Source organism: Pithys albifrons, chromosome 1 (genome assembly GCF_047495875.1).
Source record: "Pithys albifrons albifrons isolate INPA30051 chromosome 1, PitAlb_v1, whole genome shotgun sequence".
NCBI classification, from domain to species: Eukaryota; Metazoa; Chordata; class Aves; order Passeriformes; family Thamnophilidae; genus Pithys; species Pithys albifrons.
Window position 1 is genome coordinate 18,588,331 of NC_092458.1, and position 218,183 is coordinate 18,806,513.

Genomic DNA, 218,183 nt, shown 5'->3' on the forward strand with positions numbered 1-218,183 from the left:
GATCTGTATTATCTTAACAGTTCTTCTGTACAAGGTACCCAGAACAATTTCTCTTTGTTTTTGCAATGTTTTCAATTTAAAGAAACGGAATTAAATTAAAAACCAATGTGCTTTGCCATCTGAGTTGGTAGCAACGTTCACAGATTGTTACAGAAGAGGCTGAGTGCATGAAAAGACCAGCACTTTCTTTTGTTTGGTGATACAATATTATGGGACTTGCTGTAGTTTCAAAACCATTAGAGACATTTTGTTTCTACTGAATAAGCTTCTGGAGAAGGTAGGAGGAGGAGATGGAAATATGGAAGATGTTTTTTCCTTTATTCATGCAAAGAAGAAAACAGCATATATTCAATTAGAAATACTACACTGAAAATGCTTTTGAGAAAAATTGTGATCGTGTATCGATTCCAAGAGGAATGCAGTAGCAAGATGGACAACTTACCTCATAAGTACATTACTTATAAAAATACATTTATTTATTTAAAGGAAAAAAGGATAGAAAGTAATTTGTGTTCTGAACAGTACTCTAAATTCAATAGCTTGCGTTTTCCATTACCACTTAAGTTATGCTCTTTTTAGTAAGTTACAATATAGAATTAATTGAAAACTGCTTCTTATACAATTCTTTCTGCTATACATGCAACACTGCTATATAAAATCTTTCCTGAAGGTTATCTTGATATGAAATGAGATAGGTTGGAGACAGACTGAAGTTCCTTGGTTTTGCTTTCTGAATATTACAATTTCCTCAGGTGATACTCTACAAGAGTTTAAAAACACCACTCGATCATTCTATTAAAGCTTTGCTGTTGTGTGTTTCCATTGCAAACACTCACAGGTCTATTAATTTTAATTTCATTCAAATGCTAAAGCAAAAGCCATATCCATTCAAAAAGCTTTATTTACACTGTGATGTGATAAAAGAGAGATAAAACCAAATATAGCCATTAACTCATTTAATTATACAGATCAGTTTATCAGATGCCTAAATGTCCCCATATAGTTTTAGATGTGTTTTAACAGAAAATTACACTATGTGATCTGTTCCTTTTTAGCTGGCGAGTCTGTGGCAAATTAACAACAGTGGCTCCTAATCATTTAATTGTTTATTTTCTATTTAAAGAAGACAAATAGGAGTGGTATTCAATTTTAAACCACTAAAAGGCTTGCTGGTGTTTTCCATTATTCATTTTGGTTAAGAATTCTCATGGTGCATTACACTTTTAAAAATGCAATGCAGTGTCCTGCTAGGTTCAGAGGCTGTTTGCATTGCATCAGGGAGATCTGTTAACATCCAGTCTCCTTATTTAATTTGGGAAAAACTGGTCTGCTGCTTCTTCAGTGTTAATATTTTTTCAGAAAGCATGCCAACTTACCTTGAGATTTCAAGCATCTTTTGTAAAGATACCTCACTCTGAAATGTTAACCAGATTTGAATGCTGGATCTTGCAATCTAAAAACCACTGAGTGTTAGAAAAGAAGGAAGACAAATCCTCGGCTGAGGATCAAGACCATCAAGTGGTACCCTGACTTTAATTTCAGAAAATATTTGCAACCAAGTAACCAGCCTAGAAAATCATTCTTCTAGGAAGTACTGAACAGTTTGCTTCTAGGATGATTATAACTGCATAGCTAGAGAAAGTTGTCAGTATTAATTAGGTTGAAATTTAATTGCTTTTTCCCAGCTACAAAGAGGTAGTGTGTATAATTTTATTCTGATAAGGTTACAGGCCAGAAAGAAGTATCTCTCCTCCTCAGGGGTTTCAGGCACAAGACCACAAAGCTTAACATTGATGCAGTGATAGAGCTCAGTAACCTGTGAGATTCACTTGGCTTTTAAGTGACTCTTGTTAGAGAGTCCAAATTATGTACTAGTTTAGCACAAAAGCCATGTTTGTGCATCATTGTGCTGAAAGGAACTGGTCCAGATGGAAAGAAGCTGTAGATTGTACTGGAACATAAATCAGACTTCTCTCTGTCCTCCTGGACATGCCTACAGCAGATGATTCAGAAACCAACTTTCTTGAATTGTTCATCTAGAGTTTGACCAGAGCTTCAGCCTTTAATGTCCACTGAACTCCTGTTCCCCCAATAGGTAGGAAATGGGATACATATGTTTACATTTCCCCTTTCTTGCTTCTTACATTGTACCTGACATGCTGTATTACCTCCCTTTCCCCCAGAAGTCTATTTTAGCACACCAGGCTTAATTCTGAAAGGAAAAAAGCCATTCCTTTTACTTTTGAGCCAACATGGTCCCATACATGTTAACAAGAGCAATCTCCCTTTTTCACACTCTCAGAGGAGCATTCAGCAGACAAACAGCGGATCGGAGGCAACATGGTCCTCACCACAATAGTTACTGCCTTGGTTGCTTCTATACAAAAAATACATGAATACATGCACATAAACATCCCAAACCATGCCCTCCACCCCATCTCACACGAGAGATAACCTTTCCCTTTGCCTTCCTGTACACAGCTCTGTTGCTTCTCCCAGGCCTCTTTATAAGCAAATTAACACTTAAAGTAAGCTCATCTATCCTTTACTAAAATTGTTCACGTTTTGGGAATTAACCCTCTCCTTAGTGAGTCCATTTGTGCTAGTGTTCTAAAAGGATACATGATCTCAGGGGACTTTTGATTATTTTTTTCATACAAAAACTTGTGATTTGAAGGTATTAAAGAAAAAAAGGCATTTTTAAGTCACTTAATTTATTGCAAACTACCTGTATCCTACAATTCTGTCTTGAGTGACACTGACATGACCACTTGTGTTTGAGGGTTTCCAGGGAGAATTTTTGAGTGATAGTATTTGTAAGACAAGAGAAAAGGTCCATTTTCTCATATAACCAAAGATTTGAAGCTAACCTAGAAAAGGAATGGCTAATTAAATTCTAACATCACTGCCATCAGGGAAATTCTTACCCATATCTGAAAGATACATTTCCTTCATACCAATCTGGTTCTGCATCAATCATAATTATAGTCTTCAATTAACTTTGGGAAATATGATATTATCCTGAGCCCATGAATCTTTCCATCATATCCTCTCTGAATAATATGCATGCACTCAACTTTGGCATCTTATATTTCCAGATGTAGTTCATGAGAACCATCTGTCAACACTATTTCCAAATGTGTATGAACACTGAAATACAGAAAATTGAGATACTATCTTAATTTCACTGGCAACTAATCTTATTTGAGAAGTCTCCACCCTTACTCATTGTTTAAGAGCTGTTGCTATTTTAGAACAGCAAATAATTGGTTTCTAGAAGATGCTTGGGTTTTCCAAAAGGTTAATATCTAACCACGCTACTAACTTTTTAACTGTTTCAGTCTATGAAGATTTACATTCCCCTTAACAGATTTCACAGATATGCACACTTACCAATCCTGATATAATTAATTTTATATCCAGATATTGAGCCAAGACTTTATGTTTGGAACTCCACTGATTTAGGGAAGAAAGTGGATCTTGTGCAAAAAACCCAGACTACTGCTGCCAGGCACACAGATCCCATGATACTCTTGTCACTGATCTGTGTTCTAATCTATGTGGACACTATAGATGCTCTATTACAGTATGTCAGCTTGGGAGTTAGGAAAGTTAATTACTGTGGCATCAAAACAAGTTTCACTGACCCACAGCAGAGTTCAGGCACCTTTCACATGGATTGACCTGTCAGACTGATGAATGTCCATTCTGGACATTTGTCTGCACCTCACTTTTTACATTACTGTTCACAGACGTTTCATCTTATTGCCACATTACACCATTCTTCTAATAGTTGCAAATTAATTTATTCTCTACCCTCTCACCTGATTTACTCAAAACTAGCATGCTTTACTAATATTTTTAAAGAAAGTCCATGGGTTTTGTTCAGTCCCAAACAATTTCTTTTTGTACCATGAATTTTCATTATTATGTTTCAGCTGTTTCATTGTGCACAGCCCAAAACTCTGACCTGGTTTGTGCTTCCCACAGAAGACAGCAGCACCTACAGCTTTGAAATCCCCTCCTCAAATACTGCAGATCACAGCACACCATGTTTCTAGTCCCACAAACTTTTCCACTCTCCTCGCCCTCTCTGCCTCTTCTCTGCATAAGCAGAATTAAGTGAGAACTGTGTATTGGAACAACTCAATGTCACAATATGATCTAAGAAGCCAAGTGTGAGGTTCAGGTTCAGGCACTTAGAGCTGTTTGTGTTCAATGCAGGTGTTTAAGCTCCCATTACAGCCAGCAGGAAATTCCCTCTCGGGTGGTCATTGAGAATAAAAACAAATAATACTTAAACATATTTAATCATTACATTTAGCCCAAGTCCTTTAGTATGCATTGTATTTGTATATGTTTGTATTTATTGCCTAATGGTACCGAACACAAGCACAGTGTACATTAATGAATTCCTTTAAAAAAAACCCTCATGGGGAAGCTAAGAAAAAAAGCAACTAGAAGGGACAGAAAACACACATGTAAAAGGACGGTTTGCATCCATGACAAAGAAAAACCCCACAAAATATTCTCAGTGCCTTCTGTCACTATGACAACAAAGACATAGAGACACAAAAAATTTGAAATGTGAATAGTGAAGGTAGAATTTGGGACTCTTGTACAAGCTGTTAGTAGGATGGACTTAGAGCTTCTTCCTCCCACATGATTTTTACTGCTTGTGGCCATGTCCCAAATACACAGATTAGGACTAATCTTATTTAGCTGTCAAGGTCTGGACCTTGCAGCCTGAAGCTGTGGAGTTTTGTAGGACCTAAGCATCTTCAGAATCCCAGGTCTCTAGCCAGGGGATCTTCTTCCTTCCATTTAGTTGTATTCCACAGGGGGTACAGGAAGACCCACGCCAGTCCTGCCAACATTTTTAACAGACTGCTAATGAGAGGCCTGGCCTGACTCCTGTTACCCTGAAAGGAAGGAAGGGAGGAGAGGAAAGAGGATCAGATGCTCCACATGTCAGATATGCTTTACAGGCACTAGAAGCAGTGGAAGAGTCTGATTCTGTGCCAAGCATGCCAGTAAACAACAGGACAGATTTTCCATGGCTACTTCGAGCATGAATTTGCTGGAAATCTCACATATTTGCTATATCAAAAAATGGGGAGGTGCTTGCCCTGTGGATTTCCCCATACCTGCAAGAAACCACTTTCTGTCTTGTGACTGGCATTTGAGATTGTGTTCTTGTTCGAGACCCTTTCTGGAAGTTCTGCCACACAGGATAGCTGGGTCACACATCAGCTGATGAACTCTGCCTTGCTTTGTGCTGCTGGTGCTTTCTTCAGTGTTGGTTGGATTAGAAAAGCAGGGATTTTGCATGAGTTTTCCACATTAGCTACAGTTTCTCTTAGTCCCTGCTCCTGTTGCTACATTTCCCAGTACCTTCCAAAAGGAAGGTCCCAGCAAAGGATTCCCCTTTATCAGCTGATTCCCTGGAGATAACCTTCATCCTGGTTTATTCATTCCTCTTACAAGACAAGTGTATCTTCCCTTGTGTCCCAGTGACTGGTTCAGGGAATCAAGGCAATAAATGGTAGAAGGTTTATGATGAATGACTTTCAGCATCCTGTGTGTCCTCACACAAGTGGTGACAATGCATAAAGGAGTCTCCCATTCAACCATCTGTTTTTCAAATCCCAAGCCTGTACACTGTTTTTTGATCAAAACGAGTTTGGGAAGGGCATCAAAGAGCAGTTGGTGTTCACATCTTTTTTCTTGTAGCTAATTAGCTTTCTTCTTACTCACTGACATATTTGAGTGTCTCATCCATTTGATTCCTGCCCAGGGCAGTTCCTTTCCCACTTGTTATGGCAACTGCCCTGTGTTTTATCAAGAACCCTGGTGGACACAAAAGGATCATCCAGCCCTAACAAGCTGAATCTTCTGCAGCACCCTTTCAATAAATACAACTAAACAGGCTACAAGGACTGCTATGGCCTCTGCTGGTATTTCTAGCACATTCAGCTTGATTTTTCAGCCTGAGAATAACTCTGAAATCAAGAGTCTATTATTTATGGAGTGTCTGATGTTATTTTTAGTGAGTTCTTAGGATTGGTATTAAGGTAAATATTTCATACTAGAGGAAGATAAATTCTGGAGGTACTTTACACCATCAGAAAGCAGAGTATGATTGCATAGTGTCCCCTGAGTCTGTGAGTCATGTTTGTTAATGTTCACATGGTAATAAGAATACAGGGTAGATTTTATGGTAACATATTTTGCTCACTTCTTGTAAAAACATGGAATTGTGCAGCCTACCAGTGGGATTCTTGAAAGTTTGGGCTCTTTCTTTTCCTAATTTGTCGCATTTCCATTGTATTTGCCACTAATAAATCTTTCAGCCCAGTGCTTTATTACACAAATGCCTATTGCTCTGGGGGGGTTGTTTTTTTTAGACTGTCTTCATTTAATCATAATTGTTTTACATAATTCAATTATTATTGCTATAACTATAAAAAAGAGACAAGTCAGTCTATGTAAAAAAGAAAACAAAATTGAATTTCCTCTTTCCTGCGGACAGTCATTACTATTTTTCGTCATGTTTCAAAAATCTCCCTGGAGAACTTCTGCTAATAACATCTTTGAGTCTTATTTTTTGTTGTGTTTTTTCTGAGTGCTTTACTATGATTTTACAGACAGTTTCTGATTCTGTACAAGATGTAGTTCAGTGACCGGTTGCTCAATAAAAAAGGTCTCAGATATTTGATAGACACAATTCATGTAATTTCTTCCTGGAAGCCAACCTGTTGTTATTTTGTCGCCCTCCAGACTTCATACCTGGCAGAAACAGGTACAGCTCATACTAAGATACCTTCTTCCTGTAGTGCCACAGGTAGTTCTGCTCTTGCCTGAAGGACATGCACACAGAACCACACCAGAGCACGCAGGGCACACAATAATGGTTCCCTGCTTACACACCTTTGTACACCTCTTCCTGAAATTTAACATCAACATTCATTCCACAGTGCCTTTCTGGACAAATTTTGCCAAGGACACAGGGCACAGGATCAGAAGAAGTTAACTCCGGAACTAGAGGCCCTTACTTCACTGAAAATACTGTTGTCTGCCTTCCCAACCTGAATCCCAAAACACTGCTGTGCCAGTGAGTCTCAAACACCTTGCAGAGTTTATCCCTTCATAATCTTCAACATTTGTCCAATAATTAACCATGTCCAGTATCTCAACATTTGTTAGAGTCATCTGAGCTTTCTCATTCCAGCTTTTGTTCGAGCTGAAAATTAAAAAAAAAAAAAAGAAAGAAAAGAAAAAAAATTTCATCAAAACTGCCTCCACATTTATTTATAGCACTTTCACACTGATAGGGCACCAAAGACACTACGTCCACGTGTGTGAAGGAGGTGCTTTGTGGTACAATTTTTGCCAGAGCCATAGCACCTTCATCGGTTCACAATTCCTAGGAATCCCACCCTACTACTCCTATTTAGAACAGATATCTTAAGATAATTCCATCTCATTCCAATTCACTTTTACCTTCAGCTGCTGCAATGGGAAAGCACATACTTGCTCTAGTGACTTACTTACTTTATTAATTTCTTTAGAACTCCTAAGTCACATCTGTTCTTGACTTTTGCTTGAAACATAACTGCTTCCCTGCTGAAATTCACTCCAGCTGCTTGGCATTAGTCAGAAAAAAAAGTATTTTCCACGGAATATAGAATTCTTTCAAAAGCCAATGTTGTATTAATGAATATATTTTACTTAATGTAGAAGAAATAACATTTCTGAGGAAACAAAGCCTATCCATATTATATTTCTTCCGTAAATGTTGATGCTACTAGCCAATGCAACTGTATCTTATGAGCAAAGATTTCTGCAGAAATCCTGACTAATCAATAAAACACTCAGATCTTTGGTCTGACTTCTCACTGCATAACTCAAGGCAGTGCCGAGGTTCTGGTTTGACACAGAACACAGCAGGGATCACAGAAGTCAAAAGCCTCATGTTTCTACTAGCCAATAAAGCAGGTCAGGAACTGTCCTTTGGCTTGGGAACCAGCTGGCACAACACGGCCTTGCATCTGCACAGCTAAACTGTCTTATCTCCTGAAATAGGTCAGCTGCAGACAGTCTGCTGGGAATGGCCCCTGGCCCACACCAACCCAGGAGCTGTGCTGGGAGCTGCCTCAGGGACTGCTGGTTTGCTAGACAGAACCATGCTGGGGACACCACTGCCCCAGGGACAGTACAAAAGATGACCAGTGCTGTGGTTTAATCCTGAACCATAGCCCCATTTGGTGTACTGCCATAGGTGTAGCTGTAGGGATAGAAATCAAAGAATTGGTTGCAACATAAAAAAAGAACTGAAATCTAAATTGTACATTTGCTTACTGCCTCCCCTGTGCTTCAGAGACTTTTTTCAAAGTTATTTTTGACAGTATCTCCAAATTAAGGTATCCTCTCTGCTCCTTCATGTTGTCTTTAATTGGCCCTTTTCCCTGGACAACCAACCAGATCTTTTCAACCAACACTGAAATGTTCTTGTGAGGTACTGAAAAAAAAAAAAGAAATGAAAAAACAGTGATCTATCGGAATCTGTATTGCAGTGAAGTGTTGCAGTCTCACTCTTTCCCATGACATACTGGAGCACACATCTCATGGAGAACAGAGCATGGCTGCTGCTAAGGTGACATGATTACTTACCCACCTCAGGTTCAGTTTGACCCACATCTTAGGTTAAGCTGCCCTAAGAAGACGCTAGATACAACTTGTTCCTGTAAACCATTTCCTGACACTACCCTGGGTCACTGGGCTTTAAGATAGAGCATTTCAGGTTATTAAGAAGACAAGTGTACACAGCATATCTCTATCACCTGATGTATTTCCAAAATTCAGAAGCCTCTCACTCAAGAAAGACAAAGTGCAAGAAACATGTGGTAAAACCTCTTTGTCCTCAGTTCTGGAATACTCTTCCTAAAAAATTTTGTTTCTAGAAAGAACCTGCAGTTCAGTTACCATAAATGTAAACCACCACTGTTGTAAGCAGGGGTGTAGAGAGTAGTGTGAAACATGCTGTCCACCTGAAAGGAGAAGGAATTGGGAAGGCCTGTGTGGTCAGTTGGGCACACACCTCGGATGCTTCCCGGGAAGTACACGTCTCCTTCACAGCACCTGTTTTCCACGTGTTTATACATGCAGCACACAAAAGCACACGCTGTGCACTGTTTTGCTTACAGGCAAAGATTTTACTGTTTGGGGATACCAGAATAAGAAAGCAAACACCTGTTCTTGGTTGGTTTGCTGCCTCTCTTTTTTTTATAATGGGAAAACTAATCCACTTCCAGTTGTGCAACTGTCTGATCAAGATGTAAACACAAAAACCGCTGTTACCTTCATATACACGTTTCAATAAAAGCAAACCAAAACGCTGGGAGCCAATCACAGAAACACCAAGAAATGTCATAATTGAGGCTGCGAAACTTCGTGTGGCACATTACAGAATCATGGAATTGCTTAGGGTGGAAAAGACCTCCAAGATCACCGAGTCCAACCATTAACACAGCACTTCCACTAAACCCTGTCCCGAATTGCCACAGTGCCCCAAAAGATGATGCGATACTCCTACAAGTAACAACTGCTTTCATGGAAATAACCACTTTTCCCTGAAAAGGGCACGCGGAGACCATAACTCCAGCAATCCCTACCTGCTGAGCACCTGTCCTTTTGAGCCGCTGCGAGGAGGCGGCGGTGCCTCCCCGGCTGCTCCAGGTGCTCCAGGGAAGCGCGCCCGGCGCTCCTGGGGCGGGGACCAGCGCTCTGCTCCCTCGCCCCGCCACACAAAGGGCCTCGGGCCGCGTCTCCCGGGAGCGCACACGGGGCGGGGGATGCCGGTGCTGAGCAGAGGATCGGAGCTCTGACAAAAGGCAGCCACTCTCCACCACCCCCTCGCCCGCGGGCGGGGCCGCGACACACCTCCCGCGCGCTGCATCCCATCCCGCTCCTTCCCACCCCGCCGGGCCCGCGGGGAGGCGCTGCCCCACTCGCCCGATCGCTGCTGAGCGCTGGCGGCAGCGGCCACCTGGTCCTCCGGGCAGGGCGCCGAGGTGAGTGGAGGTGGGCGCCTCGTGGCCCGCGGGCAGCCCCGCACCGCCCCGGCCCCGGGAGCGCCCCGCTCTCCGCCGCTCGGCCCCGGGGCAGACGGCGCGGCAGCCGCGGGCGGAACGGGATGGGACGCGCCGCCGGGTCACGGGCGCCGTGTCGGGGCGGCTGCACCGCCGCTCACCGGCACTCCTCGGCGGGGGCTCGGCGGGCGCTGTTTCTCTTCCCTCCTCTCTGTTTTGCCCCGCTCAGTTTCGGCGGCGGTAGATCCGGGCTGGGGGAGGAAGCCAAACAAAGGCGAGCGCGATAACCTGCCTGAGAACGAAAGAATAAGCGCCAAACGGGGCGGTCGCTGCGGGGTGCCCTCTGCTCCCGGCGTTGTGTGGGTGGCCGGGGCTGCCCCGCCGAGCCTGCCCTGCGCTTGGGGCTGCGGGAGCAACTCCCTCAGCATCACCGAATAAGCGAAACAAAGCGGTCCCCTGGTTTGAAGATGTTTCATGTGCGGGATGTTGGTGGCGGGTGTTACCTGCAGTGGTTAATCACATGGACTGTAAAATAGAATGTTTCTGCCGCTTGTAGTGTTTATTTACCTTTTGCATTTCACTGGGGCTGCTGGAACTGGACCATTAAAATAAATTTGCCAGCTCTGTTGTCTGTAGATTTGTTGATGGTTTAGGGTTCTGGGGTGGGGGGCTTGGGTTTGTGTTTTGATTTTTGTATTATTTTTTTTAACTTCTGTTTCTTTTTGTATCTACAAAAGAAAAGATACGTAAGTGTTTGTAATGTAAAAACCAGAAAGAACTGTTTGTTCAAAGATATTTTTATCTGAAAACCTTGAAAAGGAATTTAAAACTTCAATAGGCTTGGCAATGCCTACTGTAAACCCTTCATTTCATTTTTAAAGCCGGTTTGATTTAGTGATTTCAGAATGATTGGGAATGTGAATAGTAAAAGCTCAAAAAGCAAATAAAAAAAGCCAGATTTATTTTCTAAAAGATCTCCTGTAGGTTGGCTTTTTATGACAGTCCTCAAGTGCTTTTGGAGTTTATTATTAAACATACAGCTTTTCTGGCTTGGGGAGTGGAACAGTCAAACTAATGTTCAGTAGCAGGGTTTGTGTTTATTAAATGTACTTACCCTGTGCAAGTTGGGTTAGTGTGTTGAAAAATTAAGAATACTTGTCATTTTAGTAGGAGAGGGGAGGAAAAAATTGATGTGGACCCTAATTCAAGAAGGTGCTAAAGCACTTGGCTAATAAAGGCACAGTGGTAGGTAGAGAATCAAGCATTGTTTTTGTACTTGATGTTTCATGTCATTTCTTCAGTTTTGGCCTGGCTGCTGCTACACAACCCTCTTACCCATTCTTATCCCTTTTGTAGGGATGCCTGGGTTGCATCCACATGATTTTTTTTGTTGAACTCTGTAATTTTTGTGTTTCAGATGGCTTCCAGAAGTGATATGCTTCACTGATTTTGGGCCGAACTATACAAAAGTAATTACAGAAGTTACATGGAAAGGCCTTTTTTGAATGACAAATAGGTCTGCAAAATCAGTCTTGAAAGCAGCCATCTGTGTGCACTGTTGAGACTTTGGTGGAGCTTCAAAATAGCTACCAGGTGTAATTGTCTTAAAACTTGAAATTTTGAATGCAGCGCTCCTTTCAAGATAAAAGTTGTCAGTTGCTGTTCCTAACAAAATTACTCTTTTGGGTAAATCTATAACAACTTCATTAGGAAGTATTCATTATGGTTGCTTAACAGGAAATTAAATCCCAGATAGATGGGAAGAGAACTTGTCTCTTCTTTCCAGAAGCATTTCCTTTACCTTGCACTTCTGTTCAACAAATTCTGCAGGCATAGAACATTGGCAGTGCTCTCCATCTCTGTAGACAGGCTGTTAGGGAAGGTTTCCTGAACCTTAGGAAACCTCAGCTGCACCTTTTTTCCCCACATGTGTAAAAGGCTGAATGCTGAAGCTACTGGTTTTGAGGTTTTTTTATGGGTTATTGCAAAATGCTTTTGATCTGCCACAGGCTGGGGTTTGGAGGGGGGAGGAAGAGAAGGGACATGTGGAGTAGATGTTCGGTGAGCCCTTTGAAACTGGACACCTATTATATGTTTGTCAGCAAGTTGGTGGGATGAAGTGACCCAAGTGATCTCTCAGAGACCTGTGTCCTCTAAGCTGAGCAAAGCACATACTCCTGTTTTCCGGTCACTGAACAAAGGCACTGTCCTTGGAGCTTTCGGCAGAGAAGGGTCTTAGACTTTTCAAGTTCTGATTTCAAGAGGCACTGGTAATATTATCATGCTTGTTCCCATGATAAATAAATTAAAATAAACAGAATATGCCATGTACTCACTGACCTTTAGAAAGTAGAATGCATTTTTCTTCTTTCAGCTGAATTAGTCTAGGAGTTGGGATTTGCATGCTTGGCCAGGGGCACCTCTGAGTTAAACAAATGGTATTTGTGTAGTGTCTTCACACTGATGGGCAGCGTCTTGTGTTTGTCACGGCTTTGTGCATGCAATAATAACGCATTGGTGAGCTGGGAGTTTGGGTTATCGTGAGAACAACTTGAACAAGGGGAGATTTATCAGCCCCTTGAAATAAGGGGTCAAGTACAAACCCATCTCATTCTCCACAGAGTGCTGTGTAGCATTATCACCTTTTATTGTGTTTCAGGCTTAATCTAAAAATGAAACCTAGTTTGCCATTCTCTGGGGTTTTGAGAAAAATCCTTGAAATATGTGAAATTTGAGTGGAAGCAGATACAGACTGTGAACAGTTCTAGAGAGATGTAAGCTGCTCTCCGTGCTGCTTTAGAGGACACCATATTCAGGCCAGTACCATTATTTGATTTCTCATGGATGGATGGAGAAATGAGTGGGAATGAAAACTTTGGTGTGTGTGGGCAGTATGAGGGGGCAGGAGGAGAAGTTTAGATATCTAATTCCAAAAGCTCAGTTTTTAGGTATGTAGGTGGTTTGGTGGGAGTTCTACAGACTAAGAAAATTATGCTTTTGTTAATAATGATCTCTAGGCAACTAGAAGTCTATATAATATGGTGCTTTTTCTCACATCATTGCTCTTCAGACTGCCTTTCTTTGGTTATATTCACTGACATATGGAAGATCTTGCACTTAGCATTAGACAGATTTGTACACAATGGACAGCAAGCCACTATTCAAATCCAATGCCATATTGAAGTTGAAGGCCTCTTTTTTTTCTGTGGTGGATCCAAAGAGGAAACTGCATCCATAAGGAACAGGTTTCTGAAGGACTTGAGATGCAGCTCAGGTGAAGATGCTTACAGCTGATGAGGGACGAAGTCTAACTTCTGACTTTGTCCATAACTCATGTCATTACTGCAAGAAGCTGATCCCTTACCCTCTGCTCCAACAGTCTGTGGGCAGCTTGGTGAGCACTGGGCCTGTAGCTCTGAAAAGGGAGGGAGAATTTGGCTGAGGACTTTGCAGTTATTCCTGTACTATATGCAGGGTGGTTGTAAGGGAGGCAGTTGGGAAGATTGTTAAAGTCTTAGGAACTCAGCTACCCTCTGAGTTTGATGTATGTTTACCTTTTCATTCCTTTTGTTAGATGACGTAAAATATAAGTTCCAGTCCTGAGTTAAGTAACAAAAGATAAACTTTTCCTGTCTTCCTGCCCCAAAAAAAGGAGGAAGGAAGACAGCTGAGGGTCTTCACTTAAACTTGTAAATGTTCCTCAAAATAGAAGTAGCTACCTCTAAAACAAAATGTTGAATAAATAAGAAAGCAATTATCTTACAAAACATATTTGATTTTTTTTTACTTTGAAGAGGCCTCAGTTTAGCTTTAGCTAAATAGTCAAGCAATTTCTTTGAATTTAGTATTTTCTGCATAAGTCAGTTGATGATATCTAATGCTCTGTGAAAGGCTTTTAAGATGAGATGGTTTATCTTGAAGGATTACTTAGTACTCAAGTTTAAATGTTGATCACAGTAAAGCTCAAAATGAGAAAATATTTAGTCTTTAAATTGATTTTGGTTTAAAGCATGTAAGGGTATTCTACATGCCCTAGAGAGAGAGGAGAATGGGGTTTTGTTGCTGATGATTTTTCCTCTTCATCTTTCTGAACAAAATGTGAAAGGAGTGGGGGAGGGACAAGAGTAGAAATAAAATATCTCCATAGGCAGAACTTGAGCAGTTTAATGGGCTCTCCTAAAATCCTAAAATGCTTTATTATTATTATTATTATGTGACTCATGTTTTGTGGCACTCTGTCAGTAATGTATACAAAAGTGGGACTTCCCATGATGCAAACTGAGGTTCATCCTCTATTGCCTTGGACACTCTGGAGTCAATGTGAGGGGCTGATGAGCCCCAGAGGAGGCACATCTCCTGTACACCAGTGAATGCTTTAGTCACATGGATCAAGTAGGTTCTTAACTTAGATCTCCTCAGTTTCATGTCTGATTTTGGATGGGAGGAACGTAGGCTATAATGTGTGTCTTATGTATTTTGTACTTTCCCCTTGTATGAATGACTGGCCAGTATTGGAGAGCATAAAAATTGGAAAGAATGCTGCAGAGCAGACACATGCACTTAAAGTAAGACTCTCAACAGAGCAGTATTGACAGGATTAAATACCATTCAGGGTATTTTAATACATTCTAAAAAAAGAAACGTTAATTAGTACTGTAAAGTCCAATTCTCAGATGTTCAGTCCAATTCTCCTGCAGAGACCTGCAGGATACATGGATGAGTTCTTACATCAGCAGCTGAACTCCACTATCTCTATAGATGTGGGTGTACTGAGCTTGATGAATTACTAAATTGAAGCTTTCCTGTTCAGGCCGGATATTAAGCCATTTAAGAGCACTGGAATAAAGTGTCATCGTGTAAATGGAAAATAAGGGCATGAAATCTTATTAGGTGCTAAATGAGGACCAGTTTTCCCCACACAAATACGTTTTATTTCCCAGTGACTTAAATGGAGCCATGATGAAATCATGGTAAAACACTGCCGCAATTAAATGCTAAGTGAAGTAAATCTGAAAATATCGGACAAATGTTCTTAGAAGTGAGATATATTTAAATGTTTGTGTTATACCTGGCTAGAAACAATGCCCTGCCTAAAGAACCAGGGAAATGGCTGAAGAAATTGCATCATGTGGCAGCAACAGAGATCCAGTAATAGCAAGTGGGTTCAGGGTGATGGGGACCCTGGAATTTGGGTTTAACGGCTATGGTGAAGTGGCTGCAGAATATGGATTTAAGTGTCTGAGATAATTGTGTGCTTTACGTAATCTGGTTATATTTGAAGGTAATTATTAACTACGACCTTTGCAATGTTATTCTTGATTTATAGGGGGATTTTGGATGTGAAACTGAAGTAAATTCAGTGAAGTGTGTGTGCAAAGTGATTGAAATAGAAGGACTCTTGCTTTCAAAAACTGCTCTTTCATCTGAATTTCATAAGCAATGGTTCAGAAAGCATTTGTACCTTAATTGAAGAGTAAAGTGGAGTTAAGAATTAAGGATATTAAGAATATTATTATATATTTTTTATATTGCCTATGAATGCCTTATTGGTCCCATATGTAATTGCACTTTCAAAGATAAGGTGTCATCCACTTAACATGCTGCCAGACCTTGCAAAGCACACAGTGTACCTAATTGATATCAGAATAGCCAGCAACTATTTGTAGTAAATGGAAGGATGGTGACCCCTACCCAGAGTACCCTCTGGAAATGACAGGCACCACAAGAGGACAATAGACCTTTTATATGAGCACTTGAATTCACAGTGACCTGTTGTACCTGCTGTGTTCTTGGAAACTTTCCCTCCTTCCTAACCTAAAGCACAGCCAAAGCTGTAATGTGTCTGTGCCTGGTTTTGTGCAGTGGTTCCTGCCAAGTCCCACATGTTCCTGTGTGCTTTGCACCACAACTGGGTACTGGGAACAGACTCTGCCATCTGACGAGCAATGAACCTTGCTTTTCCTTGGGTATTTCAGCAACTTTCATGTCTGCAATCTGGTTTAAAACAAACAGAAAACCCCAAATTACCAAGCAGTATTTGGTTTAGCATGCAAAACTGAGGTTTGTGAGCAGTTGTTTAGACCTGTAAGTTTCAAAGGGAGATTTCATTCTTGAGCTTTTTTCTTGGCACATCAGCCTAGTTTTTATACTGGTTAAGGGCACTAGTTTATCTTTAGATGTTTTGGAATAATAAGGAAAGCTACTTGTGTCTGCAGTATCCTTGCAGTGATCCAGATTTACCCATAAGGGATGCTTTGATTATTTGGAACTTTTTACATTAGCTCTTAAAAGAGTAAGTTGGGGTTGTTTGGGGTTTCCTCCTCCCCACCCCTACCCCTCCTTTTTTATGTTTTCTTTCCAATAGGCAATCTTGGTCAAGTCATTTTGTGAATGTCTGTGCAAGCTACCTGTCTTCATTAAAGTATGAAAAACATATATAGGGATTATGTCTCAGCCCCCTCATACTTTTTCTCCAATTTGTTTGCCCTCCAAGTCTCTACTATGTTGGCTTAAAAATTAAGTTCACATTACTGCTCTTAAAATCAAGATGATGATCAGAAAACTAGTTAAGGATTAAGGCCATAAATTAAATGTGTGTCTTTAACTGCATGTTTGGATATAATTATTTCTGCTAATCTTCAGGAATTTCCATTCCTTAAGGAAAGGCAATAAATTAAAAATTGATTCCTAGAGTAATTTGCTGACTCCTGCTTTTCACTTCCACCTTACACAGGAGCAAGGGGGGCAACTGCTGGAGGTTTCTGGGATTCTTGTGTCTTTCAGAGTAGACTTGCCCATCTCTGCTCCAATTTTTGGGGTAAAAAGTTCTGCGATGGAGAACTTTAAGGTTTTTTAAGAAGTAAAATGTATTTAATGTCTCAGGTGTTAGGGCAATCAAAGGAATTCCCCCTGCTCCCACAACTAAAAAAAAATAAAGTGCTGTGAAATGCTTTGTTCTGTGGAGCCCCAGTGCTGCTTAGGTACCTGCATGTGCCCATCGTTGCACATTGGCATGCCAGACAGTTCCAGAGGCAGATGCATTTCAAAAACTATGAACTAATTGCTACATACATTATTTACAAGGATTATGTGCATTAGTACAGCTCTAAGTGTTTGTTACTGTCTGTGTGCCAAGGAGGGTGTGTGCACTGAACCCGTTGGGTCCAGCAGCTGTAGAAGGAGGTGAGAGATTTGCTTTTGACTGCATTACTACATCCTCTGACAAATGCTGCAAAACCTACAAGTGTGGAAATAGGTAAAGGGAGAACTGAGGAAACTGGCACTATGTCAGCTAAAGAAGATGCACCTTGCTGGGATACTGGAAGAGTGTTTAATCTGGAAATCTTCCCTTCTGTTGAAGCAGTATAGTAAGTGTCAGAGAGAGTACTTCACTCTTCGTGGAGGATTTCTGGAGATGTGGGACTAGATAATGTGGGTGTCTTTTTTTGCCCATCTCTTTTGAAGCAGGTAACCCTTTTATGTTATGAAGGCTTTTTAAATTGACTTTACTTTGTTCAAATCTATAAAACTGACATCTTTAAACGTAGTATAGAGAATCACAACTTGTATCATTGTTAATAGCCACGCTCTGGAGTGATGCTTTTACTCAAGTTAATCAGCAGCTAGAAACAGAGATACTCTAGAAACACATGGATTTAGATGTTTTCAGGAAAACAGAGATTGTGCATCTCTTTCTTATCCAAAACCAATGAAATTTGCCCAGGGAGATGCACATCTCCCCTGCCTGGGCCTGGTGTTTTCCAGATAGACTTGGAAAAGCATGTCAGGTCCCTTGTGCTTGGAGGTTTGGGCCATTATTTTTATTGCCCACATGGCTTCTGTAGGAGAGCGGGAACCAACTCAGCTCTAGATGTGGTGTGATTTCCTAAAGAAATATCACTTTGCTAGTACAGTGGAAGCAAGGATAGGTGTCTTGGGAACAGTAAAGGGATGCAATCTTGGTTATGTAGGGATGGGCTGAGGAAGACCAGGGTAACACTTGTGCTGAACTTACAAGGAATGCAAAAAATAACAAGAAGGGTTTCTACAGGTAGGCCAGCCAGAAGAGGAAAGTCCGAAAGAGTGTAGCCCCACTGAAAAGCAAGGCTGGCAAACATAACAATCGATAAGGGGAGGGCTGAGGTACTCAGTCCTTCCTGGCAACCTCTCTTCTCACACATCTCGAGTAGATGGACTGCAAGATGGGGACCGGGGAAGCCAAGTCCCTCCCACAGTAGGAAAAGATCAGGCTTGTAACCAACTGAGGAACCTGAATGTATGGGACCTGAGGAGATGCATCCCAGAGTCCTTAGGGAATCGGCTGATGTTGTTCCCAAGCCACTTTCCCTGATACTTGAAGTCATGGCAATAAGTCCCAAGTGACAGGGAAAAAAGGAAACATTTTTTCTATTGTGGAAAAAAGTAGGAGGACCCTGGGAACTATCAACCCGTCAGCCTCACCTGTGCCTGGAAACACAATGGAACAGATTCTCCCAGAGACTATGCTAAGGCACATGAAAGATGGGGAGGTGATTTGGGACAGCCAGCACGACTTCACCAAGGGCAAGTCCAGCCTGACCAACACCAACCTAATGACATTCTATTATGGACTGAATACATCAGTGGACAAGGGAAGGGCTACTGATGTAATTTATCTGGACTTCTCTAAAACTTTTGATGTGGTACCCCACAACATCCTTTTCTCCAGGTTGGAGTGAGATGGATTTGGTGGATGAGGAATTGGGAGAGTAGTGGACAATGGCTCAGAGTCCTGAGTGTGGTCTGTATTGACCAGTGTTATATAATACCTTCATTAATGACACCAAGCTGAGTGGTGCAGTTGACACACCTGAAGGATGCGATGCCACCCAGAGGGACCTAGACAAGCTCAAGTAATGGGACTATCATGCAGTTTAACAAGACCAAGTGCAAGATACTACACCTGAGTCAGGGCAACTCCCAGTACTAATACATGAGCAGCCTGGCTGAGAAGGACTTGGGGGTGTTGGTGGATGAAAAGCTGGACATGAGCCAGCAATGTGGACTTGCAGTCCAGAAAGCCAGTTGTGTCCTGGGCTGCATGAAAAACAAGTGGCCAGCAGGTGGAGGGAGGTGGTTCTGCCCCTCTACTCCACTCTGCTGAGACTCCACCTGTAGTGCTGCATCCAGCTCTGCCACCCCCAACATGAGGAGGATATAAACATGTTGGAGTGAGTCCATAGGAGAGCCATGAAGATGACGAGAGGGCTGGAGCACTTTTGCTGTGAAGACAGGCTGAGACAGTTGGGGTTTGTCCAACCTGGAGAAGAGAAGGCTCCAGGGAGACCTTACAACACCTTCCAGTACCTGAAGAGAGCCTACAGGAAATCTGGAGAGGGACTCTCTACAAGGGCATGGATTGTAAGGAAGAAATAATATTTTTAAACTGAAGGAGGGTTGATTTTTAGATTAGATATAACAAAGTTTTTTTTACAATGGGGTGGTGAGACACAAGCAGGTTGCCTAGAGAGGTGGTGGATGCCCCATCCCTGGAAACAGTCACAGACAGGTTGGACAGGGCTCTGAGAAACCTGAGTTGAAGGTGTCCCTACTCATGGCAGGAGCATTGGACTAGGTGACTTGTAAAAGGTCCCTTCCAGCCCAAAGTATTTAATGATTCTACTTTGCAAAGTTCCCAAATACCCTTTATCAGCTTCTAAGTATTTGGAAAGATCAAGCTATTTCCTCACACAGAAGAAATCTTTTACCATTAATGATGATTTTAGTTGCAATTTCAAGAAGGTGATTTTGGTTTATGTTAAAAAACACCAAACAAAACCCCCCATAGTGCTGTCACATAACCTGAGAGGCCTGCAGGTGTTTAAGAACATGCTCACTCTCTTACTTATAAGCACATATAATCATCCTGCTTATTAACTCTTTCTAGGCAAAGGAAATTGTTGCCCCTGCCTTCTGCTCAGGAAGAGGGCAGTCCCAAAGGACTTGGTTGCTGTGTCAGAAACCAAATCTTCTGTTTCTCCCATGTTTCAGGTGTCAAGGTTTCCTTCAATTGATCTGTTCATGAAAATTTTGAACTGGAATTTCAGCTCCCCATATAATGGCACTCATATTATCATGTTCTTTTTTAAATTATTATTACTTTATTCTCTTACTATTTCACTTTTTGACAGTCAGTGTTCTGGAGTGTTCTTTCACCTAGCTAAAACTGAATTTTGGAAGGTGCTTTTAAGATAAATATAGACTTGTTCTGCTGAAAATACAGAGTGATAATGATAGTTTTTGCCCTTATGCAGTTGCTATTAAGATCATATGTAATTTGATACTTGTATATAGGTTTGTTTGGTTGTTTGTTTTGGGGGTTTTTTGGGGGATGTGTTAGTTTTTTGTTGTTGTTGTTTTGCTTTGGTTTTAATTAGCTGCCTAACCTGTGATATAAGCATTTTTAGAACCTACAGGAAACTTGCAATTTTTACTGTGAGTACTATACCATGGATGGCTATTGTGTAAAATGCATATTTTTCTCCAAATAAAACCAAAGATGTGATAATCTGTATGTAACTGTCAGTCTTAACATTATTTGAGCTTTTTCTTTCATGTGGCTAGTTCTTTTACCTTATATTTTGCAGAAAATTATTTTTTCTCTGTTTTTAAATTCCAGAAATCAGCTTACAGAATTTTCATGTCTGACTACTGGTATCGAACCCTGATCCTGTGCAAAGAAACTGGAAGCTGCAATTGTTTTGCAACAGCCAGCCAGACTAATGAAGAGAAGGAAGAAGATACAGACCATCAGGTTGTGGTGTCAGACACCATACAACTTGTGCAAGATAAGAAGGAGGGTCCAGAAAGCACAGCAGGTGAGAAAAATATAGTATATTTTGAAATTGTTCATCTGGCTAGAAAATTGTATTTAGAAGAGGACTGATGACTTCAAGAATTTAGCAATAGCGTCACTGGCAATCAGAGTAGGGCAGTGAGCCCTAGTAAAGGAATAGCTGAGTATTATTCACTTGGAGGAGGCTGATGTCACCACAAAAAACCCCTTTAGTAGCAGCCAGTGAAGAGTGAAGAACTGTACTCAGGAGGACTGATGTTTCTTACAAGAAATTAAAATAATTCCATAAATTAATTGTTTAGCAAAAAATAGATATCCCAGAGAAACCTGACCTATCTTCCTACAGTTTTAAAATCATTGTTTTGAGAAAACACTGAGAAAGTACAAAATACCTCTGTACCACATCATATTGCTATTGTTGCTGTGGTCCATAAGGAGAAAACTGTAGTGACTGCTAGTTTATAGTTACTGGGATTAAGAATAAATTTGTTTTACTGTATCATCTGATCTTATACTTACCCATGCACGAGGCCATTGCATTCATATAGAACTATGTAACCTTTGCCTCAGTACTAGTGCAGATGGGCATTAATTTCATAATTTGATTAGCAGTGGCATCTAATGGCATTTGGTATTTATTAACACATCTTCATTTCATTTTGTAAATTTGTTTTTATAAAGCCTCATAAGTCATTACAAAATACCTACACATATTAATGCAAACCTGGCTAAGCTGGAAAGATGATCCAAAACCGGAAAGCTGAAATTCAATAAAATGCAGTTTTGCATTTAATATACAATTAGAAGGCAGGATATGCCTCCTTTCTCTTAAGAGAAAAAAGGCTTGACTGCTGAATTGCAAGTCATTAATTGAAACTAAAAAGCACCTGATGATAGGCATTATCCCTGGAAACATTGGGATGTAGTTTAAAAAAAAAAGTGTGTTTGTTTTCTTTTGACTTGAAAAAGACAACAGTGCGTGGACTGGGAAAGGAGCTTTTGGAGTACTAGGCAGAGAGTACATGAGACTCTTAGTTAGGGATAATTTTCTGCTAGAGTTAAAAAACTTCAAATGAAGTATGAAAGCTCTTCCTGTGCCATAATTAATACCAGTTTTGCTAGTATTGAGGATTGAATGAATCCTTGTGGCCATTTTACTGGGTTTTGATTTTTAGCAAATTACTGCTCTTAATTGATGCGATCTGCTTGTTAATATTTTCTGACTTTATCAAGGGACTTCTAAAATGAATCTGCTCTGACAAGAACTACAGTGGCATAACATAGTGAACATTTAAAATGGGTCATTTGTTTGTTGGGTATATGGTGCAATGAGCAGTTGTTGTCCTCTAGGTTTAATGCTTACTGAAATATTCCTTTCAGGAAAAAAAGCAAATATTTCTTGTGGTTGGTAGAGAGAACCATAGTCCCTTGTTCTGTGAAGCTAAGCCTTATAGTCTTCTGGTGGGAAAAGGCAGAAAGAGAAATGCTGCTGTGGAAGATAAACTCCGACAATGTTGGAGTCTTTTCCCTTCTCTGTTTTTCACTTCTGAAAGCAAATTTGGGAGTTCTTAGTTTCTCATGAAGACTGATAATACTGTATGATGGAGAGCATCTTGCTGCTCTTCATTAAACCATATGTTGCTGTTGCTGAAGTTTTAATTCTCTCCTCCTCTCCAGGAACTCATTTGCTGTGCTATTGATACTATATTAACAGCAATAGTTTTACTGCAGTGTCTTTCTAGAAGTTATAATTAAGATCAGGTCTTTATTGTGTCTGTAAGTTTGCACACAGAGAGAACATATTGCATCTTGAAAGCTTTAAAAGTCTAGCTTGAAACCTAGAGATGAAGCAGCATGCAAAATTTGGCTTGAGGCAGAGCACAACTGAGATGGAAGCATGATAATGTAAGATCAACTTGTGTGTTCTTTTGCCTCCTTTCAAATTGTGTGATACATTCTTCCCCCTCATCTTCAGCAGAGGCTGAAAAATGGAAAGATCCTAGGGAAAGGATGGAGGCATGAAAGTCACAAGTATTTAAAAATAATTAAAAAGAAATAAAAATCCAGTATCACTATAATTTCTTAGTACTAGCTAAAATCTACCTGTCTGGCATTGGATTTCAGGAGTGCCACGCTTGGAGGCCTATTTACCTAACAACAATTTTTGTTGTTTTTAAATGGAGCTTTTCCACTCTAGAGATCTCCCTTTCAACTGGTTGCCCTTTTTTCTTTGTTTGTTTATTTTCCCTGTTCAGGTCTGCTTGGAATATAATCTGTTCATACAGAGTTTCTTAGCCTTCTGTCAGGATGCAGTGGGGAACCAGAGGAAACCTTTTGTGGCATCAAGATTTAGTAGTGTTGTCTTGGAAACTGTGATTGCTCAAGTAGGAGCCATGAGGGTGCTATAGTCAAAGTGTTTACAAAAGTAAGGACTATCATGACTCTGTCCAGGTTTTGAGGAATCCAAGAATACAGGGTAAAACTGATTGAAGTCTCCTTGGTCCAAACTTAACATAACTTACTTCATGAGTAGGAAAACAGTTTTTCAAACAATTTAAAATTATATAATATGTGTCTTTTTACCATTTTACCTGATTTTTAGCTTTTTTGGAGAAGAAATTACAAGGTAACTGAGAACACAGCTAAGTGACTGTGATGTGCCAATTCTAACAGTTGCAACAGTGCTGCAAAACACACTATTAGCTCTTGTAGTCACAAGCACTTGAGATGCTCATCTGTTACATTCACGTGCTCTTGGAGAGAAATATGCATGGTATCATCTCCAAATGTTAAATTGCATTGTTTTCCATACATGAATACATTTTTAGATACTGCTCAGTGGCTTTACTCTGACAGGTTTGACTGAATTCTGTATGTGCTCTAACATCACTAGAACAGTATGGTAAAGTTACATTATCAAGACCACTGATGACTCATCACCTGCATCAGGGGAAAAAAACAACATGTCAGTTAAACACCTGTATATCCTGGTAACTCCAGTTATGCTCTGAACCCATAGTATAACTTCAATTATAATTATTAGCCTCTTGCTTCCACTAGTCACAACTGCATAAATATCAGTAGTAATGTACAATAGAAACATTGTAGATATTCATTTTTATAACAATTATACTAGGGACGGTCCCATGGTGTAAAGGAGAGCACTCCGGAATCCGAATCCCAAGGACCTGAGTTCTAGTCTCAGTGGGGACCGTCCCCTGGCAGTTCAATGCCTCCCTGCCATCCCATCCCGTCACATCTCGGATGCTCAGCAGGGTCAGTCCTGGTTAGTACCGGGTGCTGTGACAGTCCCGAGGACTTCACTGTCACTGTCCAAGCTCGTTCGGCCGTGGCAAATGGACCTCAGGATTTAAACAGCGGGGCCAGTTCTGCGCACGCTGTGCCTCACCTAAAAAATCCACTGTGCAGGCTGGAAGTGCACACCCACGTGGGGAGAGCCCTTCCCAAATCTTCACTTGTGAAGTTTGGCCATACATACATATATAATTATACTGTTTCAAATTAAGTGACTTTTCAGAAGAACAGCATGCTGTTTGAATAGATGCTGTTTGGATCCAGTGCTTTCTATTAATCAAGTTCTACAAAGACAACCTTTTAAAAATCTTAATTAAAAAATAAAAACCCTAAAATTAGTCTGATTTTATTGGTAGCTAAAAGAGTGCCATTGCATAAATGAAGGATTTCTCCCCCAAAATGCAATACATTTGAAAAGTTCCTTGATTTTTGGAGCTGTTTCATATTCTCCAAGAAGATGTATCATATTCAATATCTCACTACAATTTCAATTTTAATTGGCAAAGCTGTGTATATTATGGCATACTTCAAGTAATAACCTTGATGAAAAGCTTTTATTCAAGGGATAAATTTTAAACTAGATATAGACAACTTATATACTAGATCTACAAGTATATACCAGATAAAGATATACTAGATATGTAGATAACTTATATACTAGATATCAAAATGAGCTATGGAGAGGTATTTTGGTAAGGTCAGCAGTAAAATTCACAGTGTGTGTGTGTATATATATGTATGTGTGTGTGTGTGTGTGTGTGTAATTTGGTACCACACTTGATGCATTTTCAGTTCAGCTAGCAGGTATATGTGAAAAATGAGGCTATGAATATCACCCCAAGTCTTTTGGGTGAGGTTGTTGGCATACTCAAACCCACTCAATTAAAATGTCAAGTTAGAACCAAAATTTGTGAGGCAGTTGGGGACTTCTTCATTAGAATATCCATATGCCACTACGACATGGCTGCTTCTTTCATGGGAGTGACTGATTAACAGAGGTACATCTTCTGTGGAATGAATATGGCATTATGTACTTCTCAGCCTGTCCGTGCAGGTACTAAATAGCCCATGACCTTTCTTACCTTTAAATACAATCCAACTAGGGCAGGAGTCCCTAAGCTATAATGCACAAGCCACTTAGTGATGCACAGTCCAGCACGTAGCTGGGAACTATTGTTGTCCCAGGTGGCATCTGTCACAATGCTCAAGGGGGGGTGAACTCAGGATTTATCTTTTGTTTTATGAGCATAGTTCTGGGATCACCATAACTGTTGGCAGAGAAAAGTACTTGTTTTGCTGTATGCTTCTCTTTGTCCGCTTGGTGACAGTGGGTTGTCCCTAAAAGACTAGATGTGTTTTACTGTGAAGCTTTTAAGTATATTTCTGTGGAGCTTCTGTTTGGTGCTGGTAGTTTGATTGATGTGAGTGCATGTCCAAGTAAGATACAGCAGATATGTGTGCACAGTTAGCATTTCCCAATGTTCAAGGCTATTTGCTTACAATGGAACTCAATTTTACTAATAAAATGTCTTTACAAGCATGGCTTTTTACTGGCTGCTGTAGGACTGGTACCAGTCCCAGCACGTGTTTGCAATCCAGTGTTTTTATGTGTTAGTTAAAGGATCTGCTTTTTATTAAAACTGAGTTTCTACTGAAGGAATTTGGCAAATTCTTATGAGCTTAACTCCTTGAAATGAGATAGGTTTAAAGCTAATTGGAATAATCTATCTAACAACATGGAAAAGAGAACCTTTGCATGGTAAACCTCCTGTATTGTGTTGCTGCTTTGAGTAACAGAGCAGTGAAATCTAGTCTGATTAAAATCAGTAGGAGCCTTGTCAGGATTTTCGTCTTAAGACTTCTAAGCTGTACAGGTTAACCAGCTGCTTCAATGAAATTAATATTAGACATCTTACTCTAATTCCTTATTTCCTGGGAATTACAGCAAATATGGAATATATAAAAATAACTTCTTTTTCAGGTAGTAACATTCAGCTAAAGAAGTTAGAGCAGAAAAGCTCTGTTAGCGTAAAAAGGCATTGCCAGCTTAAAATGACCAATGGAGAGGTATTTGGATAATGTCAGCAGTAAAATTCAGAGTGTGTGTGTGTATGGGTCTGTAATTTGGTGCCACACTTGAATTTTCAGTTCAGTTGCTGCTTGCTGAAAAGAGTATTTCCAGGAAACCCTCCTGCCTGAAATTGCTCTTAGCCTTTATTACAGGCATGAAAGCACTTTTAATTTTTTCTTTGAAGTTCAAAAGATTTTAGAGAGATGTTCCAAGTAACATGTGCTACAATGCCTTAACATCACAACTTTTAATGGGTATTGGAAATACCTTTGCTGCATTGTTACACTTCCTTCTACCTTTTCCCTGTTTTCTGTTATAATGAGCAGCCCAGCCACAGCATTTGTTATTTTTCCCTTTCTATTTTCCCATTTCCAAGAGTGCTTTGCTTTTCAGAAGGATTTTGACTGGGATTCCTTGTTGGCTGGAGATCGCATGAATGTAAGAGGTATAGCTGGAGCTCTGCCTTCATTTTGCTGCCTGTTCTGTGCTGGGAGAGCTCCTTGCCAAGGGAGAGGCAAACAGCAACAACCTGTACAAAGAAGCAAGGACTTTTTAAGATTAAGTTACAGGGACACTTTACCTGCTTTGTTCTGCATGGTGTGTAGAACACTTTCATGGTAAGATGTGATGAATCTAAACTGAAATTTGGAGTTTCCTCAAATAGTGGCATTTTTATGCGACAAAGGGAGATATGAAATTATTCTCTAGGAAAATACAGCAAGTGAAGTAAACACAACTTCCTTGGATTTATATATTTTAATATTATGTAGTTATATATGCAGTTTGATTATAATCTAGGGGTGGTCCCATGGTGTAAAGGAGAGCACTCCAGACTGAATCCCAAGGACCTGAGTTCAAGTCTCAGTGGGGACCATCCCCTGGCAGTTCAATGCCTCCCTGCCATCCCATCCCATCACATCTCAGATGCCAAACAGGGTCAGTCCTGGTTAGTACCGGGTGCTGTGACAGTCCCGAGGACTTCACTGTCACTCTCCAAGCTCTCTTGGCTGTGGCAGATGGACTTAGGACTTAAACGGTGGGGCCAGTTCTGCACACCCTGTGCCTCACCTAAAGAATCCACTGTGCAGCCTGGAAGGGCACACCCACATGGAGAGAGCCCTTCCCAAATCTTCATTCACGAAGTCTGGCCATATATGTATATGTTTATAATCTATTTGAAATACATAGCCATTTAACCAGAAGAGAAAGCAATAACAATTTATTGTGAAAATTCATAGCTTTTCTGATGCATCTGAATGTAACAAATCTGTCTCTTTTGATGTAAATCACACATTGTTTTTTGGAATTCTCAGTGCAGGATGAAACATTAGATAGTTGCAGAAACTAAAACAGGAAAGCTTTGTCAATTCTGTTTAGTCTCTGACATGAGTGCCTTTGTGCTTTTGGTGCCTCAGGTGGCTCCAAAGAAATTGGAAAAGTGCCTAAGCAGCAGTGTAATTAAAATTCAGGAGAGGTTACATGTCTAACCTGTTTGGGCATTCTGTAAATCCCATTTTCCTGCATCTGTAGGCAGAGGATGTCTTTGTAAATCTGCCTGATTATAATACCTAAACAGGGGAAAAATAAACTCTTTATTAGAAATTGGCTTATTCTTCTGTAAGGGCAGGGTGCTTGCTGGATTTGGCATGTGCTCCTTAGACCACAAAGAGGAGAAGTTGCCAATGTAAATGTTAGGTCTTGCATAGGTGCAGTAGAAACCATCAGAGTGACAGGGTTTCTCATGCTGCCTTAACGTCATTTCGGCATCATCTACATATCTGTAGGGTAAAACTCGGTAGGGTTAGGCAGACTCACTGGCTTCCTACCGGACCGTTTGTGCTGGACTGTTTGTCATGGTAATGAATTGCTTTGCCTCAGTTCCAGCCAATACCAGATTCGGTGTTGGGTTCAGTGATTGCCTCTGGCACTGAGGAATTACTCAGGCCTGTTTCATGCAAATGTACAGATTTGCTGGGTTTAATTAAATGCACTCTCAGTGTTTAGAAAGTCAGTCACTGCACAGGAGGAGGGTATTTTGGTAACATAAATAATGGAAAATAATGAAATAAAATATTAAGGGTTTTTTTTCAACTCTAGTTTTGCTTTTTACTATGGTTGCAAGTATTTATTTCCACAAGGAAGGTGCTTAGGAATCTTTCCACCCCTGAAAACACAGCTATCTGGCAATTCCTTTGTTATTTTCAGGTACAAGCTGAAGACTGGACACACAGATACAGCTGGGTTTCTTGTATGTTGAAAATACTGCTAGTTTAGAGTTGACTAGAATTGGTTAAATGGCCAGCTGTCAAAGGAAGAATCTCTTCCTTCAGCTATAAATATTGTATTTGTTTTAATTCCTAGAGGCTGAAGAGAGTTAATTTAATTTGTACATGCAATTTAAGTTGCTTAGTGATAAGTTTTATTTTCTCAGCTCAGCTTATCAGATCTGCTTAAGCCTATTTGTTGATCACAGAATACATAAGAAAAATTGTGGTTCTTTAAAATTATTTATTGCACATAATTAGATTATTGCTTATAGTCTTAAAATGTCATCTAAACTAATTATTGAACAGACTAATATGTTTTCCATTGACCATTCCTGGACAAGTCTTTATACAGAGAAGAGGGAAGTAAATTTGTTATTGCATATGGAGTCTGCCAGTTAAAACTTTCCACTGTCAGATTTGTGAGACCTGGTTTACCAACACCTAAGGAAAGGTGCTTTTGCTGATGACTAAGTGTGTGGAGAAAGGAGGGAAAGGCTGTGAGGTATTCCTGTCACACCTGTCATTTCCATCCAAGAATCATCTTGGGGAAAAACAGCTACACTGAAAATGATGGATTTAATGGAAAATAAGCCACCTGGGATTAACTGCTGCCAAGGAAACACGCCCAAAAGGTGAGGATTTTACAGAAACCACATCAGTGTTGCTTCTGCCAAGGTTGCTTAGAGCTACAGAGCAGGTCCTTGAAAACCAGGCAGTCTTGCATGCTACTATGCCTGGCCCTTTAAACTCTTCTAAGAAATTGAATCTTGCCCTTCCATGCCCAGTAGATGTTGCTGTTGAATCAATAACACTCAAAGAGGACAAGTGGAAAAAAGCTTTCAGAGCTCAGAAAATATGGTAAATATTCTGGTATGTTATGAGAAAAGGGGCTAATTTAAAAAAAATGCAGTGTCCATATTTTAATTTATACATATCGCCTTGATAACCTGTTGCATAAATGAGAAGTAAACATTGTAGGCATAACTGAGTTACAGGTTTAATGTCGTCTGGAAGAACTGCACTGAAAGTGAATTTTCTACCTTACATCTCCATTATGGTTTTTATTAAATATTTGTATTTTATACTCTCATTCTGAGAAGCATGAATCATATCAGTCATGGTACAATTTTGTAAAGCTATGCCATATGTTCAGAATAGGCATTCCTGCCCCTTCAAGTCTTTGTTGTTTCTTTGAAGCTGGGGCCTTGCCAAGCTGTTGGAGCACTATTTAGGATGAAAACTCACGATGTGAGATGGATTTTGCACACTTATTGAAGGAGACAAAGCAGGCGGGGAGGTCACTTTTGAAGGGTAAAGAGGAAAACATTTAATGATACTGTTAACTGCTTGGTAAGGTCGTGTAGAGCAAGCTTGTGTAGAGCAAGCTTTTTAAAATTATTTTTAATGCAGTCTGGTCTTCTAACAGAGTTTGGGAAATAGTTTGTTACTGATACAAAAACCCCCCTGTGAATAAAATACTGACTAGACAAGTAATCTCACTGCTGAATTTGCATTCCCTGGTATATGGGAAAACACCTGCAGCTGCTGGTTTCCTTGGTAACAAGTTCACTGCAAAAGCCAAATGCACTGCTCTGAGCCTCTCAATTTTACTGTGTTTGAGAAGAGTTTAACATGCACGCTTGGACTTTTTGACTACGTTTGTTTCTCAAATGCTGTGTCATTTATGCTGTTCTCACATAAAATGCCTGATTGAAGGAGATGTGCAACATGCTACGGATTTTGGACAGAACAACAAAAAAGGTTGGTATTTACAAGCCTAAACATGGACTCTCCATGTGTGTGTAAATATTTGCTTACAGCATCTAGTTTTCTGAACACTTACTTTTAATGTTGTGCCTGTTAAAGCTCAATGCTGGTGTTTGTACATTATTGCACTCTTAGCTGGTTTTTGGAGCTGCTAAAAGGAATTGTTGGTACATTTGCTCTATAATAGAATTTTGGCAGGACATTGTTTTATTTGTATTTTGTGTAAGTAATTCAATATGGGATACATGTATCTGTTCTCATAGATGAGTATTTTTGCTCTGAGCGTGAGAGGACTGTGATTTCATATATAATGTTAGAAGATTTTAGTGATGCTTATGAGTAGCTTCAACTGTTCCAGCCAAAAATAAATCTATGCAACAGCGTGGTTGTGTAATTATATCAGAAAGAATTAATTTAAAACTTACTTGTGTTATTGAACTTAAGAAAGAGGAACTCTGTAAAGCAAGTATTGGTTTGCAGCAGGTACATTTAGCACAGCTTCATGCATGTATGTTGGTCACAAAGTACACGAGGTAGAAGTCACATTTGTGACTGTCTTTCTGTTCATAAAAGGGTTTCTCATATATATTGGAAAAATACAGTACTGAGAAGACTAGGCTGTATGGAAAAACACAATGCATGTTGACAAAACATTGTCTGTAGCTTGTGAAATATTATAGACATCTGGCAGTGATTCTATATGAGGATTTCTTCCTAAAATAGGTTTTAAGATGTTTCATAAACTCCTTTGCCTTTCTAAAAGGAGACAGCTGTTCACATGAAATTATATCAGTTTACTCACTACGCCTTTGTATTTGTTTTTTTAAACCACCTTTGAACCTGAGACCTTGCTGTGTTCCCCCTACAGATAATGTTGTCGGTCTTTGCTGAGGTACCTCTTTTTGAAGAGTTCTTTCTCTAGAAAAGAGCTGAAGGGAAGTTTTCATGGACTTTCTTTTATTACTGTTTGCTTTGGGTACTCTAAGTTAGTAATTTTGCATTAGAATGGTCTATGTGCTCTGTGTACAAACTGAGCCTATTTGGAGATTGAGGAGGTGGGCTGAGCAGGCAGATACTGTCTTTTCCATAAGAGACTACTCTTTACTTTTAAATACTTTCCTGCAAATATCAGAAGGAAAGGGAGAGAATTAGAATGAAAGAACATGAATAACTGCAACCTGTTTTTATCTTCCAAACCCTATCCTACCTGTCCTTGTTGCTTTATGCTTTTAAAAACCTAGACAACATCAACATTTTTTCTATTGTAAAGCAAATAATTCAGTTTCTTGAACACCATGCTGCCTCATTCCATGAAAGCAATTAAATTGTAGTTAAACAATTTAATAACTACTTCTGGTTTTTGAAAACTCTTTGCTTGCAGCCCACTGCACCACTGCTAATTACTTACAAGACATCCCATTTGCACATACATGTGACAGTGAAGAGATATGTGATATTTAGAAAGAAGAAGTAGGATAACAGTTTTCACATGTAACTTTGTTTTACAGAAAGGTTTTGTATACTTGAAGAATCTCTTGCTTCTGTTTTTGATAACATTATTTCAAACATTTCCTAGGTTGTTTACTGTTTGCTTTTCTTTGACTTTACTCCATAGCGTCTTCCAGCCCAAGTTACTTAATGATTTTGCTTTGTAGCAGGGGATCTAAGCAACGGTGGATTCAACCATACTAATAACCACAGATGCAAAAGTGACTCTTTCCTTATTGCCTGTCTTGTTTTGCTCTAAAGGGTTGTTTGAGATCTTGAAGGAAGCAAAGGGCTCTTGGGGGAGTGCTAACACAGATCAGTCTGCAGGGGTCAAAGAGACTTCCATTCATGTATGTTAGTGGGCTATAGCTAAAGCTTCAAGTGAGGCCTTCCAGTGTATCCTCAAGACTCCTCTATATGCTGCCCTTTGGAATTGTGCTTTTAAATTAGATTTCATAACACTAATCTCTCCATTTTCCCTATTGCTTGTCTGTGCTCTGCTGATGCAGTGACAGTGTTCAACCCTGAACATGTTTTTCCTCTTGGGTACACGAGTGGGGATGGAGAAGAGGATCAAAGCATTCTTCTTTGGAGATCCAGACATTGCCATGAAGTATTCAGGAACATGATTGGAGACTGGTCCATTATTCATCTGCTCCCATGTGATACCATAATTCCTTCTTTCCTTGGAGTTCTTTCCAGGCATCTATATCCTGACAATAATCATGCCAGAAGCATTATATGCAATGGCAAGTATATGAGCAGGTACAATGAAATACTGTGAGATGATGTAGGTTTTGTCTGAACATTAATGTATTTTTCCTTTACTGGCTTGGAAATTTTTGTGTATTTCTGAATTTTTTATCAAGGTATAATTTTTTTCAGTGTTATCTGATGAACTGAACCAAAACTGGCCTTTAGATGTGCCTTTCAATCAGCACATCCAGGTTGTACCAAGTTGTGTTTCAGCAGGCATTCAGACACTGAGCTTTTGACAGAGCTCTGTGCTGCAGTTCAATCTTGATGTCGTAGTTGCATCTGATGAGTAAACACAGAGGGGTAAGTGGCAGAAGTGCAGGACAGGACAGCACTGATGTTTTAAGACTCTGGGAAGGAGCTGGCAGCAGAAGGAGTGAGTAGTTGTCAGCCTATTGAAACTGGTCTTGTAAAGAGAAGAACTCTGAGAGCAAAACTTTGCAGAAACCAACTTGAAGCAGCTCAGAAACAACAAGAGTATAAACCTGAAATTTTGCGGAAATATCACTTCTACTTTGATTAGATCTTATAAAACAGAACATGACTCATTGGACAACAGATACAGTGCAAGAACAGCATGATTAAAAAGCAGGTGTTGAAAATACCAATGTCAGAGATATTTTGATGCAGCACTTAGTGTATCTTGGAGATTAGTTACCAATAACTGTGCAGCTCAGCTGACAGCACTGGACAGAGTTAGAAACAAACATGTCTCATGAATTGGAGCAGGAAATGGTGTACTGCACTCTGAGGATGAGTCTCTCTGTGAGCCTGTCCCTCTGTGTTAATCCTTGTGGATTTATGGAGCCAATTCTTGATCATGGTCTTGATGGGGTTTTTTGAAGTATCTAGACATTAAGTTTGTCACTGGCAAGAGAATCCTTGTTATGGATTGGAAATAACTGTAAGAATGAAAGTGGGGAAAATAAGAGAAAGTAACAGCAGTTTTAATCAGAAGAACAAGGAGCTGTACACGTTGGCTTACATTTTTCTTTCCAAAGAAGTCAGGTCTGTCGTCCTTCAAGAAAGGTTACAGCATTACTTCCATAAACCTATTACAGCAAAAATACAATCTTTCTGTTTCAAGAAAGCATGAAATGATGTTTTGGATGTGGCGTACAAGGTAAAGAAATCTAGGTGATGTTTTCCTTTCTGACAACTTTACCATTATGAAGCAGAGAACTATAAACTGAACGTCATTTTCCCTCATCTACTGAGGTATTGTGCAGGCGATCTCCCAGGAAAGATCCATTTAATTTGGCTAGTTTAAGAAGTACCGTATTCTGTGAAGAATATTAAATGGGGGGAGGGGGAAAAGGGATCTGAAAATGTTCACTATTTCATTTTCTAATTAAAAAGAAAAACAAATTGTGAATTAGACATAGTGATTTTTGCTTGTAAAGAAATGAAAAAGTTGTAATTGTCTGCAAAACCTTTTTTTCAGGGGGATTTTTTTCTCCCTACCTGCATTCTCCTGCCACTTTTGATGATATCTGCTGTATTAAGCATCCATCAATACAAATAAGAAAATAATGCTACTTTACTAACTGAGGATAGTTTGCAGTAAAATAGATGGGGCAGTAGGCCTGGTAAGAAAACATATAGAGATGTTTTCGAGCTCTGTTGTGAAAGATGCAAAGGTGTGATTGAAGGACTAGTGATGAGTGTGAGTGTTCTGCAGCAAGGCTGAGATCTTGTTTGGGGTTTGGCCTCTTCAGCTGCGGGAGAAATACCCTTGTGGTTGTTGGAAATTATTTTCCTATTTCTAGATGGTTTTTGAGACCTAAGTTTTCCTGTTTGGCATCAAAAGAAAGCCAAGTCCTTCAGTGGTGCTTGAGGTGCAGTCTGGGCAGGAGGCCAGCACCCGGGGCAGAACAGCAGAGAGTCTTGGGGCAGCACATCTGCCAGCAGTGGACAGACAGCTCAGCCAGACCCGTCACAAACTGAACCTTCCCACGTCCTCAGTGCATTCCCTGTGTATTGAATGACTTCCTTTTCTGAAAAGGGAGAAGCTTCCTGTCACCCTAAAGCTCCACTGAGTGCTACTTTTAAAAAGATGTACAAGTGGAAAAGGGCAGTCAAATTTTAAGATACATTCTGTTCCATCCCTGGAGGCATTTCAAAGCTATGTAGATGTGGCACTTAGGGACACGGTTTAGTGTGGGCTTGGCAGTGCTGGGTTAATGGTTGGACTCAATGATCTAAAAGATCTTTTCCAGCCTAAATGGTTCTGTGATTTAAAAAAGCTTGAATTAAAGTTGACATCCTTCTACTGTGTCCTTTATCTGTGATAAAACTTGTCAGCCTGTTCCTCAGGGGTAAGTGCTTCAGTTTTATTCTGTGTAATCAAATTGAATGGTCCTGGAAATACCCTACTTTTTTATTCTGAATACTTTTTATATTGCTGATTGTATGTAAAATTAACATTACAAGTGGCTGTTAAATATCACTTTTTTTTTTACAGAGAAATTTTTGTTTCAGTGTTTTAAATCAGTCCTAACTCTTGAATTGTAGACCTGCTGAACTTTGCATGTACAGCTTTTGAAATAAGGTTTTTTGCAAAGTAGGGCATATAATAAAATTTAGACTTGTAACACTCCAAATCTGAACACACACAGAGGATTTGATTTAAAGTCTGATACTTTATAGGAGACCTCAAAGGTTTGAGCTTTAAAAAACATGTGGACAGACTTTTGGAGGGAAGAAATTAATTTTATCATCTTTCATCCTGCATTTTGTTTGCAAAGAAAGTCATCCTGACAACAGAAGACAAAAGATGTGTGTTTTCTGGATTCCTTTAACTTCTGCATTTACATGCATAATACTAAGCCTGTGGAAGAATATGACTCTGACATCTCTGCATCCATACTCTGCCATCTATTTAATTATCGTAGTACCTTTCAATATCTGATCTTCTAAAACCAGAGGTATTCATGATACTCACTTTAAAAAAAAATATTAAAAGTACTGTGGTTCCATTTCTTTAGGGATTGCAGTAGTTTCCCTTGTATAGCCTTTCCTTTAACTATACGTACATGTGGCAGTTAAATGCCACCCTGATGGCTGATCTGTCAGATCTCGGAAGCCAAGCAGGGTCAGCCCCGGTTAGTACTTGGATAGGAGACCTCCTGGCAATACTGGGGGGCTGTAGGTTCTAGTCCTGAGGATTTCACTGTCACTGTCCAAGCTCACTCGACCGTGGCAAATGGACCTTAGGACTTAAACAGTGGGACCAGTTCTGCACACGCTGTGCCTCACCTAAAAAATCCACTGTGCAGGCTGGAAGGGCACACCCACGTGGGGAGAGCCCTTCTCAAATCTTTGTTCGCGAAGCCCAGCCATGATAATGACATACATGTGGAAGTGCCCCAGTGAAGCGATGCTTCATTTCTTTCCATATTACTTCTGTTTGCAGCAACTTCATTCCCTGCTCACCTTTATGCTTCTGGCCCTCAGTCTTCCTGACTTCCTACTGGAAGTACTTCCTTCATCTGTAAAGATCTTTTAGTAAACTTAGAAAGGTAGAGGCTTACTTGGCACTGCGCTGGCAAAAGGCAACACTCATTCATTTATTGCCACGCCTGCTTTTAGAGGAGTGCAGCTGTAGGTACATCTGGATAGTTATCTCCTCAGACTGGAGCAGCCTCAGCTGAGCGGGGGCAGTTGGAGGTGTTAAACTAAATAAACTCTTTCAAGCCTGTTGGCTCTGCAATCATTACTTACTCACACATTGCCAAAAAAGGGCAATGAAGAAGAAAACTGAATGAAGCAGTTACTAAGAAACTTGGTGCTCTTTAGAAACACAGAAAACCCATAGAAGAGATTTAAATGACATTTCATTAAAGCAAGAGAATCTGGGGGAAAAAAACCCTGCCTGTTATGCTAGAAAGTATTGAAACCTGTCATCTGGTCAATCATTTAAAGTAAATTTAGGCTAAAGAGCCTAAAGACAAAACTTCACAGAAGTATGAGGAATGCTGCTCTAGGGTGAAACAGAGATACAGAATATGAAAGAGTTAGTGGCTACACTAAGTTTTAAGAACTAATCTTGATGGTTGTTTTGGTTTCGGGTTTTATGTTTGTTTGTTGGGTGGGGTTTTTTTAAGGCGAGGATAGATTGCAAGTAAGAGGGGAGAGAGCAAGCTATTTAGGGAAGCCTGAAAGTACTGCGAGCTGGACTGTAGTAAGACTGGGCTACATTGGAAAGAGGCCATCAAGTAGAGATGAGTATGTTGCATTTCATCCACCTTCCACTACTTCTCAGCCATGGACCTGAGCAATAATGGAAAGGAGGGGGAGGGTGAAGCTTTTCCCATACTTCTGAGTACTTGGTCTGGCTACCACCTTGGTCTGGTCCCTAGGTGGAACTAAGACACATCCCAGATGAGGGAGCATGAAGAGCAGGTGCTTGACTTTTTTTTCCCCCTGTACAGCACTTACTTTCTCAAATGAAAGTTTTATTGAGATTGAGGAGAATCTGAGGACTTGATGGAGATTTGGTATATTTATATATTAATATGGCATTATATTGATGGGATTCCTCTGTTAAATGCTCCTGCACATCTGAAAGCATCTTTAGTCTGTGTCCCAATGTGAACAAACCTTGCCTGTACTCTGCCTTTTTATAAGTATTTGAGTATCAAGTTTTTAAGAAGAAAAGACTATGATTCCCTCTGTCCCCTTCCTCCATGGATTTGCTAGGTTCTCTGTATTCCTTGAGATTGTGAATCTAGGAACAATTTTCTCCTTGTGAAAGAGTGAGGTGTTGCCAAACCCAGAATACTGCCATCTCTGCTTATGAATCCCAGTTTCAAATCCCAGATGCTTTACATAATAAAGCCTAACTGGGCTGATTACCAAGAGAACTCAGCCATTCAGAGAAATAAAAGGGAAAAATCCCTTTGCTTCATGAAGAAAGAACTGGTGCCAAGAGGAGGCTGAAATGTTAAAAATGCATTTTCTGTTTGGATCTTTCGTATCAACTGTCCTGTTTTCTTTCCCCTTTTCTTTAAGGCTGTGGATCAGTATTGCTCTTGTGCAGTGGGTGTATGTGGAAGTTTTTTGTAGGACCTGTGAGGACCTAGATTTATGAAAACCACATTCAATGGGTCTCTTCCCTCTCTGCAGGAGCCCAGCGTAGGTAAGTCTTTCTGTCTGTGTTTGCAGGGTCCTTAGAGAGCAGTGGTGATGTGGATGCCTGTAGCTTCACTGCTTACACAGTTTACAGAGTGGCACGTGATGTTGGGGCCATCCAGAAAAGAGCGTGCTGACTTGGCTGCCTGATGTTGGCCATGTGGTATCACTAGAAAGCAGTATGGGATGTTTGGCAGAGGATTCAGCTGCACAGTCATAAACATCCATATGCTCTGCCTGTTCCCTTTGCCACAAGCGATGTGGTAGGGCCCACGCAAAACAGCAGGGAAACCTGTATGTGTTTTCATTTCTTGTGTCCTACTTTGTATTCTGTAGCTTTTCTTCTACTGCAGATGCTCTTAGGGTCTTAGAGAAACTAAGTTCCTATGGGTTAAACTGGAAGCTCTCTTGTGGATTAATAATAGATTAAAAAACAAGAAGTGGGGAGTGGCTTTAGGTGGTCAGTTTTCTGTGGGTGGAGGGGGTGAAGCAAAGCAGGGATTTCTGCAGGGGTTCCAGCTATTCAACATAATCCAAAATGAGTTGGAAATGGACAGAAAGCTTGTAAAGATAAAATTTGCAAATATGTGAAAATATCTATTTAAAATAGTAAAATTCAATGCTGAATGCAAACAGTTGGAGGGTAAATTGGTGATGCTAAGTAACTGATCAGTAGAGAAGGTGAAATTAATTGTTTGAAGAGAGTGATACATATGAGAAAAGACAAGGCTATTCCATAAGCTGGGTGTTCCCCTCACTGAGAGACCTTGACTAACTGTTGGTAGTTCCCTGAAAACAGCAGCAGCTCTGTCGGCACTCAGTGTTGGTCCGAAAGGCAAACAGAGCACTACAAACTGCTGAGAGGGAAACTAAGAACAACAAAATCCTCCTGTCATTTTGTAATCTCTGCTGTGCTTACTTCTCGAGTACCATGTCCAGTTTTCTTGTCTCTGTTAGAGTAGGATTAGGGTACGTGGAGGAACGGTGAAGGCAATCAGAGGTACGGGATTGCTTTTGTACAAATAGCAACTAATTACTGTAGGAAGTTTTCTGTCTGGAAAACAGGCATTTGGAGGAGACATAATATCACCTACAGTGAAGGTCTGTATAGTCATGAATGGCCTGGGGAAGTGAATAGAGAGTGTTTATTTCCTGGGGTTTTTTTTCCACTCTACTTCACAAAAGGCAAACTGGGGCACACAGAAAACTTTCAGGAAGGTAGTTTAAACAAAAACAGTTTTTCACACAGTGCATAATTAGATTTTGGAACTCACTGATGACTGATGTAAGATCAAAGTAAAGGTAGCAGAGAAATCCTTAGGTATATTGTAGAAAGTGTCTTTTATTGAAGCAAAACTCACTTCGTGATTACTTGTTAATAATTTGGGGTTACTAGCTTGGCACCCTACATGAGTGGATAGTTGTGTGCTACTTCTGCAATATTTTCAAAATAGCTACTATTTCTTTAAAAATTAGTTAAAGCTATTTGGGTGAAGCTGTTTGAAAATTAGAGCTGTGTGATGTTGCTGTGCTTGAACAGGGTTTGCTGAAGACCACAGCCAAAACCAGAGCAAAGTAGAGTACTGAAGGATAAAAACAATGTTGTTGTGGCTTTCAGATCCAATAGAAGTTTAGAAAAAAGTCAATACAAATCAGGTCATATATTACATTCATGTAGCTGTGGAAGTTGATTGATTAAATTCTGCAATGCATTTGCTCCTTGCTTATCTTCGCAGTTTCACTGAAAGAAATGGGAGTACAGACCATTTGATAAAAATGTTTCTACTGCATTTTAAACATGTAAGGCTGAGCTGATGAAAGGCTGTGTGTTGAATTTTGTTATGAATTCCTCTGTTGCAGAAGGAGCTTGCCTGGGACTGGTGAAGATATTTTGCTAAAGGTGATCCACCAGCAAAAGTTAAAATTCAGAATTCCAAAAGCAGCCTGAATTTTTCATTAAAAAAATCATATTGTGTCTGAAAAATGACAACATCTCTTATTGTATTTGCCGGCTCTCAGTGCTAGAATTGGACAACCATCCTTTTACTATCAGATTTTAATTTGGCATGGGATCTGTGGGACTGAAATGGCATGTTTAACTCCTTATTATGATTGTCATGATTCCCTACAGGAGTGTGGGGGATCAAGTACAAACTTGAAGAAAGTGAAAATTGCAGTAGCCTGTCCCTGAGATATACTGATGTTGTGTTTTCAGGACTGTTTTGATTCCTTAGGTAGCTCATGGTTAGATACTAGTTTGATTTGTGTTGCTAGAGCTCAGTTGTTTCTTCTTGTTAAGACTTGATTTTAATTAGTGTAAGGTCTGTTTCTTTACTCTGACACAAGGTTGTTCATGAAAACATGGGTGATCCTATTTCAAATGAGCAGAGGTCATAATCCCACATTTGGTTAAGTATCTTGAAAATACTCTAGCTCTGTCTCATTCAGTACAGAAGCTATGGCAAAATTTCTTAGGAAGACAAGGGTGCCTGATTTTCATGAATGAACATGACTAAACAAGTACATGATTACAAATAACCCACTTTTAAGTAAACTAACTTTAAGTCCAGCTAACTAAGCCTTTTACTTTGATGCTTTGCTCATGCCTTGCATGTTTTGAATTCATTTGAAGGTGTAGAAAGTATATATAAAGTGGCAGTGTTGGTGTAACTTAGGTTTAACTAGCACTCATTTTGTACAAGTCTAAATTATTACGTGCATGTGATCCTGAAATTTGACTGGCTGATGTGATAAAATTCATCACTACATTTATGTCTTGCTTTTCAATTGTTACTTCACTGAGCAACTCCATGGAAAGATGGGCCTTATGATATATGGCCCAGCATATCTGGGCTGATATATGTATCTATCTATATCTCTATATTTCTCTATATATGACTGATCTGGCTTAGATGTGTGTGTGTATATAGATACACACACACACACACACACACACACACACACACATAGTTGGTTAAAACTTGGTTGTAATAATGCCAGGGTCTTGGGATCAATCCCCTATGTGGGCCATTGACTTCAGAGTTGAACTTGATGATCCTTATGGGTCCCTTCCAACTCAGAATAGTCTGTGATTCTGTGATACATACACACACACACACACATATGACTGATTAAGTCTGCTGATTCTCCAAGGAAAATGTGAAATTACTGTTGAATTGAGGCAGGACACACAAGGAAAGCTGGGACTGAACAGGCATCTTCTCTTGCAGTAGGTGCTTATGAATAAGTCTCCTGCACTTCTTCCTGCACCAGGAAATAGTGTAATCCTACAAGTGAACTGTGCTGTTCTGCATATGCTAAAACATCTTAGGCCTTTAACTTACTGCAGTCAGCAAATCCTATTGACTGTCTGACATCTGGAGTTCTTCCTGGGCTGTCTCTGGATGCGATGCTCTGTTGCACAGCCTTTGTTTCAAAACAAGCCTCAGCTATCCATATGCACCTGCAGACTCGCACACCTTTTCTTGTTCCTTTGCTCCTCCAGTTCCCCACTTGAGTGAAGAGAGCTTGGCCTGGTAGTTGTGGTCTTGCTGTACATCACTTGTTCCTATTTAAAAATGCAGGCTTAAATGGCAGCCAGATAAACAAAATACTTTTTGCATATGTTCCTGCAGATCCTGTTTTTCACCTGTAATACTTTACTATGGAAAAGCTTGACTGAAGACTTCATTTTGTCATTCCTACTAATATAGAACTGGAAACATACATGATACATGTAGACATGACATGTAGACCTGTCATACTCTGAGTAAAAATAATATAAAGGAATGTAGTAAATTCATTACCCCATTTAATTTTATTGGGAGAAGATTGATGGGTCCTTCTACAAACTTTATTTTTAGTTCATGCCCTCTCTAATACTGTTGTTGAGAGTTATTAACATGTCATCATAGTTTTCCATTTATTTTCCTGAGAAAAAGGCTGGTTTTTCCCTGCTGTATGTAATCTGTAGAAAAGAATGTTTAATAACACAGCAGTATTTTTAAGCATACAGAAAAAAAATCCCGTTTTCTTTTAGCCATGGATAACTCTTTGTTTATTTTAATAGCTAAAATATAAGAGGACGGAGGTAAAACCAATAGATTAGAATGGTGATTAGATGAGGGGGATGATTAGAAAAGTGGGAGAATTCAGCTGACCATTGCAAAAACATGCTAATAAGGAGATTTAGTAGGCATCAAGATAACCTTTGAAAAGTGCTAAAAGCCTCATAGTTTGAAACTTTTTAAAACAGTCTGTGTAGAGCAGTCAAATAGAGAAGCATTGTACTGCTTTCAGTCTCGTAGGATTTTTGTATCCCTAGAAGTTTTCCAGTGCTACTGTACCCTCTATAGCAAGTGGAAGTTTACTGGTTATGAGCCTTGCTTTTCGTGGCTGCCTTCTGCAGCAGTTCTGTTGTGTATACTCCATACACCTTGAAGGATCCATAGATCCTGATCCTTGAGTCTAAAACTTCTAAGGTGGTAGTACAGTTTCTGCGGAAATACGGGTTTCACAGAATTATAAGACTGCTGTGGCACATTTAAGCAGTCCAACTCCTCCAAATAGTCCAGAAGACAGCTGTGTTTAAAGCAAATTTGACAGTGTTTAAAGGAAATTTGAAGTCGTCAGCCTTCGAAAACGATCATTTCAAACCAGACGTGGAGGCATCATGCGGGCTGGTGAGAGTAGAATCGCGTTGGCATTTTCTTTTCAAGCTACACACCCTGGCAGCAAACACTAGCGAGAAGGTAGAGAGGAGCCTTAGCGTTCACGTAAGCGTGAGTGAGGATGGGGCTTTTTGCGAGCTCCGGCTGTTCCCCGTTCGATGCAGCGCAGCCCATCCCAGCGCTCGCCGCAGCCTGGGAGAGGCTGGGGATACGTCGTCGGCTCATCAACGCTTTGCATTAATTTCGGCGTTTGAGGACTCCACTGCGGGCAAACCCTCACGCAGCGCAGGGGAGAGAAGTTTTAAGCCGTCCTGCTGTCATTTACATTCACGTCTCTGGCTTCAAGCAGCGCCTGCCCCAGCCCGGCGCTGCCAGCAGGGAACGTGGGCTCTGCCGCCCTTTGTGCCGCCGGAATCCGTGCGGAGCAATTGAAATAAATGCACGGCCAAGAAGCACTGCTGTAGTGGTCGAGTTTGGGGCTTTTTTTCCCCCTGCCTCCCTTTATCCTTGGAGCAGGGGGGCATGTTTGCTGTGGATTCTTTTTGTTTTATCTGAGAATGAGATGCTGGCTGAAAATTGAAGAAATGGCCCTAGAAGAATTGATGCAAAGACTAAATGCGGTTTCCCAATGCGCTGGTAGGAGGAGCTGCTGGTCTTAACTAATATGTTGTGTGGATGCTGTTAGTGATTTTGTAGGATTTACAGAAAATCCCGGTTATCTGACTAGCATTCTTTATGCATGTTCGCAATTAATAGGAAAGAAAACGTTAAGAGCTTTTGTCACCAGGTTAAACTTTTATTGATATTAACACTAATTGAAATTTTTAGTGCTTGAATGTTCCTGAGACATGTTTTAGAAGACTGTCCTGAGTAGTTTTGGGTAGCTGTTAGCCCAGTCAAATACTCCAAATGGGTCTTGATTTCTTTTTTATCTGACTTGACTGTACCTGATTTGGGGAAATTACAGCTTTCTCTAGCAGAATGGATCTAACATGAAGCAGCGAAAAGGTCAGCTTACTGTAAGGCATTGCAAGCCAGTATTTTGGGTGGATCTGAACTGCACTTTCATGAGAATGGAGAGTTGCATTGATTAATCATGGTAAATGTTGTTTTACATCTGTATGGATTAAATATTGCAACAGATCTCCTAAAATGATTTTAGTACTGTAGAAACATTATTACAATTCCTGAGACATTTTCTTAATTTATTGAAAATATAAATGCTTGTGTGTTCAAAACTGGAACTAAGAAGCAGTGTACAATAAGGTGATCTGTAATTAGACCTGGGAGTGTTTTCCTGGTTATTGCTCATGCAGAGATGTAAATGTATTTCAGAATAAAAAGTTACCTGGAAAGACAAGAGATGTGGTTTTTGCATCCTTTGAAACTGTTTGGTTTGCCTTTTATTCTTAGTTGGTTGACAGATTATAGAAGTCTTGCATCTTTTTGTCATCTGAGGCAAAACAGTGATTTGAAAATACAGAATATTTAAAGTATTATTCATTGCAGTGTCAAAATTTGGAATTCATCTTCCCATTTTCCTTGTCCTCTTTCCTCAGGGTGACTTTTTAATCTTTTTCAATTTCTGTGTGTTGAAAGGAGTTAATTAGCAAGATGGCTGATGCTGTAGTCTGATGAACAGATAGATTAAATGACAAATATGGAATGAACAGATCAGCTGCATCTGTTTTCCTGGACAGGGAAAGTAGGTATTTTACCTTCTTAGTAGCATTTTGGTGGGGGGGAGGGAAGAGAAGCAAGATTTAATCTGACAAGAACAAGCATTAAATTACAAGTAAAGGTCATCATACATACTATTTTCTTCTTCCTTGTTTTTCCTACTGATTATCTCTCAATTTTTGAAACATGTCTGTATGAAATATCTGGCTATTTGTTTCATTGCCTGTTTTGATTTTCTGAATATTTAAGAAGAAAGCCAGTCTGATGTTTGCTAGGGCATACTGTCTTTTCCCATTTATTTTAATAATTTGTACATTACTTTTTCCACTCCCTTAAAATTGTTGCTCCAGTTTTCTGAGGCAACATATATTTTAAGAATGTATGGCAGACTTAGTTGGGAGTGCATGAGCCTTTTCATCCTGAATTGAAGCAGGAGCCTCCAGAATGGGAGCAGGCTGGCTGGTTTGCCTGTGATGTTGCCTGTCTCTCAGCTGTGCAGCTGCAGGTACACTGTGACCTTCATGTAAGCCAGCAGCTGCTCCAAATGCTGTTTTCACACTTGCCAGCAGGCTCTGGCCATGTACTGGTATTTATCTTGTTAAACTTGCGTATTTTTCCAAAGAAAAGCGTCTGTTACTTTACAACCAAGTTCATGTTCATGTGGTCTAGCTGGTCTCTCTCCTCCCCCTTCTCCCTCTTCCTCTCTGTAATCCCTGTGCAGGTATTCCCAGGCCAAAGGCAATGCTTTCCTACAGCTAATGATTGTATTTATAGGTCACTGTTTCAGGTTTCCTTCTCCCTTTTTTCCACCCCCCTTGTTGCTTTTGGGTTGCTTAGACTGTTTCTCTGTTGCAGTCTCGCCTTCTTGGGCTGTATGCTGTCCTTGGGTCAAATTATCTGCTGTCTGGCTTCACAGCTGTCTTTCTGTTGACTCAGAAACCTTTTGTAAGCAGAGATTTCCTTTACAGCCCAAGATCATGTGCAGACTTTTTCCAAGCCCATTTTTCATTACCTCCCTGCTGAAGAGTGATTGAAATGCAAAAAAAGTTCCCCTGGCTGCCCCATGGTGCACCGTGTCAGGCATCGAGGGATTTTCTCCTTTATAGGATTCTAGGTAAAAAAAAGAAAAGACAATTCCTCTTCCTTAGCTTGTGGGTGTTTTGGTTTGTTGGAGGTTTTTTGCTGAATGATACCACAGGCACACTGAGATTCATCCAAGGTAGTTTTAAGCTTCTAAGTCAGGAGAGTAATTCTCCTAAAATCCATGTGTGCTGAACAGAGAGAAGGGGGCACTTTGAGGAGGGAGGTCCTTCCACCTTCTGAGGCACAGTGGTTGTTCCCTTGACCGGGGCAGGGGGCCAGGAAGCCCAAAGTAGCTGAGCTCCTAAGCTGGCAATGCCTGATATTAGGTATAGTAAGTCTGGGTGTGTCTGTAATCTTCTGCTGTTCTACCATAACAGCCTTTCTGCTTCTGGCTGCTCTCCCACTAGCAACTCCCCTGTGTTGGTCTGGCACTCACACAGCCTTTCTGGGCTACTCATCCCTCACTGCCACACCAGCACTTCCCTTAGCAGTCCTGCTCCCTCTGCTCTGACTGAATTCTCATGTACTCACACTCTCAGCCCCTATGGTAGGTTACTGATCTCTCACTCCTTACTCTCTCATGAATGTGTGATCCCCTCACAATATCCTTTGAGTGCCTTCCTCTGCCACATTTCACAAATTGGACAGCTGTCTCTGGCGAAGCTTTGATTGATTATTTCTGGTCTTTCTCACCTTCACCTTACCCTCCAATGCGAGTTACATTATTTTTTGCTTCTGGACATATTTATCTATCAAGATCATAAAGATGCTCTCTAGTTTGACATTATCATCATCTTCATATTCATGCCTCCACTTCTGCTCCACAGTTTAAAATAACCTGGTACTCTGTCTGTTTCCAACAACTATAAATGGTGTTCCTATGGCATCTTCTTTTATTTTTTCCCAGATATGCTTCTCAGTTCTCACAGTCACATCCCTTCTACCAAATGGCCTCCTGGACTTGAATGACCAGATTAATTGCTTTTGCTGTTTTTATATAAATCCATAAAACAAGGAAGAAGTGATTTAGAGAAATTCTCTAAGTTTTGTGCCTTTTTTTTTATTTTCTGTTAGAATTGTGGTTTTATTTCAGAAAATCTGTGAAATTATTATTGATACTTAAAATTGATCCTGTTTTGTCCATGTTTTATTGTTTTGATAGATAATGGCATCATTTTCTATTCATTTGGCCATAGTTTTTACGTTTCTTCTTTTTCAGTTCTGTTGCTGTGTCATATTCAACCCTCTTCAACAAATTTGTGTTTATGGGCAGAACTTCCCCTCCCATGGAACAGTAGCTCAGAGGTTGAAGCACAAGAATATAAATAAGTCTGACCTGGGACCTCATGCATTGTCCATATTGCTGTTTGCTGTGGGATTTCTGCTTAGGACTCCATTTGCTCTGACTGAGACAAAAATAATGTTAAGGCACCAGCTCTTAATGTCAGTCACTAGTCTACATTTGCATCAGCACTTGGAAACCTTGCAGTGATGGTGTTGTCTAATCCATGCACACAGACAATACAGATCTGACATACTCAGCTTTAAGCCTGTGGAAGCCTCACTAATGGTTTCTTTCCACCTTGGAAAGGTGCCACAGTTACAGCTAGCATCTGTTTCCTCTCCTCAAACAAAATTTTAACACTCTGGAAAAAGAAGAAACATCTGCAAATCAAAGAAGGAAACCATGTATGTAGTTCCTCAGTAAATATGTGTGCAGTTGTTAGTATTTTAACTACAGGTAACATCCTGTAGCCATTTCAGCTTCAGTCAGTTTTCAGTAACTCCAGATTTTCTGTCTTACTCACAATTTGGGCCAAAACTTTACACATTTCATTTCCCTGGCTTTGTGTTCTTGACAGACAGGCTTTTGAAGTTTTGAAGGCTGGCTCACCAATCTTGACAAATCAGGCACAGATGTAGGAGGAATGAACTCACATACCCATCTCCAAGTACCCAGCATCACTGGGATGAGTGGGCTTACTGCAAGTAGAAATGGGAATACCCTCAGGGACAGTGAAGGGACATTATAAAGTTGTGTGCAGCTGGAAGGACTTGTTCTGTGTGTCCTGCCCATTCCTACACTCTTGTGAGCTTGCTTGCTCTGTTACCCTTGTAGCATCTGTCCCTGGTTCACATGATTTTCCAGTTTGGGCACCCAAAAAAGTTTTTTCTGCACATGGCAGGGAACTCTGTGTGTTCATGTTAATTTGGCAGGCAGGCCTGAGCTGAACAGCATGAATTTACTACTTGGCAACTTTCTGCATAGCTGGTAGAGTTGAGGAGATCCATGTGAGAGCTCTGAAATCTGCAGGTTGTTAGCACATCCACTACACCCAGATGGCATTTAATGGTAGTGGAGGATGCCTCTGCTTGATATTAACTTGCTGTCCCTTCTTTCCTGCATCCATGTTGAGCTTAACCATGAAAGATGCTTCTGAATTCCCAGCCCAGAGAGTATAAAGCAGATATGCTCTTCCTGACATGAGGTTTAAAACTTGAAAAATAAGAGTGGGAGCTGCTGTTGAGCAGACACAGTTAAGCAGTTAGGAGTGGATTGCTCATGTTTTCTTTGGGCATGCACTGGAAGGGCTTCTGCAAACACCTGCACGGCATCCATTTCTTAGTATATTCTGGCCTAAATAAAAATCTTTGTTTTACTACGGAAACAGCAGAATCTAGTGAAATTGGTGGTAGTAAGTTTCAGAGTTGGCAACAGTCTCATCCATATTAAAGGGAGCTAGTTGCCTTTTTGGGAATCTGAGAAAAGATATTTTGGTCAACATTAAGGCTGATTAAATTTTATTTTTAACTAAGCCATTGTCACTTAAAGATGGCATCCTAAACCATTTTATTTCAGTAGGGTTTTTTTACATACATACATTAAAAAAATATATATATTCATGTGCAGTTCTTTTGGGGACTATTAGTGACCTCTCTTACATCATCTACTCCAGAACTAGAGCAGGAAAATTGCAATCTGTGTGGATATCTTTCAACAGACTGGGGGCAAAATAGGCATTAAACAGTAAATGATGGCAGATTTACAGTGGCTTTTCAGAGGACCGCAGGGTGCATGTTTGGCAGTCTCCTGTTCAGTTTAGGGACTTTGGGTATATATCCTTTAAGCTTGCAGAACCCAAAAAGCCCTGCCTGGACTTATGTACTTAGTGATATAAAAGAAGAAAAAAGCCTGTTACTTTGATGCATTTTTATTATCATGGTGTCTCAGAATACTTTCTTGGCAAGAGTGCCTGGCACAGCTGCCTGCCACACTTCCAACTGCAGAGAGCCAAACTGTGAGATTACCTTGTGCATATCAAATAACAGGGAACTTCTGCAGAAAAGGAACAGCACAATGCAGGGACAGAGGTGTCTGTATGCAACACAGGCCACGTTGTCTTCAAGGTGTTTGCTCTAAGCTGACATGTCGAGCAAAGCCAGGAACTAGGAGGCATTTAGGATACTCATTTTTTCATTTAATGAAGGACATCAAATTAGGTACTTTAGATTTTGTTGTTTCTGTGTCAGCCCAACGACTTCTTACAGTTTTCAGTATCTGAAACAGTGCATTTCAGCTGGAAGTTTGAACCTTCTGTTTTACATTATCTGGCAAAGCCACTTTCATTTAGTTCCATTGTTTCTTTTGTCTTGGCCTAGTAAATAACAGCTTTTATTTCAGACAGAGAGCATGATCTTAGTTGCTTTTGTATGGATTAATCACTTGTAGGTCTTTTGAGTTAAGCCTGCAATACTGTGTTAGCTATTCTGACCTCTCCTGAGTTATCCCCATAGCTGCATAGCTCAAGCATGAGCCAGTTGGCTCACCACACAGAGGAATGCAGCTTTGTGGCTGAGGCAAATTGTCTGGTAGTCCAGCCTTTAACATTGCCTTTAACAGCACTGTGGGTGCAGCCACCTCAATCCTTGTGGAAGAGTCAGGCTAAGCACACAGTCCAGGGTGCATTAGAGACAGGATCATTGTCTTGGAGGTTGACTTCCTGCACAGTCTGGGCAGTTTCAGACAATAGATCCCCTCACTTACAGCAATCTTGAATATTAGTTACATCCTTGATCTGTCTCTGCCAGTCATTTTGTGGCTTTTGAGTTTTTGTACTAATGCTTTAAATGCCTTGATGACTGACAGAAGTGCTATTTGAGTTGTGGTTTACCAGAGGCATGGAGCTGGCTCTTGGGCTTCCCACATGGTTCCCTGAAGCAGCAGCAAGTTGTGCATAACGAAACCTGTGCTGCAGTGAAGATATGTTAAAGTTGGTCACATAAAAGGTGTAACTGGCTGTGAATTCCATCATGAGAGTAAGTTGAAATGGAAAAGCCTTGTGATGATAGCTGTCTCCAAATGTTTCTATCTTCATGTGAAGGCTGATGGTGTTTGAGCTTAGTAAGAGCAGGTGTGATGGTGCATTAGGCAGTTAAATCCCTTTGAGGATACAGGGGAATGCAGCTTTCAGGTAGGATGTGGTGCTCAAATTGTGGCAAGCTGATAAAGCACAGTGCAGTGGCACTACCAGGTTTTGAAGACTTAAGTGTGTAATGCTGCTTGGCAGCAGTCTGCCTTCTTAAAAGTGATAATCTGGGAAAACAGGTATTTGGCAATTTGAGAACTGCACTGCTGTGTGTTAGGTAAGCTCTTCTTTTTCACCTGCCTTATTACTTCAAGGGTGTAAGTGCTGTCCCCCTTCATGTTCTTGAGGCATTTGCTAAGTGACAGTTTTACCAAAAGTCTTTCTGTCTTCAGCATTTTATGTGACAGGCAGAAAATTTGCACTGAGAAGTGGCTGTCCTAGTTCTTTTATAGTCTCAATTCTTGTTGAGCCAGGAATGCCTCTTCCTTTAATTTCAATTCCTGCCTATTGCCTGATGAATTTAAAGGGAAGGTGGCTTTGCATATGAAACACCAAGATAATCGATATAAATAGAAAATAATGAGAATACACATATTTGATTTTAAAAATGACTCTTCAGGCTGCAACCTTTGTTGTTAAAAATTTAAAATGATAAATTGCAGCCTTTCTTTAAACAGTCCTCTGTCTGGCTTCTGGGCTGGTCAAAGTGCTTTCCTTTGGTCAATATTTTGTCCTGGGCTGCTGGTTGTCTCTCGAAGTTACCCTATGTTACTTAGCTGGTCAGTTTATGTTATATCATGTTACCTGCCTGTGTTTGTGTTTGAAGGGCAAATTTTTCGAGCTTACTTTGAGGACTGTTGACAATGGAAGAAAAGAAGGACAAAATGGGGTATGGAAGCAAAACAGCTGTGTTTGGTTATGCAGCTTGGATGAGAATAGAAACCTGGCAAAAATGAGGTGGTATAAAAAGATTCTCTGGATGTTTTGCTCATAGATTGTCATTTAGTAGGACATGAAGCTGGGCCCCCCATAATACAGTGTCTGAAACACCATAGCTTTATGTGGAGTAGTTATGATGAAATATGACATACACAAGAATGATGAAAATTCATCGCGAGTACTTAATTGATGCCTGAGTAGATGCAAGGCTCTAATTATGAGATAGCTTCTGTCTGCTCAGGATTTTTTTGTTTTTGTTTTTGTTTACTGTTATCTTGGCACAGTTGGTTTTGTCAAGAACAGCCACAATCAAAAATTCCATTTTTGCGTTCTGTGAAAAGGCTGCTGAGCCTGCAAGTGACCTGTGGAATGTACGCTGGAGTTGCGTTACTACAGATTTGAAGGTCAAGAGAGGAAAAGAGCATCTGAGTGTATTGGAGAGAGCAAGAGGAAGCCACTGAAGTTGTTGATGGTTTTCAAAATGCTGCCAACAGCTGACAGAAAGAAAATGGGCATTTTCATATCAGACAAATCACTTGTGAAGTAATTTATGAAGTAAGGGTAAGAAAAATATATAAATCAACACATAGAATTTTTAGCTTTCTGATTCTATACTTTCTTAATTTCCTTCTGCTGAATCTCTTTGTTGTTTCTTACTCCCAGCTCATGCTTTACTTGTCTTTCAAGGACATTGCAATTTGCTTCTGACTTCAATGTCACCATTGTTTCACAGTCAATTCCTTTGAAAATGGTATACCTGAATTGCTTTGAGAGCACACAGCCTGGAGCAGGAGAGGGATATTAATAGAACAGCTTCTCTGTGTTGTTGTATGAAGACAGAAGATGAATTATTTTAGTGTGGCAGGTGGAGGTGGTTTTCAAAGTAATTGTTTATATTTTTGAAGAAATGACAGGGAATTAATAAGGTTTAGGTGGCCCAGAGGGCTGCCATAATTTTGTATGAGGAGAGTAAAAATATGCATTAAATACTCCATTGTTAATTTTACACCATGTGCTTAGCAATGATCCAAGTTAAAGTAGTACTAACAGTTTCCATCCAACATTCAGAAAATCAGGAACAAACTTTCTGCATCCTATCACCTGCCTTTTAAAACATGGAAACAGCAGAATTACTCTGGACTTTATCTGACATTCTTTTTAAACACCTCTAAGCCCCACAATGGTCTAGGGCTGAATTCAGTAGACTCTGCCTAACATTTGTGTGATGCTGCAGGGAACCCTTATTGGAGCTGGTGAGAACAGGCAGGATTTAAATTTTATCCCCAAAGGACTGTGAGAAATTAGAGAGATCCAAGAGTAGTTTGAAAGGAAGTACAGGTATTTTAGACCATCCCAATGTGTGACTGCCAAGGCAGGAAGGGATATGGGTGTTACCGTTTGGCACTTGGATTGCAGAGAAGCCCCTCCTGTTTCCCCACATTCCCTCAGGAGTTCCTCTCCCATCCTTTCTCATCAAGTAGCTCCTGACTTTTAGCACGTGGACAGTGCCTGAGCTGCAGCATGGCTGATGGCTCTTTGGTGTGCATCCTGCCTGAGAAGGAAAGCAGAGAAGGCAGTGCTGTGAGACAGAGGAGCCTTCCCACTCACTCAGTATCACCACCACCCTGGACCAGCAGTCTTGCTGGTTTGACAAGCAGTCTGCAAGTGTCCATGACATGTGAGATGTGCGAATGCCTATGTAGTGAGGAAGTCCTATGACATTAAATAAGAGCAAATGCAGTATATAGTATATAGTTTTAAAGATATGCATGGAAGAAAAGGAAGCAAGGCCACTCTCCACTCTTTCCTAACCCTTCTATCTGCTTCCTACTCGTGGCAGCAGATCAGCTGTGGGTTAGTCATACAGAGGCTATTTTTGTTCATTAGGCTCTGTGGGGCCTCACAAGCCTCACCGTGTGTGCTGCTGTCCTGTGCAGGGAGCAGGGTACAGTGTTGGGGCTTTGCAGATCCTGTCTCTCCACAGATCCTGCCTCTCCACAGATCCTGCCTCTCCACAGATCCTGCCTATCCACAGAGCCTGCTCTGCAGCCTATCTGGGACCGCATGCGTTGTCATGGCCATCACGGACCTTCATCCCACTGAACTCAGAGCAATTTACTGGACTAGGCAAGTACTCAGGAAGGAATTATTAAAAGTATCAGGTTTAATTATATAGCATCATTAGTACTGGAGATCTTAGACTTTGAAAATTACCAGTGCATTCACAAAATATTTAAGGGGAGAAAAACTTAAGTTTGAACTCTTTATGCCTTTAGAAAGGAATTTTTTGAGGGTCAAAGCTGATTTTTAAAGTGCATTGCTAGTGACACACTAGAAAATGAATTAGTAAGTTATTAAGCTATGAACAAATTAACCTGTTTTTAAGGCTGGTCATCTGCTCTGCTCCATTTTTTGCACAGGCTGCCAAACCCTTTCCAGATGAGCTATACTGCTCTCGACAGCTCCCTGCCTCAAGTAACTTGTTATCTCTATTTGACACAGCAAAAAAAGGAAACATTAGACAAGTGTGGTGGAATTGATGAGGAAGGGAGGAACGTTCCTAGCAGAAATAAGGTCAGGCGCATCACTGCACAGTACTGTCAGTGGGCTTCAAGCAGTTTTTCTAACTGTATTTGCTCTTGTTTGGGAGAATAATGGGGCTGTGCCCCACAGTATGTCTTGGCAGATCTGGTCCTCTGCTTACAGAGATGAGAGTCCTGTTGTGGCTCCTGCCCAGCTGAGTCACCTGGGTTTCCTCTCCTAGAGATGAGGTGGGATGGGCAGGAGCAGAGCGAGGGAGAGTCTGGCCCCTGTGGGTCTCCTCCCCTGATAAAGTCAGGGTATGGCTAGGGTGTGAGGCTGGGGAAACAGCAATCACCCTGTCTCATCTGGAGGTGGCCTGTGCGGCATCTGTTCAGTGATGACTTTGTAAACCTGGATATCTGGGACTGTTACCTGGTGGTGTTCTTCACCTCAGTTGCTTCTATCAACAAGCAACTAAAGTTATGTTACAAACAGTAAGATATGAAATAACATTTTTGGGGTTTGGTCCTATGTTTTAATTTCCATCTTTGTAACTGTTAGATGGTCAGTCAACAAAACTGCAGTTTCCTCAAACAAAAGCTTCTAATGCCAGGCAGCAGTTTGACTGCTAGTAATAAACCCTTTTATTACTACCTAATAAATGAGGCCAGTTAAAACAAACAAAACCAACCCAACTGCAACCGTTTTTAATAAAGTTTTAAATTTTTAAAGCTTCTTGAAAACAGTTGGTTGCAAACCATTGTGCAAGCATGTCTACTTTTTTTCTCTTCCTTGCCTTTGGCTTCCCATGGTTTCTCTTGCATTAGGTGAGAGAGGGGTACCTTGCAAGTATTTGAAACTTTCGCAAAAATTTTCATGCCTCTTAAACAAATACATGATGTCTTAAGCAATGTGTTTCAGTAGACTTCAAAGATGAAAACTGTATAGTTATAAATTCAGGTTCTGGTATGTATAAAGCAATATTGGAATTTCTTCAGATACCACATTTTTAACTCAGAAGGTGAGTAAACAGGATGCAGGTGCAATGAGGGAGTGACTTAGAACCTCTGTTTCCCTTTGCATCTTGACCTTGCACTAGGTCTAAAAAAACAAACCTGTGATGGGATGGTGATTGGGAAGATACAAGGCTGAAAGCTGAATGTACAGGTTGAGTCTAGAAAGAGTTACTTTCAGTTTGATTTTTTTTGTGACTTTAGTGGGTTGGTTTATCATCTTTTTGGTTCAGTGAATATTATCAATTACAGTTTTACCTTGGTTGATGAGATACCTTTTTGATTTTTCTCCAAGCCTATCTGTTGAGTGCTACAAATATTTTTGCCATTTATCCAGTTCTGTCTAAAAAACCCCCAGCTTTGTGGCAGCTATGTGCTATTTTGCTTGGCTTGATATCTTGATATGAAACAGGCTTATTGGATGTTTCTTTTTTCCATTTAGAAGTCCATGCTCATAATAAACTTATCATTCAGTGCTCAGTTATTTATCTTAAATAATATTTGAGAACATTTTGTAATTTCCTGGATATTTACTTTTATTATTTATTTATAATACTTGCAAAGTTAATGTGAGATATATATATTTATACTTTGTGAATGCTGTCAATTCTTGTTGCAGTTTGATGAGAATATACTGAAGCTCTCAAATTTCTGCTTTCAGTTGGAAGAGTGCCTTAAATCATGCAATTGAGGCATGAGATTTACTTTGAAAAGGAAATACAATGCATCTAGGTTTGTATGACTGCCGATGTTCGCTCCTTCAAGACCTTTGTTTTTTGTTCTGTCTGCTCATCATCGATAAGATCATGAAAGCGTAGGTGTCTCACCAAGGTCTTGTGTTTTACCACACCATTAAAATTTGTGCCCCTAAACCATTAATACTTGTCAAAACAAACTGTAATTATGTTATTTACTATCATGATGTCTTGTTAGCACATGTGCACTGCTCTCTCTCCCTCTCTATCCCTGCCTGTATTGTAGGGAGCATATCTGTATTGGTACAATATGAATGGAATGATCCCAAGTCTTGCTTGTTTTCTTTAAGACACTAGAGAAAAACAGCTACTCCAAGTGAAGGATTAATCCAACCAGTGCTGAACAGGAAGCACATGGGCACTTGGGCAAAGCCAGAAGCGGTTTCCCGTTCATGGTAGAGCTGCTCTCTTCCTCTCCTCATATGGGTCCTGAGAGGTTGACTCTCATCTTGGCCTTCCTCCGAGTGCCTGTATCTCCTCTGCTCTCAGTCTTTTTCAGCTCCTGTTACCCATCTCCAGTCTTGCGTGTACCAAGTCCCTTTCCTTCCACAGCTCTTCTCATAGTATCTCCTTTCACTAAAAGATTACTCCCTTTTCCCAGCATCTTCTGTCACCCAGGTCCAGCCTCCTTTCCCTTTTTGCTGAAGAGTCACCAACCAGCCTTTCCCAAGCTATGGGCTTGGGTCCACCTTGTGCCAGAAGCACATTTTCCCTGCTGGGGATCCTTCTGCCCCTCACACCCACTAGTCTTTCTCTCAGTGAGAGGAGGGAGGGGCATGCATCAAGGAAAGGAGTGAGCTCCAGGCCAGACCGAGTGTATGGGGAACCAAGGCTGGAGGTGCTTTAACCTCTTCCATTTGTTGTCATTACACCAGAGCTTAATGTGCTGAGCACATTATGGATAGAAAACTACCTTCTGGGTATGGTGGAGCTTGTTTTAGGTGCTCAAAGGGGTTCCTACGGAACTTAATGACAAGCCATAAGAGTTTGTCAAAACCAGAGGGTAGAAGGATGCTAATACAGTGTGGATATTTGACAGGACATCGAGGAAATGACTCTTAAATCTTCACTGCTGTAGAAGATTGCATCACCCAGCACCTAACAATAAAGACTGCTTTTGGAGGTCCTTTTTAGTAGGGCCCCCTTCAGAAAAGAAAGGAGATCTTGTTCTGCCAATCCTTTAATGACTGTGTTTCCCTCTGTGCATTTGGGGGAAGGGGGGCCAGAGAGCCTGATGAATTTTAACAGAAAGTCTTTGTCTAAAGTATGTGCACATTAAGAAAGAAATATATTTTAAAACAGCTTTTGAGAAAAATGTGAAGTTACTGGAAAAGTGTAGTGGTATTTTGATCTGATTCACGGTTCCTTTATAGTAAATATTCAGAGGATGGTGCTTCAAACCTATTTCCGTTTTTTCAAACCTATTCCTGGTTAAATTTTATTTGGAAGAAGTTCTTCAGCTGCATGTATAAGGCAATAAATACATTTAGAATGGCTGAATTATGAGGAATTCTGTTTGCTGTCCTTGTCTTCATCATGTGTAGAGGTTATTTGGAGTTGTATAAAAATTCAGCCACTAATACTATTTCTTAGGTCTTTATTTTTCAAACACCAAAATAAGAAGATGTAATCCTTCATTCAAGCAAACTGAACAGAGCTGGTAATTGAAGACTTGAAGGTTTAAGAACTGTTAATTGCTTTATAATGCTGTCCATCCATTAAAAATGAATTTATAATTTATTCTCCTAGTCTTTGATAACCTAATCACCTGCCAGCACTTGAAAGGTCTGCACTCTTGAGGTTTATTCAGTTCCATCCTCCTAAGACATGGAGCAGGGCTCTAATTGCCTTTTGGGAAGAATTTTGCCAATAGGAAAATGGACTCTGGTTTCTTCATTTGCCAACAGAAACTGCTTACTCTGGTAACTCTGAAGTTTGTACAGACTTCAGATCTACCTTAAATACATTTGGTTTAGCTCTTTTTAATGTCTAAAAAAATTACCACAGACTTTAAGACTACTTTTGTCTCCTTTGACAAAGGACTTTGGCTGTCATGCTTATAGTTTCTGTACTTTCTAACAACTGTTAAATATATAATGCTACACCATTTGTCTGTCTGCACGTGTGTACAACTTGTAAATAATTTAATGTTTTATTTTACCACTTGGCCTCTTCACATAACTCTAAAATGAGGAAGATAAAATTCTTCTAAATTATTAATTCACTGGGAAATTGAAACAACTGACATAAATTAAGCACTGAAAATGGTTCCCTTTTTCTCTGTGGGAATCAAAGCAGTGAACACAACTGGATAACTGCAAGGGAGCTAAATGGACAAGATGATCATAGAATAATTTAGATTGGAAAGGGCTTCTGTGAGTGTCATCTAGTTAAACCACCTGCTCAAAGCCAATCTACTTATTATAGATATGCTCAGTTGAGACTTGAATGCCTCCAAGGGTGGAGATATTGCAGTGCAGAGATGTTTCAGGAGTCTCTTGTGTCCTTGGGTACATAGACAGGGCACATCAGACCTGTTGCCCAGCTGTTTGATGGGATTTCATGATAGTCTGCAATGTTAAAAGTTTTCCTACTGCAGTAAAGTCTACAGGTGCTTCAGTACCATTGTGGCAGAGCAAAACATTTTGCAGCTTACTCTAAAGGGATCTTTAATTGATAAAAACACAGTGACTTTAGGAGGGTTTCTTGGTCTTGCTACTGAAAATAATTTGGTTTTGTCAGTTTTCATAGTAGCCAGTTGTTTTTTTTAGTTACGTACCACATCTTATTTCATTTTGGCATTTTCATATACTATACATTGTAGTAGTTGTCACAAATTGTTTTAACTGTTTGAAGATAATTAAATGTTTGTACATAAGGAAGTGTGATAAGGCATTTTAGCATCCAGAACAGCAGCAAAGTCCATGCTTGGCATGTAGCTGCAAAGCAGAGCATAGTATTATTTGTGGTCTAATGTTCTGCAAGGTTTCTGTAGTCAGTAACAGCCTTTTCCCTGATATAACTTTGGTTTGTTCTGGATTTCTTTGGATTTGAGAGCAGCTGGGAAGTTCCAAAATATTTGAGTATTGTATACCTTTAACAGGAACTGCAGCATCTGTGCCTTTGCTGTTTTGTTTTCTTACCTGCTTCTTGGTCCAGGGGTATATCTGGCAATCTCATATGTTCTTCTGATGGGGAATGTCAGTGTACACGATGCTTTCCAGATACACTGTCTGTATTTGAGGCTACAAAGTGAAAAATATCCCTTGCAGACCTGCATATAACTAATAGAGGTGCCTGGTGCTGGTGGCCTACATATCACAAATCTGAGCAAAGATTGCTCCTGTGACCAAGTCTCTGATTTGTGTTTGATTGCACAATGAGAGGACCAGTTTCCAAGATGATCCTGTTCTTGGGTTTGGTGTTCCATCTCTGGTTGTTGATCATCCTCCTCTGCTAACTGTTGTCACTCTTCCAGGTGAAACACTGGAGGTTGTTTGAAGAGCAAATCACTTTTTCTGTAGAGAGGAGGGGATGCGTACAGAGCCAAAAATACAAACAGTTTAAATGCACAAGGTCAGTTTATATATGGCATGGGGGATGGAGTGATTGCCACTTTGAAGAGATGCCAACTTTCTGGAGCAGATTACCCTCCTCAGAGATCCCAACTTCTTCATCCCTCAGACCAAGTACCCAGTATCAGTCTTTTCAGTGTGAGCACTTGTTCTCCTCTTCCTGAAAACCTGTATTTTCAATGTCATCATCATCTTCCTCAAACAAACTGGGATTTATCAAGTTGGTTTCAGGATGAAGAGTGAAGCAATAGGGTAATGTTTTTAATGTTCAGATTTTTCAGAAACACATCCTTAATGGACAGCAGAGCATGTCTCAGTAATATTTCTTCTGTCTAAGGAAGGAACAAATCAAAACTGATGTCACAGTGCTAACTTTAACTGACAAGTGAGAAGCCTCACATAGATTGTCTGGAAAAAAAATAATCTGTGAATCCAAATGTAACAAATGAGACCAACATTAGGGAGGGATGAAGGGGCTGTTTGCTGGAACTGACCTTTGATTGTATGGCTCTACAACTACGGGAACCCACATTTTGTGCCCTTTGCAAAAAAGTGCAGGAAAATATTTTTGTTTAGGTAGAACCTATGATTTTTTGGTAATGTCTTGACTGTTTCTTGGCAACTCCCATACTAACAATGTTATTTCTCCCTGTGTTTTCATTTTCATGCAGTATGACTGTGCTAAGAGAAGCCATGATTTCATCATTGCCTATTTTTACTTCATATATTTAATTCACCAAATTTTCAGTGTCTTCCAACATATTTTGATGTAATAATTTATTTGGAGACTGTAACTGCAGTGATACATTTACCATCGTGCCTTTATTGGGGTTCTAAGTCTATAGCCATAAATAGTTGTGACTAGTGCTATTTTATTAAATCATGTGAAGATCTCAGCTGAAGAATCCAAAAGAGACAAGCACAGCTTGCAGTACAATTTTAGGAAATAACTGTTGAGCAGTATATTCAACCTGTAAATCAAGAAGTACTTACAATTTCATCAGTTTTCCACATGCCCCTTTGCATGCCATCCTTATTGACTTTGTCAACCAGGAGTCATGTCATGTGTCCTTGTCCTGCTTGTCCTACCTGGAACATATCCATGTATAATTCAGTGTTTGGCCACACAAATGCCCGCACAAATGAAGCAAGAAAAAGTCACTGGGAGCAGGAATCCTCCCTTTGACAGGAGTATGGGATCAGGTCAGACGAAGTGTGTGTGATTGTGGCTGTATTCATTACTGGTGCTTGCTGATAAGATGGCATGGATGAAATGAGTTTCTTAGTCCTTTTAAGGATTACGATGATAGTAACTGCATATCATACAGCATTCGTTTTAAGTTTTTTGAAGGAAATTGTTGATTTTTAGTTCTTAAAGGATTTTTCATTAATCAGCTGGAACATGGACTTGTCCTAGTCTTTTGCAGTTCCGGATGGCATAAAGACCCTTGATCTCTCTCTCACTGGATGTTTAGATATGCTTGCTTGCATGTCCTAAATTATGACTGTGTAATTAAAATATGTCTATTAGAACTGACCATCTGATAAGCAGAATGAGGCAAACTAATTCTGAGCAAACTAAAACTTTGACCGTCTAGGAGACTGGTGAACATTCCACCAGTAAATCCCTTCATCCCAGTTCAATTAAGTGTTCTTATCTGTACACAGGGAAAATCCCATTTTGCTGGAGGCCCACGTGAGCATTGTCAAAATCAGTAGTTCATGAATGTTCATTAATACTATGAAAATCTCATTCCTTCTCCAAACACTTATGTGATTTATCACTCTATAACCATTTCAGAAGGGTGCTGTACAAAACCTGCTGTGCTGTATCCTAACAGCAGCCTGAGAAAAATTGCGTGAGCCTAGGGATTTTTGCAGCATTTTTGAAAGGTATTACTTATAGCTACATACAAGCTTTGTGAAGTATTAACAGCACTACTTTTGTGCTGAGTGGATTACTGCCATATAAATTTGTAATTGGTGTAACAGTGCATGCAGAAGAATTTCAAAGCAGCTACTCAACTGAAAACTCTCTCGTTTTATTAATAGCCCATTCATGAAGAGACTAAAGAGGGAGGATGGTGAAATGTGGAAAAGAATTGAAGTCTGATAGGGAAGACGTGAGAGCTGAGCACTGGATCCCTTGGCTCCAAAGCACATGACAAGAGAGAACGTTTTTTGGAGGAAGGAAGTTAAGGTGGCAGAGACTGAAGGCTCAAAGGGTGCTCCTGGCCTGTAGCAGCACAGCAGGACAGTGTCCTCTGTTCATGTAGGTGTGCAGCAGTCATTTCTCACTGTACACATTAGATTACTGAGAACACCAGAAGCTGTGGCCAGGGCTCACCCCTGCTTGGGAGCTGTCTAGATGCATAGATCCAGCAGCAATCTGTACCATATTTTGCATTTCATAATTGTCAGAGGTGCAATCTTCAGAACAAGACCTTCAGAAAATCACTCAGCTAATCAGGGGGTTGCCAGTGTCCTGGACCTCAGCAAAATCAGCCTCCCTGAGCCATTGAGAAATGTGTTCCTAAGCGCTGCAGCAGGTTGCTGTGTCTCCTGTAGAGAAACTGAGGAAGTGAAAGTTTCATTAGTGAGCTGTTCATTAATCACAAATGTGGCAGACCCAGCTGGGGAGAGCAGCAGTATCTGGCCAGAGTGGAAATGCATGTAACCCCCTTTTCCTTCTCTGTCTGCTACTACCAGAAATCAACCTGAGGAGGAAGTACATGCTATAGTTGTTAAGAGATACAGCTTTTGAATTAGAACTATCTTTTGAGCATAATCAAAGTATTCCTAAATGCCATCAAAAGTTCTTCCAACATCACATTTTGTCTTTTTCTTCCCCAGCTGATCGTGCACAGAGCTGTTTGCTGGAAGGTCAGTCAATATTGTTGACTGGGTGTATTATTCATTTCTATACATTCACATGTGTTTATATAGATACATATATATACACATATATATCACATACAGGTGATTTTTGAACAGAGCTTTCATTGGCATAACTTAATTTATAAAGGGAACTACTTATGCTGAGTCCCTTGGTTTGATTATTATCTGGTACATGATGGGAAGGACTGCTGTGCCCCAGGGTGTATGTGCAGGAAATGACCAATATGCCTGAAACTTTAGTAATCTTTATAGGACATTGCCAGTAAAACTGTATTTGATAAGCCATTTTAAGCCATTTATGTTGCTTAATTAGCTCCAATATAACCATGGCCTTTACCTGCTGCTTTGGATTGGCATCAGATACTAGTTAGGCTGTCCCGGTGGTCTGACCTCCTGGCCTTCTCCAGGATCCATGCAGTTTCCTTATACTTTCCTAGAACATCTCTGAAGTTTTGAAATCGATTGCTAGTTGCCTTCAGAAGTGAAAGGATTTATGTTAGAGGACAAAGTGGAAGTGCTGTCTTGTTAGGAGTTAAACCTCACTTTGTTCGGCTGGTCATTAAGAGACATTCTCCTCTAGATTTCTCTGATCCACTGTGATTTTCTGAGTATTTTCTGTTCCTATTGGTGGAGGAACTTGTTCTTTTGGAGATGGGTCACATTTATTGCTAGCGCTCAGGAAATTCAGACATGCAATATAAGATTACTTATATTAGAGGGACAGATGTTAGGCTTTAAAAACTTGTTCTTATCTTGACGATTAAATGCTATCACTTCCAGAATACTGAAACCCTAATTTCATATATTTCAATTTTTTTGTTTGTTACTATACATGTAAATTATGAAATACACTGTATTGATTTTAGGATTTATTTTAGTTTAAATTTTTTTTGAGAGGTTGCTTTAAAGAAAGACTTGCAGCAGTGGTTTAGCAGCATAATGTGGAAGTATAAATAGAACGCAAGCTGTCCATTTATCTCAGTACTGATCTACTTATATTCATCTGATGCTTATTACAATCGTGGTTTGCCTCTAAGCAGATACATCCAGTTAGGATTAAGCATGGGCAACTAACCTAATTCACTCTTGTAACTCACCCTTGTGACTTAATTCAGGGTTTCTCTGTAGATTTCTTGTGAAACCAAATAATTCTCTTAACTCCTAGCCTTCAATAAATCAGTATCAATATATTAGGATATTTGTCATTGTCTTTGTTTTTATGAGATACTGAGTTTCATTTGTAATTACTTTTAGGCTTGCCAAGATATATTCTCCATTCATATCTGTTTCTCAGATTTCTTCCCGCTCCAGTTTCTCATTATATATCATACAATTCCAGGTCACAGATTCTCTAGATTACACTATGGAACCCCTTTTAAAACCCTTTGCTAGAGAGAATGTTCTGCTAGAGTAGTCTGAAAGTGAAATATAAACACACCAATCCAATTCTTACAAGCATAAAAATAATAAAGGGAAAAGATGGTACCTAAACTTTATATAAACCTCATCCACATTGGAAAAGGGAAGATTCAATCCTTTCTTGCATTTGAAGAATACTAGAATATGCATGTAATAATGATTTATTTCTTCAATTTTCAGACAGGTTTACTCTCAACATTTTCACTCTACAAAAGCTCTCTGGGATATATGGATATAAAAATATCAAGTTATGTGTCTTTAATATCTCAGCTAAATTAAAATCAGCTCCTAGCTGATTCTTTACTGTTTTATCCCAGTGACTACCCTCTGGCATGGATTAATTTTTGACAACTTGTTTTTAATTCTAAAAATCAACACAAGCAACTTGCCATAATTAAACATTTCTTAGGTTATAAGAAAGCTCAAGACTAAGCATAGTAACAGTAAGGGCTGCCTTGTTATGGTATATGGACATTCAACTCTATAAAACAGCTTACATTTCAGATTAGAAGTAACTTGTGTGTTATATTTTAATGTGTACAAAACCATTGTTTGTTCAAAAATGTATCATGAGCCAAATTTAGCTGTTTATATCACTGTTCTCAACAAAACAAATATGTGTGCAGAGATAATTGATGAAGTATGCTTTAAAGAGAAAAATCTAAACAACATTTCGCTTTCCTTCCCCCTCATTAATCTCCACTGTTGCTGTGAGTGTGCTGATGCTGAAAGATACACATGGCAAGATTTAACTTGCATGTGCCCTTATATTTGATTTTGGAAACTGTGCCAAGAAACAGTAATTTCTGAGCTCTGCATATGTGTATGTTAGATGCAATTCCCCATATAATTTTCATAGTCTTTTATATTTTTCATGTGAGATGTCTCCTGCAGCCCTCTGGGTTTTTACTGGGGATGTGATGGCACTTCCAATACTGAAATTTCTCTTCAAAAGCGTCTTCCTGTTGGGATTGCAGGGAGAAAGAGCAGAAGATACAGATTGCACAGGTGGACTCCTGTGCCCTGTGCATGGCGAGATCTGGAAGTGCATGAGAGATGCCATATTTCCATGTCTGTGAGGTGACTCTTTTGCCTGAAAAACAAGGCCTACAATAGGAGAAATAGCAACACCAGTGGCATATCAGCAGATACCAAAAATAACTTCTCTTGAGGAATGGAATAAATACAGAAGAAACACTAGAGCAGTGATTATTCTTCTAACACAGCCTCCTGCTCTGTACAGTTAAGAGGGATGCGTGGTCCTATAATGTGAATCCTTCAGTGTCACATTGGATGAGAGGATGCAAGGAAGGACCTGTAAATAGTTGTTAGGATTTGGAAGAAAAATCATAGTAGGGTGTTGGAGATATCCCATAAAGATAAGGCCCCTGTACAAACAAAAAGATCAAAAGGAACAGTGAGAATACTCAGCGGTGAAGAAAGTGATGGCACCTTAATTTAATGATTCCCAAGAAAAGTTAAAGCTATTGTAATAAAATATTGTGAGAGCCCCTGGAATGAAAGGAAGAATCAGAGTATACAGATGTAAGTCAGTGTGGCTGCTTCCGTTGTCACTGTGAAACACTGCCTTTGGTCAGAAATAGACCTGGAAATGAAGCATGACAAAAATAAGCCCTATTTCATTGCCATGATCTTGTTGATTCCATCAGGCTGTCTGCAGTCATTTAAAGATAATTGGGGGGTTTTATCCACTGGATGTTACCATTTATGTGATACGAAGGAAGAGATAGGTGCAGTCTAGTTGGATCTGCCAACTAAAAGAATATTACTACCTTTAAACTGCGTCGTAATTTGCTGATGCTGTACAGAGCAGACAAGGTATCCTTCTAATAGGAGCTTTTGTTATAGTAATGCCAACAGCAAGGGAAAATATTCAGATTATTTTCCTGGAGATAGAAGCTGCTCCTGTTTGGAAAACAGTGCATTACACCATCTGTTTCCTTCTGATTGTGCACTACCATAGCCATTGTTGTGATTAATTTCTTTGCTTCTAGGCACAAATTTGAGTGCTTGAAAGAAGATTAAAAGCTTGTTTGTGGATAGGGATGTAGCTAATGGCTACATTTCAGTGGGATTGTGTGTACTTACCAACTTCACAGTTTGAGTCATCAATCTTCTGCATACATTTGATATGTGAAGAAAGCAAGGAGAACATCCTTTTGCTTCATTATATTAATCCTCTGCATGAATTCTTGGTGAGGTTTTCACCATGTGCCACTAGTGTCATGACATGTCTAAAACACCACAGGGACAAAGAGTCGCTTTCCATAGAATCATTGAGGTTGGAAAAGACCTTTAAGATCTTCAACTCCAACTATTAACTGAATACTGCCAGGTCCATCACTGGGCCATCTCCCTAAGTGCCACATCTATGAGTCTTTTAAATACCTCCAGGGATAGGGACTTACCACTTCTCTGGGCAGCCTGTCAACCGTTCTTGTGAAGAAATTTTTCCTAATATCCAGCCTAAACTCCTTGAGACAACTTGAAGCCATTTTCTCTCATTCTGTCTACCTCATTTTCTAGTGAGGCTTGGCTGCTGAATAAAGATGTATAGTTTCATCAGTGTCCCACTTGATTGTTAAGACATGTCCTTTGGTCATGAGGCTGGTGTGCCCCAAAAGCCCCAAACAAGCAGTTAGCCTGCCAGGTAGGAGAAAAGCCCAGATGGCTGACAAGCTGCCACATGTGTCCCTGGTCACATTTGGTGCCTCCACTGCAAAAGAGAGCAAGAAACAGGTTGTCTCTTCTGATGCTGTTGTTACCCTGTATCAGACCAGAACCACTGCTTTGTACCCCCAGTGAAAAGCATCACCAGAAAGTGTGAATTTTATCTAATATGGATGCTCTGCCTTACCTCACCTCCTCTTTTTGTTTGAACCCTGAGTATACAGTACAGTGGCAGTGTGTATCATAGTGGTTTTCCACTCCTAGGCTGTTCCCATTCTTCCTTCCTTTTAATCCTTGTGTACTTAAATAGCTTGGTAGGCCTTTGACCCAGGACAGGTAGCACAACTGCCAATATGCAGTGGTCTATTTGCTTAGTATAAGGAATTTGGAAAACAAGTGATATTTGCGTGAAACTCATCAGTTCTTAATTTTATTATCTTGATACTTTTCTTGGTTGTCACCTTTCAAGATTGTCACATTTGTCCATGATTTCTTGCTGGAAGTAGAGCATCTTCCAACTAGAACTGTAATTATTCTCCTCTGTTAACACAGTATATTTTAACACACTAGAATTTTGTAGTAAGTTATTTAATATTTACTTCAATATGACTTAATAAAAGGTTGTCTCTTTGAAATGGCTTTCAGAGTAATAGATGGTACATCATATTTTAAAACACTTCTTCAGGGCAACGTGTGTAATGGTATATATTTGGGTTGTGGCAGATCTGTGGCCACAAAGGACATAGTTAAACATAACTGAGAGGAAAATCTTGACTGCCAAGTAAAGCCGCATTATCAATTTCCTCTCTCCTGCATTGAAAGAGACAGAGAGAACAGACAGTGTAGGGTTTCCTGATGTGTTTTAAGGAAGCCTGGGATTCATTTCCCCACCCTTCCTTCCTATTAGCTGTTTGTTAACTCCCAGGAAGATTCAGGTTTTCTTGTGAAACCTCTCTTCTCACACGTTCTGGAAACAGGCTCTGCCTTTGAGGGGCTCAGTCCTCACTTTTTTGCAAATACAGCAGCAGAAGAGGAGTTGTGTAGATGATGAGAGTCTAACTTCAGGCAAGCGAACTGAAGAGGAGTTTCCAATTGACAACATTTTATTCACAAAGGTATTTTCTTTTAATTTGCTGGCATGAGCATAGCATTTGCCCCTGAAGAATATCAGGTGCTTGGGACACAGAAGTAGGAAATGCAGCAAATGTCAGTGTGAGATTTCTGCCCTCGGAGTGCCGAGTTGCCAACTTACGAGCAAGACTGTAAAGTTAAAAGACGTCCAACTTGCCCTTCTTCAGGAGGAGCCTCACATATTTCTTGGCAACATCTGAACATCCCTCACATTAAGGAGAAGGATGTGAAGACAGAAGCTATAGTACCAGCTACTTGGAGTGAGCAGAGGCATTGGATATCCATGTGCTGCTGGAGTGCACTAACAGAGTGGATGTTTTGGGGTTTTTTTTCTTCTTCTAAAACAGCACAGGGCTGTGAGTTTGACTATAGTTATTTTGGATAACACACCTTTGTGCAGAAACTATCTTATCATTTTCAGTCCATTAAGTGCAACTGATTTTTCTTTTTCCTTTCTAGTTAAATCAGGTATTGGTTCCTGAGGAAAAGCACATACAATACAAGTAATTGCACTGCACCTGTTTCCAGGTCTTTAAATCGGTGAACATTTTTTATCATTTTTCGTAGCATTTAAATTTGCCAAACAAGTTTCATGTTCCATAGACATTTAAAAACAAAGTTAAAGTATCTTCCAGTGTGTTAGAAGAGTGTCATTCCTGAAGAGCAGACTTTTTATTTCCTTTACTGAATAATTTGGTGAAGATACACCCATGTCTCAACGCCGTCTTTTGAGAGAAGGACATGAAAGTCATTTTAGGATCCTGCCAAGATTCTTCCAAATCCTCCATGGCAGACGGCACTCAAGAAATAACCCACATCAAATATGCTCTGGTGAGGTGAATGTTTAAGTGATCCCATAGTGTGATGTTTGTGTACATAGAATGTTGCACTTCAGTTTGAGCAGCACATGAGTTGAAAGGAGCAGTAAGTAGCCTCGAATATGTGTTACTGATTTTGTCAGCTGATGATGCTTGCAGGAACAAGTATTCTTTGCTGAAAGCGAACTCATGTAGGGATCCAGCAACTGTTATAGTTCAAAAATACGTATCTCTATCAATATGAGGTATTGCTCGTGATAGTGATTACTCATGATAGTGATTAATTACTCTCTGTCACCGGTACTTACTGGGGAAAAAGTTTATATCTTATTTTTCTTTGCCATTCCAGGTGTGTGAGAGCATCTAACACAGACTGTAATGCTTTATGTCAGCCCTTCTTTTATATTCCAAAAGAAAGTTGCTGAGTGTTCTTCTCCTAAAAAATATAACTAATTATGCCCCCCAAAAATATTTTTAAGTATACTCAAAAATCAAGAAGCCTCTGATCTTTGAGTGTAATGTCCTAAATTTAGGACTTGGGACCACTTACTCGATCTCAAAGTCTGTTTCATGCAGTATGTGGTGTAATAATGTGTTAGTATGACTGACAATTATATAATCCTTGTGTTTAGTAAAGCTACATTTTGCTTGGTATTTTCTCTGAAAGAAGTTAACCTTGACTGGCTAAGATAAGTTGCATTAGATTTTTCAATAATTAATTTAAACTTTCTTGGGGTTTTTATGCGTAGAGACCTATTGTGGGCTTAAAAAAACATAGAACTTTTTTGTTTCTTTTTAAATTAATTTGGAAATTGAACTCAAGATAAGGTAAGATACCTTAGTTAATTTTCAAGGTTTTTCAATATTCCCTTCTTTAATGTTGACATTTATTCTTAGGAAAAAAAAAAAGGAAGAGAAAAATGCCTCTCTGGTGATTAATTTTTCTCACACCTTCATTTGTCCTGTGCTCACTGAGTCTTTTGTCATCTGTTTGGTTTGGAATAAAAATTATAAGGAGTTTTTTATAAACTTCTTTTGTAACTTCTGAAACATAAAGATTTCACCTTTCCTGACTTCCCAGTTCTGGACATACATGAGACCAAAGTTTGGTACTTTTAGGGGTGTTAACTATTTAATATTTAATATTTAATTCTATTTATCTCTGAATAGAAAAAAGAAAAAATCCTCAAATTTGAGTCTTACTTTCATGTAGGATTCAACCACCACTTGGTAGCACTCACACTGCAGTCAAGTCCTAAGTGTAGTCATAAAAGCCATCAATTTCACCAAATATTTTATAATACTTATGTTTTTGTGAGTGTCAGGCATCTGCTGCCCATTCATTAATGGACTGGAACTAATTCCGAGTAGATGCAAAGCTTGACCACATAGGATAAAAACACAAATTTAATCTACTGAACACATTCTAACATAGTTTTCCTAATTTTTGCCTAATTTCCTTTGACTAAGCTCCTTAATATAAATCTTGTAATGCCATGCAATCATCTCTTACTTTCACTATATATAGGTGTGTGTATAGTCAGAAAACAGTATGTTTCTGTAGGAAGCTGTCTGTTCTGTCTCCCACCCATCTTTATTATTATTCCAAAACTCCTTTTGATCCTGTTGCAGCCTTCTCTGTTTGAAGTCTTCAAATATGCAAAAATTCTGTTTCCTTCCTTCCTGTTACCTATTTTATATTGACAGTAGGAAAGCAATTTTATGCTTTTGATGCTAACCTTATATATCCAGTGAAAATTATTCAGTTGTTTTGGCCAAAGCTGTTTTATGACCTTTTGGACTGAGATGAGTTATTTCACCTTTCTGGTAGCAAACCTCATCTTTCAGTGGCACTTTCAGACCAAATGTTACACAGAAGGTGGATCAAAGTTTTAGATTGTGGAAGGGAAGAGGTACTCCAGCCTGGGAACATTTCTGTCCTGTAGCTACACTGGGGGAAAATTACAATTTTGGCAAGAATGTCTTTCCCAACTAAATGTGCTTGTGGTTCTGTGAACTCCATGATGTATGTGGCTCTCCTCTCCTTGTGACAAAGTTGAGCCACTCTGTCCTGTTGTCCCAGGTCTCACAAAGCTTTGTTCTCTCTTCATTAGAATCTCTGGAAATTGCTGAGAGCATGTTTGCTTCACTGCCACTTCATCCTTTTCTCTTGTGTTAAAATCTTTACTATAGAATGTAGAAATCTTTACCTGAACCATAAATATCCTAGTTCATATATTGATTTTGTATTATCTTATTTACCTTAATAAGGGAAGCTGGGCTGGCTTCCAGAGTCATTATACTTCATCAAATCCATCTCTGTTTTATTTTTGTTTTAACAAAGCTGACTTTATTTACTTCAGCTTGTGGACAGTTGAATCTGTCCTTCTCAGCTTAGTCCTCATGGCATTGTCCTCTGCAGGTGTCTTCTACTCAGGGCAGGCTGTGTTACCTTTATCCACTCACCCCGGTTGAGCCCTGGCTCTGGTGACATTTGGTCTTTGGAATGCAGACGTCTGGGACCAGGTGCCAAGTGGCCCCTCCTGCCTGGGCAGGCAGGGCCCAGGCTGGGACAGCCAGGCTTCTGTGAGACAGCATCGTGTGTTGTGAATCTGTTGCCGAATTGTGTATCTTCTCTGTGTTTCTGCATCTCTGACTGCAAGCAGGTGGGACAGCAGTTGTTGGGTTTGTGGAGGATTTCAGCCCTGGAGAACTGTGGGTCTGCGTAGTCTTCTCTGGGAGACAAATGTCCCATCGGCAGGGGAGATTTCCCAGGGTGCTGACTTGCTATGGCCCTTTGTGATGGGCTTCCTGGCACAGTGCTCACAGACAATCCTTTGAGGTTCTCCTTCTTCTTCCTTTCTCTAAGCAAATGGGAGCAGTAGGTCAGCTTGAACTGGGAGCTGTAAAACAAGTCAGGCAAGTGGAGACGCCAGAGACATCCGTCTGCAGTCTGTGCTGCACGTAGTATGGATGGGGAGTATCTTTGGAGGCATCCTGTAGACTGCATCTTTTCACGCTGGATTCAGGTTGGTTTTCTGATGAAGATGACTGAGACTGTTTTTGTGTGTATTTCTAGGCATGTAATGAACAGATGGATGAGGAGGCTGTCTGTGTCACAGGGTCCTTCCAATCCAAAGAAGGGTACAGTGAGGCAGCGCTGTAATGCTGATGTCTATTACTAAGAGATTTTTGTAGCAAAAGAATCAGATAAAGCTTAGCTAATCCATAACCTGAATAATCCACCACAAGGAGTAAAGAAGAGTCTAGAGGAAAAGCATTTTTGCATCTTCTGTATTGCCAGGGGGATGGAGATGTGGTGCATCTTCTGCTGGAGTTGTATGAATATTTCTGTTGATGTAAGGATATTCTTGTGTGGGAGAGGGAGTTATCTTACAGGCAGGTGGGGAAAATGTGTGGATGCAGGAAATGTCAGACTGAACACACAAATATAGCAGACATATTTTAGGACCTGAAGGCTTCAGTGTACCCAAAGGCTCCGATGTAGCCAAAGCCTGGCTGGAGCCTGTGCAAACACTGACATTGCTAGTCAGTGTTAAAGTCTGCCACAACAACTTCCTTCCCCACACCAGAGAGGCCCAGGCATGTAAAGCTGTGTTTTCTGTTTGTGCATTCATATCTTTGTTTGCTGGCTGGATAAATGTGTTGAAAATGGATTAATTTGAGATTTTGGTGTTCCATGGTTGAGACTTTAATTACCTGTCCTACTTGAAATGCCCTTGCACTTTTTCCATCAGAAAGATGGAGAAGAGAGTTGGGTGTAAATCCATAGCAAAGATGATAAAACTGTATCTTTGAGTGAGCAATTCAGTACAACTAGTTCCAGGTAGTATGGTGAATATCTGCATGAAAAACAGTTTGCTTTGCCTTGTTAAAACCTAACATGAGTGAAAATATGCTTAGGGCTTAGGCTTATGCTTAGATATACTGTATGAGACACTGGGTATATCAGCAGTCTGTAAATATTCAGGGTGGAGACATAAGGGGAGAACACTGTAATTAAAGAGATAATTACAAGAACAATGGCATTAGTGGAGGAAAATATATTTGTAAAGTCATCTTGTGCCACCTGTTGCATTTATGGAACAAAGTTCAGTTAACACAAAATCTCTTACCTTCTCAGAGTAGTTTGTTCTGAGAAGGGAAAGGGAAAAGTGGACCTTTTTCTTCTTTGATGATGAATCAGAGAGGAATTTCAGTAGCAGAAATGAAGAGCTATTATTTTTTCTCAGAATGGTGCTCATGGCTGGACTTTGTAGCACAGGGTAAGTTGGCTTAATTTCATAATAGCTCCTAGATCTTGTAAATGTAAACAAACCTATGCAGTTTAAGTCAGGTGTGTGTAAGGTGTGTGGCCTGTGACTGCACTCTTGGAAACGTTTTGAACATGTTTTATAAATGCCACAAGAGCATGCATTTCAAGAGTCTTAAAATCAATGTTGCTGGCTCATTGATTCTTGAAAATACATGCTGTTCATAGAATATACATCATTGGAACAGTCTGAGGAGTGGATGGTAGTGTCTGGATTTTATTTTAAAATGCTTTAAAGGAAGTATATAATAGATACTTTAGGATCTAAATTTTCATGTGAGGTTTCTATAGACCTTTCTTGCCTCTCAGATAGCACTCCCCAAACTTGTTACCAATTAGTATCTGTGATGTAGTTAAATTAAATTTTTTATTGGGCTCAGAGAAGTTACTCAGTGAAAAGTAAGCACATCAGCACAACAGGTCAGAGCTAACATCCTTCTGAATACAGAAAAGTTCCAAAGCAGTATGTCCATCAAAAGTGAATTGTTTTTTCCCTGAAATAATTTTCAGAGCATCCTCATACAATTTAATAGGGATTTGGTTTTTGATAAAGAAGTTGCTACTATTCAGAGATACCAATTCAGTGACACTGGCAATTGTGTCTCTATTGACTTGTCCTGTAAATCTGAGGGACCTTAGCCTCCTTTTTTAACTGCATTTTTCTCCACTTTTTTAATTTTAAAAGCTTTATTCTTCATTTTAAAAAGTGAAGGAAATCCATGATTTGAGGAGTGTGTTTTACAATCACTTTAAGATGCATGGTGTGATGGAAAGCAGAAGTATGTAAAAAGGATGATATTATCAGCAGATTTATGAGAGTGGTCCCACTCAAAATTCCTGAAATGGCTTAATAGCTCCCAATTATAACATTTTAAATTACACTGTTGTAAAAGTTACTGTTTTAAAATTTTTGGTGCCTTAATCTGGAGGAAAGAATGTTACTTCTCCAGCTGTGTGTGTAATAGCTAAGGATTATGAAGGTTCTGGGGTAGTGATATACAGGCCATCACTTTTATTTTCCTAGATGATGATTCTTCCAAGAAAAGAAGGGCTTTTAAGAGTCTTTCTAATGAGTGAAAGAATTAGTGAAACATGCACAGAATTAGGGGCAGTACAAGACCTTGCCTCTAGGTTCCTTTTGCAGTAGATCAACACTGACTGAAATCTTTGAGCCTGTTCCCTTGTCTCTTGGACCTCCACAACCTCTGCCTGTGATTCTTTCTTTTTCCCTGTTTGCTAAGATTTAAGCCATCTGTGAGTTTTCTTACAGGGAAGAGACATTTTCTAAGGGTTGTGTGACATTAAGGGTTACACATGTGAATGGAGGGGAAAAATGTGAAAAATAGTTCTGTTACTTCAATACATGTACAATGAATTTGACTGTGCATGTGACTCCTGAATTAGCGAAAAAATGTCATCCTGAGCATTAGTGCTGTTTGAAAAGCCCATTTATTTAGAAACACTCCCATATAGGCAGTGAGTTAGTAGGAATTTATATTTGTTTCTGCTTTCATGGCCACTGAAGAATATATGAAAAAAATAATGCAACAGTGAAAAAAAGAACTTAGAGTTTATCTGATCAATAATCTGAGGTACTTTACTTCAATAATTTAGAGAAAATTACTGTACTTATAACATACTTTTGCTCTTCCCCATGGAGATTGTCAACAAGTAGATATTTACTCTCTGGGCAGAGCCAGTCCTGGAGCCAGGATGTAACTTTATTTACTCCCTTTATCTTCTTCATTGTTCTTTCAAGAAGTTACCATTCTGATATGCTGTTGCAATCTGTTCAGCTGTACTGAAGTCATGCTTAATAAAACAGTTTTCACTACTTCCTCTTACTGTGTATGCTCACAGTGTTCAACGAATCCCACATGATCTCCAAATTAACCTCAAAGGTTAAGCTAACCTGAGAAGGTTGAGCACACATGGCCTCGTGGTGAAGCACGCTAAGTCAAAAGGAACAAAGTTTATTGTAAGATTTCCAGCACTTCCTGATTGAAGCTAGCTCTTGTATTTACTTATTTATTTTAGCTTCTTTCAGAGCCACTACGTCGTCTTCCAAAGCAGGAAGTGAAGATCAGTTCAACTTTCATGGGTTTAATTTCTTGCTCAGTGATTGAAAAAATACTCCTAAAGAGATTCTGGTTTAGTCAGCAGTTAATCCAACCTCATATACAGTTTCTGTTTCTTGCACTTTAACTAAAGTATGGCATGAAACCTTTCTCAGTCTTGGTGGTTGGTGTTTTTTTCTGAAAATAATGGCTAAAGGCTTCTGACAGTCTTAGTTTTCACATTTACTTGCTTTCTTTTAGTAGTCTTTGGTGTCATTGACTGCGAGTTTGTCAACTTGCACACAATTCAGGGTGAGGGACCAGGCTGTTGAATAAGTTCATTCTTCCCTTTTGGAGTGAGGCCAGAGAGCTAACTGAAAGACCTGGGAATCTTCTGTAGGGGGCTGCTTCTTCTCCCTTCTTATGCCTTGGTTGAAAAAATACGAGATGTTTCCACTTGCACTCCTGTCAGCATACAGAGAGTCTCAGTCTCATTTTAGTCTGTCTTAGACACTTCCTTGTAATTTCCAAGTTTCTAGTCAGTTCCAGAACTTTTGTAAATAGAGGTCACAGAAAAAGTGAGTCCAGGGACTGAACTGGAAGAAGACCTTGAAGGGCTCAGTGGGGATGGCTTGCAGTTGTCTTTTGGTAAAGAGTTTTGTCCACTTAACAAACATGTAGCAGTTGGTGGGGCAGTTGGGAGAGAGTGATTCTGTAATTTCAGATGTGAGTGGTTAGTCAAGAGTACACTTTTAAAAATTGAGTCTAGTAAAATTCTGGTGACAATTTATGTTACTGTCCTGGATTATAATAACTCTTGTGATTTGTGAATTACCTAAAGTAATCTTAATCTTAATCACTATACTCTAAAAATCATGAGGAGTTTCAGATGGATAGTCCTAACATAGTTGCTTAGTTGTACTGGTGATGAGTAATTCTCTGACTGATTCCCATTTTTAATTTATTTATCTGAGAAATCACTTTAGAAGTCTCACCAGTGTGTGACATGGTTTATATGATTCTGTGCCAGAGAACTGGTTGAAGAACTCTTTTATCTGTGTCCTTTGGCTTTTGAGAAAGAAGCTACTTGCTTGTCAGGCTTTTATTTGGAGAAAAGATGCAATATATATTTAATTCCTTTTCTTCTTCTAGTTGAAAGATAAGCTTTCATGAAACACAAGCAATTTGTTTCATTCAGTGAGTCTGCAGAGCAGAATTCCTCTTTAATTCCTAAGCCTTCATGATTAAAAATTAAGCATTTTCTCTGTTTTAGCTAAACATTTATCTGATTCTTACCCTCTTTGGTGTGGATTCCAAAGGTGTATATGAGAAAACGGATAAGGATCAGTAAGTCAGTGAACCAAAGAATTCAAGATGCTGCCTCTATCCTCTTACATTAGAGAAACTTTTCCTTTCTATTAGTGTTTGTTATAGCTGGATTTTTGAAACAGAAACTCAAAACATGTTCTTCTAGGGAGCCTCAAGCCACAGAGCTCTCTTTCCAAACTCTCTAGCTTCTACCGTCTAAATCTCTAGGACTCCAGCAGTGTCTTAAGGCATTTTAACTTGACTGTGCATGTATGGCACAGGTAATGTTTTGCTGTGTGTCTCTGCATCATTTACTCCAATGGCTATCAAAGACTGTTTAAGGACTTCATGTGCAAGTACAGGTGATGTCTTCTATCTTCTTTAGTATAAACTTTTCCTCTTTTGGTTGATAACATTTGACCTTTGTTTCTTCTCTGATTTTTTTCTGACTTCCAGCTATTGAAAATTACGTTCTTTGTCTGCAAGATAAGTTGTAATAATAATTTTTGCAGATTTCCCTTTATTTTAGGAATCAATTCCTTGGGAAAAAAAGTCAAGATTCTGTGATTTTATGAGTATTTTCCTGTTTAATTGAAAGCTGTTTCATAGTTGAGACGCAAATTTTTTTTTACATCAGTAAAATGAAAACATTTTATGCTATGCTTTGCTTATAGAAATTTTTTACTTGAATTAGATAAGATGTGACAGCCTCCAGATGTGTGTGTTGAATAATGATAAAGAATGCTGACTTGATATTACATGAAAAGATACCCCTTTGACTGAACAAAGTATATATATGGCTTATTTATACTTTGATGAACAAAATGTCCTATGGCAGAAAAGATACCAGAGAAATAAAACAGAGATTTAGTCATCTTTTAACTCAAGCAGCAAGACAAAATGTGTATTTAAGGTAGCTTGGTTGGAGATTGCTTTTTTCCTGAGTGTGACTGGGACTTTTAAGATTTGTGTTGTCAAACAAAAAGAGTAACATTGATTGCAGTTTGAGAGAGGAGCTGCATTGGCTCAGCTGACTGGCTGTACAGTGCTACTTAAGTGTTGTATGAACCACCAAGGCTCAAAGATACAGAATTATGTAGATGCAAGTTGGGTACATCAGCCAAAAAGTGGGACCCTTGGAGTCCTGGCTTAGTTTGTTGGGTCTCTAGGTTGTCACCACTTGGTGAGTACAATTTTCAGTGCCTAAAAATATCCCTCTGGGAATGCCAGATATGCCTCCCTAAACTGCAATGGCATCCTTAGGTGAGAAGATGCTCTGCTTGAGTCCCATGAGATGTTCTAGTCTGTTTAGCATGCTCCAAACATGGGTAACGTGCTCCTGCAGTTCAGCACAAAAACAACCTCTGCTGGCATTTTCACTGAAAGCATTAGAAGAGGTTTGATGGCACCGACCTTTACTACTGAAGATTAAAAATGTAAGAGTCGTAGTGACTTCCAAGAAAGCCTATTTCTTTGCCTAAGGAAGAACTTGGTATTTTTGCCCAGCTTTTGGAAATTCTTTCTATATTCAGTCTTCTAAATACAGATCAGACTGTATGAGGAGAACTTGAGTGGTGTTGGAAAAATTTGTAATGAACCTTAAGGTTTTGAGGTGTAGGAGGTTGTTTTGAAGGTAACAGCTTTCTCCCTGGAGGTGCCAAACCCACTGTTTGGAAGCATATTCAGTTTAGTGCCTAAACAATTGGAATTCATCTGGGGGTTTGAGGTTAAAGATCTTACAGTCACAGGAGATACGGATCCTCCACCTAGTATTTTCCATTCTGGCATGTTTCCAGCATAAAAAAATGAAAAGGTATTCCCAAGCCCATCCAGATGAGGTTTTGGCCCTTTGCCCATTTCAGGTCACCTCAGTTTACCCCCTTCAGTGTTACCAAGTAACCCAGCATATTTTTTGGGAACAAGGAGTCATAAACAGAGTAATAACAACTGTTTTCCACATTAGGCTGCTTCCTTCTCTTGGTTATGAAACCCTATTATTATTATTGTTTACATTTAAACAATGAGAATGCTCTGTCCTCTCTCTCAGTCCAAGCACACACCAACCTCGAATCCTTGGGGTCCACAGGGTTTTTATGGGTGCTCTGAAGCACAGTGCTGCCCTGGAGTGTCCTCTCCAAACAATGGGCTTGTTCACTCTTGAATGGTTTAAATTTTTTAAAAACAATTTCCTCTGTGTGACCGTGTTTATTTCAGAAAGGAAAAAACAGAGGTTGCTGTTGTTACCTGCACACAGCATCAGTGCTTCACAGAGAGAAGACATGTATGTTTTAGAGCAGAATGCCAACAGTTGATAAAGTGGTAGGAGGCAATGTAGTGTGAAACAATAATATAAGAACAGAGAAAACATGGCAAAGTAGGGTTTGAGTTACAGTTTGCCCAACTGGGCAGCACACCAGAAATATACTGATTAGCTCCTAATCTTTGCTTTTTACATGGTAGGCAGTAACTTCAGTGAAATTGGTGCCACAGACAGGAACAGACTTGCATTAGGTCTGAGTCCATTTCTCAGTGTTTAAACTTCAGGAGAAATTTCAGTTACTGGTTTATAGCTCAGGATTTGATCTGAACACCTCCTTGCAAAGTACTATTTGCACAAGCTCTTTATCAGCCAACTGCTGGTGGCTGCACCTGTGAATCTTTAAATGCCTGTGAATTCACGCCAGCTGGGCTGGCTGAAGGTAAATACCGGTCAGCTTCCAGGAGGTACTGGATGAATGCATGCTGCTTTTTTGGGGTAAGCTGATGATAGAGCTGTGAGTCTTTTTTCTTCCACTCAGGTACAAATGAGAGCTTCTTCTTCTTGACTGAAAAATAAATAGCCATGAAATAAGCTCAGTGAAGTCATGGCTTTTTGTTATTGGTTTGTGGAGGCTAACATACTTACACGCTGTCACTTGTTTATAGCTGAGCTGCTTTTTACTTCACTGGTTAATAAACTAAGGTGGTTAAAAAGATGCGCATTTATTTTTTTTCTGCTCTAAGGAATTACACGCAACTAATGGTAGGGACTTGCATATGTGTTATACATGTGAGCCACATTAAATTTGTTCATAGCACAGAAAAGAAATTCTGATGAAGAAAACACCCTGAAAGCTGATGGAAAACTTTTCCAGAATCTCTGGATGGGGAAAAAATTGAATATTTAGGGATCCCTTACTTCCCCTAAGTGCTCTGAAAAAGCGTGTACAAAATGTTTCTTAAACAAAATTCCAATTTCTTGTCCTGAAATTTCTTTTCAAAGTGTAGTTCATCAAATCCTCACTGAGAGGTGATAATACTTTTAATGTTACTTTCCTGTTCTCTTCGTCTGAGGAGGATCTTGGTTGTTTGCAGATCATTTGAATGGGCTGGGTATCTGTATTTGTTATCCTTGGTATTTTGCATTTATTGTCCTGGAAGGGTGTCTGTGTGTTCAGCATTGGCTCAACTGCTGGAGTGTGGGGAACAAAACAGCAGCACTTACGGGATGTTCTGTGTTTGAGTATGTATGGGCATAAAATCTGTCCTTGGCAAAGAACATAAAATCTGTCCTATTGAAAAGACACTGTTTAAGTACTTGAAAGGTGGGCTGCAGGATGAGATCTGAACTTAAGGGGCCTTACTTGCTACCAGTGTAAGTGCAAGGAACTACAAAGAGTGCCCTCACCCGTGATCCACTTCGCTTGTACTTTTTCACTTAGTGCAAATACAAGGATAAGGAGGCTGAGTTAAAATTGTGCTGGACTAATCAGGTATGTGCTTGGTAAGGCAGAGCTGGTGAAAGCTAAATGTAATTTTTGTAGAGACAACAAGAAGAAAAGCAGAAAGGTTATCTGGGAGTTGTGTCTGCATTGCCTCTTGCTCCTGTGAGATTCACGGACATTAGTTCAGCTGCTGCTGGTGTCTGAACAGGTGGAATTTGCACTTTGGCCTTCGTTTCATCCTTCTCTACATCTTCTTTCTCCTTATGGAAAGGAGAAGAAATACAAAACTGCTTCAAAAGCTTTTGGGGGGTGAGGTGTTTTCCCAGAACTGCAAAAAGGGAGGACTCCTCAAGTGTTGCTTTCTATCAATTACAGAATTCTAATGGGGGGGGGGGGGGGGGGGGGTAAGGCCAGTGCATCTATTTTCGTTATTGCTCATCTCAAAACAGTGTGAAGGTTTTTGAGGTGTGCTGGAAAATCCAGCCTCCTGGAATTAGAGGCTAATGCTGATAAACGGCCCTTGGCAGAGGTGGATCTTTGTTGTTTCAATTCCCAACCCTGCCTGAGCTGTCACACCTAGGCCAAAAGTAAATACTGTAATAGGGCAAGTAGCAGTCTTTAATGTGGAAAATGAAGGTCATGATGCTGTTAAAAAGCTTGGTCTCCATACTACTTTCCTGAATGGGCCAGGAAGCATCCAAGAAACTGGAAAAGAAGGAAAATCTCTGTTGCTTTAGGTTTATTAAAATCTCAGGTACTGGCTGCTTTTTCAATCAGGTAAGGGTATAGGCTTCCTGTTTGCTTCCCAGAGACTGGAAACAGGATACAGTTACAGCTGCTGTGCTGCAGTTGTTTATGGATGTTACAACCACTCTGTGCAGGGTTAGATTTTCTTTTTTAATTAATTTTAAAGTGTGTTAAAGGGATTGTTGCCTTTTTAAATGATCCAACAATATTTGCTTAAAAATCCTGCATCTACAAAGTAAAAAGGTCAGGCGTGATTGTATGTCAGTATCTTTCCACAGAGAGCAGCCCATGTGAGCTTTGTCTCTTCTCCTGGCTTAATTTAATCAAGAATATCATGCTACTAAGCACAAGGGATAAGGTATTTTTTTCTTTCGTTGCAGTGAGACTTGCTGTTTACAAAGGAAGTGAATTTCTGTGGGGAACCTGAAGCAGTTCTCCTGGTTGGCTCTCCAGAATAAGCTGCTCTATTTTCTGCTCCTTCTCATTCTGATCATTGGAAATTGAGCTTTGGTTGCTCTTTGCTGGTGTTAAGTCTATTCTTTTCTTGAGGAAATTGTAGAGCATGTTGAAGCCCAGGAGGGTGAAAGAATTGGCAAACTGAGAGACTGAGATACTATTTTGGAAACTCGTAAGTGGGGGCAACGGTGACCTTTGAGGATTGCTCGGTGTGTTTGCCTGCGTTTTTCTGCACTTTTCCCCCATGTGGGGACTGGGTGGATTGCACAGCTTGCTGCAGCCTCCACATCTTGGTCATAAAAATTCCAAATCATAAGTCTAAATCAAACCCACCTTGATAAATAAGAAGACAGTGGCATTTTGATCCTATCAGCCATGTGGGTTTTACCATTTTCAAGTGTAATCTCACAATGATGTGGGCCAGATTTATGCAGTGTAAGGACTTAAAGCTGATGGGCAATTCTGAAGGGTTTTGCCTGTACTCACCAATCTAAAATGGCAGGTCACTGATATATCTCATAACCTGATCTTTTAAACTCATTTGGAGCTATGAATAATTCTCCAATACTGAAATATTTTAACTAACTTGTTCAAAATTATGTGAACTTATTTTAGAGATTTGATGGTATGAATGTTTTATATCTCTTAATTTTGTCCCAGATCAAAACCAGGTTTCTCTTCTCATCTCTCTTCTCTGTCCTGTATGCACTTTAGGGGTTTTTGGAAATTATGATTTCTGCAAATTTTACTTTCCTTTCCTTCCTTTGTAATTAGATTTTGCAGGCTTTATCTGTGTTCATCAGTGTTACAGGAACATCTGATATTTTTGTTGGAACCAGTTCTCCCACAACTTTTGACCTGAAAGTTTTTCTGCTTCCCGATTACTTTGTTCATCTGGAAAAAAATGATTCTGTGTACTTTGAGTCATAAAAAGGGTTTCCTATTGCTGACAAAGTTTTATATTTTGACTCTAAATATGGTTGTGAGTGTAGCACAACACTTAATCTGTTGTAATGGTCATTTTTGGTTTTCCTTACTTTTTGAAATAATGTTCTTTTTAATGTATATGTTTCAGAATACATAATAAACCTGTTTTTCCTTTCCAGAGTTAAATTTCTGTGCTGCTTTTATCATGTGTTTCTGTTCTTATTATGCACTGTTGGGTTCTGCTTTCTGCTGCTACTAAACTCCATGTGCTTTTTTTCCTCCTTTATTTGCTTCTTTAGTCCCACTGCTGATATAAAATTAATCTCATCCTCTTGATTTTTCTGAATTTTACTCCTACCTTCTGTCTAACTTCAGTAGTGATTTGGTTTCCATCTTTAATCACAGTTTTCCATTCTTATCAGACTGCAATCTCCCATCTCTGAATTTTGAACATCACTGCAGATACCTCCAATCCCAAGCTAGGAGTCCTCTTTTCCTCATCCTGGTGCTGCCTGAGTAGCAACATCCCTCTGCAGTCACTGCTGTACTGTGGACTGCTGTGGTTTGTGAAGTTAAAAAAGGTCATTTCCATTTCTTTGTTGGCATTCCAGCTGTAGACAGGCAGAATTGTTACCAAATACTGCAGGATAAAGGGCTTTACTACTAACTCCTCTGTGATGAAATTCAACACTAAGACAAGTCCAGTTTCTTTGTCTGTGAAACAAAAAACCTTGGAAATCCCACAGCACAGCCAGAGAGAGGCCTTTGATTAAATACTTATAGGGGAGCTTGTTTAGAAAGGACATGTAAACAAAAAAAATAGAAACTGATTAAAATTCAGTTCTCAGAACACTAGAAAGATATTATTTTTAAATTAGAAACTGAAACAGATGTGTGATAACTGCAGTCAGTGGGCAGGCTTCTGTCATGGCTTTGGGGAAAGCTCCTAGGTGTACTCATGAGGTTACAGAAGTACCATCCTTGATCGGGTGTTACACTGCCTTAAAAATTACTGATGTGTTCTTTTGCTTTTTGTTTTACTTGTTGGGTACCTGGTGTAAGGGTTGTGTAATCTTCATAACTTTGAAGTTTATTTTGTCTTACAGTGAAAAATGTACTTTCAATATGGAATTTCTAGCAGCTTTCCTTATGTTTCTTCCTGGCATTATCTTTTCAAAGATACCACAGGGTTCAGCCTTTTAATTGAACACCATCCTTGCCTTTTAAGTGCTCCAGCAAAGTTGGTATTAGCAGCATGCTTGTTTTCAGTGAAATGTGTCTTTCTTCATGGATGACAGTTTTTATTACCTTTTTTTTTGTTACCACAATTTTCGATTGCTTGTTCTTGCTTAAATTTAAGTTTGGATGTCATGCTGGAAGCTTTTTTGATGACTTAGCATTCAAGTTGGAAACTGCCAAGGAGTTTCAAAGTGGGTTAGTTTTGTTGCTGTGTGAATATTTAACAAGCTGATTAGTATAATGCATTTATACAAACACATATGCTTGTGTGTATACATATATTATGTGTATATAAACTAATTTTAATCCTTGAAATCTTTTGATGTAAACCAGTCAGAATAGGAAATTTTGAATGCTTGATGACTTCAAAAAGAAGGAAACCTTTTTTGCATTAATTCTTTGGAAAAAAAAAAAAAGAAGAAAGATTAGAAGGAGAAAATGAATAGGGTTTTAAAATAGTTTAGTATGCTAAACTAGATGCCAACAAATTATTCATCAAATTGCTCAACACCTTTGAAACTCCATGCAATTATAAATTCTGCAGTTACAGGTGTGAGTAACATATATTTTGCTAGGGTTTTTTTTGGGAGAGTATACATTTAGATTATGCTAAAGATGATACTGTAAGGATAGCTTTCGTCATGCTGAATTCCACAAAGTACCATGTCATTTTATTGGTGTATTTTTTTTTGCTAAGTACCACATCCCTGAAGGAAAAATATGTTTAATAATTATATTTTAATGTCGAACGTACCAAACTTTAATATCCGTTACCACAATTGTTGCCACCCTCATGCTGTACACTTGCACATCCTTTCTAAAGCAGGTTCAGTATCTTGTATATTTAAGCCACAGTCATAGCTTCCTTCCTTGAGTTTCATAAAACTGAGATGACACAGTCTTTTACCCTCAACTGACTTTGCATGCATCTTTTAACAGCTTCTCCCACAGTGTTTTCCTCTGCTCTGCTGGCTGGAGCCTGTCAGTCATAGCCCATGCTGAGGTGGGAGGCAGAGCTTAACCTGAGTGCAGAGCGTGAGTGGGATTGAAATTCATTTCTTTGCATTTATAAATATATACACTTGTGCCCACACACATTTTTTCAGGGGTGCTGTTGCTCCTTCATGTTTTAATGGAGCAGAAATTTGCTCCAAAGTCTTCTTGCTAACGTGTGTGCTCACATAGCACAGCTTTCCTCTCTGGTTGTATTTCAAGCTGGATCATGAAGACCAGGGAAGGGTTTTGTGCTTCAGTGCCTTTGTTCTTTCTTGCTGCTGTTCTCTGAAGTGCACAGCAAGGAAATCAGAGATTATTACCAAGAAGGAAGCGTTCCCTCATGCACATGCTCCAAAATATAGTGCAAAAATGAAAAGGCATTCAGTTCCTGGCTGGAACCCTCTTTTCCCAGGAGAGTTGTTTCACAGGAGCCCATAGCACCTCCAGTCCAGCTCTCTGTGCAGAATAGAAAAAAAATCACCTTTGCCTGAAAGACCTTTTAGCCAGATATACAAGGCCAGTTTCCACAGAGACACTTTGGTATGGGCTTCTGTCCCTCCAGCACAGTGGGAGCAGGTTGAGCCTATGGCACAGGCTGAGCTCTCTGTATGTGCCACTTCTTCACATGTGTTAAGTCTAAAGTCACTCTGGTCCCTAAAAGTGAGACATCAAGGTGTATCTAGTTGGTTAATATTAAAGGATAGCAGGGTAGAAACATAATTCCTTTATTTTGGTACTCTTAGCCACAGTCATTATTACATCTTGATTGGTCCAGGAATAAAACACATCCCTGGAAGTGTTGAGGGCCAGGTTGGATGGAGCTCTGAGCTCTGTGCCCCTGTCCACAGCAGAGGGATTTGAACTAGATGGTTTTTAAGGTCTCTTCCAACCCAGGCCATTCTACAATTCTAAAACATACATAACTGTGGACTTTTGGAGATCTGAAGGCAGGGAAGGGGGAAGCTAGTTGGAAGCCTGAAGCACAACTGTTCCATGTATCTGTTGCACTAGACCAAGAAATTAAATTATTTTTAAACTAGTACTTGATTTTCACCTGAATGACTTGTTTCACTGTTTCCTATGCTTTGAAATCTAAAGGCTGAAGCTTGTTGAAGAGTGGGTGTCTACGTTCCATACAGCATGAAGGGGCTCTGGAACAGGCAGTGTTGATTAATACAAGGGTTTATACTTCTTCTCTGCCTTGACAGTGAGGACAAGCACAGCTAACATGTTACAGGTCATTCTTTTTCCTCTTGTACATTCATGGGGGGTTTTGATTGTTTTTTGATTGTTTTTTCTCGTTTGATTTGGTTTTTTAAGGAAGTAGTTTGTCAAAATGCCAGGCTCCCGTGTCTTACTGAATGTGTTTATGTTGGGGTGATACCTATCTTGAGAAGGGTGTGGCTCCTCTTTTACTTGGTTTTAATCTTGGAAGGAAGGCTATAAAACTTCCTCTCCCTGGCTTTACATGTTTGGAAAGTGCTCCCATGCCTCTTTACCATCATTTATTGTCAATCAGATAACAAGAGTTATGTTTTCCACATGCTGTACTGCACATGACAGCAAAACCCTGGCACCACTAGCAGACATATCCAAACATATTACAGAGGGCTTGTTTGATACCAGCTTGGTGCTATTAAGAAGTTAATATCTGTGTGTATACTTGAATATGGTATATGGATTTCTAGCTGCTCTGAGACTACTCTTCCTGGAACCATGTTGTAGCACAAGAGGTAGAAATAAAATTAATTGTGATCTTTGCCTGAGGACTACAGGTCATGATACTGATCTAGGAGCCTGCACCTCCACCCAGCTGGTTAGGTGACAGTCCTGGGAAGGCAGGAGTAGGGGCTTAGAGCTGAGACGTAGATCCTGTTTCTGACATTGCAACAGATGCTGATACCTGATCTGAGAGAGGTCACTTACTCCATCTCGGCTTTCACATGTGTAAGTATTTACATGACTTGTGGGAGTGGTATGAAGACCCATTCACCAATTTTGGACTCTCTGCAGAATCCAATATGCTAATGACACGTAAAATATAGAACAGTTAAGTAAAACATTTTGAAGGAGTGTTACTTCTTTTAAATCTTTAAAAACATCTGATATAGCTTAGGAAACCCTTGTGTTTTGATACAATATAGAATGTAATGGCCCCCAAAATGAAATAGCGGAATTGAAAATAAATTACCTTGATTATATTCTTCTGGTCACATTTTAATGCCATGCACTGAATAGAGCTGCTTATGTAGATGGTAGATTTATTATAATACATCTGACTGCTGTGGGATTATTAACAGTTCCTGTCCCATGGCAGATGAGTGATAAGAACACAGATGTGGGGCATTTCAGAAAATAACCTTTGGTGTGCTCTGTGGTTGACCTGGGTTTGTTTGGGTTTGTTTTTATGGGATTGGTTGATGACTGGGAGTGCTGAAGCAGAAACAGAGCTTTTTCCCATCTGCAAATGGGATTTTGTGAACAGATGTAACCATCAATTCAAGCATTTTATCCTCGCTGTCCTCTTTCCTTGATCTCTCCTGTTGGGTAAGGGTTTCTATAACACCGTGAAGAGAAAGAATCCATTTGTTTTCATATAGTTGTTGCTATCACTCATGCTCATTGGTTCATTCCTTGTATTACTGAGTCTGGATGGCTGATAAGTGTATTAATTAACAGGTAGTCTGTCACTGAACAATTACTTTAAAGGATCAAGTAAAGCAAGACAGCCCAACATTCATGTCTGGTTTTGTAATTTGTTGCCTTATTTCCCATGTCCTTATGAATAAGATTTCAAAATATTTCAACTTGCAGAGTCCCATAAGTAGCATACATGTCTTTTTGGCAGCTCCTGCTGCTTTAGGTAGGCTTTTTTTTAGGGAACAGGTGCTTAATGGGTTTTCCACCAAGGAAAACAGCACCCTTTGGTTCCACCAAAGACATGTGGGTGAGAATTTCCTCACGAACAGGAAAAGCTGAATGTATTTCTGGAGAGCTTTCTAGTCAAAGCTTCATTGGGCATCTGCCTCTCGGACAGTTAATTTTCCTCTGTGGAGTAAGCGTGAGTGGTAAGAAAATATGATAATGATAGATTTACTGGACCATTTTTGTTAAAACCAGGGCTTTTAAATGGAGGGTTTTTGGCAAGGCGCACTTAGGATTAATTTTTTAATGCATTCTTACCCTGATAATATTTGAACAGGGCATGTGCTCATATTTAAAGCAAACAGCTTGCATCTAATGCATGCCAGCACTTTATGCAGGAAGACAAGGAGTGGTAACCAGCAGCCACAAGCCCTTCGGAGGACCTCTGAGCCTGCTGACAGGCACACTTGCTCTGCATGTAATTTGAAGAAAGGCATTGTGCCCCCGGTGGCTTGGCTTTGAGTGAAAGATGGAGTTTTGTGCTCTCATTTTGCACTGAAGACGAGCTCACAGATAAATAGGTCACTGTCCGCGGAACTGTTTTGTACTAAATCGATTAGAAGCAACATGACCTTAAGCCTGATCTCCTTGCTTTATAAAGATATCGCTGAATTGTGGCTTCTTCTGAAGAAAAGCACAGGTGTGTCTAGTATTTCAAATTTTGTTAGTTACTTGATTGCAGGTCAGGCAGGAACTTTGCCAGATAGCATTTATCCTACTGAGGAAAATGGGATACGTTTTAGTACGAAGGCAAAAGTTGTATTCTGCTTGTGTATGTTCATGTATAAATATAATTTACTGTTCCTCGTGTGTGTTTTCTCTCCTTGTGTAAATTTGCAGTGTATCCTTTTATTTGTGGATGTATTTCTCGGTACAGCAGCTGTATCCACTAAATCTATTTGTGTATTTTACACAGAAGATACTTTGTTCAGGATTCACTCACACAGTGATTATGATGATCAGAACTGCTGCTAAAGCTTATATGGAGAATTTGCTGTTACAGACAACTGTCCTGCTGTTCTGGTTTACAGCATGTTTTAATTTTCAATTCATTGCATTTTGTTTGAATATCAGATACATAATTTCTCCTGTTCCCCGTTGGAGTTAGGGGGAAAAGCATAGTTTCTTTCACAAGATATATTTGGCATCCCCTAGTTAGTATAGGAGGGTTAATCTAAAATGCATTATTTCTTGAAATCCTTCAATCAGAGCTTTCTATAGAAATGTTGTTTCTGTTAAGATGTAATGAAATAGTGGTGATATTATTTGCCATTAATAGTGCAGCTACAGTCCATTGCAAACTGAAAGCGTGTTTTGTGGAACAGGGACAAGCAAAAAGTGCTTCCTTATTCTGGTGCCTGAATCCACATTCCCAGTTCTTTTTTCTGCTTTTGGTATGCATGACTATTGCAGAGGAGGACAGAGAAAGAGCACTGAGCCCCTGGACTGGTGTCTAACCTTCCAATGTTTTTGCTTTTGAAATGTCAGATTTAAATGAAACAGGTAAGTAAAGGATGGGCCTTCTAAATGAAGGAGGGATTTTCTTACTAATCTTTAATTAGTATTGCCAGTTATCAGTGTGCGAATCTGAGTGCTCTGCTTCTCAATGCTACTCAGGGTAATACTAAAAGGGATGCTGCTTAGGAGGAATGAATGAAAGGTTGAAGAAAAGTGAGGATAACCATATGGAAAGGGTGGAGGGATTAATCAGTCTGAGTAACTTTTGCTCTTTATGTGCATCCTCATCCGTCCTGAGAGGGGAGGGGTGGATTTAGGAAACCACTGATAATTCCATGATAATTCCATGTCTGTTTTAAATGGCAGAACCAGAAAGTGTTTTGTGTCAGGTCATGGTGGTGCATATGTAACCATGCTAGGACTGCTTGTATAAATTGCATTTTTAAAATAGGGTGTTTTCATTTGTATTTGATTCCTGAGAAATTAGTGAGCAGGACTGCTTTTGTTAGCAACTGCCAAGGCTTGATTTTCATCTGTTGACTGCCACTACTTCTTGTGGGCATGTTCAGTGCGCCAGAATCATTTCTTTCTGGAGAACTGTTGAAAAGTTTTGTGCTCAAAATGGACATGAAGGGTTGTCCCTTTCCCTGGCACTGTTCTTTCCTCTTCCTCCTGAGCACTGCATGGGATATTTTTTGTGCCTACAGTCAGCAGAGGAGAGACAATGAGACTGAAGGACAGGTCTTGGATACCCATCTTTTCATTGTCAACTCTCTGAAAAATTCTAAGCGAAACAATGTCTCCTTGGAGAATTGCTTCATCAGTTTATGTCCAGGAGTGAGGATGGGGAGATGGTAAAAAGGATGTGCAAACTGAAAAGAGACAGTGGGTTTGGAATATATGCACAGGACTCAAGTCTCTGTTTTGCATAAAGACTGTGCAGGTAGCTGCGAGCAGTGTTTGTTCTGGTTTTCAGCATCTGAATGTGGTTGTAAGCACCTCCTGTCTTGTAGGTGCACTGCAAGACTGAAAAGTTTCTAACACAGTTTGGGTGTTGCAGTAATGGGGTATGGGAGCCAGCACTGCCTGTCTGTGGCCATGGATCCCCAGGAGTTAGCAGGCAGTCTCCAAGTGGCAGGATCTTAAGGAGGATCTGTCATGAAGGGTCTTGGATATTTTGGTAGTTAGGGGAAATGGGGCAAGGCGATTTGGAGTCCCAGTAGAGATCTTCTATGTGTGCTTGTAGTTGAAGGGACTGTTCTTTGAATCTGACTATCACAGCCTTATTTCCAATGAAAGTGGACTCCCTTCAGCTGCTGGAGTTGAGTGCAGCACATGGGATTTGCATTTCAGGGAAAAAAGGTTGTGGTGGATGACTCTGCCAGCATTTGCTACATCTTGGTGTTAAGAACATGCCAAAGCTTTATCTGAAAGGAGGAAAGCAAGGCAAGTCAGTACTATGCTTGTTTGGCCACGAGACAGGTATGATGTAATCTCTTCAGAGCCATAGTACTGCAGCAGGAAAGGGATCTGCTGCTAGGTGATACTTTTATGTCCTGCAAAGCTGTTAGTTGTTAACATGGGACTGTTCTGGTGGGCTGTGAAAAGTTCTTAGGAATTAAACTATTATCTGGTGTTGTTTGTAGAAAGAACTAATTCATCATGACTCCAGGATGTTTTTTCTTTAATTTTGAAGTCCTATTGCCTTAGCCATCTTTTCTTATTTGAATTTTGTTTTTCAGCAAATTGGTATACCATGTAATATATGATTGTAGATAGACTTTATTAGACTGAGATTCAGCAAATGTATCAACATAACTAAATTTTACACTATACTGTATTCATTTTTAAAGTCAACATATTGAATTATTACATAATGTATTTTGTATGTGATCATTTGTTGCAAGGCCATGATATCTATGTTGGAAATTTCTATTTTCTTTCTAGGATTGTGAGGTAGGGTTAGGGACTTCTCACCAGGGAATTCCTTCAGAATTGCAAGTAAATTTAAGTTGGAAGTGGCCTCTGGGTACCATCTAGTTCCTCTTGTTCCAAGCAAATTTAACGTTAAAGCTAAGCAGATTTCTCAGAAACTTGTTCATCTGAGTGTTTTATATCTCTAAGGATGGAGATCACTTGGCCTTACTGGGCAGCCTGATCTTGGCACTTCTCATGGTCAGCTGGAAATTCTCATGCCATGGTGTCTGGCTGTTGCCTCTCATTCCTTTGCTGTGCAGTTTCCATAAAAACATTTACTCCTTTCTAATAACTGTTAGTGTCCTTTAAAAACTAAAGTAAGCATTCCACCACTTGTGTAGAGCATGTTAGTGATGTCATTAAAACCTGGTGCTCACTGGGACCTAGGCACAGGTATTTTAAAGTAAATTCCCATCTTAAAATCTATGATGTGAATTTTTTTGTTCATTTGTTTATTTATTTAAACCTGCTTTCAGTGTCTAAGGAGCAAGCTATCCATTGAGGTCAAATGAGACTCCACATGAGAACCCACTAGATCAAGGTCAAAGTTTGCCACTTCATTGCACATGATAAATGAGAGATTTGAAATGAAGGAGCCTTATGGTTTTTTCCCTCAAATGCCTTTACAGATGCCCTTCTCTAAGCATCAAATATCCAGAACTTTTTTTCTTTACGTTGCTTTTGTCTTCAAAATGCAGCCCTACTGCATTTCTGTGTTGGGGGAGAAGACCCAAGGGCTTTAAAAAAGGAAGAGCTATCACTCATAGTGCTGTTTGAAGACCCGTCTTTTATAAAGCTTCGTTCCTCAGAGCCTGTGGAATTGTAACAAACTAAGTTCAGATTTATTGTACTTAATCTTGTTTTCTTCTTTATGCTTAGTTAGGTGAGAGAAATTATGTAAGTAATGTAATTCAGAGTTAAGTGTTGTATGTATTAACTTAGTTTGAACGTCAGGGGTTTGTTGGTTTTAAGTTCTGAATGAGGATTTTGCATTTCACTCAGGGCAATTTATGGATCGCAGTTTGTCTTAACAAAGAGCAAGTTGTTGCCTTTTTAATATGTATCTACTTTGTACTTTGCACACAAAAATTAGGGAATTTTTTGTTGTTGTTCAGGAATTTGAAGCGGTTTTCCTGTATGAGCACATTTTTAAGAGAAAAACAATCAATCTTTGGACTTCAAATTCTAGCAAAATAACATCTCAACTTAGAGGTAACATCCAGTTAGACTGTTGCACTTAGAGATGTAGAATCCAATGTGGGGTTTTTTTAAAGATGAAACGCTGAAAGAAGTCCAAGAAATTATGTATTCACTGATTTGGTTTGCACAGTTTCCATCAAAAATAGCTTCTCGCTTACAGGCCCAGAGCTTTATTTAAGTAGAACTTGATTAGTCATTACAGACATGTGTCAAATTCTTAGATTGGATAATGAATGGAGGCTTAATTTGAGACTTAAAAGAGGTGAAAATGGGAGGTCTATAAAGCAAAGGAGGGGAGGCTTCTGTCAAACCTCTTGCACACTGCCTACAAAACACTGGATGTGATCAGCAAAGCTCACTGTATTGTACTGAAGGATTCTTTAGGTGCCCTTGCACAATAGTGGACCATGCCCACGTCCTGCCTCTGTGCTGTGTGAAACAGTTAATGTTAGCAGTGCTTGCAGAGGTACAATGGGTTTCATGTTTTTAGTGACATTAGGCAGTAGGCCACAGTGCTTCAAGAGCTGCTTCGTTAACGACTCTGTCCTCTTTGTGGTGATAAGATGGGGCAGCCAGTTTGGTTATGAACTCAGCAACCTCTTCTTTCTGAGTCACATTCCCAAATACTGGAAAGTTTACTAGCAGCTGCAAGTAAATGTCTTAGCTGAAAACGTACACAGTTCGAAATAAGCCACTTAGTGAATACTTAGCCCTTCCTTCTCTCTCACACACATGAAGCGCTTTGCATCCCTATTCAAAACATTGCCTTATAGTGGATAGTTACATGAGAAACGGTGCTTGTGTCATCAGAGTACTATAAAATATAGCTGAAGTGTTTATGGCCCTCCTCTGTGTCGTTGAAATTACAAAATTCAGGAAAGACCTTTTTACAAGAGCCTGCAGCAACAGGACAAGAAGCACCAGTTCTAAACCTGAAAGAGGGCAGGTTTAGATTGGGCATAAAGAAGAAATATTCTTTTACATTGAAGATGGTGAGGCACTGGGACAAGTTGCTCGAGAAGCTGTGAATGACCTATCCCTGGAAATGTCCAAGGCCACGTTGGATAGGGCTTCAAGCAACCTGATGCAATGGAAGGTGTCCCTGCCTACTTCAGGGGGATTGGAACTAGATGATCTTTGAAGATCTCTTCCAACCCAACCCTTTCTGTGACAACCTGACAAGTGTTAGCACTCCTGTACTTTATCTCCAGAACAGATGTGTACAATAAGCAATTAGATTTTGCCACTTTGGTGTTTGTTTAAAGTGTTTGTTTTATTCAAATCAAAAGTAAAATCACTCATTGTTGAAAATCTTATCTTGCTTCCAAAACAGCACATAAAACCAGCATTCTGTTTAGTAGCATTGCCAGGTATTCATGCAACTGGTCCTGTGCATGTTGACTTTTCAGTTAAAGCTTTGGGACCTGCTTTGAGATACATTACTTTTCTGCAGAGGAAGAGCTGAAAGAAGGTAATTTAAATCTTTGGTTGGGTTGCCTGAAAATATATGTGTTTAAGCTGAGTGATTGCATTGTTAGTTTTTAAAGCTCACTGAAGATGAGTTCTTTAATTTACATGTGGCTCTTGTATTGAGTGGATCTTTCCATTTTCTCTGTAAGGCTTCCTCTTCTTTGCAAGGCTTTAATACTTAGAAACACAAATTCCCATAATAATTTTCTCAGAGCGTTAAATCTTATTAAACGCAGTTGGCAAAATCTAATGTTTTTGTTATTTCATGGAGGTTTGCTTGCCAAAGCACTAAGTGGGACACATCTGGGTCACTTGCTTTCTTCTCTCTTGAGTGCTGGCTATGGGAACATTCTCTGCTGTTCAGTCTTAATACTTCTCCATTAAAAAAAATACTTTGCTTTTTGCAAAATCTGCTGCTTGTAGGTGACTAAGTACATCTAATACTTTAGAAATATTTTTATACTGTACACTCAGCATGATTTGCAGTATGAAGGATTTAACAATGCTGCAGTTTTTGCAATATTTAAGTATGGTTCTTAGCAGTCTGGAACTGTCCTGAAATAACAGAAAAGAGTTTACCAGCAGGTCTGGCTTTCTTCAGGACACTCTGGAAAAAAGGTCAGAGCAATATTATTGTTGCACTAGGAAAAGCATGCCATGCACACCAGCTTCATTTATGTTTTGATAGTAAGTACATCTGTCAGTGCTGCTGCCATTTATCTCTGAGGTCTTTTGGTGGCTAATAAAAATTTATTATATAATAGGGCTGTGTGGCATGATTCTAAGTTGCCTTTACTTCTCAGTTTGGGAAGGAAATATTTATTATCATGTACAAAAGCACAAAGAATGTCTCTCTCACCAAAACAGCCTAGGTGCACTTAAGCACATACAGAGCAAAAGCATTGCAAAAAAAGATTATTTGCTATACCTGGTAACGCTTTCTGATATCTTGCAAGATTGCAATAGCAGCACCACTGCTTCCTTTTATCTTACTTTAAATTTTCTTCAAGAACAAAGAAATACTAGGTCTTGTTGTTGATCACTAGATTGACTTCCTAATTATTTCATCATTTTCTCCTAGTTACAGATTAGCTAGTTTTTAATCACTTTTGTAAACCATATTCAAACTTAAAGCTGATCCCTGACAAGCTGTGGGACTACAGAGTCTGTGTCAAGTAGGTGTGACTGATGAAGCAGAGGAGGAGAAAGCTGTAGTATTTAGCCCTCATGGTATCCTGTGAATAGATCAATTACACATGAAAGAGATGGGATTGTATTACCTCTGCTGTTTGTGCTTTGAGGTGCTATTATTTAGGCAAAATAAGACACAGAACTTGATTACCTTTTACAAAAGGAGAGGTGTAAGAAGAAATAGGAGAAAGAAAAACAGGTACATTGACATGCATAAGTGGCCTCAAAAAATTTTGGACAAGTGTTTGAAAGAAACCAAAGTCTTGGTTGGCTCTCAAAGTATGCTTTCAAGCAGGTATTTTATAATTTGAGTCAGGAAAATGGGAACTATTACACCTCCTGTCATCTTCTGCCAGGCCAACAACACTGCATTTGCTGTACACCGCAAAATAGGGGTTTTTTTAAAGGAAGGATAGCTGATTAATCTCCCCACCCGAAATCAAACCATCATCCTCATAGTTTTGTTGATTGTCCTGTGCCAAATCTCCAACTCTGTGGTCTCAAGGAAGAAACAAATCGATATTTTTTAATGCTATTACGGAAAGCAGAAATTACCTGAGTAAGGCAGGGGGTTTAGTAGGCATCTGTATAATACAAACATGTTGGGTTTTTGGTTTTTAATGCTCGACAAGTTCTTTTCCCTTATTACAGCCTTTAGGGACTAATTTATATGTCTTCTAAGTAGTTGTGGTGTAGGGCAGTCCCGTGGTGTAAAGGAGAGAACTCTGGACTCTTGCATCCCAAGGACCTGAGTTCGAGTCTCAGTGGGGACTGTCCCCTGGCAGTTCAATGCCTCCCTGCCATCCCATTCTGTCACATCTCGGATGCCAAGCAGGGTCAGCCCTGGTCAGTACCGGGTGCTGTGACAGTCCCGAGGACTTCACTGTCACTGTCCAAGCTCACTCGGCCGTGTCAAATGTACCTTAGGACTTAAACAGAGGAGCCAGTTCTGCGCACGCTGTGCCTCACCTAAAGAATCCACAGCGCAGGCTGGAAGGGCACACCCACGTGGGGAGAGCCCTGCCCAAATCTTCATTCGCGAAGTTTGGCCATACATACACTAGTTGTGGTGGTTAACCAAGCAGAGTTATCAAGTTTCATTTCAATGAAATAATCTAAATATACCAAAATTTAGGAATTATGAGAAGCACTGCAGAAATACCATGGACTTCTCCAAAGATCTGTCAGGGCTTCTGAGGCACAAGGCATTTAAAAGCCACCCTAACAATAGGTGCCTGTGTCCACTGTGCATGGGCTTATAATACAAGGAACATCTCTCTTAAGGTTTCTGATTTTCTTTGGCAGTACCACTTCCAAATCTTGACTCAACTAGATCCTTACCTAACATTGAAGCTGCCTGAAATTCCACCCTGGACTTTTTGGAGCACTGGGTACATGGTGGTGCTGTTCTATGCATATTGTGGCAATAGGCCATACAGTGCTAGAACATTTACGGGTGTTAGTAATGCTGCAGAAGTGGAACTTGCATAAAGCATGATTCTCTTAAAAAAACCTATCTCAACTTGAGGATCTGTTTGATGTACCAGAGCTCATGAGAGGAAATAGTCTTCTCTGACTAGGAGAGAAAATGGGAGATGTAACTTGACTGTAGGCTATAAATATTTTACAAGTAAAATTCTTACATCACTATGTAATTTAAAATGTTTATTGGACACTCAATACCATATGAAGCTGTTTAGAGTATTGTTTTATATCTATTTGTGCTAACAACTGGGATGCTTGTGGAGAAAAAGAAGTCGTATTTCCTGCTTGCTTGGGAAATTTTAGCTCACCAGAAACAACCAAGTTGCAAGAGCACTGTTTTGCCTGGGTGATAATCTCCTTCCCAACTACATGTCAGTAGAGGATTGTGTTTTGCACGAAAACTCCGGAAGTTTAATCATTCACTTTTCCTGAACGCTCATTTTGATGACAGTGTAGTCAAATGAAATCAAAATGGACTGTTCCTGAAGGTATTTTCAACTGGTGAGGTTTTAAATCTTAATTTATGAACGCTTAGATAAATTTCTGTCATCAGGCCGGTGTGGCTACAAATAGCAGAAGGACCTGAAGAGTTCGGCCTTCAGCTGTTGTGCCTGAGCACACCTAGCACAGAACTAATTGTCACTAATTGGAAACAATTTTTAAAATTCAGTTTAAAAGCTGGAAATCTCGCTTGGCATCTTGACTAGCTCATTAGTTTTACGTGGCTCAGTGCAGGAGGGGGCTATCTGCACCAGCTCTGCTGCTCTGGCCCTTCCTCATTTGGGGGCTACACAAAGGAGCTGACTGTTAGTGATGGTGGTCAGGGGGCAAAGATGAAGAGGAAAGAATGAGGAAATTAAAGGTTTGCCTTGGGGCTAAGAGAGATGAAGGGACTGCTCTGAAAGTCATTATCTTGCATTTATAATTACCAGATGGGATGGTGCTTTAATAAAGAGATTTTTCAAATTATGATCCCTGTCATAAAACTCCTTGAGTGGGTTGGCTGTTCCAGAGGAGAAGCAAAACAAAACTATTTGAGAAAAATGCCTTTCTTCAATTTAAGGCACGAATTTCATAGAGAAGCCATAGACATGTTTTCATGAAGATCTTGCAGACTCAGCAAGAAACAGGAGGAGGAAAAACGATTTGTGGTTTGCTTTCTGGTGTGCTACTGGGATCTGTGCTGAGAGGCGTAACTGCGTCCGGACGTGTACAAATAGTTTGGCTTTCAAGTTGGTGTAAAGTAATGGCCATAGAATTTCCTGCTGAACTACTTAAAGGATGGTGTAATTTCAGCTGGCTTGCTGGGAATTGGATTAAACCATTACGGGAGGTACATGAGTCATGTCTGGAGTCTTCCTTCTGTGTTAGGTAGGTATGGTCAGTTTAGACTTTCCTCCAGCATTGTTTTCTATGAAAATGGGTTTGCTTCTGCATGTCAGACAAACTGCAAATGATGATGAGTTTCAGTGTGATCTGAAAAGAAAGAGGAGCCTTTTACCAATAAGGGAAATTCTTGAGCTGAGTGGCATTGGTCATTTTCTCAGATCCAGGTTTCTTCAGGGCTTACTGGCTGGCACCAGGTAATTCAAGCACAAGTTATCTTTGTGCCCTCCTGCTCAAATCTGTCACCCTGCTTCATTGGAAATGCAGTCAGGTGCCTCTGATGGGAAGGGGTCAGGCCTCTCTAAGCCATCATCTTCCATCATTGAGACAGGACTATCAAAGCAAGATTTAAAATTGAATTAAAAGATGATGTATCTCTAAGATTGTGGTTCACATTTTTAGAAAGGCTTTTTTGTAATAAGAACCATATATTTAACTGATTCCTTTATGCTAGTAAGATGACACTTCTGTCCTCTCTTATGTTCATAATTTAGATACTAAATAATGTGGGGTTTTTTAAAAGAACCTCCACTATAAAACTATAAAACTACACTACAAAACTGAGGGGCTTTCTTTTAAGCAAGCTAGTCTGGCAAACTCTGTAAACAAGCTCCTCAAGAAAGGCTGGATATTCTAGCATGCTTTGATATAAACAACTGTTTTCAACTATGGATTTTGGATACAGTGAAACAGACTCTTAGGTCTCTGTTTTGAAAATACTATGTAAAGCAGTAAAGGTAGAACAAGGGAAATAATGGGCTATGTGAATCTTAATCCATCCAAGTGGAAGTGGAGCTTTATCCTATGAAAATTCCTTAAAAAACAATGAACAGATATTTTAGCAATTCTGTATTTTAATGTGCTCTTAATTACCTTTACAAAAATGGAAATTGTCCCTAAAGAATGTAGCAGGTGGCAAGTTCTCTATTTAAAGAATACTTCTAAGAAGTTATTTTTCCCCAAAGGCCATGAGAGTAAGGAGCCTGTGCCCTCACAGTCTGTTTAGCATGTGTGCCTTTTGTTGCCTTATCCTGTTAAAGAAATATGATGTTCAAGTAATGGTGGACAACCTCAAAGTGAAATCAGATTAAACCCCAAACATATTGCAATCGGCTCTCTTATCTAGAGGGATGCTTAATGTGAAGGAAATGATTCAGAGCAATGAGTTCTTACAATTGCATCTCCTCTGAAGGAAAACAAAGGTATTGAAGAGGAATTTTTGGCTAAATCTATGGGCAGTGGTACTGGGTTCAGGTGTGTCCAATTGAGCTGCTGGATGTGACCTGTTTGACAATTCCACAGTTGCATTTTCTTGCCTTTCCTTTTTTTTTTATGCTGCTCTTTATTTCAAATTATTGAAAATCAGCTCTGATCTTAATGCATCCTCAGCTTTTAGAAATATGTTGTGAAACTGAATCAGCAAGAGCAAGATGAGATGTCCTTTGGTGGAGGAGAGCACAGCAGGAAGGGATTCTGGAGGTTTGCTGTATGAACAGCCACGTTGTGCTGCTCCTCCAGTTGCAACAGAGAGACTCCTCAATTTGAGTCAAAACTGAGTTTAAAACCAGGGGAAGGAAAATACTGTCTTAGCAGTGAAGCAGTATTTAACCACAAGGTTATGGGGCTGACCAATGTGGGTTGTAAAAGCTGCTTCTCCTATCAGAGGGAATTCTGGGGCAATCAAATCTAGACTCCTTCTTCCACATGGCACAAGTCAGGATCACAGTGGGATTGATCACATGGGTACATGAGAAAATAATGACCATTGTCTATCCAGGAAACATGAAGAGTTTCTCTTCCTTATGAATGTTTTGCTTACTTGAATGTTATGTGCCATGTATGTACTTATGCAAAACACAACTATTTTATTACATGCTTAGGGTGCAATACTATGCAATAATAAAAATAATTTCTCCCTATGATTTTAGGCAGGATGGCCTATTGCAGTGACTACATTATTTTCTCTTTTCCCACCTCCTACCAAAATATAGGTGCTGATCCTGTTTATATTCAGGTAAACGAGTCTACCTGCAGGCATTGGTTTGCAGAATTAGTTTTTTAAACACTGCTGCAGGAGGGGTCCTTATATTATAAAGCACAAACATCAAAAATAAAATCAGAATTATTTTTTATTTTGTGGGAGTGAGGTATTCCTCTTCAGGGAATTACTTGGCCATCTGAGATTGGACTTGTGAAAGATTGGCATTCAGTGTTCTCTTGAAAATGTTAAGATGATGACATAACAAGGTCTGGGTGAAATATGACTTGACGGTTAAACATGTCTACTTAGGGATTTGACAGCATGGTATGCAGAGGTCTTCTGATCAAGCAGCAGTTCACCGGATGCAGAAAAATAGCCCTGATCAGTGTGTGACCTTGAAAGTGGTCATGGGTCTTCCTCTGCCTGACTGGACAATAGAAAACAGAGAAGTTCTGTTTCACAGTATAAGTTGCTGCTTATCTGGAAGAAGTAACTGAAAGTGGCTTTTTTGCTGTCCTCAAATAATTGCAGTTCTCAGAATTTTACATATGATAATCACTTATAGAAGCAAGTGTCTGCTCATGATCTACCCTTTGAAAGATCTCAACAATACCAAGTCCCTTCCTCAAGGGCCAGAGCTCTACTTCAGCTTGTACTTAAATGCAGATGACACTTAACCTTACATCAGTTTTATGTTTTTCTTACTTTTGCTGTACTGGTGCTGATTGGAGCCTGTCTCAATGGCATTTCAGTGTACATGAAAAACCAAAATTTCAGTGCCAATACACTGTCAGATTAAAAGGAATGTTCAAAACCAAAAAATGGAAGGGCTATGTTATCTCTTTACTACTTTTCAATGAGGCTAAAAATACAATTTTAGAAATTGCAAAAGAGTGAAACTTTTTGTTTCCTTGAAAAAAAAATAGAAAACCTGAGACTATAGTTTAATGAGTCAACTCTGTCATGCAATCTTTATCATGATCAACAAAACTCAGGTTTTGTGCCTGACCTCTGGAAATATGCTGTGGGAAATGCCTCTGCTCAAATTCTGTGGCAGAAAACAAAGGATCAGGAAAGCAGTATGGTTGCCATTAAACTGAAGTGGAAGGGCTGAGATAAAAACTTAAGCATTGCTTTTCAGTGTTTAGGTAGAAGGTGTGTGTGTTTTTCAATGTGAGGATGTACTTTCTAGCATGTTCTACCTATCTTATTTGATGCTGTTGTCTTGGGATATTTGAACACTAGACCACAGGCTAGAGGGATCATAAATTTCTTGAGTTTAGGTGATTTTATTAAAAATTGAATTTTATGTGTAAAACCCCTACTGTTTAATGTCATTCCTGAGGAATAAGAGCTCTACAGTGTTTGGTTCACCAACAGTCCCATATTGATTCCGAGTGTCAGTAAATCTACATTGCTCTTTTATCAGTATGCTGTTCAAAGAGAAGTTTTCCCATAGCAAACACTTGAAAGACTCTGAAGATTTTCACATATTTTTCAAAACTTAGATAGTTTTCTGGGGCTTTATGTTCTAGGGATGATTTTTTTTTCATGTCAGCTGTGAAATTGCAAAATTTTGCATAAAATGATTTTGCAATGCAAATCTTTTTGTCTCCACAGATGAAATCATGCATCAGGATATTATTCCCCTCTATGCTGCAGATATTCAAGACCAATTAAAGAAACAGTTTGCTTATCTGTCAGGTAAGACTACTGTGTTCCCTCCTCTAGACATTGCTTAGATGCATGGTTCAGTCTGTTGTGCTTTCACAGTCTCTGAAGTCTCTTATATGAGAAATTAATATTTAATGAGTAACTTAAAATGCAGACTAGCAAGATTTGTTATTTAAGAATTTATGAAAAGATTTTTTTTACAAGTATAATATAGATTTTAAAATTATAGTTAGTTTTCCAGTTAACTGTAGATGTCATCATGCATGTGCTGGTGGTTGCTATGTGGTCTTGCAGTCCTCATCTCACAGCCCCAGCTGCTACTGGCTCTGCTGCCATGTTTCATACTGAAGCCCAAGCTGATACCTTAGTCTTCATCAAAGTGATGGAGGGAGCACCATGGTACCGTGTTCCTCTGCAGCCTCAGTGCTGGGGTCAAAGTGCAGCATCAGAATCTGGACAAGATTTTTGGCTTCCCAACGGCCTTCTGCAAAGGAACCTGCTTTTAAGTGTAAAGCTGTATCTAAAAACAGCACAGCCATGTTCGCACAGAACAGAGTCTTTGTCCCTGGATAACCTGTGCTGGGTAGGTGATGGGGGTCTGTGTTTGTGCCATGTCTGATATGCCTCTGAGTTTGTTCTCCTGTCCTCCTGCCCATAAAGCTCTGCAGGTGTGCAGCAGCAAACTTGTAGGAGTTACAGCCCTGCTCTCCCTCCAAGACATAGAAAGAGAGGGCATCAGTGGCTTGGCAGAGCTGTCCTGTATCCTTCAACATAAAAGAGATTTACCACTCTGTGCTGAAGCTGGACACCATATCTATTCTCTCTCCCTTTGAATCTCCCTCTGTGTCAGATCAAGAGACACAGGGGTATGAAGCCATGTATTGCTTTGCTGGGCAAGACCTTGTTGAATCTTGTTGTACTCATGATTAACTATGATTTATTCCTGCCGCACAACCTAAACTAAGTATGGCTCTGTGATAGTGCCTGTTTTCTATGGGGTGAAGTTAGTACTTGGAAATAAGAATATTTTGTTTATGGAGCTGGCCTTTCATGCTCCATTTGAGATGACAGTGTTTAAGCTGCAATTCTTCTCTGGCAGTTCATCTTTTTGACTTCCAAGCTCTTCCTTCTTATCCAAGGGCAGAAAATGTCTTGTAACAGCATTATGCAAGAATCACCCTATCTAGGAAACTCTAAATAGGGTTTATATTTTGCCCCTCTGAAGTGGGAGGGGAAACTGGTGACTACAGTAGATGAGTTGTTGAGTTCACAAATCCACAAGTGTCTTCAGCACTTATTAAATCCACCATGCATTGGAGCTTAGTAAGAGCAGCTGTTCCTCATTCTATTTTCTTCCAATGAAGTCACACTCAGTCTATTAGAAGTCTATTTTGTTTGCTTGGAATAGTAAGACAGCTGCATTACTGTCACTACATTCTCTGTTGTATTTTATTATTCTTGGGCAATTTGACCGTTAGGCATTTTCATTTCACTTTGGACTTGACTTCTCTTATCCTAATATCCTCCTGTAGGACACTGATGGTTAGTTCTCTGTTCTGTACCATATAGTGGTGTTGCAGGTTCTGTGAATGAAGGAACAGAGACAATATTTTGATACTTGATTTATGTACGATTTTGTCACAGAAACTCTTACAAGTGGCTTTGCTCGAAGGCCACTTGCGACATTCACAGTGTGCATGAATGGGACATTTTTGCTTATTACTAAGCTGCCTTGGAAATAAAATCTTAGGACACGGCATAAAATTCATTAAAATGAAAATCCCTAGATTGTGAATGCCCTTGGCAGATAACATCTTTGCAGGTATTGGTGAATGTCTTGGATATATTTCTGATTTTAGTTGTTGGCTTTTTAACAGCAAGGCAACGTGTACTTGAGAATCGCTTTAATTTCTCTAACAGGATGTATCTAGGTCTCACGGGACTCTTGCTTGAATAGTGAATGAAACATAGTCTGCTTCTGTGGCTAAAGGCTGTAGCCCTTCCCAAGCTGGTTTCTGTGGTTTGGTCAAAATTGTTGTCACTTCTTACCCAGGTCCCTCATTCTGCTCGATTATAATGGAAATGCTGCAGGGACACCAAATGAGAATTGAAATGAAACAAAGGAAAAACATTAATGCTTCAGTTTGTCAGTAAATAGAGCAAAGTGCAATCAAATCAAGGTACTGGCTAACTCCTATAGACTGGCTATTGCTCAGCAGTGGGTGTGCAGTCATGTGTTCAGCTTAAATCTAATGGAGGTGCAGGCTGTGAATGAGGTTTTTAATCAGTTATTCACACAGCAAGTTTATAAACCCCAAAGTTAATATTTTACCTCAGGCACAGCTGTTTACTTTTTGCCTTGAAGTTTTTTCTGAGGTCCTTCTCTTTGCTGGAGTTGTTACTCTCCTTTGTTGTTACTAGGCTGTATTAAAGGTCCTTTCTACATGGTTCACTGTTTCACCTGTCCCATTATTTTATCCCTGTAGTTACTACCTGCGCAACCCCTTTTTCTTCTGCATTGAAAAGGGTCTTCTGTTATGTTGGTTGGTTGGTTTGGGGTTTTATTCCATGAAGGATGTTGTAAGGACCACTTAAAAATCTCTGGGAAATGTATTCCTTCTGTATTCATTACAGTCTTTCATTCATATTTTATATTTTATTTCATAAGTATCTTTTTTCCTCTTTCTATGATTGGAAGGTTGCTGTGTGACCTTCATACCCACCCAACCTTTTGTCCATCTGCCACTGCAGTGTGCAGGTGTATTAAAATAAATGTAGATGAAGAAGAGCATGCAGATAGGTGTGGATGTTGATATGCATCTCAAATCATTCAAACCATGTAAAGTGCAAATGAGAATCTTGGCCACCATTAGTGCTGAAACAGTTATTTCAACTCACTTTCCTTTGAATACCTCTTGTGCATTGAGCAACTTCAAAGTATTTCCATTAAAGGAAATACAAATATGAGCTCACGCTATATGCATTTTTTTCTATTGATTCTTAGTTGTTTTTTCTGCCTTTGGCAAAGCTAGCATTAGTACTAGCTTTCAAAATGCTCAATCTGGCTTATAAATATAAACATATATATGCTTATATCTTCATCATCCTAAACAATAAGGTTCTCATTATCTGTAACTTTATTTACTTCACTATGCTCTTGCTCTCTCCTCTGTGGAAATGATCTGACAATACCTCACTGGTCAAACTGTTTCCATTGAAGTAGTTGTGGGTGCTGAGTCTGTAAAATTGTGCCTGTGAATTTCTGAGTGAATCCTGTATTATATATGTTGCAACAGTTAGTTAAAAATATCAGCTTAATTTTTGTTGTTGGTATAATATAGAAAGTATCTGTGTTGTGTATGGACAGTGGAAGAGGTGTGGCTTAGCAGTTTTTCCCTTGGACAGGTTTAAGCTTTACCGTTATTTTATATTCACTGTGCTAAACCTATTGTAATGATTAAAAAATAATCAAACAAAACAAGTAGTACAGAAAAAGAGGAGCAGGGGAAAGTGAAACTTTGACAAAGAGATTTCCAGTTCAAATTTGTCTGGGTACAAAGTTAGTTATTGCATTCTGATTTCTAAGCCAGTATAGCTGCTGCTGATCAGCCTCGGCAAAATGCAGCTTGCAAAGTTACACAAGTAAAACTTCTCTCTCATTTGAAGAAAAGGATATTTTAATAACTTCTCCTTGCTTCTGTTTTTCTTTGCAAATGATATACTATGAAGCTTTTATCCACTGCTTCATTGAAGTCCACATGTAATTTCAAATACTCTTAGTACTCCAGTTAAGTATATTGAGTAGAAAGGAGACATTCTTTATCAGGAACACACAAGCATAACAACTGAACCACCACAACAGTAAAGAAAAAACTGAAGTAAACGTTTGTCTCATTCACATGAGGACCTCACTTTTGACATGACTGCAAAGAAAGTTACTTTTAAGCTAAGTCTTTTGGACTAAAGTTGTAGATCTGAGCCATTTAACAAGGAAATGCTCTTTAATCTTGTGTGTGCACATTGGTCAAGATAGAGATCATATTTCTTTCTTATAGTCCAAATACTACTTCGTTTGCATTTATGATTCAGGCCAGAAGACCTACCTCTTTGCTCCAACAGCTAATTATTCCAACTTCCTTATTTTCTTTTTGTGGGGTAGGTCAGAGTGCTTTTGGGAGTATTCTGGTTTTATTTGCATAGCAAAAGGTAATTAGGGAAACATTACAAAATAATCTCTTAGTCATATTTCCTGGAAGTCTGAGCAATATCTTTGCTGCTGCCAAATTTTGCTGGCCATATATGAAAACCCAAACAACTATTACATCTTTCACAGAGTTGTGGGGAACAATTCTTTTCTCCATGTGGATGTGTACATGGGTGTGAGATTTTTAGCAGCTGTACATTTCACAGGTTTTGTAACTTTCTCTGTCAATGGCATTTTAAATTGAGAAGAATGCTAATTATCTCACTTGAGATTATTTTTTAGATACCAGGTCACTAATGTGCCTCTTGATTAGAATTTCTGTAAAATATTGTTGCAATTTCCTTGGCACTTCTCTGTCATTCAACCTGCTTAATAAAAAAAGAAAACAAATGCAAAAGAGATTACAGCTGTGATGGGAAAAGGGAGATGTAGCAGAATATAAAGAATAAATGCTAAATTACCTACACTTAAGGTAAACTTTACCTGTCCCATCTCACAGTAGCACAGCTAATATTCCAAGTATAATTTTTCTACTCCTTTCATACACGAAACCACAATGCTAAGCCCACATAATCTGAGCAGTTGGTGCTATTGTTGGTGCTAATTGTATTGAAGAGTTAGGAACATGAAGTGCTATATTCTAACCACAGGTAAGTAATTTTGGTGCTTAATCTGTGGAGCTACTACAGTTCAAAATGGTTTTTAAACGTGTGTTTCTCCAAGATGCAGGACTATCTCTTTCATAAAAACTGATGTTAGACCAAGGCACAGACATCTGTTTAGAAAAGCTCCATCTAGCTAGAGGTTTACTAGAATTGTAGAGGTTTACCCACTGAAAAATTTCCATTTTAGACAGATAATTTGTGTTTTATTTGATACTGAATCTATTGAAGAAGTTTCAGTTGATCAGGATGCCAAAGTATAGGTGCTTTTATTTTATTCAATTGCAGGCATAAGGTCCAGTACTCTTTGCTTGTGATGTTTCCACTTTTAGACTGAAAAGTAATAATCCTTTCCCTTGCAGAATGTTTCTTATAGCTGCACATTATGAGACAAGTCTCAAGTAATTCTTAGGAATCTTTTCAGGTAAAATGTGTGTGGACTGATGCGTTCTCTTCTGTTCTTAGCTATAAACAAAAGCTGGCACTCAAGTGTCATTTGTTTAGATTTCATAAAGAAATAACACAGAATGTTTTTCAGCATTTTCACATCATTACAAAATGGATTGGGTTGGAAGAAACCTTTAAAGATCACCTAGTTTACCCCCCTGCCATGGATAAACATTTTCACTAGATAACACTGCTCAAAGCTTCATCCAACCTGACATTTGCATAGTCACAACAGTGTTTACAATTATTGAAACAAAAATAAGAGGGTTTTCAGAAATTTAAATGTAAAAGAAAAGGCTAAGATTAGACTAAGAAAATGCTCTCAATACTCTCAGATACTTGGTTGTCTTAATAATGTAAAACTATAAAATTATAATTGTATAGATCAGTGCATCCCTGTTTAAGCCTAGAAATGGGAGAATGGGCCAATGTGGACAGAACTTGCCCAGCAAATAAGTTAAGGCTGTTCCGCAGCTGTGGCTGGAATTTCAGAACTGTGAGCTACAGGGCAATGAGAAAGAGGTGAGTTTCCAACCATTATGAATGAGGTAATTAGACATAGTCACTCTGCCAGCTGACCTGAATTTATTAAAATATTACAGTTAATTTACTGCTTTTTTGGATAGCGATTAAAATTGCAGTCACTCATTTTAAAAATTACTCTGTACAAATTGAATTATTTTCATGAGTTTTAGGACTCAGAGTTCATCTCAGTTTATGTGTCCTTTTCTGTAACTGGGTGTGAATAATTCTGAGATGCTCAAAGGTCTTAAACCTCCATTTCAAGGATGAGAGAAGTGAAATTGTTCATTTTTGTCACTTGAATGCTTTCCCTCTCACTAACACCAAAACCAAGAGTAACAAAACCCAGCTTAGCTTCCTAAATTTTCCCTTTTATCTCCTTCCTCTAAATTATGTGGCTTGATTTACTTCTGGAGAAGGCAAGAAAAATCACATTTTGCACAGCTGATTTAGGAATAAGCTGTATAATGCTGCTTTTGCAGAGGGGTAGTAAGAAAAAGTGATAGTAAATAAAGGAAAAAATAATTCCTTGTTGCATCATATTCAATATAAAAATGAAGGACACTAAAAAGTGAACCTGACTACTGCTTTGGCCATTATTTAGTACAAATACAATTAACATGCAGGATTTTTACTTTGTTTTATTTCCCATGCCCTTTTTTTAGGTTGCTGTGAAAAAATGCTTGTTTTTAAGTGGGGACTGCTTTGCTAGAGTGACCTGCCTTCCATTGATGGCCTTGTAAAATTGTAATATAGAAAGCAATTTCTGTAGATCAGTATTGTTAAAGCTGAAATGTTACAGTATTTATTATGTGTAGCACTTCAGGTCACTCTTCCCTAACCTCTTTTGAGCAGCAAGGTTGTGGTAAGGAAAAGCAGTTGAGCAGCATTTGAAGGTATATGTGTGCTCATGTTCCAGCAGGAGAAAAAGACAACCAGTAAACAATGGTTCTCTAAGAGCACATGGCAGGACAGAATCATCTAAACCCAAGATAACCACAGATGACTGTACTAGAAACTGAAAATTAATAGGCAGTGTCAAGGCAGGATGGCTCTATTTGCTCTGGACAATCGGCGGTGGTCTGGGAACTTCCTGAAGGTCATGGTCCAGGCTTCTGCTTTTAGGACATGTCCTGCAAGTCTATTGTTCTCCTTCTTTTGTTTCATATATCCTATTTATAGAAATTAAGTAGAACAAAGCAAGTAACCAGTGGGGATACAGCAAATAATGCATAATTGTATCTAGAAATAGATAGTCTAGAGAGAGCAGAACACCTCATGAGCAACAGAAATAATCAGTATGATGCTTGAAAAATGTTTTTAATGAGAGAGGAAAATGCTTTGGTCCTGAGAGCATGAGTAGAACAAAAAATAATAGAATCGAAATTGGTGTTAACTTACATTTGTGTTGTGAATGCTTATATAGCTAAAATTAGCTTCCTTGACTTAATGATGCCATGTTTGGATATGTTGTTGTAAAGGTCATATGTGCAAATTTTTGATATTTGCATAATAGTTGCATTTTGTTGTTGTTGATTAAACACACCCAGAGCACATTATTTGCTCACATATTTTGATTTCAAGAGCTTCACAGTGGCAGCACCATATTGCCTGTAACCTGGAAGATTTAAGTCAGATTCACCACAAATTAACGTAAGGATACTATTTGAGCTCTTCTAACTATGTGTTGTTTGGAGGAAAGTTCTGGTTTCTTTTATCAAACATATCTGAGCTGAAACATTTCTCTTCCTGGTGAGGTTAGATGCAAATGCACTGGGAGTGGGTAATAGCACACTGTAATCTTCACAAATCACTGTCTCATGATTGGTGTTGCTAATGCAGTTTACAGCTGATTTCTGCACAATTATTGGATTTCAAGGCTGGAAAAAAATCCTTGTTATTTTTCAACAGTAATTTTTCATTTTTTTTCTTCTATTATTCAAGTGTGAAGCAAAGATAACTTCCCAGCAATGTGTTCTTGCCACCACCAAACTGTAGACTTCACCCTTGTTCTACCCATCTTTATGAAAATAGACTTGCTTAAGACATGAAACATTGTTATTGCTTTTAAAAAGAAATAATTACATTTTGCATATAAAAATGTGCGTGAAGCACATTAAGAAGCATTGTGTGTTTGTGAATTCTACCCAGTGGTGTAAATGCCAAAAAAGATACAGATATGTAGCAAATCAGCAGCCCTGCTGTAGTGTAGGTACAGTAAAAAAACCTCTGCTTTTGCCTTTTGTACATAATCTGAGAATGGGAAATTTCATTTGAAACACCCGCACACATTTCTTTTAATGTTCTGCTTCTTCTTGTAGGCCATCCTGAAAGCAAAGCAGCCAGTTGTGCAGAGTAAAGGGGTATTGCATGAATAAGTTCAAACTAGTAAGAAGGTTGAGATTAGTTCATGATGGAGATTCACCTACTTAATTCTGTATTAACTTTTTTTTTTCTAAATTAGTTCATTTCTTTCTCCAAGTTGGTTACATTTACATTTGGTTGACATTTATCAAAAGAAAGATGCACTGCCATCTGGTGTCAAAACTGTGTCCACAGGAGCCAAGGCATTAGTACAGAAAAAATTTAATGTGATGAATGTGGTATAACAAGTTCCTTTAAAACTTTGTAAGCTCTGAAGAATGAAATAAACACTGTCCACGCTGACGAATCCTTCACAAAGGGGGGAAAAATAAACACAGTAGTCTCTTTACTGAGAAATTGCAATCTAGGTAAGGGAATGTGCATATAAACAAGTTTGCTGCTTGTTTCTTTTATAGGTGGAAGAGGGGGAGATGGCTGCCCTGTTATCACATTTCCAGACTATCCAGCTTTCAGCGAGATCCCCGAAAAAGAGTTCCAGAATGTCCTGACCTACCTGACAAGCATCCCAAGGTGAGCACCTGTCTAGAAGAAAATAACCTTTTATCTGCTAAGTGACTTTTCGCATTCAGTCCCTTACGCAGTGGTGTAAAGGTCAGGCTTGGCATTTAATTAAAGGAAAATGCAGCATGTTGGCTTAGGGTCAGTAAATGTTGATTTTAAGAGGACTCACTCCCTAATTTTCTCACAGATCTACAGGCTACTACAACTAATGTAGTTAGATTAATTATATAGTGAGTTTTAGATTTCACCAGAAGATCACTTCCTGTGATGGATGTTGTCCTCTTGTGTCTTCACTGTATCTTAGAGTACAATGTTCAGTGTTTAAAATGAAAACATGTAATTTTGGCAGGACATGCTAATTGCTGGGTGCTATTCAAGGTATTACTCAGTGAGGGAATACTCCATAGCTACAAACAGAGCTTTGTCCTTGCCATTGGTGCAGTTACCCTGGCTCAGCTGAATGTAAGGTCTTTGTACACTTGCAAAGCTTTGCCTGAGGGTGCTAAGCAGGCCCAGTGATTAATCCTGACTTTCTTAGAGACTGTGGTAGTGTTATCAGTGGGCTGCTCAATAAATTTTGTGATTTTTGTTGGCAATCGGTTAGGGAGTGAAGTGGTGGGTTCAAAGTCCTGATGGAGGTGAGGAAGGCAAGTAAGAAAGTACAGACTGTAGACTTCAAGAGAACAGATTTTATGGTTATTCAGAGAACTGGTAGGTGGGATACAATGGAAGGCAGTTCTGAAGAGTATATGTGCAGGGAAGTCTGCCAAGTTTTGAAGGACAGCGTTCTCCAAGCACAGGAATGGTATGTCCTGGAATATGAAGAGACGTAACAGGAGACTGACCCAACGGTCTAAAAGCAAACTTGTGACTGAGCTGCAGAACAAAGGCAGCATAGAGGAGGTGAAAGCAGGGACAGGCTACAACAGAGGAATTGCCCAAAGACGTAGGGATGGTGTTGGAAAAGTCAAAGCACACCTGGAGTTGAGGAACAAGGAAAAAGGGACATGAAGAACCACCCAAAAAGAATTCTATTGCTTTAGCAGTACAGGAATAAGCAAGGAAAATGTGCACCTGTGCTGAATAGACTGGGTATATTAGTAGCAGCCAACACAGATGAGGTTGAGACACTTGAATTCTTCACTTCAGCCTTCTCTGAGAGTGCCACTCCAGCCTATATGCTCAGAGTGAGGGTTCCAGAAGGAGAATAACAAGCAATGAGTGAGGATCAAATCAAGGATGTCTTGAGAAATCTTGACCCAAATCTAGTCTTTGGGGTAAGATGACCTACACTGAGAGTGCTGAGGAGGCTGACTAGTGTCATAGTAACACTTCTCTCTATCATCTCTGAAAGGTTTTTGAGATCAGAGATGAACCACGATGACCAAAGAAAGACAAATACTGCGTTCCTGTTCAGAAACAGCAAGAATAATGATCTGGAGCACTACAGATGGGTCAACCTCAGATCTGTGAGAAAATTAGGGACCAAGTCCTCTTAAAACAGACTTTTGGGCACAGAAAAGAAGAAGGTTATGGGGACTATCAAGCATGAATTAAACAAGAGTAACTGTGCTTGACCAACCTATTTCTGTGACGAAGTTACTGGATGCATCAGTGGGGTGAAGCTGTGCATGACTTTTGCTTCTCCTTAAGCTAGACTTTCAGCTTAGGCTCCCCCAGCAGCCTTCTATCCACTTTGAGTTATGTTTTGGCAGGTGGGCTGCTGGGTGGGTAAGAAAGTGCTTGGATCATTCAGCTCAAAAAGAGGTGGTTAATGGCTCATGTTTTATCTGGAGACAGAGTTCCTCAGGGAGCCATGTATATTCTGCATATATATATATATATTTTCTGCCTGATGTTCTTGGCAAGGATCCGGAGAAGGAGTTGGAGTGCACCCTCATCAAGTGTGTATATGAGAAACTGTTGGACAAGTCAGTACACTTAAGGAAGGATTGCCATTCACAGGACCCTAGACTGGTGACAGAAACGGAATGAGAGGTGCCTCATGAAATTAGGCAACAACAAATGCAGTTTGCAGCTGCGGTGGACTGACCGCCTTCAGGAGTGCAGGCTGGGAACTAGCTGCCCATGAGGTTGCTCTTCTGAAAAGGACCTGGAGGTCCTGGTGGGCAACAGGCTAAACATGAAGCAGCAGGGTTTACTGAGCTGGGGAGAGGGAAAGCTGTCAGGGCCCAGCAGCCACCATTCCCACCAGCCAGGGGTCTGTGAGAAGGTGGCAGTGGGCTTTGCATTCTTTTCGCTGATAACATTCAGAGAAACTCAGTATGGACCATGCTGAATTACCATTTGGAACTAGTCATGGCAGATGTCCTTAAAGCACGTGTGTGCTTTTGTTTTCTGTACATGCATGAAGAGAAATAGTAGTGTTCTTGTAAAGGGCTTTCCTCTTCATTATATTTTAGGACTTGCTCGCTCTGAAGGAGTATTGGTTATACACTGCACAGCATTGTGTGGTGCCCTCCTGGTTGTATTTGTTAATCCCTAGTTTATCAGGGAATGGAGCTGTGAAGCCAACAGCCAACTTCTGCATTTTCTTTGTTTATCCTGTGTTGGTTAAACTGCATGGTGCTAAGCATCCCTTAATGGTACATTGAATACTATTACTGCAAATAATTATACACTAAATTCACCCCTGCTTCTCCTTTTGAAAGTCCTTGGTGGTGCCCTCCATGGTGGCACAGTGTAGGGTTCCTGGGAGAAATTCTGATCAGAACAAACAGCATCTGGTGCAGGGTGGGGAGCACTGAAAGCATCCCAGCACACCAGTTTGGAAGAAGCACGTTTTTACTAATTAAAAATATGGGAGTAGATTTTTCTGGAGGTTTTTCTTGTTGGTTACTCCTACCTGACAACAGTTATTCTTATGGGTATTAAGCCAGAAGAGGTAATTCTTTAAGTCTAGGTGTTCTTGAAGAATTTCCTTGTTACTGTAATTTATAATTATTTAGAAAGAGAGGACCATTCTGTGTAAACAAGGGAGATGTTAGAGTATTGACTATTGTGAATATAACAATTCTTCAGGTTTATGGTGATAACACTTCAATTTCAAACCTTGTAAAAACAATGCTGCTGTTAAAATACTAATAACCGGAGACCTTTCTGTGTCTGGGAATTTTAATCTCGGAAGGTTTATGATATTCATGATACCTTCACTAGCAGTGATGCTTGTTCCCTCTAGCAGTGTTAGAAGCTTACTTCGTAAAACTGTGTTTGCGAGCCCTTGTGCAGGCTCATAGAAATAGAAGACTACAGAAATTACACTAGCTGGATGCCAGTATACATCTCCTTACAAAGTATGTTTTGGTAAAGATAAGTTATTGGCTGCATATAACCCTAACAGGGGCATTATCGCAGTTTTTCTTGAACTATTTCTAGTGCTATTAAGGGTGTTGTAAGGTAGGATTTCTCCTGTTATCTTAGTGCTCAAATACTGTTTTGGATTATGTGGAAACTGCTTTTGAGGCAAGTGGAGGCAGTTAGTTAATAATTTTTTTAGTTTGTAAGTTGATTAAAGTGGTGTAAGTAGTATGGATTTACAGAAGGGATAGAAATGAAACCCACAGCTTTTGTGCATGAACTTCTCTCCCAGGGTATTGTCATTTAGTTTATCAGATACTGAACTCTGTCTCTTCTGGTTGACTGAGGAGAAATGGACTTTACTATGAAAAGCCCTGTAGAGCACATACATGTCTGGAGCCACAACAGTTCCTTGGAAAACTACTTGTGCTGCTTGGCCCATTGCAAGGTCACAGCAAGGGTTTGGCAGCAGTAACTCAAACCTCATTGTCTGACTGCCCACAGTTCCATGTTAAGGGAAATGATATTTCATGGGGATGACAGTGAGGTGCTACTAACAGCCTCATAAGAAAGGACCTTTCTGTGCTCTGCAGCAGAGTTCACCCAATAAAATACTTACTGGTATAATAAATCTTATCAGTGGCATTAAGTTTTCGAGATTTGTTTCCAAGTAAAAGAAGACTACCTTAGGACTTTGAAAGAGGAAAAACTAAAACCTCTTAAGCTACCTTTATTGTTCCTTCTAATTTTGTAGGCAAGCATGACCTTGTCTCCTCTTACTGCATTCGTGTTCTATATTATCTAAACACTGGGTTCCACAAGATTTTTGTGTGAACTTTCTCTTGTCTTTTTCACAGTGAAATTTAAGCATGAAGCATTACATTTCTCATAAGGCACCTTGAATTTAGGAATAGAACTATTGAAAGTTGCATGTTACCAATTTAGATGACCATGGAGTGGAATAGTGCAAAGAATAAAGCTATTAGTATGCGCTCAGGTGTGTAAATGTCTGATACACCAGGATGTTAAGAAAGGACCTGGTGGAAAGGGAATACCTCCTCTCAATTTGAAGATACTCAGTTAACCCTGGTACAACTGCATATCATTAAGGAGAGAGCTGAACCATATTCTTCAGGTGGAAGTTGTTAATGTTGCAAGGTAAGTTCCTGTTCTATAGATGGCTGGATAAAATATAATGTCTAACATACGGTTTTTAATCTCAAAATATTCAGCACCAGTTGTTGACATAATGTGTACTGAAAGATCACTGCTTTGTCAGGAAAAAATGATGGATTAAGGATAAGTACAATAGACAGTGGAAGATTACAGCTAATCCTTTTTTAACTGCTCTTTTGGTAGTGAAATATATGGTGTAAAGTTATATGTGTAAAACATCTGAAGCAGATTTTTCTTTTAGCTGATAGTATTTTTTATTATTCTTGAAGTACAAGACAAAGTTTTGTTAAAAAGTGGAGAATTCTCTCATAAAGATATATAAGCTACCCAGTACAAAAAAAAAAAGGGAGAATCTGTGGCAATATGGAAGGCAATACTTTCTAGAAAGAGTATTTTAACTAAGATGCTGAATTAGTACATATCATTTACATGTAATTTTTGATCCCTAGAAATTAATAGTTCTTATCAATGGAGTTACTGAATAAAGTAGTATGTGTCGAGAAGTGTCTATCAGGGGAGAGGTCTTTAAATTCAACTCTGTTTCAGTAGAGGACAGTGAGCCAAAGGTCTATTTCAGATGTTTTGTGGACATTTTATAATGTCCATGTAGCTGGTCTGATTCTGTTTCTGCAGAGAAGAACATCTCCTATTCACTCTGTGAACCTTTTGGGGATGACTGCTGAGCTCAGTAGAAAAAAAGAGTTCACACAGAAGAAGGTTGTCCCATCTCTCAGCTGAGTAAGAACCTGGCAACGCTCATACGTAGTGTCCATCATTACTGCGTAGTGGAATATGGAATGTACCTTCTACATCCCACATTTACCAATGCTGCAGGAAGAATATTGCATTCAGGTTTGCAAAAGGCCCTGAAATAGCTGCCAACTCTACCCTTAGGATTGCATTTCAGGGCATTTGGTGTTCTCCTCTTGGTTCCTCTGCTTTGAATATATTTTTCCTCTTTCTGTTGATGCTATTAAATAGACTTTTAAGATTTACAATGGACCCTGAAGGCAAATGTTACTCATACTTGATATGTATTGTATTAACTTAAGTGTGTACACATTGTTGGAATATGAAATTACCAAATGTGACTTGTAGCATAAGAACTTGGTCCAGAAGAAATCAATAGGTAATTACAATGGTTAAAAGAAAACCAAACCAGATGGGATTTTTCAACATATGGTTTTGCTTTTGGTTAATTAGCAGTTCCTACTGCAATCAGAAAACAATATGCTGCTTATGAGAACAAAAGAGTATAGTTTTAATGCTTTTCTTTGTTGCTTATATAGGTTCATCTTTGAACAAAGAAAGCAAGCAAAAATTCATATGGTGACAAAAGATTCAAAAGCTATTATTTTAAAAGTATAAAACTGAGTCTTAAACATGAAGTTCTTTTCAAGAGAAATAAGACATAATGTAGATTAGAAAATCAGAACAGTTTTTGGTGGCCTGTTTGAGTCCCTTACTGCTGATTAAATATAATACACTGGCCTTTTTCACTTGTATTCAGCCAGAGCCTTGTACAGCTTCTCTCTGTAATGCCCCTCTGTCCTACCCCATGCTATTGAGCATTATTCAGGTTATCTTGGTGTGTTCAGCAGTTTCCTGCCTGGGAGAGTCCCCCCTTCTTTGAGATTCCCAATGGCTTATAAATGCTTGAACAACGTGTGCTCTTCTAAGAAATCCTGTTGTTTGTGGTACTGTCTCATGCGGGGAAACTAAGGAAGCCATCATGTCCAAGTAATGGAACAGAACAAGATGATCTCTGAAAGTGTTGGTGTCCAATGGTTTGAGAACTCAATTTTTAGGGTTTGCTGAGCTTCTGGTAGATCCTTCCTTGTTTACTAGAACAGCTCCCCATTGTTTGGGATAACAGTGGAAAACTGACAGGAAAATGTCTGTGTTAAGCCTTCCAGTGGGTTCAGATGTAAGAAGACTTCACTGGTGTGGGCACAGCAAAGCATGGCAGGGTGGATTTAGGTAGGGACTAGGAGAACATGCCAGAGTATGTAATGAATGTTATTGGAGCTGACAAACCTGAGTGCAGGGGGCATTGGAGAGCACAGGGCTCACACAGTTTGGGCAGTGCCAGTCTCCTTAGCATAGATCCTCCACTGGGCTCTGGAAGCAGAGACAGCAGTGTTGGGGTAATGCTGTGTTTTGAGCTGGTTAATCTGTCAGGGTCCAGCAGACCTTATGAAGAGCCAGTGTGAGAGGGCAGCCTCCTGTGTTTCTTAATTTATATACAAACTAAACAGGCAGTCTGCCATTAGCTAAGAGTTAGCCTCTTTTGTTTTATAGAGTGCCAGGGATAAACATCACCACATAATGGGTAAGAAGTGCCAAAAAACAGACGCCCTGACAGTTCATACTGACACGCTGAGCAACAGCTTTGCAGCTTCAGTTTATTTCTGTCAGCTGTGCTTAGTTTCCATGCTCTTCTCTTTGTTAGATTATAATCCAGGCTGAAGATATGGAACCTGTACCCTGCTGTTACCTTGGCAGCCCCTCAAATTTGTCAGTGAGAACATCCCAGGACTTCGAGCAAAATCTGTCATGCTGTGTGTACCCTTCCTTTCTCAGAGCACAGCTGCCAAACAGTTGTAAATGCCATATGTTGCTGTAAGCAGACAGGAAATGTAAAGTCTTCGGTGTGAAGTAAGAGCATTGTATCTTAAATTCAAGTGGTAGTCCAAAGCTTTCGTGTCAGATACATACTTTGGCAAGATTAAGTTAAAGACTAAAATGTTATTTAGAGTCTGAATTTTTACTGGATTGGGAACAATTTACACTGGTTTTGGTGCCTTATGAATGCTTTAAATTTGTTTTAAAGCTTATCCCTGTACAGGTAAAGCCTTTATAGTCTTTAAATCCCATTTACACCTTCACGTTTTAGAGGATTTGAATAGCATGTGTGTGACACACACCATCCAGTGTTAAATTTAGTCTGTAATAAGGCAAGTAAATTAAGCACTGTAAAATTCTACAAGTTAATTACTAAAGTGTTGGGCCTTCATGCAGGAGTTTTCATTAGTCCAGAATTAAATTCAGAGAATCTAACACCCTATTTAAGTGTGAAGGCACCATTCTAAAACAAAACATGCAGCATTCCCAGTAAGGTGCAGTGGCATTAATGGTTGTTGTAGTGTCCTAGAAATAAATATATCATTCCAATATCATAGTTCTGAATAGGTGTAAAAATGCTTTTATCGAGTTGGACTTAATAGTTCTAAAATGAGGATCGCATAAGCTTTCTATTGCTCAGTTTACTTAAGCTTAAACCAACATGGAACCCTTTTGCCTTTATTGACCTATTTATCCTTAATTGTCCCTCCAGGATAACGTGACCTACTTCAGCCATCTGTAGTTAAGTCTAAATGAGTCCTCAAAGTTGTTGTCGTTCTTCAAACAGTTCTTTCAAAAGCAGCTCTGCATGACCTGAAATTACATTAGATTTTCCATTTAGAAAATTTAAAAAAAAACTTAAAATCCCTTATTTTACTTAATTTCACACACTTTTGAAATAAATATTTCTTTTACCTGCAAAAATCCCTTAAGGTCACTCTGATTTTAGTTTCTTGGTGGGATAAAGCCTGTGAAGTTTTGGGCAGTTAGAACTAGATGATCTGTAAGGTCCATTTCATCCCAAACCATTCTATGATTCTGTGAAGTTACCATAACAAAGGCTGATGGGTGCCATGGAAAGGAAGTCAGCGCACATAGTACAAGCAGATGTCCAGGCCGAGGCAGATGATGATGCTTGGACACTTTAGGTCTTTTTCTTAACACTGGCTACATTCCCTCAGCTTCTCTCCCCTGCAACAGCATAAGCTTTTTGGAGCAGAAAGGAGGTCAGCATATATGATGGAATATAGCCAGTATTGCTGTACTCCAATCAGTCATGTTTATTTTAAGGAGGAATTGGTTTGAAAGTGGAGGAGACTGATTTGAAGACCTAAACTACTGCAGAGGATAAAGAGAAGCTATAGGGACTGATAAAGGAAGTTACTGATGCCCATATCTCTGAAGATGAGTGGGGAGGGAGAAATGTGACTGTGTACACAATAAATAGGTGTAAATGCCTGTGCTGTCTATTTGGCTGAGGAACACAAGCAGTGCTTGATAGAGAAGTACCTCAAGTAAACATGTTTGGATTCATATCTTACAATTTCAGGGGACATACTGCTGTGCAGGATAAAGGCCTCTGGTTGCCTTTGGGCCAGATGCTGGAGAGCAGCTCTCCTGTTTGTCAGTGAGTTGGCCATTGCCTTGTCCACAGTACACCTCTGATAGTGGCCTATTTTCCTTGCAGGTTCTTCATAGGCAGACAGATGCTGTGAGCTGTTGTCACAATCCTTTGGTGACTGAGGAATTTTCAGATCAGGCATAGGGCTGTGCATAACCACTTGGCTTTCTGGGCTACAGTTGTGAAGTTTGGATGAAAATTCCAAAGTTTTGAATTATTCATAGCCCCTTAAACAAAGTTCTTTGAAGTCGCTTTCTCTGTATTATTTTTCTCCCCTTTCTCTGTATTATTTTTCTGCTGTTTATCTGGCTTTTAAGATCTCCTGTCACTGACATAACATCGTGTGTAATTATCTTGCCTATGCCTATAAAGATGCAAAAGGCATTTTCATGGTGTTGCTCTGCCAGGCTGTATGATTCTGCTCATCTCTTCTGCCTCATGAGCAAATTATAAACCTCTGTCTATCATGTTTTTATTTATGCCACCTCACAACCCAATATTCATCTAAATTCTTCTTTGCCTGCTTGCTGAGAGATCCTAAAATAGAATTTTAGGTATCTGATTGTTCCCCGATCCTGAGAAAATTGCAATACAGTATTGAGTATTTTCAGACATACCTGGGGCATGAACTAATAACGGCTGAGACCAAAAGTAAGCATAATAGAAAAGGAAAGAAGATTTTCATCAGAGGTACACTGGAGAAGATTTAGGGAGAGTTAACTGGAATATAGAGAAATAAGAAAAAAATGTGCATAGTGGAGGTAGGGAAATGGATGAGTTCTTATCTGAACCCTTTCTAATGATGAAACATTTACAGGTTCAGCTCCACTACAAAGGCTCAGATTTTTTATTTTCCTGTGCAGTTTCATCTGTTTCTCTGAATGGAAGGCAGTAGCTATCAAACCCAAAGTAAACAGAAGGTCTAAATGCTGAAGATATTTTGAATGTTCACTTAAAAATACATTTATTCATAGAAGTTCAGTGTAGAATTAATTAGATCGTAGAATAGTATGCATGTTGTTTTATTCACAGTGATTTAGGTTTTTTTTTGGGGGGGGAGCAGTTTTTATTTTCAAAATCAGATTTGAAGCATAAGAATCAGTGAGAAATGGTACCTCATTCCTTACAAGTTGTGCTCCTGCTCTGGAGTGTCTCAGCATCAGCTGTGTTGAGTGAAATGAAGCTGTTACTGCCAGGGGCTTGATAGGTAGATATTTTTACTTCGCATTCAGTGATTTTGAACAGACCACTAGAGGCTGCACTTGTATCACAGCACTTCTGACTGTTAGTTTAAATTGGTCTTGTTGGAATGCCTTCTCTTTCTATATTTCTTCATGAACATTGGTCAGCCTTAGTTTGTGCTGGGTAGGTTTTTCCTTCTGCAGTAAAATTCATTGAGCGGCCTGTGAGAGGGCCCAATAATCAAATATAACAAATTCTTACAAAATAACCTCCTTTCATGGCAAAGCACAGTACAGCTGCTCACTAGTGAAACACAGTAAGGAGTAGATGGCAAGTTTTGTGCCTGACTCCAGAGATTTGTATACAGATTGATAAGTGCAATGCAGTGACTTCCACACCACCAAGCACTGGCTTTAAACTCAGCACCTCAGAAACCTTCAGGTGGGCCCATTCCTTGGGTCTCCTCTGGATTCAGTGAGATCAGAAGTGATGGACGTGTCCTTTCAGCTGCACTTCCTGCACTAATTGACTTCTTCAGTGTTTTCAGCTGAAGAGATACAGGTTACAAAAACTAAAGCCAGAACTATGTAAATTCTCTCTGAAAAGATACAGAAGTTCTAAATCATTGTGTTCTTATTTTTGCCCAATATGCAGTGCCATGTGCCAGTAACAGTGCGCTCATAATTTCTGGGGTTTTTCTCATAAATTTTGCTGAAATAAGAATTGATACCTGATAGACTGGTTACACACCTCAACTGAAAGTAATTCTTGTAGAAATCTGAATTGAGATGTGTCACAAATGAATGTCACCACCAGATGTCAGACCCGCTGTTTGAGTGGGAGCCAAAATATCATGCCAGTTTGCTTTAGGGGCTCAGGAGGTCTGCTGGGTAGCCAAAGAGCTTCATCTAGGTGTTTGTAAATGCTATCCTTGTTAGGAACAATTCTGTACTCAGATTTGTTCAATATTCTTTGACATCAGTTAGTCATACATCTACATCTGTGGCAGAACTTGGCATCAAACTGCTATTTTCTGTCTAACCGATTAAATGCCATGATGGCAACGTGCAATTGTGTAACAGCCATCTTTTGTAAATATGTTTTCATTCTGTTCATTTTTTTGGCAGATGGTTTCTTTGCCACTGATCTCACAATAATAATGCAAACCTCAAATTTTCTGTCATAAAAATAGTAAATATAATGTTAAAGTTTGCTAATTTAGAGCAAGTGTAGTTAGTGGAAAGCTATAAGTTCAATGTGAGACCTCAGATGTCTGGTTTATAGTTCTTTTTCAGTCCCTGCTATCTCTAAATTGATTTAATCAGGCACCATCTACAGTAGGGCTGGCTATTATGGGCTATAAAAGCCAGCAATATCAGTGGAGTGTGATATATCATGTTATTTTGATCATTTACTCGAGAAAGCACAGGTCTACTTTCTTCTCCTTAGAAACTGTCTTAAAATGTTAACTCCTTAATTTTAGTTTGGATCATGAGAAAGAAGCTGTCATAATACCAAAATACTTAAAGAACAATTGAGTACAAAAGTGTTTTAAAATTAAGTAACATACCTTTTTAAACTAGGGGGATGTGACAGACATTTTTATTTTGTTTCTTTTTTAAAATATCCAGCTAGTGGTTTTGATTTGGAATGAAGTGGATAAAACGGCCAGTTCTGAAACAAAGTTGTTTTTATGATAACGAGCAATGAAGAATTGTAAGAAAATGAAATTGCTCTGATTACTGTTAAGTGCTTGGATATTAGATTTTGTTTAACTGTACAGTTGAATTTCACCCTTTTTTTGTTTGTTTAGTTTTGTTCTTTGTCAAGTTCATAACCCATTGATTTCTTATGCCCTAGGAAAAAACTGGTAATGAGAAATGTCACCACAGGGCTTAGCTGACTTTTTTTTTTCTTTCATAGCTGCTGTAATGGAGATTTTTGTCCTGATTTGTTAATGCCATTAATATCACATTCTTCAGCATATTATCTGATTGTCCTCTATAGCTTATAAAGGCCACTTAAGCAGGGTCAGCCCTGGTAAGTACTTGAATGGGAGACTTGCTGGCAGTACCGGGGGCTGTGGGTTCTAGTCTCGAGGACTTCACTGTCACTGTCCAAGCTCACTCGGCCATGGCAGATGAACCTCAGGAGTTAAAGGGTGAGGCCAGTTCTGCGCATGCTGTGCCTCACCTAAAAAATCCACTGCACAGGCTCAAAGGACGCACCCAAGTGGGGAGAGCCCTTCCCAAAGCTTTGTTTGTGAACCCGAGCCATTATAATGGCCCCTAAGGAGGTGGCTCTTCTCTGCTTTCATTCATTGCCAGGACATTAGTGGTTTCATTTTTTTCATGTGTGAAACACTGATGATTAAGAAAGACTTCTTATCTCCCCTTCATCCATCAAGAAATCATTCCTAGCAGCATCAGGAGAGATGGAAAAGTGGTCTTTGAGGTGCTTCAGGTTCAGTCAGTTGAAGTGTCTCTGAAAAGGTAGGATGCAAAGTTTCTGATGTCTGCTTGAAGCATTTTTGGGAATGCTTGCTGTTGAGTGTGTGTGATACCCCTGTGCTTAAAGCTACTGGACTGTCTCCTTGTTTATGCTGAACCTCTTTGAACTCCAGCTTGTCACTTTCTGCACTGCATACAACCCTGTCTTTGAGATTTAATTTTTTTAATTATTCCTTTTTAAGTGCTGGTCCACACAACAGTTGTGGCATGCCCAAGCATAAACCTAACTGCTGTGTGAACAGAGTGAATAATACCATTCTTAAGGTGATCTGTCACCATGTCACCATGTTTGCTTTTTTGTGGTGTGGTGGTTAGACAAGTGGCCAGTGGATGAGCCAATTCCAAGTCCTTCCTACATAGGCTTATGGTTGCTGTCTTGGGTCGAGCTGGCAAAACACCAACTGTCCAGGACAGAGTGAAAAGGGTTCCTCCTCCCCCCCAACCAGCTAAGGGAAAAAGGAGAGAGAAGAAAGAACTTTAAACCAGGTTTATGCTGAAACTAACTACATGTATTTATACAGAAAAGAGAAAACTAAAACTACAATATAACACACACACGTTACATATATATAACAAGAAATAACTTCCCACTCCCCAATTAATACAAAGTGTATCACTCTAAATCTGTAAGTATTCTAAAAGACACCTAGCAAGAAACAGAAAGAGTAACAATAAAAATGTTTCTACTTCCCTAAATGCAAACAAAATGCAAGCAGAGGCAGCAGGAGCAGGAGCAAGGCCCACTCCAAGACAGAAGCTGGTCATGTCCGGCTTGTACCTCGGCCATGGCAGAACTGACCAAACACCTCCCACTGCTGCACACAATCTTAAGTTTGCGTCATCTGGTATGAAATACTTCCTGGTTACCCAGTCAGGTGATAGCTGTCTCACAGTCCACATAGATCCTCTGAGCCTGCCAATTTGAGGCCTGGCTAAAACCACTACAACTTCCACCCCTTATTTCATACCAAATGACATCAAACTTATATTCTATAAGTCTATATCTATTTATTCCCACACTTAAACAGTCCTTGTTCTTTCCAGGGCTGTCTTCCACCCCTCCATATTGTAGGCAATAGTCCATTAGGATGGGGTGGGTACTTCAGGCAGGAAAAAGCAGTTCATCATTGGACACCAACACCAGTTCAGCTCAGGTTGTCTTCATCTGATGGCTCATGTCCTACAACATGGAACTCAAAATGCAAGTTACCTTTTTCCCCAAGTTTAAATGTCCTTGAGGTACATTGGGATTATCCCATCCCTTCTCAGGGGTCACTATATCCTCATTAGGGTCACCAACCCCACACTGGGGTTACTATCCCCACACTGGGTTCTCCATCCCAGTGGTGCCTCCAATTAATGTCTCAGGTTTGGCCGAGTCTTTCTACCAACCCTGGACTACCTCTCCCTCCCCCCAAAGTCTTCACAGCAAAGGGAAAAAAAAAACCTGAAAAGAGAAGAACTCAAAAGAAACTGATCTGAATTAAAAAGAAATTATATTTTTCTGACATTTGCAACCACATATGCAATGTGTACACACCACGTAAGGCCCCACCCCCAGGGGAAAGGGAAAAGGAAAAAAAACCAAAACAACTGGTTAACCAGAAAATAGGAAGAAACCAAACCAAACCAAATTAAACAGACAAATGCAATTAAAGGAGAAGAAACATAAAATGATCTTACCCATGTCCTGGGCCAGGAACACCAACAAAAACAGAACAGACTGTCCAGGCTTCTCCCTCCTCTCCCCCAGCTCCCCGGAAGAAAGAAGAAAACTAAACTCCTCCTCTGTTATGTGGAAAACATGTGTGGAATACTTGTGATGTCTACTTCCTTAGTTACACTTAGTTACTGAGGAAGCCATGGATCAAAACCATTACAGTTGCATGCCAAAAAGATCAGGATTTATGAGCCACCCATGACCCCACATCTCTTGAAACAGTGTGTGCATGGCATTGATGCACAAGGGCAGTCTGTGACAAGCTGCAGTGGGTGAGAAAGCTTTGAGAACAGGTGGTACCAGAGTTCTGCTTACAATGCAGATAGCTGCAGACATTGCCTTGGTGCTCTGCTCAATGCAGTAATTCTTTATGGAATGTTACCAAAGTCCTACTATGAAAATAGCTCTTCAGCCATTGAGAGCAAGAATTTCTGGTCCTTTTGTATATACAGGCAGGGTACTTGAGGTAGGGAACAATCCTGAGTGAATGTAAGCCAACTGTTTAGTAATAAAGATTTAAGACTGAAATTCAGTTTTAAAAAACAAGAATTATGTAGCCTAAAATGCTGTACAGAATTTCAAGTCTCTGGGATGAACCCAAAGATTTGCTTTGCTTAACTTGTAATAGAGATCAGTGTATTCAATCAGTTTTCATACAGCCATGTAGAAGCAATAGGAACTCACTTGTGTAGCAGTTGTCACCGCCCATACCTTGGAGAAATGCAAGGCTCTCTCAGATTGTATTTATGTAATTGCTTCCACATACCCCAGAGGGAAATTTCTTTCCGCAGTTCTTTCTACTATAAGCTTTCCTACCCTTTTCCCCAGGTGCTTGAGCTCATAAGTCTTGCAAACAAGACAAAGGCCAGAAGTGTCCCCATAATCTAAAGCTGAGAAGCCACTAAGTCAAAAATTCAGTTCCTGCTCTACAGTCTGCACTGAAAACTCTATGCTTGTTGGGCAGGTGCTTCAACCTCAGTCACCTCCCCCAAAATGTTTTACACTGGCTCCCCAAGAATGAGGGAGGAAACTGAGCAGAAACTCTACCCTCTGCTGCATATTCTGTCCTCAGTGGCCCTGCTCCCCCTCCCCCACTTTCTACCTTTCTGATGTGGCCTTTGAGAGTTTGCTGGACACATTTCCTGCAGAGTAAGAATGGTTCCTCTGCCTTTCTAAAAACGTTCTGTTCTTTGTTCTGCTGAATAAACAGAAGAACAGTGCTTATCCCATGATGTTTCAGGTTTGGTGTTCTTTTTTTCATGTGTTAGGAGGGAAACAAAGGAAGGAAATACCAAATTTGAATTACAAGTTTATATAAATTATGTTTCAGAAAGTACACCGGATACAAGTTAATGCATTAAAGACAACAGAGGCTGTAAGGGAAATGTTAAGAAACCTTAATAGACAGGTGCTTCTGTGAAAGTTGTGCTGATTTCCAGTCATTTACAACTCTGGCAAATTTTCTTCCCATTTGTGAGGTCCCATCTGAGATATTGGTTTAAAGTTCAGCCAGAATAGCTGTGTGGTTCCTAAGATGCTTTTCAAACACTGAAACAACTTCATGTTTGAGAACCTTGGTTGTCTACTTCCTTTGGTCAAGAACTCAGACTTGACACTTAAAAGAATGATGGCCTTTGTGTCAAAGAAGCACCTTGAGAAAAATTTGCCTAAATCCCAGGCCACAGATGCTCAGTAGCTACTCAAGCCTGTTGTCAAAAATGTCCTGCTTCATCCTGGGGCTGAGCAGAGGCTTCTGGGTGATTGCAGGGTGAGCTGCTCTAGAGTCGGGTCTGGCTACCGGGGGGAGAGCAGCGAGGCTGCTGCGTGGGATGCCAGTACAGCCTGTTGACAAGCAGGCAGTGCAGGCAAACTGGCTGACTCCACTGGCATGACCACAGCTGAGGGAAGTGTCCACCCAAGGGAAGATACTGGAAAATTGAGTGGGACATGGGGTAAGGGAGAATTGGGTTAGAGGATGAAGGGACTGCAATATTCAGAAAGGAGTGGGGTGAAAACTGATTTGGGGCATTTGTCCTGACAGTATTAAAAGAAAAAAGGATTCTTTGAACTGTTCTTGGGACAAGGCAGCAAGGAATTAGAATGGTTAAAGGGATGAATGGATGAGGCAAATGTGGGTGGTGGGGACAATTTTATTGGGGAGTGATACAGAGGTATGAGAAGATGTGGGCTAAGCTGATGAGTACAATGCAACTGGAGCAACACAGGGGAAAAAGTTTGAGCAGGACAGACTGTGCCCATCAGACCATGCTTCTGGTGAGACACAGAGCAGAAACCAGAAGGCATTCCTCTCAGGTATGTGGAGGGGAAGGGAGAAATCCACATTGGGATAAAAAGTAATAAATTTGACTTAGGGAAAGAAGGACAGCTGGCACTCACAGTTAAATCAGGAGCCAAAGGAAAATTGAATATGTGTTTACCAAAGCACCATTCATCCTATGCCCTGATAGACAGGATGGTCTTGCCAACTGTCTTGTAACTCCATAGGTAGGTGTGGGGGTGTGTGTGTGGCAGCAAAGAGAGGTCAGTAGAGCAAGGGTGCATTGGCAAACAGACTTGTTTTCAGCATTTACTTTTCTCAAATACGTGACTTTGTTGTCTTTGTAATGTTCTCAACTTTGTCGTACACAATGTCTTAGTTTGGTTTGTTGCTTCCTGCCTACGACCTGCTGGAGCTGGATCGCAGACTCCATAGCCAGGCCTTTGCAACAGGACACTGTTGTCAAGATAACAAATATTTTTCCCACCCTGATCGGTTTGGAACAGAGCATATAATTTTTTTCCAGCAGTCTATATTAACGGAGTGTTAATGGTTTGAAGTCAGGTGCTCAAGATTTTGCCACTGGGTCTCTTCTAGGCAGCAGTGGGGAGTCCTCTTTTATGTCTGAGCCTGGAAAGGAGCCCCATTCTGATTCATGCAGCCACACAACATATTTGATCCTGTGGAAAAAGAAGGTTTGCTAAAAGACCTCTTTTGAGCTATCTTAGAGATGTGCTTTCCTTTGTCAATTCTTCCACTTAGTAAGTCTTGTCTTTTCATTTTTCTAGGATAATGATATTAAACTCTGCTTACCAACAGGTGTGGGGGCAGGTGATGAACTGTGTGTAGCTTCCATCTAGATCTTTCCTGGGATCCCTCAGCTGAGCCTATATTTTCCTGTGCTCCTGGAGAGAAATCTGATTGATGCTCTGTCAGATGCTTTAATTTTATTTGTGTGACACAGAAATGTCAGTAGTTTCTTGAAATAGGATACAGACATTGCATGTAGGTACCGGAGATTGGGCTTCCCCTGAGGAAGTATGGAGAAATTTTAGGACTCCTGAGAACTTCTACTGAGCAGGAGAAATAGCTCTTTAAGAGTCATAATACACTTGAAAATCCCCATGAACTCATGGGAACAGCTGTAGCACCTTTTTAACTCCATTCATCCACATTAAGGCTATGCACCTAAGGAGTTTGTTTTGCTCCCTGATTATTGTGGAACATGGTTGCTTTATCATTTGCTCACTCATTAAAGGTTAAAATGGTGAGAACTTTAAATGGGCAACAGGAAGATGCTAAAATTAATCTGGATCTCATTTCTTCTCTTGCCATTAAAATATATAAGAGGAGAAGCTTTAGTAAATCATGGAAATTTACTGTAGAGGGAAGCATATTGCTAATACAAAGCCCTGTTTGTCTGCAAGGGCTGTTCATGCTTACAAGGCAAGGGCTCAGATGTTGTTTATCAGCCTTGTCTTAACCCAGAGGCAAGAGTTAAGTAACGTGCGCTGAATGTGCGCAGTGAGGGTCGTTTCTAGTGTGCTGCGATGTTAAAAGGACTGCTTAGCTGCTTCTGAAAGAAAGCAAGTGTTCCTTTGCATTTTTAATGATTATTCATGTTGCTCCTAAATATTTTGTTTTTAAATTGGAAAGGTACTGCATTTGGTAAAAGAGAGGGAATAGACTGTGAGTCATGTTCAAATTTGTAATTTTGAGGAATAGCTTAGGATGACACATCTGGGTACCCACGTTCTTCATCCTCTTAAACATCCTTTTATCATTATGCTAGTGACATGATCTTACAAAGCAAAGCTGGTGTTTCCATGATTCAGCAGTACTGAATAAGGGATCCTGTCATTCTGTTGTGCTGATTTTGATATTGTCTTTTAACACATTACTATAACAAATAGATGCACAATATTTCTTAATGTCACCCTGTGCAGGCAGCTGGCCTTGTAATAAATTATCAGGACTAAAAATAGCATGTTTTTAAAAAATGACCAAATAGATGAGAAAATAATATATCTGAGCCTGTCTGCCTTATATTTGCCTGCTGTTTCCATTTTGATTGCGATTGGCTGGTGAGGGCTGCTGCTGGCATTGCACAATTGGCTTAGATGGGGAATTACAAAACAGGAGCATATCCCTTGCTCAGGACTCGGTAGCACTTGCAGCTGAGCACAGGCAAAAAAAGAAAGGTCACCCACCACAAGGATTTGAGCAGAATCTCTCCCACAGATGTTTCCACTCCAGAGAAGCACATCTGATCTCGTTGTTCTCATCTCTGACTTGGAGTTTTTAAACACCATAAGGTTTTCTTCTTTCAGTGAATGTAAAAATGCACCTAGGAAGAAGTTTGCAACCTGGAGGTATATGAGAATTTCAGACGCATGGAGAGATATCAAGGAATGATCAGAAGAATCTGTGTTTTTAATGAGTTTTAAATATCAGTGAGGAGGAAGACAATTCAAACAGAAGGTTAAAAGCAGATGCAAAAGAAAAACAACTTTGTTTTGATCCTGAAATTATACTGGGAACAGCATGAGGAAGGGATTATATCAGCACCAAAATAGTGGAGAATCGAAGGGGTTTATTTTTCTCTGAAATAATCCCTGTACAAGAAACGTAAAAACTTTCATGAAAAAGAAGAATTAATTCTTTGAATACATTTTGAAACTCTCTGAAACTTATATGGGACTGCAGCATCTTTGCAATGGTGTATAGCATATGTTTATTTGATGAAGATTCTGCACAAAAAGGTCAAGCTACTTTTCTTTTTAAGCAATTTTTAGCTGCTTTTCTGAGTGAGAGAACCAGGAGTTACATTTGTGTTTTTAACTAAACTTTCCCTTTTTCTCCTTTCTTCCTTCAAACTTAGTTTACGAGATGCTGGAATTGGATTTATTCTTGTCATAGATCGCAGACAGGACAAATGGACCTCCGTGAAAGCTTCCATACTGCGAATAGCAGTGAGTACTGTTTAAAGTTAACTCTTTAGAATGATTTTTCTGTGTTGAACCTTCCTCTTACAAGTGCAAAAATAGCAATTTTTTTCCCCTCCAACAAAATATCAGCTAATAGATGATGCGAAAAGTATCCAGTAGCTCTTTTGCATCCCAGCTGGCTGGACCGAGCATCCTGTGTGTATGATGTGTTTTTAATGCACTCTGCCGCTCAGTCATCTTCCTAAGTACGCACTTGGAGAGCATGTGTGTGTGCATGTGAATGTGTGCAGCGTGCAGCTCTCCCAGATAGGAACTAGCATTTGCATTACAACCCGTGCATCCCACAGAGCTCTGGGTCCTCTTTTCACTATTCAAGTGAGCTTCCCCTTTAGGGTCCTGGTTAAGTTTACCACTTGTGAAAGGAATTGATATGTAAAAACTGATCTTGTGATGTTTCATTTAAAACAAGGGTTGCTTGTAAGCAGGAAAATCTCATGTGCCTTCTGTGATCAATTAACAGTGCATTCTGCTTTCAGTCTCCCTTTTGATTAATACTTGAAAAATCTGAAAAATAAGCCTATTAAAGACATTTTTTTTGAACAAAACTAGGGATGGACAGATACATGTTTATCATGTGCTTATCCTACTGTTTGTTTACTTTTTTTTAGTTGGTGGTTGGTTGGTTAGTGTTTGTTGTGGTTTTTTTCTCTTGTTACCCTTGCTTGAATTGTTAGTGTCAATAATCTTTCCAGTAAGGGCTGAAAAACCAGAGCTGTAAGCATCTTTTTTTTTTTTTTATTTTTAATGACTGAAAAATTCTGGCTCTGTAAGATAAAAGCCAAATCAAAGGAGTAAGTGCTTGTGTAGCCCCATTATGGCCAAAGAAATTTTTTCTGTATTACAAGTTAGAAAGTATTTCTTTAAAGATGGTACATTACTCCCACTATATGATATATTGTGAATAGCTATATATGCAAATTATATCAAAAAATTATATCAAAAAATATGCAAATTATATCAAATATACAAATTTCTAGACAGTAAGGATTTTACGAATGTTAAAATATTGAAAATACATTGAAGTATTAGCAAAATTTGCTTTTTCAGCTCATCTTGAAATTTTGAGATGCAGGACTGAGTAGATTCCAGTAGTAAAAACTGAGAGCAGCATAATTTGGGATGATTAAAGAAAAAGGACTATATCTGGAGATTTTGAATCTCTTTCAAAATTCAGTACTGTAGCTTCTCTTCAAGGATAGACAAGTGTTGCACAGATAATGGTCTTCTTATTGCATAATTTGGATTGTAAGGATTGAGTAGCAACTACAGACATGCTGCTTATAGCCATAATGATAATTTATGGTAATATTCCTCCAGTGTGTGTTAATTTGCTTAGAAGCACAATATGCAGAACCTGAGTAACTGTTCCCCATTATAATAAGGGATATGTCATTGTTGTTCTGGTGTTGGTGCCAAAGGGATTTGCCCAAAGAAGGGTGTTAAGTGCAAGGAACGCTGCAGGTTGCAGTACTGTTGATGATGAGTTATTTTGCTTTTTCCATCTTTTCTCATTATTCTGTGAGCTTTATTTAAAAGAGAACTCATGCTTCCTATCTGAAGTCTAATCTGTTAGAGGCATGATAATTTTTTGTATTTACTTCTCTTTGAACAGCAACAGGGTTGGCTTTGAATTGCATCCATGGATATATGTAGCAGTCCTGTTGGGGTTCAGCAATAGTCATATCAGCCCTGAACACTTGAAAATTTTATTTTCCTATTCCAAAAGAAGATACAGAGAAAAATGGTTTGTTGTTGTCGTCCATCATTTCTTTACTATAGGATTTGCTGTAAATGAAATCTAATACATTTCAACTATCTGCTCCTTAAAAAAAAAAAAAAAAACAACAAAAACCAAACACACCAAAAACAAATTAAAAAACCCAAAAATAAAACAAAAAACCAAAACAAAACAACAAACCAACCAAAACAAAGCCAAATATACAAGATATATATTGTGTGCCAAAGTCATGAGGTCCAATTTATGGCTAAAGATTTTTTTGAATGGCTGAAGGGTAACTGGAGACTTAACTTCCACTTGTTTGGTTTATGAAGCATCTGAGTGTCTTTTGGAATATCCAGATTGTGCCTTAAGTCTGAAAGCCTGATATCTCTGTGAGTTTTGATAATAGAATCATAGAGTGCTTTGGATTGCAAGAGATTTTAGAGATCATCTTGTTCCAATGCCCCTGACATGGGCAGGGACACCTTCCACTAGACCAGGTTGCTCAGAGCCATATCCAACCTGGCATTAAACACTTTCAGGGATGGGAGGGAATCAACAGCTTCTCTGGGTAACTTGTTCCAGTGCCTCACCATCCTTACAGTAAAGAATTTCTTTCTAATATCTAATCTAAACCTACTTTCCTTCAATTTGAAGCCATTCCCCTTTGCCCTATCACTCCCTATCCTTGTGAAAAGTCCCTCTTCTGCTTTTTTTTTTTTATTGCTAAACTTATTGCTGTGTTAGGATACAAGTCTCATATTCTTTGAGAAAAGAGTTTTGGCTGTTGTTTTATTTGTTGTAGTTTCTGCAGCATCCTTTTTGCCATCTTTCCTGATTGTTCTGTAATCACTCCAAGGGAGTTGATCCTCTTGATTTGTGAAATCAGAAATGCCAGCATAGGGTGCTATGGCAAGTGCTGCAGGAAAAACACCATTGCAGAATTCGTTAATGTGGGTATATTGAAGCTGTTCATAAACTAAGAATTAGTGTTGTTCCAAGTACTTTAAGACAGAGCTACGAAAACTGAGTCAAGTGTTAGTTCTTTGATGACTCAAATGGCTCTGATATTTCTGAAAGCTGGATTAACTTGAGGGTCAGTATGGGTAGTAGAGACAGCCTCTCTTCTTATTCTTTGAACTTTTGATCCAGAGGAGGCCACGAAAATGATCAGAGGTCTGAAGCACCTCTCCTATTAGAACTGGTTGAGACAACTGGAACTCTTCAGGCTGGAGAAGAGAAGGCTCTGGGGAGAACTCATTGCAGCTTTTTGGTACTTAAAGGGGCTTATGAAAAAGAGGGGGAGTGACTTTTTATACAGACAGATAGTGATAGGGCAAAGAGGAGCAGTTTTAAACTGAACCAATAGAGTTAGATTACAAATTAGTGAGATTAGTGAGGCATTGGAACAGGTTACCCAGAAAAGTTATGGATGTTAATCTGGTAAAGAAAGACACTTTGGGGGTGGTGAAAAAAACAAACAACCAGTTTTCAAATACACAGCCCTTCTTCAAGTGACTTCAAGTCACTTCACTGAAACAGTCCTTGAAGGCACTTTATTTGATGATGCTATTAAACATACATGACTGGTTTTTGGTGCTTAACATTTGGCACAGCATTATTGAGAAGTCATTGTTTGCTCTGTCTGCTTAATGGACAATGGCTTCAAACAAATAGGCTGCTGGACCAGGACAGAGAATTTTTGTTTTGTGCTCATGTGCAGGGTGAAGTGGACTGGTCAGTGAAGTTCACAGGCATCTGCGAAGTATCTCTTACATCACAGTATTGTCTCTGCAAGTCACCAGGGCTTTAGGAAAAATAGTAGTATTTATCAGTACTGATACAACCTTTGATAAACTGTAATTATTGGTACAGGCCAATATTATTTACTGATAGCAATCCTCCCTTTTCTTGTTTTTGTTTCACAAAGATCAATTTTCAGATTTGAATCCTAGCAAAAACAAGCAGAAGAGGCATCACTTTTTAAGAACTGAGGGGTTTTTTTGAAGAAAAAAAAGAAAACAAATGGGAAACTAAATAGGAGATAGACTAGTGGAAACAAGACAGTACTGTAGACAAAGTTAGAGTGATCAAGAATTTGAGCTTTTATTCAGAGAGCGAGGGAAATTCTGACAGCCTTGAATGGGAATTGAAGTGATACAAGACTGCATTGGCTTCAACAGCGTCATTTTGGGTTGACACATTGAGATGAAAAATAATTGTAATGTGTTTTCTCTGTCTATTTTCTTTGAATTGAACACACTACTAATTTTGTTATGCAATTAAACCCTATTTCGTAAGAGCTAATACACAGTTCAGAAAAATTTGCCATTACATTGCAATTGGGTACTACTGTTTGCTTCAGTAATAGTCTAAATATCACAGAATCACAGACTAATGTCTTGGGTTGTGAGGGACCTTGAAAGACCATCTGGCCCAACCTTTCGTGGGGAAAGGGAGCCTTGATGAGATTATCTAGTAAGCCTGACCAGTTGCATCTTGAAAACCTCCAATGATGGGGATTCTACCATTTCCCTGGGGAGTTTGTTCCAGTGAATGATTGTTTTCACTGTAAAAAACCCCATGTATTTCTTATATGGAGATGAAACCTTTGCCAATACAACTTGTATTCATTGTGCCTTGTCCTTTTCACATGGCCTCTAGAGAAGAGAGAGCCTCTGTCCTCTTTGTAGCTGCCCTTTAAGTGGCAGCTGAAATACTGTGATAAGCTGCCCTCTGACTCTTCTCCAGGAAGCAGAGATCTGACTCCTTCAGAAATTACTCGCTGGGCAGGTTCTCTTTCAGCATATTTCCTCTGAAATTCTCAAGTAAAAATCCAGACTACAGTCACAAAGTGTAAAAGTGAGAATTTGAAGTTAGATGAAGAAATTTAATACTTGTACATGTAACTTGTATTTCCTTTTAATGCTTGGTCTCTTTATGCTTCATAATTTCATGCTGTTGAGGAGTTTCTAATTATCTGCCCAATTTGAGGCATTTCTCTGCTCTCTGAGTGAGACTAAAGGGGTTGCAAATATTTGCTGCCACAGACAGTGTGTCAGGATGTGTTGGGGGGGAGGTATCTCACAAAAAGGCAGTTTATTCTTTTTTCAAAATGTGTTGCCTAAAAGATACTTCTTATTGATGCTTTTTCTTCTAAAATTTTGGCATTGTCATTGAATAAACTTTAAATTTTGGAAGTTAAAAATATAAAGTCTCAGTTCAGTCAGACTCTGAACAATGCTGTTGCAGGCCCAAAATAAATTGACATGTCTGTTGAATGTGTGAAATAAATAAACTATATGGCTATTATTCTAAAAAGATCACTGAGGAGATTTAATTTAAAAATTCTTTTGTCTGTTCTTGTAATGTCTTTTAGTATGAGTGAAATAAGTTTCTTAAATAAATTTGTAGTTGCCCCTTGTATGATAATTCAGAAAAAATGTTTAAAAAAGAAAGATCTTTTTGTTTTCTTCTGAATACAGTTGAGACTTTTGTATCAAAAGTTTTTCTTCAGGTAACTATGGGTTAGCCTACTAACCTCAGTAGTTAGTAACCGTTTTTTATGAACAGCATACTAATGAGTGCACTCAGAATTACCTGGATTCTGTTCCCTGCCCTCAGACTCCTTTGGGATAAACCACCATGCTTTCTAGGAAATTTGGATATCACTGAAATGGAGACAGATTGAGAAGCTCAAGCCTTTAAGGTTCTTCAATCAAATTGAAATCTTGGTTGCATGCTGAATATCTGGGGAACCATAATGAATCTGTCAAGTTTCCCAGAAAAGTTTTGAACTACTTTTCCTTCTAAAAGTCTGTCATTTCCAGTGCTAAGTACCTGGAACCCTTGGAAACCTCAAAATGAGTATTAAATTGCTCTCCAGCCTTCCAGATACTAACAGCTCCACAAGGCATGGAAACAAACATAGCATAACAGCTCCTTCAGTCAGTGCGGCTTTTTTTGTTGGCTTTTTTCCTTTCTTTTTTTTTTTCATTTCAGTAACTCAGTTTGCTAGAAATGTGAAATAATTTCTAACCCTATAATGAAGAAAATTGCATACTTAATCATTATAATGATAATTTCTTTAGTGAGTTTGACTGCCTTCCTACAGTACAAATACTGAATAGAGAACACTTGCATGGGTTCAAGAGTGGCTAAATGCCAAATATGCAAACCTCTGCCACAGCAGAGATTGATTTTTAGTAATTTAGTGCTCTTTTTTTACTTCTCCTTTCCTCTGTTTTCATGCTATCACTTGTAGAAGTGGAGAACATCTGTCAGACTACTAGTTGGAAGCTGGTGAGGAAAATCCCAGCTGAGAATTGTTATGCTTGACGTTTATTTTTGTTTTCAAAATTAAAGCTTATTTCTAAGCTACTGCCTGAGAAATTCTTTCTCTGTGGCAATAAGTTGTGTAGGCAACTGGCAGGGCAGCATATGCACAAATGAGAAATATGTTGTTAGGTGTTCAGACAACAATGAAGGTTTCTCTTGGCACCTTCTATTAAACAGAGGATAACCATGGAAGTACTGCTGTTAAAAAAATACTCAGCCACTGCTGTTTGTTCATTAGCCTCCGCCTCCTTGGGTAGGTTGTAATCTTAGCTGAAGAGCAGTACAAGCCAGCCCTGAAAAAAATTGATTCTTAGAGAATAGGTCCCTGTTCCCGAAGACAAGTGAATGTCTTTTGAATGAAGCTCTTTGTACTAGTCATGTAACTATATGATTGGTCACCCCATTATGGGAGGCCTTTGATACAGTTAGTTTGTGGTTTATCAGGGACTTCTCCTTGTTCAAAAATATTTTCCAGAGCTGAGACACAGAAAATAACAGATTAAATTTGCTTTGCAGGCATCTTTCCCAGGAAACCTGCAACTGGTACTTGTTCTGCGCCCAACAGGATTGTTTCATCGAGCTCTCTCGGACATTGCTTTCAAATTCAACAAAGATGAGTTTAAAATGAAAGTACCTGTAAGTAATCCTCTGTTTTCACTTTACTACCAGGAATCTGTACAAGTACTTAATGTAGCCAGTGAGGACCAAAAAATACCCAACAAAAAGCCATGTTTGAAGGCAGTTCTAGCAATTTTAGCTAATACATGATGGTTTATTCTTGAAGGAGGATGTGAATTTCGAGGTAGATGCATTTCCCATGGACAAACGCTATGGTTTCTGTCATTTGAGGAAACATACAATGGATGCTTGTTGTTAAATTGCCAGCAAACCCACAGATTGTACTTTCATTTGCAAATTTACAGCATTTATATTTTAAAATAAACTGTGAAACTAAATGAGCTTGTGGTTCAAGGGTTATTTTACTTATCAGATGTAAATTTCAAGGATGAAAGACAGTTTTTAAGAAACTTTCCCATCTTTCATTTATTTTGGGGAACCGGCCCTTACATGACAAATCCATGTAGACACCATTGTTCTTTCATGCCAACCCAGAATAACAAGATAAAATTAAGAAGAAATTAATGTTTCTCTTAGAAAATAACCAAGTATGGTTTATCAAGATAAGAAACCCCCAAAACCTGGCAGGGTAATTTATGTTGTATAAACCATAAGCTTTTTTTTAATATGCCTGGTACTCATGCTTTTATTCAGTTATTTACATTTACATCATCTTCAACTGAAACAACTCTTGAGTTTGTCTTTCTATACCCAAAGGAAATAATTCTATCACTTAGTTCTATATTAAAGTGATTTTTCTCTGTCAGGGGCTGAAGGATGGGGCTTAGAATCCTTAACAAGGAGCTTGTCACCACTGATCACGTTCACTTTTTTCCCTCCTGCTGCAGATCATAATGCTGGGCTCAGTATCAGAACTGCAGGGCTACATTGATAAGACACAATTAACAGAAGATCTTGGTGGCACCCTGGATTACTGCCATAACAGATGGCTGTCCCGTCGCACTGTAAGTCGTGGGGTTTGTTTTAACTTTTTATTTTAATGAACCCTTCTGTTTTATACCCTGTCATTTATAAAACAGATTCCAAGTGATGCAAGTTGACTTGCTCAGAGTGAGAAGATGTTCCCAATGGTACTTAGTCATCTTAGAGAAATAATATGAGTAATAACTTGGGAGTGGTTTTCTGAACACTTGGAGCAAAGGGACTACACTGTATTATTGTGTTGAGGTTTATTGGTTTTGCTACAAGAAAGAAAAAGCTCAAGTTGTAATAACTCCAGATTATAAAAATGTGAAGAAGATACACCTGATACAGCCTAAGAAAAATATACTATTAAGGAATTAATGGTGACGGTATCTATTGCTTGCAAAATTATACTTTGACCATTTTTCAGTCTTGCAAATGATCTCTTTGGGTTTGTTTTGAGTCTTATATTTTGTGTGTATGTGTCTGTTTGTACATATGTGTGTGATGAGCACAAAGTGTCTTTAATGCTTTTTATTCCAAAAGGCTATAGAAGGTTTCGCCCAAAAGGTTAAGCAAACAGCTCAGATTCTTCAGTCCTTTGGGACCGAGCTGGCTGAAACAGAACTACCAAATGATGTGCAATCAACCAGCTCCCTTCTTGCAACACACACAGAAAAAAAGGACAAAATGAAGGTATGTAATTTTTGTAAAGATGCTGTCTTACAGTAAAACTGTATTTTAATTTATAGCTAGGAATTGTAATAGAAAATATGGAGGATGTAAATAGACAGTAACAATGTCAACCACTGAAATATTATGGAACTTGTTTATTTGATTTGATGTTAAAAATCCTTTCTGCATTCAGAAATGACATTTCTTGAAACTAAGTTCACATATGTACAAATGCATAATGATTTGTATGAGAAACAGTAATTTCTTTGTAAGTAGTGGTGTGTTTAATTTGTAGTTTTGTTTGCAACAGGAAATTTGATTGTATTTGCATGCACATGAAAATATATGGCCTTTTGAAGCATGAACAAATGTTCTTTCAAATCAACTTAAATGAAAACTATTTGGTGGTTTCAAAACTGTACATCTAAAATTTCTGAGATATTTGTAGCCCAAGGAGACCCTAGAAAGCTGTCTACTATGAAAATTCCACTCAGTAACACTGGGATCTTAAGATGGCAAACATATCAAAACCTGACATTTATCATTTACTGTCTGTTGTCAAACACTGCTTTTAATCAAACTGTGCTTGCTGTGTTGCTGTTAAAATCCTTCTTCCAGTTTGGTGCCTTATGAAGTTGCATGAAAAAACAACACCACACAACTACAGCATGTGGGGTTTGGTTTTGTTCTGTTTTGTAGGAGGATATCAGGGTAGCAGTGGAACAGGGAGATGATATACTCGGAAGTATTACAAAACCAGTTACTGAGAATCCTGATTACAAACTGAATCAAGATCAGCTAGACAATCAAACAACGGTGGAAAGGTGAGACCTGAATACTAAAAATGCTGCTTTTCTGGGATTTTTTTACCACTCATCAGCTCTTTTTCTTAGTTCCATATGCATGCTTTGAAAATAAGGAAACGTTTGCTTATTTTCATTTCAGAAACGTTTCAGAAACATCTCCTCTGTTGTCAGATGTGTCCTGAGCAAAGTAACCCCCTAATGTCCACAACTGGGTCATGTGACTATAATGAAATGTGGTTGGAGTTCTGGTCCCAACAAAACAACACTGTTCTTTTTTTTCCTTTTTGTCATATTTGGACTATATAGTTGAGCAGCTTTGCCTTATTTTAAAGAACATCAGTGCTTTGTTTACAGACCAAAGTGCAATCCAAGGAAATTTTGCTGCTGTAAGGAAGGCAGGAGGGGAGGACAGAAGTAATACATCCCTTCTTTTCAGTAGATTTGTCCAGTTTTATTAGGTCCTTTTTGAAGTGGGAGGTTTTGTTTCATATTTTTTTCTTTAAACCTGGTAACTTACCAATGTTGTTAGTAGCCTTTAAAGGGCTGCTAGGGAGTACACCTCTCTTGAGGAATCTATGCACCAATTTCCTATAAGCTTATTTGGTAAGTAATAGATGTTGTTTCTTTTGCTTCCTGCCTGCCACACCCCCCAGCATGCACCTTAAATTGCTGCCAGGTTTTTAGACATTATATCACCATAGGACAGATGTAAATTTTCACAAAGCTATGAAAGCATAGCTCATTTTCCCCAGGCAGTATCTGCATTCTTTTTTTGTCTGTCATTCTGTGTTTCTGTTATGCTCAGTATGACTTTTCTTTCCAAATAACTGTCCATTCCAATCCACAAAGCTTGGCAGAATTCAGTTCTTTGGGTCACTGTTACTATCAGCTATCCAAGGACAGTCAGGGTGGGGGTTGCTAATTTATCCATTACATTCCTGTTCCATACAATATCTGACGGAAGTTGGAACAAACTCTGTGTGTGTGTCTCTGACTTTTTTTCTAGTCAGTTCTAACTTTTAAATTCAGTTTGTTTCTGTGCTATTGAGGACAAAAGCTCATTAAAATTCTGATGTGTAGCCTAAGTACAGCAAAGTACACTGTAAAGAGTCCATAGGATATTGTACTGCCAAATGCAATATTAGAAGATAAGTTTAAAAGTTTTAAGGCATTTGCCTTAAAATATATTTGAAATATAAATATGTAATACATAATATAAAAATATAAATCTATAAAATAAATAAAATTGACGCAGGCTTTTTTCATTGTGGTACTTCTGTACGCTTGCCTGTGATAGTTAAGTAGTAACTCTGCTTGGAAGAGAAGGAGCAATGGGCTTCAGGTTTATTGTGAGCTTTGCTCTGAGGAATAAAATGTAAGGGCAGATGGCTGGCCACAGCAGTATGAATTTCCCCACACACATTTGCATGTTTTATTTATGTATCTTTGCCCCAACTCTTCATGTCTCCAGGCCAGAGCTGAGAAGGTGCTTCAGATCGGCACTTGCCCATTTTTCACAATTTAATGTTTGTGTTGGGTTTCAGTTTTACATCAGTGTTATTCTAGGAAATGACTCTGTGCAATGCTAAAATGTTTCCTGTATCCAGTTTATTTGTTCTGAAAAATATTGCTTTGGGGAGGCTTTTTGTTTACTGTGGGAGATTGCATTGTCCCTTGAAGGTTGTATTCATCATTCTTACAGTATTTTTTTATGTTTTGTTTGGGGTGTGCTGTTTTGGTTTTTTAAGGCTACTGGCTCAATTACATGAAACAGAAACTGCCTTTGATGAATTTTGGATTAAGCATCAGCAAAAACTTGAGCAGTGTCTGCGCCTTCGGAATTTTGAACAGAATTTCAGAGAGGTGAGAACTTCTTGGTGGCAGTCAATATTTGGTAATATAGAAATTATTCAGAAGAAAATACTCCCCGGTCTTGTTTTTGCAGTTCTTATGTGTGCTTGAAAGCTTTTCCAACCTTCTTCTTGTAATTGTCCTTACTTAACATACTGCTATCTTTACTACTTTGAATTCTTGCCTATAGAGACATAACAGCTTTTTTTCTGTAGTCTTATGATTTTTTTCCATGCACCCAGCAGTGTATAAGTGTTCAAAAACTCGTTTGAAACCTGTTCTGTACCACAGAAATATAAAATGCTGCTGCAATGCTTTTATCTTACCAATAGACCCTTTTATGGAACCAAGACTCAACTAAACCTTCTGGCAGAAATTTTATTAAAACTGTCTCCAACACTGTGGGTGGGAAGTTGCAATCACAATGTTAGAAACTGGGTGGAGGCTGAACTACAGTTTTTACAGCCAGTTTCTGATCTCATGTTGTTTAACTCCTATGCTTGATGGCACCTACAGTCTCTTTATGCTGGTGTAGCTGATCTTGGAGAGCACCCTCTGTGTCTCCATGAGAGCAACACTCAGAAACCCTCTTGCACGTGCGTGTCAGTCTGTCTCTAAACCAACTGCTAGGGTGGGAACCTCTCCCTCATGTTTTGTTGTGAACATTACAGTTGCTTTGTATCACTGTCATCTGATAAAAGCAAGATCATAAATGTTTCCTGAGTTCCATTATCTTTCCTGCTTTTTTTTTTTAGTACCAGGAAACAGGATTACTTCAATGCCTTTTTTTTTGTATTTGCTTTTCTTTAGAATTGGGGGTAAAGGTAGGTTGACAAAAAAGGTGATTTGTCTCTGTGCCCCAGTAACGACATAATGTGAGTCACCTGACTACAAATCGTGGCTATCAGCTATTTCACTGATGGGTCTCCAGAGAGGTGAACCCTCTTCATTGATACTTAGCTGTGTCTCATTTCAGGTCAAAGCAGCCTTGGATATTGTTTCTGAGAGACTGTCTGCTTTCACAGATGTGGGAAACAGCAGTTCACATGTGGAGCATATTTTGAAAGATCTTGCCAACTTTGAAGAAAAGTCATATGTAAGAACCCTGCAAGTGTCCTTCATTCCAGCTATGACAATGCATGCATGGAGGGGAATGGTATTTGGTTGTTGAGTATGTCTTATGAGCAGAGCTTAAGCTGCCAACAGGGCAGAATCAGTGTCTCAAGTAACATGCAGAAGGAATTTGGAATAGTCTTTTACCACTGGAGCTGGAAGTACAACCAAGACTAATTCTTGGACATCTCTCTATAAAGAACAGATGACCAGTCACTAAGTGTGATTGCTTCACTGAAGAATCACATGAAGTGTCTACATAGCCAAGTTTTGCACGTAGTGATCAAGGGCCCGCTTCCATTCCTATGAAAGCCACTTGTTTCATTAAATCCTAGAAATGAGAAAGCTGTGTATTGCATGTGCAATATGTTAAAAGATGGCCAACAGAAACATGCACTCTGAATAATATAGAAAGAAAACCTTTTTCTGATTTGTGCTTCACACAGTGAAATATACTGCTCTCTAGATGACATTGTTGCTCTTAAGGCTGAGATAGATATTTTTCACTTTGTGTTCAGATTTCTGCTGTACCCCAGTTTGCATACCTACACACAGAGGATGCTGCTGAATAAGGCATAGAAAAACAACAGTGGTTACTTCACAGGGAGCCCTATGATTAACTCATTAATGTTTCTGAAGTACAGAAAAAGAGTGGCATGAAAGTTCAGGGGCATCTGGAAAGACAGGAAATCACTTTATTAGTCAAGTGAGCTGTTAACTAAAGATGTATTCTTTATCAACATGCATATTTTACTGTGTAAAAATGTTAAAATTTTTTTATTGATTTTGATGCAAGGAAAGATGTACCTAAATCAGTGCTTGCTTTCTTAGGAAACTGTAGCAAAAGCCAGAATGCTAGCCTCAGAGGGTGATGCATTTATTCAAAGCAATCATTATGCTGTGGACTCCATTATTCCCAAATGCAGTGAACTTAATAATCTCTGTGATGCCTTCACTACTGAGACAGAACGGAGGAGAAATCATCTTAACAAATCTCTGGAACTGCATGACTTACTAGAGAAGGTAAATTCTGAATGGAACAGTTGTTTCCCATTTTGTTTGCTAAAACCTCAGTCAACCAGTTGTCATAATGGTAGGTATTATGATCTTCATGTGTTGCAAGTTTTCTTGTTAGATTGCTAAATAAATCACAAGTAGAGCTATGGGGTGTTTTAGACCTTACAGTGTTTGATGCTGAGCCTGTTCTCTTCTCTGTTTTCAGTCTATGAAGTGGTGTGATGAAGGAATTTATCTGCTGGCTTCACAGCCAGTAGACAAGTGTCAGTCTCAGGATGGTGCAGAATCAGCATTACAGGAGATTGAGAAATTCCTGGATACTGGTGCTGGCAATAAAATTAAGGAGTTGAATAAAATTTACAGAGAGTATGCACACATCCTCAATGAAGACCTAAAGGTACCAAAAGATGTTTATGTGCATGTGTGTGTCCATTTGTTTATTTTAGAATTGCTCTGTTGTACTGACATTGATAAAGCTAAATAATCAGTACTAGGAGTTATACCTGGGAACTGTAAAGCCTACACATTTCCCTACCTGAGCCTTGTCATATCTTTGGATAAGCATCAAGAGTTTCAGAATCTCTTAGTACTACTTCAATTTTTCAGACAGTAGGTTTGCTTAAAAAAAAATCTCCTGAATATTTGTAGTATATGAATTTTTTCTTTTATGTAGCAAAAACATGCTTGTCCCTGATATTTGTATGATTTCTGCTTTGTAACTGCTTTTATTTTTCCTAAGAACTTCAGAATATATGCCTTTTTCTCTTAGTTGAATCTCTTCATGTAACAAACCTTTAGACACAGTCAAAAAAACTTCCTTTTTTTAAATTGAAACCTGAATCCCAGATTTCTCTGTAACAAGCACACAAAATATTTTATGAAGTGATGTTTCAATTTTTAAGTGTACTAAATGACAGTAAATTATGCTGTGTTATGAGTGAAGAGTTAAGGTAATATTTTCATATGTGGTATAAAAGTAATTGCGATTTCAAATCAATATGTGGTACATCTCCGTGTGGCTTGTTGATAGGTCTCTGACAGGAATTTATAAATTTTAATAAATTACTTAAATTATTATTATTTTCATTTAAGTTATTTTTTATTTCTATGGCAATGATAGGAGCATGTACAGAAGGTTTTCCAGAAGCAAGAAAGCATGGAAGAAATGTTTCAAAAGAGACAAGTAAGTCTTAAGAAATTGGCAGCTAAGCAGACACGTCCTGTTCAGCCTGTTGCACCAAGACCTGAAGCATTTGTAAAATCTCCTTGTACCTCTCCAGGTAAGTTACTGTATTAGCCTCTTTTTGGTTTGGTTTGGGGTTTTTTGGTTGTTTTTTTTTTTTTGTGCTGTACTGAGAAACTTAAACTTTCAGCCATCATCTGTGGTTGCACAAACATCTGTGTCAGATCTGATCAAGTTCTAACTCCTGTTTGATTCTGGTTTACCTGCTTAGTTCTTCAAAGAGAATACGTGCCCAACTCAGAAAGCAGCGCACTTCGGAGAGTAAACTACAGAAAAGGAAAGGTAATTTTCTTTTTCTTTGCATTTTTTCATATATGTACTGCTTGAGAAATTCATAATACAATGGAATATTCAGGATCTCTCCAGAAGCATGAGACAATTCCACCAAAAAAGGGACGATATTGTCCCTATTGAACAGTCATGTGGGTTAAATAGTGGCTGCTTTGTTGCTGGGCTGGGTATGAGGAAAGGTAAAGTAAATAGTTGCCAATATTAGGAAAAATGTTAGGGGCAGCAAAATATAAAATCTATGAACAGGAAACATTTATTATTTGCCAGTAGTAATTGGCTACTCTTAAAACTGGTGAAGGTGAAGAGATAGTTGTCATTGGCCCCAAGACAGCTTCACCTGAACTAATGGTTGTCCCTCCCAAGAGGGCATGGTCTTCCTTTCCCGCCTCCAGCAAGGAAAGTAACCTGCAGGCAGCAACAGAAACAAGTAGTTTCCACTGGGTTAGAGAGTTGAATCAACTCAGCAAAGGTTCAGGAAAAAGCAATGCAAGGAGGAAGGCAGGAGCACATGACCACGATGGACAACATTTGGAAGGAAGCGTTTGTTCAAGGTGGAGTTGAAAGCAGAACCTCTTTTTTTCAGCAAGCCATAGTTAGGTTTAGCCATTACAGTAGGAGTTTTAAGAGTGAATTTCTGTGTCAGGTTAAGAAGTTACGAGAAAGTTAGCACAGTACTGTCTTTTTAACTTGGAAAACAGACTAAGGACACTGTTGTCTACAAGATTATGCTGATGCTCTGGTGTCATCTTTCTGGAAAAGAGGCCTTGAACCACCATCTTTTCTAAACTGGCCTCTCATGGAGAACTTCCTGTGTCCAAATATTATGTGCTTCAAGACCTTTAGGTGACTTGGATTTTTTTGCAGCATTCTTGCAAATTGCCTTCATTTTTAATGCAATACAGTCTTTCCAGTGAAAACCCATCCTGCTAGAGCTGAGCACAAAGCTCACTATTTTAAAGCATTTTTCCCCCATCTGTGGGACCATGATTATTCTTTTTTTCATTGTTTATTTGTTTCCTTCGTTAGAGTGAAACGACTGAACTCCATCAAAGCAGAGGAGGATCTACAATGGACGATGAAGAAAACCTAGCGGTGTTACGACAGTGAGTATATTTTGATAAGCAAAAAATGTGCTTTTTCTCTGATTTGATTCCAGCAAAGCCTGAGTTTGGCTAAAGATTTGATAAGACACTTCTGTGAAAGCATATTTGATAAGATGCCTCTCTGAAATAAGTCTCAGTGCTTTTTTGAAATGCACTGTCTCTGATCTGTACACAGAGGATGATATTTCAATCTGTCTGCAGCATTATTTATAGTTGGTGTAGTACCAGACACTGACTTTGCTGCAGTAAGGTGATGCTATGGCAGGATAACTATGTATTTTCATTTCAGAGATGACATAGTTTTGAGTAATAAGCCTCCTATAAATCTCTTGGTGCTTTTGTCCATGTTTCAAGACTGTCTTCATCAGACACTTTTTAGTCCGTGTTTTGATAACTGTTACCAAAAACTAACTTATATAAAAACTGAAGAGCATCCCTTCCATTAAAGAAGTAACTTGGTACCACTTGCAGAGCATATAGCAGACTTTGCATTTTTACCTGTAAACTGGATTAACTCTTTTTACTGTTACAATATATAAAATCACAAAGGAAAGGGGTTGGGGAAATTAAGCTTAAAGCAGCATGGAGGTATTTAAAGTTTGCCCTAAATACCTCTAATTTAAAATTACTAGTGTAGCTTTAAGTCTATTTGATACTCCTATGCAGCTCCAATTCCCATAATACTTATAACCAGACTTTGTATGTACAATGATAAAAGGCTTCACTGCTTCAATTCAGTTACTACAGCACTTAAACTTTTAGATTTGACTTTTTTCGTTTAAACACATTTTCAAAAATTTTTGAATGTTTTAAAAATACATCTCTCTCAATAAGGACATATAAACTGTTGGCAGAAATAGTCACGTTTTCCATTACCTGGAAGTTGTTCTTTTATTGAAGTGAAGTAGGAGCACAGAGTTAATGTTGCCTCATTACTTTGCATAAGTGAATAGGCTCACCTTAATTATCATCTTTGTCCACAGGCATGTAATTAATGAACTTATTGAGACTGAACGAGCATATGTGGAAGAACTTCTCTGCGTTCTTGAGGTAAAGACTAAATTTCACCATGGCTTTTAGTGAATCTACTTATCTCTTCAATGTGTGCTCTTAGGTTTTCCTTATCACTGTAAAGCCTCTGTCCTGTCAAGTAGTATGATCACTGTCTCTCCTTTCTCATCATATCTTTACAGGGACAGCAATGTGCAATTTTTTTCAAGAAATATGCACATAACTAGGATTTTCTATCAGAAAACACAAATCAAGCAGAAAATAAGATATGCTTTAGTATTTAGGTGGAACATAGTGGGATTTGTAATGATCACTAGTCCCTGAAAAAATTCTTTGCAGACTCTTGGGTCAGCTCCAGGAAGGTTGTAGGTCACACCATGATGTGAATTTGTACTGAGAGAATCTTGTGTCGGAGGAGAAAATTTGTTTCTTGCATCCCTCTTTGCATGTCTTTAAGTCCTCTTTCACATGTCTTGGGTACAACTGTGGGAACAGAATGCCTTGTAGTAATATCCGCATTTGAAACAGTTAGGGGAACACAGGTGCTCCTTTTGCTCCACGCTAGCAGAAATGCACTGCAGTATTCTGTTGTTCCTCAAGTTTAAGTCTTCAGATATGGATGTGTCATGTTTTCTTGTAACCTCATTTGACTGCAGAGATGATGAAACTGTAGATAACTAGAGCTGAATTATTTTATGCAGGATGAAATGGAATTGAGCCAATTGGGTACTATTTATGTCCATACCAATGTTAAGCTCCTAAATAGGAACTGTTTTAAGTTATTGGCCAGGATTGATAATTTCTAAGTACATTCCTTCGAGTAAGAGCACTGTATGAGGGTTTTGGACTTTGGTCCTGGTTTTGCTAGTTTGTGGTCAGCGTCCTACAGCATTTATGTCCTGGGCTCAGTCCAAGTGCTAGGATATGTTGGTTACACTAGGATGGTCTCATTTGAGATGTGGTAATAAACCAAGATAGGTCTGCAGTGGACCTTAATAATCATTTTATTTTCTGATTTTGTATGCAATGCCCTCTGTACAGTTTTGTTCATAAAATCGGGACTTTAATAATTGGAGAATTTTTCGTCCTTGCTGCTGCTACCAGATGATTGTTGCAGAATCTTTCTACTCCCATAGAATTACTCTTGTTTTCCATAGAGTATAGTGCAACCCTTGTCTTGCTAGGCCAAGCTGTCTTGGGTTTCTGCCAGAGTGATGGACTCTCCAGTCCTCTGACTATGCCAGGCACACTTCTCTGTGCCTCTTTGCAGTTTGGGATTCCTCTTTCTTGAACTTGGGTGACTGGGGCTGCCAGCAGTAATTCTGGATCAGTACTTGCTGAGGTATGGTTCAATGGCAATCTTCCAGCTTTTGAGTAATTCTAATTATCCTAACCCTGGCTGTTCTCCCAGTTCTTTTGTTTCTCCTACTCTAATAATCTTTCAGTTTTTCCTGTAAAATAACCTGCTGCTCCTTTGTAGGGACAGTGTCTCCTCTTAGTATTTCATGTTTATTTGCTGAACGTTTTCTGTCTGCCAAGGACTCTGATAGGAAGAAAAGCAAGTATCAAGGTTGATTACTGGGAAACTGCTATAGCTTTTATGCAAAAAATAAGCTTTGATAGTTTTTCTTTGATTAATAACTACAATTATCCCACTTTTGTCTGTGAAATTCAGTATTTTTTATTGCAGAAAAAATACTGGTCTAGTCTGGGTTTAGGTATTGAGTTCTGCTCCTTTTTGCATTTCCTTCAATGCTTTTAAAATACCTTTCAAATGAAAGACTAAGCAAAGCCTTATATATTCTTAAAGTTAGATTAAATGATCTCTGTGGCTGCATAAAGTAGCTTCCCCTCTCTTTTCTTAAAACACTGCTACTGCATAGGTAGTAAAACATGAAGGTTTTATATTAAATTTTAAAAACAAGTACTACATCAGCCTAAAATGAAAAAAAAAAAAAACAAACAACAAAGACAAACAAACCCAAAACAAAACAAAAGCTTTTTGTCACTGTATGGATTTCATGCTTTTGTTCTTTCAAAATTCCAAAGTAATGAGCTCTGTCAGGCTTCTTTTCACCTCAGCTAAATAAGGTATCCCTTCTTTATGCCAACATTGGCTATGCTGTGATGTGTTCAGCATCATCTTTACTTCAAGGGGAAATGGATCATTCTTTTCATTAATCTCTTTGTCTAAACTGCATGGTGGCTGCCCCGGTTCTTTCCCTGTAAAAATTTTTAGCTTCATTTTATATGGATTATTTTTTTTACTTTTTAAGGCTGTAGCATTTCTACTAATTTATGTATTCCACCTTCTCTCTTTCAGACTCTGTGTTTCTTGTTTGGGGTAGAGATATGAGAGGGGGGTCAATAGTTAGTATCTCATAATTCCAGCATCTTTGCTTAGACCTTTGGGGTTTTTTGTGGTGATTAATGAAAAAAATACCAAGATTTTTAAATGGATGACTGTTTAAAAAAAAAAAATTAATCACTCTCCTATCCAAATGCTTGCATTCTTCAGGTTAGCTGACTCTACCAACTAGTTCTCCTTTTGCTTAAAAAAAAATAAAACGAATAATAATAATAACAACAATAATAACCCCAAAACACAAAACCAACAAGCCACGAGAGAAAGAAATTTAACCTAAATATAAAGGAGGTAGAATCATCTTCTTTCGGTGCCTCTATGTCAATAGATGTACTTACATTAAGAAATCTGCTTATAATGCAGGTACTAGAGCATTCTTGCAGCTTCTCTGGTTGGTTGCAGGTGTTTTGTTTGGGGCTTGGAGTGGGGTAGTGTTTGGGAGTTTTTTTAGTGTTTTGAGGGAACACTGATTCATGACCTTGGGACCAGAGGAGAACAGTAGTGGGCTAAAGCCACCTGTGTGCTCCCTTGTCCTCATCTGTGCCAGATAAACAGATGTGTGCTTATAGGACAAATGGAAGACGTCAGCATTTTAAGTTATGACTTTGGGTAAAGCTGATGAATGTGCCTGAAAGAGAGAATTTGTAGATTAATGGTTTCTGTTCCACTCAGAAATAACTACAGTCAGCTTGTTCCTTCAAACGAATGGTTGAGACAGGCATGAAGGTTTGTGTGTGTTCTGCAGCTGTGGCTTTAAACTCAGATGTGTAAAGCCTGAACAGGAAGAGCTTGAACTATAATTTGTAAGCAGTACAGGAGTGCAGAGCCTTTCCTTGGTGAAAATGACTGCGAATTTTTTCATTCTTGCTGAAATAGAATAGCAGGAATTATTAAAGTGTCTTTCTCAAGACTCTGTGTGTGTATTCGACTGGGCTGATGGAAAACCAGAATTTGTATGCTGCTTTTGTGGTTAATATTGAGCTCTTTCTTTGCTGTCTGTCAGCCTGAAGGCAGACTGCCATGGCAGAGAGAGGGGGACTGCAAGGAAAGGGAGATAATCATTGTGCCTCTCTGCTGTGTTGCAGGGTTATGCTGCAGAGATGGACAACCCCTTAATGGCTCATCTCATTTCACCAGAACTGCAAAATAAGAAGGATATCTTGTTTGGGAATATGGAAGAAATTTATCACTTTCACAACAGGTAAGGATTTGCATTCAGACCTAAAAATAGCTTTGGCATGGGATTCTTTACTTTTTATTTTCATCTGCTCTATGTTGCTTAAAGAACTTACTGACTCCTACTTGTCTATGTGGCATGTCAAAATTCGTATTGCATAGAAGAGGAAAAGCATAATATCTATAAGAGTGGAGCTGTGTGTAACTGCATATTTGCAGTACACAAGTAGAATTTTGCGTTGTGGTCCTCTCCCTGAAGCACACTATTTGAATCTGGTTACCAGCTAATTAAAGTAAGGTTTGTTTGAGTTTCTTTTAATTTTTTTCTGGTATTTGCTATGGAAAGTAAATTATTATTCTAAACCACAACTTCTCAACTCTTAAGTGGTTGTTGTCCATCTCAGCTCTTATATCGGGTTGATGCTGATTAATTTTAGGTATCTATAGATGTATAAAATTAAGGTATAAAAAGCCCACATATTTATTTTTATTAAAAGTATCTCTGAATCCCCTCTGCTAGAGAGGTATTGCTTCACAGGATAATATTTAAATTGGTAGTAAAGATAAGTCAATCTTCAAGAGAAGTTCAGCAGATTAAATAGTTGTTTCTTACTCAGGCAAAACTAGAATGAAAATTTGGCCACTGCTTTTTTTTTGAGGTGGATTTTTTTGGGATTTGGGAATGTGGGGTATTGTTGGTTTGTGGTATTTGGAAGGAAACCCCAAACACTTTAAACTGTACAAATCTTGCTGCTGAATAAGGCTGCTGAATAAGGCAGGGAAACAAAATCCCCCTTCCCTCTCCAATCTTATATTTTATTTCAGCTGTAGCAACAGTAAGCTAACAGGAATTGGTCAGAATGTTTGGTTTGATTTGCTATCCCTTTTAAAGTACATGATCTAGAAGAATTTTGTTTAGTTTTGTAGTACAGAGTTACAGCTGTTTGCAAAAGTTTAGAAAATGGATTGCAAGAGTGTGAACGTTTATGGTAACTTTTTTTTAATGTGTGCTCTAAGAAAATCTTCTTCCTTACAGAATATTCTTGAGAGAATTAGAAAACTATATAGAATATCCTGAACTTGTGGGACGATGCTTTCTGGATCAGGTATGTGTGTCATGTTTTGCTGGCTCTTCATTCATAAGCCTCTCTAGAACTGTAACATGAGTGTGATTTTCATGTAGGAATTGCAAATCCCTTTTGTTTGTCCTGTGCCTGTAATAGGTTGAGAATGTAGGTGTTAATTGAGAATTGGGGGAGCTTTTCCTTGTGCAGGGTAATTAATTTTGTTAAAGCTACTATCTCGTTAAAAGAAAATTGCTTTTTTAAGTGGCAGTTAGGAAAGCATGAAGAGGAGCCATTTCACATCACCATTAATGGTTTGTTTTCTTGGTTAAATTCTTTTATTGGACTTTTGTTATTGCTCTTTCCCAAAGAATACATCTCAACAGAGTAAGTCCAAAATACTTTTATTCAGAAAACAAAAATCTATGACAAAATTAAACTTTTTTAATCTGAGATTCATTAAACAATGAGGCTCACCTGAAGTATACTACAGGCTAAATGTGAATGTGTTTATGGAAATCAGTCTCCTGTTGTTGCTATCTATTGATGCTCTAAAGCTCTTTCTTCTATTTATTGGCATTCATGGAGATGCAGATGAAGGGACAGAGGTACTTCTGTATCTGCTGATTTCCAACCTCATCTTTCATTTATAGCTATGTTTAATATGGTGTTTTCAACAGTATTTATTTCCTTTTCTTTTCCACAAGTGCTGAAGTCAGGCTATTAATTGCCAAAGTGATAAGGGGAAACAAACTGTTTGGCCTACCTTAGTGTGATTCCCAGTGAAAAACACATTCCTGAAACAAAAATAAAGGATAAGGACAAAATCTTTTAAATAAGTTTCACGGAGAGACTCATGGTTGGGCATTCATAGAAATGTTTTTCATATCATAATAGAAATATATTTGTAAATACTACTCTGTATTTCTATTTGTAAATGCTTCTTTGTAAGATGCTTAACATTCAATTGAAGCAAAAATTAACAGAAACATCCTGCTGTTCCAAATATCAAATTAGGAGCCATTACAAAAGCAGTGATTTTGCAATTCCATGAGGCATCCCAAGCGAAAAACAATGATCCAATTTTTGGTGGTGGTGGGTTTTTTCATAGCATTAGTGATTATGAAAAAAATTCTATGAACTTTGTCTATTAGTCTCAAGAATTCATTACATTTGTGCTTGTCTCCCAAATTCCAGATGGAAGATTTCCAGATTTATGAAAAATATTGTCAAAATAAACCTAGATCTGAAAGTTTGTGGAGGCAGTTTTCGGATTCTGTGTTCTTTCAGGTAGGCTTGCTTGAATCTCTTTATTAATGGTAGTTTTGGTTTTGTTGGAGTCTGGGGGTTTTTGTTTGATTTATTTTTGCTTAATCATCTCAAGAACAAATAACACAAATATTGATTAGTGTCCTGATAAAATCCAATGCTGATTACAGGAATGTCAAAGGAAACTCGATCACAAGCTCAGTTTGGACTCATACTTACTGAAACCTGTTCAAAGAATAACCAAATATCAACTCTTGCTAAAGGTATGTGTCACTGAACTATAATGTTAAGTACATTTTGTGCATTTGTTTTTTAAAATGCTGCTTCTCAGCCTGCTGGAGAGAAACCTAAAAGGTGGTGAATGGATGTGTAAATGGAAACAGACAAACCCCAGTCTGTCAGCTTTCAACAGAGTTCTTTCTTTTAGTCAAAAAACTGCCGGTAAGCAAATGTTCCACAGAGACACCTTGTGTAACTACCTTTGCCCATAGATTTCTGCTGAAGAGAAGAATGAAAAGTTGATGAGGGGAAACGGAATGACCAAGAAAACTTTGCAACAAGGAAAAGAGTATCTGAAGTACTCATTAGTCATAGTCACCCCACCACTTGGCAGTAACTTGCCTTGCTGGAGTCTAGGAAACGCACTTGACAGACAGCACTGTACAGTGTTTTTATGAAGGATGCTGTTGTGATTCACATTAACATGCTAGACTAAGAGAGCAAAATGAGAGAAATTTAATATCATAAATTCATTTTAATGAATGTACAGTGTTTTGCCATTTTTGAAGTAAAAAATATTTCCCACACAGACACACATTTCAATGATTGTATTTAACAGTAGCTTAAAAAACTTGCCTCAGACGAGATTTACTCTTGAGTTAAAACTGAGTTGTTAACAGCTCTTAAAGAATTAATTACATTTAAGCTTGTGTAAAGAGAGGAGTTCCCAAACAGAGAGGTAAAATTTGAACATTCCCAGTTGCTGCTGCTTCCAAAACTAAGTATGTTGTCATTCCCTTGTACTCAGGAAATGCTAAAGTACAGTAAGAACTGTGAAGGTGCTGAAGATCTTCAGGAAGCACTAACTTCTATCCTGGGCATTCTTAAAGCAGTTAATGATTCTATGCACCAGATAGCCATTACAGGCTATGATGTGAGTAGCAGTATTTTTACTTACTTTTTAAGTTCTTCTCATTTTTTTCTTATATTTACGTAAAGCATACCCTATACTGTGTACTAATAATGAGAATGTTTTACAAATGGTGCCTTTAAATTGAATTGTGTCATGAAAATAATGGAAAATGCGTCTTTCTATACTTTTCTGTAGTTTTCCTGCTATGAATATTATTTTGCTATGCGTACCCAAATTTTTTCTTTGATTTACCTGACACTGAGTTAGAAACTGATAACTGTCATGAAGAGACTGGTTTAGGCTATTGCCAAATAGGAGTCACTACTAAGGTTTTTATGTGTAAAATAATACCTAAAACTTCCACTTACAAAAAAATAACGAAAACCAAAACAAGCAGCTTTGGAACAGTTTGGAGAAAAGAAAACATCTGACCAAATATGTGTGTTGTGCTTCACCCTCTCTCTACATGTAGTTCTGTCTATCTCTGCTACTGGTACTTTTGAATAAAATCCTGCCTGAACAGTGTTGGCCAGTGAAAATTGTGTAAAAATCCAACACTGGCTTTATTTTTATTACATTTCCAAATCCAACAGAAACACTGGTGTGAGAGATTTCTTGGAATGATAGACTTGTAAAGCCCTGCTCACACTGTGTTTGTTAGTTCAATGTTATCTGTTTGTAGTTAAAAGTATCACTCCTTTTGTTCCAGGGAAACCTGAATGAGCTGGGCAAGCTTTTAATGCAGGGATCCTTCAATGTCTGGACTGATCATAAAAAGGGTCACGCAAAGGTGAAAGATTTGGCGCGTTTCAAGCCAATGCAGCGGCACCTCTTCCTCCATGAGAAAGCAGTGCTGTTCTGTAAAAAGCGAGAAGAAAATGGAGAGGGATATGAGAAAGCACCTTCTTACAGCTACAAACACTCCTTAAATGTAAGACACCAAGCAGTCCAGCAAGGTTGAGGTGCTGAGGGCTTAGCCTGCAGTAGTACAATATTCTAGTTTTTTGGCTGCAAGGTTGTGTTGCAGCACTGCACTGGGAACTTCACTCTTTCAGGCAAACCTGACTGGTACGGCAGGTCTGTGTTACTTTGTGTTGCTGTCTGTTAGAGATGGTGGGAGGAAAAATTACCCTTTGAGAAAGTCCAAATGGTACTAGGCCAGCTGAGTGGCAGTTGCATTAATCACACATAAAATTCAAAGCAGGGTAGTATAAAATAGATGTAAGATTCTGTGGTCTGCATTTTAAAAGAAGCATCTTAGAAGTCAGGAATGTGCCTGAATCTTTCTTCCCTACAAGGCAGCCAGCCTTGTTAGAGACTAAATCTCTTACGTCCAACATTGTTACTAGCTATTCTTTCATTTGAGCAAGAAGCCACATGTGGTTTTCCTTTTCAGAACTGGGGTACCAAAGAATACCAGTATCCACTTGCTTCTGTTCTTACCATAATTACAGTGTGATAGGTCAGCTTCTGTTCTCTTTGCTTCCAGATGGCAGCAGTTGGAATAACAGAAAATGTCAAAGGTGATGCAAAAAAATTTGAAATCTGGTATAATGCAAGGGAAGAAGTTTACATTATACAGGTAAATAACATGCCACTGCATGAAAAATAAAAAAAAAAAAAAAAAAAAGAGAGAGAGAGAGAGAAAAGAGGAACAAAAGTCTAACCCTATTTCTCTATTTTATGCCTAGTAGAGTGTGATGAAGAAATATAGGGGGAAAAAAAACCAAACCCAAACCAGATTAATTCATAAGGTAGTCTCTTAATATATTTCAATTGAATAGTCTTTTGTGGGAAAAAATAATCATGTTTTACAATATCCGTGGAGAATATTGTATAGACTATTACTACAGTTGCCACTGGAATAGTGGATGGCTTGGGAGACAGAGTTTGACTGTAGCACATGCATAGCCTCTGCCTCAGCAGGTTCCAGTTGCTACAACTAGTTCCTGTTCATGGAAGGACTAGAGAGGGAGCTTTGTCTGTTCCTCTTGAAGGATTTCTCTGAGGCTATCGTTTGGCATCCAGCTGCTCATATAATAAGTTTTCTGTGCTTGATGGCTGATTGTATTTATTTTTGGCTAGGCACCAACCCCTGAAGTTAAAGCTACTTGGGTAAATGAAATAAGAAAAGTGCTGACGAGTCAACTGCAGGCATGTAGAGGTAAAATACTTTTGAGATAGATATATTTATTTAATCTCTTTTCTCTTCAAACTTCAAATCCTGCCCTGTATATCTTCCCTGTGTAGGACCCAAATCAATTTGAATAGTCCTTTTTCTTTCCTCAATTACAGAAGCTAGTCAGCACAGGACACTAGAGCAAACACAGAGCTTACCTCTACCTCTACCAGCATCGTCTTGTGCAAGGTAAGTAAGCGTTGTCAAATCAGCCTGGCTATCTGGATTGCAGATCTTCATTACTCCTATTCCTTAATACTGGTCTTTGTGTTTTAAGGATTTTTAGTTCTCTTCCTATTATAAAGCTGTAGATCTTGGAGTTTATACATCTCCAGAACTGCACACTGAGCTGCAATGGCATGGGCTTTGCCAGCTGATGGAGAACAACACAGAAAAGTTATTTTCCGCACCAGCCAAAATTCTGGTGATATTATGGGTCTGCTTGTTGAATAGCTAATTATACATGTTACAGTTCAGATAAGAGTTTTATGGAGCACATGATTTTTCCCTTCACTGTTCTTTTCTTACAAGTGGATTAATTTTTTTCTACCTTTCCCCATGTCCTCTATCAGCTTTCTTTCTGTCTTTTTCAGGGCATTGTCTCTCCTCTGTTCCTTGCTCTTCCATTTTTTTTACCTGATTGATGTGTCAATTCTTCCAGTGTCCCCACTTCTGAGTCATTCCTTTCCATCCTTCACTATACCAAGCTGTATATTCCTCTGTCGCCACCTGCTGCTCTGCTCTTGTCTGACAGCTCTTTTTAATTCTTGCTAATCACTCTGGTTTTCATACGTTTATATGTATCTATCTGTAAGCCCATGTGCTCCTGTCTTCAGTTTCCACATGGTGTGTGCTCCAATGTGTATTGGTAGCTCTCTACACTGCATTTTTTATGCATCTACTTATTGCTCAGGAAGAATTTCTCAGATGTATAGTGTTTGTGGGGTGTCTTTATTCCATTCCCAAATGGAGGTGTGATCAGAATCCAGCTGCAAGATCCAACCCAAGTTCTTTGTCCTATTCCATTCCCAAATGGAGGTGTGATCAGAATCCAGCTGCAAGATCCAACCCAAGTTCTTCATTCATCCCTCATGTGTTTGTGTGTTAAGAGCTTCCGACAGGCAGAGTTTATTTCTTTTATCTTTCTTCTTTTTTTCCTAATACGTTCAGGAGGAGCCTGTTAGCTGCAAATAAGTGGAAGCTGTTCTGAGCCATCTTATCAGTAGCTCCCACCACCAATACTACATGCAGTTACAGTCAATTAGGAGTGGTGTTTCTCATTTGTATGTGCTCATGGTCTTTAAATGCACCAGTGACTTTCTCAGTCCTGAAAGCTATGATTTGGGAAACAGCAAATAAATAGTTTTCAGCCTATATATCTGTATGTAAAAGGCACCCTGTGACTGAAGGTGCTCTCCCCTGTTTAGATCCAAATTTGCTAGAAATTGATTGACTGTCTTAATTTTCTTCCAATAAACAGTCCTTCACGAAACCACATCAGAAATACCAAAAAAACGGAGGAAAAAAAAGCTGATCTCACAAGTCTAGAAGGTTATGGGACTACAGTAGCACCAAAGTACCCTGAGAAAGGCAAAGGTGAGTTTATGTGTGTGTCACTGTCTTTAATTGCGAAGAGCATGCCTGCACTGCAGATGCACAGGCAGATCCACCAGCAGAGTAGCCACGGTACTGCAGGGAATGCATCACGTTGATGCCCACAACCCCAAGGCACCCCACCAACAAAGTGCTGCCCACACTGCACCAGCATGTTGGTCACACTTGCCCTTAGCTTGGGCTTGATTTCTGTGCTCCAGTGTGTGGTGTGGACAGGCCCAAAGCCATCTTAAATAGATGGTGGCCAAAAGCAGGTGGGAACTACTTGTTATGAGGCCCAAGTCTGCAGCAGGTCTTCCCTTAGGGCTGTCCAGCTTCTCAGGGTTCTCTTCCTTTGGATAAATTTATTGGCATTATCTGTTCTAAAGAGGGAGGTTTTGTTTTGCTTTTTCTCTTTAATTTTTTTCCCATCATGGAAATTATTTACTGAACCAGTGGCAGTACAAGGCCCTGCACAGCAAGAACTGGCCACACATGTTGTACCTGGACTTTCAATTGCCCCTTTCTCATCCAGCAGGCAGGTTTTCTGCCAGGGCTGTAAATGACTTTTTGCCTTGATCTTTTCATGGCCTTCTCCCTTTTCTTTCTGTGTCTCTTTCTTCCTTTGTAGACATCACTAGCTCTACCTCAAAATGCTCTGTACTCTCAAAAAAGCGCTTTACGCTGCAGGGCTTTACTAACCTCAAAAGTCAGAAAGGTAATTTAAAAAAAAAAAAGCTAGACTGTCTTCTGTGTAAGGCTGTAATTGAAGCATCACTTTGTGTGTGTGTGTAGTGTGATAGGTTTTCAGTGTACACACTAGCTTGTTCTTCTAAGGTCAAGCTAGGTTCCTAAGTCATTGCCTCTGACAGGGAGATTTCAAGAGAAACCAGCTCCAGAGTGGGAGGGGGAGAGATGCAGCTGGGAGAAGTGGGGCTGTTGAAGATACAAGGGAAGGAGTGCAATTTCCAATGTCTCCAATCTCACTGTCAAGGCCAAGGAAGGAGTTTATAGTGCCCCATTACTGTTGAAAAACTAGAGGAAGGAAGTTGTCATCTATCTGATCAGACACCTGGCCTGCTTCTAGCTTCTGTGGATCTGCCCCAAATGCACTTGTACTTGGCAAAAAGGAATCAAGGTTTTATAGAGTATTTCTGTACTGATGTCCTTGTTGACAAAACTCTGAAAGCAGAACTACAGCAGAATGTTGCTGACAATGTTGTTTTCCTGGACAGAAAAATAAATAAGAATTATTCTGTTCTTCCTGAAATGGTCTTGCCTTCTTTTTTTTCTAAAACAGGTAATAGAAATCTGAGCCCTTTCTTGCTTCCTCCTGCCAAGTAATCGCACTGGTACAGTCACCTCTTGCTTTGAACAGCTGTCTTTGAACAGTCTGAATTGCATTAAGATGACAGCACTTGTTCAAGAGCATGATACTTTTTTCTCCAAAACATCTTTCCAGAATGCCTGTTTAAAACCTGATTACCTTTGAGTTCTTTCTGGAGAGACTCTATGGTTGTGTTTCTAATGTTAATGAGGTGAGCACTAATATCACATGCTTGCCTTGACAGAAACTCCATCTCCTTCTGCTAAAAGCCAGACATTGCCAATGATCCTTCTTACAGGACCAGGTATTACTGTAGCACTAGATTTATATAAATATGATTGCTTAATTTGGTAACGTTTGTCTAAAATTCAAGCTAATTGTATTCAGTTGATGTCTAGTTCATTTAGAAAAGTTTACATATATTTCCTCTATTACTGTAAAATAAATTTGTCATTTTATCTTCGAGTAACTACTTGTAAATAATTAATTTGTCCTTCTGCAAAGGACCAATGACAACTAAAATTAGATTACAGAAATACACTTGATTTCCAGTGTAAACTCAAAGGTATTTAGCATGCAATCCACCTATTCTCTTTTTTCCAATTCTTCAATATCTGTCTTCTGTGTTTTTTACCTATTCATCCTCCTGCAGCTTCTCCTACCAGTCCTGACAAAAAAGCTAAACGGCATGAAGTAGTGAGTGACCCAACTCCTTTTGGTTTAAGAGGTACAGTGATACCACATCTTGTACTCCACAAATATCCACACATTCCTCATGTAACATATTACATCAGACTGCTGGGGATACCTGTATGATGCTGTTGTGTGCAACAGCACTGATATCAGCTGTTTTTCTAACTGGATCTGTCAGGTTCTGTATACACTGCTTTTGATAGCAAAACCAGTTCATGTTTTACCTTGGTATCAAATAAAGCATCATATGGCTAACTAGTTTTTTGGAGAAGGCAGTGGGAAAGAGATCTGATGCTGAAGAAATAACCAGAAGCTGGGTGTTGAATGGAATTACAAGGGTGTCCAGTTACTAGGAGACACATGGTTTTCCATGTGTTAGCATCCTTCTGTTGCTATGCCCTTTGTGGAAAGAATTTAACTTTAAAAAAAAAAAATGAAAAAAAAATCTGAAACTCATATACTCAGATCACTGGCATATGGAATTTCCATTTTAGATCTGCATTTATTACTGTAGTCACTGCTCTTTTTGCATTTCTTTCACTGCATCTTCCTGTGAGTGATTAGTAGGCAATTCTTACCACCCTGTGGACCCCAGATAACTTAACTTTGCATCCTGTCCTCTCAACTCACAGCTAAGCAGAGAATAGAAAAAACATTACAATTAAACAACTCATTCCTAACCAATAATGCTGTTGGTGAAGGTTTGAGTACAAATCCCTTGGACTGATTAATTAGAGAGTACAAGGAGAGCAGTCCTCCTTTTCCTGGCTCTTTCCACCATCATCTCCTTTAGAAAGTGTTAGTCTAAAGGTACAGCTGTTTCAGGCCGGCCATCAGCTTCCTCTGCAGGTTCCCAAAGTCCTTGTCTCACCTGTGGAAATGGTGCAAGTTCAGCTGCTGTGTTGGGGAAACTGCAATGCCAGTCACCTTGTCTGAGCAGCAGGCCATGTAATCCCTGGCTGGTCACATGCAGAAACATCACAAGGGTGGACATGAGAGTTGCATGGCTGGTTTTCTGCAGCAGCAGTCCTGACTCTGACATCTCCAGGTGCCTCTGAAATCCTGAGGGCCTGGAAATGCTGTCTGGAAGAAAAAGGTGTTTTATGACCTATTCCACATATGCTGGAATTTTCCATGGAAAAGAGTTGTTTATCATTGCTAATTTACAGTAAAATTAGTGGGTCCTTAGAACAAGCTTGTCTGATTTGCTATTCTGTCCCAGCAGCCTCTCACTTTACTAAACTGCTAAACCAAGTAAATTAATTTAAAACATCTACTAACTCCCTTTGTCTTGCACCTTCCAATCTTTTTTATGACACTTCATCTCTTCTTCCCCAATTCAAAGAGGGATAAGCAGGCAGCTTACCCAGGCATTTTGGGATGACATTGCACCGGGTGATGGTCACAGCTCCCCAGTGCACAGTGCAGTGCCCCCACTTACTTCCTTTCACTGCCGTGTTGCTCTGATTTACATGCAGTGAGCTCACGGAAAATGAGTGTCAGAATCACATGTTGTAGGCAGATCACAGCGCTCTGAAAAAACTTAGGAGACCATTTCGGAAGAGAAGCATTTAATGAATTCGTGGTTTTCCTGGCACTAATCATATCTAAACTCATTTCTGCACAACTTTGTCTTTTCTCAAGACTACCTGCCCTTTTCTTACCTTTCCTGCCTTTATAGCGAGCTCTGATTTAGTCACACCATGCAGAATACACGCATACACATTGAATGTGCATGCATAATTTTGGTGCTCATAGTTTGCCAATATGAGTATTACCATAGTGACCACTTCCCGTCCCAGGCTGAGATGGGCTTTTATGTAGACTTGTTGATAAGAGAGTGCCAGCTTGTATGAGGAGGAGTAGTATTCTTGCTATGGCAGGATCAAACCAGTCTGCTCTTACACATCAACACAATATAAGAAAGAGGTTGAGGAACAAGAGCTGTTACACAAAGTGTACCAGATGACCAGGCCAGTGAGTATGGGGCTACACACAGAGCACTTAGTGATTTCACTTTGTTTCTTTTTTGCAACTCATTGGTTCTGTTTCTAATGAGAGTTTGGAACAATTAGGAGAAATCAGGTTTTCTTTTGTTGCTTTGTTCTTAACTTGGAAATAAAGGAAAGGGTTTGATTTGTGTCCACCAAGCCAACTAGATGATGTAAGCTTCCAAGGAAATTTTCATGGAATACATCAGGAATTTATTACTCAGTGTCTTCAGAGATGGAAGTTCATTCTTAGCCCTGGACAGGGCCAAACGGGTCAGTACTTCTAATCTTGTGCAGCACAAGCGAGGTAAAAATCCCACTCCATTTGGTGTGCTCTGGGTGTGCTTTGTTTCTGTGATTCTTAGATTTCTTTCACTTTACTCTGATGTACAGTTTTTCCTAACGCACTGGCATGACCAGCCTTGGAAGCACTGAAGAGCAAAAATGCTGGTACTTTCTCAGCTTCACTAATAGTTACATAAATAACTATAACTAATACTTACATAAAAGTGTTCTTCCTTTCATTCTTTTGATTGAGTTTCATTGTTATAACTATTTGGCTTGAAACAAAATTTTACTCACAAATATTTGTCTCTTATGGTTTTTTTTCATTATGAGCTCAACACATTTACTAGCAGCTGCTGATGTCAGTGTAAATTATCCCACTAAAAACTTGCTCTACTTTTGTTTGGAAAAGGATTTTGTGCACTCTGGATATGATTCAACTTCATAAATAAATGAAATGCTTCACCCTGAGAGACAAAAAGCAATAAATGACAGGCAGGAGATTATTCATGTAGTGATTGGTGCAGTGACTTAACACCAAGATAAATCAGTGTGCTTAAATATCCTTGTGTCAGCCTGAACACCCTTAAATAATGAGCTGCCTTGTGAGGTGAAATACAGAGTTCTTGTAGCTTGTGTTGAATTTCTTGACAGCTCTAAGTGCTTGATGGTTTGAAGGGGGCATTGCCTATCCATCCCTTACTCCAGCAGACTGTTTAGGTTCCGTTGGGTGACAGCCCTTTGTGTTCAACCTCTTCCCAAAAAGTGTGCATTCCTATCTGCTACGTCCTCTCAAGAAAAAGAGTATTTATCCATCATTCATCTTTGTATAATATATATTATACAAATATTTATATGTATTTGCTTTTTAGTTGGGATTTACATTCTCTCCATTCATTTCCCTTTATATAAATCCAAAGGGCCAAATTTATGGCTGTGCATTACCACAACTCCACTTACTCTGATGGAAATGGGCCAACTTTTGCCAGCAATGAATTTCACTTAGTAACTGTAATAACTTCCCTGTGTACAGTTTTCTTCCTGTTCATGTTGATCACTTCAAGAGCTTTTCAGTGAGAATAATGTTTCTCCCAGCCAGTGGGTCACTGCTGCAAAGTTAACTGGGGACTATTTATTCCACAAGGCTGGACCAAACCATCCCATTCTCTTGACGCATCTGAAGAAAATGACGGCTGGTCTAGTGCTGAAGAACCACTGAATTCCTCAGATGCGGAGGAAGAAGGGGGAGAAGGAGGAGGCGAAATGAAGCTGGTAACCAGAAATGCTTTCCTATTGAGCTAAGCAAGTGATACCAATGCGCTGTGTGTGGCAATGTACAGGAATGATTTTGACGCTTGCTGGAAAGAAAATATCAGCTGGGCAAAATTCCTAGGGCAATAGCAAAGATCCCCTTCTCCTAAATCAGCCTTGTGTTTGTAATTTGGGAAGGTCCATCGTGCCTTTGTGTACCTGCAGACTGACAAGTGCAGCCTTGTGACTGCTCGTGCCATGGCAGGACAGTCAAGGGATGACATGCTCAGCTACTGTCAGCAGACACACATCATGTCAAGTTTGCCAGCACGGTGGTGTTGGGGTTTTTACCTTATGATTTTCTTTTCTGTAGACACATTAACTGATTGTTGTAATGGAAACATTTCACTGAATGTTTTTTGGGGTGTGAGAATTCATGTACTGAATTTGCATGTGACCAATCATAGTTTTACTGCCTCAGTATGTGTGTTTACACCATCTGTGGTATGTAGGGGCATTAGAAAGAAGGGAAAAGTACTGTAATTTCATAACAAAAGCTGCAATGTACCTTAAAGTACTCAAGAGAAATAATTTGTTTGTTTTTCCTCTGTGTGCATTTAGACTCCTGGTAAATATACAGTTGTGACTGATTATGAGAAAGGAGTTTCTGAAGAATTTACAGTGAAAAGTGGAGATCTAGTTCAACTGATTCGTGAAGGGGAGGATGGACTTTGGTACGCAGATCTGTGTTTGGGAATTTTTATACGCAGAACTGTGTTTGGAAGGCAGATGTTTAGGAAAAAGCTTTCGAAGGCATCAAATGAAGGAATCTGACTCCTAATTGTATTTATATATATATATTTTTTTAGGTATGTAAAGAACCTGAGTACTGGTAGAGAAGGTTGGATCCCAGGAAACAATCTGCTGATGCTCATAGGCAATTCAAAATCAGTTCAATCTTTGAGCAGCTCTGGTAGGTATTTATTTTAAATGAGGAGATTGTGTCTCTGGAGATTCCTATTATCAAAGAAAGTAATGAAAAACAACCACTACTTAATGTGTGGGGGTTTTTTTCCTTTCCTTCCAGAATCAGGCACTGCCTCCAGCACTTTGAGCACATCATCAAGTTGCAGTGATAGCTGCAATGTCAGCAGTACCAGCTTCTCTGACATTAAGGGCTAATACTTCATTCCACTTCCATGGAAGGTAAATCCAGAGATTGTCGTTTGCTGCAGCGTTGCGGACATTGGACTCCATCAGAGAATCACCCGTTCTGTGTTGCTAGCTCTGAATATTTTTAGTGGTGACTTTTACAGTTCTCACAGAAGATCCCAATGAAAAGTGCATGGAATGGGAAGTTGTAAATAAAATTTAAATGATTTGAAATAGGGTTTTGTAGAGGTTTATGCTCTGAAGTCTGAAGCTGCCGAGTTGTTAGCATAAAACACATTTTCTCCTTGATACACAATCAGATTTCTGCAGAACTGTAATTTAACTTGTAACAGCCAGAGTCTGAATGTGAGCAAACAAAATGTGTTCAGTGCTAAATGCTCATTGTAAACTAATAACATAGCAATCACTGTACAGGATAGATATGAGGAAAATAAATCCAAGTTTACAATTTCTTGTTCCCAAAAACCCCTTTATCCAAGGACATACCTCAGTCAATGCAGTGAATGGGACTTTTACAGCATAAAGAAAGAGTTGGGTTTACCCTTTTATCTTGGGTCTTCAGGATATTTGTCTGCCCCTTAGAGACTGGGATGCAGACATGACCAATTGACTCACCACAACAGCATCAGAAGAAACTATTATTTCATCCTTTCCAACCTCTTTTCTGAGGTATTTTTGTCTCACAACCAAATTCTTTAACCAAGATCACTGTGTTTACATAGCCTTGGCAATTTAGTATTATCTTTTTCCTTACCTACGTGCACAATGATACACAAATGTTCTTATTTACTAAATTTTTTTTAATAAATGATAATTGCATGATTACTTTGAGCTCTCACAATTAACATGCAGTTACAGGCAGAGGAAACTATTATGGCTGCACTGTGGGTCAAGAGCCTTCCTTCAGGCAAACCTGTGAAGGCTGGAAATCCAACATATTTTCAGTCTATATAGTATTTTCTCCAGATTCATTGAAAGACGAAAAAAAAAGTTGACATAATTTTTCTATAAAAGGGGAGTACAGGAGAAAAAAAATCTTAAAGAATAGTGGGATTTATGCTACAGATAAGTATTTTAAATTTTTTAAAAGGAAAGGCGATGCTAAATGTGCCATTTTTCAAGGTATGATGTAAGCCAATGTTGTAAATTTTCATGTTGTCAGACATTCTTTGCACATCATCTTTACAAACAGTACAAAACTGTGTGTGTATAGAATACTGTATTCATTCCTGTCCATCTCTCAAATATTTTTGCTTATATGAAAACAGGTTTTTAAGTGATTCATGTACCATATTATTTAAAAATAAAGTGGGACACTAAGCATAATTATTCCAAAGTGCTAAGCACAGCAGATTATGTCAATGAGAATGGCTGTAAATCATCAGACCCTCTGATGACTGAGTCTTGAAGTCCACCTTTATGCCAGAATTTTATGTTTTAGAGGCTGCAGCTTAGGAAACATGAATGACAAACACTCCCAAGGATGATCTTACAACTGGTTTGGGGAAGCAACCCTACCCCAGATGCAATCAAAATGCAGCTGACCATGGTCAGTGCAAAGTGAAATGTATATATATACACCCACACACATATATTTATGCACATATATGTGCATGTATGTGCTTGGGTGTATATATATGTGTGTGTAGATATGTATATGTGTGTAGATATAATGTACCAATGTAAAAGATGTATTTATAGTCCTCATGCTGCTGAATGCGTCACTTTACAATTCATAAATACTTAGGTTTCTTGCAATACTGCAAATATAAAGGATGATCAGGGTTTTACTTCAGGCGTCTTTTTCAATGCAGAAATCCTCTGATCTTTTTTTAATTATCCCATATAATACTGTGCCGACCAGGAATATTTAGTCTGATATTTAACAATGGAATGGCAACATGAGATTCAGCTTATCTTCATCTATGTAAGTTATTTTGTAAATTATCTGTAACATAATTTGCTTATATATTGCTGTCATTGATAGGATGAGACTGTTGTTTCATTTCTCACTGCAGCCTCATTTGTGTTATTTCAAGGGTTTTCTCCACATCATTGCACTTTAATACAACCCCTTTCACCATTTCCTTTTTTACTGCTGTTGTGAATTAGAAGTTCAAAGTCAGAGGTCTCTACTGTAATTAATTTGAATAAATTCCAGCACTTCTTGCTGAAAGTCTTTATATAGACATGCTCTGGGTTTTATTTTGTCGCACAGTCTTGAAAGCTTCCTATGGGTATCATATAAAACCAGAGAGAGGCTGGAGGATTTGGAACAAAAGAACAGGTCTGCCTAGCTGTTGCTTGTCAGCTGTATGTTCAAATCCTCTGTCTGCTCATTCCGGGACCATCTCAGAAAAACACCATTTCACCCTTGTGATCGTGTCTTACCTGGCACTGGGAAATCAAAGTGTCTGCACACTGGGGATAAAAAATCAAAGCCAGTACCAGGTAATTGGATTGATTCCCTTTTTCCCATACACCCTTTTTTGAAAGAAGGCACATGACTCTTGGGTTTTCCTGAACAAAGCCATGTATCTCATGGTTCTGCTTCTCCTGTATGCACTCTCCTCTTGATCCTGTGGTCTTAGCAGAATGAGTTGGAGGTCTGCATCTGGCCACAGCTGGGTGAGAAACAAGACACCATGTTCATTCTTGCAGCATCTGAAGAGGAACATGTTTGCACATGCACTTTTCAATGACTTTAAGGACCATCATGCCATGGTGGGAGGTGAATTTCACACTGGTTAGAGTGATCTGGGCTGAGTTGGTGGCCATGAGCATTACACGATCCAGTTAAGGAGTTACTAGGATTTGATTGCTTTCTGTTTACTCTTATTAATAGCTCCCTCTGTAGTATGTAGTCCTAGTTCTCTGAGTAAAAGGAGGTCCAACCTTTTTCAGTAGAGCCATATCAATACTTGTTAGAAAAAAAGAATGAAAGAATTCCAGCCCAGATTTACCTTAGTGGAAAATAAAGAGTTTTCTAAATAAAAACATAATAATGTTTGGTTTCTTAGATCATTGGCTCAAAGTTCAGGCACAGTCTTTCACAGGCACAGAAGTTTACTGGTTGGAATACAAATGTTGTCATTGAGCAAAACTGAGGATGTTGGACCATAATTCACATCACTTACCTCAAAATGACAGGTTCTCCTTCTCTGTTATATGCCAGATGATGTTATGAACTGTACTGTGCAGTTTGAAGCGTCCACACGAGTGCCCAGAATTAGCAGCCTCTCTATATGTGTATGGGTGAGTGCCAGATCTGCCTGGATCAATTCCCTTAATTAAGGATGTAGGAATAGAAGAGCTTGGTTCTGTTGTCCCTTAAGACCTGGTTTAAGGTGAGTCTAGAGACCATGTTATCAAAATAAGATGTTTAGATGTTGAAGCAGCTTCTTTGGGTTTTCATTTGAAAGGATATGAATGTTTATTCATTCCGCATCCATTGACAAGACAGCAAGTAAAATATAGTAATACTAATTATAATGAATGATATAACAACAATAATGATAATAGTAACAAAGAGAGAGAGAAAAGCCAAGAAAGGACAAGCGATGCACAATACAATTGCTCACTACCTGCAGACCAATGTCCAGCCCGTCCCTGAGCAGCGATTGGCCTCTTCCAGGTAACTCCTCCAGTTTATAGACTGGGCATGATGTTCTGTGGTATGGAATATCCCTTTGGCCAGTTTGAGTCACCTATCCTGGCCAGGCTCCCTCACTGCTTCTTGTGCAGGTCCTCACAGGCAGAGTGTGAGCCACTGAAAAGTCCCTGACTTAGGGTAAGCACTATTTAGCAATAGCTGAAACAACAGTGTGTTATCAGCATTATCCTCATACTGAATCAAAAAATTTCAGCATTGTACCAGCTACTAAGACGAAAATTAAATCTGTCCCAGCCGAAACCAGAACAGTATCCAACCCTTATTCCATACCATTTATGTCATTGCAGGTCCCACATTATCAAATACCTCATCACCTTGCCCATCTTTTGATAGATACACATATAGATACCATTCTCTTAGTCCACAGACCATCCTCATAAAAGTCCGCCGAGTTCATTTAGTTCATGACTTCAGTCTCCATCTGTCATAATAGTCTTTTCAGGGCAGGAAAGATGGCTTGTTGTATTGGGTTGTTGCATGTTGAAGCCAGTTCTGATTCCATCACCATTGTGCAAACATCAGTTGCATGACGTGAAGAGGGGACCCTCTCTTTGAATATGCAACCCAGCAAGGGTAACCAGAGTGCCAGAAGGTGCTGTGCTTCAGAACCAATCACTGCCTAACTGGCTTGGACACCTTCATAAACTACCAATATCTCTTTATCTGTTGGAGTAGAGGGGGCTTTGGATCCTCTGGGGTCGACCTTGAGTATCCCCTGCTGCTTTCTGCCAGAGGGTCCAGGTAGGACCACTCTTCCTGGCTGCTTTACATCTTGCCCTGTTCTCACTGGCCTGAGGGATTTAATCAAAGGCTTGTTGTTGCACAGGCCCTCATTTGAAACCATTCTTTCTGGTTAGAGAGGGATGCAATTTGGAATGTGCATTCTCCAGAAACCTGCAACACTTAGGGAAGCTGTGTTTCTTTCTTGCTAGTTGGTGGAGACATTGCTATTATTTTGTTGATCACATCCACTAAGATGTGGCAACACCCATCTTGCCGTTGTATTCCCTAAAATTGAATCTCCTGTGGAGGTCCCTTGATCTTTACTTTGTTTTATGGCAAAACTGCCTTTCAGAATGATTTAGACTATTTTCTTCCCTTTCTCAAAAACTTCTGCTGTATCATCCAACACAATGATATTATCAATTGTGCTGGTTTAAAGGTGAACCAGCAGGGGAAATGAACTCACCACGAGAGAGATTATAAGTCAGAGCTAAAATTTAATAATAATATTACAATAACAACACTGACACAAAGGGAAATTGCTTTCAACTCACAAAACCCCAGCAGTATAACCCAGTGTCCTGGGGCACAAACCCAAGGGGGTTTGTTTGCCCTTGTGCTGAGACCCCTGTGGTTCCCTCAAGTCCAGAGCAAAAGGAAATGAAAAACCTGTTGGTGCAGGCAAGGGCTGTGGTCTGGGCGAGAGTGGTGATCTCCTCCTGTCAAGGTCCTGCTGCTGCTCTGGATCCAACAAGAAGTCCCTGAGGTCTTCTTACCCACCACTTATGTACCCTCAGGGAGCACTCAGTCCCTCCCCCTGGGCGGGGACTCACACAATGGGTGATTAACTCTGGGAGCCAGGGGGTATTGAACTGTTGATGGCCCATTAGCAGCTCCGCCCCCCTCAGGCTGGGTGTGAAAGTGATAATGGCTCCCTGGGCAGCTGCTGCTAATGGCCCATTGACCTTGGGGAATGAATAGAGGGGGTAGAATACACAGCTTTGATCACCTCCACACAGGGTTAGCTGGTCCCTCCTGCTGAACTAGGACACAGTGTATTGCAGGTGTTCAGAGCTTCAGTCTGTTCCGGTGCAGTCTGGATCTGTCCAGGGCAGATGGTAGGCCTGTGCTTTCACCTCCACCTCAGTTTCAGGTGTCCCAAACACCCCTTCAACTGAATTCAAACTGCAGTGTGAGCAGCCCCAGTGCTTGCTAACAGTGTTTGAGCAGCTTCAGAGCCTGTTGCTGGATTTTGAATACCTCTCTTCTTCCTTTGAGTAGCAGTGGTTGTCACAGGGTTTGGAACCACGCTGGTTTAAAGGGTATTCAAAGGACACTAGAAACATTTTAAATCTTCAAATGCTACTTTAATCATCCTGCAGGGCTTCTGAAGTGGGAGGGAGGGAGTGGAGGAAGGCAGGGAGGAAGGCAAGAAGGAAGTGTCATCCATACATAGGCTGGTTTTGCAAGGAGACAAGGCTGAAGGTGTAATTATTAATAGTTCCCAACAGATGGCTCCTGAAATACAGAGGTGATGGCATTGCTGAGAACATACACCAGATTAGTTTCACAGCCAGCAATTCTCTCAGATCATAAACCGATATTGTGAAGTACAACACAATCACAGCCTTAGCCCAGGCCCCACAGGAGATCACCAAAAACAGTGAACAAATGCTGCAAATAAGGTACTGCCTAACACAACCCTGAGAACAAGCACAACCACTCTGATGGCAAATGAATCAACACTGGGACCAGTGAGTATTAAACCAATGCAATGAAAGCTTATAATGAACTTGTTAGAAATAGAATTAAGGTTTTGCTGAAGCTAAAGGAACTGTATTGATAAAGAAGAGAATGGGGGTAGGGGGGATAATTAAGTTTCCAATGGTTTTTCATGCCTTTGGAGGGGAGGGAGGGTCTTGGGCATATAGGCAGACTGGGCCAAACTCTAAATCCCCAAGTCCTAGCCAGTAGGAACAGGGGCAGGGATCTTTCCTGCTAGGAAAGGGTATAAAAAGTTCTGTTTCTTTTTGTTCTGTGTCTGTCTCTTGGGCCAGGGAGAGACACATCTGGCTCGGTCAAATCTGTTAAAGAAAAGTTTAGTTTTGTTTCGAAGACTTTGTCCCCTCTAAATTTTATTGGTAAATATGAGCATTTCTCACATTGTTTTAATATGCTCTGGTTGCATCAGTTGTTAACTTTCCAAGCCCCACACTGGGCACCAAGGGGGCTGTTGTGGTTTAACCCCAGCCTGCAACTAAGCACCAGGCAACTGCTACTCACTGCCCACCTCCCTGTGGGATTGGCCGAGTTATAGTGGCCAGGACCAGCTTATCACTGCATGAGTGTAACTAAAACTGTGCATTCTACACCCTCTACATCATTTCTCGTGAACTGTTAATAATGGATCATTTGCAACAGCTGCCCAGGGTAGACCTGACTCCTCAGGCTACAAGCTAGGTGAATCCTGGGAGACAGGGTCTTCACACCAATGACTGAACTGTGACAACTACCCCTCAGGGAGGCATTAGCACCTTCTCATCCAGCCTGAGTGGTCATGTCTGCTAATGGGCCATCAAAGATTCCAAAAATATCCCATGAATCACAGAGTAAATCACCCATTGTCAAAAGGTCCCTCGCCCTGGGGGAGGTACTGGGCATTCCCACCTGAACCTGAGCATATAAATCTTGGGGTTGGGGACTTCTGGTACCACTCGTTAGATCCAGAGGAGGACCAGAACCTCAACAGGACTGCGACTGCCACTCTAGACTAGACTGCAACCACCATTCTCACCAACAGGTTTTCCTTTCCCTTTACTTTGGACTCAGGGGGACCATGTGGCACTCAACACAGGGACTAATGAACACCATTCTGTTCATGTCCCAGGGTGCTGGGTTATACATCTGGGTTTTGTGGGTTAAAACGAATTTTTCTCTGTATTTTTGTATTTATTGTAATTTTTTATTCAATTGTAACTCTGACTTGTAATCTCTTTTGAGTTGGGTTCATTTCTTCTGCCAATTTAACTTTAAACCAGCACAGGGATGAGAAGGAGAAGGGGGAGGGGGGGAAGGAGGAAAGGGTGGGGATTGTAAACTCATGGGTTGAAATAAGGATAATTTAATAATTGAAACAAAATACAGTAATATTCATAATACTAATCTAATAATATTAATAGTATAAAAAGGAGATGCGCAGAGAGAGAGAAAAACCCAAGAGAAACAAGTGATGCACAATACAATTGCTCACCACCCACTGACCAATGCCCAGCCCCTTCCTGCTTGCAGTGATTGTCCCTTTCCAATCAACTCCCACAATCTGTATACTGAATATGACATTCTGTGGTATGGAATATCCCTTTGGCCACTTTGGGTCACCTGTCCTGGCTGTACTCCCTCACAGTTTCTTGTGCAGGTCTTTGCTGGCAGAGAACAGAAAACTAAAAGTCCCTGACCAGGTAAGCACTGCTCAGCAACAGCTGAAACACCAGTGTGCTATCAACATTATGCTCATACGGAATCTGGAACACAGCCCTGTACCAGCTACTGAAAAGAAAATTAACTCTGTGTCAGCTGAAATGAGGACACTTGGGGTCGAAGACAATAAGGAAGGGGGGCTCTTCTTTAAAAACACAGCTCTTTGAGCAAAGCACTGACCCAGCTGAAGTTAGTAGGAAACACCTTTGTGATTAGCAATCTGAGTGTGAAGTTCTTGAGTGAAGAGCTGCAATGAAGTCCTGGGCATCCTGAATCTGCAGGACTGTCCTTAGGTACATCCCTGATGAAACCTAATTGCATGAATTTTTCTTCGCAGAAGGATGATCCCCATATGAACTGACTCTTGTTCCTAGCACTTGGTCTTCTCCCAGGCTCTAAAAATAACTGTGTTTGACTGTATTCCCAAGAAATAAAAGCAAAATCTTTCATGTTTAAGGGATGTCAAGAGAGGAAGACAGAATGAAAAAACTTCATCAGTCCTAAAGACGTACAGGATGTGCACATTATGAAGAAAGCAATGGGGTACCATAGTGCAGAGGTGCTGCAATGCCAATGTGGAGTGGCAGCCACCTCATCTTCCCCAGCAGGGAGATACCCACTCAGCCTAAGCTGGTTATCCAGAGTGGAGGGCATATGTGCAGACCCAGGCTGGCCTCAGGTATGGAAGGCAGAACTTAATGCTCTGATCTGTGTGACTCATTCAACTAGACAGGGCTAGATCTTTCCCCAAGAAAATGAGACAAAAAGAAATTTTTAACCAGATCCAGCAAGCTTAGGTTTGGTCTTGCTAATCTGAACACACACTTGCTATTTTCAACTCACTGCCACAGACAAGTTAACAAAAAGGATTGTGTTGACAGACTATGAGGTATGGAGAGGGTTCCCAAAAAGCAGCATAAGGCTACTGTAGCTTCTTTTGAATTCCAGTAACTCTGCCTGGGACAGCACTGCCCATCTGTTTCTAACTGTCCCAGGAACTGGGCTGCTGGGAATTAGCCAGACTGTGATCCAGAGAAGTGCCCAGATGTCACCTCCTGGGAATGTGATTTCAACACAGAACAACCAGTTGTGTGCACTGCCACTAACCAACAGGACTGCATGTGAACAACAGCCAGGGGCCTGACTTTCCTAAGCAATCACAGCTTCTGCAGGGAGTTATGCTGAATGTTGGCAGCAGAATGAAAATCCAGCTATTGCTTTCCTTTGCTGTAGCATTCAGATGCAGGGCTGACCCTCCTTCCTTTCCATGCAGGAAGGGCAGAGCAGCCTGGAAAACACTCTCCAGCCTTTATGCAATGCTTCACTTCTCATAGACAAACATGCTCTTTACCTTGCTTGCTATCTTAAGTAAATATTTCCTAAGAATGTTGTCAGCTCTCCAGTCTGATGCCATTAATTGATTTCCATTAAATCAGAGGACTGTTTATGTTCCAGTTAAAACACTCTCTACAGATTAGCTCCTCAAACTCCTGTTGTTAGTAATGAAGTACAATCAGCTCAGCACCTCTTCCAGCTGGTAAAACTTGTGCAGGCCACATGGACCTGGCAGTAGAGATGGAGAGAAACAATGCAGGTGATCTCTTACTGGTTAATTAGTGTCTCCAGGCAAATTCAAGCAGAAGTGCAGAGTTTCAGCTGGTCATAGATAAATGGGAAAGGACAGATGTCAGTGGTTCAGCCATACTCCAAAGCACTGAAAGGCTGTATCTTGAGGGCCAATGCAAGATAAATATCACATCACTGCTCTCTGCATGTGGGGCTATGGGTCCAAGTTAATGCCTGTCCTATGGATGCAGGGTCCCAGCATTTAAGTTTCTCATGAAAGAGGTGTGTTAGATGGAAAATAAAGGGCCAGGGGCAGCAGTGTGTGTAATCAACATAGCCTTTGCATGGGTCAGGAGAGCATGCTTCAAAACCAAGCTCCCTGCTTGTGTGAAAAGTGCACATGCAAATCCTTCTGCTCAGCTGGACAGGCTGTCATGGATCTTTTGCTGTTTCCATGACTCGCCAGCCCCTCCTCTGGCTCCAAGCATTTGAAGCTGAGCTCTTTGGCCAAACAGTCCTTACTGAAATGTCAATACACTACTGGGACACTGGCTCACAGGGTTCATCATGATTTCCAGGCAGTGTGTGGCTTTGTTTCTCTGCTTTCTGCTACTGATCCCTCTTTCTCTGGATGCAGGTATGTTGTAGGATATGGCTGTAATTATGTTTACTGGCAACAGACCTCTTTCCTGTTACTGAGACATAATTTCCATTGCAAGTTTTGAGTTGCATGTTTGTCCTGTCTCCTGCTGTGCCTGTGAGCTATTCTAAGTCTCTTGTTTGCTGAGTGATGGTTCCAGTCACATTTCCTGCCAACTAAGCACCTCTAGACTGCTAAATGAATCTATTATCTCAGTGCACAGATGGCAGGTAAACCACCAGCTGTCTGCCCACTACATGAAGAAAGGAACTAGAATTTATTGTTATGTTATACTGAACTGGGACATTTCTCAAAACAAAGCATCAATAGCCTGTCATTCAGCTGATGAGTAATTCAAGAGGTGAGGATCCATCTCCATTTCAGCAGCAGTAGAAGGCAGAGAAGAAGTAGCTCTTCAGCAGCTCCAGTAAGTGTGTTAAAATCAGCTCCCATATTAATAAAGCAGATCCAGTGCTTTGAGATTCCCAGTTAGCCATTGGCTGGGTCTCCTGTGTTGCAGTGAGGAAAGGTGAGAAAATATGCAGCAAGTCAAAAGTGTTCCAATGCAAATAAGTGGAGAATGCCAAAATAACAGTGGGTGGATGTTCCAGCCATGTGCCCAGGCACACTCCTCTTGCTGGAGTCTGTGCCCATGCACTGATACATGTGCCATGTATCTGCAGTATAAGGTTAATTAAAATCTTTCAAGGAAAATCGTATTAAATGCATACAGACTGACTTTGAAATCATGGCAGAAAGACTCAGCTGATGTTCCTTTAATGACCAAATGTTTACACAGCACCTTGAGATAAATTCAGTTCATGCCATGCAATACTTTATCCATTCAAGTAACTTGGAAATATCGAGGAAAATCACCACTATTTTGCATGTAATTTAGCAAATATTTTAATTAGACACAAATGTTTATGAAGACACCTCACTGGACTGGAATAAATCCTCTCATCACGTATGTTTGTGGGTACATTGATGGCCACAGAGAGGAGTCTTGTCCTTCAGCATCCCCCAGGGTCCTTCCAGCAGGCAGAAGGTAACTTCCCTTCTTTCAGGGATCATGTGGTGGGGGGAAAGGCACGTGATATGCATCAGGCTCTATACTGAAATCTACCCAAAATCACAGGTGAAACAGTTAAAGCACTGAAATTTAAGTTGTTGTCAATGAAGCTCCAGAAGCTCCTCTATTGACATAAAGAAAATTTTAAAAAAAAGGAAGAAAAAAAATGAATAATTTCAAGATTTGTTCTGCATAGTACATGGAGCAAATGTACACGATAGCACTGGGACTTCTTGTTCCTTATCCTGAATTATACTGGGAGGGCATAGTTGTGTGTTGTGCTTATATCCTGAGGAGAAGGAGCAGGTCAGCATGGTGGCAATGATATCAATGCTTTCAGTGCACACTTCTGTCTGTTGCAAGTTGATGCAGCTCTATGAAATGAGCTCTGCTTGTGCCTGCTATCAAACCTGCATGCCCAATGTCTTCCCAACGCATGGCACAGACACACAGAGAGGACCCCTCTGCGGCTGGGGTCTATAGTGCTGACAGAAGCTAGGAGCCATCTACAGGCTCCACTGGGAAAATGCAATCAGCGTTGTCCAGCTTTCCTAAGTACTTGAACGTAGGGTTTTTTTCACAGAAACCTAAGGATACTATATTAAAGTAGTGGCTTTTAACTTGTGGCCTACTAGTTGTGGGATAAGTTCCTTCTTCAGGTGCAACAAGTGAAGGGGTATGAAATAACATGTGCCTGTAAGTGAAGGGATGACTATGGCCCACCTGTCACCAAATGACTGACTGCAGCATGTACAGAAAAAAATCAGGTTTTGCCATTACATTGGTGCTAGATAAAGTGACATAAGCTTCCCAGCTCCTAGAATTGAAATAAACTACTGTACATCTCAAGATGCATATGACATGCAATGGTACCTTAGGAGTCACTGACATACATACAACACACATACACACAACACTGTTGTAATGTGCCATCTTCTCCTGAGCTCTGGGGTCTGCAAAATTCACATGTTGGCACTTCACCTGTGAGGCAAGCCAGAGGAAGGAGGCGCTTTCACATTTTCCCATCTCTTTTCTAAAGCGTCTCAGAAAAAAAACCTTGGAAAGCAGAAAAGTTTCCAGAGGAAATCACCCTCCCCTCCTCTCTGTCTGGCAGGCACAGCTGTGTGATAAACAGAACATGCCCACTGTTTTTCAGTCTTTCTAAAGCAGGAAGAGGCAAGCAGCGTTTTGCAAAGGCAAAGACGAGCCAACAGCTTCTTTGAAGAGATAAAACTGGGGTCACTAGAGAGAGAATGCATGGAAGAAAAGTGCTCCTATGAGGAAGCAAGAGAGATTTACCGTGATGATGCAAGAACAGTAAGTATAACGAGGCTGGATGAGCAGTCATTGTCATAAGGACTCCCTCTACTCAGGGGTGTGCTTTGACATTCTAAACCATGAGGGCTAAAAAAGCACTTAGCATCCCGCTGTTTGCATCTTTGTCTTGTGGTTACAGAGGGATGCAGCAGCAGTAAATTGCAGGAGGGCACACTACTTGGGCTGTCCCAGTCCCAGGCAGTACCCATCTAGGGGACACTTTCCGAGTCATCTCCCCAAACTCCCTGTAATTCCTGCCCTGACAATTCCTTAAATTGCTGTATTGTGCAACGTATTCTTCAGTCAATCCCACCTCAACAAGAGGTTACTTTTGGGTAACCCATTTGTGTGTGTTACACAGTGCCCTTCTTTATTGGTATGGGAAAATAATGTAAAATGTTTTATGGATATTAACAGTCACAAATCCTAAAGGCAGGAGGGGCATTGCTTTGGCTGTCTGTAACCCCTCCTGTGTGACAAGGGCCATAAGTCTTAACTTAATTTTTAATAATAAAATCTCACTTCTTTTTCTTCTAGAATGAGTTTTGGCACATCTACTCCGGTATGATCACTCAGGATGTTCTAACAGCTGTGAAACTCTTCCACTGCTGCAGCTCTTTGCATGAGCTGGACTGACACTGAGTGTTTTACAGACCCTAACCAGTGTGACTCCAACCCCTGTCAGAATGGTGGCACTTGTGATGACCAGTTTCAGGATTACGTTTGCCGCTGTCCTGTTGAATATGAGGGCAAAAGCTGTGAAAAAGGTCAGCTGTGGCATAACTTAACAAAATAGAAATGCCATTATTAATTCAAATGCAAGGCATTGAGATAAACAGTGGCAATCATTATCATTCAGGATTGGACTTCCTGATCCTCTGGGGTCCCTTCCAGCTCAGGATATTCCCTGTTTCTCTGACTCTGCATCATGCTAGCTGTAAGAGCTCCTACTGCTTGTGGTGTTGGGTGATGGATCTAACCAGCTAGCAGTTAGTTACTGAAAGGCAGCAAAACAGTTATTGTCCTATAATGACTTTGTAAAAAAAACCAATAATTGCCCTTTTGTACATCATCTGAGAGAAAAGGAGGATTTTTTTTCCTACCCAACTGCTGAAGTCACTTTGACTTAAAAGCTCAATGCAGTATGTGAAGGAGAACTACATTGCGTATGCATGGTACAAAGCCCAAAGGGACAGGTCCAGTGGTTAATGAAGTCAATACACATATTTCCACTGATTTCAGTGGACACCCCACATTGAGTGTTATACCCCTCATCAAGTCTAACCAGGCAGCTTCAGCAGTCATCCCAGAGCATCCTTCTGCTAAATGGCAAAATACAAAATAGTTAAAATTTTTCAGTCATATATTACAATGGATGCTACACAATTACAACACCTCCATACTTCAGACAGCTCAGATACCATATAAGTGCAGACTGATCTAATTTTAGGTCTATGTCCCTTAAGCATAACCTTTTCTTCCCTAATTCCTGGAGATCCAGGCCTACCTAGCTTTTGACAGATGAAAGGTGCTTCTGATGCAGTGACTCTACATAAATCAGAGAAGTCTGCTTTGCTGCCTTGCTTCCCTGTCAACATTTCAATTGCAATTGATTCATGTTAAACAGAAAAATCCATCTTGAAACCTAAACGCTCTTTGTCTGACTTTAGCCATGGCTGACAAACTGAAGTGCATTTATGACAATGGTGGCTGTGAACAGTACTGTGCTGATGAGCAGTCCAGAAAACGAGTGTGCTTCTGTGCAGATGATTACGCTTTAGCAAGTGATGGTGTGTCCTGCATCCCCCAAGGTAAGATTAGCCTGATGCTAAGTCTAAGCCAGCTCTGGAGGAAAAATTTTCACCATGTACACACCAGGAAGTGCCAAGTGTAACCTTTAGATACCAACTCCCCACCTCTTCTTCACAGGGAGAGTCCTGAAGAGTATATTAGGGGTTCTGGTGCAAGTTAGGCACCCCATAAAAGCAGTTGTCATTGTGCAACCAAGCAGGGAGCCTTTTGGACCTCTCTTTTTAGTCCTCTGGGAGGTGAGAAATTCAAGTCATCTCATCTGCTCAGAGCTATGAGGGAGCTGAACCCCTGTCTCCTCCTTTAGGAGCATGCTTGCCCCTAGTCAAGTAGAGAAGAATTGAGCAGTGGAGACCAAGCTCATGGCAGCAAGTGGTCAGGGACTGGGGATCAGGCTGAGGGGTTTCAGGTGAGTGGAAGGGCTCTGGGCCTCACAAGTCCTTCTTTGTTTTAGCTTACACCCGCAGTTGAAAAGTACTTCACAGGCAGTATTGTTTTACTGTTGTCTCTGCAATGTGACATTGTGACTAGATTTTATTACTGTATTCATTTCAGCACAGGATTCAAGAGAGGAAGAGGCCTATTAAAACCAAAGAAAAACAGGTTTTCTTTCTTTCTTTCTTTCTTTCTTTCTTTCTTTCTTTCTTTCTTCTTTCTTCCTTTCTTCCTTTCTTCCTTTCTTCCTTTCTTCCTTTCTTCCTTTCTTTCTTTCTTTCTTTCTTTCTTTCTTTCTTTCTTTCTTTCTTTCTTTCTTTCTTTCTTTCTTTCTTTCTTTCTTTCTTTCTTTCTTTCTTTCTTTCTTTCTTTCTTTCTTTCTTTCTTTCTTTCTTTCTTTCTTCCTTCCTTCCTTTCTTTCTTTCTTCCTTTCCTTTCTTTCCTTTCTTTCTTTCCTTTCTTTCTTTCCTTTCTTTCTTTCTTTCTTTCTCCTGTCTAATAGGAATAATACACTTTTGGTATTACTACAGACACTATGGCTAGATATTTCTCTCACTTATCTGTCAAGGTCAATTTCAACTGGGACTAGGGCAGTGCAAGTTAATTATTTTTCCAATACATAAGCTGGCACCTGACTCTATTGCAGATGCCTACTTGAATTACTTTATTAGAGGGGAAAAAAGAGACCCCTGGGGATATGAACATAACAACATAACAGACAGAGCTGCAGGGAGCATAGTAAGTAATTCTAAGGGGTGATACCCCCCTACACACACCTCAATGGAGCATTCATGCAGAGAACTGATAATGACAACCTAGCTATCAACAACAGCAATTTCATTAGAAAAAAATGTCTACTAATGTGCTTATCCCTTATTAACAGATTCTGCAATACCACATGATGGGGAAGCTGCTTTGTTAAAAGCTGAGAACAAAGAATTCAACATTCCCCACAGGCTTTTCAGTGTGTCTTCCCCTGTGAGGAAGATGTATTCGTTGCTTTTGGGGACCAAAGCAGCTGTAGAGGTGACCACATGTTGCAAGTTGAGGAAAGTGTCTAACTGCCAGGCTGCCTGGCCCCTCACAGTCCTTCTGACATCTCTCACAAATGGCCCTTTTGGGACACTGGCTCTTCTGCAGTGTTGCCCTGCATAGAGTGTTAGAGGCTATGGGTTTGTTACTCTCTGCTGATCTTTCACCAGCTGCCATCAAAAAGCTAGTTCTGTTTCTCCATACCTTGTCTGTACCTGTAAAAGCTTGATGCTGTCTTCATATAGCTGAAGTTATTACAGATCCATGGAGATGTCAGATGCAGCTCAGCATAGACTACTAGAGGGTCCTGACTCTCAAAGTGGTAGAAAGAGAGTAATCCTCACAGTGTGACTGCCAGACAGAAAGGACGGTGTGTTGTTAGATCACAGACACGTGGCACACAAAGAAACCCCAAAACGAGACCTTCTTTAAAGGAAACTCTGTTGGGTGAAGGATGTACTTACAACACCAAGGCTTCCGCTGCATTACAGCTCAGCCACAGGTTCAGTCAAGATTTGATTATCTTATTGCTAGCCTTTGCATTCTGGCTCAGGCAGGAAACAGACCTTAGACTGAAATGTGCAGTGCAGAAGAACCAAGGATTCTATGGACACTAGCAAGCTAGTTACAGTCTGTGAGAGGCATATCAGAATAGTGTCTGCTCTCAGGGCACCTTTGGGTCTGCCCCAACTACGGATGGCAAGCTGCCCACGCCATGCTTAAGCGTCTCTCTCATCATGCCATGGATGCTGTGTATTCGGTACAACTGAATTAGTCATCAGGGTCACTGAAAATATGTAGACTACAGAGTCACTTCTTCACTCCAACCCATATCCTACCCCATATTGTTGATAGATATCTTAAGCAGGTATGTTGTTTGCAGAGTCTTATGGTAGGTGAATATATGCCAACGATAATGTGTGGGCCCGCACTCTCTTTGTTAGAGCATTTCTGGCTGTTTCCAAACAAAAAGACTACTTACTTGCTTCCCTTAGTTTGGAGAACCCATACTCCCAGATCAGAAATCAGTGTTTCAACGAAGAGCTTCACTGACATTTTGCTGGGAATTCAGTATAGTAAAATCACAGTTGCTGCTCTCTGTTGTTGTTTTTTAATTCCTTTTCAGTGAAATACCCATGTGGAAAAATACCAGTACTGGCAAAAAAGAATTCAACTGCACGAGGGAGAATAGTGGGTGGTTTAATCTGTCCTCCAGGTGAATGTCCATGGCAAGTGAGTCTTCAAAAATCTTTCATTGCTTTTATTTTAAAAATTTTCTTCTGAAATTGCCATCTTAAATTGTTTTAAATCTGTTATGTTAAAAATCCATAAAAACAAATTCCCTCTTCATCCATAGTCAGCAGATACACCTGTTACAGTCAAGCATTTTAGCTTTGTTTTGGAGTGCTTGGTTTCCTTGAAGTAGAGTAGTAACACTCCACTTCTATCCTCTGATACCTTAGTCCTTAACCTTACTGCTGACAAGAATTAAAGTTGCAGCTTGCAGGGATACACTCTTGGCCATAATAGGCAATGTCCATACTACAAGATGGAGAAAATGTCAGTTTAGGAAGACTCCTCCTCCCAGATTCTCCACAAAGTCAGCACAGTATTCTCACACACAGGTGTATATAGTGTCAGAAAGAAGCAATACAAAACCCTTCACTACTGAGATTCAGATCAAGTGCATTTGATGTAAGACATAAATTTGCTTTTTTTGCAGGCCCTTATAACACAGAATAATATAGAAAAGTGTGGTGGTACCCTGCTTTCCCCAGAGTGGGTGGTCACTGCAGCTCACTGTTTGGACCATATTCTCCGTGAACAGCTTCGGGTGAGACTGGGTGTGTATCCTCCCCTACTCATCTTGTCAAGGTGGTGGCAACTTCTTGAAGTATAAGGGAATTCTCCTTCAGAGGTGTCAGATGAGAAGCACCTTATCTCTTTAAATTTACAAGGAATCAAGGAGCTCTCTGATATGACCTGTTATTAATAACTTTCCCAGGTGAACACAAATTAAATGAAGATGAGAAAACTGAGCAAGAAAGTGGAGTCTCCAGGATAATCATTCATGAAGGATACACAGTTGGACAAGTCAATAATGATATTGCTCTCTTGAGACTGGAAACACCTGTGAATCTCACTGACTACGTGGTGCCAATATGTTTGCCTGAGAAACGGTTTGCTGTATATGAACTGTCCTCTATCAAGTTCTCCACAGTAAGTGGATGGGGACGCCTATTAGATGGAGGTGTTACCTCTTCTGTTTTGATGAGAGTTGATTTGCCACGTGTAAAGACACAAGAATGTGAAAAGGAGACTGATTTAAATATTACAGAGAACATGTTCTGTGCAGGAGACCTGTCAGGGGTTAAGGACTCCTGCAGGGGAGACAGTGGTGGTCCTCATGCTACAAAGTACAAGAACACTTGGTTTCTGACTGGAATTGTCAGCTGGGGAAAGGGCTGTGCTGTTGAAGGCAGCTATGGTGTTTACACAAGGGTATCCAAATACATCGACTGGTTGAAGAAGCACATGGACTAATGATGTTGAGTCAGAGCATTTCCAGAGCATGTTATTGTCCCCCAATCACTCTGTTCCATTTTCCTATGGAAGCATTCCTTCAATGTCTTAGATATGTGATATATGTGATATCCAGACCACTATTAATGATTTTAACCAGGCCTAGTGCCGACCTGAATACATAAAATAACTTCCTTATCCATATTGTTTGTAAACTTGTGTGTCTTGTCAAGCAGGCACAGAAGACCTTAACAAATCAGAATTGAAGTCCCTCTTGTTTTGCATCCATTTCTGCTAAATGACAGAGCTAGATGCTAAGAGAAAGACTGTCAGAAACCCATCATGCCTAGCATAAACCTTCCTCCAGCTACCCTCTTAACTTCTGGTAATCAGTGAAACACAGACTTCCTTAGCCAGAAGTTGCATTAGACTGAACAGTCATGAATGAATCTGCTGTCCGTAATTGTGTGCAATCTCCTTTGAACACATTTATGCTTCTGGCTTTCACAACTTCCTATGCTATGGATCCTGTAATAATGATGAAATAGCAGAAAACATAGAAAAAGTGTTTCTTTTAGATTATGTTAAAGCAGCTTTCTCCAGCAGTTGCAGTGGCAACAGAGAGATTTGAGGGAAAGGAATTGTAGACATTCTCCAGAACAAGAAAGCTGGAAAAAGATTGATTCCACATTTACAGGTTCACTATGAAAATTTTATTTCAGTCTTTTTGCATCAAGCATTATTGCTGTAAGGCTATTATGAGTGGTGAAGAATACCACTGATTTAATCTTATCTTTGCCTTGGTATTATACTTGTCGATACATAGAGTGCAAATGAAAGGGAATGTTTGTTTCATTTGTTGTCCAGTACAATCTGAATTGTACTCTCTATCCTGAGATCTAAAGTGAGAATAGTATATTTGTCTAACCATCTACAAAACGCTGACCAAAGACCATTTGCTAAAATTTTAAGGCACAAATGGTAGAACTTGAAGCACTCTGAAAACGCTATCAACTATACAATTAAAAAATGTGCCTTCTAATCTAAGCATGAAAACAGCGAAAACGTGAGGAAGATAAAAATTATTAGATTAGAAAACAGTTCAACTATCTTATGCAAACCTTACACCCTAGATCAATCAAATAATGCAGAATATCAACTCAATCACAAAATCTTATCAGAGAGTGGGAGACTTACAATTGATCTTACTGTTATTAGGGGGAAACAGTGACATCATATGGTACATAAACCACGCAATACTGAACATCCTATAACCTGCTTTACTGACACAGAAGAATGGTATAGTGTTGACTTAAATAGTGAGCTGAACTTGGAAAAGCAGCATATTCCAGAGATCTCAGAAACAAGAGGTCTTACAGTCTGCAAACATAACTTAGAGGTTCTCCTTACTCCTAAAAGGAGTCCCATCCCAGGGAGGAAAGTGACGAGGAGCAGCAGCCAGCAAATAAAGCCTCATGGTCACAGATGAGGCACTCAGCATTGCAAAATCATCCCTGAAGACCCTTGAAGATAAAACAGTTTGGGTGTTCCATGGTCCATAAGCCTATTACTTCTCTGTCACATGCCAGTATAAATACAGATATTTATTAACAAATCTGCATCTTGCAGAAAAAAAGGTAAAATGTTGAAAGAGAAAGAAATCAGTACTAATAATGGCTGCACAGAGTGACTTTTTCAAAACAAAGCTGGGGTTTAGTTATATTTTTAATACAACAGCCTGTTTAAGCAAGCCAAGAAGATGAAGGAGACCTGACGGCTGGCTCTGGAAGCACCAAAAGACCTGGCCCGCACAGTGCACTCTGAACCCAGCCAAAATAAAGGGGAGATTGAGGGCAGCTCCCAGCGAGCACAGGCGGAGGTCACTGATCCAAAGTGTGGAGCCATTGGGTTACAGGACTGAGATGAAGGAGACGCGAATGGGAGCTGCCAAGGGTGGCGGCTATTTCGAGGTGAGATGCCGGCTTAGCTCAGAGCCGGGTCAGGGAGACATCAGCTTATTGAGGTGGCGAGTCACTTCCCCTCCTCCAAAATAAAAGGTACAATTAAAAAAAAACAAACCAAACTAACAAAAAAAAATAAAAAGGAAAGAAAAGAAAAAAATAAAGAAAGGGGGGAAATATAAAGAAGAAGAAGAAGCCGCGGCCTTGGGCTTTAAAAAATTAAAGGGGGGGGAAAAAAAAAAAAGAAGAGGAGCCTCACCTCCTCTACTGAGAAATCCCGCCGCGGCTTTGCCCCTGTCCCGGCGCTTCCGCTATTTCTGGGCAGGGAGAAGCAACGCCGCTTCAGTCTCACCCCGCCCGAGGGGGTGAAGACTTCGCCTCCCGTCCCGTCCCGTCCCGTCCCTGCCGCCCCTGCCGTGCCGCGTCCCCGCTGCCATGGTCGGCCGCCTGCTGCTCCTTCTGCTCTGCGCCTCGCTGCCGGGCCAGCTCCGGGCTCAGGACGGCGGTAAGGCACCACCTTTTCCATTTTTGGGGAGGGGGGAATCCCCCTTCCGAACGGTCTTCGGGGATGGGGACGGGCTGCCGAGCGAACACCGGGAGGCGGTGGCAGGTCGATGCTGCGGGCCCGGGGCGCGCACCGGGGCAGCGCCGGGAGTCGCCGGGAGCTGCGCTTTGGGGACAGGGAGCTGCCGGGGGCACCTCGGGGTGCCGAATCCCCAGGGATGCCAAGCCCCGCTGCAGTCCCCGAACCCTTTCCTAGGCTGCTGCGTCTTCCTTTTCCTCCTGCATGGAAAGTGGGATTGCTGGCCCTCCCCACCATTCGCAACTGGAGGTCAGCTGCCCTCACACCCTGAGGTGCTCACGTGTGGGAAGGGAAGCCTGACTAAGGCTTCGTTGCATGCGCTTGGCTGTGAAGGTGGCAGGTGGGAAGAGTGTTCCTCTGTCCTCTGTGCCACCACCATGGTCAATGCCAAAGTCCAGGGCAGCATCAAGAAGTGGCCTTTCAAAAGTTTTTAACTCTTCCTTCATCAACTCAGCCGACTTAGGGTTTAAAACAAGGTCTTTGGCATGTTTCTGGAACACCCTACTTCAGTTGTCCAGTGCCTGTTGCTCCTTGATGCCTCTGAAGAGGAAAGCCTGGGGAAAGAGAAGGACCATCCTCAGACGACTGATCAGCTAGTTCAAATTGAGGAAAACATCCGCTTACGCGGGTGGTGTGGAAGCAAAGGAATATAGAGGTGATAACCCCACCAGCTGTGTCCTGTCATTTTCCTGTTACTGCAGAGAAGGTTTTAAGGGCAAATTAAATAGCGGGTGAAAGAACTAACAGTCACTGAGCTGCAAGTTACAAGAACTTTGTGCAAGCCTTCCTAGGGAGGAGCCATTTCAAAGTAAGAGGGGCTTCAAATAACACTTAGGATTGCTTAATATAAATAGCACAAACAGAATTTTTCTTCATATGGCTGATCCACCAATTTCAGTGAAAGCAGAATAACTGCCCTCTGTGTTCCCTTGGAGGATATTAGGATATATGATTACTATCAGCAAATTTCTTTATTGTTGAATTAAGCTGCATGAAGAATGCTCCAGAAGATATGTACAAGCTGCACACTGAGCATAAGCCATTGCGCTTGAGGTCCCATCTGTAGCACAGTCCCCCACACTCACATCTGTGATTGGAAAATATTTTCTCAGTGTAAATCCCAGAAGGTAGAACTTGATTAAATACCAACTTCCAAACTCTTCCCACTTGCCTAGAACATAGGCTTTTTACAGAGTAATTGGCAACTTATTTACTCTAGTGTTAGATTAGTTTTTCCTTCCTGATAATGTGTGCACAAGTCACTGGAGAGTAATGCTATTGCTCACACAGTCAAGTGCTTAAGATGAGTCTAATGCCTCTGATCCTCCAGTTTAAGTCAACAGCTACCTGCATCTTTAAGTTAAAGACAGCAGGTCTTAGGCTTCTGTGACACCAAGCTTTTAAGAAAGAAAAGAACTCAGCAAGCTGACTTCAGGCTGTACTTCCCTGCTAAAGCTGATATTCTTTGTTAAATCTTAGAAGGCAGCTGCCTTAGCTCTACCTGCACACATATTAGTAAGTCAGAAACATTTCTACAGGCCATTGAGAGGTGCTGTTAAGAGGGGAGAAAGATCCCAGGGCAGCACAGTGGAATTTGGGGTGATGAAGGCCAATAGAACTCATACATGGGCTTTTCACATCTGTTAATAGATACATTGCTGCATCTTGAGTCTGTGTGGCATTTAGTTGCAGCATCACAAGCCCCTAGAGCAGGCAGTGATGATGCCTGGTGGTCCGCTTTAAAATGAAATCAAGGAATGGAATATCCGTGGCCTTCAGAGAAAGTAATTCTGTTCAAGACTGAGTCTTGAGAAGGAGTAACAGAAATGTAAGCCCTCAGTGGCAACCTGCATATTCTTATTTTCAAGATTTAAAAGAGTAGGAGAGAATTTTGGGGATCTACATTTTGCCCTGGGGCTTCTGATTCTCAGAGAGATATTTTTCTTAGAGATCCTGAGAAGTTTCAGCCTGTGTGAGGACTAATTTTACTGGTAATGTTGTGTGCAGGTAGAGAGGTGAAAAGGTCTGTTTTGTCTTTGATTTTACTTCACTTATTTCTAATGACTCTTTACCACCACCAAATGTTATCCATCTGTATAATTTTTCTCTGTTATCTAGTATTCATGAAGAAAGAAAATGCTGACAAGTTCTTGGAAAGAACAAAACGTGCTAACTCATTCTTCGAGGAGATGAAGAAGGGGAATATTGAAAGAGAATGCATTGAGGAGCGCTGTTCAAGAGAAGAAGCAAGAGAAGCTTTTGAAGACAATGAGAAAACTGTAAGGATGAAATAATATGAAACATAGATCTGTGTATTCCATGTTTAAAAAATACCATGCAAATCTTTTGAGCTAGGCATCGAAACACACAAATTATTCTCAATCACTTAACAGAACAAAGGGTGGTTTACTCTGGCTGAAATTGCTAAGGCATAAATGTTTGCCAGCTCATCTTAAAGCCTCCATTCTTTTACTTGCTCTGGTCTGTTTAATTGCCATTGAGAGGTATTAGACCTTTAAAGGCTTTGATGCTACCAGTGTTGAAAATACGTTCTCCCTGATCAGGTAGCATAGCTGAGTGCCATGATGATGGTCAAGACAATCCATGGCAAGTCTGAGAAGGCAAATGCTGACATGGAACTTCATGGGGGAATTTAACAGAACTTATCTCAAGCAGTTTTGTAGTGCTTATCATTTCATGGCTCTCTTTATCTGAACTGAGAGAATGTATACTGGGGACAGTTCTTAAATTCCTTACTGTTAATTGGAGTGATGTTTGTATGTGTGATTTTTGTGTCACATGCCAGTGGCTTGCTTAACTTTAGACAGAAATGTGATCTGTTCCCAAGCTAAAGGGAAAGTTAAAGTGATGGGGCAGCTGTGAGGACTGGAAACAAAAGAAAAGGTGGTATTTTAAAACTTGAAGTGACTTAGTAGTGGAGGGGAATAAGGAACATCAACTATGTGGCTGTTAAGAACAACCCTGAAATTGGAGTTAAGGCCAGATTAATTTCCCTTTAGCATTATTTGCTAGCCAGAATGTTCTTGGAGTGGCCCTGAGACATCCTGGGTATGGAGTCATGGGTGCATCACCACTATACTTCAGAGCATAAATGTTGACTCGCCTATAGCAAAACCAGCACAGCCTGTTCTACCTGGTGACCAGATGTCACTGAAGGGACAGTCTTGGACAGACAGAATAGCTGGAGTCTTCAGTGCAGAGAGAAAGGAAAACACAAATCAGACAAAATATTTTAAATGCCAGGATTTATGAGGTCCTGATTGATGGGACTGTGCGGTGGGGATGGAAACTGAGAATTTGGCATTATGGGAATGTAAGTAAATACAGTCAAAACTGATGGAAAGACACAGTTATCCGACACATCAAGGTGCTTGTGTTGAGTAAGTCATACAGTGATATCTCTAAGGAGTTTCAGACGTTTCTGAAAAATGCATGAGACTTGTTTCTGTTGAGCTGGGCAGTATATGGATCATATGGTTTTAAAACATTAAGTGGTAAATAGGAGGCTGCAAGGCATATATCTATAACTTAAATATTTATTTTAACAATTGTTGCTGAAAATATCCTGTGTATGAGAAATTCAATAATTCTCATTCAGCTCTTTCTCTTTCCTTTTATTCTCCATTTCCCACACCTACCTTTAGGACGAGTTCTGGAACATCTATGTAGGTAAGGAACACTCTGTGTTTGTTTAGTGGATTAAGTTTCCTTATTGCAAGGTTTGAAAGGGGGCACCTCTTAAGTAACTACTTTCTGCTTCCTTACTCTTTTCACTCCAGGATACCCTCATATTGTGTTTCTTCTGAAAAAGAAACCTGATTTTACTGTCTGTTATTGTTTGAGTCCAGTCATTTCATTTGAAGGCAAGGTTCAGCTGCTTCCAATTGCTGGGCTGATCTTTGTCCTCTCAGAAAAATAGTGGCTCTTTACAGGCAAAGTACAGTGAGAAGTAGAAACTGTCCATGTGACTCTGCTAGACAGTTTTCCTCCAGAGGGGCAGCCCCAGGTGGGAGAATTCAAACTACACAAGTGTCGCTTAAATGCCATAACCAACACAAAGTTATGAAACTGTATCCCACAGTTGCTTTCCTGTTTCCTGTCACCTTCCATGACACAGTGTTATTGAGTCCTGTATTACAGAGCATTTTGTAGGATGTGTTTTCTACAGAACTGTTTGGCATTCAAGGAAGTTATGCCAGTAGATCAGCAAATACTACCTAACAGTTCCTTCTGTTTGTTTTTTTTTCTAAAGGTGTGAGCTGTATTTACTAGGGTTCCAGTGTTTGTAAGCACTATGCAGGGACAGGTTTTTAATGTATTAGTGTTTCATAATATGTTCTCCAGAAAGTATGTGTCCGGCTTGCATTTAGGAGGAGTACCTCAAAAATGTTGACCAAAGACAGCTCAGCATTGTCTTTTGGAATCTGCAGAGAACTGAAAACAGTTGCCAAAAAGAAAATGCAGACTTTCACAATCCTCTAAGCAGGGGATGAACTCTGCAGCCTACAGGCTGAAATTTCAGGCGAAGTCTGCATCAGTGTTACAGTAAACAGGGTTGGAAAATTTCAAATCATTTTCTCATGAGAATACAAACAGCAGAACATCAGTGCCAGTGCTCTTAGAGGAAATGCCAATTTCATACATTGTAAACCATAGTTCAAAAATGCTTTATGGCTGTAGAAGAATTGAAAACCACAGCTACCCTAAGCCAAGTTACTAAGCCAGTTTGTCCTTGCTTCCTTTTCAGTAGGGGATTCTGCAATTTGTGCAATATTGATATAAAACTCACTACCACAGCTGCAACTACAGTGTAGGGTAAGACTAAATAAATGTATTTTCTAACAGTAGGATACTGCATCGCTAAGACCTCTACAGAATGGAATGCTCTGGCACTGTGGAGGAGATGGAAACTTGAAGCTGTGATGTGGGCTTTGAGTCTAGTCTGTCTTTCTTTTGGTTAATAGTGGTCTTGCCTTCCTTCTATTAAGGATGGACATCAGTTTGCAATGCCTCTGTGGCTGGAGCATTTGGAGAGCTGCCAGCTTTGGGCACATGCAGGTACAGAGAGGGTAATGATGTGTGGGTGCAGTACACAAAGCCCATCAGTTGTTCCCTGTGGCAGATAAAGCTGCAGCAAATCAGGCCACAGTCCAGAAACACCATGCAGGAAGCAAGCTGGATCCTTCAGATGAGTAGCTTCTTGCATGTCACCTCCTCTGTGGACACTGGTGTTTCAGCAGCTCCAAAGGGAGGCAGAATATGAGGTAAAATAAAGACACTCAAACAAAAATCTAAAGCAACAAATTATTAAGCAACTGTCACTTTTCTGGATATTCTGCTGTTCTTATCGAACAGTACAGCCCAGGGAACACATGTGAGGAGGGAACACATTTGTTGCAGCAGATCCCTAAATGGGAAAGACCATGGCAATGAGCAACACTGCAGGAATGAGATACCTTTATGGAGGTGGGAGAAAGGTTGGCTGTGTGGAACATGCCTCCAAACACAGTGCAGGCTCCCTGTCCTCCGGGTAACTGAGTTTGTGCCTCAGGCCCTGGAGTTAGGTCAGCCAGTTGTGTCCAGGTCATGGAAAGGAAGCAAAGCTACAGAACTGTCCTTCAAATGTGGGAGATGTGACTGTAGATGTGGGAAGTGTGAGGTAAGAGCTAATATTTTGAGGCTCAAGCTTGCAGTTCACCAGATATAATGGGAAAATGTTGGTGCTGTCAGCACAATAAAACAGGAATTTGGCCTGCACACATGGCTTTGTACAGCTTTGGGGGTTTCTTACCTTCTGATTAATAGGCTGGTGTCTGTGTCTCTAATGGAGAACCTCTACAGGCAAAAGATGTGCACAAAGGTTGAAATGACCTTTAAAGAAGTAAAGCTTGAGCATTTTTAGGCAGTAGTTGCAATGTAGAAATGTCCCATCTTCTTTCACAGGCTTCACTGAAAGTTGTGTGTACTTTGACCATGATGTATTACTTCATCTTTCTACAATAAAGGCTTGTGTATGCACTGTCATACAGTACTCACCAAAAACAGATTGCAAAAGTGAGTAGATATATGTGAATCATTGCAGGTTTGGAATGATTGCAGTTGGACTATTTGTTCTGTCTGGAATGTGGCCACTCACAGGACCTGTATTTTAAAAGGAAGGATGGAGGATGGCTTCTTAAACTGACACCCCTTTACAGTTCACTGAAAATACTTGCACTCATCCAATAATTAGGGGTTTGTTTTGTTTTGTAGATGGGAACCAGTGCAACCCAAATCCTTGTCACTATGGTGGCCATTGTAAAGATGGAATTGGTTCCTACACTTGCACATGTTTGGATGGTTATCAAGGCAAAAACTGTGAATTTGGTAAGTTTCTGCTTTAGAGAACTATGGCAGTGAATTTTCGAGGAAATTGAAAGATTGAGATTTATTTCTTTCTTGGCTCTTGATTATGATGGAGCCTGTCTACATGAGCTGGAATCCCCAGAACATGTGGCTGAAGCTACAAAGCCTGGGATTCTTACAACTGGTGTCAAAAAGCCTTTGTTCCAAGCTTAGAAGTACTGCCTTGCTGCTCAGCTCACACCAGTAAAAACCTGAGAAAGCAGATTTCAGTAGACACTGCAGAGACTTTTTCAGGTTTGCAAGGTGGCATGCTTTGCATATAAATCCCTCCTGAGGTTCCCTTCTGTGGCATTCAGCTGCTCCCCTGACATTGTCACTGGAAGCTGTAACAGTAGCCCAGAAGTGAGAGTGGAGAGTGTGAAAGTGAAGTTCAGGCACAGGACTGAGGGAAGGGATGAGAAGTTATGAGTTTAAGGACAGGAGGGAGAAGTCATGTGAGGTTTTACCAGTATCTTCCCTGTTAGTGGGTTTTATTTTTCATTTTTCCCCTGGCAATTTGTCTCTGATTATCTAAGTTCACCATGACGTGGTCATTGGGGCCACTCAGACTTGGCAAGTACATTTTGTGTGGTGGATGTGGCTGCCTTGTAAGGCACAACCTTATGTTCACCACTCATGTTCTCCCTAAGATGTGCTTCAGATGTTTTGCAGATGTAGAGACTCATCCTGTTTAAAGTGGGCATTTTGTTTTGGTGAAATTTGAGATCCTCTGTGAAGTCAGTGTTTTTTACAGTTTTTCTCCAATCATCTCTTTTCTAGTCATACCAAAGTTCTGCAAAATAAGCAATGGTGACTGTGAGCAGTTCTGCAGTGTCAGAAAAGATGGACAGAAGGATGTATTGTGTTCCTGTGCAGATGGGTATGTTCTAGCAGAGGATGGCAAACACTGTGTTTCAAAAGGTATGAAACCACATGGTAAACCAATAGCAATGGTGGTGAGACTTGTTTCATAGTCCAGGGATGTTTTGCTTCACACTTGCAGAATGATTTGTATTTCCAAACCTTCTATTTGTGAGGTGATGTGATGGACTTGCTCAAAATCTAACTGATTTGGAACCCTTTGCAAGGTGCTTCTCAGCAAATTACTGGAGTAAATTCTGCTGTTGACAGGAGAAAAGTCGTGACATTAATAATTGTTTACTTAAACACTTATATGCCATATGAAATAGCTGTTTGCAAAAGCATTTCTACTACTTTTTTGGGAACTGATGACACTAGTTAATTACCATTATTACTATTTATCTTTGTTTGGTTTTGTACTATTTTAAAAGTCCCGGGGATTGGGGTTAAACATGTACTCCTAATCTTTGTTTTTATATCCTTTATATCCAATAATAAGTTGCTTCCATGAGCTTCATTACTTCACTTGCTTTATTTAGTGTTTCCAATGACTTCACTCTTGTGCTGGGGTTTCTGTCTCCAATTTTGACATTCTTCTCTTCACAGTAAAATACCCCTGTGGAAAAGTTTTTGTGAGAAGGAAGAAAAGGTCCACTCTTCTACCCACTGATTATAGCAATGTAATGAGTGATCAAGAAGGTCCTGCCACAAATGAAACAAGCACAGAGTATGACATTGTTATTACCACAGCAAGCCCAACCCCCCAGACTAGCAACAGAACAAGTAGCAAGAATCCCTATGTCCACACCAGGATAGTAGGTGGGGATGAGTGTCGTCTTGGTGAATGTCCATGGCAGGTAAATCTGGTGTGTGTGCCCTGCATGTGAGCAGAAGGTCTGTCCCAGGGAAGGTGTGTGGTGGCTCCTTTCACCTGCTTGCCTTCTGAGTGATGCCCATGGAGTGCCAGTGGCAGTGAGATGTGGCTGAATTGTGGGAACTGGGCACTTCAGTGTGCTATTTTCCAACTTGTGGCCATTCAGTGTCTAAATGAAAGGCTTTGTGCCATTTTAGATGGAGCTGCCTAGCCTGTTGTCACACAAGGCTTTTGAGCCATGCTGGCCTACCAGGCCATTTTTGCAGGTTACCTTCTGGTTCTCTCAGAGAGCATCCACTCAGGTAACACACCTGAGAACCTCTCAGATAAAGCAAGAGTTTTACTTGGCAAATCCACTTTCATGCCTAAGGTTTACTCTGGAATTTGAACCAGCCAAAAGGAATTCCTGTATTTGGGACAGTAAGGGGGAGACAAACAGGAACACAGCTTGGACAGGGATTGCTGGGGGTGGAGAGTCCAAGGGATGGGATGATTTGGGGTCTGCACTCTGCCTGCTTAGGTGGTCAGTGTTTAAAAGACATTACTAAGCACTGTGAGTGAGGTTACATGGAAGTCCAACCTCTCCTTCACAGAAAGGCAATCTGTAGCCTCTGCACTTGTGAATACAATGTTAGGAGAGCCCTGGAGGGCCACATACATGTTACAGTAAGGATATGCCTGGTGTACAAAGAAATCAGTTACCTGTTTGTAGCTCGTTCATGTTAAACAGCACTGCTTAAATCTGCACTTGGCCTTTTTCTTTCACAGGCTGTCCTGTTAAACGAGGAAGGAGAAGAGTTTTGTGGTGGAACTATTCTGAATGAAAATTTTATACTGACTGCAGCTCACTGCATGAACCAGTCCAAAGAAATCAAAGTTGTTGTTGGTAAGTGGATATTTATTTTATTCCTGCGATGTTTGACCATGTGCTGCAGGTTAATCCTCTGTGCTCTAAATCTCCTGTGAGATGTACCCCTTACTTTATTTATTATGGTTTGTTACGTTTTGGTTGTTCTTTTGCTTTTACTAATTTGTTACTGGGGGAATCCTGCTCCTTAACAACAGAGACAGCAGATGTGGAAAATGATACTGATGCATCTCTTTCTTCTTTGTCAGCTGGTTGAAAGTGATTAAGAACAAAAATTGTAGAAATGTTGGCTGTCAACGTTTTCAGCAGAGCAGTCCTTCTTCCAAAAGCTTGTCATTTCTGACACATCTGAATCATCCAGATTTGTTCCTATAGGAACACGCAGGAAATGTTTTGCACATTCAAAGGAGGACAAAGGAACAAACTCAGATTCTGATTGCTTCACTTCTGAGCCAGGACACTAGATCAACACAGCTTTATCTTTGCACTGTTTTAGTCTTGACCCAGACTATGTTCTCTTCTCCTAGTCAGGCTTATGCTCCTTTAAGAGATTCTACACAAAGCTGCATTAGTTTAGCTGGATCAGTTTATGCCTTTATGTAAACTGTATGAAAATCTCCACTAACCAAAGCTGAGGACCAAAACGCATCCAGTTGCTGCTAATAAACATTGACTACATTTACTTTTATTGTATAAAGGCCTAGGCAAAGTCTTAGGAATGGGTGTAGTATTCTCTTCCTCTGGCAAGGCACTTCTTAATGTCTTATTAATGACTTAATTTCTACCTTAATGACTCTTTGAATAATCTTTTACAGGTGAAGTGGATAGAGAGAAGAAAGAGCAGTCTGAATCCATGCATACCGTGGAAAAAATGCTCGTTCACCCCAAATATGTTTTTGCGACTTACGATAACGACATAGCCTTAATAAAGCTGAAGGAACCTATCACATTTTCAGAGTACATTATCCCAGCATGCCTCCCCAGACCAGATTTTGCTAATGAAGTTCTGATGAATCAAAGATCTGGGGTGGTTAGTGGCTTTGGGCGTGAATTTGAAGGTGGACGACTATCCAAAAAACTGAAAGTGCTTGAAGTGCCTTATGTTGACAGGAACACTTGCAAGCAATCGACTAACTTTGCAATAACAGAGAACATGTTCTGTGCTGGTTATGACACAGAGCAAAAAGATGCTTGTCAAGGAGACAGTGGAGGCCCCCACGTAACCAGATATAAGGATACTTATTTTGTTACTGGAATTGTTAGCTGGGGAGAAGGGTGTGCAAAGAAAGGTAAATATGGGGTCTATACCAAACTGTCCAGGTTCTTGCGCTGGGTAAAAGTGGCCCTGACATTGTAGTGGTGGTGTGTCTCCTGATCCTTCTAATAGCTTCTGAGGTTCAGTTTTTATAACAGAAACTTTTTTCCTCACATTTGTTCAACTTGCTTTGAGATCTGATTCCTTAAATTTACATTGCTGCTTCTATTTGTGTTATTGCCAGCTTTAAATCACAGGTATGTGGACTGTGGGTGCTGTTTTGAATTTGTTGAATGGGGGAATTTGCCCAAACAAAATGGCTGCTCAGTGAGGTCTTTGGTTTGGTTTAGTTATTTTTATATTGCCATTTTGGTTCCTGTCTGTTGACCCAAGGGCTTCCACCTGAGGCTGATAAACACAAGCAATCACTAATCATGATGAAAGTGTGCAGGATGGGACTTCAGTTAATCCTCATATTGAAGCCATCTGGCTCAGTAGATACTTGGTTATTACTGGAGCTGTTTAGCTTGTGCCTTTGGATGTGTTCAGAAGAGTAAGAGATCAAGGGAGCTTGCATGGCAAAAGCTGAGACACAAGTAAATCTTCAATGTGTGATGCTAAATAACCCCTTGTTTCACAGAATGTCGTGCTCCTGTCACTGCAGCTAATTAAAAGGGCAATTTGCTTTGTATGGATTGTACTTCCCTTTAGTTTAATTTGAACACTGCTGCTCATCAGAAAAAAACCCATATGTGCATATTCACTGTTTTCTGTATCATATTCTGGATTGTGTACGGTTGAGGATTGGAAATCTTCTTGCATGGGTATTGTTGTGGGTGTTTCTGTCGGGTGCAACATTGATATACACCAGCATTTGAAATAAAACCCTCTTTCTTTTCTGTTTTTTGTATACCTCCTCTAATCAACTTGCAAAGATCCAAAACTAAAATCTCATATGAGAGTAAAAAAAAAGAATAATTGTCCCTAATCAAATATGTGTGTCACATTTCATCTGTCGTGTGTCAGTGCTTATGAGGAGCTAGAGAATGGAGGGGAGAATTGAAACACTTTCACTGTCTTAGACACTTATAAATGGCAAGTTATGTTCCCAGATACTAATTCCTTAAAAATAGGCAAACTCATCGAGATTTTCCATGCATAGTTTGTTTAGGTACTATGATCCCACTTGTGCAACAAGGGCCTTGTCCTGTCAGATTTCAAAAAATCTCTGTGTTTTTATTACCCTGTTCCTGCGCTTTGCCTCTTGCAGGGCTAAAATTTCTCTTGTGCAGTTGGAATTTTCCTTCTTGCAACCTTTAATAACTATTTCATCTTCTTTCTAGTGGCACTTCTGAGAAATTGTTGGCCCTGTTTCACTGTAATCCCCATTTAGGCAGTGAAAGACTGCAGTTAGATTCCCCAGATATCCCTGGCTGCAAAACCCAGACCTCTCAGCCTGTTACAGTACATCCTGTTGTCCTCTACCCTCTAACCATCCTGATCGCCTTTCCAATGCTCCTCCAAGCTCTGAAGTTCCCCTGTTCCCGAAGGAACACTGAACTTCACCAGACACCTGCCACTCAGCCCTTGGAGCTGGAGCTGGTACTGGCCAGTTTTGTGTAGCAGGTGCTGTGAGCAAGCCAGGTTGACAGACTGGAACCACAACTCTGCAAAGCAATGAGGTATTTCTGCAGTCAGCAGCAATTGTGGGCAGGAAGGTTAGTGGGCAGGTCAGTTACCCCAGCTTGATGCTCTCAACCTGTATAACCTCTCAGTGGACTTACTTCAATGTTTACTCAGCAATGTTTGTTCCCTGAATTCTTCTGTCCACTGGATTCCTGTTCCTATCCCTTGTCCTGTTGGCAGCCTACCCCTTCAGGGTGAAGCTTGCGTCTTCAAAAGAAAAGTTCAAGCTTAGATGCTACCAAAATCCTATTTATATGCTCTTTCTGAGGGCTTTCTTCTACTTCAGTGGAGCTTGAGGACTGAAGCAAAGTGCAGCCTGGGCCATAGAAGGTGTTGAGGCAGCTGAGGGCAGGACCTCCCTGCCAATGGTGGCAGTAGCTGGTGTGTGTGTACTCGTTCTTGTTGAGCCAAGTGTTACCTTGAGAGCAGGCACAGAGCTGATTTACCAGATGAACAGTGTGATGAAAGTCCATGTTTGTGTGCAACTTGACTGTTTTTAGAACATAAGTGTCATTATTCTGCAGAGTAGGAGAGACTTCGTCCCTGGGCTCTGCAACCAGAGTTCATTTGTCTTTTACAAAGGGAGCTGTTTCCTAAAGATCCTTTCATCCCATGCCACAGTGTCTATAGAACCCAAGGCTCTGGGGTTTCATATTCATTCTTCTTTCTGTAGCATCATCTCTGCCATGCTGAGAGAATATGAGTGAAACATCTGCTTGCCTTTGAGCCGCCTCCCAAAGCTCATAATCAACTTTTGCCCTGCAAGAAAAGAATTAAAGTACACTTTTTGATGTAGATTTTTTGGGCATAATTTCACATACCAAAAATTTGAAATTTTAGAAAGAGTGTAAACTCCAGGAAAGAGGTACAGCACACAGCTGCTGAGTAAAATGGTGGATTTTAAAATGCCAGGAATCCTCCCAGCAAACAAACATAGCTGGTTTAGGCAAGAGCTGATGTTAACAAAGGCCAGTGGAAGGAGATGCTTTAAGCTGCCCACTAGCGCCCAGTCTTCCTTAGCCTTGTAGGAAAAGCCAGCCCTGAGAAGAAAGAGAAGAAAAGAAATATGGTAAACAAGCACTGTGACTAGAAAAGCCATCCAATAGATTTTGCCTGGAGGGCAGTGAAATCTCTGATGTTGGTAGTCTTTCAGAGAGGGAGATGTAAGTAGCTGTTAGGTGTGTGCAGCACGATATGGGCTGTCATAGGGAATGAATGTGGACAAGCTCGTCTTCCCCGTGATATCCTACAGTACGGCAGAAAAGCACAGTTCAGCAGGTACAGTGTCCAACTGGAAGCAATTCCCCACATTGCTCCTTTGGTGGAGCCTCAGCCAACATGCCAAAAAAGAATAGAGGTCAGCTTGATCCCTTGGCCCAGTAGGCTGGGCTGTGTGACCCCGGCAGTCTTGCCAGACCCTGCTTTCTGTGTTTCCAGATGAGGAACATAAGCAAAGGGTCACTGTTACACTTGTGTCTTTGTGACGTGTGCCAACAGGTTAAGAAACAGCTTCCTTTTTACTGCTCCCTGACACAGGTGATTCACCTGGCAGGACTGTCTTCTTGGTCAAGGCCCCAGACCATAAGGCCCTGTCAACAGCTGATGCCTCACAGTGGTGTAAACAACCAAAAAACCAAACCCAAACCCCCCCCACTAACAAAACAAACCCGAATAACCCCCACTAGCAAACAAAACCCAAATCAAACAAAATCCCAAAATAAAACAAACAAACCAACATCCCGCTGCATCCACTGCCCCCAAAATTCCCAGCATTCAGAATAAGGTGGAAATTGATGAATTTGGAAAAGTGTGGTCTAGTCTGGTTCTTTTGACAGGGACTGAATTCTCTGTGTCCCAGAGGTCCCATCCAGCCTGCTGTATCTGTACAGGAATCCTGCTTGATGCTCCACTGAACTCAAAGTCTTCACTGACTAGTGTGACAAGCTACTTCACCATTCCTGAAGAGTTCCACACTACACTGGTTTGGAATAAAAGAGATCAAACTCTTGTGCAATACCCTAATGGCCTAACACACACAAACCCCCCCTGAATTTTCCCTCTCATTTTCTCTTGTTATGATTAGCTCCATGCTTTGCTTGCTGTCCTAGTTCAGCAGGTGGGACCAGTTTATCTCTGTGTGGGTGTGACCAAAGCTGTATATTCTAAACCCTCTATGCTATTTCTCATGTTAACAACAGATCCATTTGCAGCAGCTGCCCAAGGCACACCCAATCCCTCAGGCTGCAAGCTGGGTGTTAATGAAGCCTGTGAGATAAGAGCTGTGATAACTCCCCTCCAGGAAGTTGTTAGCACCTCCACACCCAGCCTGAGGTGTCATGTCTGCTAATGGGCCATCAACGATTCCAAAATACCCTATGACTCACAGAGTTAGATCACCCATTGTGCAATTCTCCACCCTGGGGGAGGTACTAGGTAGTCCCACCTGAACCTGAGGGGATATAATCTTGGGGGCTTGGGGACTTGGGGAACCATTCACCAGATCCAGAGGAGGAGCAGAACCTTGACAGGAGGAGATCAGGCTGCGACCATCATCTGCATCAACAGGTTGGTTTTTTTCCTCAACTTCCTTTTAGTTTGGATTCAGGGGCTCAGCACATGGGGCTCAGTATAGGGGCTAATAATGCCATTGTGTTTGTGCCCCAGGACACTCGGTTATACTTCTGGATTTTGTGGGTTAAAATCAATTTCTCTTTGTGCCATTGCATTTCTTGTAATATTTTTATCAAATTGTAACTCTGACTTATAGTCTCTTTCATGTTGGGTTTGTTTCTCCTGCTTAAGACACTACCAGAGTTGAAAGGCAGCATCTTTGCAATATGCTTGTCAAGAGGTACCAGTTTGGTGCCCCTAGCTGCTCCTCACTGGTGAGATGCATTCTGGTTTCTGCCCAGCTTGTGGGTGGCACAAAGCTCTGGCTCAGTTGTTCTGCCTTCCTTAGGGCAAGGGCAACAACCTTACTCTGCTTACTTACTTACAACTCACATACTCTAGTTCCTTGCTGCCTGGCCAGTAAAACTGGTTTAGGGAGGCTTTGTCATATTTCCTGAAGAAGCAGAGCCAGCCACAGTAATGGAATATCCATAGACCATGGTTCTGTGGATTTAAAAATGGGGTGGACTTGATGATCCTTGTGGGTCCTTTCAAACTCAGAATGTTCTGTGATTCTGTGTGAAATGCTCAAGTGGTAGCCTGGTATCTGCAGTTTTGGTAGCATAACCAAGTTTAACCATGAAACCACACAGTGTTTGTTCTACTGAGGCAGAACCTGCCCTGGTTTATGCACTCCCCTCTTCCTGAGGAGTCTAGAATACACAGGTGTCAGAACCTTGGTGGTAAACCCAGCTCCACACTGCCCATGCAGGAGAGGGGGGCTTTGCAGGCATGAAGCTATTGGGGTGGCATTGCTGTAGCACAGTGTATGACGGCTTTTTTGTGTCCTAACATTGTCCCATGCTGACACCAAGCACAGACTTTGCTCTTAGAGGTTTTGTTTTCTCATGATTTAACGACCTTTGCACTGTGGTGTTTTCCATTTAGCAGCTGCCCCAGAGCTGCGCAGAGAAATTGGTGGGTGATGCAGAGTGAGCTCGGAGGATGGAAATGGCAGGTCATCACAGGACAATGTGGCCTCTTCCTGTTGTCCTTCTTTTCCTTCAGATGATGCAGACAGGTAACATAGCTTTGTGCTGCTTTGCCTAAACCATTCAGGTAACTTTGTCATTATTTGTGCTTTATGGACCAGGGAACATGAGTGAAAGCCTTGTAGCTTTGCTGTCTTGCCCTCCTGTTCCCATTTGTCACTGCAGTGTAATGATATCTAGGTCTAAAGCAAGTGGAGAATACTATTTTGGACTGAAAAATTGTGTCAATGTGAAATATGGGGACAGTATGTCAATTTTCAAATGCACAGCACTGACAATGGGCTATTCTTCATGTTCTCAAGAGATGTGATAATTAAATAATTCTTAATATAAATTTAGAAGCTACTGGGTGACAAAATGAACCATGCAAGATCTAACAGTGCTGGGAGCAACAAGAACCCTGCCCCATCAGTCACTGTGGTTGTCTAAGTCTCCACACAATCATCACATCTCCACTTGATAGTGTCCCACTTGTTCTCACCCTGTTCCAAATAGAGGCAGAACAGGTGGTAAAATATGGCAATTTGAAGGGGGTGTTGTGTAAAGCAACAAACTATTAAACAAGTGTCACTTTTCTGGATGTTCTGCTTTTCTTACCAAACGATGCAGCCCAGGGAACACATGTGAGGAAAGAACACATTTCTTACAGCGGATCCCTAAATGGGAAAGACCATAGCAATGAGCAACACTACAGGAACGAGATACCTTTGTTGAGGTGGGAGAAAGGTCAGCTGTGTGAAATGTGTCTCCAAACACAGTGCAGGCTCCCTGTCCTCCAGGTAACTGAGCTTGTGAGATACATGTGGCTGGAGCCCTGGAGTCAGGTCAGCCAGTTGTGTCCAGGTCATGGAAAGGAAGCAAGGCTGCAGAATTACCTTTCAAATGTGGGAGACGCAACTGTAGATGTGGGAAGTGTGAGGTAAGCTCACACGCCACCAGGTACAATGGGAAAATTTTGGTGCCATTAGAAGTACAAACAAGGAATTCAGCCACACATATGGATTTGAGGGTTTTGTTATTTTCTGATTAATGTGTTGATATCTGCGTCTCTAATGGAGAGCCTCTACAGGCAAAAGATGTGCACAAGGGCTGAGATGGCCTTTAAAGAAGTAAAGCTTGAGCATTTTTAGGCAGTAGTTGCAATGTAGAAATGTCCCATCTTCTTTCACAGGCTTCACTGAAAGTTGTGTATACTTTGACCATGATGTATTACTTCATCTTTCTACAATAAAGGCTTGTGTATGCACTGTCATACAGTACTCACCAAAAACAGATTGCAAAAGTGAGTAGATATATGTGAATCATTGCAGGTTTGGAATGATTGCAGTTGGACTATTTGTTCTGTCTGGAATGTGGCCACTCACAGGACCTGTATTTTAAAAGGAAGGATGGAGGATGGCTTCTTAAACTGACACCCCTTTACAGTTCACTGAAAATACTTGCACTCATCCAATAATTTGGGGTTTGGTTTGTTTTGTAGATGGGAACCAGTGCAACCCAAATCCTTGTCACTATGGTGGCCATTGTAAAGATGGAATTGGTTCCTACACTTGCACATGTTTGGATGGTTATCAAGGCAAAAACTGTGAATTTGGTAAGTTTCTGCTTTAGAGAATAATGGCAGTGAATTTTCGAGGAAACTGAAAGATTGAGATTTATTTCTTTCTTGGCTCTTGATTATGATGGAGCCTGTCTACATGAGCTGGAATCCCCAGAACATGTGGCTGAAGCTACAAAGCCTGGGATTCTTACAACTGGTGTCAAAAAGCCTTTGTTCCAAGCTTAGAAGTACTGCCTTGCTGCTCAGCTCACACCAGTAAAAACCTGAGAAAGCAGATTTCAGTAGACACTGCAGAGACTTTTTCAGGTTTGCAAGGTGGCATGCGTTGCATATAAATCCCTCCTGAGGTTCCCTTCTGTGGCATTCAGCTGCTCCCCTGACATTGTCACTGGAAGCTGTATCAGTAGCCCAGAAGTGAGAGTGGAGAGTGTGAAAGTGAAGTTCAGGCACAGGACTGAGGGAAGGGATGAGGAGTTATGAGTTTAAGGACAGGAGGGAGAAGTCATGTGAGGTTTTACCAGTATCTTCCCTGTTAGTGGGTTTTATTTTTCATTTTTCCCCTGGCAATTTGTCTCTGATTATCTAAGTTCACCATGACGTGGTCATTGGGGCCACTCAGACTTGGCAAGTACGTTTTGTGTGGTGGATGTGGCTGCCTTGTAAGGCACAACCTGATGTTCACCACTCATGTTGTCCCTAAGATGTGCCTCAGATGTTTTGCAGATGTAGAGTCTCATCCTGTTTAAAGTGGGCATTTTGTTTTGGTGAAATTTGAGATCCTCTGTGAAGTCAGTGTTTTTTTACAGTTTTTCTCCAATCATCTCTTTTCTAGTCATACCAAAGTTCTGCAAAATAAGCAATGGTGACTGTGAGCAGTTCTGCAGTGTCAGAAAAGATGGACAGAAGGATGTATTGTGTTCCTGTGCAGATGGGTATGTTCTAGCAGAGGATGGCAAACACTGTGTTTCAAAAGGTATGAAACCACATGGTAAACCAATAGCAATGGTGGTGAGACTTGTTTCATAGTCCAGGGATGTTTTGCTTCACACTTGCAGAATGATTTGTATTTCCAAACCTTCTATTTGTGAGGTGATGTGATGGACTTGCTCAAAATCTAACTGATTTGGAACCCTTTGCAAGGTGCCTCTCAGCAAATTACTGGAGTAAATTCTGCTGTTGACAGGATAATCAAAGAATTGTAGAATCAGAGAATATCCTGCACTGGAAGGGACCATCCAAGTCCAACTCCTGCCCTTAGTGTGATTCTTGATGTGGTCTAGCATAAGAGCCTAACACTGTTGCCCCAGGTCTTCTTGGACTCAGAAAAGCTTTGTCCTGTGACCACTTCCCTGTGGAGCCTCTTTCAGTGCCCAACCACCTTCTGGGTGAAGATCATTTCTAATATTCAACTTAAACCTCCCCTGACTCAGCTTCCTGCCATTCCACCTGGTTTCTTCATGGAAAGACTTGTCAAGCATTGGAATGAACTCCCCAGTGAGGTGGTGGAGTCACCATCCCCGAAGGTTTCCAAGAAACGACTGGATATAGCATTTAGTGCTCTAGTCTGGTCAACAAAGTGTTGATCAGTCAAAGGTTGAACTCAATGATCTTGGAGATCTTTTACAATCTAAATAATTTTGTAATTAAGTGTCCTATCACTGTCACCAGAGAAGAGATCCATGCCTGCCCCTCCTCTTCCCCTGACAAGGAAGCTGTAACTGCAGTGAGGTCTCCTCTCAGTCTCCTCTTCTCCAGGCTGAACAGACCAAGTCACCTCAGCTGCTCCTCATACGGCTTCCCCTCAAGACCCTTCACCAACTTGGTTGCCCTTCTTTGGACACTCTAATAGCTTTATGTCTTTCTCATATTTTGGCAACAAAATCTGCACATGGGACTTGAGGTGAGGCTGCACTGAGAAAAGTGCTAAGTGATTGCAGTACTCTCTGCTTTGCTGAAACACACAGCATATAAAAAGCAGCTCACAAAAACCTTTCAGCTTTAGGTTTCAGTTAACCTAATCAAATACTAACTGAAGACTTCAGGTAATCATGATTAGGGCTATATACATTTGTACATTTTATTGTATTTAACAAAAACTGAGGGAAGGGGTAAGTCAATAATTTAGACATGATGCGAGGTTTTATATCTTGTATTACTAATAATTAATTGTTTTCATTAGTCCTCTTATTCCTAAAATCAAGTACTTCACTCAGTTTCCAAATTGAGATCATTTTACTAAGAGGAACTACACGCATATCAACATGAACAAATGAAGGCGATGTATTAAATTTTATATACTTACAAAACACAGTGCTGAAGTTATGGACAAGTTTCAGGATGAGAAAAAAGCATACGTACTTCAGACCAAGTGGTCTTCCTCTTTTGTTACATCTAGCGAGGTTTTACTATTCTTTGGAAAATGAGACAGCTGCGCTACCTGTTGTGAGACAGTATTTACAAACAGGGTTTCCTCTTGTGCTGGGGTTTCTGTCCCTCTCCAGTTTTGACATTTTTCTTTTCACAGTAAAATACCCCTGTGGAAAAGTTGTTGTGAGAAGGAAGAAAAGGTCCACTCTTCTACACACTGATTATAGCAATGTAATGAGTGATCAAGAAGGTCCTGCCACAAATGAAATGAGTACAGAGGATGACATTGTTATTACCACAGCAAGCCCAAACCCCCAGACCGGCAACAGAACAAGTAGCAAAAATCCCTATGTCCAAACCAGGATAGTAGGTGGGGATGAGTGTCATCTTGGTGAATGTCCATGGCAGGTAAGTCTGGTGTGTGTGCCCTGCATGTGAGCAGAAGGTCTGTCCCAGGGAAGGTGTGTGGTGGTGCCTTTCACCTGCTTGCCTTCTGAGTGATGCCCATGGAGTGCCAGTGGCAGTGAGATGTGGCTGAATTGTGGGAACTGGGCACTTCAGTGTGCTATTTTCCAACTTGTGGCCATTCAGTGTCTAAATGAAAGGCTTTGTGCCATTTTAGATGGAGCTGCCTAGCCTGTTGTCACACAAGGTTTTTGAGCCATGCTGGCCTACCAGGCCATTTTTGCAGGTTACCTTCTGGTTCTCTCAGAGAGCATCCACTCAGGTAACACACCTGAGAACCTCTCAGATAAAGCAAGAGTTTTACTTGGCAAATCCACTTTCATGCCTAAGGTTTACTCTGGAATTTGGACCAGCCAAAAGGAATTCCTGTATTTGGGACAGTAAGGGGGAGACAAACAGGAACACAGCTTGGACAGGGATTGCTGGGGGTGGAGAGTCCAAGGGATGGGATGATTTGGGGTCTGCACTCTGCCTGCTTAGGTGGTCAGTGTTTAAAAGACATTACTAAGCACTGTGAGTGAGGTTACATGGAAGTCCAACCTCTCCTTCACAGAAAGGCAATCTGTAGCCTCTGCACTTGTGAATACAATGTTAGGAGAGCCCTGGAGGGCCACATACATGTTACAGTAAGGATATGCCTGGTGTACAAAGAAATCAGTTACCTGTTTGTAGCTCGTTCATGTTAAACAGCACTGCTTAAATCTGCACTTGGCCTTTTTCTTTCACAGGCTGTCCTGTTAAACGAGGAAGGAGAAGAGTTTTGTGGTGGAACTATTCTGAATGAAAATTTTATACTGACTGCAGCTCACTGCATGAACCAGTCCAAAGAAATCAAAGTTGTTGTTGGTAAGTGGATATTTATTTTATTTCTGCGATGTTTGACCATGTGCTGCAGGTTAATCCTCTGTGCTCTAAATCTCCTGTGAGATGTACCCCTTACTTTATTTATTATGGTTTGTTACTTTTTGGTTGTTCTTTTGCTTTTACTAATTTGTTACTGTGGGAATCCTGCTCCTTAACAACAGAGACAGCAGATGTGGAAAATGATACTGGTGCATCCCTTTCTTCTTTGTCAGCTGGTTGAAAGTGATTAAGAACAAAAATTTTAGAATCGTTGGCTGTCAATGTTTTCAGCAGAGCAGTCCTTCTTCCAAAAGCTTGTCATTTTTGACACATCTGAACCATCCAGATTTGTTCCTACAGGAACACACAGAAAATGTTTTGCACATTCCATGGAGGACAAAGGAACAAACTCAGATTCTGATTGCTTCACTTCTGAGCCAGGACACTAGATCAACACAGCTTTATCTTTGCACTGTTTTAGTTTTGACCCAGACTATGTTCTCTTCTCCTAGTCAGGCTTATGCTCCTTTAAGAGATTCTACACAAAGCTGCATTAGTTCAGCTGGATTGGTTTATGCCTTTTAGGTTTTCATCAATGCTAGGCTTCGTGAATGAAGATTTGGGAAGGGCTCTCCCCACATGGGTGTGCCCTTCCAGCCTGTGCAGTGGATTTTTTAGGTGAGGCACAGCATGCTCAGAACTGGCCCCACCATTTAACTCCTCAGCTTCATCTACCATGGCCGAGTGAGCTTGGACAGTGACAGTGAAGTCCTCAGGACTAGAACCTACAGCCCTCGGCATTCCCAGGAGATCTCCCATCCAAGTACTAACTGGGGCTGAACTTGCTTAGCTTCCAAGACCAAACGAGATCAGGCATCAGAGTGGCATGGCCTTTATGCAAACTGTATGAAAATCTCCACTAACCAAAGCTGAGGACCAAAACTCATCCAGTTGCTGCTAATAAATATTGACTGCATTTACTTTTATTGTAGAAAGGCCTAGGCAAAGTCTTAGGAATGGGTGTAGTATTCTCTTCCTCTGGCAAGGCACTTCTTAATGTCTTATTAATGACTTAATTTCTACCTTAATGACTCTTTGAATAATCTTTTACAGGTGAAGTGGATAGAGAGAAGAAAGAGCAGTCTGAATCCATGCATACCGTGGATAAAATAGTTGTTCACCCCAAATACGTTGCTAAGACCTACGATAATGACATAGCCTTAATAAAGCTGAGGGAACCTATCACATTTTCAGAGTACATTATCCCAGCATGCCTCCCCAGACCAGATTTTGCTAATGAAGTTCTGATGAATCAAAGATCTGGGGTGGTTAGTGGCTTTGGGCGTGAATTTGAAGGTGGACGACTACCCAAAAAACTGAAAGTGCTTGAAGTGCCTTATGTTGACAGGAACACTTGCAATCAATCATCTAACTTTGTAATAACAGAGAATATGTTCTGTGCTGGTTATGACACAGAGCAAAAAGATGCTTGTCAAGGAGACAGTGGAGGCCCCCACGTAACCAGATATAAGGATACTTATTTTGTTACTGGAATTGTTAGCTGGGGAGAAGGATGTGCAGAGAAAGGTAAATATGGGGTCTATACCAAACTGTCCAGGTTCTTGCGCTGGGTAAAAGTGGCCCTGACATTGTAGTGGTGGTGTGTCTCCTGATCCTTCTAATAGCTTCTGAGGTTCAGTTTTTATAACAAACTTTTTTTCTACACCCATTAAATTTGTACTATTCCTGGCTTTAAATTACAGGTATATGGACTGTTGGTTTGTTGAATGGGGGAATTTGCCCAAACAAAATGGCTGCTCAGTGAGGTCTTTGGTTTGGTTTAGTTATTTTTATATTGCCATTTTGGTTCCTGTCTGTTGACCCACAGCAATCACTAATCATGATGAAAGTGGGCAGGATAGGACTTCAGTTAATCCTCATATTGAAGCCATCTGGCTCAGTAGATACTTGGTTATTACTGGAGCTGTTTAGCTTGTGCCTTTGGATGTGATCAGAAGAGTAAGGGAGCTTGCATGGCAAAAGCTGAGACACAAGTAAATCTTCAATGTGTGATGCTAAATAACCCCTTGTTTCACAGAATGTCATGCTCCTGTCACTGCAGCTAATTAAAAGGGTTTGCTTTGTATGGATTGTACTTCCCTTTAGTTTAATTTGAACACTGCTGCTCATCAGAAAAAAACATACGTTCATGTTCACTGTTTTCTGTATCATATTCTGGATTGTGTATGATTGAGGATTGGAAATCTTCTTGCATGGGTATTGTTGTGGGTGTTTCTGTCAGGTGCAACATTGATATACACCAGCATTTGAAATAAAACTTTCTTTCTTTTTTGTTACTTTTTTTTTAACAAACCCCAACCTCTCAGCCGGTTACCGTACATCTGGTCCTCTCCCTCTAACCATCCTGATGGCCTTTCCAATGCTCTTCCAAGCTTTGATGCTCACCTGTTCCCTAAGGAACACTGTACTTCACCAGACACCTGCCAGTCACCTCTTAGGGCTGGAGCTGGTACTGGCCAGTTTTGTGTAGCAGGTGCTGTGAACAAATCAGATTGGCAGACTGGAACCACAACTCTGCAAAGCAACGAGGTATTTCTGCAGTCAGCAGCAATTGTGGGCAGGAAGGTTAGTAGGCAGGTCAGTTACCCCAGCTTGATGCTCTCAACAACCTCCCAGTGGGCTTACTTCAATGTTTACTCAGCAATGTTTGTTCCCTGAATTCTTCTGTCCACTGGATTCCTGTTCCTATCCCTTGTCCTGTTGGTAGCCTACCCCTTCAGGGTGAAGCTTGCGTCTTCAAAAGAAAAGTTCAAGCTTAGATGCTACCAAAATCCTATTTATATGCTCTTTCTGAGGGCTTTCTTCTACTTCAGTGGAGCTTGAGGACTGAAGCAAAGTGCAGCCTGGGCCATAGAAGGTGTTGAGGCAGCTGAGGGCGGGACCTCCCTGCCAATGGTGGCAGTAGCTGGTGTGTGTGTACTCGTTCTTGTTGAGCCAAGTGTTACCTTGAGAGCAGGCACAGAGCTGGTTTACCAGATGAACAGGCAAGAGGGTGATGTAAATCATCACATCTCCACTTTATGAAGCATCCCACCTGTCTTTCAAGGTGGACCCTGAGATACTTCTCTACAGAGTCAGTTTATGAATCATTCTGCAGACATGATGCATGCATACCTGGTTGTTTAATTTTGCTGTAAAAGTCATTTGGGTATTACAGGGGTCTGGTTGGAGACAACTGAACAAACACCTGAGTCATCCCCAGAGATGCCAGATTTTGGCATCCCAGAGATGACATGAGAGAGGTACTTAGTGGAATATAGGTTGCTCTGACTGTCTTCGGAATGTTTCAAGGAAAATTTTCTCATGGAACTATGTAGAAAGTCATTTTGAGTGCACTTCTGTGCATTTAATTTTAAACTGTAGACTAGAAGTAGCTGACAATACAAAGACAGATGACTTTAATAATTATACCTATAAAATACAAAGCTCATTAATGAGAATATATATATAAAATAATGAAAAATAACAAGAGAATAAAAGAAATAAATGTATTTTTAAAAGAGAGGTTATTTCTAAAAACTTCACAAACCCCCAAAATATTTAAGGCAATGTCCAAACTATCCCAAGGTCAAGAAAGAACAGAAGAATTGATTAAAACTGTGAGTTCTTTCATGACCTGACCTCCAGAAGGAAGCATAGAAATACCTAGATCTGTATAAAAGAATTGTAAACATCTTGGCATAAAAACAGAAAAGTTAAGGATTAAACACAGTAAGATAAACATGATGTCAAAATCAAAATCTGATCTAAGTATGGAGATAATGGAAGAAAGATCAAGAATTTTAGTCTGTGTTGAATGGAGAAGAAAGTTTTTCTTTCTTTTTTAATATACCAGATTACTTGTATCCAACAAGGAGGAAAGAAACTGCTGAGTTGCACTAGTCAGGAAAATAATCACATCAACTTCTTTTGAGGAACAAATCACATCAATTTCCTCCAAAAACAGGATAACAGGCTGAGTGACTGCGAAAGATGGAGTACATCTCAGATCTCTCCATTAAGGGAAGCTTCTAATATAACTTTATATAACAGATTTATTGGAACAGAAAGAGAACCACTGTCTGGATAAAACTATTGTAAATTTGGTGCAAAACTGGTTGAGAAACTATACTACTTGATTGAAAGATTATACGGAGTGCAGAGCTCTGCAGAGGTAAGCCTGAGGATCTCTGATACTGGTATTTTCCACAGCAATATGCAAGACAGAAGAGTGTTTACTCACTGCATTTAGCTCATTCCAGACTGGAAGGACTGCTGTAAGTTGAGATGAGAGTTCAGGCAATCTTGTGAAACCAGAACAGTGGTTCTGCATAAATAGGAGGCAGTTATGTAAACACAAAACAAAATTTCACCTTTGGTTCCACAACATACAACCATGGAAATTTGTAAAATATGTAATCGAAGCAAAAGGTCTTATCCATCTTCATGAGGATGAACAGCTAGGACAAGAAGCAATGGGATTCCATCACTCTAAGAGACACTCAGATTAGATATTAGGAAACACTTTTTAGACATTGTAAGACTAATAAAGGAGTGAATTAAGCTGTGTGAGCTGTGGAATCTCATCATGAATCTATATGAGCAGGTTAGACAACATGTTTTAGGACCAGTTTGCTTGCTCTTACACTGTTAGAGCCAGGAAGAGCTCTCACACCCTGCCTGTGATCTTGAAATACCTGAGCTAAGGTAAGTAACATGAGTTATATATATGTGGAAAAGGAATACTGCAAGGGTCTACTGAGAGTACAATACTTAATTTATTATTTATGCATTAGTTGCTAATTTTTGCCTCCATCCACACAGATGTTCATCTTTCCCTTAGTATAATGGCTGTTCTGGAAAGTACAGATTACACCTTGATTACACCAGATTCCAATGGGCCCAGATTCCTCTTCTCCCACAGACTGAAACAGGCCCTTCATGCTCTGGAGGATTTTTTTAGAAAATAATAGGTTAGCTTTTGATTTGTGAAAATTTGTGTCTCTCTTCAAGGCCTCTGGGTTATGCTGAACATCTACAGCTCCAAATGAATAGGAACCCCAGAAATGTCTTGTACAACATACAGTTCACGAGGACTCACTATCATTTCAGTGGTAGTAACATAATATGAGTTATATCTCACTTGTTGCTCCTGAAATATCACCTGTTTTGTTTTAAAGGAATATAACCCACGGTCCTCTTTTCTTCTAATAACAGGTTTTCTTCAGTTACATATGATAACCTAAATACATTAAGAACTACTGACATTGAAAATAAATCCTTCAGTTTTGCCTGAATTAAAACTGAATATTAACAATTATTAATGTCAGTCTGTTCTTCTGTCTGTCTGGTGATTTGTTATAATGCCCTTTGTAATTTGATACCAAATTACTGTCATGAGCTCATAATTCCAAACACAGAATACTTTGTTTTCCAAATAAAAAAGGTCTAGTAACAGCTATATGAAAATAACTACACCAATAATGGAAGATGTGTCACTTCTAAATATTTTGAACATACTGAACACATTTGCCCACTTGTTCAAAATGGGTGTGTTTTAGAGGTGGAAAATTATTTTCAGCCATTCTGATCCTTTTGCATTTGCAAAGGGTTGGTTAATGTCTTGAAAAATGTAGCAGAGCCAACCCTGACAAGAACACTCACATATCTAATTAGCCTGCAAAAAGCTGCTTTTGAGGAGTTTTCCTTGAACTATTGAGTTTTCTTTCATTTTCATGAACAGTTCGTTCCCTGAAAGTGATCTGTTTCCCTGCAAACCCTTTTCCCCCTCTGTATTCTTTGTAGTTCTAAAGGCTGCCTTTGACTGCAAAACCCATGCTCCAGCAGATTTAAATATTTTCTTGTGATAAAACCAACACAAGGTGCACTGGAAGCTAGATTTACTTTCCTGACCGTGAAACTGTCCCTCCTACCAAGGGCTCTGTCAGACAACCCCTGCTGAATGGCACTTCAGGGACAGAAATTGCTTTCAACAACAACTGTCTGTTCTTCTGCTCTGCTGGAGGTTACTGTCCCTTGCATGTCACCTGATTTGGTGCCCCAAGGACAGCACAGGCACCATCTCCTGCAAAGATGGAAGACCATAGTCCTCCATGGCCTATATATTGACTTAAATCAGCAAGAAAGATAGCTCTGAGCTCAGGTGGAGGCTGGTTACAGCAGCTGAGCCTTCACAGCTGTGTGCTCAGTGTTATGGACTGGAACATCTTGCTCCCAGCATGTGACACATGCTTCAAAATCCCAATACCATCCAGACATCAAGTATCAGCATTTTGGTTTTGCCTTTGCAGTCAAGTTCCTACAGAAGACTCAGAAATCATGAACCCAATCGACAGAAAGTCACAGGAGTCACAGCAAGTTGAGATGCTCATCCTGAAAATGAGGAAACCCCTGAGGCCCCAAGCAGCCATCTGGAGGACGCCTGGGAGGCTGGCAGTTTACCCAGCATGTCCCTGTGACAAGTAAGGAGGCTGACCCTGCTCACCAGGACTGGCATCCATTTACTCTGCACTGTGCTTGCCCATGCCCACTTGCCAAGGGTGCTCTGCTGGGTCTGAGGCAGACCTTCCTGGTGTCAGCATTTTGGATGGGTTATTCCACTCTCCTGAGTACTGTGTTACTGCACAGATCTCCTGCCATGAATGACCTTGTGTCTCCATTTCAGCATCAAAGCAAGTGCTGAGACAGGGAGGGTATGAGAAAAGTAGGGTTGCAGGTATGGGATAAGCACTCGGTGAGCCACACAGCCCCTTCCCTGTCAATCACCCCATCGTGCAGATTGTAGCATGACAGTATCAGAAGAGTAGTCTGAGTTCCTGTTGTGGACAAAAGTGAAGCAAAAAACCCAAGCAAGAACAGTGTTATTACAATATTAGCTTTTGTTTAAAAAGTAGCAACCAAAAACTGTTGGTGCAGAAACTTCACCTTGAGCCAGAATAAAGGTCTGTCTTGACAAATTTCTTGTTGTGGCTGCTGCACCTCAGTGTAACTCTCATACCCTCTGAATGAAGGATGACTTTTTGACACAAAATACGTATGAAAACGTCTACTTTAAGAAAACTGTTTGAATCTCAACTAACTGCCCAGGGGTTTGTGCTTTATTTTTCTTCTCTGTCTTTGCCAGGTGTTCTACTAGAAGATGAGTATGATGAATGGTTTTGCAGGGGAACAATTCTGAATGAACATTTGATGCTTTCTGGAGATCATTGTATTAACCACTCTAAAGACTTGGGGCTTTTTCTTGGTAAGTACTTTGCATTTTGCCCTTTACTACAAGATTAGCAAACTGTCCTGTGTTCTAGTCCCCATAGGCAAGACGATGAATTCTACTAGAGTTTTTCTTATCCTTTTGTTATTCCTCAATCTCTCATCTTGTCTCTTGACTAATAATGAAATACATGTTCGAATTTGTAGAATAGACAGTTTCTTTAAGCTTAACTTGGCCAAGTGTAGCTTATATGTGTTAGAAGCCAAGTATAAACTGGGAAGTTATGTTGGCATGTAAGACTGAGCTGATGTAGTTAAATTGGTCTAACATTACACCTTTGTGCAATTTCCTGTGTGGGCCAAACCCTGAAGAATTCCAGATGTCTCATTCAGATATTAGCAATAACTGTTTTGACAGCATGTAGATACTATTCTGATATTGTTACTTACTTTAAACCTCAAATATAATATTTATTACTGCCAACTATTAAAAAGTAATTTATCACAAGTTATAGACACTGAAAAGTGGTGTTCTGAGTAATAAAAATTTTACTTAGACTACAACAGTAAAACAAAAATTGTGGCTGTCTAAACTCCCATTCTCTATCCATTTAATTCCCAAAAAGACTTTATACAAATCAAGAAAGACCAAACGTATATGTAAACATGTAAACTTTTGTATGCAGAATGTTGAAGTTTTAAAAGACAATAAATATATATTTCCTGTTTAAATCTGACTATACTGCTCTGCAAATAAGAGGAGCAAAATTCTTTTCTGTGTTGAGGCTTTTGGTTGTGTATCATGAGTGCCACTGGCAATGTTGTAAAGAAGCCCAAAACTTTATATCAAACTTTTCATTAGAAGCATTATTCTGATTGAAAAGTTCTGATTTTCCACTTGCTTTGCACCAGGATTTGTCTATTTTATTTGTATAGTACAATGCCTGTACAAATTACAAGGAACTTTGGTTCCTTCCTTTATCCAAAGGATTCATCCCTTGAATTCCCATAGGATCTCCATTGAAACTTCAGATTATAGTTCAGTCCTAAACTATATTGAGAGACCCAAACCTGATATGTGGAACTGTAGTCATGCTTGATGTGTCCCAGGGACTATGCAGAAGCCATTGCCTGGGGCTTGCCCTTGCTGACCCATTCCTCCATTGCCATCCATCTCTCCTCTCACACAGCCCTCCATTACCACTTGCCCGAGCTCTGCAGCACTGCTGGCTTATTTATAAGTTACAAAAGGCACAGATCGTCCTGGACTTTGGAACTTGAACAGGCTTTTTGCCATATTTTTTCAATATGGACAGATTTCTTTCCCTGGTTCCAAATGCAGAAGTCAGACTCCAAAAGCAGTCCAGCAGTGTGACAGTTGCACAAGTCCACACAGTACATGTCTCCCATGGTTTGGGAGTCAGGTTTATGGCAGGAGCCACTTCCACCACTCAGTTTCATCTGTCTGGGCTGTCAGGTGCAGACTTTGCACTGGTGCTGCTGAGGTCAGATCAGGCCTTCTCTCATGCTAAATCTCTTGCAGAAGAAGTGACTGGCTGGTCAACAGGACACCTTAAATCATGACATCTGGAAACAGCTGCAGGGTTGCTGCCCACGTCCTCAGGGAAGAGAGTCAGGCAGAAAGACAGAACCACAGGAAACAGCATTAGAAGGTCTGAATTCCAGGTAAAGTCCAAACATTTCTCTTCATTACCCACTTCAGACTGTGTCAGTGTTTGTCTGGAAAATCTGCTGCTTCGGTTTTGCTGAGAGTCATCCTTAACCATTTTTATCCTGAAGTTTGGGGTAGGGCAATGGGGAGATGTTACCAGGGAAAATTAGAGAAAAAAATAACAAATCATTATTTAAATGGTACAGACTGCAAAGTGATTTTTCTTCATTTTTCAGAAGGGATCAAGATATTCCTCACCTCAGAGCAAAATTAAGCACCTTACTAACCCCCTTTATCAATCATTAAAACTCTTAACTAGGAGCTGAAGTGCTACGGTGTGGTCTGTGTGTGTGCTCTGCCATCTTCTGGTCAGTTTTATTGGCTGCAGTGTTCGTAGGGAAAAGGATATTCAGATAAAAGTGGGAGGAAAAGGTAAAGAAACACGAAGGTGGAAGTAAAGAAAGAATGTATTTTAAGAAATGAAATATTAACAAAAAGTGCTATTTTTAAGAATATATGCACAGAAATAAAAAATGTCAGAGCTTGCATTTACACAGATCACAGAATTGAAAAAGGGGTTGAGTTAGAAGGGACCTTCAAAGCTCACCTAGTACAGCACTACCTGCCATGGGCAGGGACACCTACCACTAGACCAGGTTGTTGAAAGCCTCATACAACCTGACCTTAAACATGTGTAGGATTGGGACAAATGTCAGAGTATTTCCAAAGTGGCTTTTTTAACTGCCAGGGTGTCAGGAGACTTGCACATCCTTGTGGGTATGCTCATGGCCTTGTGTTGAGTGCAGCACCCACAGCAGAGAATCAGAGCTCTCTGGGATCACATTCCTTCCCCCTATAAGCTCCTTTAAGGTTTGCTGCAATCTGTAACCAAACCACAAAGACAGTGCTGATGCTGTTTTGAAACACCTGCAAGTTCCTCCTGCTTTTAGAAGTGCTGATGCACTTTGGATTTGGGAAGAAAAACTTTTGGGGTTTTTTTCTGCAGGTGGTGAACAGACCTGGCTGATGGCAGTCCAGGTGTTTAGTTGAATCATCATCCATTTTAAGTGCACTAAGCATAAACTCTTTGCCGAGTATGTGTTTCCTTTCTGCTGGCTGGACAAAGTGCAGGTGACATTTCTGTGGCTTCTCTACACACAAAGACGTGTGCTGCCTGTAAGCATGCATGCTGATAACCACACTTCACACAAGGAGCGTGTACATCAGCATGGAAATGGGATTAGCTTATCTCACCATGGCTAGCTCTTGACCAAGACTACACATGACCACAGTCACCTGTTTTGGACAGTCTGGTGTCTAGTCAGGGCTGAGGGATGCACTCCCATTTTGCTATTCCTAAGCAGTTGTCTGCAATGGAGCATTTCTTCTTTGATTTGAAAAAGCTCTCCCTTGTTCCTGAATCTGTTGCTTCCACTTCCATATTGCCTATGCAAAGAATAGCCTAAACCTCCACAACATATTTGCTCCAAAAATCAGCCCTCTGACAGAGGAATTACTGAGTTAAGCCATGGTAAAACCTGGCCTCTGCCCTCTCCACCTCTCTGGAGCTGACAACAATTGCTGTGATTTACCTGCAGCTACTCCATGGCTCCTCCCTATGGGGAGAGACCAGCCAGGCAGCAGGCAGTCAGTCCTCATGGTCTCCTTTTCCTCATGAGACAGGATGGTGCTTTGAGGATCCATCAACACTCAGGGCGCAGGGCCTTCTTGTCTTCAGTTTGTCAGACAGAAGAGGAGTGACCTGTTTGGAAAAGGATGTTGTGGAGGTGTGGTAGTTTTATCTGGGCCTCAAATTAGCAGGCTCAGAGAGTCTACGTAGATTAGGAGAGACAGGTATCACCTGACTTGGTCAGCCAAGGAGATAGTTCATACTAGATGACGCAAACCTGAGATATGAATACAGGAGTAGGAGATGTTCACTCAGTTCCATCATGGCTGAAGTAGAGGCAAGATACGCAGCTGCTGCTCTGATGTCTGGGCCCTGCTGCTGCTGCCGCTACTTGCATTTTGGTTTAGTTTCAGGGAAGTAGAAACATTTCTGTTTCTTGCTGGGTGTCTTTTGGGGTGCTTATAGATCTAGAGTGATGTAATCTGTTTTTGGTAGGAGGTAGAAAATTTTTGTTATATCTAACTTGTGTAAGTGTGTGTTATATTGTAGTTTGCTTCTAATTTTCTCTTTTCTGTATAAATATATATATAAGCATAAATCTAATTTGAGGGTTTGGGGTTTTTTTTTCCTTTCTCCCTTTTCCCAGCTGGGAAGGGAAGGAAGACTGACTCTGTATTGGGCAGTTGACAGTTTACCAGCTCAACCCAAGACAGGAGGGCAAAGAGGTGGCTTGCCATGGGAGGTTTAGCAAAGGAGTAACAGGGCTGTGGGGTTCAGCAACATTTTTTCTGCTGTCCTATGCCATATGGGAGGGACAGGTATTGCCTGGGGCGGGCTACAGTGAGGGTGCACTAGGTCACACACCTGCTCTTACCTCCTCACCCTGCTGGTCAGCACTCTGGGTAACCTGGAGCAAGGACAGAGCACCGAAGAAGCCAGTAGGGTGCTGTGGACTGTGTTACAGTCAAAATGGAGCAGGTGAGGAGGCAGAGGCAAGAAGGTCACCAGGTCCATCTGCAGCACAGATGGCTCAGAGCAGAGGGGCTTGGAGGGCTCCATGTTACCACCCTACATCCAGTGAGTTGAGCTTTGTGGGCTCACAAACCACCAACTTATACATCATCTCATACATCAGAGAAAGTACATCCCTCTGTTTGCTTCTGCCCCCACACTCCCAGAGCTGTGGCAATGGGCACACAGGACCAGGGTGGGTGGCACAGTACAAGGCATCTCTAGAGGGATCTGCTTCTCGTGAGATCTGTCCCCAACATTCCTACTCCTCCCAGCTCTGCAGCAGCAATCAGTTGCAGGATTTCCCTTATCCCAGGGCTCCCAGTTCCTTGTCAAGGACTGATACAAAGAGAAGAAACTGCAGAAAAGTGAGGTGGAGTGGAGGGGATGTTCAAGGTGCTCCTGTGAGCCTGCACCTCCTGCCACTGTGGGAGCACTGCAGCCCACTTCTGCCTGAACCATCTTCAGTGTCCATAGCACACAGTTAACTGCTGTGTCTGTGTGTCACTCACAGGAAGACACCCTCAGGGAGAAAGGTGGCTGCAAGGCCAGCCATCAGCTTTCGTTATTTACTTAGTGCAGAGGTAATGTTTTCTGATAAATAATTGCTGTCCTCTTTCACTAGCTGAGGTATGTATTTCCAAAAATCATGTGATGAGTTACTCAGGATGGCTGACCTTGACCTCTCATGCTGCAGCAGGGCTGATGGCCAGCCATCGGTCTGTAGCATGAGGTGGGTGGCATTGGCATGTCACAATCACTGCCTGGGCAACTGGCCTAAAAACCCATTTTCCTTGGCTTACTGCACTGGGCAGGAAATGACTTCCTTGGAAACCACTTGCTAGAGCAGGGACAACTCGTTCAGTTACTCCATCCTGGGGACCTGCTAATTTCATATCTGACACTGCCTGCAGGCTTCATCCTGGAACAAGTAACCCTCCAAGTAGGAGGCAATCCTTAAGCAGGGATACAGGAAATAGGGCACGGGACTCCTTAATGAAACACATCGCCATGTGTTCACTGTGGTAATTAAAGGAACAGAAGAAGAAATCCCAGTAACTGCATAAAGAAAGACATGCAGAAAGGACTGTACTTTTAAAACTTTCCGTTCATAACATTTTCCATAGTCATATGAATATTAAAATATAAAGCCAGTTGCATTGATATTGATACAAAAGAAACAAAGTCAGTGTTATACGTAGTGAGTACACTGTGTCCCATTCCCAAGGACACAGTCAAGGGAAACTTTTTTAGAAATAGACACACAGTCCATGTAACAACCATGTAAACTAAGATCTGGTGAGAATACAGCTTTTGAACTGCTGTGTTGTTAATGTTAACCCAATTTGAATAACTAACTTTTATCTATAATAGTTCCTTAATTGGCATAGGTTTAGGTTTGCAAAATGTAATCTTGTGCTGGGTTCTGCAAAGTCCTGTGCTGACATCAAGTGGTGACAAATTTTTCGTGCTGAAGGGAGCCAGATTTGCTGTACTGGATATGCAAGGGATGATATTCATTATCACAAGAAGGTAGAGGCAAGTAGTCACAGGTCACTGGAGGACTACAGCAGCAGCCTCAGTGGCAGGTGCTCCTATGGGGATGGACAGCCAGAGAAGTTTGGAAAAGCAATGCAGCCACTGCCATGCAAGATAAGAAGGGCCAGGGGAAGTGAGGTGAGGTGAGGTGAGGCGAGGCGAGGCAAGGCAAGGTGAGTTGAGGTGAGCCTCCCCACCAGTTTCTGGGCACAGGGCATACTGGCTGAGTGCCCCAGCACCCACCAGATTTGACCACTGACAACAGCCCTCCCTCTCCCTAGCCAAGAAACCTCTGTCTGGGACAGGTACAATGGGGCTTGGTGGCCTCAGAGGACTGAGGAGGGCATGGAAAGCTCATTTACTAAAGAAAGCTTGACACTTAGTTAACCAGAGAGGATGGGAGGCTGTACTAATTAGTTCTGCAGTAATATCAAGGAAGAAAAAACAAATATATAAGATTATGAACTGGCTGTGAATACAATTAAGCTTGATATTAGATGAGTTTTAACTCCAAGTGAACTTCTGGAACAGCAGCCCTGCAGAAACTGTGCAGGAAAGCCTTCTCACAATGCAGTTTTAAAACAGAGGTTGATTATTTGCTGGAGGCATTAAGGTCTGTAATGTGAGCTGTAACATCAGGTCTGGATTGGTAAGAAATGGCTTTGGTGAGGCTTGTGGTCTGCTTCCTTCACCTGCCTCAGTACTCACTGAATGTTTTAAAAGCTGCAGTTGATGGGAAGTGAAGTTTTATTTTGGGATCTCCCCACGGATGCTCAGATTAAATATACTTTGCTGCATACTCAAATAATGGCTGGGGATTTATGACATGATGTCCTAGTTCGGCAGTCAGGACCAGTTTATCACTGTGTGGGTGAGGCCAAAACTGTGTATTCTGTATTCTCCGCCCTCTATGTCATTTCCCATGAACTGTCAACAATGAACCATTTGCAGCAGCTGCCCAGGGCACACCCGACCCCTCAGGCTGCAAGCTGGGTGTTAATGAAGCCTGTGAGATAAGAGTTGTGATAACTCCCCTTCAGGAAGCTGTTAGCACCTCCACACCCAGCCTGAGGGGTAATGTCTGCTAATGGACCAGTAACAACTCCAAAAATACCCCAGGACTCACAGACTGAGATCACCTATTGTGGAACTCCCTGCCCTGGGGGAGGTACTGGCCATTCCCACTTGAACCTGAGGGAATGGGATTTGGGACTTCTGAAA

The 218,183-nt window shown here is 40.2% G+C and overlaps 4 protein-coding genes across 14 annotated transcripts; all 4 read left to right on the top strand.

Annotated features, from left to right (window-relative positions):
• Window positions 1-10,033: 10,033 nt before the first annotated feature.
• MCF2L (MCF.2 cell line derived transforming sequence like) lies at window positions 10,034-164,354 on the top strand. 10 transcript variants are annotated; one of them, XM_071570773.1, is made up of 34 exons: window positions 10,038-10,073; window positions 20,749-20,947; window positions 99,745-99,828; window positions 108,414-108,528; window positions 127,831-127,921; window positions 134,532-134,651; window positions 135,482-135,598; window positions 136,104-136,253; window positions 136,932-137,056; window positions 138,787-138,901; window positions 139,866-139,985; window positions 140,834-141,025; window positions 141,225-141,416; window positions 142,140-142,299; window positions 142,474-142,544; window positions 143,580-143,656; window positions 144,640-144,706; window positions 148,118-148,233; window positions 149,245-149,314; window positions 150,470-150,562; window positions 150,712-150,804; window positions 151,569-151,694; window positions 152,383-152,604; window positions 153,163-153,255; window positions 153,759-153,837; window positions 153,969-154,041; window positions 155,333-155,448; window positions 156,077-156,163; window positions 157,017-157,076; window positions 157,425-157,499; window positions 160,886-161,013; window positions 161,614-161,726; window positions 161,862-161,965; window positions 162,080-164,354. In XM_071570773.1, the coding sequence occupies exons 2-34, from the start codon at window positions 20,770-20,772 to the stop codon at window positions 162,172-162,174; spliced, it is 3,717 nt and encodes a 1,238-aa protein (XP_071426874.1). In that variant the 5' UTR covers window positions 10,038-10,073; window positions 20,749-20,769; the 3' UTR covers window positions 162,175-164,354. The 10 variants fall into 10 exon arrangements, 9 of the variants coding, with proteins under 9 accessions (XP_071426874.1, XP_071426171.1, XP_071426260.1 ...); XM_071570070.1 differs by lacking the exon at window positions 156,077-156,163 and having other exon boundaries at window positions 10,039-10,073; XR_011699161.1 differs by lacking the exons at window positions 156,077-156,163; window positions 161,614-161,726 and having other exon boundaries at window positions 10,034-10,073; window positions 162,080-162,168.
• Window positions 164,355-172,102: 7,748 nt separating this feature from the next.
• Window positions 172,103-180,634, top strand: F7 (coagulation factor VII). The gene is made up of 8 exons (XM_071571039.1): window positions 172,103-172,241; window positions 174,473-174,633; window positions 175,171-175,195; window positions 175,287-175,400; window positions 176,304-176,444; window positions 179,036-179,142; window positions 179,633-179,753; window positions 179,915-180,634. Exons 1-8 carry the CDS (start codon window positions 172,172-172,174, stop codon window positions 180,451-180,453), a joined length of 1,278 nt encoding a protein of 425 aa, XP_071427140.1. The 5' UTR covers window positions 172,103-172,171; the 3' UTR covers window positions 180,454-180,634.
• Window positions 180,635-182,679: 2,045 nt separating this feature from the next.
• On the top strand, window positions 182,680-194,142 carry F10 (coagulation factor X). Its single transcript, XM_071570903.1, has 8 exons — window positions 182,680-182,898; window positions 185,095-185,255; window positions 186,642-186,666; window positions 189,250-189,363; window positions 190,162-190,302; window positions 190,849-191,099; window positions 191,885-192,002; window positions 192,800-194,142. Exons 1-8 carry the CDS (start codon window positions 182,829-182,831, stop codon window positions 193,339-193,341), a joined length of 1,422 nt encoding a protein of 473 aa, XP_071427004.1. The 5' UTR covers window positions 182,680-182,828; the 3' UTR covers window positions 193,342-194,142.
• Window positions 194,143-197,421: 3,279 nt separating this feature from the next.
• Window positions 197,422-206,173, top strand: LOC139679396 (coagulation factor X-like). Of its 2 annotated transcripts, none has more exons than XM_071571168.1 (7): window positions 197,422-197,490; window positions 198,484-198,616; window positions 200,068-200,181; window positions 200,981-201,121; window positions 202,673-202,923; window positions 203,709-203,826; window positions 204,937-206,173. In XM_071571168.1, exons 2-7 carry the CDS (start codon window positions 198,541-198,543, stop codon window positions 205,476-205,478), a joined length of 1,242 nt encoding a protein of 413 aa, XP_071427269.1. In that variant the 5' UTR covers window positions 197,422-197,490; window positions 198,484-198,540; the 3' UTR covers window positions 205,479-206,173. The 2 variants fall into 2 exon arrangements, with proteins under 2 accessions (XP_071427269.1, XP_071427349.1); XM_071571248.1 differs by having other exon boundaries at window positions 197,423-197,490; window positions 198,487-198,616.
• The last annotated feature ends 12,010 nt before the right edge of the window (window positions 206,174-218,183 follow it).

Bases quoted from the DNA above. Each gene is read 5' to 3' on its own strand.
- MCF2L (XM_071570773.1), top strand. From the start codon at position 20,770: ATGTCTGACTACTGGTATCGAACCCTGATCCTGTGCAAAGAAACTGGA. The intron at 20,948-99,744 runs GTGAGAAAAATA...TTGTCTCCACAG, and splicing joins GGGTCCAGAAAGCACAGCAG to ATGAAATCATGCATCAGGAT. The intron at 99,829-108,413 runs GTAAGACTACTG...TTTCTTTTATAG, and splicing joins ACAGTTTGCTTATCTGTCAG to GTGGAAGAGGGGGAGATGGC.
- F10 (XM_071570903.1), top strand. From the start codon at position 182,829: ATGGTCGGCCGCCTGCTGCTCCTTCTGCTCTGCGCCTCGCTGCCGGGC. The intron at 191,100-191,884 runs GTAAATCTGGTG...TTTCTTTCACAG, and splicing joins TTGGTGAATGTCCATGGCAG to GCTGTCCTGTTAAACGAGGA. The intron at 192,003-192,799 runs GTAAGTGGATAT...AATCTTTTACAG, and splicing joins AGAAATCAAAGTTGTTGTTG to GTGAAGTGGATAGAGAGAAG.
- F7 (XM_071571039.1), top strand. From the start codon at position 172,172: ATGATTTCCAGGCAGTGTGTGGCTTTGTTTCTCTGCTTTCTGCTACTG. The intron at 172,242-174,472 runs GTATGTTGTAGG...ACTGTTTTTCAG, and splicing joins CCCTCTTTCTCTGGATGCAG to TCTTTCTAAAGCAGGAAGAG. The intron at 175,196-175,286 runs GTATGATCACTC...AGTGTTTTACAG, and splicing joins GTTTTGGCACATCTACTCCG to ACCCTAACCAGTGTGACTCC.
- LOC139679396 (XM_071571168.1), top strand. From the start codon at position 198,541: ATGGAAATGGCAGGTCATCACAGGACAATGTGGCCTCTTCCTGTTGTC. The intron at 201,122-202,672 runs GTATGAAACCAC...TTCTTTTCACAG, and splicing joins CAAACACTGTGTTTCAAAAG to TAAAATACCCCTGTGGAAAA. The intron at 203,827-204,936 runs GTAAGTGGATAT...AATCTTTTACAG, and splicing joins AGAAATCAAAGTTGTTGTTG to GTGAAGTGGATAGAGAGAAG.